The 244,839-nt window shown below is 39.0% G+C and overlaps 1 protein-coding gene across 1 annotated transcript; it reads right to left on the bottom strand.

Annotated features, from left to right (window-relative positions):
* Nucleotides 1-34,834: 34,834 nt before the first annotated feature.
* On the bottom strand, nt 34,835-225,456 carry DCX (doublecortin). Its single transcript, XM_090264052.1, has 6 exons — nt 225,077-225,456; nt 216,569-216,909; nt 87,314-87,416; nt 84,678-84,815; nt 56,333-56,427; nt 34,835-34,891 (listed from the first exon to the last, which is right to left on the bottom strand). Exons 1-6 carry the CDS (start codon nt 225,438-225,440, stop codon nt 34,835-34,837), a joined length of 1,098 nt encoding a protein of 365 aa, XP_090120178.1. The 5' UTR covers nt 225,441-225,456.
* Nucleotides 225,457-244,839: the final 19,383 nt, after the last annotated feature.

The raw sequence follows: 244,839 nt of genomic DNA, 5'->3' as shown, positions 1-244,839 counted from the left end.
AGTGTATAACTTGTAGGTTATTTAAACCTCTCTTTTGTTTCTTGCATGAACTACTATTATTTTCCTGGTTCTATGCTTATCCAGTTAATTTTTATTTTAATACAGAGGCCGGGCATTATGTGCACTCTCAATAACCATCGCCTTATTAGGTAAAAATGTTTTTTTGAGATCTTGAGTCTCTCATCTGTAATATATTCTCTATACCAAAGTTTCTCAACCTTCTTTATCATGTTCCTCAAAAGCTTTTTCAGATATTTCCCCTCCCCAATCTCTCCCTGTGAAAGTTTAATAACATAGGTATATTGTATGCATGTTTATGTACTGTATGTATATCTGTGTTTTGTGTATAAAATATTTTTTCACTCCTCAAGAACCAATCTTTGCTGTTTTAGGAGTGATATCACTACCATTGAGAATGCATGCTCTATATAACCAAGTTTTTTTTAAATGTATTTATTGTTTTTCTATTACAATTGTCCCACATTTTCCCCCATTGCTCCCCACTCCATTCCACCTACCCCTTCTCCCACAGTCAATCCTCACCCTGTTGTCCACGTCCATGGGTCATTTATACTAGTTCCTTGACTAGACCCTTTCTCTTCTTTCCGCCCTTCTCCTCCTCCCTCCTGCCCCCTGGTCACTGTCCATCTGTTCCTTGTTTACGTGCCTCTGGCTCTATTTTGCTCATTTGTTTGTATTGTTCATACCAAGTTTCTTTTATCTGCATATTTATTAACCAGATTAGCAAGATGACCTAGTGTTCAGAACAGGATACTGCAACATAACCTTAAAGCCCTCCCCTTATTACCAATCACTTTTAATAAAGTTATTCAAACTTGAGGCAATCCATTTTACTTATGCTAACTACCCAGTTCCTATTTTTCCACCTTCTCCATGAGGATACTATAAGACTTTTTCTAGATACCCATTCAAAAAAGGAAATGGGCTTAGTTAAGCATGACTTACTTCTAGTGAGCTCATGCTTACCCTTACTGGTTTCTGCTCCTTTGCTAAAGCCTCAGAGATGATCTGCTTAATTGTGCATGCTATACTTTTGCCAAAGATCAAGGCCATGTTCACTAGTCTACAGTTTTCAGGATATATATTTTGTACCCTGCAAAAGCACTACCCCCTTTCACTAAAAATTCAAACAATGTTTGTAAGCCTCTTTGCACCTCCCATTTTGCCATAATTTCTCAAAGGTAACTAAGACTGGCTCTATAATCACATCTGCACATTCTCTTAGTAGCCTCGAAGGTAATTTGTCTGGGCCTGGAAACTTGAACCCATTGAAGGAAGCTAAGTGCTCTCTTATTATTTCCTCAACTCTCTTAGGCTTTAATTCTCTTTCCGGTTCAAAGATCATGCTCCTGATGGAGAGGTTAAGTAATTTGCCAACAGTCACGCACCTTTTAAATTGGCAGAGCTAAAATCTAAATCCCAACTTGTCTGACTCTAAACTCTGTCTCTTAACCAGTATGCTATGTAGCTTTCAATTATCAAGTAGTGATATGGCCCATCAGTGCTATATGAGTGAGAGAGAGAGAGAGAGAGAGAGCTCTTCTAGCAAGAGTAGTCAGTGTAGGCTTAGTAAAGGAGATGAAATTTGAACAGGGTCTTTAATAATTAATAGGATTCCAATGTGAAGAAAGAAGTGATGTGTGCATATATGGTAGGATGGTAGAAGAGACTGAAGATAGGACCCTAGGCAGATGAAATAATAAAGAATCACTACCTTGGGTCTGCCTCATAGTACACTTGTTTCATCATTATCAATATTAAGAGACCACGAATGGTCAAAAGATTTCCAGGGTGTTTCTGCCTTCCCTTAGCAAGTAGCAGTTCATTTAAGCTCTGTTTCTTACTACTTGTATACCCTTGTGCAAGGCACACTCCTTGGGAGCTTTGCATTTCTGATCTATAAAATGGGAGTATTAATAGGCCTACTTTAGAAGGTTGTGAGAATTCAATCAGCTAGTTAAGACATGTATTCAGAACACTGCTTGGCATAAAAATGGGGCTCAACAAATATTTATTTCTGTAATATTTTATTACTGCGATTCATTTATTCATTTGATAAGTATTTACCGAACTCCTACTGTGTGCCAGATACTATGCTAGGCCCTGGGCATATAATTGTGAGCAACAAGGCACAGGAAATCAGTCCTCAATGACTTAAAGATCAGCCAAATGTTTATTCCATGGAGGTTTTCAGTCTGTATTGTTTTTGTTTGTTTCATATTCTGGGAAAAGTGTTACATTTTGGCATTTTAGTTATTTCTTTTAAAGTTTTGATTTCCTTCAAAAGTTTGTGGGGATAGTGATAAGGAGCCTTTTGATCCAGTAGCACAGGATTTGGGGAGCAAGTTGGCTATTCTCCCCAAGATGTTATAGATGCTGATTTATTCCATCTCAGCCTTCACCCAATTCTTGGGTTCAGCTCTTTTGTATCAACCAGCCTCATCCCTAGCCCAGTCATTTTTCCCATTTGGGGAATTTTCCAACCTTACATTGTAAAATCAAGTTCTTCTATTGGGAAAAGCCAGCTGTGTGTGTGCGTGTGTGTGTGTTGGGGTTGTTGCACATTGGTGTAGTGTGGCTGTGGGGCAGCATCATATGGTTTTGGCAAGCTAACTGCCATCCCTGCCTCTTTACATATATATATATTTTTTTAATTATTTATTTATTTGTTTATTTATTTTTTTAGAGAGAGGGGAAAGGAGAAAGAGAGGGAGAGAAACATCACTGTGTGGTTGCCTCTCACTCACGCCCCCAACTGGGGACCTGACGTGTAACCTAGTCATGTGCCCTACCTGGGAATCGAACCAGAGACACTTGGTTCACCGCATGACACTCAATCCACTGAGCCACAGTAGCCAGGGCCCTGCCTCTTTTGACTTTACAATCCCCCAAGGCAGGTGAGAGTGTGAACAGAAGCCATGGAAGAGTATGGACTGTCAGCTTCCAAAGCAAATAGCCTTGGACCAGTGTGGAATATAGTTCAACCAAGATTTTGGAAGGGGTAAATTGGACATCATCACTGTTGGCCTGGTTAAAACAAAAATATGCTTCACTAGGTTGTCGGAAAACTTCCTTTAATTAAGTAAAGCAACTCATTTGCCTTGTCAAGTAAAGGGCTCTCGTTTCTCAAAATTAGTCAAAGGAAACCTCTGTTGCTAGTAATTGAAATAAATTGTTAGTCGTTTCTAATCTATGACTATTATCAAATCTATACTCCTCTGATTATTCACCAAACCCTTCCCCCACTACAGTATATCATTTTAGTCATTTTCCATGATTGGTTCACCACTGCACCTTGCTGCTGGTTTAGCTGGTCTTTGTGTTCCATTTCTCAGGGCTGGACAAAATTTTCAGGAACAAAGCCATCATTGGTTCTGCTGAGGCAGGGAACTCAAGGCTGGGAAAGATTGGCTGGGGGTGATGCTTTGGATACAGATGTCATCCAAGCCTTAAGCATACATTGTAGCTGAGGGTCAGCCCCAGAGAACTGAGTATTGGGTACCAGGTGAAAGTAGGCAAGGGCATAAACAGAAGGCAAGGTGAGTAGTCAGGAATTCAGGTGACTCAGAACTCACAGGCCAGGAAGTATAGTACAAGGTGGGATGAAGCCAAATAGTGTAAGGCAAAGGCTTGAAAACAAAGTCAAAAATCAGCTACTCATTCAAATTGAATGTGTTGCATGATTCAACCCTATTCCCACATTTTTACTCAAGATGTCTCCCTACTGACTATCCTTCCTTGCCACTTCATTTATACAAGTCTTCAGTATCCTTTGATTCTCCAACCTTACTTTCCATGATATCTTTTTCCTCCCTCATTTATCTGCAACCTCTAAATAATTATCTCCCTTTCATTCAGTATCATATCACACAGGGTTCTAGTTAATCATTCTCCAATTGTTTCATGTGTGTACTTGGGTTTCCTCAATTTGTAAACTCCTTAACCCTGCAAAGTTCACTGGATGATCTGAGAGATACAAAGTCTTTTCTTAAATATTGTTACATATATCAGGTGAACACCCATTTGTACATGACTAATGTTAATGTTAACCTATAACATTCAAGCTAGTCATGAACTTGAACCTATGCACCCGATATATGTAACAGTAATTAAGAAAAGACTTTGCTTATATCTCTCAGATCAGACCTTCACTGGGTTAAAGACCATAGCTCTGGCTTTTGTACTTTCCATAGTCTGAAGCACAGGGAGAAGCACCAAGGAGATGTACAGTAAGTACTTGGCAATGGATTCCAGAGACATTTAAAATGGAAGTCAGTAACAACTTAGCAAGAGATCTTAGGATGGGCCCATCACACACTCAAAAAGTGATTAGAAAATCAAGTAGAACTATGTTCTGGGATTTCAAAACTTGAGAAACAATGGAGGTCTGAGGAAAATGATAGTATCTCTTTGTCATAGCTACACAGCCATAAACAGTCATTTGAGTTCTAGGAAAGCTTATAGAATTAGAACAAAAAAGGTTGGAGGCAGCCTGAGCTGTCACTGACCTTGAGAGTGAACTGAAGATTGGAAGCAGGTTGGAAACAAAAAAATTACAGTTTCCAACATAAAGGATGGGGTGGGGAAAGAGAATAATATTTTCAATCCCAGTAAAATGTAATTCGTCTGGCTTCACTAATTTAGGATTTTTTAAAAATTGGACTAAGAGAGGCTGTAGTCTGTTATAACTAAATCTTGAAAGGAATGTTTATAAACTAATGAAGCCTCATCCATGTTGGAAGAGGGAGTGGGGGATAAAACAATGCCTTGTTTGACTTGGTTAAAAGAAGTTTTCTTGTTGCCCCCTAGAGCTCTTTAGAAGTCTTATTAAGCTAATTTTGAAGTCCTGGTTTCATAGTCATTCTTGTGCTATGTTTCCCCTTACTGTAAATACTTAGGAGTATTAAAACTAAAATTTTAAAAATTTACAATTTTGACTTTTTACAATTTTAGAAGCATTCCCTCTCCTCAGCTGGTGCCAAGAAAAAAGGGACTACGGAAAGCCCCAAAGTACTGAGTGCTTTCATGTGCTATCTCATTTAATCTTCACAGAAACAGCTCTGCAGAAAGGTATTACTTTTCCTGGTTAACAGAGATAGGGAGATGCAGGTAGAGGGTGGGGTGATGGTGGTGAGGTATTAAGTAACCAGTCTCAGGCCACATAAGAAAGAAATAATGAAGCCCTGTTTTGTTTTGTTTTTTAACAATTATTCCAACTCCAAAGTCCTCCAGCTTTCTCCTAGACTGTGTTGCCTCTAAATTAAAAATAGCCATTGACTGATAGGGAATTTGAAGACTTTTCATGACAAATCTTGTTTTAACTCATTTAGGTGGCCAAAAATTCATGAGAATACATGGTCAAAAACAGAGGTGATATTTATAATAACCAAATCTTACAATTAACCCAGATGTGCTCATTTTAGAAATGGAGAACATGTTAGTGTCTGCCCCTGGTGGAAAGGGAGGGTGCAGTTATGATAGGCTAACATCCCAAAGAACCCTTGAAGTGATGGCACTGTTCAGTATCTTGACTGTGGTGGTGAATACATAAACCCACACATGATAAAATTATATAGAATGAAATGCACACAAGTGATTATAGGTCAAACAGAAAATCTGAAGAAGATTAGTGAATTGTATCAACACCAATATCCCAGTTGTGATACAGTAGAGTTTTATAAAACACTATCATTGGTGAAAACTTGGGAAAGAATATACAGGATCTCTCTGTATTATTTCTTATAACTGCATAAGAATCTACAATTATTTCAAACATTTCAATAGAAAAAAGATTATATGTACTGGGAAAATTTATATATACATCAAATGTATTCAATTTACTTAGGCATAAATCACTTTTGAGAGATGAAGCTGCGGTGGTCTGGTAGATTTTAGCAGTGTAGCCAAGAATTGGAGGTGGTGGGACTCAACTCAAGGAGAAAGTTCACACAGGTCGCTAAGCCTGACTGAATGCAAAATAAAGGGAGTGTGGTGTGAAATTCTAAGGAACAAATTTCACACTTCGGGGCCTTTTATTCAAGGCCATAACTTTTCAGTTTCCTCTGCCCTTTTCTGGGAGACTTAACCCTGCTCCCAGAAACCTATGATGGGCCTCAGCCAGAAACAGGTATATAATATGTGAGGCCCAGTGCAAAATGAAAATGCGAGGCCTCTTGTTTAAAATGTATAGGGAATTTCAAAACAGTGACAGCAGAGCATTAAACCAGTCATGGGGCCTCTATAACCACTGGGCCCTGTGTGACTGATTGCACAAGTCCTGGCCCCAGTTAATATTTCTGCTAAAACCCCACAGCTGTAACAGCTAGACAATAGAGACCAACACCCTCTTTCCAGACCCTGCTTGCTGGTCTGGATGCACTGAAATGACTGAGGCCCAAGTGGCCCCTTGGGATCTATTCATTGTGAAGTCACAGTTCTGGGTACTTGGAAAATTCCTGCTGACTTGATTGAACTGCTGCTGCGTAGACCAGATATAGAGAAAGAGAAGGAGGAGGGTGGGGTGCAGAGTCAGAAGACAGGCTGGAAAATCCTGGGTGCCCACTGGTGAAGAGAAGGTGTCAAGAAGTAGATCAGGCTGGTGGCCATTCCTAACATGTGCTCCATTAAGTAGGTAGCAAAGGGAAAGGGTTACAAGAGTGATGGGAGTTTTGGCTTACTGGGAGACACTGAGAATTCAGGTATAGAGAATGAACACAAGTACACTGCCCTCCAAATGAGCTGATGTTCCAAGCACAGGAAGTAAATTATTCTTAGCTCTTCTGATTCAACTAACTTTGACTACCTATCATGTGCGATGTTCTTCCTGTGTGTTACTTATCACATTTAGTTTCACAGAAATAAGATGGGTCTTCCAGTGGCAGAGGTGAAATTAAAACCCAAGCTTTTTGATGGCAGAGCCTGGCCACTTCCCTTCTGCCATATTATGAGTTAGCTGGGCACATGTTGTGTCCAGAAGCATTTTTAGAGAACTTCTTTCTTCCTTTCCTATCTCTCTCTATAGGCTTTTAATCTTGAGACACCCTATTCAGAAGAGCATAGACACCCTTAAGAATGGGGTACCCACAAACACTTCCAGGATTGGTGAGGCAGTTTACATAAGAACCCCTGTGAGAACTGACTGCAACAGGCTGTCGCCTCACTCCTTTGGACCCTCCTTCTCCAAGTAACCTTAGCTATTAGATGTCAGGTGAAGTTCGAAGCCAGGCAACTTTTCTTGATGGCTTGATGCCACTTGGTGGCTATGCCTACAAACAGGGACCTTGAGAGGGCATCACACTGTAGGTTTCAAGGGTGGGTGATGTCACTGCTTCCTCTGACTAAAAGATTATCAGCATAGTTGTTCCTATTTAACTAGAATACTACTTGGAGAGTTAAACTTCCTAAAGCTGCAGAACTGTGGGAAGGAATGAATAAGAACACTTAATAAGTCACATACTTATAACAAGCTCAGTTTTTGAAGGCATCTAAGGTACTTGCTCCAAGCCTTGGTAAAAATTTTTGTGGTTCTTGACTTAGAATTGCTCTTCTGAATGCTGATTTCTCATATGACTGAATACACCTGCCCCTGGGAGGAGATGGCAAGAACAGAGGTAATGAAAAGGGGCACTGAGGACTTCATAATGGAAAAATGTGATCTGGAGATTGTCTTATCATGAGGGTCCACAGCAATTAGCTTCTTGCTTTCCCTGAGGTGAGTAGTATTTTCCGTCCTCAATAAGAAATACCCTAAAAAAATCTCTGTAGTCCGTCCATTACAGAATGTATGTGGAGGGGGTGGGATATATTTCTCCTTCTCCCTCTTTCCCCTTTCCAGAGCTGAGGAGTTATTGCTACCTACCAAGTGGTACTTTATACATGTTGGCCTTTAACCAATATAGTTATCACCTGTTCATTTCCAAATAACTCCTTCAGTCTCACCTCTACCAGGAAGTTAGGCCTCTTCCTTTCCCAATACTACTATAGACATTCACTCTTCTCCAACCCAGAGGTACTTTACTTAAGCTCTGTGTTTTAGCTTCTCTATCAAACTTTTCCATACGGAATCTTCAGACTAATGAAACAGGGACAAACTCTCCATCAGTCCTCACTGACTGTTGGAATATGTCTAAGACCCTGGAGCAGAAGGGAGTAGCACTATGCCAGGAGCTTTACATGCATTATTTTGTTGAATTTTGCCATTATCCCAATTAGGTAATCACTGTTAATTGCCCTATTTTATAGATGGGGAGACTGAGATTCAAAGAGGTTGAATAATTTATCTATAGTTATGCATCTAGTAAGTGGCAGGACCAAGATTTCAACCTAGGTACTCCATTCATCATACTTTTATTGTAATTGTCTATTTTCTTGTGTACATGCCACATTACATTGTACATTTAAAATTTTGTTAAAAAAAAAATTTTGTTTCCATTTTGTAAAACTTAGAGTTTTCAGGACCTTCTCTGTGCAATTGATAAAACTTGAGCTAGACTTAGAAACATATTAGTGCTTTGAGAGAATGTAAGCATTTGGGCATAAGGGAGAGAGATCTATATAATATAAGGCCTTGAGTCAGTCATGTGGAAATGTACTGTGTTGGGGATGGACTTCGGGGAAGAACAGTTTGGAGGACTGTTGGAGCTGTGTTTCAGACTTCATATTGGCAACTAATGGGAGATCAGACCGGGTAGAGTCTAAATCTGGAGGAGCTAGGAGTTTATGTGAGTTCCGCAAGCTGGTATGTGTAGACACAGGAGCCTGCCTAGCCAAATATAGCAGTAGAGACCATCATGGATTAGTTGACTGGGGCAGCTGGGAAGGCTGCCATTAGGGATGGGCAATATAATTGAAACTTCTTTCATATCACACTCCACTGGAATGGAGATAGAGAGCAAGTGCCCACATATGGCAAAACTGTATGCCCAGGGTCTCTTCACCTGCATTTATTTTACTCTTTTATCCTTGGATTTTAATAGTTTCATCCTGTCTTTTGCATATGGAGCTCTCACCTTCTACTCCTGGCAAAGTCTCACCGTGTAACAGCATCCCTAGGAAGTATCTTTTTCTGTTACTACTAGTCCCTTTTTCTTTCACCATTCAAACCATATCACTTTTTCATCAGGGCTCTATCATGTGACTGGCATAAATCTGATAGAGAAATTCACAGTAAATGTTAATGGTTGATACATCTTCATAACATTTAAATTTAAATGGGGACTTAAAATGCCTTTGTGAGAAGGAGGAGTTGTCAGGGGAGTTCCAGGCTTAGAGAAAAGGGGATGGAGTGAGAATGGATGTTGAGGTGGAAATTTGAGAAGGGGGCATTTTAGTGACCTTTGCATAATGAAAATTCTGGTTATTTCTTAAATATTTGAAAAGAACCTCTTCCCTCCAATCACCCTTACTTCCGCCTGTACATTCTGCCCACTTTGTTCCTGCATTCCAGTATCCTGCCAGGAATAACTGCATTAATTAAACAGTTCTACATGCAGAGAAAATTCCCAATATTGTTTGGGGATAGAAACTTCCAGAGTTGTCAATTACTTCACAGAATGGAAGCTGCTGCTATCAGAGCTCATGTTCACAGCTCTCTTGGACACTAAATTTAACAGCTGGGGCACTTCAGTCCAGGGCACAGTTGTCAAAAACCACAGTTTAAATCAGTCACAGACAACTGTTTCATTCCCCACACTTGCCTGGGTGTAACAACTGCAGAAATGCCTCTGCTTAAATTACACCCAGTGACACCACAGGGAGAAACATGTCTAGGCTGCATTCATTCTTCATCCTTTCTGAGATTATTTTATAGCAGGGTGAGTGCCCTTTCCAAAATGGGGTGCCATGGCTTTGAACCATATACTTTCATTGGACTAATGCGTGTAGGTTTTTATATGTAATCAATGGCAAGGTGGGAGGGTGATGAGGTAGGAGGAAGAGAAGGGAGAAGAGGGAGCTATATTGAATCTCACAGAAGGGAGTATGGTGGCCGAGAATTAGGCAGAGATGTGGCAGCACCGGTTGATGAGTTACAAAAATAAATGATGAGAAGGGTATTCTACCTGTGTTCCCTGATCTGTGTACTTGTAAACTGGTCTATGGATCATCACCGTGTTTCCAGCCTCAGAGTACCAGGTCTTGCATTATGGAATCTACCCATTAATCCACTCACACAAGTATTAATGAGTGACCACACTGTGCTGTTCACTGTAACAGACTCTGGGAACATAGAAATGAATAAGATAGTGTCTGACCTTAAGGACTGTGCAGTCTAGCCTCCATTTTCAGGAGTTCAGCTACTCATACAGCCTAGCATTCACTGTCATTTGTTCCACTAGCACTTTGCTGAGTGTCAGGAATTGCACTGACACTGGTTGGTGGAGATATAGAGATACAGAAAAAAATAGGACAAAATCCTTGACCTCAAGAGGAATTCAGTACAGACATGTACATTTGTATTCAGTGTGGTAAAGGAAGTTTCATTTAAATGAACCCCTAAGACACTCTCTGGCCAAAGGCCCTTGATCTGGAGATCCTGCCTTAGAACTGGTGAGCAGGATCTGGGAGCAGGCAGATTTGTGTCTGTGGCTTGTCCTAGCTAGGTAGGACCTTAGTAAACATTTGTTATCTTTGTTTTGGGAACAGTCTCTTTCCTTTTCCGTGGGAAAAACACTTAAATTAGTGGAATATGAGGAAAATAAAGGAGGGAGGCCTCCTAATGGACAGATTCTGTTCTACCTGACGTTCACGGGATTCAGAGTATCTTAAGGTGATAGTGATCCTGCTAATGCTCCCCCAATCACTTGTTGTGGCAGTTCTCAGTCTCTAAAGGTAGTAAATTAGTACCTTTAAGCTACTTTTTAATTTAAAAAGATGAATAAAAAATTTGCATTCAGCCAAGACAAAGCCACAGAGAACTAAGTATAATATCATGTTTCTTTGATTTTGACTAAAATGTATATTAGTTTTGTGTGGTTATCTCATGCAGATCTGAATGAGGAAAAAATTATGAATATGAATTATTCCAGAACAAATGTAGCTCTGCTAGATAAAAATCTTTCCAAACATGGGGCCCACAGGGGAAAAAGTAATAAAAGGGATCTTTGATGGTGAAAATGTTGGAAATCACTGGTCTCCATGTCTGGAGGCCAATGTTTGGCTGCAGATTCAAAGACTATGACCACAGAATCCTGGGAATATTAGCATCTGACACCGCTGATGTGGTTCTTGTTGGAAAAGCAAACATGCTCCCTGCCCAGCTTTCTACAGTGTTATACATTAACTGCCTTACAAAGTGCCATTCATGGGTGGACACGTTTTTTGGGGGGGGTGTCGTGGTTTACTGTGTTTTTGTACCTGCAGTGAAAGAACGTTTCAGAGGAAACATAGGCTTGGCATGCCTGAAACCTACAAAGTTATGCTATGCTTGACAAGGGTAGAGCTCCCTATAACTTATGCAGCTAGAACAAGCTGTCTACACCTTTCTCCTTCTCATCAACACCATTTACCCAGTACCTCTGAGAATGCACATTCCATGAACACACTGGAAACAGGCTGAGAATATCCATTGGCTATAAGCAAAGGAAGAAGGGATCTGCAGGCTGAGAGGGAGGGAGGAGGTTTGGAAGTGGCCTGGTCAGAGAATCATTCCCACTTTTCCCACTGTCCAAAGAAGTTTTCTGAAGGAGGCTTAGGAGAGCTCAGAAAAAATTAAGGGATAAGAGAGCTAAAGTTTTGAAACTCCAGGAAATATTGAACCCAGTTCACATTAAAATTTTAAAATTGTAATTGTGATAAAAGTGCCATAATATTTGCCACCTGAACCAATTTTAAACATATGTTTGAATACTGTTAAGTATTCACATTGTTGTGAAACAGATCTTCAGTCTTATATGACTGAAACTACATCCACTAAACAACTCCATTTTTCCCCTACCACTAGCCCCAGTAACCACCAGGATTCTTGCTTTTTTTTTTTTTTTTTTTTGCTTTTTTTTTTTTCGATAGTAGCCTTTCTGATGGGTGTGAAGTAGTATCTCACTGTGGTTTTGATTTACATTTCCCTGATGATTAGTGATGTTAAGCGTCATTTCATGTGCTTTCTGTCCATTCATATATCTTCTCTGGAGAAATGCCTATTCAAGTCCTTTGCTGATTTTTAAATTGGATCATATTGTTGTTGAATTGTAGATGTTCTTTATATATTCTAGATATGAATCCTTTGTCAGTTATGTGATTTCCAAATATTTTCTTCCTTGACAGAGATTGTCTTTTCATTCTGTTGATTATGACCTTTGTTGCTCCTCCTACATTTTTATTTAAAATTTTATTTATTGAATTTATGTGTTAATAAAATTATATAGGTTTCAAGTGTACAATTCTATAATACTTCATCTGTGTATTGCATTGTGTATCTACCAAACCAAGTCAAGTCTCCTTCCATCACCATTTATCCCCACTTTACCCTCTTTGTAACAGAACCCCTGGGCTGCTCCGATTGAAACAGAACCGACGGGCTGTTTAGTTAGGGGCCCGATTGCTCGCTACCAGAATTATAAGCCTCAATACCAGAGTTTAGTGAAAAGAAAAAGAATTGTTTGTTTACACATAGTCCTGCCTCCACCTCCCAGACCTGGCCAGTCTTAGGAAAGTCAGAAACACCATTTCCCTGCTTCCTGACACAGTTCAGCTTTACCAGTAGCTGCCAATCACTCAATTCTGATTGGAGAGGTCCTTTCTGTGCTGTGGTGCCCTCCAGCTCTCAGTGCAGGACCGCCTGGATTCTCAGCCTCCTTGTAAACTGCATTCTTCCTGTAAACCGCATGGATCTCCTCTCATTCTCAAAACCGCATAGTGAGAGCTTCTTCTTTAAGCAGCCTGGAGAGACCTGCTCCTCCAAGCCACATGGAAGAAGCAAGCCCACGAGAGCCAGGGCCAGAGAGAGCCCGAGCGAGAGAGCCAGCCCCAGAGCGCCAGAGAGAGAGAGCTAAAATGTCTGCAGCTGCTTATCTCTCCCTGACTGCGTCCTCTCACGCATTGGGTCTTGCAAAACAGTTCTGACCATTCACAGAACCCTACATAGGCTCTGTCTGCTTCTCCCATACCATCCCACAGTCCAAGATCCCTCCCATCTTCCCGAGCCTTGGAAGTAAAGCGGATCTTTGTGCAACAATGTTTCCAGCCACTAGGTCCAGGCATGCAAGGGCATCCTGAAAGCTGCTTCCTTTTCCCTATCTCTCAGCCGCAAACTCTGGGGTTTGTTTTTGGACTCCCCTGTTTCTGTAACATCTTCAACCTCCCCCATTTTCCTTTCCCTCTGGTAATCACCATACTGTTATATGTGTTTATGGAGTATATTTTTTGCTTACTCCCTTTAACTTTTTCAACCAGCCCCCCAATGCCCCTACCCTTTGATAGTTGTGAGCATGGTCTCTATTTAAGAGACTTTTTATTTTGTTTGTTTATATTGTTCATTATATTCCACATATAAGTGAAATCATATGGTACTTGTCCTTCTCTGAGTGGCTTACTTCATTTAGTGTAGTACTCTCCAGGTTCATCCATGCTGTTTCAAATGATAAGATTTCCTTCTTTTTACTACTATGTAGTATTCCATTGTGTAAGTGTACCACAGCTATTTTTATCCACTTATCCACTGATAGACAACACTTGGGCTGCTTCCAAACATTTGTTATTGTAAATAACACTGTAATGAACAGAGGGATGCATGAATTCTTTCAAATTAGTGTTCTGAATTTCTTCAGATATATCCCAAAAGTAGAATTGCTAGATTATAAGGCAGTTCCATTTTTAATTTTTTGAGGAAACTCCATACTGTTTTCCACAGTGGCTGTACCAGTCTGCCTTCCCGACCAACAGTGCACAGAGGCTCCCTTTTCTGCACGTCCTCACCAGCACTTGTTTTTGATTTATTGATGATGGCCATTCTGACAGGCATGAGGTAGTATCTCATTGTGGGTTTAATTTGCATCTCTCTAATGACTAATGATGTCAAGCATCTTTTCATATGTCTATTGGCCATCGGTATGTTTGCTTTGGAGAAGTGTCTATTCAGGTCCATTGCCTATTTCTTATTTCTTATTATTATTATTAATTAAATATGCTTTATTATGCTGTTACAGTTGTCCCAATTTCTTTTTTGTTTCTCTTCAGCCAGTGACATCCCTCCCTCCAGTTGTCCGCCTCTCCTTAGTCCATGCCCATTGGTTGCGCATATAGTTCCTCTCAGCATCTTCCTATCTACTCCACTCCCTCCTATTATGCTTCTTAATTCCTGCACCATCTCCCTCCCTTTCTTCCCTTCCCCCTACCTGCTGACCTCCCCCAATAATGTTCCCCATACCTATAATTCTTTTCACACTCTCATTGCCAACTTAGTTTGCCTTTGTTTTGGTTCCCTAGCTTCTGTTGTTGGTTGTTGTGATACAGCTTTCATTTTAATGTTTGTAGTTTTGATCCTTTCTCCTAAATAAATCCCTTTAACATCTCATATAACAGTGGTTTGGATCTGATGAACTCCTTCAGTTTTACTTTGTCCTGAAAGCATTTTCTCTGCCCTTCTATTCTGAATGACAGCTTCGCTGTAGAGGGTATTCTTGGTTGTAGGTTTTGCTTTGCATTACTTTGAATATTTCTTGCCAGTCCCTCTTGCCTGCAGAGTTTCTTTTGAGAAATCAGCTGACAAGTATTATTGGGACGCCTTTATGTAATTCTCTTCTTCTCTCTTGCTTCTTTTAAGATTCTCTCTTTATCCTTAATTTTTGACATTTTGATTATAATGTGTCTTGGTGTAGTTCTCCCTGAGTCCAGTTGTTTTGGAACTCTCTGTGCTTCCCGGATCTGTAAGTCTATTTTCTTCCCCAAGTTCAGGAAGTTCTGCTTCATTATTTTTTCACATAATTTTTCAATTTCTAGTTCTTCTTCTTCACCTTCTGGCAGCCCTATGATTCAGATGTTGGCCCACTTATAGCTGTCCGATAAGTTTCTGAGTCTCTCCTCATTTTCCTCACTTCTCGTTTCCTCTTTCTGCACTGGTTGACTGTTTGTTCCTTCCCCATGTTCCAATTTGTTGATTTGATCCCTGGTTTTCTTTCCCTCACCACTAGTTTCATATGTGTTTTTGTTCATTTCAGCAGGACTAGCCTTCATTCCTTCCCTGTCTTGTTTAAGATGTCTTGTTATGTCTGTAAGTGCTTTTATAAGCAAAGCTCTGAACTGTGCCTCAGAAAGATTTTCTATCTGCTGTTTTGTTAGATTAGAAATTTGCTGTTGTCAGCTGCATCAATGGGATCTCTATCATGATCTGTGCCATCCTGAACAGTTTTGTGTTTATCTTTGCTTCCTGGGCAGGGCTGTCATACCTCCTACGCTATAGTGGGGGGAGCCCTGTGCACTCGTCACAACCAGACGTTTTCTGCGAGGGTGGGGGTCCAAGATGAATTCCTGCTGTTCAATCTCCGCTGAAAGACCCGGAGCCTCCTTCTTCGGCCCCAACCCCACCAGGCATCACAGTCCAAGGCAATGGGGGTCTTCCTTCCCTGGCTTTGGAATCACAAACTGACAGGTATGGTCTGCAGCCAGGAGTGCTCCCCAGGAGCTTCTCACTTCCCCTTAAATACGAGTGTCTGTGCTTACCACTGTCCTGTTGCCATCACTGCTGCTGCTGCGGACAGCACAGCTTGACCTCTCCTTCCCGGCTTCACCCCTCCTATTTGTCCGGATGAGCACCACTTCTTTATAACTTCATATGTTGGACTTCCATTTATTTTCTGGAACTTCTGGTTATTGCTGGTTTTTCAGTAGTTGTATTCCTTCTTAGTTGTGGAGGAAGATGGGGCGTGTCAGTCTAGGCCTCCATCTTTGCCGGAAGTCTCCTGTGTTTGTTTGCCTCCACGTCCTGGGTAGAGCTGTCGCTCCTGTTACATTGTAAGGGGTGGAGCCTTAGGGATTCTTCAGTACAGGGCGACCTGTTTCACACATTGAGGCGCTATATGCAGGGGAGGGGTCTGAGAAGGAACAATGTTGCTTGCCCAGCTCTAGCCCCCTTTCCAGGCACTTCTCCCACTTCCACACCGGACTGGCACCCCTCTACCTGTTTCCCTGGCCATCGTTCCCTGAGTGAGTGGGTCTGCGGACATTCTAGGTTTGTGGGGACCCTTTATACAAGCAGACTCTGCTGAGACCGGCAGTTTCTGCCTCTGTCTCAACCCCCACTGGTTTGCACAGTCAAAAGCAATGAGGCTTGATTTTCCCCGAAGCTGGGACAGTGAGATGCTCTGGTGAGGAGCTGGGAATGCTCTCCAGGTGTGCCTTCTGACGTTTTAAAATGTGTAACTGCACTTTCCGCTGAGCTGCTACTGTTGCCACTACTGCCACCACCACCACACTGTGTCCTCTCCACTTGGGTTTCGCCCCTCCTACCTGTCTGGATGAGTATTTCTTCTTTATATTCTTGTTTGCTGGACTTCTATGCAGTTTGATTTTCTGGAACTTCTGGTTGTTTTTAGTTTTGAGGTAGTTGTATTCCTTCTTAGTTGTGGAGGGAGATATAGCATGTCTGTCTACGCCTCCATCTTTGCTGAAAGTCCCCATTACCTATTTTTTAATTGGATTGTTTGGGTGTTTTTTGGTGTTGAATTTTATAGGTATTTTATAAATTTTAGATATTAATCCTTTACCAGATGTGTCATTCGCAAAAATGTTCTCCCATTCACTGGGTTGTCTTTTGATTCTGTTGATGGTTTCCTTTGCTGTGCAGTCTTTTTAGTATGATATAGCCCTATTTGTTTATTTTTTATTTTATTTCAAGGTATCTTTTGATCTTTTCCTTGATCTCATTGTCAACCCATTTATTGTTTAGTAACATGTTATTTAGTTTCCATGTCTTTGTGTGCTTTTCAGGTTTTGTCGTGTGATTCATTTCTAGCTTCATACCATTATTACCAGAGAAGATGCTTAATATACAAGGTCTGTCCAAAAGGTATCCAGCCATGTAATATGAAAAATAGAGACATTTATTGAAGAAGATACAGGATACAAGAAACATTGTACACAGGACAATGATGCCTCAGTTGCCTTCAAAGTAGGCACCTTGGGACCTCACACAGCTCTCCCCATTGCCATCAATTGCCCCATTGTGTTTTCCTGATTCTCACTGATTGTCTGAAATCTCTTCCTTTTCAAAGGTGATTTTAGTTTTGGGAAAAACCAGAAGTTGCAGGGTGTCAAATCTGGGCTGTAGAGGGGGATAAGTCACGTGGGTAATTTGATGTTTCACCAGAAAACTCTACATGCGACCTGATGCACAAGCAGGTGCTTTGCTGTGGTGAAGCTGCCAGTCACCATTTGCCCATAGCTGTGGCCTTCTGGGTCATCCAACTAGTTTCAGCAGAGGAATGTTCAAGCTTACCACTCAGTCATTTTGAATGTGATGGCCACACAGAACACATGCTCATTCAACCATGTCTACCACTCCCACTGACTAGTACAGTGAAGTCATCAATGTTTACACATGTGCATTCCAGTCCACTCTCCTTGGCTGCCAGGTTACATCAATGTTGCACAAACTGTTCTCATTATATTAAGATTGTAATACTGTCAATCTCTTCTTTTATGTCCACCAAGATGTGTTTTACATATTTAGGTGCTCCTATATTGGGTGCATAAATGTTTACAAGGGTTAGGTATTCTTGTTGGATTTTTTCTTTATCATTATGTAGTGTCCTTTTTTGCCTCTTAGTATATCTTTTGTTTTAAAATCTATTTCCTCAGGTATAAGTATTGGTACCCCAGCTTTTCTTTCATTCCATTTTTATGAAATATATTTTTCCATCTCCTTACTTTTAGTCGGTGTGTATCTTTCATTCTGTGGTGGGTCTCTTGTAGACTGCATGTATATGAGTCTTGCTTTCTTATCCATTTATCTACCCTATATCTTCTGATTAGAGCATTTAATCCATTCATATTTAATGTGATTATCGATATATATATATTTATTGCCATTTTATTCTTTTAACTATGTTTCTCTGTTCCTTCTCCTTCTTCTTTTTCTCCTTCTTCTTTTTCTCCTCTTCCTTCTCCTTATCCTTCTCCTTCTCTCCCTCCTCCTCCTCCTCCTCTTCCTCCTCCTCTTCCTCCTCCTTTTTCATTTTCTTCAAGAAGGTCCTTTAACATTTCTTGTAATATTGGTTTTACTGGTTTGGTGGTAACACATTCCTTTAGCAGTTTCTTTTCTAGATAGGTCTTTACTTCTCCAATTTTAAATAATAGCCTTGCCGTGTAAAGTAGTCTTGATGGTAGATCCTTGCTTTTCATCACATTGAATATTCCATGCCCATCCCTTCTGGCCTGCAAATTTTGTTGAAAAATAACGTGTCAGTCTCATGGAAGCTCTCCTGTAGGTAATTAACTAACTCTTGGTGCTTTTCAGATTCTCTCCTGGTCTTTAACCTTTGACATTTTAGTTGTGATGTGTCTTGCTGTGGCCTCTTTGGGTTTACGTTTAGGACTCTCTGTGCTTCCTGGACTTGTGTGTCTTATTTCCTTGCAAGGTTAAGAAATTTTTTGATCATTATTTCTTTAAACTATTCTCGATCCTTTATTTTCTCTCTTTTCCTTCTGGTACCCCTATGGTGCAGATGTTGTTGTGCATCATGCTGTACTGAAGTTTTGTTAAACTATTCTCATTTTTTAAATACTTTTTCTTTTTGTTGCTCTTATTAAGAGCTTTTTTTCTACCTTGTCTTCTAAATCACTTATACGAATCTGTACTTTTTTCAACATACTTTTTATTCATTCCAGGGTATTCTTCATTTAAGATGATATTGTATTCTTCATTTCTAAGTGATTTTTATGTCCTTTTTCATGTTGTTGTAGTTCTCACTAAGTTCCTCGAGCATCCTTGTAACCATTTTTCTGAATTCCATATCTATTAAGTTGTTTGCCTTCATTTCATTTAGCCCTTTTTCTGGAGATTTCTCCTGTTCTTTTATTTGGGGCATGTTTCTTTGTCTTTGCATTTTGGATACATCTGTGTTTGTTTGTATGTATCAGGCAGATATGCTATAGTCATCCGGGTGAGGCCAACGGAGTTTATCAGACCCAAACTGAGCAACTTTTGTTTGTGTAAACAAAGGGCTCTGCATGGGTTGGGCATGTGAGGGAAAACATGCCCCAGGCTTAGAGCCACACAACTCAGTCTGTCCAAGATGCTGCCCTGAGCCCAATCTCTACATGGTGGGACTGCCAAGAGTTGCAAGGATGCAGCTAGTGGATCTCCTCTTTGGGGGACGTGTCAGTTAGACTTGGGGGATGGTGGAAAGAGTGGATCCTTCCCCAATGTCATACACTCACTTACTGAAACCCCCTGAGTTTGCCCAGACCTCTACATATCATCCAAGGCAGCTGACTCCTCAGCAGGGAGCAAACTCCTCAGGGTGGGGCAGCAGGGAGTACAGAAGATAGGGAAATTGCATTCTCTGAGGCTGTTGCATTATGGAGGGGGTACTCCATCCAAGGAAGATGGTGTTTGCCATGTGAGAACAGAACCCAGATTAGGGATATTGGCTGCTGCCTCTTTCACTCTCTCCCCAGAGCAGCAAACTCCAGTCTCTCCTCACATGACTCTAGTCTGCTCAGTCCTCCTTCTACCAGAGCCCAGGATGAATGGCTATGAAGGAGATTTTGTGCATTGGCTCTTTAAGAGGGCACTTTTGTTTCTAGCAGACTTCCACCCATCCCTGATTTTCATACCCAGATGTTATGTGGCCATCTCTTCCTGGCTCTGGTACTCTGGGTTGGAAAGCCCAGCTTGGGGGTTGAGACCCCCATGCTTCTCAGGGGCATCCCCCACATCTATGAGAGCAGGAACAGCCCTTTTTGCATCTCCACCATTCCTACCAGACTCAATGTGGCTTCCTCTGTAAATCTTTGTTTATAAAACTTTTCTTTAGCTAGTCTTTCATTGGTTATTCAGATTGATTTTTCTATAATTTAGTTGTGACTCCAGCTTTGTCCTCAGAGGAGGTGAGTGTTATCTTCCACTTCCACCACCATCTTGGATCTCTTCATCCCAGATTTTTAAAGACAAGGAAAATGCGCTACAATGGAAAAAGAACCCAGCAAGAGTGATGCTCACAGGTTTGTAGCCACATTCGGTAATTTTTCCAAGTTCTTTATGTTTTGTGTTCTAGAGTTTCAGTTCTCCTGGTGGTGAGATTTGCCTTCTCATCCAATAGTATCATCAGTCTTGAATGTTGCATCATTCTAGTCTCAAATCCACTTGTGACCTCTTTGCCATCCCAGGAAGAGATAAGCTTAAATCATGCTTTTATGGCAGCCATAGTGGTAGGACAAAGTATGAAGCCCATGTGATGCATCAAAATGTCTCTGAAAAGAAAGTTGGTCTAATGGAAAGACCATGAGACAATCACTTCCTTGCTGTGTGACTACTAACAGGTTACTTCACCTTTCTGAGCTTCAATTTCCTTCCTGTAGACATGAAGATAGCACAACCCTCCCTGCTGTAGTTTGGCAAGTTTTGTTCAGGATAAAACATGTGTGGTGTTGTGATCAGTGCCTGAAACACCATGAGAGAACTGCTCAATTGGTAGTTCTTCAGCTTGAGAAATCACCGTGCCCAGCCAGGGTGCATTCCACTCAGAGGCTGTACATATAGCACTTGGGGCAGGAGAACAGGAGAAGTCCCTCATTGACCTCTTGCCTTTGGTATACCCATGACTCAAGAAGCCTAGATTCTGTGAACGCCTGCAACTTCCTGGCAGGAGGCCATAAAACATGTCTTCTTTTGTCAATCTGTTTAGTGGTCTTCAGTTCTTCCTGTACTGCAGTTTTTCCTATCCTCTGACTCACTTTCCTCCAGCCAGAACTGAAAAAATTTCCCCCTCACCTTCCTATAGATTTAATATTTCACCAAGCCCTGTAAATTCCACCTCCTAAAAGTCCTTCCAATAGTTTACCTCCTTCACATCTGCACTACCACTGCCTTTGTCCAAGCTGTTATCAGTTCTCATCTTGCCTAGATCAGGACAATAACCTCCTCCCCCACTGCCAATGCTCTTCTTGTCTCCTTCTCATGGCCCCTCCAGTCCAGTCTCCATGCAGCAATAGCAGGAGTGATCTATCTGCAACTTTTATCTGCTCCTCTCATTCTCCTACTTAAAAATCTTTAATGATTCCCTGGGTGCTCCTCACGGAGGAAGTTCAGATTCCTTCAAGTGGCTTACAGGCCTTACATGGTATGGCCTTTGTCTGCCTCACTGGTGTCATCTTTCAACAACTCTCCTCCATCACACTCCACATTTTAGCCATATTGGACTTCTCTCAGTTGCTCCAACAAAACAGTGCTTTTTCTCAAGGCCTTCAAATGTTCTTTTTCCCTCGACCTGAAACAGTCTTTCTCTCCCTGGCTAACTTTTATTCATCTTGAAGTCTCCACTAAGATTTCACTTCCCTGGGAAGACTCACCCAACCCCCACAGGCAGAATTTGGTGCCCCATGAGATTTCTCTTCCATTTTACAATTCCTTGTGTCACAGCATTTGATACATTATGTTATAATTACTGTCTACCTTAGCTGGACTTGGCATTCTCTGAGATCTGGGGTCATGTCTCTTTAGCTCCAGGGCCTTTCTAGTACAGTGCCCAGCATGTAACATGTCACCTGTTTGACAATGTGGTCTTTATCCACTTACTTCCCTGCATTCCAGGCTGTTTCACCTCACTGGAGGGCTTTCTGAATCCCCAGACACATTAGACATGGAGCGTACATACCTCTTTGCCTGTTGTTCACACTGGATGGAATGCCCTTGTCCACCCCTCCACTCTTTACCTAACACACTGCAATTTCTTGTGTAAGCCCCAGCTCAAGTTTCATTCCCTCGGTCAAGCCTATGCCTGAAGGGGACCATTAAACTAAAGATTTATTCTAGGCAGGGTAATTCTTAGCTCATTCTTCATCATTAATGCTTTATTACTCGAACTCCAATATCTAGCAACCTTCATCACCCCAACAGCCAGACAGCCCCTCTTCTGGGATCTTTGGACTCCTTGTAGCACCTCCATTATAGCACTTTCTCAAGACTTTGGGTAGTGTTTTGTTTTGTTTTTTGTTGTTGTTGTTTTTTGTTTGGTTGGTTCGTTGGCTGTTTTAATTTATTTTAGTTTAGGTTTGTTTTCATTCTGAGGAGGTTTGAGGACATGGTGTGACCTTAATCCTCTACCACAGCTCCTTGTAAGAGGACCTTGGCTCATTTCTTCAATTAAAATGAGACATAAGTTCTGACTCTTCCCCTATCCTTTGTATTCTCCCTGCCAGTGTGCACATTCTTTACTGAGAACCATCATTTTTCCAATTAGCCTTTTATTGGAAACAGTACTATTGCAGCTGGGCAGCTTTTAGTCCCTGCTGGTGGTAGGAAGCCTAGTCATGTTAAAGGAAGACTGGCCCAGGAGTCAGGAGTCCCCAGAGCTATCCCATCTTTGCCTCTACCTGACTGTGAATGTGGACAAGTTCTTTTCCTTTCCTGGGCCTAAGTTACTTCCTTTTCTGAATAACGAGGGGTTTGAATTTAATGTTTTGTTACTTAAGTTGTGGTCCACATATAAGGAGCATGGAGCCTCAGTGGGTAGCTTGTTAGAAATGCAGAATCTGCTCCCCCATTAAACCTCGTAAATCAGAAATGGCATTTTAACAAGATCCTCAGATGATTCTATCCACAATAAATTTAGAGAAGCATTGTGAGTTTCCCAAATGAAAGAATCAGTGAGACTCTTGTTAAACACACAGTTTCTCTGGCTGCTGTTCTGGAGATCCTAATGAAATGAGACTAGGACGGAGTCCCAGAGCTTGTATTTGTAACAAGTACCCCAAGTGGCTCACGTCCTTAGGGAAGTTTGGGACACATAGGACAAGTGGCTCATAAAGGCCCTTTCACCTTTGACATTCTGCAATTCTGTATGCAACTGGTTCATTACTGAGAATAGTAAATAGTGGTACATAATGCAGACCTCCAGGACATAATGCTCTAAATTGGGTAAAGTATAATCAGAATCATCCGGGGCTATGCAGGCAGAGGGAAAAGGAAGAGGGATTACAACAATGTAAGCCAAGTCTTCTTGGTTGTAGAAAATCAGCATTCTCCAGGGTTCAAAGAGAAATTACCTTACTCCAGACTGTCTCCTTGTAGCAGTCAGGCTTGATATAATCAGATGACCTGAAAGACATGAGTAGAGATAGAGGAGGTAGGATCTCTCCCATACAGACATAAGGATTGAGGGGAGGGAGGCCAGACAAGTTGACAAGGAAACCTGGAGAAATCCTCTCCTGGAGAGGAATCATATTTTCCAAATTCTCAGTGCAGATGTGTTTCCTGACAAGGGATGTTTTCTAATTTGTGAGTGTGTTTATATAAAAATTTAAAGAAAGGTCTGGAAACAAAATTACATTTAGTTACATGTTTAACACATCAGCTTTATTTGGAAAAGGAAAAAAATTACTTAAGATCATGACTGCTTTGGAAAGTTCAGGGTAGCTGCAGTTTTTTTCTTCATGTTTTTCCTTATAAATATGCCCTAAGTTCTGTTGCTGGTAGATTTTGGCTACATCTGAGATTTAGACAGGTGGAGAGAATGTGGAAGAGCGTTCATAGAGTATTTTTCTGGGCATGGAAAGAAGGGTAGACTGTGTCAACAAGAGTGAAGTGTGAATGAGCATTGCATAGCCAGGGTCCAAGTCAGGGGAGGAGGTGGATACGAGGGAGGCTACTGAGTGCTGCAGAACAGGGGACCGTGTCTGGGGACAGGAGAAGCTAGGAATGAATTGCTCATCAAGTTGGGACTTCGCTTCTTTCACATTTATTCCATACATCAAGTGTCTACCAAATCCTTTCATTTCTATATCAACAGATCCTTACCCCTATCCCTCCTCTCCATCACCACTGCTCTGACCTTAATTCAGGGTCTCCTTGTGTTCCCATCTGGACCTTTGCAACAGCCGCAAAGACCCATTCTCAATATGTATTTATCTATGAAAGTTTTGTCTCAATCTTGAAACAGTAGTCTTTCTTCAGAAAACTGAGTATATAGAGATCTTGTTAGCTTTGACAATCTCTTGAGTATTTGTTTTTCTGAGCAAGATGCAAACTCTAATTCAAATGAACCATGAGATTATGTATGTTCTTTAGGTCTTCACTTAGTCCTGAGGAAAAGGAAGTGGAATTCACAAGAGCAGGGGTTCTTAAACTAGGGAAGGCCTCAGAATCCTCTGGAGGGCTTGTTAAAACTGAAATCACTGCATCCCACTCCCAGAGTTTCTAATCCAGTATATGTGAGGTGGCATCTAAGGTTGTGCATTTCTAACAAGTTCCTAGGTGGTGCTGATGCACTGCTCTGCAGTGTGAGCACCTTGAAGGCAGAAACCGTTTCTTCTCTGTATCCCTACATCTTTAGCACAGGGCCTGGAGTGTGGGAGGCTTTCAGTATCAATTGTTAAAAGAAGGAAATCATAAAAAGAGAAAAAAGAGAGAGAGTGGGTAGAAAGGGAGGAGAAATTAAAAGGGCTGAGGAAGGAAGATAAAGGAAAGGACATTGGGAGAGAAAAACCACTGGTCTAAACCACCCAAACTATAATTGCAGACTTGTATTTTCCTCCCAGAAACCTGTACACTGGGCCTATTACCTCTTCACCTCAGTCCTCAGAGAGGCCCCCCTTTTTTTCTGCCATTTTCCATGCCATCTATCTCCTTAGAATCCTCACTGCTCACCTGGAAAATTCTTAATTTTTACCCCTATACTGCCAATTCTGTGAAGTTTTCCTGACCTTCATTATCCCAAGACATTGACCCAACTTTAGTGTCCACATAGCACTTGCTTCTTTGCACTCAACTCATGTTCCATTTCCATCTATTTTCTTTGTCTCCACCAAAGGGATGGTCATGGGGCTTGTTGATAAAATACTGTATAGAGGAAGCATTCCTAATCATCTCAGTCCTTGGGAACACCTAGGATACTGCTATCTTTGCTTTGTTAAACATAGGTCAGGTGGGAGCTCCAGGATTGGCCTTAACTGTGAGGTTGGTCTAACAGTTTTCCAAGATCTCAGCCTCCTTTTTCTGTGCCCCTTTCTCCCTCCCTTTCTCCATCAACCTCTTCACAAGCCCAGTGACTTGTGTTCTCCCTACTAATAAAACCTTATCTAAGAAAAATATTTAATTAGTCACTTATGCCTGAGGGTGAATTATTATTTAGGTGCTCTCTATCCCAAAAAGTGGTTGTACCATCAATGTATGAGGGGAGAACAGTCACATTGTCAAAGGAATTGCAGGCTATATGTAACAGTATTTTTGAGGAACCCACATGGAGTTTTTCTTTGACCTCTGAAAACACAGTACTAGAAGTGACCACCTATTCTGATGGCACAAAATGACCTTGGCCAAAGCATCTTATACATATAAAGAAACCATTAGATTCCTGATAACTTTGGAAGGAAAATCAAAGATTTTGTATGTTGAAAATATACTGTGCTGTTAATTATGGTGTTTTCATCATACATTGATCCTCATCTATAAATCAAGGGTTGGACAAAATAATGTCTAAGTTTTCTGCCAGCTTGGACATTTTGTGGCTGTATAATCAGCAGTTCAATGCTTTTTTAAAAAAGAGAATATCAGCCAGAAATATTGAAATCAAATTTTATTTTTGGAAAATGACATTACACACATCTTGTAAATGTACACAGAAATGAGAATGAGATGGAGAACAAAGCTTGAGAGCCCAAATGATGCAAGAGCAACTCTTTGGCTGCCCAGTATTGAATGCTGTGAATTCACAGCGTTCAGAGTTCACAACACGCTACACACATGGGGAACTTCTCTAGACTTTGAAGTCCTCTCACTAAAGAAAACCCTCATCAAATTGTAGGAGGAAGAGGGACATTAACAGGCACAGGAGATGAAAAGGGTATGCTCCAGCTGCTTTACATGGGCCTCACCAAACCTACCAGACCAAGTGGGAAAAGCAAACTAAAAAGGAGAATGCATTCTTGGAACACTGCTTTTGAATCAGTCTAAGAGCAGGTTCGGTGTTGCCTGGGAAACCAATAGCAATGCATATAAACCTATGTCTTTGTCTTTTCTGGCTAGAACTATTCTAAAGGGCCAGCTAAAATTTCCTAAATATCTGTACCTTGCTCTGTTTTTCTTTTCCTTTTAAAAAATAATTATTCTTCATTGGTCAAGCAGATACTTCTGAAGTCTCCAAATACTTCAAAGCTGCTGCTGGTATAAGGGACATCATTGTCCACTATTTTCTGATTATATTTGAGTCTTAGAACTATTCAATTCCACTGATCAATTGGCCAATGTCACTCCAAATTTGCTACTGATTTTTTGCAAAGGGGAGTTGAGTCTTTGATGACAATGCCGTTCTTTGAAAAATGGTCAGTAACTTTTGAGAAATGCCCTTTGTCCCCTTTTTGGTTTGTTTGTCCTTTTTTTTACTTTACTTGGCAAAAATTATTGGCCCCCAAATCAGTTATTGACAACTGTAAGACACCTGGGAGCAGGGAGAGGGAGAGGGCAAAGGAAGGAAAAGGGATCACAAGGAAGAATATATTCTTTACAGAGGTTAAAATGAGTGATTTAAGAAATGGGATGTACAATACCATGCATTTACTCTCCAAAGCTAGTCACTAGCAAACTAACATCTCTAACACTACAATCACCAATTAAAGCTGTTTTGCTACAATTACGGAGTTCTAACTATAGCTATAGGTCAGAAAGGGTGGGCTGTTTCCATTTTAAACTTTCTCCCTTTGAAAATGGCCATAAAAACATTTTCTGTACAAGTTTAATAGCACAAAAAAAGATGACCAAAAACATTTTAAAGAACTTAGCACACATGAGAAATGTAAAATTCAATTAAAACATTTGTTAGTTGTATACAGGTCATAAGAGATCATTGGCTTCAAGCTGCAATATATTATAGGATCATTGAAGACATTTTGGAATAACTTCTTACTCAAATCCTGTTAAGAGGACTTATAAAGAAATGACATTGGAAAGAGCACTCCATAAGGTATTGCCAAGTAGTGATATTCCCAAGGAATGTTCACCCTATTGAATAAATTAGCACCTACAAGTTGGCTTCTTTAGGTTTATTAATTACTTTTATATGGACTACTTGAACAGGATTATAAACAGTTGATGTCAATAGTAAATGTTTAGGTGAATTTAGTAACAGAAGAAAGAATGTATTTCTATTAAGTGAATGTTTCTTTTTGTAGTATAAGTTTATTGAATATCACTTTTATTTAAATCTACTCCAAATGCCTATAAGTTTAGCTATAATAACTCAACAGATGGCAAGCCCAAAATATAAGGTTATTACAAAGAGCTTAATGTTTATTGGTAAAACTCTAAACAAATTCCTCTCCACCCAACACTGCCACCCAGCCATACCAAATTAAATAAATTACCTGTGTTCTTTCCTTATATTATATTGCAGCTTTTTAAACTACAAGCAAATTAAACAAAATCAATTAATAGTATTTAGCCAATATGAATCCATGGGTGGATTTTTCTGTTCAGCTGATATTTCTCTGAGCACACTTCACTGCTCCATAAAATAGCAGACTAAAAGGAATCACAAAGTATTCTGTACATTGCTTGGAAGGCAAAGACCAAAAGATCCATCAGCTATAAGGAAACTGCTTGTGTGGGTCTGCTTCAGGAATTGGAAAAGGGCCAGGTTTAGATTATTTCCACCAATGTACTTCTGACTAGACTGTGGAAGGATCAGGGATGACTGAGTATGGAAATAATTCTCATCACCAAGGCAAAATCACAGGGCTAGGAAGAGACATATGCCAAATGCCTAGACAAGGAGGACAGAAAAAATAAAAAGGTTCTGAGAGAACAAAAGAGACAAAGAATTGCAGAGAACAATGGATGGGCATGTATACTATGAAAAGAGAAAATAAAAAAAAAAAAAGAAAAGAGAAAATGTAATAGCACAGAATATAAAACTAAGAACAAAAATAGTGAGCTAGAGAGAGAAAGAAAAGACAAAGTGATAAACAGGGGAGGTAAAGAGTGACAAAAACTCATTGATTTTCTCAGGTTATTAACCCAGAAATAAGAAGTTCCAAAGCCTGTAAGTTTTTGCCTTAGCTAATAAGGTGTTTTCTCTGACTTCTGTTGTGTGACTTCTCCCAACTAGCCTGTCTGTCTAATCAGGAGCAGGAAAATGCCTTAATTTCCAAAGGGAATTCTACACTTTCCTAGCCCCAGGCATCCAAGGTAAAACAAGATTGCCTCTAATTCCAGAAAATGTTGAAGCCTATACACTAATAGATTAAAAATTTGGCAGTTAGAAAGGAGCTTCAAGAGTTTTGTCATATAATAACTAGTCACACTACCAAAGCCAAAGTCAAAAGCCTGCATAGATCCTTAACAGGAAACAAGAAGGAAACAGCACCCTCACTGAGGGGCTGGTGTAAAGATCACACTAAGTCTTTGGGGACGGAGACAAGTTCTGGTAACCAGGGTGAGGGAGACAGGAGGCAGTCACCTTTTACTGAAGAGATAGGAGGGGCAAAATTCTTTAAACAAGAATACTGAAAGACAGGTGATGGAGCGAGATCCTTCTAGTCTCTGAAAGGAAAAAGTGAAAGAAGCTAGGAGAAGCTGCTGACAGTCTTAGACCATAGTAGGATGCCCACTGGAGTCAGTGCTCTGTGGGCTTAGAAATGCATTTCGCCCCAACACACATGAATTGGCTACTGTGTGATAAGAACCTCCAGCCTTTTATCTACTAGGGAAGTGAGGTATGCTAGCTAGAGGAAGAATGAAATTAGGAGTTCATCTCTAAGAAATTACCTGTGTTGTCTTAGTCCAAAACCATAGCCCTTAGGGATGATTAAGGATAATTCACTGTTTTAAATCACTAGACTGGGTCTGGGCCACCAACAGCCAGAGAACCTGTTGGAGATGCCACTGCTGTGCAGGCATGAGGAATCAATGCAGTATCTTTGCTTCAGATGGTCACACCTGCATGGAAGAGAAACACCTGCATAAAATCATAGAACAGTGAACTTACAGGATCCTCTTATGGCAGAGGCAGAAGTTTGATAGTTTCAAAGTTCCATACCAAGAGAAAGACCAGAGAAGACCAGCAATTGCAAGGCTCCATTGATACACAAGAGGTCTCAGATCACTTCTGGCATATCAATGACTGGACCTTTATTCTTTCTAGATTCCAGGTCCTAAAACAGGATTCTAACCCATCTTCCACTCCAGATAAGCTTCAAAATACTGATCATTTACTTAGAAAATCAGCCTAAGCCTAAGAGCCAAATTCCTCAATGCAATGAGAGCAATACATGAGCGAGGAGGCTGTTCTTTGAGATCCAAGTAGTTCCACGTGGTCAAGGAAAAATTCAAATGCTCTTTTTTTTATTAAAGAAAATTTCAGTGCTTTTTATTTCAACAGCAAACTGGATGGTGTAGGTTATTCAAACCCCACCATCCTAGTGCATCTGTCTGGGGAAATCTCTTGGAATAGATATTTTTAAGATTGGCTGGTCTTTGGGAACATCAGTGTGTGAGAGCTCATTTTAGGGACATTGGCTGGCTTGTTCTCCTATCCAAGAAAGACGTGCTTTGTTTTTAAGGCTGTTGAGAACCAATTCTGAAGGGAATTGGGAGAATGTTCATCCAGAGTATGGATGAGACTAAGGAATTTTGTCCCAGGCGAGCACTGGATTGCTGTTCTAAGACTTGAGGTGGATAATTCAAAGAAGGATCTAGGCATTCAGACCCCTTCTTCTCCTTCATATAACTATACATTTACTTTAAGTTTCCTTAGTCATTTTGATTGGGGAGACGAAGCAGGAATGAAAGAGAACTTCCTGGCGAGTGGGTTATGTAAGCCCAGACAGAGGTCTCTTGGAACTGAACTAATGAATACCCTTTCATTTCCAGAAAGAGCCTTGCTGCAAGGAAAACTGGGTGTTCAGAACTTACTGCCCTGGTTTCTGGCATGGAAGGCCACAGGAGCAGTGTACACAACATCAGTACAGTGTGTAGAGCACATAGCTTGCTATTTTAGTGCAAACACAAGGAGCCAATGTTTAACATTGGCCAGAGTACATTTTAGTCACACACTCCCTTGCTTTTACTTGGAAATTGTCCCCATCATAGCAGGATGGCTATGGGGACATTGTGGATGAGGACAACCACAGCAAACCAGGTTATTTTCTGTAGCTAGCCTTACTCCCATATATTAAAAGAAACTGTTGCCAGTGAATGGTAGCCACATTCATTTAAAAAATACTGAAAAGTCAGCTCAGAAACTCAGTATGAACAAAGCTATTGTTCCTTATTCCTTTCTTCCTTCCTTCCTTCCTTTGCTCTAATAACAAGAAACATTTTCTCCACCCTATGAAGACCAACAATTATTGGATGAGATGAGGTGAGCTGTCTGGGAAAACCAGTCTTTCTGCGTTCCATTTGGACAGAGAAGAAGCTCAGGGGGCTGTTCTGAGGACTCCTCAAGGTGGGGAAATGATCCTCTGTGTTCTGTGGACATGGTCATGGACCCCATTTTTCCTGTTAGTCATCAATACTTCCTTCTCTTTGGGAACGTCTGCGGTCCACGTGGATAAGAACCATGTGAGTACAAAGAGAAAGAGTTGTATTAGGTTGCTGGGTAGATGTCCCACTGAGATCAGGGCAGGAGCATATGGCTCCAAGATGTAACATGAACCTGGAAAAGAATTCTCAGGAGCCTAGTAGAAGGCAATATGGTTCAGTGGGAAAAGGTTCTGGAATAAGTGTCAGGAGATGTGAGTTCTAATCCCAGACTTGTCCCTAGTCAGCTGTGTGTCCTTGGGGAAATTACCTCTGTATCTCCATCGCTGGCCTAAAAATAAGAAATTTGGTGTAGATGATCTGATCTTAAGGTTCCTTCCAGCTAGACAACTCTATAATTCAATCTAGGCTAATACTAAAGTCCATAAGGACACAAAGAAGTCATGCTAATGGCTACTCTTTCCAAAACAGTGAAGAGAAAAAGAAGTTTTCTCTCAATTTACCCCTAGTTAACACTACTTATGAATTTGTTCAGCCCAGACCCCATATATACATTTTCCCCTTCTTTGTCCCTATTTCTACTTCTGTAAGGGAGAAAATTCAGGAGGTAGGAACAAGCAGAACAAGGATTGTGTGTGTGTTTGTATGTGTGTGTGTAAAAGAGAGAGATTTGGGGAAGTGGAGGCAAATTTTTGCTCAATGATATTTTCTAACTGTGCAGAAGGTAATACAATGGGACTTGAGTGGTAAAAATGGATTGGGTAAAACTGGCAATGAATGACAACAGTGAATGCGCTCAGTTACGTTTTTCTTTGTTACCTTGAAAATGGGGCCATTTAAAATGCAATTATTGAAGGCTTGAATTTTGAACTATACCAAATCCCTCTGAAGTGGGAATACACAAACATTTCCTTATAATTTATTACAAGAAAGATGGAAAAATCTAATATTATTATAGGAGATTTTTAGTTTAAAGATTATTGTAATGAAAATATGATTCAACACCAGGAAGACAAACAATCCAATTAAAACATGGGCGAAGGACCTAAACAGACACTTCTCCAAGGAGGATATACAGATGGCCCATAGACATATGAAAAGATGCTCCACATAACTAGCTACCAGAGAGATACAAATTAAAACCACAATAAGATATCACCTTACACTGGTCATAATGGCCGTCATTAATTAATCAACAAACAAGAAGTGCTGGTGAGGATGTGGAGAAAAGGGAACCCTAATGCACTATTGGTAGGAATGCATACTGTTGCAACCACCGTGGAAAACAGTATGAAATGTCCTTAAAAAACTAAACATGGAACTGCCTTTTGACCCAACAATTCTGCTGCTGGAAATATACCTGAAGAATCCTGAATACCAATTTAAAAGAACTCATGCACCCCTGTATTCATAGTGGCACTATTTACAATAGCCAAGTGCTGGAAACAGCCTTAATGCCCATCAGTACCTGTTGTATATTTACACAATGAAATACTATGCAACATAAAGAAAGAAGGAACCCCTACCTTTTGCAATTGCATGGATGCAATTGGAGAATATTATGCTAAGTGAAATAAGCCAGTCAGTGAAAGACAAATACCATGTGATCTCACCTATAAGGGGAATCTAATGAACAAAATAAACTAATGAACAAACTAAAACCACAGCTATGGAAACATGGAACAGACTGAAAATGACCAAAGGGAAGTGGTGGAGGGACATAATGATGGAAAGAAGGGGAAGGGACTAGTCAAGCAACTAGTATAAATGATCCATGGACATGGACAACAATGTGGGGATTGACTGTGAGAGTGGAGGGTGGGATGGGCGGAGGAGGGCAAAGGGGGAAACATTAGGACAACTGTAACAGAATAACAATAAAAATTGTTTAATTTAAAAAAGAGGTAGCATAGGGCCTGGACATAAGAAAATCTCAATTCCTCTTCTGGTTCTGCTTTTTCCAGCAGGTCATTTAACTGCCTCAGCCTCTGTTTCATCTTAGATTGAAAGAATTGGACTAAATGAGATCTCAAGAGAGGGTGGAATCTTTGGAGGCCTGGTCTGAAGTTTAGAAACAGACCTCTTACCACTTTCTGTGCCACTCTCCCCACCCTAGTACCATTTTTTCCCATTTAACTACAAATTGTTCTGGGAGGAGCTAAGAAAACCTTGGACTTCTAGAAAAAACTAAGGGGATAAGTAAATGGGCTTCTTAATGGTTTGTAACAAGCCTACAAATAGAGGAGCAGGGCAAAAAAAATATTTTCACAATTTGAGGTTATTCAATGACCAATTTAACCAGAAATCAGTACTACTACTGCCTAGACTTGAACCAAAAATAGTTCTTGTAGCTAAGGCCATTGGAAGCTTATCTAGGGACATCTGAGCTGCTCCTTCCACCACTGAATTCTCTCCTACACAGTGCTCATCAGCAATGCCACCAAGTTGCCATTGATACATGTCAGAGTATCATGTAGTATCTCTTAATTATGAAGTTGTTGTGTGCACATGCATATATGTGCATGGGTGCGCGTGCGCGCGCACACACACACACACACACACACACACAGCAAGCTCATTCCTGTTAAAGTGAAGGAACAACTGCAAGTCATTCAATAGCCAAATAACTACTTGGCTCTGAATGCTGTAGTTTTCCAAGTATCTGCACAATTACAAAGAAATAAGGAAATCTTCATATCTGCTAAAAGCAAACACAGAATTGGCATGCATGGCTTTCATTTAAATTTAGTTGTCTTTGCCATTATGGGCTATGATTACATACAAAAAGCAATGTTATAAACCTGTACTTCAAAGACTGAGAATTATTTCAAATGATCAGTCTTTAGCAGAGCAAAATCCTTTCTAGTGTTAAAGACAATAGAAAGGTTCCTGTGTCTTCAGTATGAAATATCAGGTTTATAGATTAAAAAAGAGTTGCTTAAAATATGCCGTAACATTTCATTTAAAATATAATTAGAATGTCTGGTCCACATTGAAATTATTAATGTAAGCACAACTGTTAAAAAGTTATCAAAAACTGATTCTATTGAATTGGCCTCTGCTATTTATTTTGTTTTCTCCTGGAGGTTTCTATTTGGCAGTGATAGCATGATTTCTAAACTATATTATTCTGCATTTTTTTTCGTACATTTTCTGCATGTGATTTTTAGACAAAAGAGAAATCACCAGTTTATAAAAAAGGAGCCTGAAGAGTTTCTCCTGAAATACAGACATGAGCTTTTATAAAAAGGATATTGGTTCCTTGCTATAAAAAGTGACCGAAAGGTGTCAGACCTGAAAACAAATTCTCACAGTTTTTTCAGTGTTGGCTGTTTACAAGGCATTCAATAGAACAGAGATAGATGGATACCATACAGTTTGTGTAATGACTTGCTATGTTAGACAGCTTTCTAGAGGAATCATATATATGAAGTCCCTCTCCCCCAACTCCTATTAATTCTAAATTGCCCCAGTGGAAGAGTTGACAAAATAATCACTGTGCTTGATAAACTTTACTGAGATGTCTACAGTGTTTCCCAATTCTGCCTATTCTTTTTAAGCCATTTCTGTATCAGGGTCCTAAGCATCTGGTATCAGAATTATAATTTGCTGGTATTTCTCCCTATTAACAGCCAGAATTAATATTAGACAACAAATTGGGGGTTCAATGAGGAGTGAAGAACAAGACTAGGGAGCTGCTTTGCCATCCTCCCAGGATCTTATAGCATTCTTTAGATCAAAAGACAAGGAGTACTTTTGTTTGTCACTTTTGGATTTTCCAATGATTTTTTTCCCACATATACACATTTTAAGTGCTATGTATGTAAACAACCCTCTACAAAAGGAAGACTGTCATGTATAAGCAAAGCAAGATGGGGAAAAATAATGCAGGTGCCTAAGTATTCAATAGAAAGGTCATGGGCTAGCACATTCTGCATCTCTGGAAAGTTACCCCAAAGGATGGTTATCAATCTATCTCTTATAATTGGTAACTGTAGATCAGTGGCCCAGAGGAGAAATCACAGGAAAATAAACCCAATGTATCACAGCGTATTTTTAAAAATAACAACAACAACAACAAAAATAAAAACTTGAAAGCACCATTAGCCCTCTTGGACATGTGAGTAGAAGTACGCTATTGTAACAGTAAGCTTGGATTTGTTCTCTGGACTCTGAACATGCTCTCCTCCTTCACATGGAGTCACCAAGTGAGTCTGAGTCATCCAATGACAGAGGCAGGTACAGGTCCTATAAGAAGATAAGAGAAAAAGTTAATTCTCCTTTTCTTAACAAATTGGGTTCTGCAATGGGAAAGATTATATGACTGCTTTTTTAAATTAATATTTTATCTAATGTTATTTTGAAATAATTAGAGATTCATAGAAAGCTGAAGTACAGGGAAGTGTCGTTGTACCACTGTATTCTTCACTCAATTTCTCTGATGGTTACATCTTGCAGTTTTCCATTTACATGTGTGTGTGTGCCTATGCAATTTTATCACATGTGTATATTTGTGTGACCATCACCACAGTGGAGGTACAGAACTATATCTTCACCAACAGGCTCCCTTGTGCTATACCTTTATAGTAAAATTCATTCCTTTCCTATCCCAAAGCCCTGGTAACAAATAATCTCTTTCCCATTTCTAATATTTTGACATTTCAAAATGTTATATAAATGGACAATACAGTATGTAACCATTGAAGGAATTGTGGAATGATTTCAGTTTTGAGCTATTACAAATAAAGCTGCTATAAACATTCATGTACATATTTTTGTGTGAATATATGTTTTCATTTCTCTGGGATAAAGTCGAGGGTACAATTGCTGAATAGTATGGTATTGCATGTTTAGTTTTATAAAGACTGCAATATTGTTTCCCAGAATGCTTTTACCATTTACATTTTTACCAGAAAAGTATTAGTGATCCAGTTTATCCATATCTTCACCAGTATTTGGTATCTTCACAACTTTCTACTTTATATTGATATCTCATTGTGGTTTTAATTTCCCTGATGGTTAATGTTGTTGAATATTTTTTCATGTACATAGTTGAAGTCTGTAATTCCTTCTTAGTGAAATGTTGCTTTGTGTCTTTTATTCTTTTCTTAAGTATATTTTATTATGTTGTTAACAGTAGTTCCAATTTTTTCCCCTTTGCTCCCCTCCGCTCAGTACCCCACTACCCTCCAGCAACCCCACCCCCGTTAGTTCATGTCCATGGGTCGTGCACATAAGTTCTTTGGCTTCACCCTTTCCTGTATTATTATTAATTTCCCGCTGTCTATTTTGTACCAACCGATCATGCTTCTTAATCCCTGCACCGTATTCCCATTTCTTTCCCTCCACCATCCCACATGATAACCCTCCAAATGATCCCCATACCTATGATTCTGTTCCTATTCTGGTTTGCTTAGTTGGATTTTCTTTTTGTTTTTCAGATTCAGTTGTTCATAATTGTGTTTGTTGTCATTTTAGTGTTCACGGTTTTGATCTTTTTCTTAAGTAAGTCCCTTTGACATTTCATATAATAATGGCTTGGTGATGATGAGCTCCTTTAGCTTTACCTTGTCTGGGAAGCACTTCATCTGCCCTTCCATTCTAAATGATAGCCTTGCTGGATAGAGTAATCCTGGTTGCAAGTTGCCTTTCATCACATTGAATACTGCTTGCTAGTCTCTTCCTGCCTACAAAGCGTCCTCTGAGAAATCAGCTGATAGTCCTATAAGCACCCCCCTGTAGGCAACTCTCTGCCTCTCTCTTGCTGCCCCCAGGACTTTCTCTTTATCTCTCACCTTTGGCATCTCAATCATGATGCATCCTGGTGTAGTCCCCTCTGGGTCCAGCTCGCCCAGAACCCTCTGTGCTTCCCATACCTGTATGTCCATCTCCTTTGCAAAATTTGGGAAGTTTTTCTCATTTTTTTTCAATACTTGTTTCCTCATTTGGCACTGGTTGACTGTTTTTTCCTTTCTTGTGTTCCAAATCATTGATTTGAACCCCAGTGTCCTTCCCTTCACCATTGGCTTTGTGTGGATTTTCCTTTGTTTCACTTAGCATAGCCTTCAGTTCTTCTCTTATGCATTTGTCATACTCAAGCATATCTGTCAAGCCTGTGAACATCTTGATCACCAGTGTTTTGAATTCTGCATCTGTTAGGTTGTCTGTCTCCTCATCGGTTAGGTTGGCTATCTCTTTGTCGCTTAGTTCTCCCACTGGAACCTTCATCCGTTCCCCCTTTTGGGCCATACTTCTTTGTCTCCTCATTCTGACAGGCTCCTGTGTTTTTTTGCCTCTGCATCCCAGGTAGAGCTGTCGCTCCTGTTACATTGTAAGGGGCGGAGCCTAAAGGATTTGTCAGTACAGGGTGACCTGTTTCACCACGTTGTGGTGCTGTATGTGGGGGAGGGGTCCGAGAGGGAACAATGCCAGCTGTCTAGCACTTGCCCCTTTTCCAGGCACCTCTCCCACTTCTGCACCGGACTTGTGCCCCTCTAGCTGCTGCCCTGGCCATTGTTTCAAGAGTGGGTGGGCCTGCAGACATTCTAGGACCATGGGGGCCCTTTAAACAAGCAGACTCTGCTGAGAGACTGGCAGTTTCTGCCTCCACCCCAACCCTCACTGGTCTGCACAGCCAGAAGCAAGGAGGCTTGGTTTTCCTTGGTTCTGGGAGCTACTAGGTCTGGTGAGGAGTTGGGATCACTCCCCAGGTGTCCCTCCTGACTTTAAAACATGTGACTGGGACTTCCGGCCAAGATGGAGGCGTAGACAGACACGCTGCGTCTCCCTCCACAACTAAGAAGGACTACAACTACCTCAAAACTAGAAACAACCAGAAGTTCCAGGAAATCAAACTGCATGGAAGTTCAGCAAACAAAGATATAAAGAAGAAATACTCATCCAGACAGGAGCGACAGTTCTCCCTGGGACATGGAGGCAAACATACACAGGAGACTCCTGGCCAAGATGGAGGCCTAGACGGACATGCTCCATCTCCCTCCACAACTAAGAAGGAATACAACTACCACAAAAGCAGAAATAACTGGAAGTCCAACGTATGAAGTTATAAAGAAGTGGTGCTTGTCCAGACGGGTAGGAGGGGTGAAGCTGGGGCAGAGAGTTCAAGCTGTGCTGGCAGCAGCAACCTCGGTGGGACAGCGGTAAGCACAGACACCCGTATTTAAGGGGAGGCGAGAAGTGCCTGGGGAACACCCTCAGCTGTAGACCAGACCCATCAGCTTGTGATTCCAATGCCAGGGAAGGCAGACCCCCATTGCGTTGGACTGTGAGGCCCAGAGTGGGTGGGGATGGAGGAGGAGGCTCCCTGTCTCTCAGCGGAGAGTGAATGGCAGGAATCCATCTTGGACCCCCGCCCCCACAGAAAACACCACAATGTGGTGAGAAGGGTGGCCCGGTTGTGATGAGTGCACGGGGCTCTGCCCCTATAGTGCAGGAGGTATGACAGTCCCACCCAGGAAGCAAAGGTAAACACAAAACTGTCAGGATGGCAGAGATTATGATAGAGATTCCGGTGACACAGCTGACCAGACAGCAGATATCTAATCTAAAGAAGCAGCAGATAGGAAATCTTTCTGAGGCTCAGTTCAGAGCTTTGGTTATATGAATGCTTACAGACCTAACAGCAGATCTTAAACAAGACGGGGAAGGAATGAAGGCTAGTCCTGCTGAAGTGAACAAAAACACATACGAAACTAAAGGTGAGGGAAAGAAAACCAGGGATCAAATCAACAAATTGGAACATAGGGAAGGAACAAACAGTCAACCAGGGCAGAAAGAGGAAATGAGACATGAGGAAAATGAGGAGAGGCTCAGAAATCTATGGGACAGCTATAAGCAGGCCAACATCCAAATCATAGGGTTGCCAGAAGGTGAAGAAGAAGAACTAGAAATGGAAAAATTATGTGGAAAAAATAATGAAGCAGAACTTCCCTAACTTGGGGAAGGAGCTAGACTTATAAGTCCAGGAAGCACAGAGAGTTCTAAAAAAACTGGACCCAGGGAGAACCACACCAAGACACATTATAATCAAAATGTCAAAAATTAAGGATAAAGAGAGAATCTTAAAAGCAGCAAGAGAGAAGAAGAGAATTACATACAAAGGGGTCCCAATAAGACTATCAGCTGATTTCTCAAAAGAAACTCTGCAGGCAAGAAGGGACTGGCAAGAAATATTCAAAGTAACGCAAAGCAAAAACCTACAACCACGATGACTCTATCCAGCGAAGCTGTCACTCAGAATAGAAGGGCAGAGAAAGTGCTTCCAGGACAAAGTAAAACGAAAGGAGTTCATCAGATCCAAACCACTGTTATATGAGATGTTAAAAGGACTTGCTTAGGAGAAAGAGGATCAAAACTACGAACATTAAAATGAAAACTGTATCACAACAACCAACAACAGAAGCTAGGGAACTGAAACAAAGGCAGACTAAGTAGGCAACGAGAGTGGGAAAAGAATTATAGGTATGGGGAACATTATGGGGGGAGGTCAGCGGGGAGGGGGAAGGGGGAAAGGGAGGGAGATGGTACAGGATTTAAGAAGCACAGTAGGAGGGAGTGGGGTAGACAGGAAGATGTTGAGAAGAACTATATGCACAACCAATGGGCATGGACTAAGGGGGGGACAACTGGAGGGCGGGGGCAGGGGTCACTGGATGGAGAACAAAGGGAAAAGAAACTGGGACAACTGTAACAGCATAATCAATAAAGCATACTCAAAAAAAAAACAAAAACAAAAACAAAAAACGTGTGACTGTGCTTTCTGCCGTCCTGCCGCTGCTGGCACTGCTGCCACCACCACACCACATCCTGTCCACCCCAGCTCCGCCCCTCCTACCTGTCTGGATGAGTATTTCTTCTTTATATCTTTGTTTGCTGGACTTCCATGCAGTTTGATTTTCTGGAACTTCTGGTTGTTTCCAGTTTTGAGGTAGCTGTATTCCTTCTTAGTTGTGGAGAGAGATGCAGCGTGTCTGCCTAAGCCTCCATCTTGGTCAGAAGTCTCCAAATAAATATTTTATTCCTTTATTAATTGGAGTCTTTCTTACTGTTGAGTTTTAGCAGTTATTTTCATATTCTATACATATCTTTGGTAAGATATGTGGCTTGCAAATATTGTGTCCCAGTATATAGTTTGTCTTTTCAAACCCTTGGCATAGATTCTAACAGAGCAAAAGTTTTAAATTTTGATGAGTTCCAATATATCAATTTTTTTCTTTTAAGATGTGCTTTTGTTGTCAAGTGTTAGAATTCTTTGCCTAGCGAAACATCAGAAGATGTTCTCCTATATTTTCTTTCTGAATGTTTTACATTTACATCTAAAATCTATTTTTGTTTTATTTTTTGCATAAGATGTGAAGTTTAAGTTGAGTTTTTTTTTTGTTGTTGTTGTTTGTTTGTTTGCTTTGCCTATGGATATACAATTGCTCTAGCACCAAATATTGAAAAAGCTCCCTTTTCTTCATTGACTGACTTTTGCACCTTTGTCAAAAATCTGTTATGATTAATATGTGAACTTGTTTCAAGCTCCAGGAAAACTGACTGTACAAATGCCTAACTCAGAAAATGTACCCCATCTACCTACTTCCATCTTATTTCCTGATGCTTCCTTTTCCAACAGTTAGGATTCATAGGTCTAATACTGTTACAAGCCTTGTCTATTGCCTTGAGGAGATGAGGCGATAAAATGGCATTCGTTTTTCCCATTGTCCCCAGAGCTCTATTTGGAGATCCTTGTGATTTCTCTTGGACTTACTTGACCCGTTGTAAAAATTAATGACTTTCAAATCTCTCTCTTTCCCTCAATCTCTCTCTCTTCTCTTTTTAAATATTCTATTCACATGAAATTTGTTTGGATGCCCAATACATCAAAAATAAAGTGTAGTTGTTCTAATGGAACCAGACATGGGGGTGGAAGAATTTCATCCACTGCCAAATGAAGCACAATTTGAAAGCCACTGTTTTCATTTCTATTATCAGCAAAATACTAAAGGGAACTAGAAAATTTAGTGACAGTTCTATGGGTATTTAAGAGACAGATTTACTTTGCTGAAATGGAGACATAAAACTTCAGTAGAGGACTGCCCAAGAAAATTGGAGAATACCGCTTCTCTTTGAGGTAGAAGAAAAAGTGAAGATGAGGAAGAGGGACAAGAATGGGAAGGAGAAGGACTTATTTATCTAACATTGAGAATGCTTTTTGATTGGAAAAACGGGGCAAAAAAAATTTTAGGCAGCTTAGATTGGAAAGAAGAGTAAAGTATATTCAGAAAAATTAAGTTTTAATTCTGGTTAATTAGTACCATGACAATGAACAAGTCTTTTGAGTCTTGGTTTCTTCATCAAGAAAATGCAGACATTGGAATAGACAATATGTAATGTCTCTTCCAGTTCTCAGATTATTATTTGAAACTCTCAAAAAATATTAAATCATTAAAAAATACAACAGGCAACTACAGAGAGTTGATTCACCTCTCAACAACCCACCATTCCTTCGCTGTAAATCAAGGGTTTGAAAACACTTTCTGTAAATGGCTAGATAGTATATATTTTAGGCTCCCTTTGCCAGTCAGATATGATTTCTGCCACAGTCTTGTTTGTGTTTTATTTCACTTACAACCCTTTAAAGATGTAAGAAACATTTTTTTTTTTTTACATCAGAGATTCATCTAAAAACAACTAGGCCAAAGACAGAGTTTGACAACCTTGTTTTGTTTTAAACTACTAAGCAAGATTTCTTAGAAAACTGATAAACAGGGATGAATTACAAGGCTGAAGAAGCTACAGAAGTGTAATAAAAAGTTGTGAAGTAGAATCGAGGCAAAATGACATATAATTGATTTGCATCTCTGAAGAGATTTAATTCTTCATTACTTGAGTAAAGAGAAATTGAAAATAGTCAAAAGTATCTTTGAGCTTTAGACTTCCATAAAGGTAGAGAAAGACTCACTTATAATCTACTTTTCCATAAATGTAGTAACATTGTGAAAATGGTCAAAATCAGCTCTTTCAGAACTCTAGAAATTAACCAGAGGCTTGCAACAAAATAACCAAAATGCTTATTCAAGAAATATGGATAAATCTCAGTTAAGAATACCAAGATGTATAGTGCTTTAATTCATCTTATTTCTGTTTTCCCTCTCTCCAAATCCAGGGTAGCTTTTAAAACTAATAGCCTCACCAATACAGTATCTGAAAAAACAGCACTCTAGCAGTCACTAGATATTTCAGAATAGGTTTGGAGCTCCCCAATAGGTCCCATACCCTGAGAATTGTCACTTTTTTTGTCCTGTCTGGAAACTCCTACTTGTAGGGCTCTTTATTTGACCTTACTCAGAGCACACTCCCTTTGAATTACCTTTTCAGGGAGCATTAATCAGCTGCAATTGTTTAAAATCACAGCTGCCTGAGGTAGGGAAACATTTGGGGCAAATGAAGCCGCTTAAAGCCTTAAAAGGAAAAGCTGGAGAATCAATGTCCATAGGGGACTTTGAAAGGCTGCAACATATTCCCACTAATCTCTAAAGCCAGGAACATGTTCAGGAAAGTGTGTATTCTCAGACAAAGACCTGAAAATCCCCTAATATGTCACCTCCAGTTAGCCTTGAGGCCCTGTGCAAGCAGCAACTGAAGGCTAAGATTAAGTTGTAAACTGCCTGACATCATTGAAATCATGCCCCAGCACACACATAGAGCCCTCAGCAAAGTCTGGGAGACTTACTGGATCAAGACATTCAAGGAAATCTTGCAAAACTATCCTTCAAGTATATCTTTTGGTTAAGGATAAATCAAGGCAATTCCCAGATAAATAAAGACAGATTATTTGTTACTAACAAACATGTCCTACAAGAAATACTAAAGAGAATCCTTCAGGGAGAAATGAAAGGACAACAGACAGTAATTCAAATCCACGTAAGCAATAAAGAACATTGGTAAAAATTTATTTTTTGTACTCTTCTTCTGTTATTCAATTCAAAAGACAACTGCATTAAATAGTAATTGCAAAAATGTGTTGGTGGATTTATTGTATAAAGTGATGTAATTTGTATGACAATAAGAGCACAAAGGGTGGAGGAAAGAAACAGTGCTATAACAAAATTTATATATACAACAGAAATTAAGTTGATATTAAGATGTTGATTATAATCTCCAGGGAAAACGCTAAGAAAATACTTCAAAATAAAATTAGTAAAAATACAACAAAGGAATTAAAATAATACACTGGAAATACATTTATTTAACACAAAAAGAGCAGAAATCAAGGAATAAAGGAACAAAAATGATATAAAACAAATACAAAATGGGATATGCAATTCCCACCTTTCTAGTAATTGCATTAAATATAAATAAATTAAACACTTCAATGAAAAGGTGGAGATTGGTATAATAGATTAAAGAAAAAAAACATGATCCTGTCCTATGGTTTGAAAAAGACAGAATTTAGATTCAAAGATAAAATAGGTTGAAAGTAAAAAGATGGAAGAAGACTTATCATGTATTAGTAACCAAAATGGAGGTACAGAGTGACTATATTAATATAAAAAATAGAATTTACACTGTACTGTGTGTTCACCACCCCAAATCAAGTCTCCTTCTATCACCATTTATTCCCCCCTATACTCTTCTCCAACTCCTCAGACCCTCCCTCTCCCTGTCAATAACCACACTGTTGTGTGCATCAATGTTTCTTTTATCTTTTTTCTGTTTTGCTCAATCCCTCCATCCTCTCCCAACCCAGCTCCCCACCCCCATAGCTGTCAGCCTGCTGTCTATGATTCTGTCTCTATTTTGCCTGTTAGTTTATTTTGTTAATTAGATTCCACATATGAATGAAATGGTATTTGTCTTTCCCTGATTGGCTTATTTTACTTAGTATAATATTCTACAGGTTCATCCACACTGTTGCAATGGGTAAGATTCCTTCTTTTTTTGTGGCTGAATAGTATTTTATTGTGTAAAGGTAGCATAGCTTTTTTTTATCCACTCATCTGTTGATGGACACTTGGGCTGCTTTCAAATCTTCGCTTTTGTAAATAATGTTACAATGACCCCAATAAATTCAATAAAAAGGAAAAGCAAACAGATAAAAAATAACATTTTCCCCCCCAAATAAAAAAATAGACTTCAAGTCAAAAAATTGTTACTAGAGACAAAGAAGGACACTTTATGATGATAAAAGGGTCAATACATCCAAAAACATAATTGTAAATATATATGCACCTAAACAACAGAGGATCCAAATACATGAAACAAAAAACGACTGAATTGGAAGGAGAAATAAATAATTCACCTATAATAGTTGAAGGCTTAAATACCCTAGACCTTTAGTAATGGATAGAATAACTAGGCAGAAGATCAATAAGGAAAAAGAAGATTTGAATAACACTACAAACAATTACACATTTCTAGAGTACTCCATCCAACAACAACAGTATAATACACATTCTTCTCAAACATTCTGCAGGATACATCATACATTACATCATAAAACAAATCTCAATAAATCTAAAAGTATTAAAATCATACAAAATATGTCCTTTAACTTCAGTGGAACTAAGTGAAAAAGCAATAACAAAGATATTTTGGAAATTCACAAATGTGAAAGTTAAACAACACACTGCTAAATAGCCAATGTTAAAGGAGAAATCATAAGCAAAACTAGAAAATACTCCTGTGATAAATAAAAATGAAATAAATACTATAGCAAAAGTTATGGGATATAGCTAAACAGTGCTCAGAAGGAAATTTATATGAAATGTTCAGTATATTCTAACTCATAGAAAACAGAGAGTAGGGCTTTCCCGGAGCGCGGTGTGGCAGACCTGAGGTGGGCTCTTGGCTGCCTTGCATTGCGCCCTGCTGGCCACCTCGCGCACACCACTGCTGCAAGGAATAGGAATCCCTGACCCATCACATTAGACCAGTTGTGGACGCAGAAAAAGAAGACGACACAAGAAGGCCGAACTGAGTAAAAACATTCCGTCTTTTTTTTTTCTTTTTCCCTTTATCCTTTTTCTTTTCTTCCTGAAAGAGGAGGGGAGGAGGGAGGAGGGAAGGAAGGAGGAAAAAACAAACTATATTTCTAATCTGTTTTATATATTCTTTCCTTCTTATCCCTCTTCTTCAATTGTTGTTTATTTGTTTGTGGGCCTAGTTCAGCCTCCCTTTCACTCTAAATAAATAGAATATAACTACTATATAAATCCAATACTATATAACTCCATTTTCCTACTATATTCTGCACTCTTCCCCCTTTTTTTTCTTCTATAGTTATTAACATACAACGTAAATATTACCTACTGTCTTGCACAGTCTCAGCTATTAATAACCTATTATACCCTCTCTCAAAAATCATATTTTTCCTTCACTAAAACAACTCTTATCTATTCTTCCTATAGTGTAAAAGCTCTAATTTCTCTACATTTATATTAATACTGGCTCGTTGGCTGACGATAGCAGGATAGAGGGTGGGGGATATTTTTGAGGGTGCGGGTCTCCTGCTGGGGCTGTGTGTTTATGTTTTTAACAGCATCTCCACAAAAGAATTCGAGATAAAGTGGATAGAGTGACTCTCAATCAACAAGCCAGAAGGAAGATTCTAACAAAAAAATCTGAAATATAACCAGATAGCATAAACAAACGATATAAAAGGTACCCCAAGAACATCAGGCTCAGGAGATCAAAGAGACTGCACCACTGAAACCCCCAGATCTACCATAAAGAATCTCATACCACAAAGGTGGGAAGGCAAAGCAGACAAATCCAAATAACAAAAACAAACAAGAAGAATCCAACATGGTGAAACGCAGAAACAACCTCTCAATGAGAAGAAAACAGGAATCCACAGAAAGAGAGGTAGATGGAATAGACATAGCCCAAATGTCAGACATGGAATTCAAAACTATAGTGGTGAAGAAGCTCAATATGCTCAAAAACCTCAAAAACAACTATGACAACCTCCAAGGAAGTTACCAACAGCTCCAAGAAAATTACAGGGAACTTGAAGAGAACTACACCAGCATAAAAAAAGGCATAGACACTATCAACAAGAACCAGGAAGAAATGAAGAATGCAATCTCTGAACTGAAAAACACAGTAGAATCAGTCAAAAGCAGACTAAACGAAGCAGAGGATCGGATCAGTGAGTTAGAGGATAATGTAGGTAATAATTCTCAAATGATACAGCAAAATGAAAAAAGATTGAAAAAATATGAACAAGATGTAAGGGAATTACAGGATAGCATTAAAAAAATAATATCAGGATCATAGGAATAAGAGAGGGAGAAGAAAAGGAGCATGGAATTGAAAAACTGATAAGAGAAATAGTGACAGAAAATTTTCCCAACCTGATGAGAGAAAAAGTTATGCAAGTCCAAGAAGCACTGAGAGTTCCAATAAAGAGGAACCCCCAAAAACCCACCCTAAGGCACCTCATAATTAAAATGGCAACATTCCAAGACAAAGAGAGAATCCTAAAAGCAGCAAGAGAAAAAGAGCAAATAACATACAAGGGAGCTCCAATAAGGCTATCGACCGATTTCTCAACAGAAACATTACAAGCCAGAAGGGAATGGTCAAAAATATTTCAAGCAATGAAAAACAAAGGCCTACAACCAAGAATACTCTACCCAGCAAGGCTCTCATTCAAAATAGAAGGTGAAATAAGGAGTTTCTCAGACAAAGGAAGACTAAAAGAATACATCTCCACCAAACCAGCATTGCAAGAGATGCTAAAGGGAATATTCTAAGAAAAAGGAAGAGAAAAAACAAAAAAAGAGTAGAGGAACAGAGATACAAAAGGGAAATGAATAAATACATGTCAATAAAACCTTAAATGTAAATGGATTAAATGCTCCCATTAAAAGACATAGGGTAACGGAATGGATAAGAAAATAGAACCCACATATTTGCTGTCTACAAGAAACACACCTCAAAACAAAAGATTTACATAGACTGAAAGTAAAGGGATATAAAAAAATATTCCAAGCAAATGGACCTGAAAAAAAAAGCTGGGGTACAGTCTTCATATCAGACAAAACAGATTTCAAAGCAAAGGTAATAAAAAAATACAAAGAAGGACATTTCATAATACTTAAAAGAATAATCCATCAAGAAGATATAACACTGATAAACATATATGCACCCAACATAGGAGCACCCAAATACATAAAGAAAATACTAGAAGACCACAAGAAGGATATTAACAACAACACACTCATAGTAGGGGACTTCAACACTCCATTATCAACAATAGACAGATCATCCAAGCAAAGAAACACCAAAGATATACAGGCATTGAACAACACACTAAACCACATGGACTTAACTGATATATATAGAACTTTTCACCCCCAAAAAGCAAAATATACATCCTTTTCAAAGGCACGTGGGACATTTTCAAAGATAGACCACATAATAGGACACAAAACAAGTCTCGACAAATTCAAGAAAATTGAAATCATATCAAGTATCTTTTCAGACCACAATCCCTTGAAAGTAAAAATCAACCTCAGAGAAAAAAATAAAAGACACTCAAACTCATGGAGAATAAATAAAACGCTATTAAATAACGAATGGGTTAACAATGACATCAAAGAGGAAATCAAGAAATTTCTAGAAACTAATGACAATGAACACACAACAGCCCAAAACCTATGGGACACAGCAAAAGCAGTCCTAAGAGGGAAGTTCATAGCAATACAGGCATATCTGAAAAGACTAGAAGAATCTCAAATAAAAAACCTAACCATAAAGCTACAAGAACTAGAACAGCAACAACAAACAAAGCCTAGGGCAAAAACAATAAAAGAAATCATCAAGATCAAAGCAGAATTAAACGACATAGAAACTAAACGAACAATCCAAAAAATCAACAAAACTAGGAGCTGGTTCTTTGTAAAAATAAACAAAATTGACAAGCCTCTAGCCAGGCTCATTAAGAAAAAAAGAGAGAAGACCCAAATAAACAAAATCAGAAATGAAAGAGGAGAAATCACGACTGATACCTCAGAAATACAAACAATTATAAGAAATTACTACAAACAACTCTATGGCAAGAAATTTGACAACCTAGTAGAAATGGACAGATTTCTAGAAACATATAACCTTCCAAAACTGAATCAAGAAGAAGTAGAAAGTCTCAACAGACCAATAACAAAGAAGGAAATTGAAACAGTAATCCAAAATCTCCCTGCACACAAAAGCCCTGGACCGGATGGCTTCACAGCTGAATTTTACAAAACATTTAGGGAAGAACTAACTCCTACCCTCCTCAAATTATTCAAAAAAATCCAAGAAGAGGGAAAAGTCCCAAACTCTTTCTATGAAGCCAGTATTACCCTCATCCCAAAACCAGGTCAAGACACAGCAAAGAAAGAAAACTACAGGCCAATATCACTGATGAACATAGATGCTAAAATCCTCAAGAAAATTTTGGCACACAGGATCCAACAATACATCAAAAAGATCATACACCATGATCAAGTGGGATTCATCCCAGGGATGCAAGGATGGTTTAATATTCACAAATCAATAAATATAATACAACACCTAAACAAAATGAAAGACAAAAATCACATGATCATATCTATAGATGCAGAAAAAGCATTTGATAAAGTACAACACCCATTTATGTTGAAAACACTCAGCAAAATGGGAATAGAGGGAGCATACCTTAACATCATTAAGGCTATATATGAGAAGCCTGAAGCCAACATCATACTCAATGGACAAAAACTGAAAGCATTCCCCCTGAAATCAGGAACTAGACAAGGCTGTCCACTCTCCCCACTTCTATTCAACATAGTGTTGGAAGTCCTAGCCACAACAATCAGACAAGACAAAGAAATAAAAGGCATCCAAATTGGGAAAGAAGAAGTAAAACTGTCACTATTTGCAGACGACATGATAGTATACCTAGAAAACCCTATAAACTGCACTAAAAGACTACTCAATATAATAAGTGAATTTGGCAAAATAACAGGGTACAAAATAAATATACAGAAGTCTAAGGCATTTCTGTACACCAACAATAAAATATCAGAGACAGAGGCAAAAAAGAAAATACCATTTACTATCGCAACAAGAAAAATAAAGTACCTAGGAATAAACTTAACCAAAGAGATAAAAGACCTGTACACTGAAAATTATGCAACATTGAAGAAAGAAATTAAGGAAGATACAAATAAATTGAGGCAAATACCATGTTCTTGGATGGGAAGAATCAACATCATCAAAATGGCCATACTACCCAAAGCAATTTACAAATTCAATGCAATCCCTATTAAAATACCAATGACATATTTCACTGACCTAGAACAAATCCTCCAAAAATTCATGTGGAACCAAAAAAGACCCTGAAGAGCAAAAGCAATCTTGAAACAGAAGAACACAGCAGGAGGAATCATGATACCAGACAGCAAACAATACTACAAAGCCACTGTGATCAAAACAGTCTGGTACTGGCATAAGAACAGACATATAGATCAGTGGAACAGAATTGAAAGCCCAGAAATAAACCCAGGCCTCTATGGTCAACTAATCTTTGATAAAGGAGGAAGGAACATAAAATGGAGTAAGAAGAGCGTCTCTGACAAATGGTGCTGGGAGAACTGGACAGGGACGTTCAAAAAAATGAAACTAGACCACCAACTTACACCACACACGAGAATAAACTCAAGATGGATTAAAGACTTAAATGTAAGCCGTGATACCATAAAAGTCCTAGAGGAAAACATAGGCAGGAAAATTTCAGATATCACTCGTAACAATATCTTCACGGATACATCTCCTAAGTCAAGAGAAATAAAGGAAAAAATAAACAAATGGGACTACATCAAACTAAAAAGTTTCTGCTCAGCAAAAGAAAACATCAGCAAAATGAAAAGGAATCCAACCATATGGGAAAACATATTTGCCAATGATATCACAGACAGGGGACTGATCTCCAAAATATACAAAGAGCTTTTACAACTCAACATCAAGAAAACAAACAACCCAATTAAAAAATGGGCAAAGGACCTGAACAAACACTTCTCCGAAGAGGACATACAGAAGGTCCATAGTCACATGAAATAATGCTCAACATCATTGGCCGTCAGAGAGATGCAAGTAAAAACCACAATGAGATACCACCTTACACCTGTCAGAATGGCCATCATCAACAAATCAACAAACAACAAATGCTGGCGAGGATGTGGAGAAACAGGAACCCTACTCCACTGTTGGTGGGAATGCAGACTGGTGCAGCCACTATGGAAAACAGTATGGAATTACCTCAAAAAAGCTAAAAATGGAACAGCCATTTGAACCAGTGATTCCACTGCTAGAATTATACCCAAAAAATCCTAAAACCCTAATTCAAAAAAACCTATGCAGCCCTGTTTACAATAGCTAAGTGCTGCAAACAGCCTAAGTGCCCATCTGTAGATGAGTGGATCAAAAAACAGTGGTACATCTACACAATGGAATACTATGTAGCAGAAAGAAAGAAGGAACTCCTGCCATTTGCGACAACATGGATAGAACTAGAGAAAATTATGCTTAGTGAAATAAGCCAGGCAAAGAAAGCAAAATACCATATGATATCACCTAATACACGAAACTAAAGAGCAACACAAACAAACGAACTAAATAGGACAAAGAATAAAATAGTAGTCAGTAGAGGGGTGTGGGGAGGGAGAGAAGGGGGATAAGTAAGGGAAGGGTCTAGTCAAGGAATGTGTATGAATGACTCATGGACATGGACAACGGGGAGGGATATAATTGTGGGAGAAGGGATGGGCTGGGAGGGGGGAGCAATGGGCGAAATTGGGACAACTGTAATTGAATGAACAAAAAATAAAATTAAAAAAAAAGTACAGATGTAGCTCTTTGAACTGAAGATATTAGATGTTATCTTGTTTCTCATGTATGTCTTTCAAATTGTTTCTGTTGCCCTTACTCGTTAACTCAGAAAAACTGTGTTCCGAAAGAGGCAGCAACAGTTTTCAACTACATAGAAGAAATGATCATTGAACATTCTAACCAACATATACATGTTATCAAACGATTTCAACAGATGGAATTATGCCCTTGCTGTGCCGTTGTTGTGCTGCTTCATTGTATGGTTCAGTGAACTTTTGAGTTTAAAAAAAGAAAACAGAGAGTAGTAGATTAGTGGCTGCCAGGGTGCTGGTGGAGGGGAAAAGGGCTCTGAGTACTAATAGGTGATGAATATATTCCTGCCCAACTGTATGACTATACTAAGAACCACTGAACTGTACAGTTTAAAAAGGTGTATATTATAGTACATGAATTATATCTTAAGAAGCTCTTATTTTAAAAAACAGTACCTTTGTTAAATAGGACAAGGAGCAAAATAGCAGGCAATAGGGGGGAGTGGGGAGGGAGAGAATGGGGATAAGTAAGGAAAGGGTTTAGTCAAGGAGCCTGTATAAATGACTTATGGACATGGACAACGGGGATGGATATGATTGCGGAGAAGGGGTGGGTTGGTGGGGGGAACAATGGGGGAAAAATGGGACAACTGTAATTGAAAAACCAAAAAATAAAAGAAAAAATAATAATAATAAAAATAAAAAACAGTACCTTTGAAAATCTCTTGCATTGACAATTAGATACTATTTATGTGATTCCTGAGTATGAAAACCTATACAGTAATATTAAATGTATAATGCGTATAGTAATATTCAGTTTGTAATGATAAGACAGTTTTGTAAGTTTTTTCTATGACTACATTGTGACTATTGGTGAATTCCATAAGTTAAACTTACACAGAATACAAGTCCACTGTAGTAGCATGAGCTCAGGATTAAGAGTCAGAAGATCTAGGTTCTATGCCTAGCTTTGCCATTTAACTTCCCCCTTTCATTGCCTTTGTACCTATATCTGAAAATAGTGACATATGTGGACTTGTGGACTATAAAAATTTTAGGGTTTCTTCTAGTTCTAAAGTTCTGTAAAATATAATTCAGATCATTTCATTTTTGTTTATTTTAGTTATACTAAAGCAAGGGAAATGAAACAGACACTGCCAACTTAGTGAGCTCCCTGAAGATTTTTCAAGCAGTACGAAAGGGCCTTTTCATTATGGAGACCACTTTAAGTCCAACTACTCTGAACTACTGGGCTTCGGAATTCACCCCTGCTCTTAATTGTTTCATGGAACAGACCCTTCAGTGTGGTTAGTTGGTGGAAATAATTATCTGAGAAGACAGTTCCAGATTCTTATCTCAGAGGACAAGAGGACAGGCTTCAGGGCAGAATCAGGAGTAGACTCCCCTAGCAGCTACTGTGATTTGGAATGGGTATGGCAAGATGAAGACTATGGAGAGAATCGATACAACTAGGCCTAAGTATTAACTTCTGTTCTCCATCAATTTATTTATTATTCAAAATATATTTCCTTTTATGGGTAGAACAATGTTCAAGAAAAGGGATTAACTCAACATTCTGTTGTTGTTTTTTAAATTGATATGTAGAAATACAGAAACACACTTATTGCTTAACAATACAAATAATTTGCACCTGAACTTCATTTGTTAAGTCCCTTGGAGCCCTACAGAACAAAATGTTTGTAACAAATACAGCTGTGCTGGCGATACTCTTGCATTAGAGAAAAAATCTTAGTCTCTGGTCCAAGAAGTTTATAGTCCAAGGGACGTCAGAGAGAAGTTTTGAGAAACCTGGCTTCTAGTTTGGGTTTAGTTTCCCCCAAATATGCCCTGTACTCTTCTGATAGTGTGGTTTTGTTTTTGCTGATTTTTTTAAGAGCTGGAATTCCCTATTCTCTTCACCAGCCATCAAATGCCTACCCAGGCTTCAAGGCCACACTTAAATGTCACCTAGTCTGTAAAGCTTTCCTTGTCTCCCACCTTCTTTTGTGCTCTTTCAGTCCTTTTGTTCACTCTTGATTAACTACCAAAATCCACTTAGAGTGGTGTATGTGATTTAAGGGTCAGGACCCTGCTTTATTCATCCAATTCTCTCTCCAAGTACTTACAGGATGACCAATAATGTCTGGAAACACAGAGGAAATGTATATTTAAATAATATTAGTTATAGTCACAAATAATACATCTAATATATTTTCCTTCAATCTCCAGACAATTTTGCAGGCAAAATGCCTCCAAACTTAAAGCCATGAGTACAAGCACTAATCTGGGAAAAATACAAAAATTAATGAAAAATGTTCCCTACATTTCCAAACTTCTTGGACATCTTTACTATGTTACCTTCTCCAAACTGTTGAATTATACTTGGACTTCTTTAACCTCAGCACTTTCTTTTTCTCATCTGTAAAATGGAAATGCTACCTTCCTTATCTTTTTTCACAAGATTATCACAAAGATAAATGAGAAAATGGCTGTGCAAAGGATAAAGCAGCATAGAAGTGCAAAATGTTGTTCTCATTATCTATATAAGGATTTACTTTGTGTCCATATTGTAGCACTTGAGTATGCGGACTTTGGCTAACCCCATTGCAGCTGCATTAAAGATGATTCTCCATGAGCTGCTTCAGAGAGGAAACCAAGATGCTGATTACAGCTTTGGGCCCTGCCACAGCCATCAAAAGTTACCAAAGGGATGCTGGGACTTCAAGTTTGTTTCCAATTGCGCAGGAGGAAAGTCACAGCCTTAGCCACCTGCTTCCTGTCTCCACTATGACTCACTTTCAGGTCCACTTGGATGGACGTTCAGATGAGATCTGCTTAGGCCCACTGCCCAAGGACCTTAATGATGCTAAGGTTTAGGTAACTGTGTGAAATATGGAGCAAGAAGCTGAGACCTGAGCCCCAAGGGGACTGAGCCAAGGTCACAAGACTCTTTAGCTTATTTAGAAAAATCAGTTCACTTTCCATCATTGGTGGCATAAGCAATGAGGCTCTTGCTCCCTGATAGGATGCCCCAAGAAAGGCACAGAATCACTTCTATGACACTTCTGCCTCAAATGCACAATCTGAATTTAATCACAAGGAAACAACAGATAAACCTAAATCAAAAAACATTCCACCAAATAACTGGCCTGTACTCGTCAATTCTACAATACATTATCATAAAAGATTTTTTAAAAACACTCAAGAACTTTAATAAATTAAAGAATACTAAAGAGACATGACAACTGAAGACAGTGTGTCATCCTCGATTGGATTCTGGACCAAAAAAACAATGTTACTAGGGCAATTGATAAAATTTGAATATAGACTAAAGAGTATATAATAGTATGACAGCAGTGCACATTTCATGATTTTGATAATTATAATGTGGTTATGAAAGAAAATGTTCTTATTCTTAGGAAATACACACTAAAATATTTAGAAGTAAAATGGCATGATGTCTGCAACTTAGCAACTTAACCTCAAATGGTTAAAAAATTTATAAATCATGTGCGTGCATGTGTGTGTGTCAAGAGAGAGAGAAAGAGAGAGAACACAAAAAATAAAGTAAATGGTGCAAAATATAAGCAACTGGTCAATCTGTGTATAGATTATACAGAAGTTCTTTATTATTCTTGCAACTTTTCTGTAAATTTGGCATGATATCAAAGTGAAAAGTTTAAAAATTAGTGAAAATTATTCCAAAATATACATTTTTAAAGTTTGTTCTAAAAATAATATATTATTTAATGTTTGCTTAGCTGTCATTAAAAGTGTACATTTAAAAATAAATTTATACACTGAATATCCCACAGTTAAGAAAACAGTGAGGGTCTGACAATGCTGCCACCTATATCTTGTTCTAGTCTTTCAGTTGTTGAATTATAGTTTAGAATGAAGTGCTAAGTAAATACGTAAATAAAAACACAAACAGCCTGCAAACTCAACCAGGAGAATTAGTTTAAAAACACCAGCACTCACCTCAATGGGCTTATGAATGATGGGTCCTCAGCCTAGATGAATTGAACGTATCATATGAAAAGCAAATAACTCAAGTGTGCAGACCAAATGCCCATGCTGCTGCCAGTTTTTCAGCGAAGGTACTAATGTAAGGTCCTGGTGTAGGGCACACTTCCCAGGAGAAAAGTAAGGGCATAAATGCATAAGGAAAGATAAGTAAGAATTAATGTAGCATAGGAGGTTCTGTGTGGAAAGTGGAACAATAGAAGTAAGCTATTCTCTGTCTTGCAACGTCCACATTAACAAGCTCTGCTGCTCAGAAGAATAAATGAAAGCTGACCGCAAAAGCAATTTTCACCCATCTCACAATCTCTGGGTAATGTTGGCTACAAAGACAGTCCAGCAACTCCTCCTTTGGGAAAACCAAATAGCTCAGCAGGACAATTACAAGGTTCTGGTCAGGGTCAACACCAGAAGTTAAAAGGGTCACTAAAGGAATGCAAGAGACATTAGGAATGATGGAGCAGGTAATGGTCAGATTAACCAGGAAATTAAAACCCTGATGCAGAGGAAAGGAAATGAAAACGGATGTCAGGCAGTGGTGTGCTGTTAAATATTTAACCACTGACTTTATATGGGAAAAAATGACCTTGATATGTAGTCTTTGCTGATTTCCATGGTGTAAATCTTTCCACCACAGCTGCATTCTAGTTACCAACACAATGTCACTGAACACAGAGTTGGGAAGCAATGTACAATCAGTTCTCATGACCCAGGGCAAACTGGCTCTAGCATACTGCTATCAGTAACCTGGGTACCAGTTCTCTGTCTGCTACTATCTAACTATGTTACCCTACTAAGTAATGATTCTAGGTTGCAATTTGCTCATCTGTAGAATATTAACTTCCCATGATCAATGAGAGAATAAAATGAAACTAGTTGATTTCTATGTAAGATCTCCAGTTCTGACCATCTATAGCTCTGTGATGAAGTTGGTCATATTGGTGGCTGTTGCCTTTTTCCATCTCACACCAAGTCTTGTGAACAGGCAGAAGACAAGAGAATCCTAGAGGAAGCTGCTCTAAGAGTGTGGTAATCAGAGCAGAAACCACATTTACGTCGCCTCACAGATGAGGTCCAAGTGCAGTGACCACTCCAGACTTTCTGTACTGAAGAGATTTCTGGATGGGAACTTGTTTGGGAAGTGGAGCTAGAGAATCTACATACTTCTATTATTTTAATGGTATATTTATTTGTATGACTTAGAAGTGTACATGGTTTCTAAAATTTCTAAGGCCAGTGCAATATATATGTCCCCTCTCTTCCTGTGTTGTACTAGAATCTGCCTGGTGAAGAATACATAGTGAAACTATGGTATTTTCATATTTTGATGTCCAGCAAATCTAAAGGAAGTAACTCAGGGCTAACTTTCTTTAACTGCTATATTTATGTCATTCTATTATCTGGTGCCTGGAAGACATAAATTGCCTTTAAGGCCTCTTTGATATGCTTCTGAATTAGACAGACAAGTGCTCAATCCATCCCCTGAGCCATCATTTGGTGATACCATTATCTCAGAAGGTGTTTTTGAGACCTCTGTACCTCTTCCTTTCAGTTAAATGCAATCAGGAGTAAATAAATGAGGGGTCAGAGGAAGAAATAAAAGTGACTGGAAGCTTGGCCCCTGCTGGGATTCCCAGTACTTCATGCAGATGGATCAGATGAAAGGAAAGTCTGGCCTTCATGTGCTATTGAAGTTGAAAGAGAAAACCCTCACCCAGCTAATCAAAAAAGTCCAAGTGCAAAGGTGTTTAGTAAGGTATAAGAGACATAATACCTTGTGCTTCCGGAGGCTGCCAGGACTGGTGGGCGTAGAGATGGGAGACTGCTTAGACTTGGGCGTAGAGAGCTGGCTGCTGGAGGTTCCATTTGCTAGCCCAAGGAAAGAGAAGAGGAAGGGATAAAAATCAACAGCATACAAAGAAACAAGTTGCCCTTCCCCTCTGAAAATACTAAGGACAAACAAGGCACACATACAAAAAGTGCTTTGATGAGTAGGACAAAGGTGAAAAGAAACGCATTCCTCAGAAAGACAAGAAGTTCAATGCTCAAGTTAATTAGAACTCTGAGCAGTACAAGGCAGCAGTCCTCCCACCTTTTCCCCCTGAGTGCTTCCAATTACAGGGTCTGGTTCTTTTCAAACCTTTTTAATATTCATTACCAAGTTTGACCCTAACAACTTTTCTGTGAGGTAGTCTGGGAACATATTGTTTTGTTTCAATTTTGTAAGTGAGAAATGTGTGCTGTACCTTATATGAGAGGAAATATGAGTGGTTTGGACCAGGGCACGTACCTTTTGGTGGCAGATGATGTGGCAAGTGCAGGAGAATCCCATTGTCAATCTCTTCCCTACTCTCTTTTCCTGCTCAGTTTACCAATTTACCTTCCTACGTACACACACACTCTCTCTCTCTTCCCTACCTCATCCTGGACAAAAGGATAAGAAGGAAAGAAAGAAAGGGGGCTAATCAGGAAGAATATGAAAAAGTGGAGGAGAAGCACAGAATGAAACATAAAGAAAGGCTCATGCAGCAAAATGAGTGGAGGAGAGAAATAAAAAATAGGTGAGAAAAAAGGGATAATGAGTGAAGGATAGGAGAGACAGGGAGATAAGGTAAGAGATTAGGAGAAGAATGAGGAAATTTGAAATAGGGACTGAAATCAGGAAAGGCAGACAGTGGTGGCCAAAGTCAAAATTAATTCCAAATTGTCTCTAGTCAATAAAATGATAAAAATGAGACGATTTAGTATTTAAAATCTTCATATTCAATTGTGGTTGCAATTGTTTTATATTTCCTTGCTAATGAGGTTTTCAAATATCCAATCAAGTAAAAAGAAATGTAATGCATTGAATGAAACAATTAAACAGCTTTCAAAGTGGATTCATGTTTAGATATCTCATGCTAAAGTTATTTTTTTTAATCTAAGCACCTATGTTATTAATCAAAAGATATTCCGAAAGGTGCTTTATAGATAAAGGCAAATATCCCAATGCTGTGGGAGTGGGGGAAGGGGGAGGGAGAAGAAAAGAAAGAAGGAAGAAGGGAAGGCAGGAGTGGAGGGAGGATGAGAGAGAGAGAGCGAGAGAGACGGGGAGAGAGAAGGATAATAAAAACAGAAAAAGTTAAGCAGAAACATGACCTGAGAGTACTGCCTTAGTCCCACAAGTAAAGTATAAACTACTATGTCATAAACATTTCTTGAATATATAATTCTTCTGCACCACTTACGGTAATGTTTCCCTAGGTTCTGCAATCTGCGTACCAACTGCAGAGATGTATAGATATTAGTACAGTGGTTGCTGCACTTACGCAAGTGCAAGTGAGCTGAAAAATGGGCACTTAGGCATCCTCTGCCTGGCTTTGCTGTGTATTTACTCATCCCTCACCTATTCATTGACAGACCTTTCTCCCTGTCATGGCTTTCTGGAAATCATTCATTCATTTAGCCAATCATTACAGGGTACTTTCTCTAAGCCAAGCCAAGTATTAGACATTGGAGTTTTAGAGATGAGTCAGTCACTTCCTGTGGGGAGATAGGCAAGAATACAGTGGGGTAAGTGCTATGACAAAGCCATGTAAGGGTATTACTGGAGCCCAGAAGAAAGGTTTTGAAATCAGGGAACTGGGAGGTAAACAAGAGGAGGCAACACTTGAAAAAGTCTCGGAAAAGACTCTTCAATAGACATGTTTTGAGACAGAAAGGAGATCAATGGTTGCCAGGGGCTTGCTAGGAGAGGTAGGGGAAGGATGAGCTGGGGAAAATAGAGTGTCTGCTAATAGGTAAAGAGTGTCTTTTAGGGGAATAAAGACATCTTGGCATGAAATAGTGTATATTATTGCACAAGTCTGTGGCTAAACTAAAAATCATTGAATTGTACATTTTAAATGAGAGAATTGTTTGTTATATGACTTATATCTCCTTAAAGTCATAAAAAGAGATTAATTGGAACTAGTTATGCAGAGAGGATTAAAAGGGTAATCTAGACTTTAGAATTGCACTAACAGCGCCAAAACATTGAGGTGCAAAAAATATAGTATACTTACTGAAGTCTAAATAGCTCAAAATAACTGAACCATATGGTGCCAGCAGTAAGTTATGAGATGAGACTGGGAGGAGGATAAAGACCAAAGCCTGGGGGCTTTTGTGGGGCCTTTTGTGAAGTTTCCATTTGATCTGTGAAAGAAATGTGAAATGATAGCACCAAATTTGCATTTTAAAACTATTACTCCATGTCTTTCGGCCAAGAAGGAGGCATTGGTAGACAGGCTTTGCCTCAAAACACAACCATAAGAAAGAACACAACTACCTCAAAACTAAAAACAACCAGAACTTCCAGAAAATCAAACTGCATGGAAGTCCAATAAACAAAGATATAAAGAAGTAATACTTATCTAGACAGGTAAGAGGGGTGGAGCTGGGGTGGAGAGGATTCAGTGTGGTGGCGGTGGCAGCAGCAGCACCAGCAAGGCAGTGGCTGTGGCCAGCTGGCAGAAAGTATAGTCACACATTATAAAAGTTGGGAGGGACACCTGGGGAGTGATCTCAGTCCCAGGCCAGACTGTGCAGCTCAAGTTCCAGCACTAGGGAAAATAAAGCTCCATTGCTTCTGACTGTGAAAACCAGTGGGGTTTGGGGCGGTGGAAGAAACTGGTGATCTCTCAGCAGAGTATGTTGTTTAGAGGGCCCCCACAGACCTAGAATATCCATATACCCAGGTTAACTCTGGGAAGCACAACCAGGGCAACAGCTAGAGGGGTGCCAGTCCAATATGGGAAGCAAGTGAAGTGCCTGGAAAATTGGCGAGTGCTGAGCAAGCAGTATTTTTCCCTCTCAGACCCCATTCCCACATACAGTGCCACAAGGTGGTGAAAAAATCACACCACACTGATGAATACCTAAGGCTCAGCACTTTATACACAGAGGCAAACACAGGAGGATGCCAAGTTGAGGAGGCAGAGAAGTATGTCCCAAAAGATGAAGCAGATCAAGGTTCCAGTGGGAGAACTAAGTGATGAGGAGATAGCCAACCTAACAGATAAGAGTTTAAACACTGTTAATAATAATGCTCAAAGACTTGACAGACATAATTGAATATGGCAAACACATAAGGGAAGAAGTGAAGGCTATATTAAGTGAAACTTTTGAACATAAGGAAGAAATAAACAGTCAACCTGTATAGAATGATTAAGCAAGAACTGAGAAAAATGAGGAGAGGATTAGGAACTTCTGGGACAACTTTAAATATACCAACATCCGTATCATAGGGGTGCCAGAAGGAGAAGAAGAAGAGTAAGAAATTGAAAAATTATATGAAAAAATAATGAAGGAAAACTTCCCTAATTTGGCAAAGGAAATAGACATACAAGTCTAGGGAGCAGAATCCCAAACCAGCTGGACCCAAAGAGGGCCACACCAAGATACATCATAATTAAAATGCCAAAGTTTAAAGATAGAGAATCTTAAAAGCAGCAAGAGAAGAGAGTTACCTACAAAGGGTACCTATAAGACTATCAGCTGATTTCTCAAAAGAAACTTTGCAGGCAAGAACGGACTGGCAACAAGTATTCAAAGTGGTGAAAAGCAAGGACCTACAACCAGGATTACTCTATCCAGCAAAGCTATCATTTAGAACAGAAGGGCAGATAAAGTGCTTACCAGACAAGAAAAAGCTAAAGGAGTTCATCATCACCAAGTTATTATTATATGAAATGTTAAAGGGACTTATTTAAGAAAAAGAAGATCAAAACTATGAACATTAAAATGACAACCAAGTCACAACTATTAACAACAGAATCTAAAAATTAAAAACAAAAACAAACTAAGCAAACAACCAGAATAGGAACAGAATCATAGGTATGGGAATTCTTTGGGGGGTTATCAGCTGGGACAGGGAAAGGGAGAAATGGGTAATGGTGCAGGGATTAAGAAGCATAATCGGTTGGTACAAAATAGACAGGGGGATATTAAGAATAGTAAAGGAAAGTGTGAAGCCAAAGAACTTACATGCGCAACCCATGGACATGAACTATGGGCGGGGTAGGATTGTTGGAGGAAGAGGGTACTGGGCAGAGGGGAACAAAGGGAAAAAATGTGGGACAACTGTAACAGCATCATCAATAAAATATACTTAGAAAAACTATTACTTCAGTTGCTGTGGTAAGACTGAAGTGGGGTGGGGTGGGATAGGGAAAGAGTAGAAGCAGAGATGGGTGAGAAGATAATGCATTAGTCCAGGTGAGAGGTGATGATGGCTTAAATTAAAGCACTTGGGAGGGAGAGAGAAGACATAGTGGAAGACAGAGACCTAAAGGCCAGACAGGCTTAGAGTACTATGAGCACATACCATATAAACCACTCAAAGAAGAACATGACCTGAGCCAAACAGCACATAAATTAGGATTGGTAAGCTTAGTGAAGGCACTAGGCTTTGTGGTGAATATAGGAGGCACTTTAGCCACCATTTTCTAAGAGATACACCTAACATTGTCACTAGAATAACAAGTATTGGCTCCTGCTGACCGTGCGTCAGCGCTGCCGCCCGCGAGCGCTCTCCTGTAGCTCCGGTCCCCTCAGCGACAGCGCAGCCCGGCTGCTTCGTCAGGCAAGCGTCACTGTAGAGATGACCATCTGGCCAGATTTGGGGGCCCCAAGGCAGAAGAAGGGCTGCAGAGGGCCTGAGAAGGCGGCCTGCGCATAGGTGTGCAGGAGTACACAGGCACTGCCCCCTATAGCCGGCCCAAGAAAACAAAACGCATCTGTCAAAATGAGGCAGACAACTATAGAAATCCCGGTGGTGCAGCTCACCAGGCAACAGATGAAGAATCTGACAGATGAACAAATAAGAAACCTGTCAGAGGCTCAGTTCAGGGCCATTGTTATCAGGTGGCTTACAGAATTAACAAAAGATCTGGAAAAAGATGAGAAAGAATCGAGAAACACTCATACTGAAAGGAACAAAACCACATACGAGACAGATGGTGAGGAAATAAATTCCAGAGTTCAAATCCACAAACCAGAACACAAAGAAGGAACAAACAGTCAACCAGTGCAGAGAGAAAAAATGGGAAGCAAGGAAAATGATGAGAGGATCAGAAATCTCTGGGACAGCTATAAAAGGCCCAACATAAGAATCATTGGTTTGCCAGAGGGCGAAGAAGAAACTAAAAATTGAAAAATTAAGTGAAAATATAATAAAGCAGAACTTCCCAAACTTGGGGAAGGAAATAGACTTACAGGTCCAGGAAGCACAGAGAGTTCCAAAACAACTGGACCCAGGGAGAACCACTCCAAGACACATTATAATCAAAATGTCAAAAGTTAAAGATAAAGAGAGAATCTTAAAAGCAGCAAGAGAGAAGAAAAGAATCATGTACAAAGGGGTCCCAATTAGACTATCAGCTGACTTCTCAAGGGAGACCCTGCAGGCAAGAAGGGACTGGCAAGAAATATTCAAAGTAATGAAAATCCAAAACATACAACCACAAATACTCTATCCAGCGAAATTGTCATTCAGAATAGAAGGGCAGAGAAAGTGTTTCCAGGACAAAATAAAACTGAAAGAGTTCATTAGATCCAAACCACTGTTATATGAGATGTTAAAGGGACTGGTTTAGAAAAAGGAGGATCAAAAAACTATGAAAACTGCATCACAAGAAGCAACAACAGGAGCTAGGGAATTGAAACAAAGGCAAACTAAACAGGCAACGAGAGTGGAAAAAGAACTATAGGTATGGTGAGCATATTGGGGGAAGGTCAACAGGGAGGGGGAAGGGGGAGAGGGAGGGAGATGATATAGGAATTAAGGAGCATGGTAGGAGGGAATGGAATAGACAGAGAGAGGTTGAGAAGAACTATATTCACAACTAATGGACATGGTCTAAAAGGGGGGGACAACTGGAGGGAGGGTGGCCACCGGGTGGAGGGGAGCAGAGGGAAGGGAAATTGGGACAAATGTAACATTATAATCAATAAAACACATTAAAAAGAAAGAATAACAAGTATTGGATTCCCAAAACAAGAAGTGCCAAAAGAGCAAAGAGTTTTCTCTGTTTTGTTGAATGTTGCATCCCAGTTGCTGGACTAATGCCTGGCACATAGTAGCTGCTCAATACCTAATGAATATTTTTAAAGAGGCTTTTTGGAAAAGGCAAGTGTTTGTGGAGTCACAGTATGTCAATGTAATCAATTACTCCTCAGAAAATGGAAGGAGTTACTGGGCTACCAACACTGCCTGAGAGCCTCCCCAGCAGGACTTGGCCCCTAGTATTCACAAGAGAGAGCAATCTTGGTGATCTATCTGAGAGGACACAATGGAAGTCTTCCCAAAAAGCTCTGGCCTCAGCCAGGAAGTCTAACTGATGTAGGCATCCCCAGGTAAGTTCTGACATTTTGTTCCACATGATTGCTGTATCCTTCAGTAACAACAGATTCTAGTTTCCAAGCATTTGTCAGAAATGCTACAAAGTGAAAACTGTCTTTTTCCCTTATACCCTTGTCTAGCTGAGAATGAGCCCACTGATCAGCCAAAATGTGGAAAATTGTTAACCATAGCATATGAGTCAGTTTACAACTAATGGCCATAGATCTGCACGCACAGGTTCTTTTGCAACTTCTAGTTCTTTTCTAAATATCCTCTGAAACTCTCTCACCCCAAAACTTTAGGGGTAATAGGCGGCAGCCGTCCGTCTCGAGAGACGATGGTGTAGCTTCTTAAGAGTCTATCTGCACCGCCGAGAATGGTTGTGCAGTCCGACTCGGGAGTGACACGGTATCTGTCTCCTCCCGTGTTGAATCGACATCTTGCGATGACACTGGAGTGTCCTCTCCAGTGAAGCTGAAGCTACAGAGCCTGGGCAGGGTGATATGGAGGGTCTGCTGTTGCCCATGCAGCAGACCCCCCCTCTCTTCGCAGCTGAAGGGTCCAAGGGAAAGACGGAGTCAATACAGCTTGGCTTCAGGTGCGCCGCAGGAGTTGCCGGTGTTGACTACAACGTCAAACCGCCTTAGGGACTCCGGCTCCGGATTTTCTGTCGGGGTTTACTCCCTTAGCCTTTCCCCTGAAGAGGTATGCCGCAAGGCAGCGGAGGTTTTTTGGAGTCAGAGTTTTCCTTCTCTGTTTAGGGGTAATACTTAAATACATATTGCACCATTAATTCTCTGTGTATTCTCTTTATATATGTTCATGTTTCCCTGCCTCTCCTTTAGCTGATCAATCTTAAACTATCTGTAAAAGACTTTATTTTGGCACTGACAATAAGCATTTTGGAAATCAGTTTTTAATCATTTAACTGCCACTCACTACATTGCTGAAAAATGCACTTACTCCTCAGATTTCCTGATGGAGTGAAACCCAAAGATGGACATGAGATAAATAAGAAAATGTAGACTTACAATGGCCAAAGGAATGCTTCCATTTACAAATTAGATAAAATATATTCATATATGCATTTATTTTATGGGTTCTATGTGAAAAACCTGGGAAGGTGTCATTTGATATGGATTCTGAAGCCAATTTGTATAAATGTCAAGTAAAAGAAGTAGCAGGGAAAAATATAAATGTGGTCTGATGAACTGTGCATGGTTTTGGACTGGCAAATCCACATGGAAGTCTGTCACAGCTCATTTGGTAATGGTTAGAAATAACATGACTGTGTGATATTTCTCATTTTTGTTTATTATTCTTTACTAAAAGTCCTTCACTTTGTCTCTGAGCTTCCATTTCTCAGCCGCAATTTAGAAATGCATTGGGGGGAGTTTTCACCTTCTTTTAATTCTCACTCTCATTTTCCTCCACAGAGCCACAGCATTGTTTGACTATTGTAATATTTTTACTCATAGTCCAAATTCTTTCACTCCTTTCTTTTCATTGCACAGTTAACTTTTTTCCTCTTCAACAAGGTATATCAGGAAATGTTCAATCTCCTAAGCCAATTTATCAATCTTATCAACAAAAACCAGGATAATAACTAATGTGTATTGAGTGTCTATACTATGAGTCTTTCTTTTTCTGTTTCCCCTTCTCCCTCTCTGTTTTCCATTCTCTTTCTCAGATACACACACACAGAGTCACATTTAGTTGCATTCTTATTTTTTTAAATAGTTCAACCAATTTTTTAAATAATGTTTTTACTTTTCAATTACAGTTGACACACAATATTATATTGGTTTCAGGTGTAGAACATAGTGATTAGACATTTATATAACTTATGAGGTGATCACTCCAATATATCTAGCACCCATCTGACACCATATATAGTTATTACAATATTATTGACTATATCCTCTATGCTGTACTTTATATCCCCATGACTATTCTGCAACTACCATATGCACTTCTTAATCCCTTCACCTTTTTTACCCATTCCCCCAATTTCCCTCCCATCTGGCAACCATAAAAATGTTCTCTGTGTCTATGAGTCTGTTTCTCTTCTGCTTGTTCATTTATTTCGTTTTATTGATTTCACATATAAGTGAATTAATCTGTCATTTGTCTTTCTCTGTCTGACATTTCACTTAGCATAATGCCACCTAGGTCCATCTATGCTGTTTCAGATGGCAAGAGTTCATTATTTTTTGTAAACATTTCATATTCCATGCACCACTTCTTCTTTATCCATTCTTAGGTTGCTTCCATTTCATGGTTATTGTAAGTAATGCTGTAATGAATATGTGGGTGCACGTGCCTTTTCAATTTAGTGTTTTGAGTTTCTTCAGATAAATATTGAGAAATGAAACTGCTGGGTCCTTCTTTGTCTCTTGTTATAGCCTTCATTTTAAAGCCTATTTTGTCTGGTATAAGTATTGCTACACCAGCTTTTTTTGTTTGTTTATTTTAATAAAATATCTTGTTTCATCTTTTTACTTTCAGTCTGTGTACGTGTATTTCTATCTGCAGTGGGTCTCTTATAGACAGCATATGCAAGGATCTCATTTTCTTATATATTCAGCCACCATAGTCTTTTGATTGGAGCATGAAATCCATTTGCATTTAAAATAATTGTTGATAAATATGTATTTATTGCCATTTTATTATTTTTATTTTGAGCTTTCTCCTCCTTCTTCTTCTTCTTGTCTTCTTTATAAAGAGCTTTTAACATTTCTTGTAACATTGGTTTGATGGTGATGAACTCCTTTAGCTTTTTCTTGTCTTGGAAGCTCTTTATCTGACCTTTGATTCTAAATGATGGTTTTGATGGGTAGAGTAATCTTGGTTGTAGACCCTTACTTTTCATCACTTTGAATATTTCTTGACAACCCCTTCAGGCCTACAAAGTTTCTGTTGAAAAAATCAGCTAACAGTCTATGGGAGTTCTGTTGTAGATCACTAACTCCTCTTCTCTTGCTGCTCTTAAGATTCTCTCTTCATCTTAAAACTTTGGCATTTTATGATGTGTCTTGATGTGAACCTCTTTGGGTTCATTTGCATTTCCTGGACTTTTATGTCTATTTTTTATATCAGGTTAGAGAAGTTTTCTATCATTTTTTCAAATAGGTTTTCAATTTCATGCTCTCTCTCTCTTCTTCCTCTTACACCCACATGATGGAAACATTGGTACACTTGCAGTTTTCATGGAGGCTTCTTAAACTATCCTCTTTTTTAAAAAAATTCTTTCTTCTTTTTGCTGTTCTCATTGGGTATTTTCTGATTCTTTGCCTTCCAAATTCCTGGATTGATCTTCTGCTTCATCTACTCTACTGTTGATTCCCTGTGATGTATTATTCATTTCAGTTAGTATGTTCTTCATTTATGACCAGTTCTTTTTTTATGTTTTCTCTCTCCATTTTATGTTTTCTATCTCTTTGTTGAAGTTCTCACTGAGATCATCAAGCATCATTATAATCAGTGTTTTGAATTCTTCATCTAGTAGATTGCTTGTCTCCATTTTGTTTAATTCTCTTTCTGAAGTTTTGTTCTGTTTTTTCATTTGGAACATTTATTTATTTGCTCATTTTAGCTGCCTCCCTATGCTTGTTTCTATGTGTCAGGTAGAGCTGCTACATCTCCTGATTTTCATAGGTGCTCTGTAAGGTCCAGTGGCTCCCTTTCTGGTAACCTGACCTGAAAGTTCCAAGCACAACCCCGTATGGACTGTGTGCACCCTCCTGTTGTAGTTCAGTCCTGATTTCTGTTGGAACATCAATGGGAGGGATTTACTTCCAGGCCCATTGGATTTGAGGACTGGCTGTGACCACAGTAGAGGAGGTCTTATGCAGGGACTGACCCCATGGAGCACTTCAGCAGGGTTCTTGTGCCCAATGAATCCACCTCTTGAGTGTGTTACTTGTTAAGGTGGTTGGGTGGTGCCCTGATGTGGTCAGAAGCTGGTCACTGGGTGATTCGGCCCTGAGGTTTACTAGGAGGTGCAAGTTTAGCTGTCATCTGTGCACTCCCTTGGGTCACATGGCATGCACTACAAAACAATCTGCAAGTGGTTGATACTTTTACTAGCCTTGAAGGTACCCAGGAGAGGCCAAGCTGTGAACTGAGGCTGTATATCATTAGTTCTGGGCCTGGGGCTACTTAGCAAGAGGTTTTGGGCATGCCAAGGCCAGGCTCTGCTTATTTGGGGTTTGTGAACCTTGAAGAGATTTTAGGAAAGTTCACAGCATGAGCCAGGACAGGCTGTTTGTATGGAAAAGCCACTTGAAATGGCTTGGGTGGGTCCACAGATTGGATGTGGCTGTGTCTTAGAGAATCACCATGGAAGGGCAAACAGTGCTAATGGAAATTCAGATATGGTGTCTGCCTGCCAGTTCTGTGGGAGGAGGGTTCATCAAAGGAGCCATGGACTCTGCCAGCACATCTGTCTGGGGGAAGCTGCCCCTTCAGCTGTCACATAAAAGCCAGACAATTCACTTCCTCTCCATATGTTCCTGATGAGCCTTTTGAGCTGCTGCGCCAGCACTGGAACTCAGAACCAGCGAGTTCAAGTAAATCTGTGCATCCGCCTTTTAAGAGAACATGTGGGACTCCAGGAGTCCTCTGACTCACTCAGCCACAATCCCTGCTGGTTTCTATAGCCAGAAGTTATGGAGACTTCCCTACACCACACCGAAAATCTTGACTGGGGATCCAGGTGTGGGGCTGGGACTCCATGCTCCTTAAGATGGACCTCTGCAGCAAAAATATCCTTCCTGATTTTTATCTGCCACATGTGGGTGTGTGACCAGCCCATTCTGTGTATTCACCCCCTGTACCAGTCTTGCCATGGTTTCTTTACATTCTTAGTTATAGGACTTCTATTCAGAAAGATTTCAGGTGGTTTAAAATGATGGTTATTCTGAATTTTAGTTGTAATTCTGATGTGGTTGTGGGAGGATGCGAGTACCATGTTTATTTATCTGCCTTCTTGACTGGAATCCAGCCATATTCTTAATTTCAATGGTTTGGGGATGCTCATTCCAGTTAGGGGATAGCAAAGTCAGAATTTAAAGGCAGATTTTTCTGATTCAAAAGCCTATGAGTTTTTTGGTTTGTTTTCAATTTTTTCTACGTCACTATTTCTTTTTTAAAGGAATTGTTTCTGGGCCTTCTTCATCTGAAAACTTTCTGATAGGGAGGTAGGAAGGAGGGAGAAAGTTGTATCAGAGAAAAGAGAAACAGAAAAAGGTAAAAACAGACAACAGAACTTAGATACATTACCTGGGCTTTCATCCTGCCTGAAACGTTTGAGATTAGAATGTGATCAGCAAGATCTTTCTGTCAGTCAGCAAACTGACTGTGTGCCATAGACAATATGAAAGAGTAGTAGACAGAGCAACTATCATGATAGGTAACTACCCTCATGCCACAGATCTCTCTGAGAAGATGGGATCTGTGCTCTATCTGTCACACCCCTTAGCTGGCACCCCTAATCTATGCAGCACAGTTGCCAAGCTTGGCTTAGCACAGTCGTGGCTCACTAGTGTCTCCGAATGGTTATGCTTACCTTTGCCCCAGTGCTCATTGTTAAATCCTTGGCTTCATCAGAATGGAACAGTAGATAGCTGGTAAAGTGACTGGTCTGATTTACCACGATTTATAGGGATTTAAATGTATGGGGGAAGATGGGTTCCCAGGAGTGAGGAATAAAGTGGGGGAAATCAGTTTCTGAAGAACAAGGAGAGAGTCCAATTTCTGCCATGAGTGACCAAGGACAGAGTGTGGTCACCATCCAGGTAGAGTTGATGCTGATCTCCTAGACTATGTATTGATCCCCTTGTCTGGAGGCTGGACTGACCCTTGGAAATTGAGATGGAGCTGCATTTCAAGTGGGCATAAGTAGCCTAGGTATGGTGATTAAAGAACTCTCTGAGCAGCAAGTTAGAAAAGTCATTGTACTTTCTGGCTTCACATCTGTATGGCCAGAATAACACAGGAAGAAATGGGCCAGTTTGACATCTGCTTGACACTCGACTGTTGACTGGAGACAAGAGTGATTTATTGCTCTTTCACTTAGCTCTGGATTCCCCTCCCATTTTAATCCTAACACTTGAGCTCAACTCAAAATCAAGCATATTGGTTTTGTTTGATGTCTATTTTGAAATATTTCTCACTAAAAACAAGCCCAGTCTACCAAAAAGAAGCCATGATAATAATTTTAGAGCTGTCTTAATCATTGAAGTTTTGTTTTCAAAACAATTACCATATACAAATTCACATGATTCTCCTGATAACTCTAAGAACAGGTGGCTAAGAATCACTGGTCTCCATTTAATCATAAGGACATAGATGCTGAGAGAGAGTAGGACTTGCTTAAATGGTATAAATCATTTCTGCTCAAGGGATAGTGGTTTTGGGGATTTGCTCACAGATTCACTTCAAAATTCCCTTAAGGTTAGCATATCACATACCTCCCACCATGACCTTTTAGTGATTGGTTCTCTGTCTTGTCTTCTCTAATTACTTAATGTCTTGCAGAGGGAGATCTCAATACATAGTTCATCTACTTCCTCATTTTTGTCACATTGAGTTGCTCTAAATGTTTCTTCATTCCAGTCTAAAGATACCCTGTATTCTCCCTACATGTGCAGGGAGTTTTTTCTGTAAGATCAACCAACTAGAAACAAGGTGGTTTCAACTTACTTAAGAACAAGGCCAAGAGACAGAGCCTGTGGTTTTCACACGTTCTTTCCAAAGAACTGTTGGGTGGGATGTTTGGATTGGTTTGGCTAATTGTTTCTGCTTAGTGTAAAAACTCCAAAGACCCGTAAATTTGGGTAGCAAGAATTGACGGCCCAGGAACAATTCTTCACTGATTTTATCAAAGGGCTGGTTCTCAGGCCAAATTCAATCATAGGCTGTGAGATACTATAACTTGAATGTTAAATGTATTTCCAAAGAGTTGTGTGGACAGCATGCAGTTCTGTAAATAAAAAAGTCAGAGCCTTCTTTATTGCAAAACTAATATATGTACCAATTCCAGCAATATTTTGACACAGATCATCTTCCCTCAAGAAGAAAGCATCTGTAACAAGGCTGGTAGAAGTTCCAGGATTGTTTCTTCACAAAAACTTGCTGATGGGGAGTAGAAAAAAAGTTGTTTTCTCAAAATAAATGCCAACATTTATTTTGTGTTGAAGGTGGTTCTGCTGAGAACATGTTTCTGATGAAGCAAGCTTGCTCATAACTGGTTTTATGGGGCAGAAACCAGAACAAACTGCACTGCTCTTAATTTGTGTAAAGAACACATGATTTGAAAACAGTCAATGTTTTAAATCCTAGCTTAACCATTTTCTAGATGTATGTCCTTGAGTGTAACCTAACCTCTGAGAGTCTGTTTCCACATCTGTAACATCTGAATAAAACTAATGTATGGTGTACATCTCAATTATTTGAGGGTTATATGACAGACTATACATATAATGTTTAGCCAATTGACTTAGTACAAAGGAAGGGCTCAAGAATGACATCTTCAATTGATATTATTATAGCCACTATGAGAAATTGAAGGACTTAAGTATTCAATATATGGGCACTGAGTTAGAAAACCCCCTTCCACAGGGGATGGTATATTAATTGTTACTGGCTGAAGACTAATTCTTTGGCTAGCAGGTCAGGCATTAGGAGATTGACGTTTTCTTCAGTGAAGGTTATATTACTTCTGGTTTTTGCATTTTATTTCTGTTCTCCCTCAAACACACCCCCTTCCCCTCTCTTCTTCTCTCTTTTTACTCTCTCAGAATTACCATGGTGGGAAAGGGTGTCAATGAATACAACGTGGAACAATTAAAGGTTTGCAGCAGAGAGTAACATAATGGAAATAGGGCTTTAGGACAAATAATCTGGTGGCACCACAATAGGTGCATAAGGAGATAGAGATTTGAAGCAGAGATACTACTTAGGAGTCTGTGGAGTAATCCAGGCATCAGGTGATTAGAGAAAGGAAGAGGCTTCTGTGTGAGTGATGTGGAGATGTTTCAATGGTTCAACAATGGTGGCAGCACCATATGGAAGACATGAAGAATTGAAGAATGGGAAGAGTCAAGATAACACCAAGGTGTTGGGCCTAAGGTATAGAATAAAATTGATTCTATTGTGAGACAAGGAGTTGAAGAGAGGAAAAGTGTTTAATTTTAAGACACTTTGTATTTCGCACATGTAAGTTAGGTATTAATGAGATAGATATCCAGAAGGAAGATCGGGATTAGAGATGTAGATTTAATAGCCAACTCCCTGTACCCTGATATGTTATATTCATCACTGACTCTGCTCTATGATCTGATTCCCCCATGCAATAAGTATTCATTTCCTTACAAATTGAAATATAACTCCCCAGAGTTCCAGTCAAAATGGTGGAGTACGTAAACACTGTACTCATCTCCTCCCACAACCACATCAAAATCACAACTAAGCTACAGAACAACCATCATTCAAAACCACCTGAAGTATAGCTGAACCGAAGTCCTGTAACTAAGGATGTGCAGGAGAAGCAATGAGAAGACTAACAGAAGAGGCAGAGATGCTGAGCAGGCTGATTCCACACCCATGTAAAGGCACTCTAGGCACAGTTTGTGAAAAATATAATTTTCCATGTCCCACATACAATGTGTTAAAATCAGGAGGGATATGATATCTCTGCTTCAGGGGTTCCCCATGAGAAGCAAGGGGCCCCAGAACCATGCAGTGTTTCAGCACTGGAAACAGAAATCCCCATTACTTATGACAGTGATAACCAGCAGGGACTGTGGCTGAGTGAGATGGAGGTCTTCTGGAGTCCCAGGTGTTCCTCTCAAAGGACATGGACTTACTTGGCTCTAAACTCCAGTGCCAGGGCTGCAGCTGGAAAGGCACCAGGGACATATGTGGAGGAACTAAATGTCTGGTTTCAAGCAGGGATTGGAGGGCAGCTTTCTCCCATACTTAAGTACTGGCAGAGGCCATTGTTCCTTTGCTAAGCCCCTACCTCACCTTCCCCAAAAGCACAGGCAGGTCCAATACCTGAGTCTTCAACAACAGGGCTAACATTGTTTACCCCATCGTGATAATTCCCTGAGACCCCATTCCAGCCATTTTTCAGAAACACCCAAGCTTCTTCCATTGGCTTTTCCATACAAATAGCCTATCTTAGCTCATGCTGTAGACTTTCCTAAAATCTCTCAAAGGTTAACAAACCCCAAGTAAGCAGCATCTGGTCTCAGAATGCCCCATACCTCTGATAAGCAGCCTGAAGCCTAACACTAAAAGCAGCTGGCCTCCATTCCGTGGTTGGCTCTCCCACACCTCCAAACCAGCATAAGTGACAACCGTCCACAGATGAATTTGAAGCTCATAGCAGGAGGCCCCAGTCAGGGCACAGGCAGTGGCTGACTTTGGCCTGCATCTCCTAAGAGGTCCCAGAAACAACTTAACTGGTGGCCAGCTTCAGACCACACCAGAGCACCACCCAATCATCTTCACAAATGACATAGTCAAAGGGCAGACTGGGAAGACACCAGAACCCTGCTAAAGTGAATCCATGCTCTATAGAGTCAGCCCCTGCATGTCAGATCCCCCAGTGTAGTCTCAGCCACTCCTCGTATCCAATCAGCCTGAGGGTCATTCCTTCCCATTGATGTGACAACAGCAATCAAGGCTCAATTATAAAAAAAAAAGGAAACACACAACCCACACAAAAGACACATCTGAAGCATCCAGCTCAGGTGACCAAGGAGACTGCACCACTTGGTCCCACAGGACACCTACTATATAAAACCATTCTATCAAGACCAGAAGACATAGCAGCTCCACCTAATATATAGAAACACATGCATGGAGGTATCCAAAATGAGTAGACAAAGAAATACATCCCCCAAAAAGAGCAAAGCAAAACTCCAGAAAAATAACCAAATAAAATGGATATGAACAATCTATCAGATGCAGAGTTTAAAACACAGGTTATAAGGAATCCCAGTGATCTCAGTGAACTTTAACAAAGAGATCAGAAATGTAGAAATGGAGATAGAAAACACAAAAAAAGAACTAGTTAGAAGTGAAGAATACATTAGCTAAAATGAAGAATAAATTAGAGGGAATCAACAGTAGATTAAATGAAGCAGAGGATCAAATCAGCAATTTGGAAAATAAGATAGCAGAAGACACCCAATAAGAACAGTAAAAAGAACCCCCCCCCCAATGAAGATAGTTTAAGGGGGCTCTGGGACAACATCAAGCATACCAACATTCACATTATAGGGGTAGGTATCAGACAGAGAAGGGAGAGAGCAAAGAATTGAAAACCTAATTGAAAGAAGAATGTTAAAAAATTTCCTTAACCTGGTGAAGGAAATAGACATACAAGTCCAAGAAGCACAGTCTCAAACAAGATGAACCCAAAGAGGCCCACACCAAGACACATCATAATTAAGATGTCAAAGGCTTAACACCAGGAAAGAATCTTAAGACCAGCAAGAGAAAAGCAGTTAGTGAACTACAAGGGAACTGCCATGGGACTGTCAGCTGATTTCTCAAAAGAAACTTTGCGGGCTAGAAGGGATTGGCAAGAAATATTGAAAGTGATGAAAAGTAAAGACCTATAACCAAGATAACTCTACCCAACTATCATTTAGACTCAAAGGACAGATAAAGAGTTTCTCACACAAGAAAAACTAAAGCAGTTTATGACCACCAAACCAGTATTACAAGGGATGTTAAAGGGACTTCTTTAAGAAGAAAAAAAATCAAAACAGGAATAATAAAATGACAATAACTACATATCTATTAACAATTATTCTAAATGTAAATGAATTAATGCTCTAATCAAAAGACATAGGGTGGCTAAATGGATAAGGAAACATGAGCCTTATATATTCTGTCTATAAAAGGCTCACTTCACATCAAAAGACACACACAGATAGACTAAAGGGATAGAAAAATATTTTTCACAAAAATAGAAATGAATAAAAAACCCTGGTGTAACAGTACTTATACCAGACAAAATAGATTTTAAAACAAAGGCCATGACAAGAGACAAAGATAGACCCAACAATTCTACTTCTGAGTATTTATCCAAAGAAACTGTAAACACTAATTTGAGTAAGACATGCAGCCATATATTCACTGCAGCATTATTTACAATAGCCAAGATATAGAAGCACCCTAAATATCCATCAATATGTGAATGGATGAAGAAGAAATGGTGCATATATAAATTGAACATAACCATATTAATTTTGTAACCTTCAACATGTATAAAACAAGAGAATATTGTGCCAAGTGAAATAAGTAAAATAGAGAAAGAAAAATGCCATATGATTTTACTTACATGTGGAATCTAAAAAAAAAAAAAATGAACAGACAAAACCGACAGAAACTCATAGAAACAGAGAACATTTTGATGGTTTGTAGATGGGAGGGTGTTGGGTAATGGGTAAAAAAGGGAAAGGGTTTAAGAAGTACAAACTGGTAGCTACAAAATAGTCATGGGGGACTTCCAGCCAAAATGGAGGCATTGGTAGACATGCTTTGCCTCCTTCCACAACCATAAGAAGGATTACATCTACTTCAAAACAAAACAAAACAAAAAAAAAAAAAACTACCAGAACTACCAGAAAATCAAACTGCATGGAAATCCAACAAAGATATAAAGAAGTAATACTCATCCAGACAGGTAGAAGTTGTGTGACATTGGGAAGACCACAGATACTAAATTTCCTTATATTTTAGTTTCCCAATCTAAAAAATGAATAAATATCTTCTCCCAACCTAATGCATGGTGTTATTATGAGTCACAAAGGAGGAGACAGATTTGGAAATATTTTGCGAAATGCAGAGCATTTAATTCATGTAAGAAATCATTATTTTAAACCTCTCTTAGATGGAGAAGAAAGACATTGCATTGTCTAATATAGTAGTCCCTTGTCACATGTGGCTGTTGAACATTTGAAGTGTGGTTAGTTAGAACTGAGATGTGCTATGAGTGTAAAATACAACCCAATTTCAAAGAATGTAAAGTATTTTATTAATAATTTCTTACATCAATTAAATGTTGAAATTATCACATTTTAGACATACTGAGCAAAGTAAAATATATTATCAAAACTAATTTCCCCTGTTTCTTCTTTGACCTTTTTAACTGTGACTACTATAAAATGGAAAATTACATATAAGGCTTGCATTTGTGGCTCGTATCATATTTCTATTGGACAGAACTGGTCAAAACAGTCACATTCAGGAAAGTTAGAACAGCAAGATTCTTCCATTTTAAGCAACTCAAAGCAGTCTATTCAGTGCAGAAGAGAAAGACTCCCAAATACAATTCTCCGATAGAACTCCTCCACCACCACCCCCACTCCATCTGTGCTATTTTGTGTCCCTTCATCTCCCCTTTCAAAGACTGTGTATTTTAGCAGTGAAGCCATTCTGCCTTGGGAGTTTGGGAATAGAAAAAATTTAACTTTCAGGAATAGGTGTATAGGTTTGGGGGAAGGCGGTTGGGACCACTAGGTAGCTACGATAATGACTTACTGTTAAAGGATAGCAAACTAATTATCACATTACAATTTTCTAATCCTACCAGAGTAGATAATTAGCTTCTTTGGAAAGAAGGGAAGGGAAGGGAAGGGAAGGGAAGGGAAGGGAAGGGAAGGGAAGGGAAGATTCCATCCTAGTGAGGAGCTACTTCGTTCTTTTAATTCAATTCAATTGGGGCTAGTTGCATAAAGGGAAAAATTAACATATTAATGGCAGAAATTGAAATGAACACACTAAAAATGTCTTCCTTTAGTTCTGAAGCCAGGCTCACCTTTCCTTTTCAAACTGGCAAGTCCTGGGTTAATCAAAATGTGGCTACACTGCACAAGTTTCTTTAAACATCCCATAGAAGAAAGCCTCCTAGGGTCAGATTTTCTCTGCTGACCACAGTCCCTTGGCTTACTTTAAACACAGACATGGCTAACAGGACTTGGAATCTAAGAGTACATCATCTCTACCCAGTGAGAATGAACTCCTTATAGTAACATAATAGTAAATCCTTCCTAAACTCCAGTTTAGGACTTAGAAACAAACATTACATTTGGGACAAACTCAGTATTGGCAGAAGTAGGTATTTAACTCAAATGGAATAAAGTGGAAGGATTTTGATTTATTCATAGGCAGAACAAGAAAGAGACAACTTAAGGACTGAGGAATAAAGATTTAAAATTATGATGCAAATTACAGGCCAAATAGCATCAATTTACTAAACCTCAAGTCAAACTGAACCCAGATATTAACTGAACCATGAATTGAACCAAATATATATATATTTGAAAATCAATCAAACTTGTTCAAACCAGAAACAAACCTATGTATTTTCTAATGAACTAGAACATCAAAATATTCCTTTAACTGACTGTGAACTGAGCCAGTGTTTCATTTGGTTTCAGTCCCTGTTAAAGAGGAACATTTTTGGCTTTCCTACGTCTTCAAAGGAAGGTAGTTAAAATTCCCTGGAAGTAGCTTATCTTCTACAACATTTGAATAAAGAAATGTGAATCCATCCCAAATTCTCAGATCCAAGACAGACTAACACAGGATGGAAACAATGTGGTACTACCACACCTAGAAAAGAACAAAGCATTTCATCCCCACCTAATACCAATGTTCTTTGGTTAAGTGTATATTAACCTACATATGTCCCTTATTAACAACTCAGAAAATCTTGACACTTTATGAAATAATTATTTTTTTCTTAATGTCTGTAAGGGGAAATTTATGCTAATGCAAAGCTACATGTTGTCTGTAGCTCATCCTTCTGGTTCTCTGACTCTGATTCTGTGGAAGCTATTGTACAATTTTGTAAATTGCAAATAACAATGAAAAATGATTTTTATAGACATGCACATTTCTTGTGATCCAAAATGTAAACCAAGTCTTAAATAAGATAAAAAACTTGTCCCTAATCACAAAGTTGGGAAGTAGCTGGACATTCCTTGAGAGATGTCTCCCTCTCCTCTTCCATATCCTATCCTTCTCCCTGTTTCAGCTTAAAATGATCCTGAGTGAGGTAGGGGTGGAAAGGAGGAAATGGGTATGTCGAATCCCAACCTTACCTAAAATAATGTCTTGCCTGAGATTACTTTAACCTATGGAATGTTCACTGAATGAATTCTCTGAACTTGGCTCTAAACAAACTGCCATGGAATGGGCAAAGTTATCTTACTTTTTACTCTTTGGGGCTGAAATCATGTGGAGGCTGTAGACCATCATCTGAGATGAGCCCAAATATTCTGGAAATTGCCAAGGAAGCTGACTAGACCGGAGTTAGGCTTTGCTTGTGTTCATGAACTGTCTGAAATGAAAACTTAAATTTTTGCTACTGAGAACACCACTTTAGATTTTATATTGGTAGGGAAGGAATAGAGGTTGCTTGTAATTCTGAAATCTTCCAAGTAAAATCCCCTTTTCCCTCCTCAAATTTGTTACTCTCTTTATTTTGTATGTGTGACTATATCCTCATTTCTTCCTTTTAGCAAGGAAGTTCTGAAGGAGCAAGAGCATATCATGCCCACCTAAACTTGGGCTGGGATCTAGTATAACTCCTTTCAGTTTAACAAATACTCACTGAGTCCTTATGCATTCCTGTTCCATGTCTAATATGTTAGAATCAGTGACATGTATATTTTGTAGAAGGGAAATTCTGTAGGTAGTATGCTGAAGATCAACATTTTGACATGTATAAGTTATTTTTAATTATGGGTGGTTGTGTTCATGTTTGCTGGTAACCCAGTTGGATACAGTCTGCAAAGAGAATCCATTTACTTCAAGCTGCTCCTTCCTCAGCATTTATAACTCACGGGTTATGTGGTAGTTTAAAAAATAGGTCCATAAATTCTTTGATACTCTTTCTTGCAAGAGATGGAACATAATTACCCTCCTCTTGAATGTAGGCTAGACCTAGCTACTAGTTCTGATAAACAGACTACAATAGAAGAGACAGTATGTGGCTTTGAAGACTAGATCATAAAAGGCATAACATCTTCCTTGTTCATTGTCTTGAGTCACTCAGTCTGGGTGAAGATTTTGTAACAGCCATCTTGGAAGTGGATCTTACAGTCCGAGTTGGGCCTTCAGATGACTGCAACTCCTATTTACACCTTGACTGCAACTACAGGAGATATCCTGATCCAGATAGGACCACTCAGCTAAACCACACAAAAATTCCTGACATAAAAAAACTGTGAGGTAACAAATGTGTATTGTTCAACTCGCTCAGATTTGGGGCAATTTGCTTCATTGCAAGGGATAAGGGATATGGGTTAGAAATCTCAGAAATAGCCATTGAATTCCAAGACAAAGAGAGAATCCTCAAAGCAGCAAAAGAAAGAGAGCAAATAACTTACAAGGGAGCTCCAATAAGGCTATCGACCGATTTCTCAACAGAAACATTACAAGCCAGAAGGGAATGGTCAAAAATATTTCAAGCAATGAAAAACAAAGGCCTACAACCAAGAATACTCTACCCAGCAAGGCTCTCATTCAAAATAGAAGGTGAAATAAGGAGTTTCTCAGACAAAGGAAGACTAAAAGAATACATCTCCACCAAACCAGCATTGCAAGAGATGCTAAAGGGAATATTCTAAGAAAAAGGAAGAGAAAAAACAAAAAAAGAGTAGAAGAACAGAGATACAAAAGGGAAATGAATAAATACATGTCAATAATAACCTTAAATGTAAATGGATTAAATGCTCCAATTAAAAGACATAGGGTAACAGAATGGATAAGAAAATAGAACCCACATATTTGCTGTCTACAAGAAACACACCTCAAAACAAAAGATTTACATAGACTGAAAGTAAAGGGATATAAAAAAATATTCCAAGCAAATGGACCTGAAAAAAAAGCTGGGGTAACGGTCCTCATATCAGACAAAACGGATTTCAAAGCAAGGGCAATAAAAAGAGACAAAGAAGGACATTTCATAATACTTAAAGGAACGATTCATCAAGAAGATATAACACTGATAAACATATATGCACCCAATATAGGAGCACCCAAATACATAAAGAAAATACTAGAAGACCACAAGAAGGATATTAACAACAACACACTCACAGTAGGGGACTTCAACACTCCATTATCAACAATAGACAGATCATCCAAGCAAAGAAACACCAAGGATATACAGGCATTGAACAACACACTAAACCACATGGACTTAACTGATATATATAGAACTTTTGACCCCCAAAAAGCAAAATATACATTCTTTTCAAAGGCACATGGGACATTTTCAAAGATAGACCACATAATAGGACACAAAACAAGCCTCAACAAATTCAAGAAAATTGAAATCATATCAAGCATCTTTTCAGACCACAATGCCTTGAAACTAAAAATCAACCTCAGGGAAAAAAAATCAAAGACACACAAACTCATGGAGAATGAATAACACGCTCTTAAATAACGAATGGGTTACCAATGACATCAAAGAGGAAATCAAGAAATTTCTGGAAACTAATGACAATGAACGCACAACAGCCCAAATCCTATGGGACACAGCAAAAGCAGTCCTAAGAGAGAAGTTCATAGCAATACAGGCATATCTGAAAAGACTAGAAGAATCTCAAATAAAAAACCTAACCATAAAGCTACAAGAACTAGAACAGCAACAACAAACAAAGCCTAGGGCAAAAACAATAAAAGAAATCATCAAGATCAAAGCAGAATTAAACGACATAGAAACTAAACGAACAATCCAAAAAATCAACAAAACTAGGAGCTGGTTCTTTGTAAAAATAAACAAAATTGACAAGCCTCTAGCCAGGCTCATTAAGAAAAAAAGAGAGAAGACCCAAATAAACAAAATCAGAAATGAAAGAGGAGAAATCACGACTGATACCTCAGAAATACAAACAATTATAAGAAATTACTACAAACAACTCTATGGCAAGAAATTTGACAACCTAGTAGAAATGGACAGATTTCTAGAAACATATAACCTTCCAAAACTGAATCAAGAAGAAGTGGAAAGTCTCAACAGACCAATAACAAAGAAGGAAACTGAAACAGTAATCCAAAATCTCCCTGCACACAAAAGCCCTGGACCGGATGGCTTCACAGGCGAATTTTACAAAACATTTAGGGAAGAACTAACTCCTACCCTCCTCAAACTATTCCAAAAAATCCAAGAAGAGGGAAAAATCCCAAACTCTTTCTATGAAGCCAGTATTACCCTAATCCCAAAACCAGGTCAAGACACAGCAAAGAAAGAAAACTACAGGCCAATATCACTGATGAACATAGATGCTAAAATCCTAAAGAAAATTTTGGCAAACAGGATCCAACAATATATCAAAAAGATCATACATCACGATCAAGTGGGATTCATCCGAGAGATGCAAGGATGGTTTAATATTTGCAAATCAATAAATATAATATATCACCTAAACAAAATGAAAGACAAAAATCACATGATCATATCTATAGATGCAGAAAAAGCATTTGATAAAGTACAACACCCATTTATGTTGAAAACACTCAGCAAAATGGGAATAGAGGGAGCATACCTTAACATCATTAAGGCTATATATGAGAAGCCTGAAGCCAACATCATACTCAATGGACAAAAACTGAAAGCATTCCCCCTGAAAGCAGGAACTAGACAAGGCTGTCCACTCTCCCCACTTCTATTCAACATGGTGTTGGAAGTCCTAGCCACAGCAATCAGACAAGACAAAGAAATAAAAGGCATCCAAATTGGGAAAGAAGAAGTAAAATTATCACTATTTGCAGACGACATGATAGTATACCTAGAAAACCCTATAAAATCCACTAAAAGACTACTCGATATAATAAGTGAATTTGGCAAAATAGGGTACAAAATAAATATACAGAAATCTAAGGCATTTCTGTACACCAACAATAAAATCTCAGAGACAGAAGCAAAAAAGAAAATAACATTTACTATAGCAACAAGAAAAATAAAGTACCTAGGAATAAACTTAACCAAAGAGAGAAAAGACCTGTACATTGAAAATTATGCAACATTGAAGAAAGAAATTAAGGAAGATACAAATAATGGAGGAAAATACCATGTTCTTGGATGGGAAGAATCAACATCATCAAAATGGCCATACTACCCAAAGCAATTTACAAATTCAATGCAATCCCTATTAAAATACCAATGACATATTTCACTGACCTAGAACAAATCCTCCAAAAATTCATATGGAACCAAAAAATACCCCGAATAGCAAAAGCAATCTTGAAACAGAAGAACACAGCAGGGGGAATCACGATACCAGACATCAAACAATACTACAAAGCCACTGTGATCAAAACAGTCTGGTACTCGCATAAGAACAGACATACAAATCAGTGGAACAGAATTGAAAGCCCAGAAATAAACCCAGGCCTCTATGGTCAACTAATCTTTGATAAAGGAGGAAGGAACATAAAATGGAGTGAGAAGAGCCTCTTTAACAAATGGTGCTGGGAGAACTGGACAGGGACGTGCAAACAAATGAAAGTAGACCACCAACTTACACCACACACGAGAATAAACTCAAGATGGAATAAAGACTTAAATGTAAGCCGTGATACCGTAAAAGTCCTAGAGGAAAACATAGGCAGGAAAATTTCAGATATCACACGTAACAATATCTTCATGGATACATCTCCCAAGGCAAGAGAAATAAAGGAAAAAATAAACAAATGGGACTACATCAAACTAAAAAGTTTCTGCTCATCAAAAGAAAACATCAGCAAGATGAAAAGGAAACCAACCATATGGGAAAACATATTTGCCAATGATATCACAGACAGGGGACTGATCTCCAAAATATATAAAGAGCTTATACGACTCAATATCAATAAAACAAACCACCCAATTAAAAAATGGGCCAAGGACCTGAACAAACACTTCTCCGAAGAGGACATACAGAAGGTCCATAGGCACATGAAAAAATGTTCAACATCATTGGCCATCAGAGAGATGCAAGTAAAAACCACAATGAGATACCACCTTACGCCTTCAGAATGGCCATCATCAACAAATCAACAAATAACAAATGCTGGCGAGGATGTGGAGAAACGGGAACCCTACTGCACTGTTGGTGGGAATGCAGACTGGTGCAGCCACTATGGAAAACAGTATGGAATTACGTCAAAAAACTAAAAATGGAACAGCCATTTGAACCAATGATTCCACTGCTAGGATTATACCCGAAAAATCCTAAAACCCTAATTCAAAAAAACTTATGCACCCCTATGTTCATAGCAGCCCTGTTTACAATAGCTAAGTGCTGGAAACAGCCTAAGTGCCCATCTGTAGATGAGTGGATCAAAAAACGGTGGTACATCTACACAATGGAATACTATGTAGCAGAAAGAAAGAAGGAACTCCTGCCATTTGCAACAACATGGATGGAACTAGAGAGAATTATGCTTAGTGAAATAAGCCAGGCAAAGAAAGCAAAATACCATATGATATCACCCAATACAGGAAACTAAAGAGCAACACAAACAAACAAACTAAATAGGCAATGACTAGAATAGTTGTCAGTAGGGGGGAGGGGGGAGGGAGAGAAGGGGGTAAGTAAGGGAAGGGTCAGGTCAAGGAACATATATGAATGACTCATGGACATGGACAACGGGGAGGGATATAATTGTGGGAGAAGGGATGGGCTGGGAAGGGGGAGCAATGGGGGAAAAATGGGACAACTGTAATTGAATAACCAAAAAATAAAAATTAAAAAAAAAAAAAGAAATAGCCATTGATATTTCTGAAAAAAATGATAATCCAAGTGATTATCACTGGACTTTATAATCTTGACCAAGTTTTTAAAATAAAATTTTTGCAAGACCCTGATTACAACCTGTACAACTCATTTTCAATCCAAATGTTAAAATCTTGGTCTTTATAAGTCCTGGCTGCTGTGGTTCAGTGGATTGAGTGTTGGCCTGCGAACCAAGTGTCAATGGTTCGATTCCCAGTCAGGGCACATGACTATGTTGCATGCCAGATCCCCAGTTGCGGGTGCAAGTGAGAGGCAACCACACAGTGATGTTTCTCTCCCTCTCTGTCTCCTCTCCCCTCTCTCTAAAAATAAGCAAACAAACAAACAAGTAAAATTTTTTTTAAAAAATCTAGGTCTTTATAATTTGAGCAGCATGAATTTGTTTAGATGGATTCATGTGCTAATCTGTACACTTAACCAAAATATCCCCAAACACATGCATTTTTATTCCTTCAGCAAACATTATCTAAATGCTTATTGGATCTCTAGCACCGCACTTGGTGAAATAGGTGCTTTTATGCATCTTTTTATTTATAAGCTTTACCTGAGAATCTACTAGGACCCAGGCACTGTGCTGGGCACTGAGGATACAAAAAGGAATATGACAATATGACACCCAGCTCTTGAGGAGCCCAGTATTTAGTTGGGGAGGTAGGCAGGTAAATACATACTTTATGAATCTTATGATATTGCAGAGAACATAACAACTATCTTATTGAGGTATTGAGAGATAAGTAAGAGTTTTCAAGCAAAGAAGAATGGTTGATTAGAGAGATAGCATTCTGTGTGCAGGGGAACAGCGCGTGCAAACACATGGAAGTATGAAAACACTGAACTGCCTATTCACAGTTTAATTCTTTCTCCCTGAAATAAAGAAATGACTGGTGACATGTATGCTCCTTGCATTGTGAGGCCAGGAGGACAGAATGTTTTTCTAGATCATGGGCATTTCAAAGCCAATAAGCGACTCAAGCTTTCTCAAATTGAAGGAGAGAGATAGGGTGCTTGTGCTCTCTGCCCCATGGCTCTCAAGCTAGAATTCTCATGGTGAATCCTGAGCCTTGGGAGGATAATTGTGTAAGTTCTTCTGCACCATATAATTTCCTTACCATAAAGAATTCAAATTGTCTGCATATGAGTCTACTAAGTTTCTAAACTTGGAATATGGCCATTTGCCTTTTAGATCAGTCTCACTCAAACTGTGGGCACAAAACTTTATACCAGAACATAAATCAACATTTTTTGCCTCCATCAATAAAATCATGCTATGAAAAAAGAGTTAGCTGAAGTAAACTGTTTGCTCAGTGGAATGATTTATATTTGGCACAAGCTCCTAATATCATCATAGAGCAATAAATTATTTATGGGTTGGAAGCGATTCATAGATCACATATTTTAGAACACTTACTATACACTAGATAAAATCCTATGCGATGAATCTCTTTTTTTTCTTTCAGAACCTGTCCTTTTCTAATTTTGAGAATGATGCGATTTATCTTGTTTCTCTTTTTTTGAATTCTCTAAAGTTCAAAGTCAAATTTGAAGCTCAAATGCATCAATTATGTTGACTCTTATAGGTAGCATTTTTAACTTCTTGTTTTTGTTTCTGATTTTTTATTTCAAATTAATGTTTGAAGATTATTTCATTACTGTTCTTTTGCTGGATGATGCCGAAAATGATGACAATGAAGAGAACCACAACAGTAAGCATTACAGCAAGCATGACAAAAATAGGCTAGACTTCTGTTTTGCATCCAGTTGGGTAGAATCAGGATTGTGGGTGTGTTTCCATGATTCCAAACAAGTTTTAATGTTTAGTGTCTGAATTCATAGAATTGGTATCATGGAGACACCATGGTGCTCATGGGGATTCATTCATCTGCATGCAGAGGGTACTGCCTTCTGTGAATGAAATCATCATACACAGTTAGGAGAACACTCACCATCTTGGTCGTTACCTGAGTCAGCTGGTGACTTACTCCGGCGCATGGGGCCAGGGCTCTTGGCTGAACTCTTCTGAGGTGTTGGGGATGCCTTGGGGCCAGCTGTGGCTGAAGGGTTTCCTTTCATGACGCGGCATTCTGGTGGGAAAAGACACAAACAGCTTAGTGGAGCTAAGGGAGAACTGAGACTGAGCATATTACCAATCTCTGGAAATTGGAATAACCGCCACAGGTCAAAGCACCCGATGGCTCTGTGAGTTAATTAAAATCTTTGGAGAAAAGATTGACAGCTTAGAGGTAGCAGTTACACAGATTAAATGTTCACTAGTAATTTAAAGGAGGGAAAGGGAACTACCATTTATTGTTTATTACATCTCTTGCATTGTACTAGGCATATTTGGGATGTCGCGTTATTTTATAAATAAGCACTACTACCACCACCACCATCTTGCATTTATAGAGTTCTTTTAGCTTAAATGCATATATGTTATCATAATGATACAGAGAGATCTGGTTAAGATCACTGGGGAGAAGTAGGAGATCTGTAGGAGGAGTTTGCTGAGGCAATGGAAAGCAGTCTAAGATGAGACTGGCTGAGAAACTGAATGCCTCCAGAGCCAACAGAAATAAAAGGGGGGCTGGTTCTTTGGCTCACAAGCTTATCTGAGCTTTTCTGGCTCCTGAGCTGGCACTCTCTCTCAGGCTCTGTCTCTGGCTTGGGCTCTCTGGCTCCTGGGCAGGTTCTTTCTGGCTCTCAGACTCTTCTTCCTTGAGTATGCCTGGACGATCGTGATGCAGCTGCCTGCACTTCCCAACAGACAGTATCATGTATGGGAAGGAACTCTGAGTACAACCTAGGATCGGGCTGGCCTGCCAGAGGGTGGCAGGTTTAATGTTTATGTGTTCTAGAGGGAACAGGCTCTGAAGCAGAAGCCTGCCATTCTTCCAAAATTGTGTAGCTTTTGCGTATTATGCTGTTTTATTGTAAAGTAACCCTGCAGAAATTAGCAGGGAAAAGATAGAAAAATGCGGGTGTTAGAGTTTATCCTTAATTGATAGGCTTAAGTGATTAAAGCTATGACTTGATAGGCTTAAATGACTGCTTTGGAATAAAGACTCCTTTATCACCAAATTTTTGCCTCTGGAATTTTGCCAAGAGGGTGGCAGTCAGCAACAGGACCCCAATTGCTGTTCAGTAACAATAATCCCCTATGCTGATTTAATGAATAAATGGGCAAGCAGAGACTGCCACTTGTAACTTATAGAAGCCTCACTGATGTGTAGGAGAGTCTGCCAAATGCTCCTGCTACTTGCCCCAACCACACTTTTGGAGCACCCTTTCATTCAGGTCACTCAGCACCCCTGCTATGGTAATTTGGAACACAGATTGTGCTAATGTATTAGAAGGAGTATTAAACTTATTTTACTGATAAGAACACAAAGAACTTAAGCCTCCTGTTTAGGGCCACAAAGCAAAAAAAAAAAAAAAAAGCAAGGACTAGCTGCCCAGTCTTCCGAGTTCAAGTCTAGTGCTATTTACACTCTATTTTATAGTTTTTCCAACTTTGTGCTGCTCAAAGTAGAACCAAACAGCTTGGTAGAGGTTTGTTTTTTCTTTGGATACCTCATTGTTACCTTCTACTTAAAGATACACTAAAAAATCATTTACTCAGCAAGATTAGGAGATCTTTTGTGGTAAATTGAGAGTTTTAGGAAACTAACTTGAGCAGAAAGTTCATTTTTGTTTATTTTACTTCTTGTTCTGGCTGATGAGCTTTAGTTATCACTGTCCAGAGCTACAGATATACAAGGTATAGAAAACTGAACATAGCCTGGAATTTATTTAGCTATTCTATGATTGTTTGCCTCTTCTCAAATGAAATATGGCAGAAATGCCAGCTTTCTCAGGGTCTTTGTCATTTCAGTTGTTTGTAAAGTCTATATTAGATTTTAAATAAAATAAACTGTTTGTTTTTTCACACTTTACTCATAAGTGGGAAATATCTTTTGAATGTGTCTTTCCAGCATGATCATATCCTAAACCTGATGCTGTGTGACCCAATTCACCATTAACTTACACCTGGATCTTGGACTAAGCGAAGGGAGATAGGTAGATGTTTCTTTACTTCCTTCCTGAGGTTAACAACCCTCTGGATTCTTGAGTCAAAAAGCAAGGAGAATGAGGCAGAAAACCATAAGATGAGAAAAAGAGAAAAGTTTTATACTAAGAAAACACTAGAAAATATTTTTAAAATAGAATCATCAACATAGGCCAAATAGCTAGAGGATATTGACTGGGAAAGATGCATATATGCACTATCCAAGTTGACTTCAAATGTTCCTTCCCATAGTTTGATTGTACCTTTGACCCCATGTGACCCAATATGTGGTTTAAGAAATATGGCCACTGTTGGGATAGAGTGAGTTTTATTGAGTTTGAAGGGTGAGCGTCTGGGACATACAATCAACCTTTCAATTAATGACTTACATATCCAAATATACAAGAAAAAGACTAACAATATTTGCCCTTGAGCAACCATGAATGGATGTGCTCCAGGCCATATGAACCCATGTAAATCCTAAGGAATATAAGGAGGGAGAACAATGGAGCAATAAAATCCAGTGACTGTGCTTACCATTTTCATCCAGAGAAAAGTCATCCTGAGCATAGCGAAATTTTTCAGGACCACAGGCAATAAATACATCATCATCACCAAAGAAATCGTGGAGACAAGTTACCTGTGGAGAGAGTAGTCACTGAATTGGTATCTGATGGTCTTGTGACAATGAACTCCACACCATGTTGGCAGAGAGGAAAAAAATCACATCTGAGCCATTATCTCTAGCCCCCAAAAATCTCTCAGAATACTAAGTTCATAGTCTGTACCACAGCTGCCACTGGGTAAAGATACACTGAGTGACATTGTCTTTCCATGTTTCATGTGTTGTAGTCTTGTATCAAGAGTAACTTTGGAACCATGTCCAAAAGGAATGTCTCCCTCTGAACAGAAGTCAACAAGCAGATGGCCCTACAAATCTTCCCTTTCCTTAGAGACTCAGAGACAAAGAACTCCTAGCCCAACTCTGAGGCCAGAAGTCTAGGCCAAAGCATATGAGAAAGACCTTCTTCAACATGTGGTGGATAGACTTGTGACTAAAAAAAAGGTGAAAGTTCTTCTTTCATCTTTGTTAGCTTTAAAAGAAGGACACTAATCCTTAACTACTTTGGACCATGCCCCCAAATTGAATTTTTGCTAAAACTGGACCCAGAACCTGATCAAGGCCCAAAATGCCATTACTCCCTGAAGAACAAGGAGGGGGAAACTTTTCTGATCATTTAAAACCCAATCAAGAGTAATGGTTCCCCATAGGCCTGAGGGTATTCCAGTAAAGTCATGGTATCAGGATACTTCCCAACCTCTAGTGTCCTATGCATTGCTGCTTGTACAGAATAGAGAAAGTCTTCCCAACTCCCGTTCTGCACAGAGAAACAAGGGTCCCTGCGACGACAGTATGCTGCTTTAATCTGATAATTAATTCAGCACACTAGAGAAACCCAGGAGAAACCAGAGTCAAAATATTCTTATCCCAAATGTCAGCTTGAAAGTGTCCAAAGCTTCTAATTGTTCTAATCTACCCAAACAAGCTGCCAGTAATGACTTTCCGAAGGCACAGTGCTCACAAACTAACGGCTTTTTGGGTGCACAGAGTAATATGTTACACTTGAAAAATGTTTATATTGATAACATTATCTCTCACCCCTGGTCTATTCAATTCCTGTTCCTTTAGCCAATATGATTGCAAGGCTCACACAAAGCAAGAGATGTGTAAAGATTATCTCAATTTTCTCAGCCTCCCAATCATACAAGATATGCCGAGAGAAGGGAAGGAGACTTGGAGAACTGCCAGGATCTCTTCTGTTAAACTTCTTTCAAGCCCTGGGTTTGGACCTCATCAAATAAACCGACATCCTTCTTCAGCTCACCTGTCCTTCACTCATTCATTCATTCCATGATCATGTAATAACAATCAGAGTTACCCTAATTGAATGCTTACTCTGTGACAGGCTCTCTGCTAAGTACTTTCAACTCCGCCATCTCATTTTACTCTCACAACAAATCCTAGAAGTCAGTATTATTATCTTCACTATTTTACAGATAATAAAACTAAGGCCCAGAGACAATAAGTAAATTATTCAGGTGGAAAGTGATGAAGCATAACAAATGCAGATCTATCAGACTCCAAAGACTGTGCTTTCGGCCACTCAGTAATACAAGCACTTGTGTATGGTTCAGGCACTGGGGAAATAAAGATGAATAAGACTTAGGTCATGAATTCATGGATTTCACAATGTGATGGATTGAGACACATCGAAACAGAGGATTTCAATGTGTTAGGATGTCAGGATAAGTAGATGCCATGGGAGCTATTTAGTACCACATCTAAATGAAACTGTCACTGGCTGGCACTCTCAGTTCAATAAGCATCCTGCATATTGTCCTGGAAGAGATCCAATGACAGAGACTACATGGTTTTGAACCCTGCTGCAGACTCCCACTGACATCTTGGACCTTGGTTCAATAAAATCTGGAGCCCCTAACTTGGATACATTGTGCATCTCTGAATTGTTTACTTCCCGCCACCTCCTTGATCCTGATACTGATTGGCTGCCTTTAGTTTTGATCATGAGTGAGGGAAACCTTACCCTTGGGTGTCTCTCCACTAGTAGTCTCTAGAATTTAACACTTTGTTTTAAAATCTGCCTGTATTTTCATGAGTACTCACCTAGTCCTTCCCATTAGAGCACAGACTTCCTTAATGTAAAGGCCAAATTTATCCCTCCCACTTTTATCTATTCATGGTTCCTGGTAGAGTGCTTATCACATAGTGAGCATGTAGCCAGAACTGTTTTGCCTCAACAAAATGTAAAAAAAAAAAAAAAAAGAGGTTTTGTAAGGATATACATAGGCATAAAAGTAGAAACAAGAAAGAAGAAATCAATTATGGCAGACAATAGAAATCAGCATCCAAAGGTTTTGAAAGATAACAAATATACAATTTTAGGAATAAGGAAAAATGACTGTGATGTCAGAAGTTGTTGTCTGCATAACTATGCCGACTAGTTTGAAAACTTAGATGAAATCAATTATTTTAAAAACCTAAATAATGAAATCAGCTCAAAAAGAAATAGAAAACCTCAAAAAACTAACTACTATTCATAAAAGAAATTTAGTAAATACTTCAAATGGCAATGCTTCACAGAAAGGCACTAGAGCATTCATTTTTGAGGCATTTGTGGAAATTGCTTCCCAAGAAGAAAACCCAAAATTTCAAAAGCAGCCATTGCAGGGACTTGCCATGATATCCTATTGGGGGGAAACAGCCTTCACATATTGCTCTGGAGGCTGCTGTTACAATGACCTAGCTTCCTCCAACCCCAAGCCTCTCTGCCCCAAGCCAGGTTTTGGGGAATCCTTTGGATAACCCCTTCTTTGAAGAGCTTCTAAGAAAACCAAAGTCCCCTATGCTTCTCAAAAACTCACAATAGTGGGGCTGGCTTCAAACATTCATTTTTCAATCCAGCTGTTCAGCATCAGGTTTCTTCTGTGATCCCACCCCACATTTTACTGGCTCCCAAACAGACAAATTCACATTGTCCATGTAGATACCCAGCTCTCTCAAATGACTTGGATACTGAAACACAACAGCGCTGCTCCACTTTGTTACACAGCTGGGAAAATAGAAAGTGCTCCATCTTGAATATGAGGAACTCAAAATACAGAGTCAAAGTGTCCCAAGGATACACAGGTAGCTCATGCGGAGTTGAGACTAGCACTCAAGTGTCCTGATTCAATTCAGGACAAAACAATTAAATTTTCTGAAAGAATATGCCTTCCGAAATCCCTGATTTGAAAGGCTTGTTTATAGCCTAGACAGGAGAGTCCCCATCTGTCCTAATTAATGCCTGATACACATTAAACCATTTTACTGGGTTGAAAAAAAAGAAAACATCTTTACAGATCATATTTTTCATCTATGAACAAGAAAACTCATATTCATTACTCTAACTGGAAACTAAGCATGCAGTAGAGAAGGAGGACAGGGAGAAAGAGAATGAGAAGAAAGTAAAAGAAAGAGGAATAAAGAAGGAAGAAGGAGGATAAGAATGAAGTGTGAGAAATAATTCCCAAATGGAATTCACACTTACACACATGTTTTTTAAAATTCCATGAAAGTAATGCAACACAAAATCCACCTTAGTTTATATTGCAAATGTATACTTTCTGAATTAGTTTTTTCAGGTAAAATGCCTGTCATGAAGTGGGAACACAAGTAGTAAAAAGAATAATCATTATGATACTACAGACAGCACCCTCAAAGATGAAGGGTCTTGCTGACATCAGCTTTTGTGTGACTCACTTGAGTATTCAAGTCAGAGACAAGAACACAAAAGCATTCCACCTGTCTTTGTAATTAATCAACTGCCAGCACAAGATCAGTAAAATCACCTCACATTAACATTGAACCATTAAATCAATATTCTTCCTTTAAAAAATACCAGCAGCTATTGAGGGGAGGGAAGTTTGTGTATTAATAGTGTGAACAATAGTTTATATGGACCATCCAGTGGCTTAAACATTAAACTACAAATGTGAAAATAAAGACAACAGATCACTGTGTGAGAGCAGTTTGTCCATCAGGCACACATCTCAAATTCACTCTGTGACTTTATTTAACCTTGGTTAGATTCTCCAGATACTGGCAGTTAGTTCTCATATGTGCTTACAACTGGTGGGTTCTAGATTTCACTATCTACTTGTTTAGAAAAAATGTTATCTCTGGAAGTAAAGTTTTCCTTGTATACCTATTAGACTCACTTTCAACATGAAAAATACTTTCTTTTTATGGAATTTTTTTTTGGGTGATGTTGGTTAATAAAATTATATGGGTTTCAGCCCTGGTCCAGGTAGCTCAGTTGGCTGGGCATTGTCCTGAAAACCAAAAGGTCACAGGTTCGATTCTGGGTCAGGGCACATACAGTGCAACTGATTGATGTTTCTCTCTCTCATTCCCCCTCCCTTCCCTTCTCTCTAAAAAATAATTATATGAGTTTCGGGTGTTCAATTCTATAATAGATCATCTATACATTGTTTTCATAAAGTATATTTTATTGATTATGCTATCACAGTTGTCCCAATTTTTCCCTTTTGCCTCCCTTCACCCGGTACCCCCTTCCCTCCAGCACTCCCCACCCCACTTAGTTTATGTCCATGGGTCATGCATATAAGTTCTTTGGCTTCTCCATTTCCTACATTATTATTAACATCCCCCTGTCTATTCTGTACCTACCAATTATGCTTCTTAATCTCTGTGCCTTTCTCCTCTTTCTTCCCCTTCCTCCAAAGAATCCCTATACCTATGATTCTGTTTCTGTCCTAGTTGTTTGCTTAGTTTTTTTTTTTTAATCTTTTAGATTCAGTTGTTGATAGTTGTGAGTTTGTTGTCCTTTTAATGTTCATAGTTTTGATCTTTTTCTTGAATAAGTCCCTTTAACATTTCATATAATAGGGGTTTGGTGATGAACTCTTTTAGCTTTATTTTGTCTGGGAAGCACTTTATCTGCCCTTCCATTCTAAATGAGAGTTTTGCTGGATAGAGTAATCTTCATTGTAGGGCCTTGCTTTTCATCACTTTGAATACTTCTTGCCAGTCCCTTTTTGCTTGCAAGGCTTCTTTGGAGAAATCAGCTGACAGTCTTATGGGAACTCCTTTGTAGATAACTCTTTTCTTTTCTCTTGCTGCTTTTAAGAGTTTCTCTTTATGTTTAGCCTTTGGCATTTTAATTATGATGTGTCCTGGTGTGGTCCTCTTTGGGTCCAACTTGTTAGGGACTCTCTGTGCTTCCTGCTCTTGCATGTCTTATTTCCTTCACCGAATTAGGGAAGTTTTCTTTCATTATTTTTTTCAAATAAGTTTTCAATTTCTTGCTTTTCCTCTTCTCCTTTGGGCATCCCTATGATTCAGATATTGGCCCTTCTGGAGATGTCCCAGAGTCTTCTTATACTCTCATTTATTTTTTTGAATTCCTGTTTCTTCATTCTGTTCTGGTAGAAAGTTTATTTCTTCCTTATGTTCCAAATCATTGATTTGAATCCTGGCTTCCTTCCCTTGACTTTTGGTTCTCTGTGGATTTTTCCTTATTTCACTTAATGCAGCCTTCATTCCTTCCCTTATTCTTTTGCCATACTCAATGAGTTCTCTGAGCATCCTGATCACAAGTGTTTTGAACTCTGCATCTGATAGGTTGGCTATCTCCTTTTCATTCAGTTCTTTTTCTAGAGTTTTGATTTGTTCTTTCATTTGGGCCATGTTTCTTTGTCTCCTCATTTTGGAAGCCTCCCTGTGTTTCTACATCTTAGGTAGATATGCTTTGACTCTGTGTCTTGGTAGTATGGCCTAATGTAGTAGGTGTCTTGTAGGGTCCAGTTGCACAGTCTTCCCTATCACTCAAGCTAAGTACTCCAGGTGCACCCTTTGTGTGGGCTGAGTACACCCTCCTCTGGCAGTTGAGAATTCATTGCTGTCAGCAGATCAATGAAAGGGATTTACTCAGGACAGTCAGATACAATTACTGACTGTAACAATCAACGACCAACCTCTGCCCCCTCCCTGCCCCCACATTGAGGATTATCTGTACAGGGGCAGGGTGTTGTGCTCTGATGTGGTTTGTAGCCGTCCACTGGATTCACTGGCTTTGGTGTTTCCCAGGTGGTACAGACCAAGGTCAGCCCCCACCTGTGTTTTTCCAGGGGCACCCTGCCTGAGCTATAAAGCAATCAGATGGCTGCTTCTTGGGAAGGACTTGGAGATTCCCAGTTGAAGCCAAGCTGTTGAATCTAAGCTGGCTGCTGCTAGTGCCATGCCTGGAGCTCACCCAGGCCAGCCAGTTACTTGTTGATAGGATTTAGGAAGTAAAGAATGAGCCAAGCCCAGCCATTCATATGGAAAAGTAGCTTGGGTGGGCTTGTGAGCTGGGTGGGGCAGAGTCTCTGGGGATCTCCAAGGTAGGTCAGACAGTGTTAGCCAGGTTAATGGAGTCTCAGATATGGTGTCAGCTTGCTGGCTCTGTCGGGGGATGGTTTAGTACAGGGAGAATGGCCTAGGTTCACCTTGATGCCAGACACTTCAATTCTTCCCCGTATACCACTGGTACCTTTCAAGCTACTACCCCAGTGCTGGAGCTCAGAGGAAGTGAGTCTGAGTAGGTTAGTCCACGTGTGGGTTCTTTAAGAGGAACTGGTTGGGGCTCCAGCAGTTTCTTCCACCAACTCAATCCCTTCTGGTTTTTGCAGTGAGAAGTTGTGGGGGTCTTATCTTCCTGACACTGGAACACTGGGCTGGCGGGCCTAGTATGGGACTGGGACTTTTCACTCCTGAGATATCCCTCCTGAATTTTTTCCACCACACGTGGGTGTGGGACCAGCTTGTTCTGCATCTGTGCCCCTCCTACCTATATGGATGGATGTGGTTTCTTTAATTCTGTAGTCGTCAGACTTTTCTTTAACTTGACTTCTGACAGTTCTGAGTGATAGTTGTTCTATATTTTTTGTTGTAATTTTGATTTGGTTGTATGAAGAGGCCAACCATGTCTGCCTTTGCCATCATCTTTCTGTATACTGTTTTTGTGTGTTCAGCACTCCAAGCCAAGTCTCCTTCCATCACCATTTGTCCTCCCCTACCGTCTTCTCCCTTCTCCCTCCCCCTTTTTCCTCTGGTAATCTCCATATTGTTATCTGTGCCTATGAGGGTTTTTTTTTTTTTTTTTTTTGCTTGATCCTGCCCCACAACCCTTCTCCCATTGAAAGTTCCATCCCACTAATATTCATTCATTAAGCACTATGGCAAAAGAACTATATGAGTGATACAAAAATGTACAGTAAAAAGCCACTGTCGTCAAAGGTGACAGCATAATAAGCAAGTCAGTCCTACAGAAATAATTGGAACACAAGGCAGACTGTTGTTTGCACTATTATAGAGGCACAAAGAGCAAGGGGAATACAGAAGACAAAGAAAATGCTTCTAATTATGAAGGATGTGGGTTGATGGAAATAGGAATAAAGAGTATTTCATCAAGAAAATAGAATAAATTACCCATGGACATGGACAACGGGGTGGGGGTGACTGGGACAAGGGTTGAGCAGGTTGGGAGGGAGCAATCGGGGGAAAAGTGGGACATCTGTAATAGAAAAACAATAAAAAGATAAAAAATAATTTTAAAAGAATATTTCAGATAACTGTACAAGTAAAGGCACAAAAACAGGAACATACCTTTTTCTTAACAGCCTTGGGAAAAGAAACTGCATCTTGTCAACTATAGTCACAGAGATTCTAACTCTCCAAAGCACAATTGTTCAAATTCATCTGTCAGGCTTCTACACAGACAAAACATACAGTTGTCTACTGGTGGAATCCAGGGTGAAGAGAAGGGCAAAGCGTCCATGGGGGGAGGAGTGGCCCCAGTGGTGAAGAAGAGGGAATCTTATGGCAAGGAAGACAAACCACACTGATTTCCCAGTCTTGCCAACAGTGTGCCCTGCCCATGGAAAGTGGCTAGCAAGCTTCATAAAATAAATTAATGAAAGACTCAGTAAACATTATGAATGAGATTATTTCTGCTCTTATTCTGGAGCATTTGTTGCCTGCCAGCCATGGATGGGCTCCAGTCAGAGGCTGGCACAGGCTTGGCTTGAAGATCTTGGGCAATGTTTCTGAGATAGCCCTAGCATTCTTATCTTGTTTTCATGGAGTTACTTGAAGTCTGACTTGTGGGTTTTTCATGTCAACATTTTTGCCTGGGCAAACAACTCCTGGGTTCTGCAGTGCTTCTATTGGCATTCAATGTTTCAAACTTCCTTAAAGTCTCTGGTGAAATAATAACAATGACACCGGCATCTGCAAAATATTTTTACTGTTTTCAAAACACTTCCACAATTATAAGATGATATGTTTTCTTCTACACTTCCAATTCTCCTCTCAACCCAGTCCTGTCAGGCATTCTTCCCCGTCAATCCACCAAGGTTGCTCTCATTGAGGTCAACAATGACTTCCAAATTGTGAAATTTCATGATCATCTCTCTGGCTTCCTCTTACTAAATGACCCCTCAGCAACATTAGATGTAAATTGAGCTAGTCCTCCTCCTTAAATACTTGCCCCTCTTGGCTTCTGGGGCACTGCAGGTTTCTGGAATTCCTCTTACCTCAATCTCCTTTGCTGGATTCTCTTCCTCTTCTGCTCAATATTTGAACTGGGCTCAGTTCTGAGACCTCTTCCCTTGTTTATTCACATTTATTTACTAGGTGTTCATATCCAGTCCCAAGGTTTTACATGCTATCTATATGAAAAGACTCACATATTGATATCTTCTGGCCCTTCTTATCCCTCTAGTATAGGCTCATACAAGGTCTGTCCTGAAGGTATCAGTCATGTAATATGAAAAATGGAAACATTTGTTGAAGAAAATATGAGATACAAGAAACATTGTACATAAGACAATGACACTTTAGTCCCCTTCAAAGTAGGCACCTTGGGACCTCACATAGTTCTCCCAATCATCATCATATTTTCCTGAATCTCATCGATGGTCTGAAATCTCTTCCCTTGCAAAAGTGATTTTAACTTTTGGAAAAGTCAGAAGTCACAGGACACCAAATCTGGGCTGTATGGTGTACTGAGTCACTTGGGTGATTTGTTTTTTTTTTTGCCAAAATACTCTGCACAAGATGTGATGAATGAGCTGGCATGTTGTGATGAAGCTGCCAATCACCAGTTGCCCATAGCTGCAGCCTTCTGAATCATCCAAATAACTTTCCATGGAGGAATGTTCAAGCTTAACACAAAATCTGATGCAGATTCATTGCTGTACTTACTCAGTCATTTTGAGTGTGATGTCCACACAGTACACATGCTTACTCCAGGGTGTCTACCACCCACACTGACTAATACAGTGAAGTCATCATTGTTCATGCACCTGCATTCCAGTTCCACTCTCCTTGGCTGCCAGGTGATATTGATGTCGTGCAAACGATTCTCATTGTCTTAACAATGGCTGTGCTTTTTCCAGACAGACCTCCTATATTCCACTTCCTTCTTGATAACTTCTCTTGGTTATCTGATAAGCCTATGAAATTTAATATGTTCCCGACTAAACACTTGTTTTTCCCTCTCCAAATCCTTCTTTTCTCCTACTTTTCTCATACCACAGTTCCCCCAGTTGTCTAAACCAGAAAACCTTTATTTTCTAAGTTATATTTTCCCAATTGTGGCTGTCCTAGTCAAAGATAAAATACAATAGCTTTATAATCAGTCTCTGTACATCCATTCTTAGCAGCATGACTCCGCCCCACCCCCTACACAAACACTTATACTGTCTTCCATACTGCAGTCAGAGTAGTACTTTATAATTTTACTCAAGCATATCACCCTTCTAATTAAGATTCTCCAAAGTCTGACCATAAATAGATAGAATAAAATTCAAACTTTTTGTCTTGGCTGTGTATTATCCAATCTCTTCTACCATATATACTAGAAGCTCTAGTCACACTGGCCTTCTTTCTGCTCCTCAAACACATCAAGACCATTCCTGCTTTAGGGCCTTCACTCTTGCAACTCCTACATAGAACATATTCTTCCCAGATACTTCACAGGGCTAACTGCCTTCCCACAATAAATCTAAAGTACCACATATTTAAGTCTGAGCATCCCTCAACATGTCATTATTATGTAGAATTTTAGTTCTTTTATTTAATCCCACAAATTAGTCACTATTATTTAATTATTTTATATATTAAATATTGTTGACATTTATTTTTAAGTATATTTTATTGATTATGTTGTTATAGTAGTTCCATTTTTTTCCCCTTTGCTCCCCTCTGCCCAGTACCCACTTCCCTCCAGCAATCTCACCCCTCTTAGTTCATGTCCATGGGTTGTGCATATAAGTTCTTTGGCTTCACCCGTTCCTATATTATTCTTAACTTCTCCCTGTCTATTTTGTACCAACCGATTATGTTTCTTAATCCCTGCACCATATCCCCATTTCTCCCCCTCCCCCCTCCCCCCTGATAACCCTCCAAATGTTCCCCATACCTCTGATTCCGTTCCTATTCTGTTTTGCTTAGTTAAGTTGTTTTTATTTTTTAGATTCAGTTATTGATACTTGTGAGTTTTTTGTCACTTTAGTGTTCATAGTTTTGATCTTCTTTTTCTGAGTAAGTCCCTTTGACATTTCATATAATAATGGCTTGGTGATGATGAGCTCCTTTAGCTTTATCTTGTCTGGGAAGCACTTCATCTGCCTTTCCATTCTAAATGATAGCCTTGCTGGATAGAGTAATCCTGGTTGCAGGTTGCCTTTCATCACATTGAATACTGCTTGCCAGTCTCTTCCTGCCTGCAAAGCGTCCTCTGAGAAATCAGCTGATAGTCCTATAGGCAGCCCCCTGTAGGCAACTGTCCACCTCTCTCTTGCTACCCAAAGACTCTGTCTTTATCTTTCACCTTTGGTATCTCAATCATGATGCATCCTGGTGTGGTCCCTTCTGGGTCTAGCTCACCCAGGACCCTCTGTGCTTCCTGGACCTGTATGTCCATCTCCTTTGCAAAATCTGGGAAGTCATTTTTTTCAATTCTTGCTTCCTCATTCTGTACTGGTTGGCTGCTTTACTCTTCCTTAGGTACCAAATCATTGATTTTAACCCTAGTATCCCTCCCTTCACCATTGGTTTTGTGTGGATTTTCCTTCATTTTACTTAGAATAGCCTTCACTTCTTCCCTTATGCGTCTGCCATACTCAAGCATAACTGTCAAGCCTGTGAGCATCTTTATCACCAGTGTTTTCAATTCTGCGTCTGTTAGGTTGTCTATCTCCTCGTCTGTTAAGTTGGCTATCTCCTCATCGCTTAGTTCTCCCACTGAAACCTTGATCCATTCCCCCTTTTGGGCCATACTTCTCTGTCTCCTCATTCTGACAGGCTCCTCTCTGTATTTGCCTCTGCGTCCCAGGTAGAGTCGTCGCTCTTGTTATATTGTAAGGGACGGAGCCTTAGGGATTCGTCAGTACAGGGCAACCTGTTTCACTACGCTGTGGTGCTGTATGTGGGGGAAGGGTCCAAGAGGAAACAATGCCACCTGCCCAGCACTCGCCCTTTTTCCAGGCACCTCACTGGCGCCCCTCTAGCTGCTGCCCTGGCCATTGCTGCCTGAGTGGGTGGGTCTGTGGACTTTCTTGGACAATGGGGGCCCTTTAAACAAGTGGATTCTGCTGAGAGACTGGCAGTTTCTGCCTCCACCTCAACCCCCACTGGTCTGCACAGTCAGAAGCAATGAGGCTTGATTTTCTCCAGTGCTGGGACTGTGAGCTGAGTGGTCTGGTCAGGAGCTGGGAACACTCCCCATGTGCCCCTCCTGACTTTTTAAAATGTGTAACTGTGCTTTCTGCTGACCTGCTGCTGCTGCTGCTGCCGCCACCGCACCATATCCTCTCCGCCTCAGCTCTACCCCTCCTACCTGTCTGGATGAGTATTTCCTCTTTATATCTTCGTTTGCTGGACTTCCGTGAAGTTTGATTTTCTAGAACTTATGGTTGCCTCTGGTTTTGAGGTAGTTGTATTCCTTCTTAGTTGTGGAGGGAGATACAGCATGTCTGTCTATGCCTCCATCTTGGCTGGAAGTCTCTGTTTACATTTATTTACATGCTTATCATTTTATTGGCTCACTATTTCTTGTTACATCTCAGGTTTTTCTTCTGGGGTCATTTTCAAAATAGGTAAAAATTAGACCTGACCATTATATCTTTCATGTCACAACCTCATTTTCATACTTTTTCATCTTCTTAACTCGTGGTCCTGCATTCTGGAAAATACTTTCAAATTTTGCAGTCCATTCCTTCTCTCTTCAGATGTGTTTAATTTTCCATTTAACCAATTCCTAGAGCTTAAATTTCAATGATTATAATTTTGATTTTTAGAGATTCTGTTTCATTTTCACTCAAATTTACCTAGTTATAGCTAATAGTCTCTTTTGCACATCCTAGTTTGATTACAGGTGTTGTTTCTTTAAATAATCCATATACAGTTATTTTATGTATGCATCTGATCATTCTAATATCTAAAACCCTTGGGACTACAAATCTGTTGTTTCAGCTAAATCTCCCTCATTGTGTCTTGCTTCCTTGTGTGTCTGGTAATTTCTTTTTAATGTGAGTTCACATTTGATGGAACTAAATCTTTGGGAATCTTGGATGGTCTATGTTGGGGATGCTTTCCTTTGAAAAAGATGGGTATTTGCTTCTTCCAGGTGTCAGGTGGCATTAACAATGTGGGACCATCTTCTCTTAGCTATGGTTTTGCTTATGACATGAGTAGTATAAATTTGAACTTCAGACTTTGTGAGAGCCAGCTTTGGGTTGCAAACTCTCAAAGGGATACTTGCAGCAGCAGCAGCCACAGCAGCATAAAAGTAGTGCTCTTGGTTTTTTTTTTTTTTTGTTTTTTGTTTTTTTTCTTTCCTATCGTTTTGTTTTTTTTCAATCCTCACCTGAGGACATGCTCATTGATTTTTGAGAGATGGGAAGGGAGGGAGAGAGAGAAGGAGAGAAACATTGACTGCTTGCCTCTCATACACACCCTGACTGGGGACAAACCTGCAACCTAGGCATGTGTCCTGACTGGAAATAGAACCGATGACCTTTCGGTTTATAGGATGATACTCCAATCAGCTGAGCCGTGGCAGTAGTGCTCTTGTTTATTTCCCATCTGGAGTCATGATAGAGACAAACAACTTTACTGGTAGATTTTCTTTTAAGAATCCTGACTTAATGTGAAAGTTGTAGATTTATGTCCCTCACTTTTTAAGGCACTTGTGTGCCTGCATTTTTGTAAATATCGGAAGCTCTGGGCTCCACTTAGGGGTTTTTTTCCTCTTGGGGAGACCAGTCTTGTACATATTGCCTGCTGCTTAGGCTTCAACTTCTGGTTTCTTTCCCCTTCCCTCTCCCATCTTTCTTTTCTGCAAGTTTAGAAAAGCATTTTTTAAATGTTTGTTGCAGGTTTCTCAAAAAGCTAAAAATACAATTACTATATAATTGGGTTCCTGGGCCCAATTTTGACATGTGATTATGGTGGTGGTGGTGGGGTTCTCCACACTTTCAATAAGCAATGATTTAACACCAGCTGAATGTTTACAATTCAACTCAATTCTGACACTCTTTATCCCAGGATATCATCAGATTGCAAAGGCCAAGACTTCAGTTCTATAAGAATGCCACCCCATTCAAACGCTAGTTGCAAGTCTAAGTTGTTACCTGTACTTATGACTGACTAGCTATAAAACAGAAGTTAAAATTCTCCAAACTGGTTTAAGTAGAAAAGACTTGTTTAGGGTCCTTTAATGTTGGGGTCCTAGCAGAGGACTCTTTGGCCTTCCCAACATTTGGTATTGCTGTGTCAAAACTTTTATTTTAACCACATCAATATCCACCTTATTTATCCAATTTCTTAATACAGTCTTGCATTACTTAATGTCAAGGACACATTCTGAGAAATTCATCCTTGGGCAATTTTGTCATTGGGCAAACATCACTTACACCAACCTACTACACACCAAGGCTGTATAGTATAGCACATTGCTCCTAGGCTACAAACTTGTACAGCATATTACTGTACTAGATATAGTAGGTAATTTTAACCCAATTGTATTTGTGTGTCTAAGCATATCTAAATATAGAATAAATGCAGTAAAATATGGTATAAATATTTTTAAAGTAGTACACTTATATATGGCACTTGCCATGAATGGAGTTAACAGGACTGGAAGTGGATCTAGGTGAATCAGTGAGTAAGTGGTGAGTGAATGCAAAGGCCCAGGACATAACGGTACCCTACTGTAGACTTTATAAACATTGTATAGTTAGGCTAGGCTAAAGTTATAAAAAATGTTTTTATCTTCAATAATAAATAAACCTTAGCTATTGTAACATCTTTTACTTTAGAAGCTTTTTAATTTTTTTATTTTTTAACTCTTGTAGTAACACAGCTTAAAACACATATTGTACAGCTGCACAAAGATATTTTACTCTTTATACCCTTCCTCTAGAAGCTTTTTTTCCTATTTTTAAAATTTTATTTTTCTTTTTAAATGTTTGTGTTAAAAACTGAGACACAAACACACATTAACTTAGGCCTACACAGGGTCCAGATCATCAATATCACTGTCTTCTACATGCACATCTTATCTCACTGGAAGGTCTTCAGGGGCTGTCTTCTCCTTTAATAACAATGCTTTCTTCTAGAAAACCTCCTGAAGAACCTTTCTGTGACTCTTCTTAAGGAAGTGTCACTCTTTTAAAAAATATGTCCATGATGCTTTGCTTTTTTTTTTGTCCATCATATATTTTCTTATAAGCAAATAATGCAGCATGAACATTCTTCTCTATTAATAAAAACCTTCCAGTTAAAGTCCATATTTTCAAACTTTTTAAGGAGATTGTTGAGGTCTGCAAAAGCTTCTGCTGAACACTTACCTATGAATTTTCTTGGGTATTTTCTTCTTTTACTTTCCTGAAGTTTCCTTTTCCCTTGCCTCTTCTTCAGCCAGGCATTCCTGTTTCAGTTCCAACAAGTCCTCATTAGTCAGTTCTCAGGAACCACCTCTAGGAGCTCTTCAATGTCATCATCATCCACACCCAGATTAAAATTGTAATGGTAACTTCAACCACAGCCTTGCTGATTTTTTCAACTTTCTCATCCTTTGAAGTCATGTATGAACCTCTTGGTATGCCAGTGATACACTCCTTGGTGACATCACCCCAAGCTCGAGAATGGTTGTTGATATAGTTATAGATGTTGTAATCCTTCTAGAATTGCAGCAGCATCTTCTCAGTGTCTTCTTCAGTTACAGCAAAAGCCTGGACAAAGGTCCTTCTTGGGTAGTAGGCCTTAAAAGCTGCTATAACTCCTTGATCCTTTGGTTGTATTAGAGAGGTGGTGTTTGATATCGGAATGAAGATGACTAATAAAATGAGGATGTCTGGGTGTATTATCAACAATAAGCAAATTTTTGAGAAGTACATTATACAAACAGTATTTCTCCATTTTGCTAACATAGTATTTCAGGAGGGGATCTTGAAAAAGGAACTGAGTCATCCATGACTTGTCATTTCTCCTGTAGCACACTGGCAGTGTGTGCTGCTTGATAAGCTTGAAGGCCTTGGGGTTTTCACTGTACCTGATCACAAAGGGTTTTACTTTGTAGCCTGCAACATTGCCTCCAAGCAAGTCTATTACTCTGTCCTTAAAAGCCTTGAAACCTGGCATTGAATTGGCCTCTCTTAATACATGAAAGTCCTTTCAGACATCTGTTTCCAGAATAAGGAGCTTTCATCCATATTGAATATTTTCTCTGGCAAGTAATTTTCTTCTACAATCAGCTCATCTAGAGGTTCCAAAATTTCTTCAGCTGCCTTCACATCAGCATCCACAGGCTCACTGCTCACTTTCACATTATGTAATGAATAAGAACTCTTGAATCGTTTAAGCCACCCAGAGCTAGCAGTGAAAGTTAACATCATAGTCAGGTCCAGCCTTTTCTTTCAACATTACAAACTTTTTGCTTTGGTCATTATCGTCATGGTGCTGAGAGGGATACACTTCTGTATTTGGTCTTCAGTCCAGGCTACTAGAAGTTTTTCTGGGTGGCAGGCACACAATGTAATGTACAGATAATGTAGTATAGAAATATATACTTGAAACCTATATGATCTTATTAACCAATGTCACCCCAATAAATTTAACTAAAAAAGAAGTTTCTCTCACCTTTCCCAGTGTGGCTCAGTTGGTTGGGGCATGTCCCATAACCAAAAGGTTGTGGGTTTGATTGCTAGTCAGAGCACATACCTAGGTTGTGGGTACGATTCCTGGTCCGGGAGTATAAGGGGGGCAACATTGATGCTTCTCTCTTGCATCAATGTTTCTCTCTCTTCCCTCCTTTCTCCTTTCCTCTTTCTCTAAAAAGCATTGAAAAAAAATGTCCTTGGGCAAAGATAAAAAAATTTTTATAAAAAATAAAGAAGTTTCTCCATTTCTGATATAGACCCATCTCAAGTTTTAGTTAGTCTTATTGCTTTCAATGAAGCAGGTCCTTTAATGGCTTCTGTAACTTTGTTCTTATTCTTCAAGGTCACAGTTATGGTGCAATGGGACATATCTGCCTGATAAGTGATAACCATCACTGATTTTCCACCTTCGTATTTCTTAATCATTTTAATATTTGATTCCATGTCATCGCCCAATGTGACCTCTTACTGGAAAAATTAGCAGTGGCTTTTGTATGTTTAGGAGCCATGATGAACAAAACAACCTGAGATTATATCAAGCACAAGAGAGAATGATGCAAACAAGAGGTGGTAAACACAAGAAGTATGAGGCTACTGCTGTGGAAGGTGGAATACTGTTTTATAGAAAACTTGGTTTTTATATATAAGTAAAAGGGTACACTGTAAAATAATGAGTGAAAGTGTAGTGTAGTAAATATATAAGGCAGTAACATAGTGGTTCATTATTGCTATCAAGTATTATATATTGTACGTAATTGCATGTGCTATAATTTAATATGATTGGCAGCACAGTAGGCTTGTTTTCACCATTATCACCACAACCATTTAAGTAATGTGTTGTGCTAAAATGTTACAATGACTAAAACATCATTATGTGATAGGAATTTTTGGCTCCATTATAAGCTTATGGGACCACCATCATATGTATGGTCTGTCATTGACCAAAAGGTTGTTATGCAGCACATGACTGCATTTCTAATTATCACAATATGAAACCATAAGACTCAGCTATTCTACTTCCAGGTATATACATAAAAGAATTGAGAGCAGAGAATCAAATTGATACTTGTAATGTTTGTTACAACATTATTCACAAAAGCCAAAAGGTAGAAACAACACAACTGTCCATCAACAGATGAATGGATAAACAAAATATGGTATAAACATACAATGGAGTCACATTGTATTCATACAACTCAATCACAAAGATAATACAGTTCTCAAGCCAAGTGTTGCTGGTTCGATTCCCAGTCAGGGCACATGACTAGGTTGCACATCAGGTCCCCAGTTGGGGGCGCGAGTGAGAGGCAACCACACAGTGATGTTTCTCTCTCTCTCTTTCTCCTTTCCCCTCTCTCTAAAAATAAATAAACAAACAAACAAATAAACACCAAGAAAGAAATCCCAAGTATTAAAAAAAAAAAACCACAGTTCTGATACATGCAACCCGAACCTTCAAAATATTGTGCTAAATGAAATAAACTAGACAAAAAAGGATGATTCCATTTGTATGAAATATCTAGAATAGGTAAAATCATTGAGACATAAAGTAAACTAGAGGTTACCTGAGGCTAGAGGAAAGGAGGATTGGGAGTTATTGCTCAACAGTTACAGAATTGCTGTGTAAGATGATGGAAAAGTTCTTGAACTAGGTAGTAGTGATGGTGATACAACATGGTAGATGTAATTAATGCCACTGAATTGCATATATAAAATAGTTAAAATGACAATTTTTGTTATATATATTTATCACAATTAATAAGCCTGGCTAAAGGCTTGTCAATTTTGTTTATTTTTTCAAAGAACCAGCTCCTAGTTTTGTTGATCTTTTGAATTGTTTGTTTGGTCTCTATGTCATTTAATTCTGCTCTGATCTTGATGATTTCCTTCCTTCTTCCTGCCCTAGGCTTTGTTTGTACTTGTTGTTCTAGTTCTTGTAGCTTTAGAGTTAGATTTTTAATTTGAGATTCTTCTAGCCTTTTCAGATATGCCTGTATTGCTATGAACTTTCCTCTGCATTTTGAACCAGTGATTCCACTGCTAGGATTATACATGAAAAATCCTAAAATTCTAATTCAAAAGAACTTATGTACCCCTATGTTCATAGCAGCACTGTTTACAATAGTAAGTGCTGGGAATAGCCTAAGTGCCCATCGTAGATGAGTGGATCAAAAAACTGGTACAAGGGGATGGGCTGGGTGAGGGAGAGAAATGGGGGAAAAATGGGACAACTGTAGTTGAAAAACCAAAAAAAATGTACATGGAAATATAATAAAGTGGTAGTTGGACATAATGAAAAAAAAATAAACTGGTACGTTTACACAATGGAATACTATGCAGCAGAGAGAAAGAAGGAACTCCTGCCATTTGCGACAACATGAATGGAATTAGAGAGAATTATGCTTAGTGAAATAAGCTAGGCAAAGAAAGAAAAATACTGTATGATATTAACTAATACAGGAAACTAAAGAACAACATAAACGAACTAAATAGGACAAGGAGCAGAATAACAGTCAATATGGGGGAGGGGGAGTGAGAGAAGCGGGATAAGTAAGGGAAGGGTTTAGTCAAGGAACATATATAAATGACTCATGGACATGGACAACGGGGAGGGATATATGATTGTGGGAGAAGGGGTGGGCTGTGTGGTGGGAAGCAATGGGGGAAAAATGGGACAACTATAATTGAAAAATCAAAAAATAAAATTAAAAAAATGCAATACATGCTAAGAAAGTCTAAAATAATTTAAAAATTAAAATAAAAGCATTAATATATTAGGCCAAAAGTCATTGAATTATACACTTTAAATGAGTGAATTGTATTGAATACATGTCAATAAAGCTGTTAAAAAAGAAAAATGTAAAAAATTGTTATAATTTACCCAGTATTTAGTTATAATTTAGCAGGAAGTCTTTTAAAAATATTTAGTGTGCTATATTGCAGAAGGAGATGTCAAATTTCACCTATGCAAAGAAGTATTCCTTATCTCCCAAGCTAAACTAGAACCATCACCACAACCATATACGCTCCAAGAGATCAGAGCCCACATCAATCTTGTTCACCAGTGTATCTCCACTAAGTTCAAGTGTAAAAAGTCAAATATTTCTAAATAGGATTATCATTAGTACTAGAAAAAGTAAAAGTTTAAGGACCATAATAATTAATTCTTAGTTTCATAATTAAGAACTCTATAATATAATAAGGTTATTATAATCATTGGAGATCACTGTCCTCTGCACCACATTTTAGAAAAAGCCATAAGTGATAAATATTTTTTGTACTAAATTCTACATCTATTTGTTTTCTAATTATTTGATAAAAACAGTGCAGTATAAATCTCTTTCCCCACTAAAGGCCATTTATTTAAGCACCTTAATTGCCCTGTAGGTTTTTTTTTCTCCCTCTTCCAACCATGAAAGAATCCATTTTTTTAAATTTATTTTATTTATTTTTTAGGTTAAAGCATTATTTTGTATTAGTTTCAGGTGTACAGCATAGTAAATAGACAATCATACAATTTACAAAGTGTTCCTCTTCTCCTCTATATTTCTAGTACCCACCTGGCACCATACATATTTATTACAATATTATTGGCTATATTTTCTAAAAGCATTCATTTCTTTCCAAAAATTTTTACTGAAGTTATTGGGGTGACTTTGGTTAATAAAATTACACAGGGTTGGGCAAAAGTAAGTTTACAGCTGTGAGTACAGAAAACACAGTTTATTTCACAGACAGAGAACCAATACTCCATAAATTCATATGGAACCAAAAAGGACCCCAAATAGCAAAAGCAATCTTGAAACAGAAGAACACAGCAGACTTCCGGCCAAGATGGAGGCTTAGACGGACACGCTCGGTCTCCCTCTACAACTAGAGAGGAATACAACTACTTCAAAACAAAAGATAACTAGAAGTTCCAGAAAATAAAACTACACGGAAGCCAACATATGAAGTTATAAACCAGCGGCGCCCTTTGGGCAAGTAAAAAGAGCGAAAGGGGGCGGAGCTGTTTGCCGTCGCACCAGGCACAGCGGCAGGGAGAACAATCCCAGCTGCAGTCGAACTCCGGCAGCTCGCTACCCCAACGCTGGGGAAAGCAGCCACCACACCGCCTTGAACAGTGAGGCCCAGAGGGAGGGAGGATGGATCCCAGTCTCCTAGTGGAATAACTATGTGAATCCATCTTGGACCCCCGCCCCCACAGAAAGCGCCACAGGGCTGCGAAATAGGTTGCGGATAGGCGCCGGTCGCTGGGTTGTGACGACAAAGCACCACAGAGCGGTGAAAAAGGTTGTGGATTGGCGCCGGTCACTGGGCTGTGACGACTACACAGGCACTGCCCCCTATAGCCGGCCCAAGAAAACAAAATGCATCTGTCAAAATGAGGCAGACAACTATAGAAATCCCGGTGGCGGAGCTCACCAGGCAACAGATGAAGAATCTGACAGATGAACAAATAAGAAATCTGTCAGAGGCTCAGTTCAGGGCCATTGTTATCAGGTGGCTTACAGAATTAACAAAAGATCTGGAAAAAGATGAGAAAGAATTGAAAAACACTCACACTGAAAGGAACAAAACCACATACGAGACAGATGGTGAGAAAATAAAATCCAGAGTTCAAACCAACAAACTAGAACATAGAGAAGGAACAAAGAGTCAATCAGTGCAGAGAGAGGAAACGGGAAGCAAGGATGAGAGGATCAGAAACCTCTGGGACAGCTATAAAAGGCCCAACATAAGAATCATTGGTTTGCCAGAAGGTGAAGAGGATGAACTAGAAATTGAAAAATTGAGTGAAAATATAATAAAGCAGAACTTCCCAAACTTGGGGAAGGAAATAGACTTACAGGTCCAGCAAGCACAGAGAGTTCCAAAACAACTGGACCCAGGGAGAACCACTCCAAGACACATTATAATCAAAATGTCAAAAGTTAAAGATAAAGAGAGAATCTTAAAAGCAGCAAGAGAGAAGAAAAGAATCATGTACAAAGGGGTCCCAATTAGACTATCAGCTGACTTCTCAAGGGAGACCCTGCAGGCAAGAAGGGACTGGCAAGAAATATTCAAAGTAATGAAAATCCAAAACCTACAACCACGAATACTCTATCCAGCGAAATTGTCATTCAGAATAGAAGGGCAGAGAAAGTGTTTCCAGGACAAAATAAAACTGAAAGAGTTCATTAGATCCAAACCACTGTTATATGAGATGTTAAAGGGACTGGTTTAGAAAAAGGAGGATCAAAACTATGAAATCTAAAATGAAAACTGCATCACAAGAAACAACGGAAGCTAGGGAATTGAAACAAAGGCAAACTAAACAGGCAACGAGAGTGGAAAAAGAACTATAGGTATGGGGAACATATTGGGGGGAGGTCAACAGGGAGGGGGAACGGGGAGAGGGAGGGAGAGGATATAGGAATTGGGGATCATGGTAGGAGGGAATGGAATAGACAGAGAGAGGTTGAGAAGAACTATATACACAACTAATGGACATGGTCTAAAAGGGGGGGACAACTGGAGGGAGGGGGGCCACCGGGTGGAGGGGAGCAGAGGGAAGGGAAATTGGGACAAATGTAACATTATAATCAATAAAACACATTAAAAAAAGCATATAAGAAAAAAAAAAAGAACACAGCATGAGGAATCACAACACCAGATATCAAACAATACTACAAAGCCACTGTGATCAAAACAGTCTGGTACTGGCATAAGAACAGACATACAAATCAGTGGAACAGAATAGAGAGTCCAGAAATAAACCCAGGCCTCTATGGTCAACTAATCTTTGATAAAGGAGGAAGGAACATAAAATGGAGTGAGAAGAGTCTCTTTAACAAACGGTGCTGGGAGAACTGAATAGGGACTTGCAAAGGAATGAAACTAGACCACCAACTTACACCACACATGAGAATAAACTCAAGATGGATTAAAGACTTAAATGGACGCCATGACACCATAAAAGTCCTAGAGGAAAACATAGGCAAGAAAATTTCAGATATCTCACGTAACAATTTCTTCATGGATACATCTCCTAAAGCAAGACAAATAAAGGAAAAAATAAACAAATAGGATTACATCAAACTAAAGAGTTTCTGCTCAGCAAAAGAAAATATCAGCAAGATTAAAAGGAAACCAACCATATGAGAAAACATATTTGCCAATGACATCACAGACAGGGGACTGATCTCCAAAATATATAAAGAGCTTATATGACTCAACATCAAAAAAACAGACAACCCAATTAAAAAATGCGCAAAGGACCTGAACAAACACTTCTCCGAAGAGGACATACAGAGAGTCCATAGACACATGAAAAAACTCTCAACATCATTAGCCATCAGGGAGATGCAAATAAAAACCACAATGAGATACCATTTTACACCATCAGAATGGCCATCATCAACAAATCAACAAACAACAAGTGCTGGCGAGGATGTGGAGAAATGGGAACCCTACTGCACTGTTGGTGGGAATGCAGACTGGTGCAGCCACTATGGAAAACAGTATAGAATTACCTCAAAAAACTAAAAATGGAGCTGCCTATTGAACCAGCGATTCCACTACTAGGATTATACCTGAAGAATCTTGAAACACCAATTCAAAAGAACTTATGCACCCCTATGTTCATTGCAGCACTGTTTACAATAGCTAAGTGCTGGAAACAACCTAAGTGCCCATCTGTAGATGAGTGGATCAAAAAACTGTGGTACATTTACACAATGGAATACTATGTAGCAGAAAGAAAGAAGAAACTCCTGCCATTTGCGACAACATGGATGGAATTAGAGAGAATTATGCTTAGTGAAATAAGCCAGGCAAAGAAAGAAAAATACCATATGATATCACCCAATACTGGAAACTAAAGAGCAACACAAACAAACAAACTAAATAGGCAAAGACTAGAATAGTAGTCAGTAGGGGGGAGGGGGGAGGGAGAGAAGGGGGATAAGTAAGGGAAGGGTTTAGTCAAAGAACATGTATAAATGACTCAGGGATACGGACAATGGGGAGGGATATGATTGCGGGAGAGGGGGTGGGCTGGGTGGGGGAGAGAAATGGGGGAAAAATGGGACAACTGTAATTGAAAAACCAAAAATAGGGGAAGGTAAGATGGCGGAGGAGTGAGGAGAGGTTGCGGTTTTAGGCTCCGGAGACCCATCTGCAGTTTGGTCTAATTGCAGACAGAACCTCTCAGTGAGCAGCTGGACATTGGTGGGAGTTGAGCCAAGGCACTGCTGGATTAGAGAAAATCCATCTGGGAACAACCTGTTTAGTGAGGATAGCGGAGAAAAAGGGGACGAAACGGGATTCCTGACTGGGGCGGCTGCCCGAGCTGCGGCGGGAAGCACACAAAGGATTTTTGGCGACCACAGGCTTCCCCGGAGAGGAGTCGGGAGGAGAGCGGATCTCTGCCCGCTGGCAGAGACAGGACTCGACCAAGTGGCATTGGCGCTGAAGGACAGGAGACAGCGTGCTGCCGGGCAAGAGAGAACATAATTCTCCTTTATATTTTTCTCTAGTGGACGGTGGAGAGGGGAGGAAAGTTTGGGGGTGGTAGGCCATTCTGGAGGAGCCCAGGCGCAGAGGCGCGCTCATCCATTCCCCAACCCTACCCTTGGGTCGCGGGGGCGCACATAGGGAAGTGCTCTCACTCACTGGCCCAGGTGCGCGGGGCCGTGAGTCTAGGCGTCCCTCGGACACTCCCCAATGGACTTAAGATCAGTGCCCCTACGGGCACAGGGAGGGCCCACTGAACACGCAGAGAACCGTGCACAGACACCCCTAGACAGCTCCCGTGGGCGCAGGGCCCCAGGCCGGAAAGCAGAACACTAGCGCAGGCTCTGTTTGTGCCCGCCCAGATGGGTGAGAGAAGGTGGGCGGCTGCAGCATGGGAACAGCGAGAGGCAGCGACCCACGGACGCTCGCTTCCACTGAGCACAAGTGTCCCGGGCCCTGCCATAAGAGGCGAGAGACCAACTCCCGGAGCTCGGCTCAGCGGGACTGAGGGCACGGGGCGGCGCGAGAGTGTGAAAGCACCTCAGCCCGGGGTCAGTAGGCGCCAATCCCGGGGAAAGCTCTCCGGCCGCCCTCCAGTGCAGGGACACGTGCAGGGGCACCTCAGCGCGAACGCGGAACCGCAGCAGCCCAGCGACAGCAGGAGCCAATCCCGGGGAAAGCGCTCGGGCCACCCGCGCGGGCAGGGACGCGTGCAGGGACACCTCGGCGCGAACGGGGAACCATCGCGGCCCAGCAGCAGTGGGCTCCAACCGCGGGGCAAACTCTTGGGCCGCCCGAGCACGCAGGTGCTTGAGCGCAAGGGCTTGAGCGCAAGGGCACCTCAACTGGCTCCAGCGGGCAGCAAGGGAGCGCGCCGTGCCGGCAACCGCGGGCGCGCACCATAGTGGCAACCGGGGGGCGCACACCAGTCCTGCAAAAAACAAGAACCTCTGACATGCCACACTAGACCAGCTGCGGACCCAGAAAAAGAAGGCAACACACCAAGGCTAAAACGGAGTAAAAACATCGCTTTTTTTTTTTCCCAAATTTTTTCTCCCAAATTTTTTCTCCCTTGTTCTTTCTTTCTTCTTACTTATTTCTTTTCTTTCCTTCTTTCTTTATTCTTTTCCTGGGTTTTTTTGGGGGCGGTTTGGGGGGGTATATATATATTTTTTTTGTTCAATTTTTTTTCTCTCTTTTTTCTTTCTTTCTTTCTTCTGTATTCTTTCTTTTCTATCTTTCTTTGTTCCTTTCTTTCTTACCTTCTGGGTTTTTTTTGGGGGGGGGTTGTGGTAAATTTTTTATTTTCTTCTCTTTATCTCTTTCTTCTTTTCTTTCTTCTATTTTCTTGGGGATTTTTTGGGGGGGTGTTTTTCCTTCACCTCTTCCAATAATAACAAACTTTATCTCTAACGTGTTGCATATAACCTCTCCTTCTCATCCTTTCTCTTTAATCGTTGTTTATTCGTTTGTGGGTCTAGCTTAGCCCCACCTATCACTCTAAATAATATAATATAATTACTATATAAACCCAAATACAATACAATCCCACTTTCTTACTATATTATGTATTTTTCTATCCTTTTCTTCTATTTTTATTAACATACAATGTAAATATTACTAACTGGCTTGTGCAGTCTCAAATATTATTAATCTATCACCCCCTCTATCAAAAATTATATTTTTCCTCCCCAAAAACAACTCTTATCTATTCTTCTTATAGTATAAAAGCTCAAATCTCTTTACATTGATATTAATACGGGCTAGTTGGCTAACGATAGCAGGATAGAGTGGGGGATAATTTTTGAGGGTGTGGGTCTCCTGCCTGGGCTGTGTGTTTATGTCTTTAACAGCATATCCACAAAAGAACTCAAGACAAAGCGGATAGAGTGATTCTCAACCAACTAGCCAGAAGGAAGATCCTATCGAAGAACATCTGAAATATAACCGAACAGCATAAACAAACGACATAAAGGGTAACTCAAGAACATCAGGCTCAGGATATCAAAGAGACTGCACCACTGAAACTCCCAGACCTTCGATAAAGAATATTACACCACAAAGGAGGGAAGTCAAAGCAGACTACCCCCCCCAAAAAAAAAAAAACCAAATAAATAAATAAATAAATAAAAACAAAAAGAATCCAACATGGTAAGACGCAAAAATAACCCCTCAATGAAAAGAAAAGAGGCATCCTCAGAAAGAGAGATAGATGAAATAGACATAGCCCAAATGTCAGACATGGAATTCAAAACAATGGTGGTAAAGAAGCTCAATATACTCGACATCCTTAAAATCAACTATGACAACCTTCAAGGAAGTTACCAACAGCTCCAAGAAAATTACAGGGAACTTGCAGAGAACTACACCAGCATAAAAAAAAGACATAGAAATTGTTAACAAGAACCAGGAAGAACTTAAGAATACAATCTCTGAACTGAAAAACACAGTAGAATCAGTCAAACGCAGACTAAACGAAGCAGAGGATCGGATTAGTGAGTTAGAAGATAATGTAGAGAAAAACTCCCAGACAATACAGCAAAATGAAAAACGATTGAAAAAATATGAACAAGATGTAAGGGAATTACAGGATAGCATTAGAAAAAATAATTTAAGGATCATCTGAATACGAGAGGAAGAAGAAAAGGAACATGGAATTGAAAATCTGATAGGAGAAATAGTGACAGAAAATTTTCCGAACCTGATGAGAGAAAAAGCTATGCAAGTCCAAGAAACAATGAGAATTCCAATCAAGAGGAACCCCCCAAAACCCACTCCAAGGAACATCATAGTTAAAATGGCAACATTCCAAGACAAAGAGAGAATCCTCAAAGCAGCAAGAGAAAAGCAGCAAATAACATACAAGGGAGCTCCGATAAGGCTATCAACTGATTTCTCAACAGAAACATTACAAGCCAGAAGGGAATGGTCAAAAATATTTCAAGCAATGAAAAACAAAGGCCTACAACCAAGAATACTCTACCCAGCAAGGCTCTCATTCAAAATAGAAGGTAAAATCTCAGACAAAGGAAGAGTGAAAGAATACATCTCCACCAAACCAGCATTGCAAGAGATGCTAAAGGGAGTGTTCTAAGAAAAAAGAAGGAAAAAACGAGAGAGGAGAGGAACAGAGGTACAAAGGGAAATGAATAAATACACGTCAATAATAACCTTAAATGTAAATGGATTAAATGCTCCAATTAAAAGACATAGGGTAACGGAATGGATAAGAAAACAGGATCCACATATTTGCTGTCTACAAGAAACACACCTGAAAACAAAAGATTTACGTAGACTGAAAGTAAAGGGATATAAAAACATATTCCAAGCAAACGGACCGGAAAAAAAAGCCGGGGTAGCAGTTCTCATATCAGACAAAATGGATTTCAAAGCAAGGACAATAAAAAGAGACAAAGAAGGACACTTCATAATACTTAAAGGAACAGTCCATCAAGAAGATATGACTTTGATAAACATATATGCACCCAACATAGGAGCACCCAAATACATAAAGCAAATACTAGAAGACCACAAGAAGGATATTAACAACAACACACTCATAGTAGGGGACTTCAACACTCCATTATCAACAATAGACAGATCATCCAAGCAAAGAAACACCAAGGATATACAGGCATTGAACAACACACTTAACCACATGGATCTAACTGATATATATAGAACTTTTCACCCTAAAGAAGCAAAATATACATTCTTTTCAAGTGCACATGGGACATTTTCAAAGATAGACCACATGATAGGTCACAAAACAAGCCTCAACAAATTCAAGAAAATTGAAATCATATCAAGCATCTTTTCAGATCACAATGCCTTGAAACTAGAAATCAACCTCAGAAAAAAAAATCAAAGACACCCAAACTCATGGAGATTGAATAACGTGCTATTAAATAATGAATGGGTTAACAATGACATCAAAGAAGAAATCAAGAAATTTCTAGAAACTAATGATAATGAGCACACAACAACCCAAAACCTGTGGGACACAGCAAAAGCAGTCCTGAGAGGGAAGTTTATAGCAATACAGGCATATCTGAAAAGGCTAGAAGAATCTCAAATAAAAAACCTAACCACAATGCTACAAGAACTAGAACAACAACAACAAACAAAGCCTAGGGCAAGAAGAAGGAATGAAATCATCAAGATCAGAGCAGAACTAAATGACATAGAGACTAAACAAACAATCCAAAAGATCAACAAAACTAGGAGCTGGTTCTTCGAAAAAATAAACAAAATCGACAAGCCTCTAGCCAGTCTAATCAAGAAAAAAAGAGAGAAGACACAAATAAACAAAATCAGAAATGAAAGAGGAGAAATCACGACTGATACCTCAGAAATACAAATGATAGTTAGAAATTACTTCAGACAACTGTATGACAAGAAATTTGACAATCTAGAAGAAATGGACAAATTTCTAGAAACATACAACCTTCCAAAACTGAATCAAGAAGAAGTGGAAAGTCTCAACAAACCAATAACAAAAAAGGAAATTGAAACAGTAATCCAAAATCTCCCGGCACACAAAAGCCCTGGACCGGATGGCTTCACAGGCGAATTCTACAAAACATTCAGGGAAGAACTAACTCCTATCCTCCTCAAACTGTTCCAAAAATCCAAGAAGAAGGGAAAATCCCAAACTCTTTCTATGAAGCCAGTATTTTTTTTTCTTTTCTTTTTTTTTTTTTATTTTGGTTTTTCAATTACAGTTGTCCCCTTTTCCCCCAATTTCTCTCCCCCACCCAGCCCACCCCCTCTCCCGCAATCATATCCCTCCCCGTTGTCTATGTCCATGAGTCTTTTATACAGGCTCTTTAATTAAACCCTTCCCTTACTTATCCCCCTTCTCTCCCTCTCCCCTCGCCCCTATTGACTGCTATTCTGCTCTTTGTTCTATTTAGTTCCTTTGTTTGTGTTGTTCTTTAGTTTCCTGATATGAAGCCAGTATTATCCTAATCCCCAAACCAGGTCAAGACACAACAAAGAAAGAAAACTACAAACCAATATCACTGATGAACATCGATGCTAAAATCCTCAATAAAATATTGGCAAACAGGATCCAGCAATACATCAAAAAGATCATACATCATGATCAAGTGGGCTTCATTCCAGGGATGCAAGGATGGTTTAATATTCGCAAATCAATAAATATAATACATCACCTAAACAGAATGAAAGACAAAAATCACATGATCATTTCAATAGATGCAGAAAAAGCATTTGATAAAGTACAACACCCATTTATGATGAAAACACTCAACAAAATGGGAATAAAGGGAGCATATCTTAACATAATTAAGGCTATATATGAGAAGCCTGAGGCCAACATCATACTCAATGGACAAAAACTGAAAGCATTCCCCCTGAACTCAGGAACTAGACAAGGTTGTCCACTCTCTCCACTCCTTTTCAACATAGTGTTGGAAGTCCTAGCCACAGCAATCAGACAAGAAAAAGAAATAAAAGGCATCCAAATCGGGAAAAAGGAAGTAAAACTTTCATTATATGCAGATGACATGATAGTATACCTAGAAAATCCTATAAACTCCACTAAAAGACTACTCGATATAATAAGTGAATTTGGCAAAATCGCAGGGTACAAAATAAATATACAGAAATCTAAGGCATTTCTGTACACCAACAATAAAATAGCAGAGACAGAGACAAAAAAGAAAATACCATTTACTATAGCAACAAGAAAAATAAAGTACCTAGGAGAAAACTTAACCAAAGAGATAAAAGACCTGTACTCTGAAAATTATATAACATTGAAGAAAGAAATTAAGGAAGAAACAAATAAATGGAAGCAAATACCATGTTCTTGGATGGGAAGAATCAACATCATCAAAATGGCCATACTACCCAAAGCAATTTACAGATTCAATGCAATCACTATTAAAATACCAGTGACATATTTCACAGACCTAGAACAAATACTCCATAAATTCATATGGAACCAAAAAAGACCCCGAATAGCAAAAGCAATCTTGAGACAGAAGAACACAGCAGGAGGAATCACAACACCAGATATCAAACAATACTACAAAGCCACTGTAATCAAAACAGTATGGTACTGGCATAAGAACAGACATATAGATCAGTGGAACAGAACAGAGAGTCCAGAAATAAACCCAGGCCTCTATGGTCAACTAATCTTTGATAAAGGAGGAAGGAACATAAAATCGAGTGAGAAGAGCCTCTTTAACAAATGGTGCTGGGAGAACTGGATAGGGACCTGCAAAAAAATGAAACTAGACCACCAACTTACACCACACACGAGAATAAACTCAAGATGGATCAAAGACTTAAATGTAAGCTGTGACACCATAAAAGTCCTAGAGGAAAACATAGGCAAGAAAATATCAGATACCTCACGTAACAATCTCTTCACGGATACATCTCCTAAAGCAAGAGAAATAAAGGAAAAAATAAATAAATGGGATTACATCAAACTGAAGAGTTTCTGCTCAGCAAAAGAAAACATCAGCAAGATGAAAAGGAAACCAACCATATGGGAAAACATATTTGCCAATGACATCACAGACAGGGGACTGATTTCCAAAATATATAAAGAGCTGATACGACTAAACATCAAGAAAACAAAAAACCCAATTAAAAAATGGGCAAGGGACCTGAACAAACACTTCTCCGAAGAGGACATACAGAAGGTCCATAGACACATGAAAAAATGCTCAACATCATTAGCCATCAGGGAGATGCAAATAAAAACCACAATGAGATACCATTTTACACCAGTCAGAATGGCCATCATCAACAAATCAACAAGCAACAAGTGCTGGCGAGGATGTGGAGAAACGGGAACCCTACTGCACTGTTGGTGGGAATGCAGACTGGTGCAGCCACTATGGAGAACAGTATGGAATTACCTCAAAAGATTAAAAATGGAACTGCCTTTTGAACCAGCGACTCCACTACTAGGATTATACCCGAAGAATCTTGAAACACCAATTCAAAAGAACTTATGCACTCCTATGTTCATTGCAGCACTGTTTACAATAGCTAAGTGCTGGAAACAACCTAAGTGCCCATCTGTAGATGAGTGGATCAAAAAACTGTGGTACACTTACACAATGGAATACTATGCAGCAGAAAGAAAGAAGGAACTCCTGCCATTTGCAACAACATGGATGGAACTAGAGAGAATTATGCTTAGTGAAATAAGCCAGGCAAAGAAAGAAAAATACCATATGATATCACCTAATACAGGAAACTAAAGAACAACACAAACAAAGGAACTAAATAGAACAAAGAGCAGAATAGCAGTCAATAGGGGGGAGGGGAGAGGGAGAGAAGGGGGATAAGTAAGGGAAGGGATTAGTCAAAGAACCCGTATAAAAGACTCATGGACATGGACAACGGGGAGGGATATGATTGCGGGAGAGGGGGTGGGTTGGGTGGGGGAGAGAAATTAGGGGAAAAGGGGACAACTGTAATTGAAAAACCAAAAGAAAAAAAGAAAAAAAAAAAGAAAAAAAAAGAAAAACCAAAAATAAAAAAAATAAATATAAACACAGTTTATTCTTGTATTATTTTTTTAATCATATTATTTCCCATATGAACTACTTTAAGCCCACTTTTACCCCACCCACTATAGGTTTCAAGTGTACAATTCTATATTACATCATCTACATATTGTATTTGTCTTCACCATCCCAATTCAAGTCTCCTTCCATCACTATTCCCCCACTTCCCTCTGGTAATCACCATACTGTTGTCTGTGTCTATAATTTTTTTCCTTTGCTTAATCACTTCATTTTTTTTCACCCAGCCCCCCAGTCCCCTTCCACTCCAACAGCTGTCAGTCTGTACTCCATTCTACCAGTCTTCTTATACTTTGTTAGTTTATTTTATTAGTTTCCACATATGAGTGAAATTATAGGCTATTCATGTTTCTCTGACTGGCTTATTTCACTTAGCATAATACTCTCCACGTCCATCCATGTTGTTGCAAAAGGTAAGGTTTACTTCTTTTTCACAGCCAAGTAGTATTCCATTGAGTAAATGTATCACTTTATTTTTATCCATTCACCTACTTATGGGCACTTGAGCTGCTTCTAAAACTTATCTATTGTAAATAATGCTACAGTGAACATGGGGGTGCATGCTTCTGAATCAGTGTTTCAGGTTTCTTCAGATATATTCCCAGAAGTGGACTTGCTGGGTCATAAGGCAGTTCCATCTCTAATTTGTTGAGGTAACTCCATATTGATTTCCACGGTGGCTGCACCAGTCTGCATTCCAACTAACAGTGTATGAGGGTTACCTTTTTTACACATGCTCACCAACACTTTTTTTATTGATGATAGCCACTCTGACAGGTGTAAAGTGTATTTCACTGTGGTTTTAATTTGCATCTCTAATGCTTAGTAATGCTGAGTATCTTTTTCATATGTCTATTGGCCACCTGTATGTCCTCTTTGGAGAAGTGTGTATTTAGGTTCATTGCCCATTTTTAATTGGATTTTTTTTGGTGTTGAGTTGTATAAGTTCTTTATAAATTTTGGATAGTAACCCTTATCAGATGGATAATTGCCAGAAATGCTCTCCCATTTGGTGGGTTGTTTTTTTTTATTTTTTGATAGTTTTCTTTGCTGTGAAAAACCTTTTTAGTTTGATGTAGTCCCATTTCTTTATTTTATCTATTTCCCTTGCCCAATGAGATATATCACCAAAAATATTGCTATGAGAATTGTCTGATATTTTACTGCCTGTGTGTTCTAGGATTTTTATGGTTTCCAGTCTTACATTTGAGTCTTTAATTTATTTTTAGTTTATTCTTGTTCATAGTCTAAGAAGATGTCTAGTTTCATTTTCTTGTGTGTATCCATCCAATTTTCCCAATACCATTTATTGAATATATTGTTTTTACTTCATTGTATGTTCTTGCCTTCTTTGTCAAATATTAATTGATTATAAATATGTGGGTTTGTTTCTGGGCATTCTATTCTGTTCCACTGATTTATGTTTTTATGCCAGTACCATGCTGTTTTCTTTGCTATGGCCTTGTAGTATAGGTTGATATTAGGAGCATGACTCCTCCAACTTTGTTCTTCTTCGTCAAGACTGTTGTGGCTATTTAGGGCCTTTTTGTGGTTTCATATAAATTGTTGAAATATTTGTTCTTGTTCTGGGAAACACATCATTGGTATCTTGATAAGAATTGCTTTGAATCTATAGATTACTTTTGGTAGTATGGACATTATAGTGATGCTAATTCTTCCTGTCCATGAACACAATATATGCTTTCATTTATTTGTACCTCCTTTAATTTCTTTTTTTAAGTATATTTTATTGATGATGTTGTCATAGTAGTTCCAATTTTTCCCACTTTGCTCCCCTCTGCCCAATATCCCCCTTCCCTCCAGCAATCCCACTCCTTTTAGTTCATGTCCATGGGTCGTGCATATTAAGTTCTTAGGCTTCACCCTTTCCTATATTATTCTTAACTTCCCCCTGTCTATTTTGTAGCAACCAATTATGCTTCTTAATCCCTGCACCACTTCCACATTTCTCCCCCTTCCCCTTCCCAGATGATAACCCTTCAAATGATCCCCATACCTATGATTCTGTTCCTATTCTGGTTTGCTTAGTTGGATTTTTTTTTTTTTTTTTAGATTCAGTTGTTGATAGTTGTGAGTTTGTTGTCATTTTAATGTTCATAATTTTGATCTTTTTCATAAGTAAGTCCCTTTGACATTTCATATAATAATGGCTTAGTGATGATGAACTCCTTTAGCTTTACCTTGTCTGGGAAGCACTTTTTCTGCCCTTCCATTCTAAATGATAGCTTTGTTGGATAGAGTAATCTTGGTTGTAAGTCCTTGCTTTTCATCACCTTGAATACTTCTTGCCCACCCCTTCTTGCCTGCAAAGTTTCTTTTGAGAAATTAGCTGATAGTCTTATAGGCACCCCTTTGTAGGTAACTCTCGGCTTTTCTCTTGCTGCTTTTAATATTCTCACTTTATCTTAACCTTTGACATTTTAATTATGATGTGTCTTGGTGTGGTCCTTTTTGGGTCTAGCTTATTTGGGACTCTCTGTACTTCCTGGATTTGTATGTCTATTTCCTTCACCAAATTTGGGGAGTTTCCCTTCATTATTTTTTACATAAGCTTTCAATTTCTTGCTCTTCCTCTTCTCCTTCTGGCACCCCTATGGTTCAAATGTTGGCATGTTTAAAGTTGTCCCAAAGGTTCCTAAGCTTCTCCCCATTTTTTAAAATTCTTGTTTCTTCATTCTATACTGGTTGACTGTTTATTTCTTCCTTATGTTCCAAATAATTGATTTGAACCCCGGTTTCCTTCCCTTCACCATTGGTTTTGTGTGGGTTCTCCTTCGTTTCATTTAGCATACCTTCACTTCTTCCCTTATGTGTTTGCCATACTTAAGCATATCTATCAAGCCTGTGAGCATATTTATCACCAGTGTTTTGAACTCTATGTCTGTTAGGTTAGCTATCTCCTTGTCTGTTATGTTGGCTATCTCCTCGTCACTTAATTCTCCCACTGGAACCTTGATCCATTTTCTCTTTTAGGCCATACTTCTCTGTCTCCTCATATTGACAGGCTTCTGTGTTTGTTTGCCTCTGTGTCTTAGGTAGATCTGTCACACCTGTTATGTTGTAAGGGGTGGAGCCTTAGGTATTCATCATACAGCTGTCCTGTTTCACCACGTTGTGGTGTTGTATATGGGGGAGGGGTCTGAGAGGGAACAATGCTGCTTGTTCAGCACTCGCCCCTTTTCCTGGCACTTCTCCCACTTTAATATGGGACTGGTGCCCCTATAGGTGTTGCTCTGGCTGTCACTCCCAGAGTGGGTGGGTCTGTGGATGATCTAGGACCATGGGGGGTTATTAAAGAAGTGAACTACTCTGAGAGACTGGCAGTTTCCTCCTCTGCTCCAACCCCCACTGGTTTGCACAGTCAGAAGCAATAAGGCTTTATTTTCCTGAGTGCTGGGACTGTGAGCTTTGTGGTCTGGTCTCATGCTGGGAGTGCTCCCCAGGTGTCCCTCCCAGCTTTTTAAAATGTGTGACTGCACTTTCTGCCAGCCTGCCACTGCTGCCGCCACCACACCATGTCCTCTCTGCACCAGGTCCACCCTACCTACTTATCTGGATCAGTATTTCTTCTTTATATCTTTGTTTGTTGGAGTTCCATGCAGCTCGATATTCTGGAACTTCTTGTCTCCAGTTTGGAGATACTTGTATTCCTTCCTAGTCGTGGAGGGAGACAAAACATGTCTGTCTAGGCCTCCATCTTGGCTGGAAGTCCAATTTATTTCTTTAGTGTCTTACAATGTCCTGAGTACTGATCTTTTATATCCTTGGTTAAATTTATTCCTAGGCATTTTATTTTTTGTTTCAATTTTAAATGGGATTGTTTTCTTAGTTTCCCTTTCTGATAGTTCATTACTTTTTTAAATATGTTTTATTGATTATGCTGTTACAGTTGTCCCATTTTCTTTTTTCTCTGCCCCCTTCCACCCAGTGACCCTCCTTCCCTTCAGCTGACCCCCCCCCAAGCTTAGTCTATGCCCATTGGTTGTGCATATAGTTCTTCTCAACATCTTCCTGTCTACTCCACTCCCTCCTACTATGCTTCTTAGTTCCTGCCTCATCTCCCTCCCTTTCTCCCCTCCCCTCTCCCCACTGACCTCCCCCCAATATGTTCCCCAAACCTATAATTCTTTTTCCACTCTCGTTGCCTACTTAGTTTGCCTTTCTTTTGATTACCTAGTTTCTGTTGTTGGTTGTTGTGATACAGTTTTCATTTTAATGTTCATAGTTTTGATCCTCCTTCTTCTAAACAAGTCCCTTTGACATCTCATATAACAGTGGTTTGGATCTAATGAACTCCTTCAGTGTTACTTTGTCCTGGAAGCACTTTCTCTGCCCTTCTATTCTGAATGACAGCTTCGCTGGATATAGTAATCATAGCTGTAGGTTTTTGCTTTTCATAACTTTAAATATTTCTTGCCAGTCCCTTCCTGCCTGCAGAGTTTCTTTTGAGAAATCAACTGATAGTCTTATTGGGACCCCTTTGTACATAATTCTCTTCTTCTCTCTTGCTGCTTTTAAGATTCTCTCTTTATCCTTAATTTTTGACATTTTGATTATAATGTGTCTTGGTGTGGTTCTCCCTGGGTCCAGTTCATTTGGAACTCTCTGTGCTTCCTGGACCTATAAGTCTATTTTCTTCCCCAAGTTAGGGAAGTTCTGCTTCATTATTTTTTCACATAACTTTTCAGTTTCTAGTTCTTCTTCTTCACCTCTGGCAACCCTATTATTCAGATGTCCACTCCCTTATAGTTGTCCCAGAGATTTCTGAGCTTCTCAGTTTCCTGACTTTTTGTTTCCTCTTTCTGCACTGGTTGACTGTTTGTTCCTTCCCTATGTTCTGATTTGTTGATTTGATCCCTGGTTTTCCTTTCCTCGCCACTTGTTTTGTATGTGTTTTTGTTCATTTCAGCAGGACTAGTCTTCATTCCTTCCCCGTCTTAAGTCCCGCTGTTAGTTCTGTAAGCTGTCTTATAACTATAGCTCTGATCTGAGCCTCAGAAAGATTATCTATCTGTTTGTCTGTTAATTCATGTATTTGCTTTCTGGTCAGGTGCGTGATTGGGGTCTCTATCATTATCCCTGCCATCCTCACAGTTTTCATTTACCTTTTCTTCTTGGGCAGGGTTTTCACACCTCTTATGCTATCGGGGGCAGAGCCCTGTGCACTCATCACTACTTAGCAACCCTTCTCACCACACTGTGGCGTTTTGTGTGGGGGTGGGGGTCCAAGATGGATTCCTGCTGTTCACTCTCCGCTGAGAGACTGGGAGCCTCCTCCTCCGTCTTCACGCCCTTTGGGCCTCACAGTCCGAAGCAATGGGGGTTCTGCCTTCCCCAGCGTTGAAATCACAAGTTGATGAGTTTGGTCTGCTTTTAGGGGTGCTCCCAAGGTGCTTCTCACCTCCCCTTAAATATGGTGTCTGTGCTTACCTCAGTCCCACCACTCGTCGCTGCAGCTGCTGCCGCTAGCACAGCTTGACCTCTCCACCCTAGATTCGCCCCTCCTACCCATCTGGATGAGCACCACTTGTTTATAACTCCATACGTTGGACTTCCATGTAGTTTCATTTTCTGGGATTTCTGGTTATTTCTGGTTTTGCAGTAGTTTTAGTCCTTCTTAATTGTGGAAGGAGATGGAGCATTTCAGTCTAGGCCTCCATCTTGGCTGGAAGTCTGATAGTTCATTATTGATGCATAAAAATGTAACTAATTTCTGGGTATTTATTTTTAGTATCATCCCCACTATGGGGTTGTCATATATGGCTTTTATTATGTTTCTTCTATTCCCACTTTGCTGAAAGGTTTTATGATAAATAGGTACTAGATTTTTATCAAATGCTAAAAACATCCATTTCTTGAAGGCACTGACCATGTGTCTGATTTTCTCTTTCTTGTCTCATAGTACTTAGCTTTGGCATGGGACTCATCCCAGGGCCTCTGGAAACAGTGTTGGCTGTTTTATTGTGAAGAGAGGAATTTATATTCTGTTCCCTCTATCTTGTGCCACACTCAGGTAATTTTGTGCCCCTCTGCAATCTAGTCTACTTATGCCTATGGAAAGTCATATGGAGACTGACTCCTTCTGATACTCAAGCACTAGACCTGAAGTGTATCTCTTCTCTCTTGAAGAGTGACTGGTCCTTAGATGCTCTTCTAATAGGTTTCTAGGTTGTAATGTACCATGAGAAACTCTGGGAATAGATTGTGTTTCTGTCAAGTGATTCCTTTCACTGATTTTTCTTAAGCCCACAGACAGTGGTAATTTTCCTTTCCACTCCAGTTTGGAATTTCCCCCAGAAAACCCAGTTAGACTGAAATCTAGGCAACCAGATCTCAGCTGGGCTATTGACCCTCAAGGTTATTCTTTTCAACCTTAAAATAATTTATCTTTGAGTGATGAAAGGTCATAATAACCTCACATAGCTTTCATTGTTTTGCATTTGTTAAGTGATCTCACCTCCATTACCTCATTTGGTTCATTAACCTCATTTTTTTTGTATGACACATGAAAGCCCATCAATGTTAAGTGACTTGAACAAGATCACATTGCTAGTTATTTACAGAGCTGATAATAGAAGCCAAGACTGCTTCTTTCACTCTGACTTATTAGGTACCTAAGTTATACTGCAAAGCACTTATTTTCTAGGCAGGAAGATCTGGGTAAGGAAATACAGTAGGGGACTGGATAGTATGAAAATACCCATGACCTGGGAAAGTGGGGCATAGAAGGAGAGATGGGAAGAAATAATACTTTCTACCCTATTTTACCAGGAGCTAGTTATGATTTAATAATATGAGCTAAGAAGTGCCAGCTCCCCTGGAAGCCTGGCAACCCCTCAAGGCTCAAGGGTGTTTTTCCTACATTTTCTTTGCCATTTTCCCAACATTCTCTGTGTTAGCTCTCACTGGGGGCCTCGCAGGGATGAGAACAGCTGCAGAGGGGCTGGAGTTGGGCTGCTGAGTCCATGCCCAGGATGGACACCTGCCCCTCCACAGGACTCTGGGGACAAGTTGGCTCAGAGAAAGAGACAGAACTTCATTCATCAGAGAGAACTGGGGTGGAAAAACCCTGCTTGATTCCCTTGGCACCACTAATCTCTAAGGTTGGCTCTGAGCCCCACAAAACTCCAGATTCTGTTTAACAGGGTCAATTAAAATAATAAAGTGTGTTTGTAGGTTCCGTTGCAGTTATCAATTGTATTTAACAGTTAGCTGGTATCTGCTGTGCATGAAGTATAGTGCAAATATGGCTTTGGAATTCAGTAGATGAAGGGAAGTTTTGTTTAAAAAAGGAAGTTAATACCTACCTAGATTCTAGTTTAAATACTGCCATTGACTTTTGTGGAATCTTAGGTGAGTTTCTTTCTCTTTGGGCCTTAGTTTCCTCAGCTGTAAGGTAAGGTAGTCTTTTGAGGTCTTTGTCTTTTTTGTGTCACAAGCCCCTTTGAGTATTTGACAAAGCTATGGATCTTCTCCCCAGAAAATACATATGTGCACATAGATAACTGATTTTTCATACAATTTATGGGATTTAAGGATTTCCATGAGGCCCATCTATAGATCCTATTTGAGAGCCTCTGGACTTGTTGATTTCTGAGTTCTCTTCTAGCTCTGAAACATTCCAGATTGGACACAGTTAATGAGCCAGGGCCAGAATGCTGGCAGCTGTAGTGGAATCCCAGAGGCTTAACTGTACCCCTCTTCCGAGGCTTCCTGAATCCAGTTCAAGTGAAGCAAAAGGATGTAAGCTTATTCTATAAACTGAGTCCAGGGGAAGCAAAGGGGCAAACTGATTTACAGCAAACCAGAGACTGGAGTGTACACATGAGAGTTGCCTCCCAGGTTGCTTAAATTTATCAAAGATATGAACTTTGTGGGAGAGAATAGGCACAAGATTCATGGACTCTAAATGTCCCAATGGTTGATCAGGGATAGAACAAAGAGCGTGGACTACCCAATTTGTAAGGAACATACAACTTTTTTATAGATGTTCTGAGATAGTGACTTAAGGAGCTAATCCTCAACATGACTGGAAAGAATATTAATGGCCTTAAGCCTACTGCATTTCCTTGTATACTGTTTTCTTATTTAAAACTATATATTTTACTACAAAAAAAGTTCAGAAGAGAAGAAAAGAGATTTGGTGGGTACATCAGTCAGAGTCCCAGTAAGAAGCACATGACACACTCAGTAAACAAATCGAGTAAAGTTTAATAAAGGGAACTGATTACAAAAATATGGGCAGGGCATAATGAAACCACGAAGGATACTGAGGAATCCCAGTACTAGTTGTAGTGGGGTCCATTACCACCCTTAGGCCTGAAAGAGAGAGTGGACATAGTAGTTACCAAAACGCAGAGGGAGGAGAGAGCATGCACAGTACATGCTCCCTGATAGAAGCAACCTCTCAGGCAGAGTGCCAGGGAATAAATAGCCTAACCTCACTCTTTTCCCTGCCAGTGCTCTCCATTAGCAAAATACAACTGGAATCCAAAAAACAAGGGATCATGTTGATAATAGGTCAACCTTCTAGGGCAGAGCAAGGTGGAATAGGGTAGAAAGTAGAAAGCAGATCTGGAAAGAAAGGACTGGAGAGTAGGTATGTCAATGCAGGCAAGAGAAAGAAACTATTCTTATAGCCTTGAATATGACATCTATCTAATGGACACTGATATTTGGGCAAAAATAACTGAAGACTTATAATCTGAAAGTAATCAATAATAATAATAATAATAATACCATTTTGCATTTACAAAAGCTTTTAAATGTTTCATGCCGCTTTCACCCCATTGTTTCATCTGAACCATATAGGCAAACAAGTAATGCTATTTTACACATGAAAAAACTGAGATTCAGGCAACATAAGATGATTTGCAAGATCAAATGTCTATAAACAGGAAAAGAGAGACTAGAACTTAGGTTTGGACTCCTGGTCTAAGACCATTTCCTCTATATTCTATTGTCTCTTCTGTATCATGTTTCACTGCACAAATCTGTTTGAACAGGCCTTCAGGGAACTCCCACTTCTGAGAGACATGACAATGCATCACAAGGGCAACAAGGAATAAAAAAATGCATAGACTTCTTCACATATTTAAGAAAGGGTCAGTATAATTTGGTAAGAAAAAAGACTGAGTTAGAAGATAGGTAAGTGGATACAATATTTCTTGCAACTATTTTCCAAAGCAGAGGTTCTTAGATCTAGATTTCATCGAATGGTCCTAGTCTATGTACTTAATTCTCTCTTCTTCCTCTTTATTTTTGGCCTCTGGGTTTTCCACTTTATCAACTACATACTTTCATTGTGAAGGATATGGTTGGATGGAAGTAGAAAGAAATAAAAACAAAGAAATAAAAACTCAAAGTAAATAATAACAAAACAAATTTAACATGTCTTTTGGAACTCAATTGCTAAAAGTAAAAAATATTTTCATATTTGTCCCAATTTGGATATAAACCAAGAATAAAAACCATGAGCAAATTTACCCTTGAGTTTGCAATTAAGTAGAATTTGAGGGAAATTCTGATGGTCCAATATTCCTAAGAACTACAATAGTGCTTAATGGAAGAGATGAGCCAGGCACTAAATGTGAAAGTTCATGTTGGGAAGGATTGGATTGCGGATGTTTATACCTGCTACCTTAGATTACCTGCTCTGAGGGTCATTTAGAATCCAGTGAATGCTAAAAGGCTCAAGATCAATATTTTCACTGCTTCTAAAGCAGTGGTTCTCAATGCAGGCCATTTTGCCTTCCACTAACTCCCCAAGGGACATTGGACAATATCTGGAGATATTTGGTTGTCACAACTTGGGGGCTATGCTACTGACATCTAGTGGGTGGAGGACAAAGAGGCTGCCAAATGTCCTACAATGAACGGGACAGTGCTACACAACAAAAAACTATCTGGCCCCAAATGCCCAATAGTACCAGGGTTGAAGAACCCTGCTCTATGGCAGTTTTTGACTATCCAGATACTGCCTTTGCTACAACCACCACATTCTCCACTCCCCACATGTACAAATGACTTCCTTGCTCTTAACTGTGGATCTCAGACTAGGTACTCCCTAGAATCAGCTCCATTTCAACTGGCTTCTGGGCTAAGGCAGAATTTATCTCTTTTTCCTCGGTAGTACTATTGTTGTTACCATTGTCCATTGCTATTTAGTTTTTGATCCTTGGCCTTGCTTTAACCCCAATAAGAAGCTTATTTCCTAGTTTCTAAATGCTTTTCTGGTTAATGACTCACAGCCTGCCTAGACCTTTGGTTTTTGCAAAGCCTTTGGCTCTTTTAGTCCTGGCATCCTTCCCAGGCCCTGAGGTCCAACTTCTCCCATGGTTTCAGAACAACACTGCCTTACTCATTCTATTCTGGGATACCAAATAGGGTTTGGGCTGGTAATTACACAAGACCTGTTACCCCTTGAATCTGTGTGAAATAGCTGTCACCCCAGGAAAGAAAGACCTCAAGGAAATATTACCCAGTACAAGAGGTCCTCTTGCCATGTCAAAGAAAGCTGTAAGACAGAGGAAGAGAAGATGCATTCTGGGGCAGTACACTTCAGAAGACTTCTGTGTCAGCTGGCTTAAGTGGAGACATAAAGATGTCCTACACAATGTTGTTCTAAATCTAGTTAAGCATGCATTTCATGTTTGAAGAAGGAAAAAACTGAGAATAAATTGAGACCTCAGAGTTGAGATAATGCCTGATTTGGCCATTTTTCAAGAGCCAGACTCATATGACTAGAAAGCAGTAAAAAGGAGGAATTTGCAACAACTACCAAAAGTATGAGGATTATAACCTTGAAGGCAGTAGGAATAACCCTTTTTTCCTAAAAAGCCTTCATTCCCAAATTTTTAGACTCAGGGAGACTTCTAGTCCTGATTTAGTCACACTGCTACATGCTCATAGTCAAGTCATTTAAACACTCTATACCTCAAGTTCTGCATCTGAAAACTGAAACTAATATTACTTTTAATGCCTTATAGTGTTTTTTTTTCAATTTGAAACAAATGAGATGAGTATGGAAGTGCCTCGAAAATCATTAGTGCTGTATGAATGCAAATTATTATAATTACTTTGCAAAAGACGTATGACCTAAGAGGAGAAAATAAAAGTAAATATGATGGTATCCAGAGAGAAATAGAATGAGAAAAAATGAGAGAGAGAGAGAGAGAGAGAGAACCTTCTATGAGCTACCTTCATCCTGTTGCATAGCACCCACAGACTGGAAGGAAACTGTACTATCTTTCTCTGCCTCTACAGAACACTTTACTTACATATCCTAGGCATAGTAGTACTGTACCTATCTTCTTTTATAAAATATCTACAATAACACTCACCAACACTATTTGATAATTCATACCAGAATTGATCTTTAATTTAAAAAATTCTGAAATCATATACTTATTAACTAGCATTCACGGAGTGGTCATGAGAATTTGACCACCATGTTAACTGTTAGGGATAAGAATAAGACACAGCTCCTGTCCTCAAGGAGCTGTTAGTCTGGTGGAAATTTCTTGGTTAAACCTCTTCTGTCACAATTCTCTTCTTGTGTATAACCTACATTTAATTGTCTGAAAATTTGACTTTTGGAATTTGTTTATACAATCATCTAAACTGCTTAGCCATTCCAAGTTTTGACTCATACCAATTCCTTTTTGAGCCCATTAAGATTATTGGTTTACACAATTAAATTAGTTTCCATTAAGAATAGGGAAAATAATCCAAGTCCAATATATTGGCAAGGAACAGCAATTGGTTGTTGGGAAAGGACAAATTGGCTGCACATTTCTGATAATCAAATGCATACTAGAGTGTTCATAGCCTAATCTGTATCCAGAATTAGAGGTAACACCTAGATAGGACCATAACTACATCTAAGGAATGAGGGAGGCTCTAGTAATAGGCATATCATGTCTCTTAAAAATTGGAAAAAGACATTTGAGGGCCTTTAATGGCCGCTTCAAATCACTCTCTTCATGTAAACCACCTTTAGAGCTCTGTTACTTCATCTTCCTATTATGCCAGTAACCATTTTTAATGAGCCAAATTGGTTCAAACTCAGCTAAAAATCAAATACGTGAAGAAGGCTGATGTTTGTACTAAAAGAGAGTTTCTTTGGCAGCCTTAAGGGAACTAGGAGGCAAAATGTTTCTCTGAAAACATCCAGGAGAAACAGCCGGTGGAAGTCCTATATTCTCCCCTTCCTCACAGAAAGGTCTTTCTTTTTTTTCCTCTTTAAATCCATTCCACCTCCCACACAGAGAGGCAAGACTAGTGGCAAGTTTAAGCAGAAATGCAAATTAAGGGATGTGTACAGGAAGACAGAAATAGACTGTATAAAAATGGCACCCAGTGTGATCACCTGGAAGGAGTTCAACTCAAACCTTTCCACTGAGAGCAAAGCAGCCCCTGTTTACATTTGTCCTTTGCATGAGCTTTCAATGGTTTATAGAAACAGAACAACCATTTGGAAAGCCTAAGGCTTAATTCTCACTGTACCTCTTACCCAAATAACTGGTAAGATCCACACTGAAGTGACAAAAACCTTAGCTGGATTGAGCCTGCATGATGAGATTTCCCAGTCCCAATACAGACCAGGCTTGTTGCAGCTTCTACAAAGGAGCCCACAGCACTGAGTGAAGAGACAAGATGCAGTCATTTTAATCTCATTTTCTTTGCATTTACAGTAGATCAAGGGTCATTTAACTAACATATATAGTTGGAACAGAAAGTTTGGATGGATTTCATTTTCTGGTCATTGAAAGTTAGTTTTTTGAAAATTTTACTTATATTTTGATTCCAAAACTTGCAAAAGAAAGAGCTTTTAAAAATACAGCAAAGCACAAGAGTCTGGCTATTTGTCATTCACACATTAAAATAGAATAAATTTTAAATTATTGTAACATCTTTAGTATCTTGTCTTTGCATCCTCACAGTGTCTAGCTCAGGACTGCACACAAGGTAGGTTTACACACAAAAATCTGTTGCTTTTAGTATTCTAATGAATCACCACTTTACTGTATTTTTTGTGTGTTTACATAGCTAATATCCTATCCTTTCACATATATACAGCCTGAATTGCATCTATTGTTAACTTAATCTCTTCAATTTCTTGAAATTGTTTCCTGTTTTGCTTATTATCTCTGTTACTAACAGTCACTAACCTAGACCCTCATCTGGAACTCAAGGGCAAATGTGCATTCTTCTGGTCATTTTTGTGTTGAGGTTACGCTTTAGCCATCCAGATTTAGCTCAGATGTGACAAACTACAGCAAGAGGAGAACATGAAGCCAAGAAAATGGAAAGAAAAGAAAGACAGGGAGAGCCATCTGAAATGGTTGCTGGGCCATGGTTCAGAGAAAACTGCCTCCCTAGAATTGGCTGTCCTTCTAGGCCAGGCTTCTGTCAATAAGACATTTATTGGCTATCCTGCCTTTAGCCTCTGATTTGCCCAATTCATATATACTTTTTCCAAGAAACAGCTCTCCTAGTCATGGCTCCTGCCCATTACAAACAATGATGTTGAAAAGTCCGAGTGAAAGCAGCCATTTTCTCCGAATTAGTCTCCACCACCGGGAAAATTCTTGGAAAATGGAAGAGGTGCCAGAAGGCTAAAGACAAAGAAATGTTGTCCCATTTTTGAAAAGAGGAAGAAGCACACCTCAAAAATATAAACCAATAATTAACTTGATGGTGATATCCAGAAAAATATCTTAAAAAGTTTATTAAAATGTTGTTTGTGAGGCACAAGAAAAATTATGATCACTAGACACAAAGAAAGGTTGACACAAACCATGCCCAGCTAACTTAAAAAAATAAAATTACTAGACATATGGGGAGTGTAAAATATATTTTAAAGCATTTTTGAGTAGCGGGTATGTCCTGGGCCAGCGTTGGCAAAATATTTCCCTCCTGAGCCCATGGCAGAAGTCATTAATCCTCACAACATTCTTTGACACTTAAGTTTCTACCTGACCTCAGAACCCTTCTCAGGAGGCAGTCACCATAGGCACCTGCCATTGCAGGCTCAGGGTCTTGCAATGAAGGGAATAAATAAGACCCTTAAGGAATTCATAAAATAGTAGAGGAAGTATTTTAGATATTAAACTTTTGTTTTAGTATAGAATGGGATCTATCAATTCTATTTTAAAGGTAAAGGATAGAAATATAGTAACACTTTACAGAGGAGGTGATATTTGAAATGGGTCTCAATAGATAAGTAGGACTTTTCACGTAAGAGAGGAGAAATGCCATATAATGTGAGTCTAAGTTTTTAAAATTAGGTCTCAATTATACATCTGTTGGCAAATTAAAGAACTGGGGGTAGATGGTCAATATAGTGAGTTATAGTCTTACTTGCCAAAAGAAATTGATCAATGTTGAATGACAGAATCAAGATTTAGAAAGTTTGCAAAAGGAAGGACTGATAGATGAAAAAAAAGTCTAATGTTTCAGTTCTGGGAGAGATAATATTTAATACATTTAATAAATGTAAAGTTCCACATTTAGACTTCCAAAATTCAACTGTGCAAATGAAGCAAATGGATATTAACAGCAACCCTAAGATTTCAGTGGATCCTAAGGTTAATATGAGTCATTAAGTTGGGGAGGTTAATAGTGAAGAATAGTATGACATAGGGAAAAGATCTCTGAAATGGGAATCAGGAGACCCAAGTTTAGTTCTATCCTGTTAAGTAACTGTCTGACCTCAGTTGGACTCAATTTGTGGTTTTGAAACTATGTTTTTTAGATCCTCTGGATTCTTCTATGGCTACATTAGAAAAAAAAGAAGAAAGTTTAAATAATGAAGGTTCTGTACCCTCTCACCCTCCTTTCATTTCAACAAGAGAAACTCCATTCTTAATTAGATAAGATTTCATTTATAAAATGATATCATTGTAAAAAAGTAATCATTTAAAACTATTTAACATTATAATCTTGGAGTACATTGATAGGACTGTTGTGTGCAAATTAATAAAATTAGTCTCTCTTTACTCTGCAATGGTCAGGAACAACCTGAACATTTCCATTCTTGGACATTGACAAAATAAAATTCATTTAGGGAAAGATGACCTAAGGTATTAAAGATATACACATATAGAAGATAATAGAGTTGCTTATCCTGGAAAAGAGAAGATGTGGGGGGGCATGATAAGCATATTGAAATATTCAAAGGGTTATCCTGTTAAAGAAGCATTTGCCTTACTCTGTTTAGCTCTAGAAAACTGAACTGGAACTACAAAATAGAAAAATTTCAGAACAGACTTTAACCCAATGTAAGAAGCAACTTTTAAACATGTAGTCTTATAAAATAATGAACTTGTAAACAGAACGAAAAAATGAGCTATAGGGATGGGAAGATATAGAAGAGAGTATATTTTATTGATTATGATATTACAGTTGTCACAATTTTTCCCCCCTTTGCCCCCATCTGCCTGGTACCCATCTCACTCCAGCAATCTCCCTCTTAGTTCATGCCCATGGGTTATGCATTTAAGTTCTTTGCTGTCTCCATTTCCTTTACTATTTTTTTTTGTTGTTGTTATTGTTTACTTGTTTTTTGTTGTTGTTTATTTATTTATTTATTAAAGTATATTTTATTGAATATGTTGTTACAGTAGTCCCATTTTTTTCCACTTTGTTCCCCTCTGCTTAGTTCCCCCCTTCCCTCCAGCAATCCCACCCTCCTTAGTTTATGTCCATGGGTGGTGCATATAAGTTATTTGGCTTCACCCTTTGTTATATTATTCTTAATTTTCCCCTGTCTATTTTGTAGCAACTAATTATTCTTCTTAATCCCTGCACCATTACCCATTTCTCCCCTCCCCCTCCCACCTGATAACCCTCCAAATAATCCCCATACCTCTGATTCTGTTCCTATTCCGGTTTGCTTAGTTGAATTTAGTTTTTATTTTTTAGATTCAGTTATTGATACTTGTGAGTTTGTTGTCATTTGTGTTCATAGTTTTGATCTTCTTTTTCTGAAGTAAGTCCCTTTGACATTTCATATAATGGTTTGGTGATGATGAACTCCTTTAGCTTCACCTTTTCTGGGAAGCACTTCATCTGCCCTTCCATTCTAAATGATAGCCTTGCTGGATAGAGTAATCCTGGTTGCAAGTTGCCTTTCATCACATTGAATACTGCTTGCTAGTCTCTTCCTGCCTGCAAAGTGTCCTCTGAGAAATCAGCTGATAATACTATAGGCACCCCCCCTGTAGGAAACTGTCCATCTCTCTCTTGCTGCCCCCAGGACTCTCTTTATCTTTCACATTTGGCATCTCAATCATGATGCATCCTGGTGTGATCCCCTCTGGGTCCAGCTCCTCTGGGACCCTCTGTGCCTCCTGGACCTGTATGTCCATCTCCTTTGCAAAATTTGGAAAGTTTTCCTCATTTTTTTCAATTCTTGCTTCCTCATTCTGTACTGGTTGACTGATTTTGTTTTTGTTTTTTTTCTTTCCTATGTTCCAAATCATTGATTTGAACCCCAGTTTCCTTCCCTTCACCACTGGTTTTGTGTGGATTTTCCTTTGTTTCACTTAGCATAGCCTTCACTTCTTCTCTTATGCGTTTGCCATACTCAAGCATATCTGTCAAGCCTGTGAGCAGCTTTATCACCAGTTTATTAAATTCTGCATCTGTTAGGTTGTCTATCTCCTCTTCACTTAGTTCTCCCACTGGAGCCTTGATCTGTTCCTTCTTTTGGGCCATACTTCTCTGTCTCCTCATTCTGACAGGCTCCTGTATTTGTTTGCCTCTGCATCCCAGGTAGAGCTGTCACTCCTATTACATTGTAAGGGGCAGAGCCTTAGGGATTCGTCAGTACAGGGCAACCTGTTTTACCACATTGTGGTGCTTTATGTGGGGGAGGGGTCTGAGAGGAAACAATGTTGCCTGCCAAGCACTCACCCCTTTTCCAGGCACCTCTTCCACTTCCGCACTGGACTGGCCCCCCTCTAGCTGCTGTCCTGGCCATCGTTCCCAGAGTGGGTGGGTCTGCGGATGTTGTAGGACCATGGGGGCCCTTTAAACAAGCAGACTCTGCTGAGAGACTGGCAGTTTCTGCCTCCGCCCCAACCCCCACTGGTCCGCACAGTCAAAAGCAATGAGACTTGATTGTTCCCAGCATTTCCCAGGTGTGCCTCCTGACTTTTTAAAACATGTGACTGCACTTTTCACCAGGCTATTGCTGCCACCGCTGCCGCCGCCGTCGCCACTGCCACCACCGCTGCCACCACCACCACCACCACCACCACCACCACCACACCACATCCTCTCTGCCCCAGTTCTGGCCCTCCTACCTCTCTGGATGAGTATTTCTTCTTTATTCTTTGTTTGTTGAACTTCCATACTTCGATTTTCTGGAACTTCTGGTTGTCTCTAGTTTTGAGGTCATTGTATTCCTTCTTAGTTGTAGAGGGAGATGCAGTGTGTCTGTCTTTGCCTCCATCTTGGCTGGAAGTCTCCCCCACTGGTTTTCACAGGCAGAAGCTATGAGAATTTATTTTCCCAGCACTGGAACTGGGAAACTGGAATTGGGATTGCTCCTCAGGTGTCCCTCCTGGCTTTTATCCATCACATGTGAAAGTGGGACCACTCATTCCCTGGCTGCAGTCGCTGCCTTGCCACTGCTGCCTCCCTTTCACCACCCCACTTCCTCTGCACCCTGGCTCTCTGCCTCCACCTCTCCTGCCTGACTGTATAAATATATGACTTCTTTAATTCCTTGGTTTGATTTTTCTGGCAGTTTTGGTTGTCACTTTGTTTTGAGGTAGTTGTAACCCTTCTTATGGTTGTATGAGGATGTGAAGTATGTCCACCTACACCTCTATCTTAGCTGGAAGTCCTAGCATATTTTAAAAATGTCAATTCTCCCTAAACTTAGGTATAAAATTCAAAGCAATCAAAATAAAAATCTCAATAAAACTGATATGAAAATTGATCACCTGATTCTAAAGTTCATATTGAAGAAATAATGTACAATAATAGCAAATTAATGAACAATATAAACAAATGAACAAAATGAACAAGGAACATAATAACAGTTATCAGGGGATGGGGAAGGAGAGAATGGGGTGAGTAGGGGAAGGGTTTAGTAAAGGAACTAGTATAAATAACACATGAACATGGACAACGGGGTGGGGAATGACTGTGGGAGTAGGGGTGTGCTGGGTGGGGAGGAGCAATGGGGGGAAATGGGACAATTGTAATAGAAAAGCAATAAAATTAAAATTTAAAAAATTTAAAAAATTAATAACATCAAATGGTATTTAGTAGGAAAAGTTCAAAGAACTGAGGACTCATAACATCAGACATCAAAACAGACTGTGGTATTTAAAAATAGGGTAGTACTAGACCCAAAATAGGTAGAAATAAGTCCACAAAACAGAGATTATACATGAATAGAGTCATCTATTTCTTATTAGTGGAGAAAGAATTAATTATTTTATAAATTGAATTGAAACATTGCCTATATATTTAGAAGAAAGTGTAGACACCCTCCCCCAGCTCACACACACACACACACACAAGAGATAAACCTAAAAGAAAACAATATTTGGAAAAATAAAGAATTTTCTTTATCATCTTTGGGTATGGAAGGTCTTCTTCAACAAGGTCCATGATATAGAAACCATAAAATAAAAGAATAATAAACTTGATTCTTCCAAAATAAAAAAGATAATTTAAAGAGTTACAAGAAAATATATGGCGAATAAATCTAAAATACAAGCTTTAAGAAACATATTCAACAAAAATTACCTTGTAAAATATATCATAAAAAATTTTTAAAGAACAATTCAATAGAAAAATGGGCAAAGTAAATAAACAGGAAAATTAATTAAATATTAATGTAAAATGGACAAAGGTCATGCTCACTCAATTTTGATAGTATCAGGGCAATCCAAATTAGAGCAGCAATTATATATTATTTTATTACCTATCTGACTGGTAGAAACCTAAAAGATTAATAAAAGTATAGTTGAAGGTATGAGAAAACAGCACTTTTAAGCACTGTGGATGGCATTATACATTCATAAAGCCTTTTGGGAGAGAACTTTGGCAGCATTTATCAAAACATAAAATGCATATAACCTTTGATCCAGTAATTCTTCTAGGACTCTATCTATTGGCTATATACATAGATCTTATTGTAGTATTGTATATGATTTCAAAAGTTGAAACCAACCTAAATATCCACCAAAATGGGACTATTTAATAAAGTACAATATATCCATACTAGAGAATACCATGAAGCTGTTTAAGAGAGTGCATTGGAACAGCTCCAAGTGTTGCAAATATAGATCATACACAAAAAAAATCAAGTTTACATGATCCTATTTATTTAGGAATAAAAATATATGTTATCTCCATTTTCATCTTTATGCATTAAAAATCCGGGTTTCTCAGCTTTGGCACCATTGACATTTAGAGCCAGATTATTCTTTCTAAGGAGCTGTCCTGTGTACTGTGGGATATTTAGCAGCATCCCTGGCTTCTATCCACTAGGTGCCAGTAGCATCCCACCCCCAACTATGACAACCAAAAATGTCTCTACACATTGCCAAATATCCCCTGCGGAGCAAAATTGTTCAGGTTAAGAACCAGTGATATAAATATATTTTTAAAGGGTTAGAAGGATACACATTGAACAGTTAAAAATGGTAACCTCTGGAGGGAGAAAAGGAAGTAGAGAAGGGGAGAGGACTTTCACCTATGCTGTATATACTTTCAGATTGCTTGAATCACCTAAAAATTATAATGGGCTAATATATTATGTGTTTTTTTCTTAAGAGAACAAAAAAAAAAATGAGTTTCTTGTCTCCAGAGATGATCAAAGTTTAAACTAGTAAGGGTAGTTTTTATTTTGCATGGGAGATGAGACCAGGTGACCCCATAAGGTTAACTCTTTGGCCCTAAAAATTTTCATATTTTTAAGGAGAGGAATTGTCAATATCTTTAAAATAGCCAGACTTTAAACTCTTGCTTTAATTTCAACATGTTTTGAAGTCTGATTTTCTTAATTTCACCTAAGCCGCTAAACTCTTCTTATAAATTCAATCTTCAGGACTATTGGGAACTGTCTCTTTATAAAATGTGAAAAATAAACCAATAACAACACCTAGCTAATCAAATAACCAAGTTATTTTCCATCAAAGGCTTATTTGTAGCTTCTTTCTTCCTCTATAACTGGCTTTAACTCGTGTACATTTCATTTCCAGTAAAATTTACAGCTACAATGCACAATGCTAATTCAGGGTTTACCTTTATCATGGCTGACTTGTTCTTGTCCTTCAGTGAATGATGACAAACATGAGCATAAAAATAAGATTAGTGCTACCCAAGCCAACTGCTTTATCTAGGTCTTGAGTTTATGGGATTAACAATGGTCTCCCTGAATATTGCTGGGTTGTATAAATAAGAGCTACTCTAGTTAGTAGTAACTGTGGAGCTGATGTGGTAAAAGAATTCATGCTTTCAGTTTGCTCCTCATTTCTGTATCAGTATCTTGGGTCATATGGGAGAAGCTGGGGATGCAGTTAGAATGTTATTTTTGCTATTGATGGGCAGAAGTATACATCCTTGCAAGAAGTCAGAGTGATAGATAAGAGGTCAAGAGAAGGATTGTGGAAAAAGAGCAGAGTTTGAAAAGAGAAAATGGAATGGTTGAGAAGAGGTAGAGAAAACATCACTACTTTAGTTCATAAGAATTCTCTTGAATCAAAGCTTGAGTCAAAGTTTATTAAAACACCATCTATGTTTCATTTCCAGCATATTTGTAACACTTTTCATCTTCTGCTTCCATGGCAGGCAAGTAAGTAACATATTGGCAGATTCCTGGAACAATTGTGATACAAGAAATGCACCAGTTTACCTTGTTTCAAACTTACTAGAAATACAGTCCTCAAACTATTCAGTTCCCCTGCCATTCTAGCTCCAAAACTTACCAGCACTATTTTACCCCTAGGCCCCAAGAAATAAGAGGGTCCTGTGCCTGCTAATGTGCCTCTGTCCTGGAGAAGACAGTGGCTTTCAGATAACAGGAAAATACTGAACTATCAAAGACAGACTTCATTCTCGATCATTCCCAACCTTCCTAAATAAAAGTACTGTTGGCAGCTTCAGGGGATGGCTGTGACTGGGGACAGGTTAAACAAAGGTTGATTATGGACTCACAGTGTGAGATGCCTCCCTAGGGTAAGAGTAGAGATGAGATGCTCTACCTCTCACAAATCTTTCTCCCCATCCTCCCGCCTGAATATCTGGCTTTTTGCATTGTAAGGACATCAGAGTCACAACTCTTTGTTTTTTTCAGTCAACAAATTCTATTTAGCACATACGGGGCAGACACTGTGCTACATTCTGGGAGTACACTGGGAATACACTGATGAACAAAAATGAACATGGTTCTTGCTCCCATATTTGTTACAGACTGGTCAGGAAGACTGATATTGACCAAATAGTCACTGAAATAAGTGTAAAATTACAACAGTGGTCAGGCCGCCAAGGTGAGGTACGTGATTCATATACAAAGGAAACACAACTTAGACTATTATCTACCTAGGTACATCCATACCTTACCCCCACCTACTTCCAAATGAAGACCATCATTGTAATAGTTGATGGTAAGGAAGAAATTAACCTGCCTAAACTCAAATAAAGATGCAGAAATCCCTGCCCTTCCCATAATACCTCTTCTGGAACTCGTGAGAACAGTCTGCTTCACCAAAGCCACAAGCGAAATGGAAGAGTGAAAATGCAGAAGATATCCTCTACTTGTGGGGCAGAGGGGTGGCAGTCAAGCAGCATGTTGGTATCAAGGATTTAAAATGTTTTATGTCGAAGATAGAGGCTTAGACGGACACGCTAAGTCTCCCTCTACAACTAGAGAGGAATACAACTACTTCAAAACAAAGGATAACTAGAAATTCCAGAAAATAAAACTACGCGGAAGCCCAACATATGAAGTTATAAACCAGCGGTGCCATTCGGGCAGGTAAGAGTTAAAGAGGGCAAAGCTGTTTTCGGAGCGGCGGGGCAGCGAAAAATCCCGGCGGCAGTCAAGCCCCTGGCAGTGCGCGACCCCAGCGCTGGGGAGAGCGGCCACCACATCGCCTTGAACAGTGAGGCCCAGGGGGGCGGGAGGACGGATACCGGTCTCCTAGCTGAATAACTGTGTGAATCCATTTTGGACCCCCGCCCCCAAAGAAAGAAAGCACCACAGGGCTGCGAAATAGGTCGCAGACAGGCGCCGGTCGCTGACTTGTGACGCCAAACGGCGCCGGTCACTGGGTCATTACGAGTACACAGGCACTGCCCCCGACAGCCGGCCCAAGAAAACAAAACGCACCTGTCAAAATGAGGCAGACAACTATAGAAATCCCGGTGACACAGCTCACCAGGCAGCAGATAGAGAACCTGACAGATGAACAGATAAGAAACCTGTCAGAGGCTCAGTTCTGGGCCATTGTTATCAGGTGGCTTACAGAATTCACAAAAGAGCAGGAAAAAGATAAGAAAGAAGCGAAAAACTTTCATAACGAAAGGAACAAAACCGCATACGAGACAGATGGTGAGGAACAAAAATCCAGAGTTCATTTCAACAAACTGGAATATGGAGAAGGAACAAGCAGTCAACCAATGCAGCGAGAGGAAATGGGAAGCAACAATGAGAGGATCAGAAACCTCTGGGACAGCTATAAAAGGCCCAACATAAGAATCATTGGTTTGCCAGAGAATGAGGAAGATGAACTAGAACTTGAAAAATTGAGTGAAAATATAATAAAGGAGAACTTCCCAGAATTGGGGAAGGGAATAGACTTGCAGGTCCAGGAAGCAAGGAGAGTTCCCAAGAGACTGGACCCAGGGAGAACCACTCCAAGACACATTATAATCAAAATGTCAAAAATTAAAGATAAAGAGAGAATCTTAAAAGCAGCAAGAGAGAAGAAAAGAATTATGTACAAAGGGGTCCCAATTAGACTATCAGCAGACTTCTCAAGGGAAACCCTACAGGCAAGAAGGGACTGGCAAGAAATATTCAAAGTAATGAAAATCCAAAACCTACAACCACGAATACTCTATCCAGCGAAATTGTCATTCAGAATAGAAGGACAGAGAAAGTGTTTCCAGGACAAAATAAAACTGAAAGAGTTCATTAGATCCAAACCACTGTTATATGAGATGTTAAAGGGACTGGTTTAAAAAACAGAAGCTAAGGAGATGAAACAAAGGCAAACTAAATAGGCAACGAGAGTGGAAAAGGAACTGTGGGTACGGGAAGCATATTGGGGGGAGGTCAACAGGGAGGGGGAATGGGGAAAGGGAGGGAGATGATATAGGAACTGGGGATCAAGGTAGGAGGGAATGGAATAGATGGAGAGAGGTTGGGAGGAACTGTATGCACAACTAATGGACATAATCTAAAAGGGGGGGACAACTGGAGGGAGGGGGGCCACCGGGTGGAGGGGAGCAGAGGGAAGGGAAATTGGCACAAATGTAATATTTTAATCAATAAAACACATTAAATCTGAAAAAAAAATGTTTTATGTCTATAGTCCTTCATCAGCGAGCAGAGCCCCAAGGAAACAGAGTAGGATAATGTATTGGGTGGGGCAACGAAAAGGCTAGAGGAGACCAGAAAGGTCACGCTGGGTACAATTTAATTTGGCCATACCCAATCTGGCTAAGGGCTGGTTCTGCTTGGGCCTTTGGAAGACCTTGTTCTGATCCTGAAGTTCACTAGGACTAAGTCAATCATCAAATACATCACAAAGGGCATGACTTACAAGCACTTTAGTTTTAAATAATGCCTAACAGTCTTGAAGAAACTATCTAGTTTTATTCCTTAGCCACTACGTATCATATTATACATTTTCCTTGCCACATTTTTCTCAGCTTATGAATAAGGGGAGGAAAAAAGAGTCAATATAACTATTTCTTTGTAGTGGTCACAATCACCCAACCCCATCTTTGGCTTTCTCATGTGGGCTAGACAACAGATGTTCTTAATAAAGATTAACTTAAATTTAATTGTCCTAATTGACATTTGCGCAGGCAGCATATACCATTCAGTTCACACGCTGCCTTTCATGGCCCTTTATTCCTCACCACATATCAGATTTGTATTTGACTGGAAGGAATCTGACAGTACCTGCTGGTTACTCAATGTAAAGATGTTGGCATAGCAAAGGCTCACCGTCCAGTGGAATGTGGAGCAGTGATAAGAATTGGCCTGGATAATTTATTTCTTAATATAGTTGCTTTATTGGGGTCTCAGAAATGGTAAGAAAGGGTCCTTTTGATCTGTTTAGAACTCAGGATATGTCTTAGATATAAAGGACAGTCAAGATACTAGGTAGGCTGACACCTGAGTCTTCATACAAACCTGATCCTGCCAGCTTCTGTTTAAGCTATTGTAAATGTTTTATAATACAAAAGTGAGCAAGGGATGTGAACACTTCTGTCCAAAGAGAGAATATATGACACGTTCAACAAATACATAAAGAGGTGAACAACCTCATCAGCAACAAGGGAAATAAAAATTAAAACAAAGGGAAGTTACCATTTCTCAATCATTTGATAGACAAATATAAAACACAAAGATAAGTATCAAATTTCAATGAGAATGTAAGGAAATTAAATTTGTGGGCTCTTTAGAAGGCAATTGGTAGTATAAAATTTTAAATGTATGTATTTTAATAACGTAACAATTTTCATTCCCATACCAACTTTAGGAACCCCTGGCAATCATGTTCAAGGATGCATGAACAGTGCAGCATTTTCCATAATAAACCCAGACCAGAAACAACCAAAATACCCATTAATAGGGAAATAGATGAACTACAGAACACTATTAAGCTGTAAAAAATAATGAAATGATATATATTTTCTATAGCTGCACATAATATATAGTAGTCCCTTCTTACCCACAGTAGATATGTTCAATAACTCAGTAGATGCCTGAAACCAAGGATTGTACTCAACCCCATATGTACTTTTTATTTTTATTTTTAGTATACATAAAGTGTACCTATGATGCACTTAAATGTATGAATTAGGGGGAGATTCAAGATGGTGGAGGAGTAAGTGGAAACTACACTAACCTCCTCCCAGGTCCAGTCTGGACTTAACAACTTAATTGTGGAGAAATCACCTGGAATAACCAACTGAACACTAGCTAGAGAGAAGTCTTACAACCACGAAGAGACAAAAAAGGCCGCTTCATCACAATGTGACTGGTAGGAAGTGCAGAGATGTGAAAGGGCTGACTAAGCTCCCACGAGTGGCAGCTGAAGGGATGGAGAAACAGCTCAGCAGCAAGGGAATTCCCCCTGAAAGGGACAGGGTCTAAACCCCAAGCTGGGCTTCCAAGCCTAAAGCAACAGAGCACAAACTATAACAGTATCCAGCTGTGAAAACCAAAAAGCCACAGGGTTTCTTGCTGGCCTGAGGTAAATAGCTGGAGAAAAAGAGCTCTTAAGCAGATCACGTAGGAAAATATTCTGGTGCCCAGTTACCCTGGGATCAAGCAGAGGGAGGGCAGAGAGAACTGGAGACACTTGGGAAGAATTTGGGGTGGTGGCTTTGAGTGGAGAACTGAGAAGGCAGCCAGCTGGGTCCCAGCGCTGACTCATTTCTCATGCTGCAGGCAGACCATTCCCCTCCAAGTGGCATCAGCCTGAGGAAAAGCACAAGCTCCACCTACAGAAATTAAGCTGCCCCACCCTTGGTCCTTAAGCCTGAAAGCTGAGAGAGATTGTATAGATTAACAACTAAAGGAGACAGACAAAGGCAGGAGATCTCTGGTAGTCAGCAACAGGCTGCCTAGGCCCAGACTGGTACATGATCTGATGCCACCAAGGCCAGATCCAGAAAGTACAGATCAATCTAAGAAGCAGTAACAAACAAGAAGAGTCACAAAAATGGGGAGACAAAAAAACAACCCCTCATTAAAATGAAAGGAAGAATCCCCAGAAAGAGTGCTAAATTAAATAGAGGGAAGCAAACTATCACACATGGAATTCGAAAGGTGGATTATAGGGAAGCTCAATGAGATCAGCGAGTTCAAAGAAAACTACACAGAACTTCAGGGAAACTACAAGGAACTTACTGAGAATTGCACGAGCATGAAAAAGGACATAGAAGCTATCAGTAAGGACCAGGAGAAAATGAAGAATACAATTTCTGAATTGAAGAACACATGAGAAGGAATTAAAAGCACGCTAAAGGTAGCAGAAGATCGGATTAGAGAGCTGGAGGACAACATAGAAAAAAATTCCCAGATAGTGCAACGAAGTCAAAAAAGAGGGAAAAGGAATGAAGAGGTTTTAAGACAGCTGCAGGACAACATGAAACATAATAATACCCACATCGTAGGAATTCCAGAAGGAGAAGAAGAGGAGCAAGGAATAGAAAACCTGTTCGAAAAAGTAATGACAGAAAATTTCCCTAACATGATGAGAGAAAGAGTCATGCAAGTCCAGGAAGCACAGGGGATTTCAATGAAGATGAATGAATCCCAATAGGCCAACTTCAAGACACATCATAATTAAAATGGCAACACTCAAAGACAAAGAGAGAATCACAAAAGCAGCAAGAGAGAAAAAGCTAATAACACACAAGGGAGCTCCAATAAGGCTATCATCAGATTTCTCAGCAGGAATACTACAAGCCAGAAAGGAATGGCAACAAATTTTCCAACTAATGAAAAACAAATGCCTACGACCAAGAATACCCTACCCAGCAAGGCTCTCATTCAAAATGGAAGGTGAAATAAGGAGTTTCCAAGACAAAATAAAAAAAGGCAAAAAGAATACATCTCCACCAAACCAGCATTGCAAGACATGCTAAAGGGTCTGCGTTAAAAAGATGAATAAACAGAGAGAGAGAGAAGGAGAGAGAGAGAGAAAGAGAGAGAGAGAGGAACACAAGTACAAAGGGGGAAATGACAATGAATAAGTACTTGTCAATAATAACCTTAAATGTAAATGGATTAAATGCACCAATCAAAAGACATAGGGTAGCTGAATGGATTACAAAGCATGACCCACATATATGCTGTCTACAAGAGGCCTACCTTAGAAAAAAAGATCTATACAGACTGAAAGTGAAGGGATGGGAAAAAAAGTATTTCAAGCAAATGGACATGAAAAAAAAGCTGGGGTAGCAATACTTACATCAGACAAAACAGATTTCACAGCAAAGGCCATAAAAAAAGAAAAGAAGGACATTTCATAATACTTAAGGGAAAAATCCATCAAGAAGATATAACACTTGTAAACATATATGCACCCAATGTAGGAGCACCCAAATATGTAAGGAAAATTTTGAAAGACTTCAGGAAGAATATAGACAGCAACACACTCACAGTAGGCACTTTAACAACTCATTGTCAACAATGGACAGATCTTGGAACAAAGAAACACCAAGGATATTGAGGCACTGAACAACACTCTAGATCAAATGGATTTAGCTGATATACATAGAAATTTTCACCCCAAAGAAGAAAAGTAGACATTCTTTTCAAGTGCACATGGAACATTTTCAAAGATGGACCACATGGTAGGACACAAAACGAGCCTTCATAAATTCAAGAAAACTGAAATTATATTAGGCATCTTCTCAGATCACAATGGCTTAAAACTGGACATCAACCTCAAGGAAAAAACTCAAAAACATTCAAACTTATGAAGAACGAATAACATGCTATTAAATAATGAATGGGTTAACAATGACATCAAGAAAGATATAAAAAAGTTTCTAGAAACAAATGATAATGAACATACAACAACACAAAACCTATGGGATACAGCAAAAGCAGTCCTGAGAGGAAAGTTCAGGGCAATACAGACCTACATAAAAAAGGAAAGAAGAATCTCTAATAAAAAATCTAACCCTACAGCTACAAGAACTAGAGGAACAACAACAAAGAAAGCACAGAGCGAGTAGAAGAAAGAAAATCATCAATATTCGAGCAGAATTAAATGACATAGAGACTACACAAACAATTCAAAAGATCAACAAAAGTAAGAGCTGGTTCTCTGAAAAGATAAACAAAGTCGACAAGCACTGAGCCAGGCTCATCAAGAAAAAAAAGGGGAAGGACCCAAATAAACAAAATCAGAAATGAAAGAGGAGAAATCACAACCGATACCACAAAAATACAAACGATTGTAAGAAATTATTACAAACAGCTGTATCACATGAAATATGACAACCTAGACGTAATGGACAAATTTCTGGAAACATAATCTTCCAAAACTGAATCAAGAAGAAGCAGAAAGCCTGAACAGACCAATAACAACTAGTGAAATTGAAGCAGTAATCAAAAAACTCCCGGCACACAAAAGCCCTGGACTGGACGGCTTCACAGGTGAATTTTATAAAACATTTAGGAAAGAACTAACTCCTATCCTTCTCAGACTATTTCAAAAAATCCAAGAAGAGGGAAGACTCCCAAACTCATTCTATGAAGCCAGTATTACCCTAATTGGAAAACCAGGTCAAGACACAACAAACAAAGAAAACTACAGGCCAATATCACTGATGAATATAGATGCTTAAATTCTCAACTAAATATTGGCAAACCGGATCAAGCAACACATTAGAAAGATCATACACCACCATCAAGTAGGATTCATCCCAGGGATGCAAGGATGGTTTAATATTCGCAAATAAATAAACATAATACACCACATAAACAAAATGAAAGAAAAAAATTATATGATCTTATGAATAGATGCAGAAAAAGCATTTGATAAAGTACAACACCCATTTATGATAAAAACACTCAGCAAAATGGGAATAGAGGGCGCATACATCAACATAATAAAGGCCATATATGAAAAACCTGAAGCAAACATCATGCTCAATTTGAAAAAACTGACAGCATTCTCCCTGAGGTCAGGAACAAGACAAAGATGTCCACTCTCTCCACTCCTATTCAACATAGCCTTGGAATTTTTAGCCACAGCAATCAGACATAAAGAGAAATAAAAGGCATCCAAATTGAAAAATAGGAGGTAAAACTGTAATTATTTGCAGACGACATGATAGTGTACATAGAAAACCCTATAGACTTCACAAAAAAAACGACTCGAACTAATAAGTGAATTCGGCAAAATAGGAGGGTACAAAGTCAATATTCAGAAATCAAAGTCATTTCTGTACACCAACAATAAAGTCTCAGAGATAGAAACTGAAAGAAAAATCACATTTGCCATAGCAACAAGAAAAATGAAGTACCTTGGAATAAACTTAATCAAGGAGGTAAAAGACCTATACTCAGAAAACTACATAACACTGAAGAAAGGAATTAAGAAAGATACAAATAAATGGAAGCTTGTACCATCTTTATGGATGGGAAGAATCAACATCATTAAAATGTCCATACTACCCAAAGCAATCTATAGATTCAATGCAATCCCTATTAAAATACCAATGACATATTTCACAGACCTAGAACAAATACTTCAAAAATATATATGGAACCCAAAAATACCCTGAATAACCACAACAATCTTAAAGAAGAAGAACACAGTAGGAGAAATCACAATACCAAACATCAAACTATACTACAAGGCCACGGTAATCAAAACAGTCTGGTACTGGCATAAGAACACATTTAGATAAATGGAAAAGAACAGAGAGCCCAGAAATAAACCCAGGTCTATATGGTCAACTAATGTGGGGAACCACTCCTTGTGGTTTAGAGAATTGTAGCCCCGGCCTGAGCATGACCTGCCGCTGGCACCCCGGCCATGCTTGTCTTTAAGTCTCAACAATGGCTGTGTGGGAGACATACCTGAAAACCATTCAGAGGGTTTCCGTGTTGATTGAATTTAAAGAATATTAATATGCTTTAGAACTTGCTCTGCTTTCCTTTATCTTATAATTAAGTATAAACAATCTCTAACAGGGAGTATTTGAAACCCTCTACCTAGTGACAATGTGGGGTCGAGATGTTTAATAAACCCTGGCACAGACTATTCATTGTACCCACTGTACTGGAATTTTTATTCAGTTATTGTTAATTGTAATCTAGGTACTTGAAAGCTATTGATGATTTATGAATGTTGATCTTGCATCTCCCATAGTATCCTTCTCAATAAAGAGCATGAGGGACGAAGGTCTAGCTGCTGTTCTCCGCTAGAGGGGCAGTCATAAAGACATAAAGAAATGTCCCCAGACATAAAGAAATGTCCTGGGTAAAAATTTGTTCCACTGTGGACATGAAGCCTCTGCTGGAAAGAGCAACTTCCAACCGAGCCTAGGGTGTGTGCAGCACCTCCGCCATAAACTATTTGACAAAGGGGGAAGGAACATAAAATGGAGTGAACAGAGCATCTTCAAGAAATGGTTTTGGGAGAACTGGACACGGACATGCAAAAAAATAAAACTAGACCAACAACTTACGCAACACACCAGAATAAACTCAAGATGGATCAAAGACTTAAATGTAAGACATGACACCATAAAAGTCCTAGAGGAAAACAGGCAGGAAAATTTCAGCTATCCCACGTAGCAATATTTTCACCGATACATCTCCTAAGGTTAGGGAAATAAAGGACAGAGTAAACAAATGGGACTACATCAAACTAAAAAGTGTCTGCTCAGCCAAAGAAAACATCAGCAAGATGAAAAGGGAACCAACTGTATGGGAAAACATGTTTTTCAATTATACCTCAGACAAGGGATTGATCTCCTAAATATAAAAAGAACTTATGGATCCAAAATGGTGAAGGAGTAAGTCGAAGCTACACTAACCTCCTCCCAGGACCAGTCTGGATTTGCAACTTAATTTTGGAGAAATAATCTGGAATAACCAACCGAACACTAGCTGGAGAGAAGTCTTATAACCACAGAGAGACAGAAAGGGCCGCTACATCACAACATGACCAGTAGGGAGTGCGGAGATGCAGAAGCATTGGCTGGGCTCCCAGGGGTGGCAGCTGAAGGGACTGAGAAACAGTTCAGGAGCCGGGGGTTCCCCCTGAGAAGGGCAGGGTCTAAACCCCCAGCTGGGCTTCCCAGCCTACAGCAACAGAGTGGAAAGTAAAACAGTATCCAGCTGTGAAAAGCAAAAAGCCACAGGGTGTCTTGCTAGCCAGAGAGAAACAGCAGGAGAAAAAGAGCTCTTAAGTTGATAACATACGAAAATATTTTGACCCCCACTTACCCTGGGCTCAAGCAGAAGGAAGGCAGAGAGGACTGGAGACACTTGGGGAGAGTTTGGCATGGTGGCTTTCAGGGGAGAACTAGGGGAGCAGCCAACCAGGTCCCAGTGCTGACTCATCCCCAGTACTGCAGGCAGACCATTCCCCTCCAAGTGGCATCAGCCGGAGGGGAAGCAAAAGCCCTGCCTACAGGAATTAAGCTGCCACACCCACGGTCCTTAAGCCTGACGGCTAATCACAGATTGAATAGATTAACAACTAAAGAAGACAGACAAAGGCAGTAGATCCCTGGAAGTCTCCAACAGGCTGCCTAGGCCCAGACTGGTACAGGATCTGATGCCACCAGGGGCAGATCCAGGAAGTGCAGATCATTCTAAGAAGCACCAACAAACAATAGGAGTCACAAAAATGGGGAGACAGAGAAACAACCCCCCATTGAAAGGAAAGGTAGAATCCCCAGAAAGAGTGCTAAATGAAATAGAGGGGAGCAAACTATCAGATATGGAATTGAAAACATGGATTATAGAGAAGCCCAATGAGCTCAGCGGAAACTACAAAGAACTCCAGAAAAACTACAAGGAACTTACTGAGAATTACACCAGCATGAAAAGGTACATAGAAGCTATCAATAAGAGCCAGGAGGAAATGAAGAATATGATCTCTGAATTGGAGAACACAGTAGAAGGAATTAAAAGCACGTTAGAGGAAGCAGAAGAGCGGATCAGCGAGCTGAAGGACTATGTAGACAAAAACTCACAGACAGTGCAACAAAATGAAAAAAGACTGAACAAGAGAGAAGAGGATCTAAGACAGCTGCAGGACAACATGAAACGTAATAACATCCGTATCATAGGAATTCTAGAAGGAGAAGAAGAGCAAGGGATAGAAAACCTCTTTGAAAAACTAATGACAGAAAACTTCCCTAACATGATGAGAGAAAGTGTCAGGCAAGTCCAGGAAGCACAGAGGGTCCCAATGAAGATGAACCCCAACAGGCCCACTTCAAGACACATCATAATTAAAATGGCAACATTCAAAGACAAAGAGAGAATCCTAAAAGCAGCAAGAGAGAAAAAACTAATAACACACAAGTGAGCTCCAATAAAGGCTATCATCAGATTTCTCAGCAGAAACACTACAAGCCAGAAGGGAATGGCAAAATATATTACAAGCAATGAAAAACAAAGGCCTAAAACCAAGAATACTCTATCCAGCAAGACTCTCATTCAAAATGGAAAGTGAAATAAGGAGTTTCCAAGACAAAAAAAGGCTAAAAGAATACATCTCCACCAAACCAGCAATGTAAGAGATGCTAAAGGGTCTGCTTTAAGAAGATGAAGAAACAGAGAGAGACAGAGAGGAACACGAGTACAAAGGGGGAAAATGACAATGAATAAGTACTTATCGGTAATAACCTTAAATGTAAATGGATTAAACGCTCCTATTAAAAGACATAGGATAGCTGAATGGATTACAAAGCATGACCCACATATATGCTGTCTACAAGAGACCCACCTTAGAACAAAAGATCTACACAGACAGAAAGTGAAGGGATGGGAAAAGTATTTAAAGCAAATGGACATGAAAAGAAAGCTGGGTTAGCAATACTTATATCAGACAAAACAGATTTCACAGCAAAGGCCATAAAAAGACACAAAGAAGGACATTTCATAATACTTAAGGGGAAAATCCATCAAGAATATATAACCCTTATAAACATATATACACCCAAATTAGGAGCACCCAAATATATAAGGAACATTTTGAAAGACTCCAAGAAAGATATAGACAGCAACACATTCATAGTAGGGGACTTTAACACCCCATTGTCAACAATGGACAGATCTTCGAAGCAAAGAAACACCAAAGATATTGAGGCACTGAACAACACTCTAGATCAAATGGACTTAGTCGATATATATAGAACTTTTCACCCCAAAGAAGCAAATATACATTCTTCTCAAGTGAATATGGAACATTTTCAAAGATACACCACATGGTAGGACACAAAACAAGCCTCCACAAATTCAAGAAAATTGAAATTATATTAGGCATCTTCTAAGATCACAGTGGCTTAAAACTGGACATCAACCTCAAGGAAAAATCTCAAAAACATTCAAACTTATGAAGAATGAATAACATGCTATTAAATAATGAATGGGTTAACAATGACATCAAGGAAGACATCAAAAAGTTTCTGGAAACTAATGATAATGAACACACAACAGCGCAAAACCCATGGGATACAGTGAAAGCAGTCCTCAGAGGAAAGTTCATAGCAATACAGACCTACCTAAAAAAGCTAGAAGAATTTCTAATAAAGAATTGAACACTACAGCTACAAGAACTAGAGGAAGAACAACAAGCAAAGCCCAGATCAAATAGAAGAAAGGAAATCATTAAGATCAGAGCACAATTAAATGACACAGAGACTAAGCTAACAATTCAAAAGATCAACCTAAGTAGGAGCTGGTTTTTTGAAAAGATATACAAAATAGACAAGCCTTTAACCAGGCTCATGAAGAAAAAAAGAGAGAGGACCCAAATAAATAAAATCAGAAACGAAAGGGGAGAAATCACAACTGATACCACAGAAATATAAAGAATTGTAAGAAATTATTATGAACAACTGTATGGCAAGAAATTTGACAACCTAGAGGAAATGGACAAATTCCTGGAAAAATATAGTCTTCCAACAATAAATCAAGAAGAAGCAGAAAGCCTGAATAGACCAATAACAACTAGTGAAATTGAAGCAGTAATCAAAAAACTTCCGGCACACAAAAGCCCTGGATCAGATGGCTTCACAGGTGAATTCTACAAAACGTTTAGAAAATAAATAACTCCTATCATCTTCAGACAATTCCAAAAGATCCAAGAAGATGGAGGACTCCCAAACTCATTCTCTGAAGCCAGTATTACCCTATTTCAAAAACCAGGTCAAGACACAACAAAGAAAGAATACTGCAGGCCAATATCGCTGATGAACATAGATGCTAAAATCCTCAACCAAATATTGGCAAACCGGATCCAGCAACACATTAGAAAGATCATACACCGCGATCAAGTGAGATTCATCCCAGGGATGCAAGGATGGTTTAATATTCGCAAATCAATAAATATAATAAACCAAATAAACAAAATGAAAGACAAAAACCACATGATCATATCAATAGATGCAAAAAAAAGCATCTGATAAAGTACAACACCCATTTATGATGAAAACTCTCAGCAAAATGGGAGTAGAGGAAGCATACATCAACATAATAAAGGTCATATATGAGAAACTTGAAGCCAAGCTCATCCTCAATGGGCAAAAACTGAGAGCATTCCCCCTGAGGTCAGGAACAAGACAAGGATGTCCACTCTCTCCACTCCTATTCAACATAGTCTTGGAAGTTCTAGCCACAGCAATCAGACAAGAAAGAGAAATAAAAGGCATCCAGATTGGGAAAAAGAAAGTAAAACTGTCATTATTTGCAGATGACAAGATAGTGTACATAGAAAACCCTATAGACTCCACAAAAAAACTACTCAAACTAATAAGTGAATTCGGCAGAATAGCAGGGTACAAAGTCAATATTCAGAAATCAAAGGCATTTCTGTACACCAACAATAAAGTCTCAGAGAAACTGAAAGAAAAATCCCATTTACCATTGCAACAAGAAAAATAAAGTACCTAGGAATAAACTTAATCAAGGAGGTAAAAGACCTGTGCTCAGAAAACTACATAACACTGAAGAAAGAAATTAAGGAAGATACAAATAAATGGAAGTATATAGCATGATCATAGATGGGAAGAAGAAACATCATTAAAATGTACATACTACCCAAAGCAATTTATAGATTCAATGAAATTCCTATTAAAATACCAATGACATTTTTCACAGACCTAGAACAAATATTTTAAAAATTTATATGGAAGCAAAAAAGAGCCCGAACAGCCACAGCAATTTTGAGAAAGAAGAACACAGCAGGAGGAATCACAATACCTGATATCAAACTATACTACAAGGCCACGGTAATCAAAACAGTCTGGTACTGGCATAAGAACAGACATATAGATCAATAGAACAGAATAGAGAGCCCAGAAATAAACCAAAGTCTATATGGTCAACTGATATTTGACAAAAGGAGAAGGAATATCAAACGGAGTGAAAAGAACCTCTTCAACAAATGGTGTTGGGAGAAATGGACAGGGACATACAAAAAATTGAAACTAGACCACCAACTTACACCATACACCAGAATAAACACAAAATGGATCAAAGACTTAAATGTAAGCCGTGACACCATAGAAGTCCTAGAGGAAAACATAGGCAGGAAAAATTCAGATATCCCAAGTAGCAACATTTTCACTGATATATCTCCTAAGGCAAGGGAAATAAAGAAAAAAATAAACAAATGGGACTACATTAAACTAAAAAGTTTCTGCTCAGCTAAAGAAAAGATTAGCAAGATTAAAAGGGAACCAGCCACATGGGAAAATATATTTGACAATAATATCTCAGAAAAGGGATTGATATCCAAAATATATAATGAATTCATATGACTCAACACCAAGAAGACAGACAACCCAATTAGAAAATGGTCAAAGGACCTGAACAAACACTTCTCCGAAGAGGACATACAGAGGGTCCATAGACATATCAAAGAATGCTCAACATCACTAGCAATCACAGAGATGCAAATAAAAACCACAATGAGATACCTCTTCACACCAGTCAGATTGGCCATCATCAACAAATCAACAAACATCTTGTGCTGGAGAGGATACAGAGAAATGGGAACCCTGGTGCATTGCTTATGGGAATGCAGACTGGTGCAGACACTGTGAAAAACTCTGTGGAGTTTCCTCAAAAAACTAAAACTGGAACTGCCTTTTCAACCAGCAATTCCATTGCTAGGATTATATTCTAAAAATCCTGAAACCCCAATTCAAAAGAACCTATGCACCTCAATGTTCATAGCAGCACTATTTACAATAGCCAGATGCTGGAAACAACTTAAGTGCCCATCTGTAGACGAGTGGATAAACAAACTGTGGTACATTTACACAATGGAATACTAGGTAGGAGAAAGAAAGAAGGAACTTCTACCATTTGCAACAACATGGATGGAACTAGAGAGAATTATGCTTAGCGAAATAAGCCAGGCAATGAAAGAAAAATACCTTATGCTGTCACCTATTACAGGAAACTAATGAACAACACAAACAAATGAGCAAAATTGAACCAGAGGTATGTAAACAATGAGTAAACTAACAGTAACAAGGGGGGAAGCGGGAGGGAGAGAAGGGGGTAAGAAGGGGAAGGGTCTAGTCAAAGAACATGTATAAATGACCCACGGACATGAGCAACTGAGTGGGGACTGAATGTGGGGGAAGGGAGAAACGTGGTGCAGGGAAGGAAGAGGGGAAAAAAAGTTGGACAACTGTAATGGAAAAACAAACATAAAACAAACATAAAAAATTTTAGTGGGGGAAAAATGAAAATATGAAGAATGAAAATGCCAGTTCAGTGAATATTAGAAGGACAAGGATTTTCCTTCACATTATATATTTTTTTTCCCTATCTGATCCCTCCAGAGTTTGGCATTCTAAAGAGGCAAGTAATGACATAAGTTTCTTTGCATAAAACTAATAAGACCAGTTGTTAATAGAGGATTTTTTTTTCTTTTTTGGACCAAGTCTTTGACTGGAATGTCATGCCTAAAGAAGACGTGCTTGAGCTTTGGTTGTTACCAAAAAGTCCTGAGGAACTGTGAATGACTTTCGAAGGTAATAAAAGCCTACGAGATAATAGGCCTGGTACCATGGTTTGTTGTGCGGTCCACAGCAATCTTTCCAGGGAAGGAATGATGGTTGTTTTCCTGAAATATGGCTAGAAGGAACCTTAAGGCACAATGGAAAACCAGAAGGACTTGGAAAAGACAGGTGTATACAGGCAAGGCTGAATGCCAGGTATATGGCTCAGCTTCTGTGCCTGAAGGGCAGATTGAAGGTCACCCTAAATGTTCCTAGCGCATGTTCCAGCAAAGCAGATCTAAATATCATAAGTGATCATTTTCTGCTCTTGTCGTGTTTATGCAAATGAACAGGATAAATTAAAAATGGACTTAATGCCTTCCCTTTAATGACAAGGAGGGTAATCTTAGGGAGAAAAATCATTATTCAAGGAAAATCACAATGATCAGTGGTAGACTATAAAGTAGTGCAGCTAATTGTCTTTAAAGTTTCTTTTCATTTAAAATATGTTTTCACTTGAAAGTTAAACTATGTGGTATCATCAAAGATACTTAATTTACAGGCAAGAAGAATGTCAAATGCCAATGCCTTGCAAGTGGATGTCTTTCCAATAAGAAAGTTTTACAGATTTAGAGACTTGTTTATGGGTTATGTTACATAAATTAACATGTGTTTTCTGTTTTCAAAGGGCATAAGCCTATGATCTCATACCTGAGTGATTGTCTGTATGTATAGGCCTCACTTAATCCTGTCTGCAGCGCTGCCTCCTGAGACTCAACGGTTTGGCTGAACTAAGTGGCTGGGTTGGTGAAGAATGGGGTGGTCTGTGGGCTTCACTTTAAAACTGGTTTCTCTTTTCTGTCCTAATGGCTTGGACCGAAAGGGCCCAGAGGTCTGTGTGTGCGGAAACCTAATATATTTCCCTCAGCTCAAACTAAGTATAATGGGCAAAGGGTTTTGGATGGGTGAGATGTGCCTGGCACACCTTCCTCCAAAGAAGCCCTTTTTTTTCCCCCTAATGTGGGACATTGAAAAATTAATCCCTGCCTTTTGTCACCTAGTAGTTACGGAGTGAATGAATGTCTTTTAAACCTTTTGCCATATCTGTTTCCCCCAGAATACAACAAGAATGCCAGCCTGTTAAACCAAGCACGCCATTGTCCGGGGACAGCCAACTGACCTGGAGTCTGCATGATCCTTCCCCATGTGGGAAGGCCACCCTCCCCTCCACACCCCCACTCTTATTAGGAATTTCTGGACCCAAGAGTAGGTAGGACAACGACTATGTCCAGCTTGAAGCAGCTAGAGGAGCTTGAGACTTTCGCCCATTGTCCTTTATAAGATTATAAAGGGTCTTAATATCTGAGAGGGATGGATTGTTATTTTTTTATTATTAAAATAATATTTTACTTATTAAAAAAGAAGAAGAAGAATATATGAAAGGGTGAAGCTGGAGAGTTTGTATGTACAAACCATGGGCATGGATTTGGGGGGGATTGCTGGGGAGGGGGGTGCTGGGTGGAGGGTAGCAAAGGGAAAAAGTTGGAACTATTGTAACAATATAATCAATAAAATATACTTTAAAAAAAAGAACTTATGCAACTCAACACCAAGAAGACAGACAACCCAATTAAAAAATCAGTAAAGGTCCTCAAAAACCCTCCTCCAAAGAGGACATACAGAGGTTCCATAGACATATGAAGGAATGCTGAACATCACTAGCCATCAGAGAGATGCAAATAAAAACCACAATAACATACCACCTCAAACCAGTCAAAATGGACATCATCAACAAATCAACAAACAACATGTGCTGGCGAGGATGCTGAGAATAGGGAACCCTGGTGCACTGTTGGTGGGAATGCAGACTGGTGCAGCTACTATGGAAAACAGTATGGAATTACCTCAAAAGAGCTAAAAATTGAACTGCCTTTTGAACCAGCAATTCCACTGCTAGGATTATATCTGAAGAATGCTGAAACATCAATTCAAAAGAACTTATGCACCCCTATGTTCATTGCAGCACGATTTACAATAACCAAGTGTTGGAAACAAGCAAAGTGCCCATCTGTAGATTAGTGGATTGAAAAACTGTGGTACATTTACACAATGGAATACTATGCAGCAGAAAGAAAGAAAGAACAACATGGATAGAACTAGGGAGAATTATGCTTAGTAAAATAAGCCAGGCAATGAAAGAAAAATACCGTATGCTGTCACCTATTACAGGAGACTAATGAACAACATAAACAAATGAGCAAATTTGAACCAGAGGTATGTAAACAAGAGTAGACTAACAGTGACAAGGAATGAGGGAGAGAACGGAGTAAGAAGGAGAAGGGTCTAGTCAAAGAACATGTATAAATGTCCCATTAACATGGACAAGAGGGTGGAGGTTGACTGTGGGAGAAGCATTGGGCTGTGCATAGGAAAGCAATAGGGAAAAAATGGGACAACTCTAATAGAAAACAAACAAAAATTTTCAGTGTGGGGATAAAAATGAAAGCAAAATAAATTAATAAATGAGCCAGCAAATGCCACCCCCCCCGAAAAACCTTACATGTAGGACAGTGAACAAAAGAAAATGTAAAGTATGGAAATGCAATTTTAGTGAATATTAGAAGGACAAGCATTTTCGTTCACATTGTATATTTTTCTCCCTACTTGATCCCTCCAGAATTTGGAATTCTGAAGAAGTAAGCAATGACACAAGGTTCTTTGCATAGAACTAATAAGACCAGTTGTTGGACTTCTGGCCAAGGTGGAGGCGTAGACAGACACACTGCATCTCCTTCCACAACTAAGAAGGAATACAACTACCTCACAACTAGAAATAACTAGAAAGTCCGGAAAATCAAACTGCATGGAAGTCCAGCAAACAAAGATATAAAGGAGAAATACTCATCCAGACAGATAGGAGGGGCGGAGCCAGCGTGGAGAGGACGTGGTGTGGTGGTGGCAGAAGCAGTGGCAGTGGCAGGCCAGCAGAAAGCATAGCCATGCATTTTAAAGTCAGGAGGGACACTTGGGGAGCATTCCCAGCTCCTCGAGGAACCTAGCAGCTCATGGTCCAAGCACCGGGGGAAATCAAGCCTCATTGCTTCTAACTGTGCAGACCAGTGGAGATTGGGGTGGAGGCAGAAACTGCTGGTCTCTCAGCAGAGTCTGCTCGTTTAAAGGGCCCCCACAGTCCTGGAACGTCCGCAGATTCACCCACTCTGGGAACGATGCCCAGGGCAGCCACTAGAGGGGCACCAGTCCAGTTTGGAAGTGAAAGAGCTGCCTGGAAAAGGGGCGAGTGCTTGGCAGGCAGCATTGTTCCCTCTCATACCACTCCCCTATATACAGCGCCACAACGAGGTGAAACAGGTCGCCCTTTACTGATGAATATCTAAGGCTCTGCCCCTTAGAACGTAACAGGAGCAACAGCTCTACCTGGGATGCAGAGGCAAACAAACACAGGAGCCTGCCAGAATGAGGACACAGAGAAGTATGGCCCAAACAGGGGAACAGATCAAGGTTCCAGTGGGAGAACTAAGCGACGAGGAGATAGCCAACCTAACAGATGAGGAGATAGACAACCTAACAGATGCAGAATTCAAAACACTGGTGATAAAGATGCTCACAGGCTTGACAAATATGCTTGAGTATGGCAAACACATAAGGGAAGAAGTGAAAGCTATGCTAAATGAAATGAAGGGAAATCCACACAAAACCAATGATAAAGGGAAGGAAATAGGGATTCAAATCAATGATTTGGAACATAAGGAAGAAATAAACAGTCAACTAATACAGAATGAGGAAACAAGAATTTTAAAAAATGAGGAGAGGCTTAGGAACCTCTGGGACAACTTTAAATGTGTCAACTGGCAGGAAATATTCAAAATGATGAGAGGCAAGGACCTACAACCAAGATTACTCTATCCAGTAAAGCTGTCATTTAGAATGCAAGGGCAGATGAAATGCTTTCCAGACAAGGTAAAGCTAAAGGAGTTCATCATCGCCAAGCCATTATTATATGAAATGTCAAAGAGACTTACTTCAGAAAAAGATCAAAACTATGAACACTAAAATGACAACAAACTCACAAGTATCAACAACTGAATCTAAAAAATAAAAACAACATCCAACTAAGCAAACCAGAATAGGAACAGAATTATAGGCATGGGGATCATTTGGATGATTATCAGGTGGGAGGGTGAAGGGGGAGAAATGGGGATATGGTGCAGCAATTAAGAAGTATAATTGATTGGTACAAAATATACAAGGGGAAGTTTAGAATAATATAGGAACCCCTGGCTGCTGCGGCTCAGTGGATTGAGCGTCGGACTGTGAACCAAGTGCCGCTGGTTCAATTCCCAGGCAGGGCATGTGACTAGGTTGCACATCAGGTCCCCAGTTGGGGGCGCGAGTGAGAGGCAACCACACAGTGATGTTTCTCTCCTTCTCTTTGTCCTTTTTCTCTCTCTAAAATATAAATTAATAAATAAAAAAATACATTATTAAAATTTTTTAAAAATTATTAATATAGGAAAGGGTGAAGCCAAAGAACTTATATACATGGCCCATGGACATGAACTAAGGGAGGTTGAATTGCTGGAGAAAAGGGGGGTACTGGACAGAGGGGAGCAAAGGGGAAAAAAATGGAACTACTATAACAGCATAATCAATAAATTATACTTTAAAAAAAAGACCAGTTAATAGAGGTTTTGTTGACTGTACTTTGACTGGAATGTCATGCCAAAAGGAGACATGCTTGGGGCTCTGGTTGTTACCAAAATGCCCTGAGGAACTGGGATTGACTTTCAAATGTAATAAATGCCCACAAGAGAAAAAGGCCTGGTACCTTGATTGTGCGATCCATGGCAATCTTTCCAGGGAAGGAACGAAAACCCAAAGGACTTGGAAAATTCAGGTGTTTACGTGTAGGCTAAACGACAGGTATTGGCTTAGCTCCTGTGCCCTGAAGGGCAGACTGAAAGTCACCCTAAAGGTTCCCTGTGTAAGTTCCGGCAAAGCAGATGTAAAGATCATATGTGATCATTTACTGCTCTTGTTATGTTAATGCAAATGAACAGGATAAATTAAAACTGGACTTAATGCCATCCCTTTAATGACAAGGAGGGTGATCTTAAGGAGAAAAATCACGATTCAAGGAAAACCACAATGCTCAGTGGTAGACTATAAAGTAAGGCAGCTAACTGTCTTTAAAATTTATTTTAATTTAAAGTTTGTTTTCATTTTAAAGTTAAACTAGGTCTGTAACATCATCAAAGATGCTTAATTTACAGGCAATAAGAATGTCAAATGTTTTGCAACTGGATGTCTTTCCAATAAGACAGTCTCGCAGATATTGAGACTGGTCTGTGGGTTATGTTGCATAAATTAACATGTGTTTTCTGTTTTCATAGGGCATAAGCCTATGATCTCACTACCTAAGTGATTGTCTGTACATATCAGCCTCACTAAATCCTGTCTGCATTGCTTCCTCCTGAGACTCAACAGTTTGGCTGAACTAAGTGGCTGGGTTGGTGAAGCATGGCGTGGTCTGTGGGCTTCACTTTAAAATTGGTTTCTCTTTTCTATCCTAAAGGCTTGAACAGAAAGGGTCCAGGGGTCTGAGAGTGGGGAAACCTAAAATATTCCCCTCATCCCAAACTAAGTATAGTGAGCAAAAGGGTTTTGGACAGGTGTGACGTGCCTTGCACACGTTCCCTCAAAGAGCCTTTTTTTTCCCCTAATATGGGACATTGAAAAATTAATCCCTGCCTTTTGTCATCTAGTGGTTATGTATTGAGTCATGCCTTTTAATTAAAAAGTGTAAAAGTAACATAGTTATATTAGAAAAAAATTTAAACCATAGAAATAAGATGCATAATTCTGGTACCCAGACACTCCCCTAGTATAACAATGATTTGGATCATTACCGTCTTTTTTATCTGCATAGTGTCTATAGTTGTGATCTATGAATTATATCTTATTTCTTTGTTTAATACATGGTTTCTAAATGTTAGCATTATCGACATTTTGAGTTGGATAATTATTTGTTGTTGGTGGTTGTCCTGTGCGTTGTAGGTTGTTTAGCCGTATCCCAGGCCACTACCCACTAGATGACAGTAGCACCTCCACAGGTATGATGATCAAAAATATCTCTGGAAAGACATACCATATGATTTCACTTATATGTAGAATCTAAAGAACAAAATAAACAAACAAAATTGAAACAGATTTATAGATACAGAGAACAGACTGATGGATGCCAAACAAGAAGGGGGTTGGGGCTGGGTGAAAAGGTGAAGGGATTAAGGTGTACAAATTGGTAGTTATAAAATAGACATGGGAATGGGGAGTACAGCTTAGGGAATATAGTCAATAATATTGTAATATGTGATGACTATGTGTGGTGCCAGGTGTGTACCTGAAATATCAGGAGGACCACTATGTAAAGTAGATAATTGTCTAGCCATTATTCTCTACACTTGAAACTAATACAGAATAATGTTGAATGCAAACTATAATTGAAAAAAAAATTTTTTTTTAAATCTCTGGACATTGTTAAGCATCACATGGCAAAATTGCCCCTGGCTTAGAACCATTATATCTTTAGCATAATGTCACGATATGAATTTTCATAACCTAACCCGTGCTTCCAAATTTAATGCCAATGTGTTGTCTCTATTTTACTTTCATATCGTGGCCTGTGGATAACTTGATAACTTGATCTTGCTTTCTTTTTTTATTAAATCATTTTTATTGTTACTCTATTACAGTTGTCCCAATTTTCCTCCCTTTGCCCTGCTCCCACAGTCTTAACTGCTCTTTTTCTATGTGAGCTGGTTCGGAATTCCTCAAACCAGAACTGTACTCTGACTTATCACCACTAAAGCAATTAGACAATAAAGCCAAGCCTCTTCCCCTGATATCTGTGGGCTAATTTTCAGATCATGAATCAGGGAACATGGATAATAATCAGGAAACCTAATAACACTGTAGAAAGTAATCAGTCCAGATTCACAGCTGTGGGTCAAAGCCATAGGGCTAAGGGCCAATGCTGAGAATTGGAAGCCAACTAGATCTCACCCCAGGAACAGTTTTCAGCACAATCAATAGCATGGTTGCTTGGCTAACAGTGTCTCCCTATTCCCTGTCTGCTTTATGTAGACATTGTTCAGGCTCCCAGGGCATCAATCCAGAGGGCAGTCATAGGCCATGGAAGGGATGGCATCCACCTGATAAGGTCAAAACAGAGATCCCCAAAGCTAATATTCCAAAGAGATAAGGAGAGGTTAATGCCAGGTTTTAGGTATACTCTTTAATGAAACATTTATTGAACACCACATATTAAACACTGTGAGGGGTATTTGAGATGCCAAGATGACTCCAGAATGATTTAGTATAAAATCAATTTACCACATAATTGCTAGAAGGAAAACATCTCTCAAGAATCAATATGTAAAACCAGTGAGAACACCTCTCATTCTGAGCACTTAATTAGACCATGTATCACTATCTATCCTATTCCCTCGGTATTTTACTTTGTCTCCCACAGCATATGGGAAGTGAAAATTGCATTGTGAGACTCTGTGGCTTTGAGACCCTGATTCAAGGAGAGAACTGGGTTCATTTCCAGAGCATAGGAAGACTGGTATCAGATTTCATCATGTGAACTGACAACATAAAATTTGAATTTCCTGCTCCCTAAACTCCAAAAATGCTCATCTGGCCCAGGTTTCTGAAATTCTGTCACTGCCTGTCTAGCGCCTCAATCCCCAGTGCCTTGAAGGGGTGGAGATAGTTTGAGGACTTTATTTCCTCAGGGGCTGGATCACTTCCCTCCCTGTCCATCTGGCCTTTTCCTGACAAGATGTTCCCTGATGACTTGAGATCTGCAGACACAAGGAAAATGGAGCCAAGTGAGACTGACCCTGGTGTGAAATCTGGAGAGATGATAAAAATCTCTTCTTAGCAAGAAAGGGAACATTGAAGAATATCATTACGCCTTGTGAATAACTCACTGTCCTCTGAAGAGTGAAGTGAGTTCAACAAGAGAAGTCTCCACAATGTTTTCTTGAAAGTTTAGGGATTTATTGCTCCCAGGTTCACTCATTGGCCAAATACTGGACTATCTCTTATTGCCATCTAATAGAAATAATTCTCTGCTGTGAAATACATATTTAGTAACTTTACTGAATGCCTATTCCCTTTAGCTTCTTGTAGTCTTTCCTTTGTTCTGCAAGTAATATACTCTGTGGTAGGGTACACAGTGGCCCTTAGGGGCCAAGTCACAATTCTGGGTCCCCTGTCTCAATTTATATTTCCAAGTCCAGGAAGTTCTGGTCATGCTTACAGGCAGGGGGAGCCTAGAACAAAATTAACAAAAGAACCAGTTTGTTTTCTTAGCCCCCAACCTCCTAGTTGGCATCCCCTTCCCCCAATGGTGGGCCATTCTTTTCCCAAGATGGTGAAACCATCCTGTCACATTCCTTAGAGCCTTTATTTATAGCAAGATATAAACATTGATAGTAGATAAGTATGTTATTTTTCCTCCCAAGGCTTTTCAAGCCACAAGTTTTAGGCTGGGAGAAGAATTCTTTACTGTGTTTGAAACCATATGACTTATGTGTTCAAATAGCATGAGCTCAGTCCTAGGAACAACAGTTATAGGTCCTAGGCCCTTCCATCTAAGTTTTTTTAAAGATTTATTGAAGTGCTCTGCTATTTATGTTCCCATTATGCCATACCAAACTACTGGAATTATAATGAGTTCATGGAAAGCCACATGTGGAGACAGGTGTTCTCCCTCTGTGACTTTGGAGCCTTTGGCCACAGGAGTATATGAGATAATTGTAGTTTAAATATCACCTCTTCCAAAACCATATTCTCCATTTCAATGGAAAAAATCCAATTTTATTAGGTCCCAGGCTCTGTAGCTCTTTGTAGAAAGCAACACTGGTCAAAGTGGTTTAATCTAATTTAAACAGTTTCCAGAACCATGGGATAGTGTCAATTTCTACGCTTTATTAATGGTGCAATAATTATTTTCTCTTAGGGGACCTGGCTCTATTTTTTTAATGCATTCAAACATTTCTTGGACATTTTTCCAAACAAATAATCTAACGTTGAACAGCTTAATAATAGTTGGGATTACTCACAACTGGATTCAAAAGTATAGAAATAGGTTTATAGAGAGTTGAAAATTTTGGGAAGAATCCCAATTCTGACCCTGAATCTCTTGTTTCAATGTTTCTTTCCCTGTTAGTAGAGCTATCCCTTCTCTTCTACTATGTGTTACTCCAGAATCCAAGCAGTTATCAATTATCTCTTAATCAATATCTCCTAATTTAATCTATCTACACACACAACAACAACTCTATTGAGATATAATTCATATGCTACACAATTCACTCATTTAAAGTATACAATTCAATGGATTTTAGCATATTCGTGGAGTTGTACAACCATCACCACAATCAATTCTAGGACACTTTCATGACTCCAGAAAGAATCCTCATACTTATTAGCAGTTACTCTCCATTTCCCCTCAATCTTCCCAGCCCAGGCAACCAACCAATCTACTCTCTCTATATACAATAATCCATATATTTTAACAGGAACCTTCAGGAAACCTGCACTGTCCAAGGGGATGGTCCCCAAAGAGGTGTTTTCAGGACTGTGTCAGACCCAGAAAAGGAAACATGGAACAGTGGTGGCCCTATGGCTGGCATACTTGAAATTACATACTGTATTAGCACACATTGCAAAAGTCTAAGGTAGTGGAAAGAGGTACTGTACACTGACAGCAGAGCATATTAAGCCAGCAATACTGAATGAGTCCCCTCTTTGACTGGCTCAGTGCCTTCTCCTAAGGCCTATGTCTTCAGTCCTTACCACAAAGGAACAGGTAAAATATCACCCCTCTACCCACAGACCACTCTCACCCTGTTCTATAGGTTTCTCATTTACAGCAAAGGGGAATAAGAACACATGATTGATTATTTTAAGTTGTCCTGCTGCCATCCAGGGGGTGAGGAGTACATTCCCAGAGGACGCATCCATTTCAATGCTACCCATTTAAATGGAAAGATGCTGAGTGGCATTTTTTCTGGCCTTGAAGAGGTTCATGGCTATGTCCTGCCCCAGTAAATACCTTTGTTTTGCTGCTCTAGCAGCTATCTACAGAGCTATAGATAATTTTTGACTTGGTTTAACAAATATTTTTAGCTAGGCACTGTGCTGGATACCAGGCATATGAAAATGAATGACAGCTTCTACAAACTCAGAGTGGGTATACCTGCTTCTAAAAACTCTATTAAAAAAGGTTGCCCTGTGTCCTCAAAGGTAACACAAAACAAAATGCATCTCTCTTGTTGGCTGTGCTTAGTTCCTGAAATTCTCATACAATTTAGTCTTTGGTTGAAGGCTTGGATGGCCCTAGTAATTGCAAGATGCATATTAATCAATTTTCTGCAATTACTTTTTAGTAGTTTATCAGAATAACAAAATCCCAAGCAGAGACTAGAAAAGATGGAACTCTAGATAGGAAGGATTTGGTGGAGTGATAAAGAGAAAATAGGTCCTTTCATTACCCAATATTTTGTCCATGGACCAGCAACATGGGCATCACCAGAGGGATTATAAGAAATGCAAAATCTCAGACCTCACCTCATATAAACATGGCTCATCTCCTCGCACAACTTCAAAATTACAGCTATATAACAACAATCACTCAGGACCATCAGAAATCAAGTTGAATGGCAGTACAACAACTATGGGATTAAAGAAACTACATCCATCCAGACTGGTAGGAGAGGCAGAGGTATGGAGAAATAAACATGTGAAACAGGCTCGTCCCACAACCACAAGTGGTGGATAAAAATTCAGGAGGAATATCTCAGGAGTGAGGGGTCCCAGCTTCACACCAGGTCACCCCCCCCCCAGCCCAGGGCTTCAGTGTCAGGAGGATAAGTCCCAATAACTTCTGACTGCAAATACCAGTGGGTTTGAGCTGTTGGAAGAATCTGCTGGTCTCCAAAGCAGTTCCTCTTAAAGAAGTCACAAAATGACTTACTCGGACTCACTCCCTCTGAGTTCCAGCACTGAGGTAGCCCCTTGCATGGTACCAGTAGCATACAGAGAGAAACTGAAGTGTCTGGCACTAGTGCAAGAGCTGGGGGACAGCTTCCTCCCAGACAGAAAGGTGGCCAGAAGCCATTGTTCCTTTTCTAAACCCTCCCCCAACAGATCCACAGAGCTGGCAAGCTGGTGCCATAACTCAGACTCAATCAACCTGGCTAACACTGTTTCCCTTGCCCAGGAAGTGCCCCAAGACTCCATCCCACCCATGCTATGGGCCCATCCAAGCTGTCAACAGTGGCTTTTCCATATGAATGACTAGTCTAGGTTCATGTTTCACATCTTCCTAAATACTCTCAAACAAGCAACAGTTGACCTGAGTGATCCACCAAACCCCATACCACTTGCTAAGTGTCCCCAGGCCTGGCACTAGAAGCAGCCAGCCTAAGTTCACAGCTGGGCTTTGCTTAGGAAACTCCAAGCTCAGTACAAGTAGCAGCCACCTGTAGATTACTTTTTAGCTCACTAGGGTGGCCCCAGGCAGAACACAGGTGGTGGCTGACCTGGGCCTGTACCACCTGGGAAACCCCAGAGCCTACACACCAGTAGACAGGTACAGACAAAGTTGGAGCACCACCACCCTGCCCCTGTACAGCTCATCCTCCCAGGAGGGCAGAGGTTGGTGATCAGTGATCATAGCCAATCCTTGCAACTGACTATTATGGGTAAATCCTTCTCATTGACTTTCCAACAGCAATCAAAGCTCAACTACAAGAGGAGGGTGTACTAAGCCCATATGGAGAGAACACCTAAATTACTCAGCTTAGGTGATAGGGGAGGCTGTGCCACGGTACCCTACAATACACCTACTACATTTGGCCATGCTACCAAGACAGGGAGTCATAGAAGCTCTACCTAATAGATAAAAACAAATGCGGGGGGGGGGCTGCCAAAATGAGGAGACAAAGACACATAACCCAAATGAAGAAACAGATCAAAACTCCAGAAAAAGAACTAACAAAATGTAGATAAGCAATCTATAAAATGCAGAGTTCTAAACACTGGTTATAAGGATGCTCCAGGAACTCAGTGAGAACCTCAGCAGTATAAAAAAGACCCAGACAGAAATGAAGGATACATTAATTGAAATAATGAACAGTTCACAAGAAAACAACAGTAGAGTGGATAAAGTTTAGAATTAAATCAATGATTTGGAATGTAAGGAAGCAAAAACCAACCAATCAGAACAAGAAAAGAAGAAGAAAATAAAAATGAGGATCGCAAAGGAGCCTCTGGGACAACTTCTAGCATTCCAACAAACATCCACATCATAGGAATGCCAGAAGGCGAAAAGAAAGAGCAAACCATTGGAAATCTATTTTAAAAAATAATGAAGAAAAACTTCCCTAATTTGTTGAAGGAAGTAGACATGCAGGTTTAGGAAGCACAGAGAGTCCTAAACAAAATGGATACAAAGAGGCCCACTCCAAGACACATCATAATTAGAATGCCAAAGGTTAAAGATAAAGAAAAAATCTTAAAAGCAGCAAGAGAAAGCAGTTAATTACCTACAGGTGAGTTCTTATAACACTGTCAGCCAATTTTTCAAAAGAAACTTTGCAGGCTAGAAAAGATTGGCAAGGAATATTCAAAGTGATGAAAAACAAGGACCTACAAACAAGATTACTCTATTCAGCAAAGCCATCATTTAGAATTGAAGGGCAGATAAAGAGGTTCCCAGACAAGAAAAACCTAAAGGAGTTCATCATCACCAAACCATTATTATATGAAATGTTAAAGAGACTTAATTAAGAAAAAGAAGATCAAGACTTCCAGCCAAGATGAAGGCCTACACTGACATGCTTCATCTCCCTCCACAACTAAGAAGGAATACAAGTACCGCAAAACCAGAAATAACCAGAAGTTCCAGAAAATAAAGCTACATGGAATCCAACGTATGAAGTTATAAACAAGTGGTGCTCCTCTGGATGGGTAGGAGGTGCGAAGCCAGGGCAGAGAAGTCAAGCTGTGCCTGCAGCAATGGGCGGCGGGACTGAGGTAAGCACAGACGCCCATATTTAAGAAGAGGTGAGAAGCACCTGGGAGCACCCCTAGCTGCAGACCAAACCTGTCAGCTTGCGATTCCAACACCGGAGAAGGCAGACCCCCATTGCCTGGGACTGTGAGGGCTGAAGGGCATGGGGAGAGAGGAGAAGTCTCCCAGTCTCTCAGCAGAGAGAGAATGGCAGAAATCCATCTTGGAACCCCGTCCCCACACAAAGCGCTCAGTGTGGTGAGAAGGGTCGCCTGGTAGTTACGAGGGCATGGGGCTCTGCCCCCCGATAATGTAAAGAGGTGTGACAGCCCTGACCAGGAAGTAAAAACTACCAGGATGGCAGGGTTAATGATAGATATCCCAATCATGCAGCTGACCAGAAAGCAAATACATGAATTAACAGATGAACAGATAATCTTTTCTGAGGCTCAGTTCATAGCTATAGTCATAAGACAGCTTACAGAAATAATAGTGGGACTTAATCAAATGAAGGCTAGTCCTGCTGAAATGAACAAGAACACATACGAAATCAGTGATGAGGAAAGGAAAACCAGGGATCAAATCAACAAATCGAAACATAGGGAAGGAACCCAGTGCAAAAAGAGGAAACAAAAGGTGAGGAAAATGAGGAGAAGCTCAGAAACCTCTGGGACAACTGCAAGTGAGCGAACATCCAAATTATAGGGTTGCCAGAAGGTGAAGAAGAAGAACTAGAAACTGAAAAATTATGTGAAAAAATAATAAGCAGAACTTCCCTAACTCGGGGAAGAGAATAGACTTAGAGTTCCAAAAAGCACAGAGCGTTCCAAATAAACTGGACCCAGGGAGAACCACACCAAGACACATTATAATCAAAATGTCAAAAATTAAGGATAAAGAGAGAATGTTAAAAGCAGCAAGAGAGAAGGTAATTATGTACAAAGGGCTCCCAATTAGACTATCAGCTGATTTCTCAAAGGAGACTCTTCAGGCAAGAAGGGACTGGCAAGAAATATTCAAAGTAATGAAAATCCAAAACCTACAACCACGAATACTCTATCCAGCGAAGCTGTAATTCAGAATAGAAGGGCAGAGAAAGTGCTTCCAGGACAAAGTAAAACTGAAGGAGTTCATTAGATCCAAACCACTACTATATGAGATGTTAAAGGGACCTTTTTAGAAGAAGGAGGATCAAAACTATGAACATTAAAATAAAAACTGTATCACAACGAGACTTCCAGTCAAGATGGAGGCTTAGACAGACATGCTCAGTCTCCCTCTACAACTAGAAAGGACTACAACTACCTCAAAACAAAAGATAACCAGAAATTCCAGAAAATAAAACTACATGGAAACCCAACGTATGAAGTTATAAACCAGCGGTGCTCACCTGGACGTGTAAGACGGGTGAAATTGGACCCGGAATGGAAAGGTCGGGTGGTGCTCTTTTCGGTAGCAGCGGGGAGAGCGGCAGGGGGAGCAATCTCGGCTGCAGTGGAGCCTCGGCAGCTCACGACCCCAACGCTGGGAAAGGCAGCCCCCCCCCACCCCATTGCATCAGACGGTGAGGCCCAGAGGGCGGGAGGACAGATCTCAGTCTCCCAGCGGAGAATAACAGCAGGAATCGATCTTGGACCCCTGCCCCCACACAAAGCGCCACAGCGTGACTAAAAAGGTCGGGATCGCCACCAGTCGTCAGGTAGTGACGAGTACATGGGGCTCCGCCCCCCACAGCCTGTCCAGGAAGCAAAACAAAACACAAATCTGTCAAAATGAAGGAGACAACGATTGAAATCCTGGTGACACAGCTCACCAGGCAGCAGATGAAGAACCTGACAGATGAACAAATAAGAAACTTTTCAGAGACTCAGTTCAGAGCTATTGTTATAAGGTGGCTTACAGAATTAACAAAAGATTTGGAACAGGACAGGGAAGGTAAGAAAGCCACTCATACTGAAATGAACAAAAACACATATGAGACAAGTGGTGAGGAAATAAAATCCAGAGATATAATCAACAAACTGGAACATAGAGAAGGAAGAAACAGTCAACCAGTGCAGAAAGAGGAAACAAAAAGTAAGGAAAGTGAGGAGAGGATCAGAAACCTCTGGGACAACTATGAGAGATCAGACATTCGAATTATAGGATTGCCAGAGGGCGAATAAGAGCTAGAAATTAAAAAATTATGTGAAAAAACAATGAAGCAGAACTTCCTTAACTTGGGGAAGGAAATAGACTTACAGGTCCAGAAAGCACAGAGAGTTCCAGAAAAACTGGACCCAGGGAGAACCTCTCCAAGACACATTATAATCAAATTGTCAAAAATTAAAGATAAAGAGAGAATCTTAAAAGCAGCAAGAGAGAAGAAAAGAATCATGTACAAAGGGGTCCCAATTAGACTATCAGCTGACTTCTCAAGGGAGACCCTGCAGCCAAGAAGGGACTGGCAAGAAATATTCAAACTAATGAAAAGCAAAAACCTACAGCCATGAATAGTCTATCCAGCAAAGCTGTCATTCAGAATAGAAGGGCAGAGAAAGTGTTTCCAGGACAAAGTAAAACTGAAGGAGTTTGTTAGATCCAAACCACTATTATATGAGATGTTAAAGGGACTGGTTTAGGAGAAGGAGGATCAAAACTATGAACATTAAAATAAAAACTGCATCACAAGAACCAAAAACAGAAGCTAGGGAATCAAAACAAAAGCAAACTTAATAGGCAATGAGAGTGGAAAAAGAACTATAATGGGGAACATACTGGGGGGAGGTCAGCAGGGAAGGGGAAGCAGGAGAGGGAGGGAAATGGTATAGGAATTAAGAAGCATAGTAGGAGGGAATGGAATAGACAGGAAGAGGTTGAGAAGAACTATATGCACAACCAATGGACATGGATTAAAAGGGGGCTACAACTGGAGGGAGGGGAGCCACCGGGTGGAGGGGAGCAGAGGGAAGGGAAATTGGGACAACTGTAACAGCATAATCAATAAAACATGAAAAAAATAAAACCTATCACAACAACCAGCAACAGAAGCTAGGTAATCAAAACAAAGGCAAACTAAGTAGGCAACAAGAGTGGAAGAAGAATTATAGGTATGGGGAACATATTGGGGGGAGGTCAGTGGGGACGAGGGAAAGGGAGGGAGATGATGCAGGAGTTAAGAAGCATAGTAGGAGGGAGTGTAGTAGACAGGAAGATGTTGAGAAGAACTATATGCACAACCAATGGGCATGGACTAAGGGGGGAATAAGTGGAGGGAGGAGGGCCACTGGATGGAGGGGAGCAGAGGGAACAGAAATTGGGACAACTGTAACAGCATAATTAATAAAACATATTTTAAAATATCTAAAATAAAAATAATAATAAAAGTAAAAGATAAAAACTATGAACAATAAAGTGGCAATAAATACATATCTATCAACAATTGAAGACAAAAAACAAAGCAAACAAGCAGAACAGAAACAGAATTATAAATATCGAGAATGGTTTTATAGTAGCCATATGGGAGAAGGGATTGGGAAATGGGTGAAAAGGTGAACGTAACAAGAAGCACAAGTAGGTAGTTACAGAACAGTCATGGGGATGTAAGGTACAGTATAGGAAATGGAAAAGCCAAAGAACCTATCTGCAGAACCCATGGACATGAACAAATGTGTGGGGGTTGCCTGACAGAATGGGGGGTTTGGGTGGATGGGAGCAAAGGGGTAAAGTTGTTACAACTGTAGTAGCATAATCAATAAAATATAGTTTAAAATAATTTTTTACCTACAGAAATTAACCTCATTCTAAGCAGTAATATTGATGAAATAATAAGAATGATGTGCATTTTTATAATCCATCTAAAAAATCTCACAACTACTAGAATCTGAAATGTTTATCTAGAAATCCAATAAAAAAATATATTGCACCATAGGCAGAATGTCTACCACCTTTTGGAAAAACCAACCCAGAATATAGTTCTGGAGTAAGGCAGGCCCAAGGCTCTGGAAAAATCTGGGATGTCAGGGGTGTTAACCTGATGCATGATGCTTGTGTAGTAGAGTGGAGCCATTAAAAGCTAATTTATTTTTCTACTTAACTTTTTTTCTGTCCAGGCCAAGTTAGTAGGTTTGGGTATTGGAACATTTCACCTACCTACATTTTGGAGACTCTATGAGTAGTCATATTGACTTAATCCAGAATATGGCTCTAATTTCATTTCCTTCACTGGTTCCTCAAATTATTCCACTATAGTATGACACAAATTTCATATAAACCTCTTTGGCCATATGTCAGTCTAATTAAAGAGTCCCAGATTGTCTTGAAAGAGCTACCTTCCATATGCAGGGAAGAAACAGTCCCTTGTATGAGATACATCAATGATAAAAAAAGACCCAGTTCACTACTTCTCAGCTGAAATAGTAGCCCATGACCCCTGGCACATTGATTATAAAAAGAACTATTTTTATGTGAATGTAATTTATGGGTCACTTAAAACATGAATCCTTTCCCATGTATGAGCCATCACAGATCCATGGCACTGCGTTTGGGAAGTGGGGGAGATCCTGAGTAGGGTGTGCCAAATATATATGGTAAATGCTCTTAGGAGAGCTCACAGGCTGAAACTCAGGGATCCTGTGGTTTCTGGTCTCTTCAAAGAAACAAATAGTGCTTGTTTAAGAACACAATCCCAGATTAGATCATCATAAACGAGAGGCAATACAACAGAAGCTAAAATTCAGGAAACCCTGAGCTCTTCTCTCTCCCATGGCCTCATACCGTGTGTTCAGCTCTATCTCTCTAACGAAGCTCTTAGCCAAAAGGTGAGTGCTTCTTCAGGAACTGCATAGTGGAGGCATAGGTAAGGCAGAACCTAGAGCAATGGTCTGGTAGCTAGGAGAGGGAGGCGGTTGCCATCTATAATTTAGTTGACACTATTCATTACGTTCTTCTCAGTGCTGTTTTCACCTAGAGAAAATGTTTGAAACTAAGGGCAGAATTCAGGGATTGAAAACATACAAGTGAGAAGGAGGAATAAGCTATCACTGACTGACGTGGTGTTATTGGGACACTTTCAGTTTTGGACCCAGGGACAAATTGTGAATTGGCTTTGAGAACTCAGTGAACATTGTGTTTGTTTAAAAGATACTTTAAAATCACCTTGAGAGTTTTTTTTTAACCTGTACCTGGGCTCCACTCCAGACTAATTTATTTCTGAAACTCTGAGGTAATCCCAGGCACCAGTATTTTTTATTGAAGTTTTATTGTTTTTGTTATTACAGTTGTCCTAATTTTCTCCCTTTGCCACCGTCCATCCAGTCTGTCCCACACTTCTGTAGTCAATCCCCACACCATTGTCCATGTCCCTGGGTCCATCATATATGTTCTTCCCTTCAGGTTCTTTCAATCATTCTTCACCTCCCCTTCCCTTCTTACAGCTGCTTTTAGTCTATTCCGTTTCCATGCCTCTGATCCTGTTTACTTATTAGTTTATTTTGTTCATTAGATTCCTCTTATAAGTGGGATCCTTTGGTATTTGTCTTTCAGAGATTGGCTTATCTCACTTAGTATAATTGTCTCCAGTTCCATGTGTGCTGTTGCAAATAGTTGGAATTCTTTTTTTTTTTTTTTTGGTGCTGTGTAGTTTTCCACTGTGTAAATGTACATGGGTTTTTTAATCCACTCATCTACTGATGAGCACTTAGGTTTTTTCCAAACACTTGGCTATTGTAAGTACTGCCACTATGAACATAGGAGTGCTTAAGTTCTTTTGAATTGGTGGTTCAGAATTCTTAGGGTATATTCCTAACAGCAGAATTATTGGGTCAAAAGGAGGTTCCATTTTTAGGTTTCTGAGGAAATTCCATACTGTTTTCCACAGTGATTGTACTAGTCTGCACTCCCACCAACAGGGCACTAGTGTTCCCTTTTCTCCACACCCTCACCAGCATTTGTTGTTTGTTGATTTATTAATCACGACCATTCTGACATGTGTGAGGTGATATCTCATTGTGGTTTTAATTTATATCTCTCTGATGGCTAGTGATGTTGAGCATCCTTTTATATGTCTATGGGCCATCTACATGTGCTCCTTAGAGAAGTGTCTATTCAGGTTCTTTGCCCATTTTCTAATTGGACTTTTTATCTTCCTGGTGTTTAGTCATATGAGTTCTTTATATATTTTGGAGCTTAAACCCTTGTCTGATTTATCATTGGCAAATATGTTCTCCCTTTTCATTTTGATGATGGTTTATTTAGCTGTGCAAAAGCTTTTTAATTTGATGCAGTCCCATTTGTTTAGTTTTTCCTTTATTTCCTTTGCTCTAGTGGATATATTGGCAAAAATATTGCTATGTGAGATTTCTGAAATGTTATTGCTTATGTTTTCCTCTAGGATTTTTATGGTATCACAACTTATATTTAAGTCTTTTATCCATTTTTAGTTTATTCTGGTGTATGATGTAAGTTGGTGGTCTAGTTTCTTTTTTCTTTTTTTTTTTTTTTTTTGCATGTACCAGTTCAGTCCTTCCAACACCATTTATTGAAGACAGTCTTTACTTCATTGTATGCTCTTGCCCTCTTTATATAGTATTAATTAACCATAAAGAAATGGATTTATTTCTGGGCTCTTTATCTGTTCCATTGATCTACAAGGTTTATCCAGAAGTTATCCAGTCATGTAATATGAAACATAGAAACATTTATTGAAGAAGATACAAGAAACATTGTACACAGGACAATGATGCCTCAGTCCACTTCAAAGAAGGCACATTGTGACTGATCTCACACAGTTCTCCCAATCACCATCAGCTACCCTGTTGTATTTTCATGCATCTCATCAACAATCGGAAATCTCTTCCCTTTCAAAGATGATTTTAGTTTTGGGAAAAGCCAAAAGCCACAGGGCACAAAATCTGGGCTGTAGTGAGGCTAAATCACCTGAGTGATTGATATTTTGCCAAAAAAACACTGCAGGAGATGTGATGCATGAGTGGACATGCTGTCATGATAAAGCTTCTAATCACCAGTTGCTTATAGCTGCAGTCTTATGAATCATCCATATAGTTTCCACAGAGGAATGTTCAAGCTTAGTGCAAAATTTGATGCAGATTCTTTGCTCTACTCACTCAGTCATTTTGAATGTGATGGCCACACAGTACACATGCTCACTTAACAGTGTCTATTGCCCCCACTGGCTAGTACACTGAAGTCATCGTTGTTCATGCATGTGCATTCTAGTCCACTCTCCTTGGCTGCCAGGTTACATCTATGTCATACAAACCATTCTTGTTATAGTATTAACAATGGCTGGACTTTTTCCAGACAGACTTTGTATGTGTCTGTTCTTATTCCAGTACCAGAATGTTTTGATTACAGTGGCCTTGTAGTATAGTTTGATATCAGATATTGTGATCTCTCCTACTTTGTTTTTCTTTCTCAAAAGTGCTGAGGCTAATCGGGGTCTTTTTTTGGTTCCATGTAAATTTTTGGAATATTTGTCTAGATCTGTGAAATATGCCATTGTTATTTTATTAATAATTGCATTGACTCTATAGATTTATTTGAGTAGTATGGACAGTTTAATGATGTTAATTTTTCCAATCCATGAACATGGTATATATTTCCATTTATTTGTATCTTCCTTAAGTTCTTTCTTCAATGTTCTATAGTTTTCTGAGTACAGGTCTTTTACCCCCTTGGTTAAATTTACCCCTAGGTACTTTATTTATTTATTTTTGTTTCTTTAGTAATGGGAATTTTTCTTAGTTTCTCTTTCTGATAATTCATTGTTGGTGTACAAAAATGCCATCAATTTCTGAATATTGATTTTGCATCCCACTACTTTCCCAAATTCATCTATTATGTCGAGTGGAATCAGTATTTTTAATAAGCTACCCAAATGATTATAATTTTGTTTTTTAACATTTTTTCAAATATATAATAAAGTCTGTATCACATACATTCTACAATTAGCATTTCCTATATTGCTTTATCACTTATCTATTCCTCGATCCATCCCTCTATCAACCAATGTAACTTTTTGATACATTTCAGAATAGGTTGTAGATATTAGTACACTTCACCCTTGAACAATTCTGCAAGCATATAATTAATTATAGTTCAATATTTGTTTGAGATTAATTTTATTAGATAACATTTACATATAGTGAAATGCATAAATTGTAAGTGTATTATTTGATGAGTTTTGACAAATGCATACACGTGGATAATTCAAACCCTTATTACCTCATGCATCTTCCCAATAAATACCCACTACTACTTCTGAGAGGTGGTCATTGTTCCGTTCTGATTTTTTCCAAGTGATTCCAACTTGCAGCCAGGAGGCAAAACCCTCAAAGAGAAACAGACAAATTCCAGCTCCCAACTCTATAATTGAGGCAGTAGAGCTTGTAGGTTAACAGCTCTGGGGTCAGCTGGCTTGACACCAAGTCCAGCAAAACTAGTTGCTATTTATGAGATTCTGGGCAAGTTAATGTCTGTGAGCCTCAGTTTCCTCAAAAGAAGGATCATAATAGTACCTACCACATCAGGTTGACTGGGAGACTTAAATGATATAACATAAACAAATTAGTAATAAAGTTAATGTTTATTAGGTGCTTTTAATTTGTTAGGCAATAAGCTAATTGCATGAATTATCTCATCTAATCCTCCCTACTGTTATGATCCCCATGACAGATAGGAAAAGAGGCTTAGAAAGAGTAAGCAGCTTCCCAAAATCACACATCTGATAATTGGAAGAGCCAGAATATAATCCCAAAGTGGTTTGTTCTAAGAACCACATTTCCACACTGTTAACCACCACACTTCTTTCTGTATGCATGACAGACATAGTAAGAGCTCAAATATGCTATATATTTATTATATGCGCATTGTGTGTGTGTATATATATATGTGCCTATCACTTGTATAAGTTATTTAATTACAGAGTCCAAATAAATGCATGGGATTTCTGACCCCCAAAACAGAAAAAGCTTAGAAATTTCAGCAGCCCAGTGTTTCCAGTCTACACCTTGGCATGATCATCTACATCCATTGTGTTCCTAACAAAGCCCTTTCTTTTCTAACCTTGAGAACACCAGCAATAGACTAGCCACCTTCAAACCAACACACAAAGCTCCCAGTGACATCCCTTTGAAAGAAAGAACTAAGGAAAATGCTTTTTCCCATTAACACATTCATCTCCCTGGTGCTCAGTTTTGCAGCTGTGCTGCAGTCGCTCAGACAAAAGGAATTGCTGGAAAATCAGTTACGTCATCCACTCCATCTCTGACAGACTTGCCAGGAACAGCCTAATTAACATCTCCACAGAACTAGAATATGGGCAGGGCTCACTTAAGTTACATTACACTACTCTCTCCCCTAGTGAAAATCCCATTAAATTGGGCAATTATCCACACCCCATTCAAGGTGGCCATTTATGTGCATCAGCGTCCATTTTCTATCTAAGTAAGGCAACATCACACAGAGCTGTCTTACCCTTCAGCCTTTCTTACTGGGCCACTCATTTTGAACAGCCTGCCTCACAGACTTGATGGCACTAGTTGGTTGGCAAATGGAAGATAGTGGCACACTCTGGGCAGGACAGAATATGGGTGACAGCTGAAAACAGAACAGTCTGGTAAATCCATTTTAAAGCTTTGGAGGCTCAGTTCAGCAGAAATGCAACAGAGAGAATGGGAAGAACACAGGGAGAAGTGCTGAGTCTTATAGCTCACTTGCTCCTTTGGAATCTCAGACTGCCAGTTTTCTCTTAATCATGTAAAGGATATTAGGGACTCTTCTGCCAGGGAAGGAATATAGCTAGCAGTTTAGCTAAATAAGTGCGTGGGGTTATGATGAAGTCAACAATCATTGGACCCTTTCCAATGGAGGAATGCTGATAACACAATGCAATGAAATGAAATTCTCTGTTAGAAAGGTCAGTGTTCCATTATTGCAACACCATTGGAGTTAATGTCCCCAGAGTAATCACTGCTAAGATTTGATGCCATCAGCTACTGGACCTGTGGCCAAAATACAGCAGGAATGGCCTTTCTATCATTATTTTTCTAGTGCCAGAGGGGCTGAGCATTCCATTTAGGTACATAACAGTAGGAACAGAAGGGCCAGGTTAAACCACAAGAAATCCCTTCCCTGGTTCCTGATTCCACATAAAAGAAACAAGATCTTTGTGAGAATATTAAACATCAATGACTGGCCCAGTCTTTCAGGAAATTTTACCTGTGTGGATACTTTTATTCTCAACCTAAGAAATCAAATATCTTAAGGATTGCTCTGGTTCTCATTCAGAATTAGTACACGCAAATGGTATTTGTTGAGCCAAGAAAATGGGAATAATTTGTTGTATTTACTCTTATTCCAAGGAATAATAGTGGCTCCTGAGAAATATCTGTTGGATATGCTAACATTAGGTAGCATTAAGTTCTAGCCAACAAGAGAGTTTGATCTACCATGCACAGCCCAGATGAATCCAGGTCCCCTGAGAAGTAATTTTTTTAATTAATAACAATTCTAGTAGATGCCATTTGGAATGCCTACTATGCCTCAGGCACTTTATAACAGCTATATCTAATTATCACAAGAGCTTTGTGAAGTAGGGATACTGTCTGGCATATAGTAACTACTCAATAAATAGAACCTATTACATATCATTGCACTAATCTTACAGATGATAAACTGAGGCTGAAAGAGGCTTAGTAACTTTCTTAGGGCCACAACCTATAATTTATTGTGGTGGTACTTTAAGAAGATTTGTAAATAAATACACCCTGTCTTTTTCTCTCCTAGACAAACCCTGGATCCTTAGAGTAATGGCTATGGGCTTCTTGTATCTTTCCTTTTCCTACTTTGATTCCCTCAATGACTATAGAGTTCATAAAATTACACTGAATATGAGGGCAGATGCCCATGTGTGATACACCATCACTATGGACACATAGGAGTATGCCTCAAAAGTTATTAACTTATAGCCCATTCCATGGTAAGAACCATGAAGAAGACCAAGAAAACCAAAGCCCGATGGTTAGGGTTGGAAGAAATGTTAGGGTTAGGCTAATTCCTACTACTTGTCTGGATCCTACTCTCCACCCACTCGACCATAGCCCAGGATAACGTTAAGAAGTTTTCTTTGAGTGGGCTATTCAGCATTCTTCAGTTTCCTTAACTTCAAGGCTGCTTTGATGGTTCAGATTATATGTGAGTTCTACTCTTGCTTGATTGCTAACTTCATATCTTAGTGTTCTCCCCACTCATACATATTTATAGTGTAGCACTTGGGGAATGGTTCATTGCTCTTAAGTAAACATACACTTTACAAAGAGCCTTATCTGTCAGAATAAAATATGTTTACCCAAGCTAGGAGCATCTTTCTCTGCCATTCCACCAGAAAATCACCTTGGTCATGGAGAAACATTTTATGAATTTGACACCAAAGGCAAGGGAAGTAAAGGCAGAAGTAAGTGAATGTGACTATAGTAAACAAAAAAAAAAACTTCTGCACAGCAAAAAACAAAAACAAACAAATAAACAAAAAAAAAACAGAGGCAATGGACTGAATGGGAGATGTTATTTGTAAACAATAGCTCCAACAAAGGTTTAATAACCAAAATACATATAAGAACTCATAAAACCCAACACCAAACAAACAAACGGCCCAATTGCAAAATGGACAGAGGACTTGATCAGACATCTATCCCAAGAAGACATACAGATGTTGAACAGATACATGAAAATATGTTTAACCTCACTATTAGGGAGATGCAAATCAAAACTACCATGAGATACCACCTCATACCTGTTAGAATGGCTGTTATCAACAAAACAATCAATAGCAAGTGTTGAAGAGTTTGTGGAGAAAAGGGAACCCTCATTCACTGCTGGTGGAAATGGAGACTGTTATAGCCATTATGGAAAACAATCTGGCAGTTCCTGAAAAAAGTATGAATAGAGTTACTACATGCCCCAGTAGTTCCTCTCCAAAATACAAAAAAACCCTCAAAAACATGTATTTGCAAGGATATATTCACTCCTATGTTTATTGCCGCATTATTCACTGCGGCCATGACATGGAGACAACCAAAGTGCCTTTTGATAGGTCATTAGATAAAGAAGATGTGGTACATATACACAATGGAATGCTACTCAGCCATAAAAAAAATATATATAAAATACTGCCATTTGTTACAACATGGATGGATCTTGTGAATATTATGCTAAGTGAAATAAGTTAGTCAGAAAAAGGTAAGAACCATATGATTTAACTCATATATGGGATATAAAACTGAAACTCATGGACACAGACAGCAATGTAGTTGTTTCCAGAGGGAAGGGGGTGGGGACATGGGGGGTGTAGGGGGCCTAATATATGGTGATGGAATGTGGTTTGACTTTAGGTGGTATGTACACAGTGCAATAAAGAGATCTGATATCATAGAAATGTACACTTGAAACCTATATAATCCTATTAACTAATGTCACCCCAATATATTTATTAAAAAAAAGCACACAAAATGGAAAAAAAAGGAAATGTGGTATATATATATATATATATATATATATATACACACAATGGAGTATTATTCAGCCACAAAAAAGAAGAAAGTCCTGCCATTTGTGACAACATGGATGGGCCTTGATGGCATTATGCTAAGTGAAATAAGTCAGTCAAAGACAAGTACTGAAGGGTATCACTCATATGTAAAATTTACAAAAAGTTGAACTCATAGAAACAGAAAATAGAATGGTGGTTGCCAGAGGCTGGGTGGTCAGGGAAACAGGAAGAGACTGGTAAAAGGGTACACACTTTCAATTATTAATAATATCTGAGGATCTAGTGTTTAACAGGGTGACTATAGTTGATAAAACTGCATTGTGTAAATAAAATTTTCAATTTTGTGAGTCAATCATACCTTAGTAAAGCTGAAAAAAAAAGCACCAGAGAAAGGCTTTCACCTGTAAAACAATACATATAACTACTCTGATCACCTTGACTAAGTGGCATGATGTAATTATAAAATTCATTAGGTTGTCTCCAGTGGGAAATGAAACAAAGGACAGACTACTACAGCAATCCAGCTTCTCCTCCTTTGCCTACATTTTCCACAAAGATTTCCAAGGTTAGGATAAGCAACCAAGTTCAGCACCATGGACAACACTGCTGGATGCTAGTTATGAGAAACAGGCTTTGGGGAACACTAACTCCCAGAGTTTTTCCTCTTGATTCTGCTTTCCTCCCTTAGTAATAACATTATTGAAGACAGGGAAATGGGGTTCTATACTGTTTTATAGGAAGAACCAGGAATGAGGTTGGGGAGGAGCTTTTGAAAACAGAGTTTTAGGGAAAAATTAGAATTAAAGGCAGCTGTGGTTCAAAACAACTTAAATAGAAGTGTGTCCTTAGCCAGTTATTCCTGCATAACAATACTCCCATATGCAGAGTCCTTTGTCTAGTGCTGAAATGGAAAATGCATGCTGCAGTCAGGAGCTTTGCTGGCCCCTACCGAAACCATCATGAGACTGGTCTCCTGGAAAAATGGACCCTCGAAGTCCTTGCCAAGTTTGTCAAAGGAGGAGATGTAGTGTATGAAAATAAGAGGCTACAAGGACAAATAAAGGTGAGAATATAAGAAAGACCTTTGTGCTATGAAGTAGAGCCCCCCCAAACTAATTTGGAATAAATCCATAAGGAGAATGGGAATGAGGAGTATATGCCATTTCAAATAACCAGCTGACTCCTAGGGCTTGCCAAGCAGTAAACAGAACCAGTGAAAGTAAGTGCTGAAAGGGCTCTTAAAGATTCTCTAGCTCAGTGGTTCTCAAATGTGAGCTTGCATTAGAATCAGCAGGAGGTCTTGTTAAAACAGATTGCAGAATCCCAACCCATAGTTTCTGATTCAGGTGTGGTGCAGAGCCTGGCAATCTGCCTTTCTAACAAATTCCCAGGTGATGTTTATGCTTCTGATCGAGGAGGGTATGTACTTTGAAAACCGTACTCAAGTCCAACTTCTTTAGGGCACAGAAAAGGCAACTGAGACCAAAAATAGCAGTGACTTGTCCAAGATCACACAGCTGGTCAATAGTTCATCTATCAAGCCCTACAACTCAGGCCTCCTGAGTTCCAGTCATGTGTATTTATCCCAGAGCATCACACTTAGACTTAGTCACTAGACTAGCATCTGATGGATAACAGCAATATAAATGAATTCAGCCTTTTCTTTGTTTGACTTCAGCTTCTAGCATATTGGTAAAAGCACTGCCAAAGTAAAGGTTTAACCCTCCATAACACCACCAGAATCAGGTCTAGTCCTACTTCTATTATTCCTTTGATATCAATCCCACAGAAAATTCATGCCAACTTGATTGCATACTAAACAGGGTTTCCAGATTTAGCAAATAAATATACAGAATGCCCAGTGAAATTTGAATTCCGCAGTGTTTATCTGCAACTCAAATTTAACTTGGTATTTTGTATTTACTCTAGCAACCCTAACCCTAGGAAACTGCTGGTCAGTTTGAAGAAAGGGAGTTAACTTCTCGCTGATGGTTCAGCTATGCTCCTGCCCTAGCCCATATTCTAAAGAGGTTAAAAAGCATCTGACCCCTCCACCTCCCTTCCACCTGCTGGGCTTGTTGATTCTCTATTGAACAAGAGTAGAAAAGCTGTGATTTGAAGAGCAGCAAAAAAAAATTGTTTTAAATAACAGCAGCAGCTGAACTGGTATCCTCTAGCATTTCTCAGTTCTATAAGAAGTTTGATTCTAGTTTCATGCCCCATGATTAACCAAAACAGGAGGAAGACAAATAAAAATTCTGTACAGCTGTTTCACACTGAAAGACCTGACCTTCCCAGCTGAGGGTTCTTTGTGCTGGAAAATTGTTACCTAGCAACCAGGCCTTGCAGCTGCCAGACTTTGAACACTGAAAGCATGACTAACAGAAAAGAAGCCAGGAGAAGGGTGAGGTGGGTCTGTATCAATCTGAGCTTTGTCTTAGGGTATAATACTATATTCCAGTAAGAGAAAATAAGGGGGGGATTGCAGCCCCTTCCTGTTGTGATTCAATTGCTAAATTTTGCTGCTTGGGCTCAGCAACCTGCTCTAGCAGTCACCCCCAGGTGTAAAAATGATAGGGTTGAGGGGGGAGTGGGAATGATTATACTTCCCAGAGGTGTCAAATATTCTGTCTGGTACATATGGCTTTTTTTCTTTGACAGTGGAACACATCTCCAATCTCCAATACACAGCTTTAAAAATTGGGCATTTCTTTCCTCCTCCACCTCATCCTCCTCGCCTTTTCTTCAATTCCCACACCTCCCCTCCCCTTCCTTCCCCTACTCTCTCCCTGTCTCTAGCTATAAGTGAAAGGGCCCACCATCTGCATTTTTAAAAAATCCCCAGCTGTTGAGAACTTCCCAATACTGCAGAAGGTGAAGTATTACCTCAGTGAATTTCAAATATTAGCACTTTTATGAATCACCTTGCCAGCTTCTTTTTTAAATTTTTATTATATTTTATTGATTATGCTATTACAATTGTCCCAATTTTTCCACTTTTGCCCCCCTCCACCCAGCACTGCCCACTCCCTCAGGCCATCCCCACACCATTTTTAATGTCCATGGGTCATGAGTATAAGTCTTTTGCTACTCCATTTCCTATACTGTACTTTACATCCCCATGGCTATTCAGTGATGACAAATTTGCATTTCGTAATTCCCTCACCTCCTCACCCATTCTCCTACACCACCCTCCAATCTGGCAACCAAAAACATGCTCTCCATATCCGTGATTCATCTCTGTTCTTCTTGTTTGCTCAGTTTGTTTTTTATATTTAATTGTTGACAGGTATGTATTTATTTGCCTTTTTATTGTTCATAGTTTTTATCTTCTTATTCTTAAATAACTCCTTTAACATTTTATATAATAATGGCTTGGTGATAATGAACTCCTTTAGCTTTTTCTTGTCTGGAAAGCTTTTTATCTGCCCTTTGATTCTAATTTATATCTTTGCTGGGTAGAGCTATCTTGGCTAAAGGTCTCTGCTTTTCATAACTTTGGATGTTTCTTGCCAGTCCCTTCTAGCCTGCAAAGTTTCTTTTGAAAAATCAGCTGACAGTCTTATGGGAACTCTCCTATAGGTAACTAACTACTTTTCTCTTGCTGCTTTTAAGATTGTTTTTTTATCTTTAATATTTGGCAATCTAATTATGATGTGTCTTAGAGTGGGCCTCTTTGCATTCATCCTGTTTGGGATTCTCTGTGCTTCCTGGATTTGCATGTCTATTTCATTCACCAAATTAGGAAAGTTTTCTTCCATTATTTTTTAAAGTAGATTTCCAATTTCTTGCTCTTTCTCTTCTCCTTCTGGCACCCCTATAATGCGGATGTTTGTTAGAATGCTTGAAATTATCTCAGAGGCTGCTTATACTATCCTGGTTCTTTTTTTTTTTTTTAATTCTTTTTTCTTCTTGTTTTGATTGGTTGGATTTTGCTTCCTTGCATTCCAAATCATTGATTTGATTCTCAGGTTCATCCACTCTACTGTTATTTTCCTGCAAATTTTCTTTATTTCAATTAGTGTATCTTTAATTTCTCACTGGATCTTTTTTATACTGTTGAGGTGCTTACTAAGTTCCTTGAGCATCCTTATAACCAGTGTTCTGAACTCTGCATCTGATAGATTGCTTATCTTCATTTCATTTAGTTCTTTTTCTGGAGGCTTTCTTTTTAATAATATTTTTTACTTATTGTTTTTTTATTACAATTGTCCAACTTTTACCCCCATTGCTCCCCCCACCCAGCCCACCCCTTCTCCTATAGGCAATCCCCACCCCGTTGTCCATGTCCATTTAGACTAGTTTCCTGACTAGACCCTTCCCTTACTTATCCCCCTTCTCTCCCTCCTCCCACCCTGGTAAGTGTTATTCTGCTCCTTGTTTACATGCCTCTGGTTCAATTTTTCTCTTTTGTTCATGTTGTTCATTAATTTCCTATATTAGGTGAAATCATATGGTATTTGTTTTTCATTGCCTGGCTTATCGATAAGCATAATTCTCTCTAGTTCCATCCATGTTGTTGCAAACGGTAGGATTTCCTTCTTTCTTTCTGCTGCATAGAATTCCATTGTATAAATGTTTTGATGAGTTCTTTCATTTGGGTCGTGTTTCTTTGTCTCCTCATTTTGGCAGTCTCTTTGTGTGTTTCTATGTATTAGGTAGAGCTGCTATGACTCTCTGTAGTAGGTGTCCTGTAGGGTCCAATGACACATCCTCTCCTATCACCCAAGATGGGTACTCAAGGTGCACTCCTCATGTGAGCTGAGTACATCCTCCTCTTGTAGTTGAGCCTTGGTTGCTGTTGGCAGGTCAATGGGAGGGATTTACCCAGGCCAGTCAATTGCAAGGATTGGCTGTGACCACTGACCACCAAGCTCTGTCCTCTGTGGAGGATCAGCTATGCAGGGGCAGGGTGGTGGTGCTCAAATGTGGTCTGTAGCTATCCACTGGGTGCTCAGACCCTGGGGTTTCCCAGGTGGTGAAGGCCAAGGTCAGCCCTCACCTGTGCTTTGCTCGAGGCCTCTCTGCCTGAGCTATCTGAGATGGATGCTACTTGTGCTAGGCTTGGAGATTCCCAGGTGAAGCCAAGCTGTGAATCTAGGCTGGCTGCTGCTAATATCATGCTTATGATCACTTAGCAAGAGGTATGGGGGCTGAGGCTCACTGATACCAGCTCTTGTTAGTTTGAAAGGATTTAGGAAGTTATGAAGCTTGAGCCAAGACCAGCCATATTATGGAAAAGCTACCGTTAACAGCTGTATGTTGGGTGGGACAGAGCCTCAGGGTATCTCCATGGCAGGACAAACAGTGTTAGCCAGGTTGATGGAGTCTCAGATATCGCTCTGCCTGCCTGTCTGGGAGAAAGCTGTCCCCCAGCTCTCTCCTTGATACCAGACTTTTCAGTTTTTCTCAGTATGCCACTGGTGCCTTTCAAACTGCTACCCCAGTGCTGGAACTCAGAGGGAGTGAGTCTGAGTATGTGAGTTCATGTGTGGGTTCTTTAAGAGGAACTGCTTGCATCTCCAGAAGTTTCTTCCACTGACTGAGTTCCCCACTGATTTTTGCAGCCAGAAGTTTGAGATTTATCTTCCTGGCACTGGTACCCTGGGTTGGGGTGGGTGGCCTGGTGTGTGGCTGGGACTCCTCGCTCCTGAGATATCCTTCCTGAATTTTTATTCACCACACATGTATGTAGTGGCACATCTCTGCCCCTCCTACCAGTCTGGATGGATGTGGTTTCTTTAATTCTGTAATTGTCAGACTTCCATTCAACTCGATTTCTGCTGGTTCTGAGTGATTGTTGTTCTATAATTTAGTTGTGATTTTGATGTGGTTGTGTGAGGAGGTGAGCCGTGTTTACCTTTGCTGCCATCTTGGCAGTATTTTTTTTTTTTTTTGCCAGTTCCTTAAAATGAGAGTCCTGAGTCCCACCCTCTAGTAAATCTTATTTAGTAGGTTTGAAGCAGGGTCCAGTAAATCTGCGTTTTTAGTAAGCTCCCCACACAAATAGGGTCTGTTCACAACACTGCAAAATACCAATTTATGGAATTTTTTGACATAAAAGTTTTTTTATGTAATTAAATAGTATTCTTCACACCACTCTACCAATCTCACCTAAGAAATAACCACCTTCCAACTTTATATATCTAATGGATAAAGACCCATTTTCTGTCTCTGGGCATAAAGAGCCACTTCACGGGGCATTACTAGCTTGCCCTACTATCAATACTATACCCACAGTTGTCTTGTCTACTAAGCATTGACTGGACTGCTATTTCAGAGACTTCATGTTGGTTACATTGTGTTTGGGTTATTCAGCTCACACCCTTTTAGCAACAGCAAATGTACAAATTCAAATGGAAAACATTGAGCCTACCCCTTAACTTCATCTCAGGTCTTCCATCCCACACTCACAGAAAGTTTGTGTAGTTTTCTATTGCTGTGTAACAAACTTAGCAGCTTAAAACAATGTCCATTCATTATCTCAGAGTTTTCAGAAACCAGGAGTCCCTGAACAGCTTACCTAGGTCCTCTGCACAGACTTTCACAAGGCTGCAGTCAAGGTATAAGCTGTGTTGTAGTTCTCACCTGGGTTCCAGGTTCTCTTCCAAGCTCATTCAGGTTGTCATCAGAATTTAGTTCCTTGCAATTTTAAGACTGAGGTCTTTCCTTCCTTACTGACTGTCAGCCAGGGGCCACTTTCAGCTTCTAGAAGCCACCCACCCACAGGCACTCTCCCATGACAATACAGAAGTTCACTTCTTCACCAGCAGCAGAAAAACTTTGACTTCTCCAATCTCTGACCTCCAGACCCTCTTCAGTATTTTTTACTTTAATTCTGTCATTCTGTGTGATCCCTTGGAGATTTTATGTTTAAAATTTAAAGCAGTAAAGCATTGCAAACTGTGATATATATTTAGTTGGGAAGTGTACATTGTAATTTATACATGAACTATATTATTGAATTTGAATAGCTTTAAAATATAAACTTATTTTTAAATAAAAGCCTTATTGAGATATAATTTACATACTATATAATTCACCTATTTAAAATGTACAATGCAATGTCTTTTTGAGTTGTGCAACTGTCACCACATCAACTTTAGAACATTTTTATAATCCCAAAAAGAAACTATAAACATAATAGCAGTAACCCTCCATTTACCCCCAAATCTCCAAACCCTGGCAACCACTATCTACTTTCTGTCACTAAGAATTTGCCTGTTCTGGACATTTAATATATGTGGAATCAAACAATTTTATGTCTGGTTTCCTTCATTTACCATAATTTTCACAGTTCATCAGCATTGTAGTATATATTAGTACTTGATCCCTTCTTATGACTGAATAATATTCCATTGCTTACATATAGTAAATTTTGTTTATCCATTTGTCTATTGAAAAGCATTTGGGTTTTTTTTAAATTTGTCTAGTAAAAATAATGCTGCTATGAATATTTACAAATTTTACTTGTGGACATATATTTTCTCTTCTCTGGAGTATACACACCAAGGAGTCGAGTTGCTAAGTTATATGGTAATTCTGTGTTTCTATATTTCCAGATTGTTTCCAAAGTGGATGCACCATTTTACATTTCCACAAGCAGTTTGTGAGGTTCCTAATTTCTCCATTTCCTTGCCAACACTTGTTAACATCTGTCCTTTTGATTATTTGATTTTTTTTTTTACCCAGGAAGGAAAAGTTTAAATTAGAAACGACTAGTATTAAAAAGCTACTGTGTACCAGGTAAGAATATGATAAATAGAAATAATCACTTGGCACTATGTACATACATATAATATAGCACTCTTTTTAACATTTTACAATATAAATATTATACACAGTGGAGTAACCTAAATGCAAAATAACTTTGTGGACACAGAAGAAATATGGAATAGATTGAACTCTGATTAAAATTAAGACAGGATTAGTAAAAGTCAGTCTTACATTGTCAGGACAGCGAGCTCTTAAGGTCTCACCTCATTACCTAGCAACCACCTTCCATGTGTACTGAAAATTCTCACATCTCAATGTTGTTAGAGTTGATTGCTTCAAAGGCTAATTGGCCAAATAATTTAAGGAAGTCAAACTGTTGCTCCCCACTCCAAAGTAGGTAACTCCTAAAGGTTCCTCCCAACCTCACAGTTCTGAAGCAAGAAACTATGTTAGTACTCATAGCTGTATCTCCCTATACCTTGTAAATAACTTGGTTACTAAGAAACCACTTTCAGGAAACTTGAACAGTATTCAAGACATATGGAACATGTAAAGGTTTTATGCTGAATAAATGCGATTCATTAAGCCAGAGAAAAAGGAGGAATTTACAGCAAGATTTTTTTCTTTTGTTTTTAAACTACATTATCTTGAAAAACAAGTGTGGATTCTTGTCACTGAAAAATCTTTGAAGTTGTGTTTCTTCCTTTTAGTTGTTTTTTTTTTTTTTTCTTTTTGTCTGTACTGGTAACCATTTTCTTAATCAATCCATATGCAACCATTTCCACACCTTGACTCAGAAAGCAAATTGGGATCAGTGGCTCTCCCAAAATAGAGCATGACTTTACACACACAGAAACTTGTACATTACCCTCTCTTCTTTTTTGTAATCTTTCTTTCTCTCTCTCTCTCTCTCTCTCTCTTTTTTTTTTTTTTTTTGAGATATGGCCCTAATGAAAAAAATAAATAAAATTTAAAAATTATTTAAAATCTACCATCACTTTGTAGTTACCATGTCATGAAAAAGAAACTAAAAACTTTGGACTTAAAAAAAAGAAAACAAAGAAAAAATGAAAGTATGTTTAATATATAACTTCTATATACCTCACAGCCCATAGGCGGTAAAAAAATACTTTAGCTCAGGCTGGTGTGGCTCAGTGAACTGAGCACTGGCCTACAAACCAAAAGGTTTCATGTTCGATTCCCAGTCAGGGCACATGCCTGTGTTGTGGCCCAGGTTCCCCAAATGCATCTCTCGCACATTGGTGTTTCTCTTCTTGTCTTCTTCCCTTCCCCTCTCTCTAAAAAGTAAATAAATAAAATCTTTAAAAAATACTTTAAAAATGATGAAATGAATTGTGAAGAACTCTCACATGGAAGGTCAAAGACAGCAGACATGACAGTAGTGGTGAGGAAGCAATTTCTGTTGATTGTTGTCAGGTATGTATTTTCAACCTTAACCTAAAATAAAACGTTATTTTTGATCCTAGCCTATGTAACCATTTACCTGTGGAGAAACCAGTATTACTTTCTAATCTGACTACTGATTTACACACCTACTTGAGCCCTTATACCTACATCTCTATAAGTTTCTATTGCACAGAGCTTTGGGTGATAAGATACAGTTTTTATTTCATTATCTAAAGAATAACACACCTAAGATGACCTTTCAATGCACTAGACAGTGGCTTTGGTTTAAAAAAAAAAAAAAAAAAGAGCCCTGACTCATGTGATTCAGTGGGTTGGGCGTTGTCCCTCAAACCAAAAGGTCACCAGTTCGATTCCCAGACAGAACACATGCCTGGGCTGCTGGCGAGGTCCCAGGTGGGGGACGTGCAAGAGGTAACCGATAGATGTTTCTCTCACACATCAATGTTTCATTCCCTCTCTTTTTCCCTCCCTTCCCCTCTCTCTAAAAATAAATTTTAAAAAATATTTTAAAAAATGAAATAAAAAACCGAACAGATGTACTTATACACACATACAGCAAATATTAATTTTATAACTGTTTGAATTATTTTTTAATTCCCAAGTGATAAATAGTGAATGGGCAGAGGATCAAAGTTTTTTTTTTTCTTTTCCTATGGTGGATAAGTGAGAACAGAAAACAGACAGGAGCCTCTAGTCTTTATTCACACATGCTGCCTTCTCACTGATGTCATAACTGCCCAGTCTGAAACAATACATTGATTATTTGATTTTGATTACTGCCATCCTGGTGGATGTGAAGTGATATCTTATAGTGGTTTTAATTTGAATTCCCTAATGGCTAACAATGCTAAGCATCTTTTCAAAGGCTTATTTGTTATTTGTTTATCTTCTTTGGAGAAATGTCTATTCAAATCCTTTGCACAATTTTAATCAGACTATTTTTTACTTTTTATTTATAAGATATATATATATATATATTATATATATAATATATATATAGTCTAGATGCAAACCCCTAATCAAATGTAATTTCCAAATATTTTTCCCATTCTATGATTTGTCTTTCTACTTTCTTAATGGTATCATTTGTAGCACAAAGTTGTTTCTTTTTAAGTCTCCTAAATTTATTTATTTTTTAATTTTATTTTCTAACTATACTTGACTTTCAATATTATTTTATATTAGTTTCAAGTATACAGCATAGTGCTTAGACAATCATATTATTTACAAAGTGATTCTCCTGATATTTCAAGTACCCACCTGACATCATACATAGTTATTACAATATTATTGACAATATTTCCTATGCTGTACTTTCCATCCCCATGACTATTTTGTAGTTATCACTTTGTACTTCTTAAGACACATACCATATGTTTTCATTTGTGTGCAGAATCTAAAAACAAAATAAATGAACAAACAAAACAGAAACAGATTTATAGATAAAGAGAATAAACTGATGGATGCCAGAGGGGAGAGGGATTGGGGAGCTGGATGAAAAAGATGAAAAGAAAAAGTTTTTAATTTTGATGAAGTCCAATTTTTCTTTTTCTTTCTTTTGTTATTTATACTTTTGGTGTTCTAGCTAAGAAACCATTGCCTAATCTAAATCCAAGATTTACACATGTTTCCTTCTAAAAGTTTTATATTTTTGGATCATACATTTATGCCTTTTATCATTTTGTGTTAACTTTTTTACAGTGTGAGATAGGAATCCAACTTTTTATATTTATTTATTTATTTATTGCATTTGGATATCCAGTTGTCCTAGTATTACTTGTTAAAAAGACTATTCTTTCCTCATTAAATTGTTTTGGCACTCTTTTTTAAAACAATTGTCTATAAATGTAAGGGTTTATTTCTGGACTCTCAATTTTACTGCATTGATCTATATGTCTGTCTTTATGCAATTACCACATTGTTTTGCTATAACCTTGTAAGTTTGAAATTGGGAAATATGAGTCCGTCTTTTTTAAAATGCAAGAGCCCCTTTTTAAGAGACTTTTTTTTTAGCACTATAAAATATAAATTTAATCAGTTTGTAAATTATAGCAAAAATGTATTGTCCATAAACAAAGATGATAATATTGTTGTACACATTGGTTCTCAAGGTGTGCCTCAGAAACTTTCTTTTTTTTTTATTGATTATATTGTTACAACAGTTTCAATTTTCTCCCCCTTGCTCCCCTCCACCCAGCACCCCCTTCCCCGAGCAATCCCCCCCAAGTCCATACCCCTGGTTCGTAAAAATGAACTATCCCCCCCCTCTCAAATATTAGGACCCTTTGTAATCTTGTAAAGGACAATGGGCGAAGGTCTAAGAGACCTTTTTTTAAATTGAAAATTCTTTTAACACCTGTGATTTGTTAGAGCAAGAATATTTTCCCCTTTTTCTTTTTTATAAAAATTTTATTTATTTATTTTTAGAGAGAAGGGAAGGGAGGGAGAAAGAGAGAGAGAGAAACATCAATATGAAAAAGTTTCCCTCTTGTACAAGCCCTAATGAGGGACCAAACCCACAACCCAGGCATATCCCCTGACCGGGAATTGAACCTGTGACCTTTTGCTTTGCAGAATGATACTCAATTGAGCCACACCAGTCAGGGCTATTTTCCCTCATTTTGTAGATGTGGAAACTGACACCTTTAGAGGTTAAGCCACTGGCTTCGTATCTTGAACAGCAACCAAATAGAGCTGTGACTAAAACCCAGATTTTCTGACTCCCAACTCCAAAGCAAAATTTTTTCACCAGATCAAATTTCTTCCTTTGTTCCTTAAAATTTTTAAATGACAGCCATGACTGGTGTGGCTCAGTTCGTTGGGCATCAACCCACAAAGCAAAAGGTCACTGATTCAATTCCTGGTCACGGCACATGCCTGGGTTCCAGGTTCAGAACCATCTAATCAATGTTTCTCTCTCACATCAATGTCTCTTTTCCTCTCCTTCTCCCTCCCTTCCCTCCTCTCAAAAAATAAATAAATAAAATAATTTCAAAATGTTAAATGACATAAATAATGTTGAAATAAGTCTGTTAGGTTTCTGCTTGGAACATAATTCCTTTCTTCTTTCCCCTTGTCCAAATTCTGTACTAACAATAAGAAATTTTTACTGTGCCAATTTGATGTCCTTATTATACCTGAACTTATCAGGTTGGAAATATTTGTGTAGTTTTAGTTTCCTGGATCAAAAGATACTTGGAAAATTCAAAATACAATGCAAATTATTAAACAGTGCACAATGTTGAATGTGAAGCACGGTGCATAACACAGGAAAACCTCAAAGGAATATGTATAGGGAACTGGTCTGTGTGGCAGTGGCAAATGTAGCTCAACCCTGGTCCAGAAAACCAACAGGCGTGAAGTGGCACACAGGAACCAGGCCCACGGATAGGCTTTCCTGTGGGAATCAGGCCTGCATTGTATCTAGGAGGCTTTAAAGTTTGCTTTTGCTAAAACTCTCTCACCCTAAGGATGAGAACAACAGATGTTTAGCGTATAACCTTGAAGTAACTTCCTAAGGTTTATTCTGAGCTGTTTCAAGGACAGGATGTGGCCAGCTCGGCCGTCCTTATCATCCCCCTGCATGCACAACATTCTCTTCTTTTTTATCTGTAAGCTATAACCATTTAAAGTAACTGTAGTATGATAATTTATGACTCTCTTGGATGTAATTCACCGAGAATGGTAATAAAAAGCCTATCTAGGCAAGGGTCAAGGAGCTCTCTCACCTAGAGGGTGGCCACTCTGTCCCTTTTCTCCACAGGATTCACTGAGTCTGTGTGCATTTGTTTCCCCTCATCCACAACGCCAGAGAGCCCACTGGTTGGAGTCCACAACAAGTTTGTATCTGATGGAACTTCAAACATAATTTTAAGTGATGGGGAATTACCTGTATATAGTGCTATGGGTGCAATATTTTTATGGGGAGTGGGATAGCTGGCATGGAAAAATGCAAAATTTCCCTCAAGATACAAGCAGGCAGCCATTTGTTCTGCCTATTACATGAAGGAGACAACTCTCTCCATAACCTATTTCAAAAACATTCTCTTAACAAAACAAGCATATTTTATTCTTCAGTTTTGCCTATTGAAGCAAAACATTTTATTCTGTAGCATTTAATTGCAAAGAGGAAATATCTGCATTAAGGGGTAAGTCCAGTAACTGTGGTTGTCCAAATTTGAATCTCCTCAATTCTACTTACTCTGAAAATTAGGCCATGTGTCAAAAACTCAAAACCAAACCAAGAAAAGGAGGTCTCAAGTTTCAGCTTGTATTAAAAGATGTTTTCCTTCAGATATATTCCCAGAAGTGGGGTTGGTGGGTCAAAAGGAAGATCCATTTTTAATTTTTTTTGAAGTATCTCCATACTGCTTTCCACAGTGGCTACACCAATCTGCATTCCCACCAGTGGTGCAAAAATGTTCTCCTTTCTCCACCTCATCACCAGCACTTATTTGTTGATTTATTGATGATAGCTATTCTGACAGGTGTGAGATAATATCTCATTGTGATTTTACACAATGGAATACTACTCGGCCATAAAGAAAAGAAGAAAATTTTACCCTTTGAAACAGTATGGATAGACCTGGAGAACATTATGCTAAGTGAAATAAGCCAGACAGAGAAAAAAACACCATATGATTTCAGTCATATGTGGAATCTAATGAACAAACTGAACTAACAAGGAAAATAGAGACAGACTCATAGAGAACAGGATGACAGCTAGTTGGGGAGGAAGTTAGGGGGTGGAGGAATTGAGCAAAAAGGAAAAAGGACTCAAGGACATGGACAACACTGTGGTGATTGCTAGGGATTGGGGGTATAAAAGGACTAAATGGTAATGGAAAAAATACAATAAATATTAAATTTTAAAATTTTTAAAGATTTTTTATTTTTAATACTTTGTAAAAAACTTGTGGTGTTGCGAGAATATTATTCTGATTTCCTAGGCTATCTACAGCAAGCCTCTGATCCTTGAAATGTACATGTAATCAACTGCCTGCCAGCAGTTGATAAGGCTTCTGATACACAGAAATTCAAAATGGGAGTTTATCTGTTTCTTGGACAGTTGATATAAGCTTTAGCCCAAGCAAATGAGTAAAAGCACAACAGGTTTAAGGCTTCAGCTTGTTTCACATCTGTGCTTGCAGCAACCTAATTAGCATATAGTGAATATCTGAAGTGACTTTTACTTGATCAGACAGCATGGGATGGGGGAAAAAGAGTGACTTAGGAGTCAAGAGATCTGGATTCTAGTTATGGCTCTGCCATTGATAAGTTCTGTGACCTTGGGTGAATCTCTTCCTTGAACATCAGATTCTGCACCTGCCAAATGAAGATCATCATATCCACCTAGGCTATCTCACAGGGTTTTGTGATGATTCAAAAAGACAATAGAAGTGAAAGAACATCTACAAGCATGAAGCACAAGACAAATATAAAATATTTTTATTGCTTCAATTTACTTTTTCAGCTTTTATCAGTGGAATGTCTGCTAAAGCTTAAGGACTACAGAGAACTACTACAAATGCAAGTTATAAGAAAAAAAGGCAGGATTTGATCAGAGCCACAACTAACATTTTCAACATACGTTATATTCCACAAAGCACCTTCACATACACTATCTCACTTAATATCCACAATAACCTTGTTCATTAGGAAAGGCAACAGTAATCCTTTTAGGGCAGAGAATGTATCTTCTTCATCTTTATATGTATTCCCAACACCTAATGAAATGCCTGACAAAATAAATGTTTGTTAAATTAATGTATATTATTTCTAGCCCCATTTTATATATGAGAAAACTAATGTCCAGGAAGAGTAGGGACAGAGCAGAGATTTGAACTCAAGTTTTTCAAATACACTGCATGACTCCCCTGTACCTTATTACTAGTATTAGTTATAACAGTGGTTTCCAGGCTTTGGTGAGCATCATAATCACTCACAAGGATTGTTGGAACCCAGATTGCTGGGTCAAAACCCATAGTTTTGTTTTCAGTAGATCCAGAGTTGAGACTGAGAATTTTTATTTCTAACAAATCTGTAGGTAGTTCTAATGTTGTTGGCCCAGGGACCACACTCTGAGAACCACTATCTTGTAGCCTTGTTCGGTCTTCTGACCAGCACCACTTGGAAATTGTTAGAAATGCAAAATCTTGTATATAAACTAAACTTTGAAAAGCATCTGGAAACAATGAGGCCAGTGTTTCACTGACCTAGCTGATCATCAGAATAATTTTGGGGAACTTTGAAATATATAGATTCTCAGTCTCTCCCCTGGAGATTCTGGTTTCCAGATGATTCTGGTGCCCAGCTAATTTTAGGAAACATTAGACTAGTGATATCCCAAAATTTTTTTATCATAGCCCCACCTTGCCCACCGCCATCCCTGCATCTTATTCTCTAAGCAATTTTCCTAGGTGGTGGTGGTAAATAAGCCCAACAGAGAAGAATTTTACTGGGGTTCAGAAAGGTCTTTAGCAGCACGTAGTTGCTCAGATAAGTTACCCAAGCATTAATTTTGTAAGAACAATATTTTAAATACTGGAATAGCCTGGGAGATAAAGGGAGTGTAAGACAGGATCTGTATGGGATACAAGACATAATTCACATTAAAATAACTACAGAACAATGAATGATAAACTCTCCAGCATTCTCTGTATGATTGATATTGAAACAAGATGTGTGAACTGGAGTGATTGACAAAGCTTTACAAAAGAGGTGGGCACTGGGCCAGCATTGAGAATTACCTTTCCATTACCACATGATGATTGCACAACTTTGTGAATACGCTAACAACTACTGAATTTTACACTTTAAAATCGTGTTTTATTATATGTGAATTATATCTCAAAAAAAATACAATAGAGGAAAATTAAAATAATCTTACTTTTTACTTTGCTTTTATTTTTGTTTGTTTTTCTATTACAATTGTCCCACTTAAATCACTTTTTCCCTAGGAAATGATTCAACAAATAGTCTCTCAGACAAAAAATAAGTATAACTCAACAAAAGAAGCTAAACAGGGGAACCATAAAACGCAATTAACACCCAACCTCACACTCTTCATAGAAAGACAAATTACAAAGAGTGGATCTGATTAAATAAGGAAAGGGTAGGAATGCGGAAATGTATCTTCAATGGAAATTACCCTGACTTTTCATCCTCTGCAAAGTAAAGCATCTTTAAGCTCAATGTAAAGCCAAAGTCTCTCAGGCCAGAAGCAAATAAAAGCCTCCTAAGCAAAAATGCCTGATACCACATTAAAATTTCCAAACCTTATTTCTTAGCCTTTAGGCATTACCATACCCCAAACAGATGATGTAGGTTAGAAATATACTAGAACTAGGGTAAACAGCATCCCATGCTATAGATCCACATCCTCTATATTTACAATATGCTTATGTCTCTATTGAAAACAAATGTGAATTTTCAGGATTATATATGCCATCTTTATTTACTAAGAATTTTATCTAATTATCCATATTCTAGTTTTTTGATTGGAAAATTTACTTATTTGCTAATCCAGGGAGACCTGGAGAGTAAAAAAAAATACAGGTTTCATCGATTGTCCTACCATAATTTAATGATGGAAAGGATGTTTTGACTAGGTGCCAGTTATGTTCTGGTTCTATTAGTATGACAATCTCTTATAAATGAATAACATTTTATGTTATTCAGAGCACTTTCATAGATATTTTAATATTTAAAGTCCCTTTTAGCTCTCAAATTTCATGATTGAATATTATCTTTCTAATAGCCCTATGAAGTAGATTGAACAGTCTCCTTAACTTGCTCTGAGCCTCAGTGTATTTTGTGTAAAAAACAAGTGAGTTGGATTAGAACAATGGTTTGCAAACTTGGTTGAACATTGACTTGCATGGGGAGATTTAAAAAATAGTGATACTGATGCCTGGGCCCACTTCCAAAGATTCTCCTGCAACTGCTCTGGGCCCAGGCCTGAGCAGTGAGTCTCCTAACAGTTCTTCAATGTTTCTAATAAGCAGCCAGGACAGAAAACGACTGGGTTTGAGGTCTCTTCCATCTCTATCATTCTCAGTTTAGATGTCATTTGCATTTTATGGATGAAGGAACTAAAACAGCGGTTAAAAAAACTGCCAATGATTAAAAACTAAGTCAGTTTTAAGTGGAAGATAGAACCTTTTTTTTTTTTTTTCCTACTTCAAAGCTTAAACCTCTGTTTCAGGCTGCCTTTAGTTTACCTAATGTCCAAATCTGGTATGGTTCTTAACCATGACTTTGCCCTTGGTGCATTTATGTATAAAAATCAATCATTTCATTAAAAATTCAGTTGGTCTTCCTCCTCCATTTGAAGGTCTTCCCAAATTAGCTTCCACCTGGCCCTGATCTAAGCATGCACGCATCCCGTTAGTACTTACTACTAAGTCATCCTCCACTCATTCACTCATCCAATATATATAGTGAGCATATACCATATTCTAGATACTGTTCTAGCCCTGAGGATACATCCATGAATACAACAATACTTCTTCTACCAACAGTTGTTTGTATGTTACTCTACAAGATTGAAGACTTCATTCTAGATATGGAGCATGTCTTCCTAACTAGATTGTGAGCACCTCAAGACTAGCTACTTTGTTTTCTGGCACTTACAGCTTGTACAACACTCTACAAATAACAGATAAGTTTTTTACTTAATGATTATAGAGGACTAGATCTAGTATTTTTTAAAACCACTGATATTTCTGTGTTGTCCATCATAACTTCTCTTTCATTTCTGATTTTGATCCTTTTTTCTTTTTTCTTTACTGGATCTAGCCAGAGATTTGTCAGTTTTAATCTTTTAAAAGAACCAGCTCTTTGTTGTATTAACTTTGTTCTCTATTTCATTCAATTCTGCCCTAATTTTTATTCTTTCCTTCCTTCTGCTGACTTTTGGGTCCTATTTGTTCTTCTTTTTCTAGATCTTTAAGGTTTAATGTTAGCTTGTTTATTTGGGACTTTTTCTTGATACTTGAGATAGGCCTGTGATGGTATAAATTTCTCTCTTACCACTTTTGCTGTATTCCAAAAGTTTTGATATGTTGTATTGTCATTCTAATTTGTCTATGTATCTTCTTATCTCACCTTTTATTTCTTCTTTGACTCAGTCATTCTTTAGTAGCATGTTGTTTAATTCCACATATTTGTGGTTTTTTCCACTTTTTTTTGCAGTTAGTTTCCAATTTCAAAGCATTATGGTTAGATAATATGCTTGGTATTCTGGTGGTAATGTAAACTGGTACAGCCACTATAAAAAACATTATGGAGGTTCTTAAAAACTTAAGAATAGAGTTATCACATGACCCAGGGTATCTATCTGGAAAATTTGAAAACAGTTATTCATAAAGATATATGTATCCCTATATTCATTACAGCATTATTCATGGTGGCCAAGACATGGAGACAATTGAAGTGTCCTTCAATAGGTGATTGAATTAAGAAGATGTAATATATATAATGAAATAGTATATAGCCATCATAAAAATGAAATACTGTCATGTGTGACAGCATGGGTGGATCTTCAGAATATCATACTAACCAAAATAAATCAGATGGAAAAATCAAGACCCACATGATTTTTTTTCTTTTATATCTAAATATATTTTTATTTTTTCGAATTACAGTTGTCCCATTTTCCCCCATTGCTCACTCCAACTCAGCCCACCCCTTCTCCCACAATCATATCCCCCCATTGTCAATGTACATGAGTCATTTATACATGTTCTTTGACTAAACCCTTCGCTTACTTATACCCCTTCTCTCCCTCCCCCATCCCCTCTAATAACTGTTATTCTGTTCGGTGTTTTATTTAGCTCATTTGTTTATCTTGCTTAGTCTCCTGTATTGGGTGATGTCATATGGTATTTTTCTTTCACTGCCTGGCTTATTTGACTAAGCATGATTCTCTCTAGTTCCATCAATGTTGAAGCAAATGGAAGGAGTTCCTTCTTTCTTTCTGATACATAGTATTCCATTGTGTAAATGTACCACAGTTCTTTAATCCACTGATCTACAGATGGGCATTAGGCTGTTTCCAGCACTTAGCTGTAAACAGTGCTGCTATGAAAATAGGGGTGCATAACTTCTTTTGAATTGGTGTTTCAGGATTTTTTGGGTATAATCCTAGCAGTGGAATCGCTGGTTCAAAAGGCAGTTCCATTTTTAGTTTTTTGAGGTAATTCCATACTGTTTTCCATAGTGGCTACACCAGCCTGCATTCCCACTAACAGTGCACTAGGGTTCCAATTTCTCCACATCCTTGCCAGCACTTGTTGTTTGTTGATTTGTTGATGATGGCCATTCTGACTGGTGTAAAATGGTATCTCACTGTGGTTTTTATTTGCATCTCTCTGATGGCTAGTGATGTTGAGCATTTTTTCATGTGCCTATGGACCCTCTGTATGTCCTCTTCGAAAAAGTGTTTGTTCAGGTCCTTTGCCCATTTTTTAATTGGTTTGTCTGTTTTCTTGATGTTGAGTCGTATAAGTTCTTTATATATTTTGGAAATCAGTCCCTTTTCTGAGGTGTCATTGGTAAATATGTTTTCCCATATGGTTGGTTTCCTTTTCATCTTGCTGATGTTTTCTTTTGCTGAGCAGAAAGTCTTTAGTTTGATGTAGTCCCATTTGTTTATTTTTTCCTTTATTTCTCTTGCCTTAGGAGATGTATCCATGAAGATATTGTTACGTGGGATATCTGAAATTTTCCTGCCTATTTTTTCCTCTAGGACTTTTATGGTGTCACAGCTTACATTTAAGTCTTTGACCCATCTTGAGTTTATTCTGGTGTGTGGTGTAAGTTCGTGGTCTAGTTTCATTTTTTTGCACATTCCTGTCCAGTTCTCCCAGCACCATTTGCTAAAGAGGCTCTTCTCACTCCATTTTATGTTCCTTACTCCTTTATCAAATATTAGTTGACCATAGAGGCCTGGGTTTATTTATGGGCTCTCTATTCTGTTCCATTAATCTATATGTCTGTTTTTATTCCAGTACAAGACTGTTTTGATCACAGTGGCTCTGTAGTATTGTTTGATGCCTGGTATTGTGATTCCTCCTGTTGTGTTCTCTGTCTCAAGATTGTTTTGGCTATTTGGGGTCTTTATTGGTTTCATATGAATTTTTGAAGTATTTGTTCTAGGTCTGTGAAATATGTCATTGGTATTTTAATAGGGATTGCATGGAATCTGTAAATTGCTTTGGGTTGTATGGAAACTTTAATGATGTTGATTCTTCCCATCCAAGAACATGGTATTTGCTTCCATTTATTTGTATCTTTCTTAATTTCTTTCTTCAGTGTTACATAATTTTCAGAGTACAGGTCTTTTATCACTTTGGTTAAGTTTATTCCTAGGTACTGTATTTTCTTGTTACAATAGTAAATGGTATTTTCCTTTTTGTTTCTGTCTCCAATATTTTATTGTTGGTGTACACAAATGCCTTAGGTTTCTGTATATTTATTTTGTACCCTGCTATTTTGCCAAATTCCCTTCTTATATCAAGTAGATTTTTAGTGGAGTGTATAGGGTTTTCTATGTATACTATCATGTCATTGCCATATAATGAATGTTTTACTTCCTCTTCCCCAATTTGGATGCCTTTTATTTCTTTTTCTTTTCTGATTGCTGTGGCTAGGACTTCCAACACTATGTTGAATAGGAGTGGAGAGAGTGGACATTCTTGTCTTGTTACTGATCTCAGGAGAATGCTTTCAGTTTTTGTCCATTGAGTATGATGTTGGCTTCCGGTTTCTCGTATATAGCCTTAATTATGTTAAGGTATGCTCCCTCTATTCCCACTTTGCTGAGTGTTTTCATCATAAATGGGTGTTGTACTTTATCAAATGCTTTTTCTGCATCTATTGATATGATCATGTGATTTTTGTCTTTCATTTTGTTTAGGTGGTGTATTATATTTATTGATTGGAGGATATTAAACAATCCTTGCATCACTGGGATGAATCCCACTTGACCGTAGTGTATGATCCTTTTAATGTGTTGATGGATCCTGTTTGCCAATATTTTGTTGAGGATTTTAGCATCCATGTTCATCAGTGATATTGGCCTGTAGTTTTCTTTCTTTGTTGTGTCTTGACCTGGTTTTGGAATTAAGGTAATACTGGCTTCATAGAAAGAGTTTGGGTCTAGGGAGGAAGATGGCGGAGGAGTGAGGGGAGGCTGTGCTCTCAGGCTCCCGAGACTTGTCTGTAGTTTGGACTAATTGCAGACAGAACATCTCAGTGAGCAGCTGGACACTGGCAGGAGTCGAGCCTGGCATTGCTGGATTAGAGAAAAACCATCTGGGAACAACCTGTTTAGTGAGGATAGCGGAAGAAAAAGGGACAGAATGGGATTCCTGACTGGGGTGGCTGCCTGAGCTGTGGCTGGAAGGACACAAAGGCTTTTTGGCGACCACAGGCTTCCCCAGAGGGGAGTCAGGAGGAAAGCAGATCTCTGCCCGCTGGAAGAAACGGGACCCGACCAGGTGGCATTGGCGCTGGAAGACGAGAGACAGCATGCTGCTGTGCAAGTGAAAACGTAATTTTTCCTTTGCATTTTTCTCTTGTGAACTGTGGAGAGGGGGGGAAATTTTGGGGGTGATAGGACATTCTTGAGGAGCACAGGCACAGAAGTGTGCTTGCCCACTCCCCACCCTCCCCTCGGGTCGCGCTGGTGCACATAGGGAAGTGCCCTCATTCACTGGCCCAGGTCCGCAGGGCCACGCGTCCAGGTGCCCCTTGGACACACCCCAAAAGACATAAGATCAGTGCCCCAACTGGCACAAGGAGGGCCTACTGGACACGCAGAAGACTGTGCACAGTCACTCATGGCCAGCTCCGGTGGGCGCCAGGCCAAAGTGGTAGGCCGGAGCATAGCGCACTTGCTCGGGCTCTGTGTGTGCCCACCCAGGCGGTGCAGGAATGGTGGTCTGCCACGTGGGAACAGCGGGGAACAGTGGGGAGCAGCGACTCACAGACACTAACTTCTACTGAGCACAAGTATCTGGGGTCCAGCACTGGCAAGTGAGAGACCAACTCCCAGAACGTAGTGCTGCAGGCCTGAGGCTAGCTCCCAAGCCACCTTGGGTGCGCACTGGCGCTCGAGCCAAAAATCATCTCGCTGGCTTTCCTGGAGTGCCTCCGGGCCAGCTTTCCCTGAGCCCGGTGCCACAGGCCTGAGGTTAGCTCCCCAGCCGCCTTGGGCGTGCACCAGGGCTCAAGCAAAAGAAACACATCACTGGCTTCAATAGGAGTCAATCGCTCACTTCCACTGCGCACGAGTGTCTGGGGCCCAGCACTGGCAGGTGAGAGACCAACTCCCGGAGTGCGGCACGGCAGGCCTGAGGTGGGCTCTCCGGTGCCTTGCATTGTGCCGTGCAGGCCACCTCGCGCACACCGCTGCTGCAAGGAATAGGAACCTCTGACCCGCCACATAAGACCAGCTGTGGATGCAGAAAAAGAAGATGACACACAAAGGCTGAACTGAGTAAAAACATTCCTTTTTTTTCTCTTTTTCTCTTTTTCCTTTTTCTTTTCTTCCTGAAACAGGAGGAAAGAAGGGAGGAGGGGAAGGAAGGGGAAAAAAAGAAACGATATCTCTAATTTGTTTATATAATTTTTCCTTCTTATCCTTCTTCTTTAATTGTTGTTTATTTGTTTGTGGGTCTAGTTTAGCCACCCTTTCACTCTAAATAAATAGAATATAACTACTATATAAATCCAATACTATACAATTCCACTTTCCTACTATATTCTGAATTCTTCCCTTTTTTCTTCTATAATTATTAACATATAATGTAAATATTACCTACTCTTTGCACAGTCTCAACTATTATTAATCTATTATACCCTCTCCAAAAAACCATATTTTTCCTCCCCTAAAACAATGCTTATCTATTCTTCCTATAGTATAAAAGCTCTAATCTCTCTACATTTATATTAATACTTGCTCATTGGCTGATGATAGCAGAATAGACAGTGGGGGATATTTTTGAGGGTGTGGGTCTCCTGCTGGGGCTGTGTGTTTATGTTTTTAACAGCATCTCCACAAAAGAACACAAGACAAAAAGGATAGAGTGACTCTCAATCAACTAGCCAGAAGGAAGATCCTAACAAAGAGCATCTAAAATGTAACCAGACAGCATAAACAAATCACATAAAGGGTACCCCAAGAACATCAGGCTCAGGAGATCAAAGAGACTGCACCACTGAAACACCCAAATCTCCAATATAGAATCTCATACCACAAAGGTGGAAAGGCAGAGCAGATAAATCCAAATAACAAAAAAAAAAACCAAAAAGAATCCAACATGGTAAGATGCTGAAATAACCTCTCAAAGAAAAGAAAAGAGGAATCCCCAGAAAGAGAGATAGATGGAATAGACATAGCCCAAATGTCAGACATGGGATTCAAAACAATGGTGGTGATGAAGCTTAATATACTCAACAACCTTAAAAACAACTATGACAACCTACAAGGAAGCTACCAACAGCTTCAAGAAAATTACAGGGAACTTGTAGAGAACTACACCACCATAAAAAGAGACATAAAAACTATCAACAAAAACCAGGAAGAAATGAAGAATGCAATCTCTGAACTGAAAAACACAGTAGAATCAGTCAAAACAGACTAAACGAAGCAAAGGATCGGATTAGTGAGTTAGAGGATAATGTAGGAAATAATTCTCAAACGATACAGCAAAATGAAAAAAGATTGAAAAAATATGAACAAGATGTAAGGGAATTGCAGGATAGCATGATAAGAAATAATATCAGGATCATTGGGATAAGAGAGGGAGAAGAAAAGGAGCATGGAATTCAAAAACTGATAGTAGAAATAGTGACAGAAAATTTTCCAAAGCTGAGAGAAAAAGTTATGCAAATCCCGGAAGCACAGAGAGTTCCAATAAAGAGGAACCAAAAAAAACCCACTCCAAGGCACATCATAGTTAAAATGGCAACATTGAAAGACAAAGAGAGAATCCTAAAAGCAGCAAGAGAAAAACAGCAAATAACTTACAAGGGAGCTCCAATAAGGCTATCAACCAATTTCTCAACAGAAACATTACAAGCCAGAAGGGAATGGTCAAAAGTATTTCAAGCAATGAAAAACAAAGGCCTACAACCAAGAATACTCTACCCAGCAAGGCTCTCATTCAAAATGGAAGGTGAAAAAAGGACTTTCTCAGACAAAGGAAGACTAAAAGAATACATCTCCACCAAACCAGCATTGAAAGAGATGCTAAAGGGAATATTCTAAGAAAAAGGAAGATAAAAAACAAACAAACAAAAAAAAGAGTAGAGGAACAGAGATACAAAGGGAAATGAATAAATACATGTCAATAATAACCTTAAATGTAAATGGATTAAATGCTCCAATTAAAAGGCATAGGGTAATGGAATGGACAGAAAACAGAACTCACATATTTGCTGTCTACAAGAAACACACCTCAAAACAAAAGATTTACATAGAGTGAAAGTAAAGCGATATAAAAAAATATTCCAAGCAAAGGGACCTGAAAAAAAAGCTGGGGTAGCAGTCTTCATATCAGACAAAACGGATTTCAAAGCAAGGGCAATAAAAAGAGACAAAGAAGGACAGTCCATAATACTTAAAAGAACAATCCATCAAGAAGATATAACACTGATAGACATATATGCACCCAACATAGGAGCACCCAAATACATAAAGCAAATACTAGAAGACCACAAGAAGGATATCAACAACAACACACTCATAGTAGGGGACTTCAACACTCCATTATCAACAATAGACAGATCATCAAAGCATAGAAACACCAAGGATATACAGGCATTGAACAACACACTAAACCACATGGACTTAACTGATATATATAGAACTTTTCACCCCAAAGAAGCAAAATATACATTCTTTTCAAGGGCACATGGTACATTTTCAAAGTTAGACCACATAATAGGACACAAAACAAGCCTCAACAAATTCAAGAAAATTGAAATCATATCAAGCATCTTTTCAGACCACAATCCCTTGAAACTAAAAATCAACCTCAGGGAAAAAAATCAAAGACACCCAAACTCATGGAGAATGAATAACATGCTCTTAAATAATGAATGGGTTAACAATGACATCAAAGAGGAAATCAAGAAATTTCTAGAAACTAATGACAATGAACACACAACAACCCAAAACTTATGAGACACAGCAAAAGCAGTCTTAACAGGGAAGTTCATAGCACTACAGGCATATCTGAAAAGACTAGAAGAATCTCAAATAAAAAATCTAACCCTAAAGCTACAAGAACTAAAACAACAACAACAAACAAAGCCTAGGGTAAGAGAAGAAAGGAAATAATTAAGATCAAAGCAGAATTAAACGACATAGAATCTAAATGAACAATCCCAAAAATCAACAAAACTAGGAGCTGCTTCTTCGAAAAAATAAACAAAATTGACAAACCTCTAGCCAGGCTCATTAAGAAAAAAAGAGAAAAGACCCAAATAAACAAAATCATAAATAAAAGAGGGGAAATCACGACTGATAACACAGAAATACAAATGATAGTTAGAAATTACTACAGACAACTGTATGGCAAGAAATTTGACAATCTAGAAGAAATGGACAGATTTCTAGAATCATAGAACCTTCCAAAACTGAATCAAGAAGAAGTAGAAAGTCTCAACAAACCAATAACAAAGAAGGAAATTGAAACAGTAATCAAAAATCTCTCTGCACCCAAAAGCCCTGGACCGGATGGCTTCACAGGTGAATTTTACAAAACATTTAGAAGAGAACTCACTCCTACCCTCCTCAAACTATTCTAAAAAATCCAAGAAGAGGGAAAAATCCCAAACTCTTTCTATGAAGCCAGTATTACCCGAACTCCAAAACCAGATCAAGACACAGCAAAGAAGGAAAACTAGAGGCCAATATCACTGATGAAAATAGATGCTAAAATCTTCAAAAAAATAGTGGCAAACAGGATCCAGCCATACATCAAAAAGATCATACACCACGATCAAGTGGGATTCATCCCAGAGATGCAAGGATGGTTTAATATTCACAAATCAATAAATATAATACATCGCCTAACCAAAATGAAAGACAAAAATCACATGATCATATCTATAGATGCAGAAAAAGCATTTGATAAAGTACAACACCCATTTATGATGAAAACACTCAGCAAAATGGGAATAGAGGGAGCATACCTTAACATCATTAAGGTTATATATGAGAAGCCTGAAGCCAACATCATACTCAATGGACAAAAACTGAAAGCATTCCCCCTGAAATCAGGAACTAGACAAAGCTGTCCACTCTCCCCACTTCTATTCAACATAGTGTTGGAAGTCCTAGCCACAGCAATCAGAAAAGAAAAAGAAATAAAAGACATCCAAATTGGGAAAGAAGAAGTAAAACTATCACTATTTGCAGATCATATGATAGTATACCTAGAAAACCCTATAAACTCCACTAAAAGACTACTCGATATAATAAGTGAATTTGGCAAAATAGCACAGTACAAAATAAATATACAGAAATCTAAGGCATTTCTGTACACCAACAATAAAATATCAGAGACAGAGGCAAAAAAGAAAATACCATTTACTATAGCAACAAGAAAAATAAAATACCTAGGAATAAACTTAACCAAAGGGATAGAAGACCTGTACACTGAAAATTATGCAACATTGAAGAAAGAAATTAAGGAACATACAAATAAATGGAGGCATATACCATGGTCTTGGATGGGAAGAATCAACATCATCAAAATGGCCATACTACCCAAAGCAATTTACAGATTCAATGCAATCCCTGTTAAAATACCAATGACATATTTCACTGACCTAGAACAAATCCTCCAAAAATTCATATGGAACCAAAAAAGACCCCGAAGAGCAAAAGCAATCTTGAAACAGAAGAACACAGCAGGAGGAATCACGATACCAGACATCAAACAATACTACAAAGCCACTGTGATCAAAACAGTCTGGTACTGGCATAAGAACAGACATGTAGATCAGTGGAACAGAATAGAGAGTCCAGAAATAAACCCAGGCCTCTATGGTCAACTAATCTTTGATAAAGGAGGAAGGAACATAAAATGGAGTGAGAAGAGCCTCTTTAACAAATGGTGCTGGGAGAACTGGACAGGGACGTGCAAAAAAGTGACACTAGACCACGAACTTACACCACACACCAGAATAAACTCAAGATGGGTCAAAGACTTAAATGTAAGCTATGACACCATAAAAGTCCTAGAGGAAAAAATAGGCAGGAAAATTTCAGATATCCCACGTAACAATATCTTCACGGATACATCTCCTAAGGCAAGAGAAATAAAGGAAAAAATAAACAAATGGGACTACATCAAACTAAAAAGTTTCTGCTCATCAAAAGAAAACATCAGCAAGATGAAAAGGAAACCAACCATATGGGAAAACATATTTGCCAATGATATCACAGACAGGGGACTGATCTCCTAAATATATAAAGAGCTTATACAACTCAACATCGATAAAACAAACCACCCAATTAAAAAATGGGCAAAAGACCTGAACAAACACTTCTCCGAAGAGGACATACAGAAGGTCCATAGGCACATGAAAAAATGCTCAACATCATTGGCCATCAGAGGTATGCAAGTAAAAACCACAATGAGATACCACCTCACACCTGTCAGAATGGCCATCATCAACAAATCAACAAACAACAAATGCTGGCGAGGATGTGGAGAAACAGGAACCCTACTGCACTGTTGGTGGGAATGCAGACTGGTGCAGCCACTATGGAAAATAGTATGGAATTACCTCAAAAAACTAAAAATGGAACTGCCTTTTGAACCAGCGATTCCACTGCTAGGATTATACCCAAAAAATCCTGAAACACCAATTCAAAAGAAGTTATGCACCCCTATGTTCATAGCAGCCCTGTTTACAAGAGCCAAGTGCTGGAAACAGCTGAAGTGCCCATCTGTAGATGAGTGGATCAAAAAACGGTGGTACATCTACACAATGGAATACTATGTATCAGAAAGAAAGAAGGAACTCCTGCCATTTGCAACAACATGGATGGAACTAGAGAGAATTATGCTTAGTGAAATAAGCCAGGCAAAGAAAGCAAAATACCATATGATATCACCTAATACAGAAAACTAAACAGCAACACAAACAAACGAACTAAATAGGCAAAGACTAGAATAGTAGTCAGTAGGGGGGAGGGGGGTGGGAGGGAAGGGGGATAAGTAAGGGAAGGGTCTAGTCAGGGAACGTGTATGAATGACTCATGGACATGGACAACAGGGAGGGATATTATTGTGGAAGAAGAGATGGGCTGGGTGGGGGGAGCAATGGGGGAAAAATGAGACAACTGTAATTGAAAAACCAAAAATAAAAAAGTTAAAAAAAAAAAAGATAAATGAAGTCATATGTTCACGTAAAATATGAACATGAATATTCATGGCAGCATTATTCATAATAGCAAAAAGGTGGAAATAACCCAAATTTCTATCAACTTCTGAATGAATAAATAAATTGCGGTATATCTGTAAAATAGAATGTTATGCAACCATGAAAAAAAATAAAGTACGACTATGCTACCACATGATCAGCCTAGAAAACATGCTAAGTTAAGAAGCCAGTCAACTATGGGTCATATATTATGTGTTTCCATTCATTTTTTTATATCTTTTTCATATATTTTCTTTATTGTTTTTCTATTTTCAATTTCTTTTTTTAATTTAACCTTTATTGTGTTTTTCCATTACCATTTAGTCTCTTTATACCCCCCTCCCCCGGCAATCACCACACTGTTGTCCATGTCCATGAGTCCTTTTTCCTTTTTGATCAATCCCTCCATCCTCTAACCACCAACTAGCTACCATCTGCTCTCCATCTATGAGCCTTTCTCTGTTTTGCTTGTAAGTTCAGTTTGTTCATTAGATTCCACATATGAGTAAAATCATATGGGTTTTTTTTCTCTAATTTGCTTATTTCACTTAGCATAATGGTCTCTAGGTCCATCTATACTGTTGCAAAGGTTAAAATTTTCCTCTTTTCTTTACAGCTGAGTAGTATTCCATTGCGTAAAACCACAATGAAATTTCACCTCACACCTGTCAGAATAGCTATCATCAATAAATCAACAAACGACAAGTGCTAGTGAGGATGTGGAGAAAGGGGAACCCTTTTGCATCATTGGTGGGAATGCAGATTGGTGCAGCCACTGTGGAAAACAGTATGGGGATACCTCAGAAAAGCAAAAATGAATCTGCCTTTTGACCCAGTGTTTCCACTTCTGGGAATATATCTGAAGGAAAACATGTCTTTTAATATAAGCTGAAACTTGAGACCTCCTCTTCTTGGTTTGGTTTTGAGTTTTTGACATATGGCCTAATTTTCAGAGTAAGTGGAATTGAGAAGTTTCAAGTTTAGACAACCACAGTTCGTTTTAAATGTCCAGAATGGGTGAATCTGTAGAGACAGAAAGTAGCTAAGTGATTGCCTAGGGATTCGTAGGATTGCAGGACTGGTGTATGATTTCTAAAGGGTGTAGAGTTTATTTTTGTGGTAATGAAATTGTTTGAAAATTGATTGTGCTGATGAATGCACAACTCTGAATATACTAGAAGTTATTGGATTACACACTTAAAATGGGTGAACTGTATGATATGGGGATTATATCTCAATAAAGCTATTTTTAAAACTGTTTTTGGAGACTATTTTTTTCTGCCACTTTGAGGCAATGACAGTAATGATAAAGATTAAAATAACTAAGAACAAGAGACTAGTTACTTCAATGCCTGGTAATGGGACAGTGTGCATTTCTGGATAAATGCTTACTTGACCCTCTTCAGTTTAATCAAGCAATAGCTCTGATGCTAACTTCCATCATTGGCAACAATTCTTTCCAGGATCTAAAATAACACCTTAATAATGGCACTGTCAAATGCTTGTCACAATTTTAGCAAGATGGCTTTTATCTTGCTTTGCTTTTTAAAAATAATTCCTCCACAGTCTACTAATATCTACATTGGAAAGAAAAGGAGGTCAAATCAAAATTACAAGTTTGAAAATATTTGGTCATGTCAACATAAGCGGCAAAAAGGATCTGAATATAAGAACTGTGCAAATACCATTTAGGAATCATCCTGGAACATAATGTAGCCACCATGGCGAGTACTACATCACATTGGAGATTCTAGAAGCATAGGAAGGTGGAGGGTATTGAGAAGAGTAGTGACTTAGTGAAAAATATCTAGACAGAAGCAACACTGTGAGATAAATACTCTGTTACATGGAGTTAGGAATACTTTTAAAGGTCATGTAGTTATCTACACAACTAAGGCCCAGAGAAGAGATGTGATTGACCGCATATCACATAACTAGTGGAGAACAGAGTAGAACTCAGGTTTCTAAATCCCAGTCTAGGTCTTTTTCCATATGCTCCTTGTTAGATATCAAAACTCAACATTGTGGAAGACTGGAATACTATACCAAAGGTTTTGCTTGAAATGGCCAAACCCCACCTCTATCACTGCTCAGAGTCAGGAGCATCCCATCAACGATGAAACTCTTAAGAGGATAAGATACTTAAATAATCAATAACAATGTTACGCTTAGTTTTTAAAATATGCATGCAATCATTGCAAAGTTATCCTTTTACAATATTATGCGTTAGTAGGACATAATATTTACTTGTATCGTATGCTTTGGAAGACTAGCTTCAGTGTATAAGCCCACTTTTAAAGTGTAAGATCTACCTCAGCATGAGGCATCTTGAAGTATATTCTATATATGGCAAGGTAGTTTTCAAACTGACTCCTTTCACAGAGCCCAGCCTGGCTTTCCATATTCACTTTTATTAATTTCATGTCCAGACCAATCCTCTCAAAGCCTGTCTCCAGGATTCAAATCTGTGAAAGTTTGCAGGGGGTTGGGGAGAGGGCAGAATTGTTGGTAATACAAACATCACCTTTCCAGCCTTGATTTACTTAAAGTAATGTGAATAATAAATGACTCCCTCTTGGGGCATAATTTATAGCCACGTGACCTTTTCTTTTGAGCCCAATATTGACTGACATGGTCATAACACTAGGAGGAGAGAGAGGTTGTCTCTGGGAGAGCTGGAGGCCAGGGAGTATAAGTAAGACCAGATGTGACCAGACAGGGCAGAAATGATGGAGGGAGAGAAAGACTGGCTACACAGGAACTGTAAAGACCTTGGAAAAAGCATTCAAAATTTCCAAGGTTAAATCCAACTTGTCTCCCTGTGTTTCCTGAAATTGCCTTTGTGTTTGCAGCACCTAGTTATTTAGTATATCAAGATGGATAGGGGCAAGTCTTTCCTGGAATACTTTGCAGTGGTTCAAACATCCTTTGTGTTCTCATTTTATTATTCCTCCATCTTATGATTCAAAATATTTCTTAAAACTCTGTTCTAGCTTCCAAGGCTACAGGTAATCTTGGAATCAGCTTAAATCTCTTTTTTTGTTATTCTAAGACCTAAAATTCCTGGTCCAAGTAGTTGGAAATAGAAGGATGTAGACAGAAACAAGAAATAAATTTATCCCATTAAAAACTGGCCTAATAAAGCCACTATGGGCCACAGTTATCCCTTAGGCATTTATATTGAGGCAATAGGGAATCTTTTCAAAGATCCTGAATGTGAACAGAACTGACACTAGAGATGCCAATAAGTGTACCATAAAAATGGATGGTGTTAGGACCAGCTGTACCCCCTGTGTAAGATGCCAGAAAGCTAGAAGTCTATTATGAAAGTTCTGCAATACTAACAGAAGCAACATGCTGTGTGCTTTACAGAAGTGAATTTAAGGCTAGACCATGTGTATATTGAGCCATCAAGTTAACCAAAAATTTGAATTCCAGGTTTTATGTATCCATGATCTTTAAGCATAAAGGTAAATGTGTGGCTTGATTATAGAAGTTAATAGTTGAGTGATTTTGTCAGCATACCGCAACCACTCTAGCTACCAAAGAATCAATAGAACAACATCACCTGAGAGTGAACTAATATGCATCATCATTCAGCCCTCCATCATGTTTTCTCTGACTGAGTAGAAATCCATTATAGCTCATGGAAGTATTCAGGGTGCTACCAACCAATTCTTTTTGAGGTGGGGAACAAATTGGGACTCCTTCCTACTGGTGATGGTTAGTTTCCCTGCCTATACAAACCACAATATCTTAGAGGAAAGAAGTCAGGAATACAGTCTTCTATACTGGCAAAATATAAGACCTAAAAAGACCGAGGGCTCCAAAAGCACATCCAATTAAAACAAAAACAGACATAAAGAGATGAGAGCCATGTCTTCAAATTGTTTGTCAAATGACACACATGAGAACAGAAGCAACAATGAATCTGGTATAATCAACTGGGCTGTTTGAAACTTAGAGGGAGAAAACCATTTGTTCTGGTTTATCTGGGATCCAGTTAGAGCAAGACAGAAACCAAGTGAGGGCCTTGATTTCATGTTAAAATTGTTAATAACAAAGAGCCTTGACGATACTTTGTCCTTTCTGCCTGGTGCCACATTTAGCTAAAGACAGGCTAAACAGAATCTCATCCAAGCAAGTCCAAACCATTGCAACACATGTGCTTTCAGCCTGCATAGAGGAAGAACATATTCCCAAGTAGTAAGAATACCCACCAGTAATCAAAGTGACTGACAGGAGTTAACATTAGGGCTATCATCACTAGAATTGGAAAATGCTCTGGGATCCAAAATTTTGAGTTTGGCACCAACTTTTAGTATACTCAGAATCTATTCTGTAATTAGTACATTTGTCCCTGCACACCCAAATATTATTATTTAATGTCCTTGCTGTAACCACACAACAATGTTTGATTTGTGGGTTACCCAATACATATAAATCTTACCAGTGAGGTTAGGGTATTTACTTCCTAATTATTCAGCATCTTCTGTAAATAGCATTTCCTAGTGTGCTCTGAAGAATATATATGTGTGCATGTATATTCTACCACATATATACCATAATATATTCCATTATATATTCTATTACATATATTTATATTTTATATTATACATATATTCATATATATGCACATATACATATATACATGTGTATTCCATACAACATGTTTCTGTTAAATAAGATTGGGAAATTCTGGGACTAAATTTAATGAGTTTTCTTTCTGCAGGATTTATCAGAATATTTAATATACTAATAAACATTATAATCTCTAAGAAAGGCATATAATTTACAGCATTTTACAACCTTATTTGACTACAGAACCCTTTTATAAAGATTTTCTAGAGCCAGGGAGGTAGGGATAGTTCTTACAATATACTTTCGGAAATATTGCTTTAAAAGTCTTTCCTCAATGACTTCCAAGTAAGTAAGGGATAGGAGCCACTCAGGTAGAATATACACTCCTTTGGAAAGGCCCCTATCTCTTCAGATAGACCTAAGGAAAGTATCTAGGGTATTAAAAGGAGAGGTTTCTCAGAACATCTACCTGGACCATGTGAGAATCTCTTTATGTGAGTTCATTCAATCAACAAACATTTATATAGCATCCACAATGTCAAGAATTGAGCATTTAAAAAAGGTTAAGACTGTTTTAAATTTGCATAGTGGAAACAGAGTTTTGGAGATAACATAACATGAACCAGGCCTTAAAAGATAATTCCCAGGGGTCATAGTAGAAAGAGATAGATTTTTTAAAGAGAAGGAACACTATCAACAGCGGCACTGATGCCTGACAAGGCATCGTTCTGTTCCCTTGAGCACTGCTCCTTGACATTTTTGTACACACACCATACCATGCACTGGCATTTTGTAAAGTATTTCTCAACGAAATGTGAGACGATGCTTGAATGAGTTGAATTGTCACTTTGTGTGGCCTGCTGTAGGATAAAATTCCACCCATCACTGGACTGGAACTTGCTTTCCCAGGAGGTGAAGGTGTCCCTTTACTTATTATTAGGAGCAGTCACATAATGCCAAGGTATGACATATCACTACAAAAATAGAAGAAATTTTTTTAAATTTTGGAAATTCAATCTAAGAATGATGGAAGTAAAGTAAAAAGAAGAGAGCTAACATTTATTAATATATATATATATTTACAGCAATTTACATATTTATTTTATTTAATGATGAATTGTATGCATACATATTCACATCGTGTGTTTTAATTTACAGGGTGTCTTTATATCCATGATTTCCTTTAATCCTCATGAGAATCCTGTGAGCATGGGTAGGGCAGGTGTGATCAGCCCCTTTGTTCAAACACCAGAGGTATTTTATGAGGTAAAAAGTATGGACTGATAATAATCCATATTTGTCTTCTCTGAGGGGGGACCAGGATTCTCTTTAGAGCCAACAGAATCAGCCATTCTTCCAATTTCCTTGGAATATTTTTTTTCATATATTTACAGCTCCCTATGCTCAAGAGAATGGTACATCTGTCTAATGGAGACGCATGGCTGCATTCTTTCCCAGATATTAATATAGGTGGTAGTTTAGTAGCATAACCAATGACATGAAGAACCTGATTTGGAAGAGAACAGATGGCAGCATCTTTATTGGGCTGATCTTAGGATCTTGAAACAGTCCCTTTCTCACACAAACCATCAGCAGAACCAAAATAAGATAGGTATGTCACATGGAAAAGGAAGAAAGAAAAGACATGTAGTACAGAAGCAAAGATTTCAGTGCTTCCAACAGATTTAACTCTCTTTATCAAATGCAAGGGTTACTTCAACCTCTTTTCAACAGAATGAATACTGAATACCAATGTGAGGGTATATAAGAAGAAATGAGTGGGAAAGCTCATTTCCAGTCATATGCATTAAATAACGAAGGTTGCCTTATGTAATAGCTAAATTCATATACATAAAAATGTAGGACATAGGTTCTAACACATCTTTTCTTAGAAGATGAGAAAGCTGAGGCTATGATCATTTTACTTGGTAAGTCAGAAGCATACTGAATTTCAAAGCCTCAGAACCCTGGTCCATTGCTTTGCTAAAAACACTTCCAAATAACATCAGATAGGAACAATGAGAGATGGAGGAAAAGTCCCTCAATCAGAAATGATGCATGATATATAAGATAATCATCCATGGATTTAGAACAAATGTGAAGAAAAGTAGCAAAACAACAACAACAACAAAAACACCTACCTGTTTTCCATCCAGAGTGTAGAGTTTTTTGACAACCCCAGTCTCTAGTTTGATGGCTTCAGTGATGTCAGTAAGAACTTGTTCAAAAGAGTGGGCCGTTTTCTTGTTCAGAAGCACACGCACAGCCTTCCGAGGCTTCACCCCACTGCGGATGATGGTGACCAGCTTGGGGCGTACAAAGTCCTTGTTCTCCCTGGCCTGGGCACTGTTGCTGCTAGCCAGGGACTGGGGAGCTTTCATATTGGCAGATGTCTTCACATTGACAGACCAGTTGGGATTGACATTCTTGGTGTACTCCACCTTTTTAAAGAAGTTGTCTGAAGAACAAACATAGCTTTCCCCTAAGGGAAGAAATAAGTGGTAATTAGTTTCATAGCAGGTATATGGCCTATCCTACCCAAACTAATACACACCGATCTCGGAGTATGACTTTTGGGGAAATGGTGATAATAACCAACCTTAGGTACAATTTCTATTTGGGGTCTCTAACAACTTGGCTCATTCAAATTCAAGAGCAAGTAATCAGAAAAAGTATTCTTCATTATAATGGAATACTTGGTTTAATCTAAATTAAAATTGAGGGTCCTGAGGACAATGAACACACCTAAATATAATCTAACAAGTAGGGTTTTATTATAATTGAAATGTTTATGTTAATTCCTAGGATGTTTGTTAATATCTATGGGCATTACTGGAGTGTTTCTCACATGTCTCTTCCTTAAGGTTATTGTCCTGTTTCTGGACTCATAGCCCTGTTCCATTGTTATGCTATAAACCAAGAAGAACTTTCAAAGCAATGATTTTTATTCCAAATCAAAATGACCCAATAATGCTGCATACTGGGCATACAGTACATACTTGCCAAGAAGTCAGATTGTCTTTTGCGTAGAGAACATAGCTAAGCATTAGAATATTGAAATGAGAAATATGTGTGTGTTAAGTGTATATATATATATATATATATGCATAATTGTGCCCTCTATTGTTAACACCCACACCCAGCTGGAGAACTTGTCTGAATAACTACCTGAACACACACACACACACACACAACATTCTTTGTGTCTGAAAGTCATAGCTCTTGCTTGAGAAATGTTCTTCCTTGTTTCTACCACCCACCCTCATATTTCCATCTTCCCAAATGCATCACTGTATATTCAGGGCCATCTTCATCAGTGCTCACCCTTGGCTGCTACAAGTAATGAGGTGAAGATGTGAGAATATATGACACAGCCTGATTTATGAATTGGAGGGATCTAGTGTAATTTTAACATGTACCTTGAGGTAGAGGAAATGACTAATACAACAAAGAAACACAAGGGCCAGGGGTAAAAGGAGGAGATTAGACATCTGGGACTAGAAGCAGGAAAAAAAGAATAGAGGTAGATTCAGCCTGAGGGAGAGAGTATTGGAAAAGGTTGAATTTGTTGAGTAAAGTTCGTTTTCCTCAAGATGTACAGAAGTGAAGAAAAAGAGTGTGATTTAATTAGGTTTAACTTATTTGTAATAACTCAAATAAATAAATAAATAAACCAACTAACCAGTGCAAAGAAAACATTAAACATAATTATAATCTGATGACTCTTCTTCCTTTGGTCTCAGCAGGAGAAGCATGCAGAGACATTCAGAAACACTGGACTGATAATGCACTTCCTCTGCAAATATTGATTGCTTTGCTATAGCACCAAGTCCTTTAAGGCATGGTAATTAATAAATTTCTCAATTAATGCTGAGAGAAGATTCAGTCAGAATCTCTAGGGTACCTTTGAGGGAATTTATGGGTATGTGTGGAAGGGGATGGTAAGTGACTTCCAACATAAGCACGGTGGTTTCCAACACAGTTCTGAGTGCCAGAAGCTGATAGTGTGTCCTCTCATGGTTTGTATGCAAGCATAGGCACTCTGGTGTGTGCACACACACACACACACAATATGGTGGTCAAAGACCTTAGCCAAAAGAAGCCCTAATTTCTCTGGCTCCCTTGTTGGCTAATCTAAGCCAACACAAGTTATAGTCTAAATGAGGTCTTTAATTTGTGACTTAAAAGGATGTATGAGAGGTGTCTTTCAATTTCCCCATATATTTACAACCAATATCCCCTATACCCTAGGAATAGCCTATCGCTTAGCATTTCACCAGTTTCATGGGCACCTTCCAAGAGACCACTGCCTTTACTTCGGATGTTTTCCATAACTTGTCATACACTGAAACTGAGACAACTAGTGGTGTAGAAATGTGTGAGGCTATATATTTATTATTTCACTCATCTACAGTCTCTTCTGGAGAGTCAGCTGTGTAACCCTATTAAGACTCTAGACTTTTTTTTCTTCCATATCTCTTAAACCTCTTAAGCCTCTGAACTATGAGTATGAGTAAGTACCCCCAGATGCAAATGAACATGATGGTAGAGAGCTACAGTATCATATGGCACCCAAGAACTTTCCAGAGGGCCCAGCCCTCAGCCAAATCTACATTAAGCACCTTCCAAAAGTACCTTTCAGTCTTTCCAGTCTCTTTCCTCTGGCCCCAAACTGGAGTAATGGAAAAAGAGCAACTGATGTGACATCAGTCAAAATGGAGTCCTCAGTACTTCCTAGTTGTGTATCATTGGGCAAGTTACCTAACTGCCATTGGCTCAGTTACTTGTACAAAGTAAGGATGATAGTATCAATCCCCACCTCATGAAGTTGTTTTGAAGCACAAATCACATGTCAGATATAAAGTGCTGAGTCCAGAGCCTGGTACATAGTAAGCACTTGATAAATTATAGCTATTCTTATTATTAAGACCTTTATCAAAAGAGAACCAGAAGAAAAGAGCAACAAGGGGAAGGAGGAAGAAATGGTTGGGAAGAAGAAAAAGAGGAGGAATAGAAGCTGAAGGAAAGAAAAGAGAAAGAAGGAAGGACAGCCTTCTCAGAACTGAGCTATAATCATCATATAACATGAGCACAGCCTGGGTCCCATGCCTCAGAGATAAAATTTCTTACTGGTTGAGAGGAGGCTCCAGTTGCTGCAAATGGGAAATGTAGAAGCTCTATGGCTAATGAAACCATGTGCTGTCACTGCTGATATGTACTGAAGACAATATATTTTTTAATTTATTTTTTAGAGAAGTTTTAGGTTCACAGCAAAATTAAGAGGAAGGTACAGAAATTTCCCATATACCACTTTCCCCCAAGCATGCATAGCCTCCTCCATTATCAGCAACACCCACCCCCCGACACACACAAAGAATATTTATGGTAGTTAAAAGCAGTGAATCAGGGTGTCAGATGGACATGGATTCAAATCTCAACCAAGAACTTACAAGCTGTGTGAGTTCAGGCAAATCATTTAATCTCTGAGCCTGAGCTTTTTCATCTATAAATTGAAGATATTACACTAGTGACATTGGGTTCCTCCCAGGCCTAAATTTCTATAAGAAGGGATTTTCTTGTTTTTTCCATCCCAAATAGGCTCCAGAAGACAAAGCTGTTATGGTAATTAAATGTTGAAAAAATAGGTGCCCACCACTGAGGACTCCCCAATTCTACTACTAGAAAGACATCAAATATGCTAATTTCTGTAGACCAAGGCTTCCTTGTTCTGATTTTACAACTGTCTGCAACATCTGTTGCTAGAGCTCAAGTGTTTCCTGCACATTCAGTTGCCTGGCACTTGGAGTTGGGTGAGATGTATTACACCTTTACACAGCTGGGTTCCCATTCTGCCACAGTTTCCAAGGACCATTTCCCATCCATTGGGATCCTAAAAGGAAAAATGACTTCAGACTGCCAAGCAAGGTGACAATTTGCTGGAATTGACAAAGTGCTTCAGTGTGAGGGGGTAAGGAAATGAAGTCGTGGAAACACAGCTAAAAGGCAAGAAGGGAACAAGTTATGAGCTCAAGATGATCTAATGTCTACCCCTCTTCACTTTCAGTATGGTTCCATTTTCAAAAACATTAAACATTTATATTTTATCAATGCAAAAGAACTTCTGCCTGGGCTTTCTCCTTTTTTCCCAAGGCTTCATTACTCAAGAAGAAACATTAAATTGTATTTTATTGTTATCATACTTATTAATGATGCATCTCTCCCAGGTATCCTAAAATCTTCCTCTTTGGCAATATACTTGCTTAGTAGTCAGAGAATAAATTGGTGAGAAGGTGTTTTCATCTCATTGGAACAAATGAGCTATGGCAAAGGAATTGAATCATAGCTATGATCACTATACAGCTCAGATTTTCTAACGAGACTGTCTCAGTTCTGAATATTGTGTCCCATGGTCTGCATAATAATGCTCAAAATGTATACCTATAACATTGTTATGTATACTCACATATAAAAATTTTGGGAAAGATTTGGATAGGATATGAGAGGAAGGAAAAATATTCAACAATGAAGACTAAGCAAGACAAAAGGAAGTCACTCATGGATTTCCTTCACTGGGAATACTGCTAATTAAGAACCACATCGTATATGACTTTGCTAAGACCCTTGGTGTAACCAGGGATATGTGGAAAAGCTGATATCAATAAACTGACTTTGATCCCAAATTTTCCCCTTGCTACTTTCAGTATCTAGCAGCAGATAGTAGACTAGAGGCATTAGACAAAGGAGTGCCACAAGGCCAGAGTGATTATTAAATGATTGCTTTTTATTTAATTTCATCTTAGGCTAGATATTTAATAATGTTGCCACTTGAAACTATAATATGTTCTATGCTCCATTATTCCTTTAAGATCTACAAATTTAAAAAAAAAAAAAAAGGTTTCTGCATTCTTAGGAACTCCTAACACTGTAGTTAGCTGAAGGGAACCATTAAGATTACCTAATTCAGTATTTCACAAATCTAAGTGCTCATAAGAATCACCTGGGGAGTTTTGTAAGAACACACATTCTGGAGCCGTAGCCCTGGGGATTCTAATTCAGTAGATCTAGGGTGTGGCCCAGAAATTTATATTTTTCTAAAATTCTAAAAGATTCTTAAAGGCATCCAGGTATGGAAACCAGTGGCCATTCCAATGCCTCACTAACATCATCATCATCATCATCATCATCATCATCATCACCATCATCATCATTTTTACATCACTGACAATAATGGTACCATGTAGCTGTAGTTTTACTTTATCAATGTGCTTTTATATCCATTATTTAATTCTAGCCTTACAATCACCATAATAGATAAGGAAGGTAGGTGTTACTGGTTTCATTTTTTAGATAAGTATATTTACAATAAACACACAATGTATGTTCTATGCATACGTGAAATATTAGTCTTCAATAAAAAATGAAATGTTGATGCATGGTATAACACGAATAAAACTTGACAACATTTTTCTAAGTGAAAGAAACCAGTCACTAAAACATACATAGTGTATTATTCAATTTACATAAAACGCCCAGAATACGAAAATCTGTAGAGACATAAAGCAGATTCATACTTAGAGCTGAAGAGAATAGGGTAAAATAGTCAGTGGCAACTAGTTGCTACAGGGTTTTTCTTTTTTTAAATTTTATTTATTTGTTTGTTTGTTTATTTATTTATTTTAGAAAGAGAGGAAGGGAAGGAGAAAGAGAGGGGGAGAAATACCAATGTGAGAGAGAAACAATTGCCCCAACCAGGGACTAAGCCCACAACTCAAGCATATGCCCTCACCAGGAATCGAACTGATGACCTTTTGCTTGGTGGGATGACGACCAACCAACTGAGTCATACTGGTCAGGTCTGAGTTACTTTTTTAGAGTGACAAAAATTGTCTAAAATTAGATTATGATGATGATTGCACCACTTGGTAAATTTTCCAAAAAATCATCAAATTACACACATAAGTGGATGGATTTTATGGTATGTAAGTTATACCTCAATAAAGCTGTTTGTTTTAGGATGAGTTTTTTAAAAAGCATAGAACATTAGTTACTGTGATGATAATGACAAACCTATGGTTATGTAGCTAATCAGTTATAAAGAGGACACAAACAGTAATTGCTACTCTTTATTGAGTGCTACTGTGTACAAGGAAGAATACTAAACACAATATACATTGTCTTATTTAATTCTCAAAGCAGTTATTCTAACTTTACAAATGAAAAATTGAGATTCAGGCAGTAAAAATGGTTTCCCCAAGGTCACATAGTTAATAGTTGGCAGATCTTGGATTGGAACCAAATCTAATTCCAAAGACTTCTTTTCCCCTTTTTTTTATCTTCTGCTTCTAAGACTAGGGCATGCTTCTAAGACTAGAACCTAATGCCCCTGATTCTTCATCCAAAGATCTTTCTAAACTTTTTCAATTTGAAGTTTCATGAAGAGCAATATATATGGTTTTTTATATCTTTCATTCAACTTCTTCTGAAAGCGACCAAAGTAAGGGACTTCTGCCCTCTATTCCTGGATGAGTACTTCATTCCAAAGGACAAAATTGGAGAGAGAAAAACCCTTTTTCTTTATCTCCCTCATTCTGATGCCTTTTCCTATCTTGCTTTGTGGTAGTGGGAAAACTGGTCACGTTTCTCAACATTATCCCAGAGATACCTCAGAATTTCCTTTACTAAATGGGCAGTACTCAGGAGTGGTGGTGGTGGGGGGACATTGTACAGTCTTCAAAGTTACATTTATTATCTATATTGAACTGAGGTTATTATAACACACACATACACACACAAATCAGGGGGGGGGGCGTGGAGTCAATATCAAGGGCTTGTACCTGAGCAACACATGTTAAAAAATAGATTTGGGGGAAAAAATATATGCATGACAACTTTCTTATATCAAACACAAGAACATTCTAATCATTCTCTGAACACAATGTCACTTGGTTCAGAAGTTTGTTGTAGTGTCTATTACAGCCTTTAGAAGGTAACAGCTAGTGACAATGGGAACATAATGGGTGATTCAGGTTGCTTTGTTTATGAAAATTATTACATAAAAAATACTCAAATTTGACTGAGATGTTTATTTTACAGTGACAAAAACACTTTATTGATTACTCTGTTGGCCAGCTCCCTCAATCTAGCTTGAATCCCTTCTTCCAGTTTTCCCTGGCTCTCTTTTAAGATATACACTAGGATGGCCAATCCTTCAATGTTGAGGAAAAGCCTAGGATTAACCTCTACCTGGCCATCTAATACATGATCAAATAATCTAAGTCTCCCTGGCATTGTTTTCCAAGGTCAGCTATGTAGAAAAACCTTGGACTTGAACCCTGAGATGAAGATTCAGCACCTATATAGACATTGTCTATTATCAATAACTGGCCCCAAATCACTTGACCTGACTTAGAAAAAAGCAGCTGTGTGCAAGAATATGGTCTTGTTCAAGTGAAGCCCTCATGCTTCTTTGTCCAGGAACACAAGACAACTAGAAGCAGCGAAGCAGAGGCGGGGCACTCCCACACCAAGTCACTGAATGTGCTATTTCTCCTTCCTTCTCAGCTGTTTCATAATTTTATTTCCATAGAGATCTGCCTGCTTTAAATTCACCTTTGTTCAGGGAGTGGAAGGAGTGAAGAAAGAAGGCTGTGGTGTGGAGGAGAGGTTGGGCAGGGTCATTTTTATCATCACCACTTCTTGGGACTGTCCTTTAAAGCATTGTGTTCAGATTAAGCTGATCACATATGTTATACCAATTTAAAAGTGGGAGTAGGGAGGCATTCTCAATATAATTTATTTGACCAAGTAAAATATAAGGACGCAGTCCAAGATCTATTTTCTAAATGACTACAGAAAGGACTTCATGAGTGAGCAAGTTTTGGTAAGAGCTGGGCCCCTGTTTTGGGGTGGCTACATAGGTTGTCAGGATTTTCAGCAATCTAGTCATAAAATTCAATTGCAAAACCAAAATGTAGAGAGGATTTAAAAGAATTTAGGTACAGTGAGTCAGTTCCTATTCTAATAGAAGTCTTTATTAAAATACCAGACATACTCACAGCTTTCCTTGGTATTTCTCTTAATGACCTCAGCCTTAGGGACACACCCTGAAGTGGGCTTTCTAGAAGCAACAGCTGAGCAGTGACCACTTACCTAAACGTATAATCCTTTGTGAACATGTCCAGGAAGTCCTGCTTTTAGGATGCATATTTCCATGAGTTACAATTCACAAATAGTCTTTTAGCAGTTCAAAGGGCATTTGCATTTGGGTATATTTTCTTTCTGTTAACCCAACCAAACTTCTTTCCTCATTTAACACCCTGAAAGATTCCATGGTCTGCCTTAATAGCGCTGCTGGGAGGTAATTATTAAGATCTAGAGTAAATGACGCAATTCAGATTTTCCTTTGTAAACCCTGGCTGGTAAGCACAATGCATTATCACCAACATCTACACTTCAACCCCAGCAGAGACTGAAAGCCATTAAGGGTAATAGCTAATGTGTCCGTTGGTGCCTATAGAATCAGAAGCCTGAGCATCAACTTGGGGTTTGACAAATACATTTCCTAATTTATTTCAATAAAATCCAAGAAATGTAACCATAACCAAAGATACCACCTCCCACCAAAGGGCACCACCCACTCTTTGATTTACCTTCCTCCAGTTCATCCATGCTTCCAATTTTCCTGGATCCATCAATGGTATAAATGTAACGCACTCCTTGAGGCAGGTTGATGTTGTCAGACAGGGATCGAGTCAGGTCAGCCAGCAAGGCATCGAAGCTGCGAAAACGGTCAGAGGACACAGCGTACACAATCCCCTTGAAGTAGCGGTCCCCATTGCGGTAGAAACGTACCTTCTTGGCTTTCTTCTCATTGCTCAGTGCCTGCAAGGTTCTGGTTCGGTAGAAGCTACAATGCGCGCTATGAGTGGGGCTAGGCAGCCCATTCATCCGTGAGCCTCGCATGTTCCTGGATGTCTTATCTCTTTCATCAAAATGTCCAAAATCAAGTTCCATATTTTGGTGGAACCTCAGAGACCTGAGTGTTGAAAAAAAGGGTCAGGATGAAAAAAGGCAGGGGGGAGGAGAGGGAGAGGGAGAGGGAGAGAGAGAGAGAGAGGAGAGAGAGAGGGAGAGAGAGAGAGAGAGAGAGAGAGAGAGAGAGAGAGAGAGAGAGAGAGAGAGAGAGAGAGAGAGGGAGAGAGAGAGATAAAAAGAAAAAAGAAGAAAAAGCAGTGGGGGAGAAAAAAAAATCAAATATTAGCCAGAACCAGAGCTGCAATCTGCTGCTTGTGAAAAGAACTGGTTGAAAAAAGCCAGTGACCCATCTGCTGCTTGCCCCTGAGCTGCAGGAATATTGATCTTAATAAAGAAGAAGGAGGGGCTAAGGGAGTGCTGATGGTTGTGGGGGCTGGGTTGAGACACAGAAAGAGGCACTTTTGGCACTGTTCCAAAGAGAGGAGGCGGGGGTATTTTGAAATAGCTTAAAATCCTGAGACCTACTGACTGGCTCCTATCAAATTGTAACTTCAGGCTAAATACATTAAAACTGGCATCTGTTTCCTCACACATGCTCATGTGACTAACAATTGTAAGTGAATCCATTACCTAACAAAATTACCCCCCTTCAAGGCTAGCATCTCCAGCTTAGGAAGCAATTTTTGGATCTCAGTAAAATGACTACAAAGGGGAATGTTTTAATATTATTCCAAATTCTTTCTTACTCTAATGTGTGTATACACTGCTCCCCACCCCAGAATAAACTAGGATTCTCCTTTAAAGGGACAGACTCCAGGGAATAGCCAATGTCTTTGTGCTATTCATCAAACCCTTTCCCCACCAAGCTGGTGCAGCTATCCAACATTGATAATGAATAAGCTGGGGGGAAGTGATTAAAAAAAATAGTTATTTGACAAGTTGTTAGCTTTGTTTCCCTCTTGTACAATGTTTGGTCACAAAATCCTTTTCTAGTTTTTTTAGATGCTTTATCCCCTCCCTACTGATGCATTCCTGCCTCTTAATGGAATAATTTAACTGTTGAAAGATTCCCAAATGAGTCCCTCAACAGCATATGTGACCTTTAAAACAAGCACACCTTTCATTGTTCTGAATTTCTACTCTGACTGAAGGGGCATTTTGCCCTCACAGCAGACAATTCACCTCAAACTTGTCTATTGTCTAGGTGTGTAACCAGATTAAAAAAAAAATGGTCATCTGTCAGATTTGCTCTCCCCTCTTCTGTTGAACCAAAAATGAAAGAAAGAAAGAAAGAGGGAAAGAAAGAAAAAGAAAGAAAGAAAGAAAAAATAAATCACAACATGAAACCAAATGCGACAGAAGTCTCAAATGCTAGCACAAGCAAAGGTAGTGACAGCTTAGGAAATGAACTATTAACATGCATGTCACAGATGGGGATAAAAAAGACTCACAAAGCAAGAAGGACTCAGCTGCTATACATTGTCACATTGAGGTATTTGCAAGGGACCAGGAGGACAGGAGATAAAAGAGGACTGGTGCCTAGTAGGTTTACCAGGCTTCGTCCCCTTTTTCTTCCAATGTCACCATGACCTGTGCTGAGCTCAGCATTGTCTCTGTCAGACAACCTGCAGTAGTAAGAGACCCCACCTCTTCAAGACAAGTAGCAAGCATTTCCCCAAGGCTTGCTGTAATGCTTGGCTTTACTCTAGTGTCAGGGATTGGTATTACTCTAAATCAACATCATGGTGAAAACAAAGAAACATCAAACTCACTTTTCCAAAGGAAAATTTCAGGTAGAAGCTTAAGGAAAAATCCTATAATAAGGCAAGGTCAGGGGAGGAGAGAGCGAGAGCGAGAGAGAGAGAGAGAGAGAGAGAGAGAGAGAGAGAATGAATGAACTTTGCCTTGTGCCTTTCCCATTTGACATCTGTTACATTCTGCCCAAAAATAACTCGAAAGCCCCACTCACCGGTTTTCTGCTGGTTGGGTGGAGATGCTGAGAGAAAGAAAACCAATCTCCCTATGCCTTTGTTGTCTGAGCTCCAAGCAAGAAATTCCTGCCAGGGTGGATAGATGCCTTCTAGGTCCTAGTGCCTTGTTCGGCTTTTCCCCTATATTCAGGCTTAGTGAATCCTCCCTAACCTCCTATGATTAATTACATGTTATTTTTCAATTCACAGGTTGCATTAACAGCTAGAAAGGTTTCATTTATAACCAACAGGAAATTGTATGGTAGCAAAAAGATTTCACAGGCAAATTTAGAATGCTCTAATGAGCAATGTGCTAGCCTTTTCTTTTAGGGAATTGGAAATTTCACTTGGTCAAAACCTTGGCTTAATCTGCCTGAAAGCTGGACTCAATCAATCCAGGCTTCTTAGAAATTGTTACTCCCTTCCTTTCACCTTCTTGAGAGAAAATAACCAAATCAGCAAATTCTTTAAGGAATTTTAGTTCATGCATCCAACAACTGGGTGTTTTTTAAATAAGGACAGTGGAGTAGAGTAACAGGGAGTAGAAAAGATAAGACAAAGGAAAAGAGTCCCAGAATTTCAAGGGGGATAAAGTGGAAAAAGACCCCAAAGACATTTTAGGTTCATGTAATAATTTGATTAATGGGATCTGTGACATTTAATTTTGAGAGTTTGAAAGTTCAGATCCAACCCAGAGAGCTTTCTATGTGAAGTGAGTATGATGGCTGCAAGATAGATATTAACAGCTTTCTCCTTAAACTGCCTATTTGTTACCAATTGGCTTTTTTATATCAAATATGTTATAAAGGGCAAGGAAATATCCAAATTGAATTTATTAAATCTAGCCAAACTATAAGACAAAAGAAGAGAAAAGTGAGAGACTAAAGTGGGGTAGTCTACCATTTTCATAACTGAGGCTACATGATGCATTAATATTTAAGTCTTGAATGATCATGGTTCCATTTTTACTTGGCTTCTGGGAAGCTCAGAGATATTAGCATGCTCAGTAATTGTCTTATGTCTGATTCCTAGTACAATTAATCCTCCTTTTTATAAATAGCTGCTGCTGCTGATTTACAACTAAGCACTTTTTGCGCATGTGTTTCACTGTAAGCTACCTCAAAGTGGGATTAAAAATACGATTTTTCTTCTCTGAAAAGTGTTGGCTCAGCAAAGCCTAAGCTATCTATGTTAGCTGGGTGCTCAGCCTCAAGTGTACAATGTACACAGTCAAGTCCTCCTTGCTGTTGCTCTCCTTATTTCTAAATAAGTCCCTGAGGTAACTGCATGTGTCTCTCCTGTTCTCTTCCATTGTTTCTGCCTCACATTGTGACCACCTCTTGAAAAGCCTGGGTTATTTAAGTCAGGGGCACAGAAATATAAAGAGATGGGAGCAGGAAAAATGGAAATTCCAACCAATGGTTGAAAATTCCTTGTCCAGAAAAGCCAATGTCTTAAATATTTTTTTCTTACACAACATAAGTATTCTGTAAATATAACAATTAATTTTGCATTAAACTAAAAATCATTTTACTTCCACTAAGGATATAAGAATGGACAGGATTTTAAAACTTAAACATAAAGGATTTGGAATAGATTTTAGAGAAAATTTCCTCATCATATAAGATTTGTAACACTACAGTAGAAGTTGCAAATGTGTTTTCTTTCCTTTTTAAAAGTTTTTATTGATTATGCTATTAAGGTTGTCCCAAATTTTCCCCCTTTTTCCCCTCCACTCAGCACTCCTATACCTTACTTTACATTCCCATGGCTATTCTGTAACTACCTATTTGTACTTCTTAATCCTGTCACCTCTTCACTTATTCTCCTACATCCCTTCCCAACTGGCAACCATCAAAACACTCTCCATACCTATGTTTCTGTTTCTTTTCTGCTTGTTTGCTTAGTCTGTTCTTTAGATTCAATTGTCTAATGTTATGCATTTATTGCCATTTTAATGTTCATGGCTTTAATCTTTTTCTTTTTTATTTTATTTTATTCTTTTAATTTTATTTTTTGTTTTTTCTTTTTATTTTATTTTATTTTATTATTATTATTTTTTTAATTTTATTTTTTGGTTATTCAATTACAGTTGTCCCATTTTTCCCCCATTGCTCCCCCCTCCCAGCCCATCCCTTCTCCCACAATTATATCCCTCCCCGTTGTCCATGTCCATGAGTCATTTATACACGTTCCTTGACTAAACCCTTCCTTTACTTATCCCCCTTCCTTCCCACCCCCTCCCCCCTATTGACTGTTATTCTGTTCCTTGTCCTATTCAGTTCATTTGTTTATGTTGTTCTTTAGTTTCCTGTATTAGGTGATATCATTTGGTATTTTTCTTTCATTGTCTGGCTTATTTCACTAAGCATAATTCTCTCTAGTCCCATCCATGTTGTCACAAATGGCAGGAGTTCCTTCTTTCTTTCTGCTACACAGTATTCCATTGTGTAAATGTACCACAGTTTTTTGATCCACTCATCTACAGATGGGCACTTCAGCTGTTTCCAGCACTTGGCTCTTGTAAACAGGGCTGCTATGAACATAGGGGTGCATAAGTTCTTTTGAATTAGGGTTTTAGGATATTTCGGGTATAATATTAGCAGTGGAATCACTGTTTCAAAAGGCAGTTCCACTTTTAGTTTTTTGAGGAAATTCTATATTGTTTTCCATAATGGCTGAACCAGTCTGCATTCCCACCAACAGTGCACTAGGGTTCCCATTTCTCTACATCCTCGCCAGCAGTTGTTGTTTGTTGATTTGTTGATGATGGCCATTCTGACTGGTGTAAATGGTGTCTCATTGTGGTTTTTATTTGCATCTCTCTGATGGCTAGTGATGTTGAGCATTTTTTCATATGCCTCTGGACCCTCTGTATATTCTCCTTAAAGAAGTGTTCAGGTCCTTTGCCCATTTTTTAATTGGGTTGTTTGTCTTCTTTGTGTTGAGATGTGCAAGTTCTTTATATATTTTGGAGATCAAACCCTTGTCTGATGCATCATTGGCAAATATGTTTGCCCATATGGTTGGTCCCCTTTTCATCTTGCTGATGTTTTCTTTTGTTGAGCAGAAAGTCTTTAGTTTGATGTAGTCCCATTTGTTTTTTCCTTTATTTCCCTTGACTTAGGAGATGTATCAGTGAAAATATTGTTACGTGGGATATCTGAAATAAGGATTTTTAACATTTCATATAATAATGGTTTGGTGATGATCAACTCCTTTAGCTTTTTCTTCTCTAGGAAGCTTTAAAAAAAAGGAAATAAAAGCTCAATTTTAAATAACTTTGTTGGATAGAATAATCTGGGTTGTAGGTCCTTGCTCTTCATCACTTGGAATCCTTCTTGCCAGTCCCTTCTAGCCTGCAAAGTTTCTTTGGAGAAATCAGTGGACAATCTTACAGGAACTCCCTTGTATGTAACTAACAGCTTTTCTCTTGCTGCTTTTAAGAATCTTTCTTTAGCCCTGGCTGGTGTGGCTCAGTAGATTGAGTACCGGCCTGCGAATCGAAAGGTCACCAGTTTAATTCGCAGTCAAGGCACATGCCTGTGCCACAGGTCAGGTCCCCAGCTGGGGGAGTGTGAGAGGAAACTGAGAGATACGTTTCTTGTACATTGATGTTTCTCTCCTTCTCCCTACCTCACCCTCTCTCTAAAAATAAACAAATAAGATTTTTTAAAAAAGATTCTTTATCTTTAACCTTTGGCATTTTAATTATGATGTTTCCTGGTGTGGTCCTCTTTGCCTCTATCTTTTTTGGGACTCTCTGTGCTTCCTGGACTTGCATATCTATTTCCTTTACCAAATTAGGAAAGTTTTCTTTTATAATTTTTTCAAATAGATTTCTGATTTCTTGCTGTTTTTCTTCTCCTTCTGGAACAGCTATAATACGAATGTTGGAATGCCTGAAGTTGTCCCAGAGGCTCCCTACACTATCCTTGATTTTTTTGGATTCTTTTTCTTTTCCTGCTGTACTTATTGGATGTCTTTTTCTTCTTTATGTTCCAAATCATTGATCTGATTCTCAGCTTCATGTACTTCACTGTTGGTTCCTATAAATTTTCCTTTATTTCAATTAGTATCTCCTTCATTTCTGATTGGGTCATTTTTATGCTGTTGAAGTACCCACTGAGTTCCTTGAGCATCCTTATAACCAGTATTTTGAACTTGGCATCTGATAGATTGCTTATCTCTATTTTGTTTAATTCTTTTTCTAGAGTTTTGTTCTGTTCTTTCATCTGGGCCATATTTCTTTGTCTCCTCATTCTGGCAGTCTCCTTGTATTTGTTTCTATGTATTATGTACAGCTGCTATTACTCCATGTCTTGGTAGCATGGCCTAATGTATTAGGTGTAGGGTCCCTACACCTGTAGAGTCCAGTGGCAGAGCATCACCTGATCCCCAGGCTGGGTAGTCAAGGTGCACACTCAGTGTGGGCTGAATATTCCCTCCCCTCGTAGTTAAGTTGATTTACTGTCAGCAGGTCAGTGGGAGGAATTTACCCAGTCCAAACAGCTGGCAGGACTTGCTGTGACTCCTGGCCAGCAATCACCTCCCTTCATGTTTGGGTGGTGGTGCTCTAACATGGTTTGTAACTGGGTGTGCAGGCTCTGGAGTTTTTTGGATGGTGCAAACTAAGGTCTGCCTCCACCTGTGTTCTGTCTAGGAACCCTTGGCATAAGCTATAGAGCAATATTTAGATGGCTGCTGCTAGTGGCAGAACTGGAGCTATTCAGTAAGCTCAGCTGTTGCTTGTTTGACCATATTTAGGATGGTCTAGCCCTTCATATGGAAAAGCCACTGTTACCAGCTTGGGTAGGCCAGTAATTTGACTAGGGCAGAGTCTTAGGTAATTGTCAGGCCAGGACTTACCATGTGAACCAGGTTGACAGACACTCAGATATAGTGCCACTATACTGTGGCTCTGTGTATGGGAGGGCTCAGAAAAGGAACAATGCTGTTGTCTGCAGTTCTGTCTGGAAGGAAGCTCTCCCCGAGCTCTCGCTCTGAAGCAAGACACTTCAGTTCCTCCCCTTATGCCACTGATGCCCTTCAAGGTACTTCCCTGGTGCTGGACCCCAGGAGGAGTGAGTCTGAGTAAGTCGGAAAATCCTGCAGTTTCTTCTACTCACCCAACCCCCACTTGTTTTTACTGCCAGAAGTTATGGGTATTTATCTTCCTGGCACTGGAACCCTGGGATGGGTGGTCTGGTGTGGAGCTGAGATCCCTCGTTCCCAAAATATCCCTCCATTTTATATCCACCACACATGAGTTAAGGACCAGCCCATTCTGTATCTTCACCCCTCTGTCCTTCCTATCTGCCTGGATAAATATAGTTTCTTTAATTCCTTAGTTGTTGGACTTCCATACAGCATGATTTTCTGACAGTTCTGAGTGACAATTATTCTATAGTTTAGCTGTAATTTTGGTGTGGTTGTGCGAAGAGGTGAACTGAGTTTACCTTAGCCACCATCTCGACCAGAAGTCACAAAATATTTTTAAGAGATAATCTAGAATAGATTACTTTGTTTGCTTTACATACACCAGAAAACAGAGGGGTGAACAAAATCAATGTTTCTCAGTGTGAGGTATGTGCACGTTAATAGGTATTCTTTAAAAACAGATAAAAAGGCCCTGGCTGAGCTGCTCAGTTGGTTGGAATGTTGTCTGGTGCACCAAAATGTCATAGGTTTAATCTCAGTCGAGATGCATATTTAGATTGTGGGCTCAATCCGTTGTTGGGGCCCATGTATGAGAGGCAACTGATCAATGTTTCTCTCTCACATATCTCTCCCCCCAACACACACTCCTCTCTCTCTCTCTCTCAAGTCAATAAACATATTGTTGGGGGAGGATTTAAAAATAAATTAAATTAAATTAAAAACAGAAAGAGGGTTCTGTGTTCAAAAATGTTTCAAAAGTAATGGGTTACACAAAATTAGTTTTCTTTATCACGAAATTTCTCAGGGCCTTTAATACATTTAAAATATGCCACAAGTCTCCATAAAGACAACTTAGTATAAATAGCTTACAATTTCTAAAAACTCAGAAGCCCTCTCTGCCCCCACCCACCCCAGCCTCAAGTATCTCATGGACTAATGTTATGTGGAAAAATTTCTTTTTAATTTATTTATTGTTTTTCTATTACAGTTGTCCCACTTTTTCCCTTACTGTTCCCCCCACCACACCCAGCCCTTTTCCCACAGTCAATCCCCACCCCATTATCCATGTCCATGGGTCATTTATACTAGTTCCTTGACTAGATCCTTCCCCTTCTTCCCTCTTTTCTTCCCTTCCTCCCTGGTCACTGTCAGTCTGCTCCTTGTTTACATGCCTCTGGTTCAATTTTGCTCATCTGTTTGTGTTGTCATTAGTTTTCTGTATTAGGCAAGATCATATGATATTTGTCTTTCACTGCCTGGCTTATTTTGCTAAGCATAATTCTCTCCATTTTCATCTATGTTGTTACAAATAGTAGGAGTTCCTTCTTTCTTTCTGCTGTGTAGTATTTCATTGTGTAAATGTACCACAGTGTTTTGATCCACTCATCTACAGATGAGCACTTAGGCTGTTTCCAGCACTTGGCTATTGTAAATACCATTGCTATGAACATAGGGTTGCATAGCTTCTTCTGAATTGGTGTTTCAGGATTCTTAGGGTATAATCCTAGCAATAGAATTGCTGGCTGAAAAGGCAGTCCCATTTTTAGTTTTTTTGAGGAAATTCCATACTGTTTTCCATAGTGGCTGCACCAGTCTGCATTCCCACCAACAGTATACTAGTGTTGCCTTTTCTCCACATCCTCACCAGCACCTGTTGTTTGTTGATTTATTAATCATGGCCATTCTGACCAGTGTGAGGTAGTACCTCATTGTGATTTTAATTTGGATCTCTCTGATGGCTACTGATGTTGAACATTCTTTCATATTCGTATGGGCCCTCGTGTCCTCTTTGTAGAAGTGTTTGTTCAGATACTTTGCCCATTTTTTAATTGGATTGTCAGTATTCTTGGTGTTGAGTCATGTAAGTTCTTTAAATATTTTGGAGATAAAAGCCTTGTCTGATGTATCATTGGCAAATACATTTTCCTGTGCAGTTGGTTCTCTTTTCATCTTGCTGATGTTTTCTTTTGCTGAGCAGAAACTCTTTAGTTTGATATAGTGTGGAAAAATTTTTTGCAAAAACTGGGCTGGATCATCTCACAAATATATTCTTCTCAAAGAACATTCAGCTTTTCATCAAGACTTTTTCTTCCCTGTCTTCAGAGAAGGATCATTGGCAGAAGAAAATGTCTCAGGCATGAGTCCAGGGGAAAAGTATTTTTATGTATAGAATTCATTGTTGAAGATCAAGGAAGTATTATGGTTAAAGGTTCAATGATTGAAGGAAAAGTACAAAAACCTATTGTGGAAAATATAAAAGTAAAACCTTCTGAGTAATTATGTTGTGCCCATTACCACAGACAAGATATAGAGTAGGAGACATTAGTCAGTGCTCTTAAGGGGCTTGAATATTCATTGAGGAGACAGGACGAGAATATGTATTTTGAAAAAATAATGCAGGAGAAGGACTTAGATCTTTCTTGATATGCTATTATCAAGATTACTCAAACTCAGCTAAAAGATCAGGGTAAGGAAACAAGACCATCCATCATACACACACACACACAGAATCATTAGTTCATATTATCAAAAAACAGATAGTAGGATCTGGAGTAGGGTAATGTAAGGAGACAGGAAGTGATGGAAATATATACAAATTGTTTATGGAGACCACAAAACTATAAAGCACTTAGGAATAAACCCAACAAATATATGTAAGAACTTTATTAAGAAAAATCAGGAAACCAACCACATGGGAAAACATATTTGCCAATGATACCTCAGACAAGGGTTTGATCTTCAAAATATATAAAGAACTTACACATCTCAACACAAAGAAGACAGAGAGCCCAATTTAAAAAATGGGCAAAAGACCTGAACAAACACTTCTCCAAGGAGGATATACAGAAGGTCCATAAACACAAGAAAGAATGCTCAACATCACTAACCATAAGAGAGATGCAAATAAAAACCACAATGAGATACCACTTTACACCAGTCAGAATGGCCATTATCAACAAATCAACAAACAACAAGTGCTGGTGAGGATGTGGAGAAATGGGAACCCTACTGTACTGTTGATGGGAATGCAGACTGGTGCAGCTACTATAAAAAAACAATATAAAATTTCCTCAAAAAACTAAAAATGGAACTGCCTTTTGAAGCATCAATTCCACTGCTAGGATTATACCCAAAGAATCCTGAAACCCCAATTCAAAAGAACCTATGCACATCTATGTTCATAGCAGCACTGTTTACAATAGCTAAGTGCTGAAAACAGCCTAAGTGCCCAACTGTAGATGAGTGGATTAAAGAACTGTGGTACATTTACACAATGGAGTACTATGCAGCAGAAAGAAATAAGGAACTCCTGCCATTTGCGACAACATGGATGGAACTAGAGAGAATTATGCTTAGTGAAATAAGCCAGGCAATGAAAGAAAAATACCAAATGATATCACCTAATACAGGAGACTAAGGAACAACACGAACAAATGAACTAAACTGAACTAGGAACAGAATAACAGTTATCAAGGGAGAGAAGGGAGGGAGAGAAGGAAGATAAGTAAGGGAAGGGTTTAGTCAAAAAACATGTATAAATGACTCATGGACAGGGACAACGGGGGGGATATGAGTGTGGGAGAAGGGGGCTGGATGGAGGGGAGCAATGGGGGAAAATGGGACAACCTTAATTGAAAAACAATAATAAAAAATTTAAAAAATCAGAATTATTGAAGAACATAACAGAACCTACAAATAAATCTAGAGCCAGACCATTCTAATGAATGGCAAAATGCAATATTGTATGCATACCAATCCTCCTCAGAGTAATCTATATAAAGTAATTCAAATTAAAATCCCCAACAGAACTTTTTGTAAATTTCACAAATATTAGTTCTTGTGAAATATCTATTATGATGAATAAATTAGTAAACATATGTAAAGTGCTTAGAACAAACCATAGCACATATTATGTATAAGTATTAACTTTATTATCCCCTAAATATACACAAACCAACTCCCTCACTTCTTTCAAGCCTTTGTCCAAATATCAACTTTTTAATTTGACCAACATAGAACACCCTATTTAAAGTTACAATTATTCCTCCCAACTCAGCACTCCCAATTTCCCTTATACTGCTCAGTTTTTTGCCATAATACTTGTCATCTTCCAACATACTACATAATATACTAATTTATTATGTTTATTATATATCTCCCCAAAGTATAATACGAACTCCACAAGGGCAGAAATATTTTAACAGTTTTAATAAAATATAATTCACAATACCATTAGTAATAGCTTTAATACTGTATTCAAAGTGCCTAGAACAATGTTTAGAAAATAGCCGGTATAGGTTTTTGTTTACTTAGATAGAATAAGGAAAGAATGGGCTATTCCATAGATGCTACTGGGACAATTAACTTTCATATAGAAAAAATTAAATTAAATCTTCACCTCATAACATACATAAAAATAAACTCCAGATGTTTTAAAGACCTTATTATAAAGAACAGAACTTAAAAATTTTTAGAATAAAATCTAGGAGACTCTCTTTAAATCCTTAAGATATAAGATATTTTCTTAACCAAGATGCGAAAAGCAGAAATCTTATAGAAAAATATTGGTAAGTGACTATTCTAAGGAACCCATCTGTATCAGTGTACCAGCTGACCTTGTTGTAAGAGTCTATGTTCGACTTTAGTGAATTTTTTTTGAAGACTCTTTCAATGCATTTGCCCATATCATGATGGGTGATTTACAAGCACACTTGCCCACACCGCGCTGAGTGTTCAGCAGTTTTTGACCAAAAACAGCATGATTCCTATTCCCCACCCAATAGGAATATTCCTATTCCTCTTCACCCAATCTCAACCTGAGGGACTTTTTTGTTTGTTTCCCCAGGTGAAAAAAGTCCTCAGAGAGAAATGTTTTGCTGATGTGGAAAAGGTGAAAGAAACTAAAAGCAACAGAAACACTAAAAGGAATCAAAATCAAAGAGTTCAAAAACTGTTTTTTGAGCAGTGGGAAAAAAATCTCCATAGGTATATTTCATCAGATGGAGGGTACTTTGAAGGTGACTGAAGTTTAAACATGTAAGAATAAATATACTATGTTTTATAAATTAATTCCAGTGTTTTTTGGGTCTCCTCTTGTAGATGAATTCTTTGTCAGATATGTAGTTTGAAAATATTCTCACAATATGTATTTTGTGCTTTCATCCTCTTAACATGATCTTTAATGGAGCAAAACTTTTTAATTTGTTCACTTTTTTGTAGATTGTGCGTTTGATGTCAAGTCTAAGAAATCTTCATGAAGTGTAGTTCCTGAAGTTTTCTCCTATATCATATACTCAAGGCTTTATAGATGTATATTTTACATTAAAATCTATGATATTTTTGAGCTAATTTTTATATGAGGTGCAAGGTTTAGATCGTAGGTTTTGTTTGTTTGTTTGTTTTTGTCTATAAATATGAAATTGCTCTAGCACCATTTGTTGAAAAAGATTATTTTTCCTCCACTGAATTGCTTTTTCACTTTTGTCAAAAGTCAATTGGGTATATATATGTAAGCCTATTTCTGTGTTCTCTATTCTAGCCCATAGATTTATGTGTGTGTTCTTGTTCCAATATTAAATAATCTTCATTTCTATAGCTATAAAAGTTTTGAAATCAGGTAAACTGATTTCTCCCATTTTATTCTTTTTCTTTAAAATTGTTTTTGTTATTCTAGCTTATTTACCTTTCCATACAAATTTTATAATAATCTTGGTTGTATTTATAAAATATCTTGCTGAGATTCTTGGTAGGAATTGTGTTAAACCTATATGTCGATTTGAATAGAATTTATACCTTTACTATATTGTCTTCCTACCCCTGGCTGGTTTGGCTCAGTGGATTGAGCGTCGGCCTGCGAGCTAAGTGTCGCTGGTTCAATCTTCCAGTCAGGGCACATCAGAGAAGGAAAACTCTGATTCCAAAAATCCTCCACTGCCTTGCGGCATACCTCTTTAGGGGAAAGGCTAAGGGAGTAAACCCCGACAGAAAATCCGGAGCCAGAGTCCCTAAGGCGGTTTGACGTTGTAGTCAACACCGGCAACTCCTGCGGCGCACCTGAAGCCAAGCTGTATTGACTCAGTCTTTCCCTTGGACCCTTCAGCTGCGAAGAGAGGGGGGGTCTGCTGCATGGGCAACAGCAGACCCTCCATATCACCCTGCCCAGGCTCTGTAGCTTCAGCTTCACTGGAGAGGACACTCCAGCGTCATCGCAAGAGTCGATTCAACACGGGAGGAGACAGATACCGTGTCACTCCCGAGTCGGACTGCACAACCATTCTCGGCGGTGCAGATAGACTCTTAAGAAGCTACACCATCGTCTCTCGAGACGGACGGCTGCCGACAATATTGTCTTCCAATTCATATACATGGTATGACTCTCCATTTATTTACATCTTTTTTGATTCAGCATACACTTCCTATACATGTTTTGTTTGGTATATTTCTATTTATTTTTTTAAAAGATTATAAATGTTACACTATTTAAATTTTGCTTTCCACATGTTGTTAGTATATTGAAACACAATTGATTTTTGTATGTTGATCTTATATTTTGTAACCATGTTGAATTCACTTATTCATTTCAGAAGTTTTTGTCATTATATTGATATTTTCTATACATATTACTATGTCATCTGCAAATAGACAGTTGAATTTATTCCTTTCAAAGCAGAATGTATTTTATTTCCATTTTTTGTCTTATTGCACTGGCCAACATTTCTAGTTCTGCATTGCATAACATGGGGAGAATGGACATCCTTAGCTTATTCTTAATCTTAGCTTGAAAGTGTTTAGCCTTTCAGCATTAAGTGTGAAATTAATAGTGAGCTTTTGTGTTTGTGTTTGTTTTTGTTTTTGTAAGTGTTCTGCATCAAATTGAACAAGTTTCCCTCAATTCTTAGAGTTTCCTAAGGGTGTTTTTTTTTTATTATTATTATAAATGGCTGATGAATATTGCCAAATGACTTTGTGCATCTATTTATTTTATCATGTAATTTTTATTCTGTAGTCTGTTAATATGATTGATTATATAGATTTTCAAAATCTGTACAATTTTGCTTGTCATATATTTCTTAATGATTTTTTAATTTGAAGCAAATATAAAGTAATTTTTGTATTTCTTCAAAATAATAACAAAAAATTCCACAGACAAATAAAAACTTATAGTATTAGCAATCAGGTAATTAAGAAAATATTTAGTAGTTGTACATATAGCCACATAGGCAAACAAAAGTTAGAAAGTACAGTAGTATTCAACTCTGGCTTCTCAGTAGAATCAAATGGAAAGCTTTTACAAAATAATCTTGACTGTGATTTAATTGATATTGTGTGGTTTCCAAGCATTATTTTTTTAAAGTTACCTTGGTAATTATCTTGTACAGCCAAGGTTGAGAACCACTGGTATAGTAGAAAGAATCTAATAAGGTGGATTTTGGAGTCAGATCTGAATTCAAATCAGAGCCTCACAGCTTATTAGTTGCATGGCCTTGAGCGAATCAGTGGCATTTGTCTATAAAATAAATATAATGTAAGGGTTGTTTTGAAAATTAAACAAATCATATGTAAAATTTCTAGTAGTATGCATGGTATGTATAAAAATATACATACCAGACTCCCAGAATACAGAAGTATCATATACAACTTATGGAAAGTATTCAAAGAGAGCAACCACACCCTTTTTGCCTTTTTTTCCCCATCCTACTGGCTGAAGTGTAACATGATTTTTGTTTGAGCAGCTGTCTTATACCAGAAAGTAAAATCCAAGTATTGAGAATGGCAGAACAACAAGACATATCGGAGTCTGGTGATCATAAAGCAACCATATCAGCCCTGGGAAACTTTCTTACTAGTTTTGTTATGTAATAGAGAAATATACATACACTTCCCTTGAGCCACTGCTATTTATAGTTTCTTCACTTGCTTTATTCTAACTGACACAACATAAAAATGATTCAACATATAGTTATTATCTAAATCACTCTTGGTGAGCTAAAAACTGAGAAGAATCCTTGTAATATGAGAGGTAGATGGTTTCTGATTAAAGAAGAAAACCACAACCCAGTATGTACATAGGAAAGCATGGTAGAATATTCTTATAGATGATTAAAGTACCCCAGGAGTTTTCCATACCAAAAGGTAAAATGTAGGATGTAAGAGTGATCTTAGAGGCAACTACTCAATATCAGAGGAAGGAAATCCAGAATAAGCAGCTTCTGTCTATCCCTCTTTTTACCACATGGACCAGCAAGCAGTAACAGAGTGATCTGTCTTCAAGTGAAAGGAGTGAGTATAGGAGCTTAAGGCCATGAGATAGCCTAGTATTCTGGGTGATGGTTAATGACCAAGTAGATGTAGATGTATGTATGAGAAATAAAGAGGCACAAAGATTCACCAAGGAACCCTTTTTATGGCATCATGTTCTCCATCTTACACAATCCGATTGAAAAAAAAAAAAAAAACCCAGCTACATCTATTCCCTTTATTCTCTGAAACAAGCTGCATAAATAGAGGGAACAGACAGTCTAAAAAGAAATCTAAACTAAAGAGAGAAGCATTTACTAAGATAATCACCAGACATTTAAGCAAATCAAATACCATGAAATGAAGACAATGAACTCAACAAATAAAAGGACTTTCACCAGAAACCAGAGTGAATGGAGTCCTCAGAACACAAATATAAAATGATAATCTCATAATTATAAGAAAAAGTACCACACTTATGAAAGAACAAGTAATTATGAAACAATAAGTAAATATAAAAAATAATAGTTTTAAAAAATAAATGACAGATTAAATTAAAATGTCAATAGATGAACTGAATGAAGATTTGTGATAGATGCAAACAGAGATTAACTCAGAGATTAAAACAGAAAATTGGGCTGAGACATTCTCCCAGAGCACAAGATAAAGGATATAGGGATGGAAAGTAGAAAATAAACGTGAGCAGCACAAAGGATAGATCAGTCAAGAAATTTCACATTTGTCTCATAGAAGTTCCGTTGTATAAAAATGAAGAGAATAAATGGGAACCAATATTTGAAGAATAAATATCAAAACAAACAAGCAAAAACATTTTCAGAATTGAAATCATGAATCTTCAGATGGAAAGGACCCTTTAAAACATCAAGGAGAATGACTTATAAGAACAAGAACTATAATTTTTAAAAGTTCTAAACCTAAACACACTGAAGTGAAATTTTAGAGCATCAAGGATAATAAAAAAAAAATAGTTCAAAACTTCCAAAAAGAAAATAAAGACCACCTACAATGAGACAAGACACTAGACTGCCCATTAACATCAAATGGAGAAATATCTTTGTTGAGTGAAACTAATTTTGAATCTTGGATTTAATTCAAGCTAAAACTATTATATAAGTGGAAGGGAGAAATAAATGTATTTGGGACATATAAGAATTCAAAAACCTTACCACCTACAGAAGCTCTCAGAATGAATTATTAGAGAATATACTTCAGTAAAAAATAATAACAATTTTGAAAAGCAATGATGTGAAGGAAATAATAATCATTTATGTATTACTTCTATAATTAAAATTAATTTTTAAAATTAGATGTTACTTATCTTCCATCTGGGAGAAAGTATAGCAAGTGCAAAGTCAGTGGAAGGTGTTACCCAGTGAAAGACAAATACAATATGATTTCACTTATATGTGGAAAGTTAAGAACAAAATAAATGAACAAATGAAATAGAAATAGACTCATAGATACAGAGATCAGACTGGTAGTTGCCAGAGGGAGGAAGATTGGGGAGCTTGGTGAGAAAGGTAAAAGAATTAAGAAGTACAAATTGGTAGTCACAAAATGGTCACAGGAATGTAAAGTACAGCATAGGGAATTAGTTAATAATATTTTAATAACTGTGTATGGTGCCATATGGTTAGCGGAAATATCAGGGGGAACACTTTGTAAAGTATATGGTTGTCCAAGTACTATGTTGTATACCTGAAACTAATACAAAATAATATTGAATATAAACTGTAACTGAAAAACAAAAAATAAAATTAAAAAGGTGTTACCCATTAATTTTGCTTGAATCAAGCAAAACATTTTGTTCCTATTCTATACCAACAAAGAGAATGTGAATACTTATGTAGTTATTCCAAAAATTTAGAAGAGCATGAGGGTCTTCTAAACTTGCCTATGGTCACTAGCCCAGTTTAAGTCCCAGGAAACAATAGAAAGTACCTGCTCATCTATAGCCAGCCCCAAGGATCATTCCTGGTCTAATATATCTTTGTATGGAGCAAAGTAAAAGAAGGCAGAAAACTTACCTGTACAGTAGTGCACTCAAGAGATTTCATTCACAAGATGTTTCTGGAGCTTCTGCTATGTGCCATGCTCTAAGCTAGGCACTGAGGGTTGAAATGATCAAAAGGCAAATGAAAAGGAAGCAGAAGATCCTGTTCTTTGAAGAGTGGGCACTTCTGATTGAGTACTTCAGAAAAGAGGGAAGCTTTTGAATGAAGCTATTAAGTCAAGGGACATTGGTGAGAGATAGACCCAAACAGGTGTTTTAGAAATCTCAATATAGCAAAGAGTATATGAGGATTTTGAACCCCAGAAATCTGAAGTCAGGTAAACCAACTAGGAGCTAATACAATAATTACAGTCATTTAGTGAAAGTGGCCTTATGAAAGTTGGGCAAGATAAACATGAAAAATTAGAGTAACGTTTCTGTAATCAAATCCTAGAGAGTCTATCTTTTTTGCACATTTAAACTATAGTTCTCTCTCAAGAACCTATGTGACATCATTTAAAGCGTGTAGACTTTAACTGCACAACCCAAAGCAAGTTACTTAATCTTCAGTTTACTCAGCTATAAAATGTTGATAATAATAGGGCCAACCCTGGTGGGAGACTGAAGATGGCAGAGGAGTGAGGGGAGGCTGTGCTCTCAGGCTCCCGAGACTTGTCTGTAGTTTGGACTAATTGCAGACAGAACATCTCAGTGAGCAGCTGGACACTGGCAGGAGTCGAGCCTTGGCACTGCTGGATTAGAGAAAAACCATCTGGGAACAACCTGTTTAGTGAGGATAGTGGAGGAAAAAGAAATGAAACAGGATTCCTGACTGGGGCTACTGCCCGAGCTGTGGTTGGAAGGACACAAAGGCTTTTTGGTGACCACAGGTTTCCCCAGAGGGGAGTCAGGAGGAAAGCGGATCTCTGCCCACTGGCAGAGATGGGACTTTACCAGGTGGCATTGGCGCTGGAAGACGGGAGACAGCATGCTGCTGTGCAAGTGAAAACATAATTTTTCCTTTGTATTTTTCTCTTGTGAACTGCAGAGAGGGGGTGAAAGTTTGGGGGTGATAGGACATTCTTGAGGAACACAGGCGCAGAAGTGCACTCGCCTACGCCCCAACTCTCCCCTTGGGTCACGCTGGCACACATAGGGAAGTGCACTCATTCACCGGCCCAGGTGTGCAGGGCCGCGCGTCCAGGTGCCTCTTGGACAAACCCCAAAAGACATAAGATCAGTGTCCCAATGGGCTCAGGGAGGGCCCACTGGACACGCAGAAGAGTGTGCGCAGTCACCCATGGCCAGCTCCAGTGGACGCCAGACTGGAGCGCAGAGCACTTGCCCAGGCTCTGCTTGTGCTCGCTCAGGCTCTGCTCCTGCCCACCCAGGCGGGTGCAGGAACAGTGGGCGGCTGTGGCAGTGAAACAGCGGGGAGCAGCGACTCACAGACACTCACTTCTACTGAGCACAAGTGTCCGGGGCCCAGCACTGGGAGGTGAGAGACCAACTCCCAGAGCGCAGTGCGGCAGGCCTGAAGCTAGCTTCCCGGCCACCTTGAGCGCGTACAGGCGCGCAAGTGCAAAAGCACCTCGCCGGCTTCAATAGGCGCCAAGTGCTCACTTCACCTGTGCCCGAATGTCTATGGCCCAGCACTGGGAGGCGAGAGACCAACTCCTGGAGCACGGTGGAGCAGGACTGAGGCTAGCTCCCCAGCTGCCTTGGGCGCACACAGGCGTGTGTGCAAGGGCACCTCGGCTAGCTCCAACAGGCGCCAAAGGAACGCACCCAGCAGGGACACACCACTGGTGCAAGAGACAGGAACTTCTGACCCACCTCATTAGACCAGCTGTGGACACATAAAAACAAGATGACACACAAAGGCTGAACTGACATCTCCACAAAAGAAATCAAGACAAAGTGGATAGAATGACTCTCAATCAACTAGCCAGAAGGAAGATTCTAACAAAGAGCATATGAAATATAACCAGACAGCATAAACAAATGACATAAGGGGTACCCCAAGAACAACAAGCTCAGGAGATCAAAGAGACTG

This window comes from Furipterus horrens, unplaced genomic scaffold (assembly GCF_987537825.1).
Source record: "Furipterus horrens unplaced genomic scaffold, mFurHor1.1.pri manual_scaffold_17, whole genome shotgun sequence".
Taxonomy (NCBI): Eukaryota; Metazoa; Chordata; class Mammalia; order Chiroptera; family Furipteridae; genus Furipterus; species Furipterus horrens.
This window is presented reverse-complemented; position numbering and strand designations above follow the sequence as displayed.

Excerpts from the sequence above, each read along its gene's own strand:
- DCX (XM_090264052.1), bottom strand. The coding sequence starts at position 225,440 with ATGGAACTTGATTTTGGACATTTTGATGAAAGAGATAAGACATCCAGG. Across the intron at positions 87,417-216,568 it reads ACACTCTGGATGGAAAACAG|GTAACTTGTCTCCACGATTT; the intron begins GTAGGTGTTTTT and ends CTCTCTCCACAG. Across the intron at positions 56,428-84,677 it reads CTCAGGTAACGACCAAGATG|CAAATGGAACCTCCAGCAGC; the intron begins GTGAGTGTTCTC and ends TCCTTGGGCTAG.